The sequence below is a fragment of the Symphalangus syndactylus genome, chromosome 24, assembly GCF_028878055.3.
Source record: "Symphalangus syndactylus isolate Jambi chromosome 24, NHGRI_mSymSyn1-v2.1_pri, whole genome shotgun sequence".
In the NCBI taxonomy this organism is placed as follows: Eukaryota; Metazoa; Chordata; class Mammalia; order Primates; family Hylobatidae; genus Symphalangus; species Symphalangus syndactylus.
The window spans coordinates 38380973-38669330 of NC_072446.2; the positions used below are offsets into that span (position 1 = coordinate 38380973).

Here is a 288358-nt window from a genome sequence, read left to right on the forward strand (position 1 = left end):
AAGGACTCATATCTGGCATCAGCTTGGGGAGGACCCTTCCCAGGTAGTATGGGCTCTAATATTACTAGAAATTAAAACGCCTCAGTCTCTCTCCTTGTTTTCTTGCCTTCTCAATAATTTCATGTAATGCACCAGCCTGTCCACTAGGTGGTGGTGTAGGATTAAGTCTCATAGTGGGCGGCTGAGGCTATAGCGTCGTGCGTGCCCTGTGGTGCTGGAAACCTTCCTGGCTGTCCATACTTATTTTCTGGGGGCGGCCGATACTGAAGTTCGGCTGGCGGCCAGTATTGGTAGGGTACCGGCGGTTGGGTCTTACTTTCTACTGGCTGATATTGTGAATACTGTGTCTGGATTGGCATTGCTGTGATAGAGACTCTATCCTTTTCTATCTGATATTCTCTTGGGGTTTGTACTTGTCTAACCTGCATTTGAGGTTGTAATGTTATGGGCATCTGAACTGCGGAAGGAGGAGTTGGCCATCATGGTTTAGACTCTGATGGCCCCAATAGTTCTAGACCCTTTCCCCCCAATTTTGATGGTTCATAATATATTACCTCCTGTAATTGACTGTAGTCAACATTTTCCATTGACCGAGCCATTACAGACTCAGACTCTTCTATGCTTTTTTTTTTTTTTGAGACGGAGTCTCGCTCTGTCACCCAGGCTGGAGTGCAGTGGCGCCGTCTTGGCTCACTGCAAGCTCTGCCTTCCGGGTTCACGCCATTCTCCTGCCTCAGCCTCTCCGAGTAGCTGGGACTACAGGCGCCTGCCACCACGCCTGGCTAATTTTTTGTATTTTTTAGTACAGACGGGGTTTCACCGTGTTAGCCAGGATGGTCTCGATCTCCTGACCTTGTGATCCATCCGCCTCGGCCTCCCAAAGTGCTGGGATTACAAGCGTGAGCCCCCGCGCCCAGCCAGACTCTTCTACCTTTTTATACTGTGAACTTTCCGTTACTTTCTCGAATTCTGTCTCTGCCTCTTCTTCACAATCTATTACACAGCTTTCAGGGGCATCAGAAACTGAAACCCTATCTTCTTCTGTTTGAAACGATTCTAAAGCTATTTTAATAATGGCCCAATCATTCCATACTGTAAGTGGGATGATTTTATCCTCCCTATTTGCTTGTTTTAATTCTTTGCCAATTTTTTCCCAGTCTTTTAGATCTAAAGTTCCCTGTTCTGGAAACCATGGGCAGAATTGTTCTATTGTTTGAAATAGCGTGATTAGATCTTCTGTAGAGGCTCTAACTCCCCCTCTTCTTAAAATAACTTTAATAAAGCTGAGATAAGAGGCATATTTGCTTTCCGTTTGACCCATTCTTACCCTGGGTTTCTCCGAGTGCACAAGCTTACCGCAAGGCTGACGGTGGAAGTCTTCGGGAATCTCTCGTCGATTTGTCTTCAATGATCACGCTCTAGCGTATCTCACCTTAGAGAAAGGAACCCACATTGGGCACCAGATAAAGAGGGCCTGCCCCTCCACGCCTGTGGGTATTTCTCGCAAGGTGGAGACGAGAGACTGAGAAAAGGAAATAAGACATAGAGACAAAGTATAGCGGAAGAAAAGTGGGCCCAGGGGACCGGCGCTCAGCAAGTGAGGACCTGCACTGGCGCTGGTCTCTGAGTTTCCCCAGTATTTATTGATCACCATCTTTACTGTCTTGGTGAGGGGAATGTGGCGGGGCTATAGGCTAAAGGTGGGGAGAGGATCAGCAGAAGAACATGTGAGCGAAGACTCTGTCATAAATAAGTTTAAGAAAAGGTGCTGTGCCTGGATGTGCACAATCGCTAGATTTATGTTCAAGCTTACATAAACACCTCAGTGCAGTAAAGAGTAACAGAGCAGTATTGCTGCCATGATATCTCACCTCCAGCCATAAGGCAGTTTTCTCCTATCTCAGTAAATAGAACGTACGGTCGGGTTTTACACCGAGACATTCCATTCCCAGGGACGTGCAGGAGACAGATGCCTTCCTCTTATCTCAACCGCATAGAGTCCTTCCTCTTTCACTAATCCTCCTTAGCACAGACCCTTTATGGGTGTCGGGCTGGGGGGCTATAAGGTCTTTCCCTTCCCACGAGGCCATATCTCAGGCTGTCTCAGTGGGGGGAAACCTGGACAATACCCTGGCTTTCTTGGGCAGAGGTCCCTGCGGCCTTCCACAGTGCATTGTGTCCCTGGTTAATAGAGAATGGAGAATGGCGATGACTTTCAAAAAGCATACTGCCTGCAAACACATTTTTTTTTTTTTTTTTTTTTTTTTGAGAGGGAATCTTGCTCTGTCACCCAGGCTGGAGTGCAGTGGCTTGATCTCGGCTCACTGCAAGCTCCGCCTCCCGGGTTCATGGCATTCTCCTGCCTCAGCCTCCCAAGTAGCTGGGACTACAGGCGCCCACCACCACGCCTGGCTAATCTTTTGTATTTTTAGTACAGACGGGGTTTCACCATATTAGCCAAGATGGTCTCGATCTCCTGACCTCATGATCTGCCCGCCTCGGCCTCCCAAAGTGCTGGGATTACAGGCGTGAGCCACTGCACCTGGCTGCAAAAACATTTTTAACAAAGCACATCCTGCACAGCCCTAAATCCCTTAAACCTTGAGTCAATACAGCACACGTTTTTGTGAGCACAAGGTTGGGACAAGAGTTACAGATTAACAGCATCTCAAAGCAGAACAATTTTTCTTAGTACAGATCAAAATGGAGTTTCTTTTGTCTTCCTTTTTCTAGATAGACACAGTAACAATCTGATCTCTCTTTCTTTTCCCTACACATTTTGAGTTGATTTTTTGCATATAGTAAGAGACAGGAGTTTAGTTTCATTCTTCTGGATATGGATATCCAGTTTTCCCAACAACATTTTTCCCCAGTGTGTGTGCTTGGTACCTTTGTCAAAAATCAACTGGCTGTACGTGGATTTATTTCTGGGTTCTCTTTTTGTTCTCTTGGTCTGTGTTTTTATATCAATACCATGCTGTTTTGGTTATTAGAGCCTTACAATATATTTTAAAGTCAGGCAGTGTGATGCCTCTAGCTTTGTTCTTTTTGCTTATGATTGCTTTGACTATTTGGACTTTTTGTTCCATACAAATTTTAGGATTTTTTTTTCTGTCTTTCTTGTTTTACTAGAGCATATCCTCCAGTGGTTTCCTAAGAAAAGTTATGTGGGGATGAGGGGTAAATTTCTGATCCTTGTATGCCTAAAAATATACTTATTTATTCCTCATACATGACTGATAATATGGCTTAGTATAGGAGTTCTAGATTGAAAACGTAGTTTCTCTCAGAATTTTGAAAGCCTCCCTATATTGTCTTCTAGCCACTAATGTTACTACTGACAAATATGCTATTCCTATTACCTGCTCTTTCATAAGTAACCCGTTGCACTTTCCCTGCCCCCTCCTCACCTCCTATCACCAAGATTTTTGATTTTCTCTTTATCCTTTGTGTTAAAAAATTTCATGATGATGTGCCATGATATTTTTCCTTTGTTTTGTTTTCTTTCATTATGCTGGGCACTCAGCAGGCTCTGCCACTCTGGAAACTCATAGTTTCTTTGATAATTTTCTTCCATTTCTTCTGTATTTCCAGAACTCCTGTTAATCTAATGGTCGACTTTATGGATTCATCCTCTAATTATCTTTTCTCTTTTATTTTTCTATTTGTATTTCTGTTCTACTTTCTGAGAGATTTCCTCAACTTTATATATAAAGACATATAAATTATTTTTCTATTATTATTATTATTTGAGAACAGGTCTTGCTGTATTGCCCAGGCTGGAGTGCAGTGGCATGATCATAGCTCACTGCAGCCTCCATCTCCTGGGCTTGAGCAACCCTCCTGACTCAGCCTCCTAAGTAGCTGGGACCACATGCATGAGCCACCACAGCTGGCTAATTTTTTTCTTTTTTTAATTATTTATTTATTTATTTATTATTATTTTTTTTTGAGATGGAGTCTCGCTCTTTTGCCCAGGCTGGAGTGCAGTGGTGTGATCTCAGCTTCCTGCAATCTCTGCCTCCTGGGTTCATGTCATTCTCCCGCCTCAGCCTCCCAAGTAGCTGGGACCACACGTGTCCGCCATCATGCCCGGCTAATTTTTTGTATTTTTAGTACAGATGGGGTTTCACCGTGTTAGCCAGGATGGCCTCAATCTCCTGACCTCGTGATCTGCCCGCCTCGGCCTCCCAAAGTGCTGGGATTACAGGCGTGAGCCACTGCACCAAGCCTAATTTTTCTTTTTAAAAAAAAGTTTAGCAGAGAAGAGGTCTATCTATATTGCCCAGGTTGGTCTCGAAATCCTGGCTTTAAACAATCCTTCTACCTTGGCCTCTCAAAGTGCTGGGATTACAGGCATGAGCCATAATGCCCAGCCAATTTTTCTATTATATTTTTAATTCCCCAGAGCTGTTACTTATTCTGTTTTTTTTTTTCTTTTTGGAGCATTTTATCTTTGCTTTAATGGATGCAGTATTTTATACTATCTCTCATAGACTGCTTATTGTTTTTTAAAAATATTTTTCTGTTCTCTTCAGTGTCTGTTCCCTTTGAGTTTCTTTTTTTTCTATTTGAAGCTGTCTTTCCTGGTGAAGGTTTATCTTCAATATCTGGTGACCCTTTGTTGTCTCTTCATATTTAAGAGTGAGTCACTAAGTATTTGGAAGCTCTGTGTTAACAGGAAGTTTATCTGTAGGATGATAAAGTGGGTACCTAGGTGTTTTGTTGGGGGACCTCAAATATCAGTATGTATAGATCTTTCCTCTGGGGTTAATTAATTGAAATTAATTCCCTGATATCTTGCCTGGAGAATACAAGCCTTGCTGTCAGCATTCCTGGAGTAAATTTCAGCAGGAGGACTGAGTGCGCTTCACCATTCAGCATGTAGACAATTCATCTAATCTCTGTTTTCAGTCTGAAATCCTCCTACCTTAGCCTCCCTGCTATTATCTTTAGCTGTGCCTGGTATCTCAGTGTCTGGAACTTCTCTATCTCAATTTTGTCCCAGGGGCTGCTAGGGAGATGAAAGGATAGTTGTCTAAGTGAGTGGGATGGAGAAAAAGACCTGGCAGTTTCACTTCCTATAAAGGCTTTCAGCCAAACCCTTTCTTTTCTGCCTCTCACATCACCTCTGATCTGCTCTGTCCCAGTCCTGACATTCTAGTGTTCTGCAATATGAATCTGTTTGTCCCTTGTTAGTCTAACCCTCAGCAAACATTTAGAATTGTTTTCTCAGCTCAATTATGGTTTTCCATCTTCCAAAAATGTGTTGATATCCTTAATCTGCTATTGATTTCTCTCTTATTCTCTGTGTCTGTAGAATGGTAACCCTAAAAATGTTAACTCACTGTCACTTCAGTGATTTGGGGAGTGAACAGGGATAAACATGTGTTTAATCTGTCCAAGCATAAACAGAAGTGCAAGACTGTCCAGATGTCCACTCTTTGCTTCTATTAAAAAGAGTTAGAACCAGAAAATTCGTAGATATGGCTGGGCGAGGTGGCTCACGCCTGTAATCCAGCACTTTGGGAGGCCAAGGCGAGTGGATCATGAGATCAGGAGTTCAAGATCAGCCTGGCCAAGATGGTGTAACCCCATTTCTACTAAAAATACAAAAATTAGCCGGGCACGGTGGCAGGCACCTGTAATCCCTCCCAGCTACTTGGGAGGCTGAGGCAGGAGAATCGCTTGAAGCTGGGGGACAGAGGTTGCAGTGAGTCAAGATTGCACCACTGCACTCCAGCCTGGGCGACAGACTAAGACTCCATCTCAAAAAAAAAAAAAAGAAAAAAGAAAATTCATAGATAAAATATAGATAAAATTCTAGTCTCATAGGCCAATGTGGAAAAAGCAGGAGTCTGAGAGCTGCAGTACATGTGTCCAAGCTCTAATATTATCATTTACTGGTCTGAAGCTAGGTAAGTTAAATTTTCTGACCATCTGTTTCCTCATCTGTAAAGTGGTGATAATCATCTCTAGATAGTCTATCTCACTTGTAATGATGAAGTAAAATAATTGATATAAATATATAAACATCAAATATATATCATTTATCATAAACTCTACTACCAGTAGGCATAGTTTTTTTTTTTTTTTTTTTTTTTTTTTTTTTTTTTTTTTTTTTTTTTTTTTGAGACGGAGTCTCGCTCTGTCGCCCAGGCTGGAGTGCAGTGGCGCAGTCTCGGCTCACTGCAAGCTCCGCCACCCAGGTTCACGCCATTCTCCTGCCTCAGCCTCTCCGAGTAGCTGGGACTACAGGCGCCCGCCACCACACCTGGCTAATTTTTTGTATTTTTAGTAGAGACGGGGTTGCACTGTGGTCTCGATCTCCTGACCTCGTGATCCGCCCGCCTCGGCCCCCCAAAGTGCTGGGATTACAAGCGTGAGCCACCGCGCCCGGCCAGGCATAGTTAAATATATTTTCAGAGGCACTGTAACATAGTAGAAAGAATATGGGCTTCAGATTCACACAGACTTGGGCTCGAATTCCATCTCTGTTACTCACTGTGTTATGTTGCGTAAGTGACTTACACTCTCTGAGCCTTTGTTAACCTGTTTATAAAATGGGTATAATATTTTTAACCTGACAAGGCTGTTCTTGAGTATTAAATGAGATAATGCATGTAACATCTATAGGGCCTGACAGTAAGTACTCAACAGATAGTAATTCTTCCATGTTGGCCCCTACTTTGAGACCAGCTTTTTTTTTTTTTTTTTTTCAGGCTTAATTCATTTTTTTTTTCCTGTATAAAAACCCTATGTTGTAGCCACGGCTGGAGCCTGGGTCCTCTGCATGGAGACTCTGGTGTGGGTCTTAACGAGGTGGTCAGTGAATTCCTCACAGGGAGACTTGGTGAATATAGTCTCCTTCCAGAGGTCGAGGGTCAGGTAGCTGTAGGTCTTAGAGATGGTGTCGAAGGTGGCCTTGGCGAAGTTGCCAGGGTGGCAGTGCAGCCCCTGGCTGAGGCGTAGCAGTCATCAATACCAGCCATCATGTGGAGCTTCTTGGGCACAGATGCGGAGACGATGCCAGTGCCCCTGGGTTCAGGGATGAGGCGCACCAGCACAGAGCGCAACGGCCTGTGACCTTGCAAGGGACGGTGTGGGCTTGCCCATCTTGTTCCCCCAGTAGCCTCTGCGCACGGGGACAATGGAGTGCTTGGTCAGGATGACGGCCCCGCGGATGGCAGTAGCCACCTCCTTGGAGCACTTAACGCCCAGACCGATGTGGCCATTGTAGTCCCTGATGGCAACAAACGCCTTGAACCTGGTGCGCTGGCCGGCGCGGGTCTGTTTCTGCACCGGCATAATCTTCAAACCCTCTTCCTTGAGAGAGGACCCCAGGAAAAAGTCAATGGTCTCAGATTCCTTGATGGGCAGGGAGAAGAGACATCCTCTAGGTACTTGATCTTCAAGTCCTTGACCAGGTGGCCCAGCTTGGTGACGGGCATCTACTCCTTATCCTCGGCCTTGCCTCTGCGAGCTCCACGGCCTCGGCTCCGGACCAGTCCACGGCCGTGACCCCGGCTCCGGATGCCACTGCCGAAACCTCTGCAGAAGCCACTGCGGTTCCCCATCCCTCCCAGGGCTGCGGGGGCCTCCGCCCCACCCCCGCACCCCCCGCCCTGCCGCCCCCTGCACCGGCATCATCCGCCATTTGGGGATTTGTTAAGAAGAGCTTTTTTATACTAACATGAAAATCTTGAGCTTGTATTTCATTAGTTCATGCTAAACTACATTGATAATTAGCATCTTAGATCATCAATAGTCCTCATAAAAGTTTATTTATTTGCTGTTTTCCCAGGACCAAATTATAAGGTGAATAGCCCAAATTAAAAGGATTCCTCATACAAGACCTTTGAAGTCAACTGGCTATTGCTGAGGCATCTTTAGCATTTCATTATGAAATAAGATGTGAAACTTGTAACAAATATCAAGAGATCAGAGGCTCTGGAATACTGGGAATAACTACAACTCAAAAAATTATTTTAAACGTTTGTTTTTTTGGTTTTTATTTGATCCTCATACAAATCTAGACTCCAGTCTTTTTTATCCTGTTTAAAGATGAATTAACAGAAGCAATGAGTAAAGAAGCTTCCTTTACTCAACTTCCTTGAGTACTTCCTTGAGTTTCAAGGAAGTCTCAAATTCCTTGAGACTCATCTATCTGTGGAAAACAACCAAGAACTCCAACCTTGCTCTTTTGTCTCCCAGTTTAGTGCTCTCTCTGTTTTGTTTTTTTTTTAGACGGAGTCTCGCTCTGTCGCCCAGGCTGGAGTGCAGTGGCGCAATCTCGGCTCACTGCAAGCTCTGCCTCCCGGGTTCATGCCATTCTCCTGCCTCAGCCTCCCAAGTAGCTGGGACTACAGGCGCCCGCCACCACGCACGGCTAATTTTTTGTATTTTCAGTAGAGATGGGGTTTCACCATGTTAGCCAGGATGGGCTCGATCTTCTGACCTCGTGATCCACCTGCCTCGGCCTCCCAAAGTGCTGGGATTACAGGCGTGGGCCACTGCGCCTGACTAGTGCTCTCTTTTTAAAAAATATGGTAAAATACAAATACCATAAAATTTATCATTTCAACCATTTTTAAGTACATTCACATTGTTGTACAACCAATTTCCAGAACTCTTTCCATCTTGCAAAACTGGAACTCTGTACCCATTAGACAACAACTCTCTCTTCCCCCCTCTCTCCCTAGCCCCTAGCAACCGCCATTCTGCTTTCTGTTTCTATGAATTTGACTATTCTAGGTACCTCAAATAAATGGATAACACAGTATTTATCTTTTTGTGGCTTGCTTATTTCACTAAGCATAATGTTCTTAAGGTTCATCCATATTGTGGCATATATCAGAATTTCCTTCCTTTTTAAGGCTGAATGATATTCTGTTGTATGTACACACCATATTTTGATTACCCATTCATCCACTGATGGACACCCGGGGTGCTTCCCAGGTATGAATAATGCTGCTGTGAACATGGACATAAAAATATCTCTTTGAGACACTGCTTTCAGTTTTTTTTTTTTTTTTTTTCTTTTTTTTTTTTCTGAGACGGAGCTTCGCTCTTGTTGCCCAGGCTGGAGTGTGATGGCACGATCTCGGCTCACTGCAACCTCTGCCTCCTGGGCTCAAGCGTTTCTCCTGCCTCAGCCTCCTGAGTAGCTGGGATTACAGGCGCCCGCCACCATGTCCAGCTAATTTTTTGTATTTTTAGTAGAGATGGGGTTTTACCATGTTGACCACGGCTGGTCTCGAACTCCTGACCTCAGGTGATCCGCCTGCGTCAGCCTCCCAAAGTGCTGGGATTACAGGTGTGAGCTACCACACCCAGCCCTTTCAGGTTTTTTTTTTGTTTTTTTATTTTTTTTTTAAATATACGTAGTAATTGAATTGTTAGATTATATGGTAATTCTGTTTAAAAATGTATGAGGAACCACCATACTCTTTTCCACAGGGGCTGCATCATTTTACAGTCTTGCCAACATACACAAGGGTTCCAGTTTTTCCACATCTTGATAATATGTGTCATTTTCTGGAGGGTTTTTTTTTTAATTAATAGCAGTTCTACTGGGTGTAAGGTAGTATCTCACTATGGTTTTCTTAAGAGTTTTGAAGTCTTCTGTACAGATGGCAAGATACTAAATAACCTTGGATAACATCATTAAAAAACATTCATATTCTTTTTTTTAATTGATTTTTTTTAAGAGACAGGGTCTTGCTCTGTCACCCAGGGTGGAGTGCAGTGGTGTGATCATAACTCACTGCAGCCTCGAACTCCTGAGCTCAAGGGATCCTCTTGCCTCAGCCTCTTGATTAGCTGGGGCCACTGGCACATGCCACCATGCCTGGCTAATTTAAAAAAAATTTTTTTTTTTAGAGACAGGGTCTCACTATGCTGTCCAGGCTGGTCTCAAACTCCTGGCCTCAAGCAGTCCTCCTACTGTGGCCTCCCAAAGTGTTGGGATTACAGACATGAGCCACTGCACCCAGCCTCAACAAATGTTTACTGAGCTCCTAATAGGTGCTATGCACTGTGCTGGGTACTGGGGTTATAAGTCTCATAAGAGCAAGGGAGAAAGATGGGCAATGAATAGTGACCAAGGTGCTGAGTGTATACAAGGTACACTTAATTACTCCTTACTGAAAGCCTGCTAATCTTTCAAGAAGACTATCAGGTGCTTTTATGGCTCATGCCTGTAATCCCAGGACACTGGGAGGCCAAGGTGGGAGAATCACTTGAGGCCAGGACTTTGAGACCAGCTGGGGCAACACAGTGAGACCCCATATCTACAATTTTTTTTAATTAGCTGGGTGTGGAGGTACGTGCCTGTAGTCCTAGCTACTTGAGAGGCTGAGGCAGGAGGATTGCCTGAGCCCAGGAGTTTCAGGCTGCAGTGAGCCATGATCATGCCACTGCACTCCAGCCTAGGTGACAAAGTGAGACCCTGTCTCAAAAAAGCAAAAACAAAAACTGATCACCTCCTTTTATTGAATCATAAAAGGAGTATGTAAAACATATTTATTTCCTATGTTCACATCCAATTATTCCAAACAGAATACAGCTGGGAGGTTTCCCATCCTCTCTGGGAAGGAGGCGACATTCAAGAAGTGAAGACTGGTGCAAGTTAGTAATTAGCACTTATACCTATCACCCCATATGGGTGCCTGCATTCACAAACATGTGCTAGGTTTTGGGAAAGCAAAGAAATATAAGTAAGGTACAGATCCTACCCTCCAGGATCTCAAAGACAGCTACAACATAATATAAGAGCTGTAATAGAAAAAAGACAAGTAGAGAGAAAGGAATCATTTTTTTCCCTCGTAGAGAAATCAAAGGCTTCTTTAAAAAAGTAAAATCTAGATCTGGATCTTAAAGGATGACAGGAGTTCATCAGATTCCGGGAACAGGAGGGAAGGACATTCTAGAGAGAGAATAGCATGGAAAAAATGAAATGGCACAGCATGTTTATGAAATATTAAATGATTTAGTATGACTGAAACAGCATACACAATGGAGAATGGTAAGAAGGGTAGACAGTAGCATGGTGAGGGGGGCTTGGAGGCAGACTGTGGAAATCTATTCTTCTGAAGGTAACAGAGAATTAACTGATTTTTAGGCAAGGGAGCAGCTTGATTAGTTTTTTTTCCCCCACCCCAGGAAACTCGATGGGCTAGATGGAGGATGAACTGGAGTTATAAGAGAACCAAGAAAAAGATACGGGAGAAGGAGGTCAGGGACTAACCAAATAAGATCTCAAAGACCCTTGTTTTGTTCCACAGCAGTCATGAGGATGACTTGTTGTGAAAAATACCCAGAGCTTTTTATCTGTTACAGAGACAGGGTCTCACTATACTGCCCAGGCTGCTCTCAAACTCCTGAGTTCAAGTGATCCTCCTGCCTCAGCCTCCCAAAGTGCTGGGATTACAGGCGTAAGCCACCATGCCCAGCCATTCAAAGACTCTTGGAGTGGAGCACCAGAGCTCAGGAACTCACGTATTTGGCCTCCAAAACCAGAAATCTGATTTTCCTAAAGCATGTATCATGGAACAGATACTTGAGGATTGATTCACAATAACCAAATTCATAAGAGATTGCGGTATAAAGGATAATTCTAATTTACTAATGTACATTCATTCATTCATCAAATACTTGTAAAGAACCTACTTTGTGCAAAGCATTATTCTAAGGAACTAGGGACACAGCTGTCATTAACAATATCCTATCCTCACAGTTACAGTCTCTGTGGAATATAACATAGAATGTATGTTTCCAGTGAGTAAAATATTTGTTTGCTGTCCAGAGCATTTCCTTCCCAGTGCAAAGGAACCAAGGATTTTAAGTCAGTAATGAAAATGTTATTTGGCAAATGATCTTCTGATCATTTGAAAAAAGAGATAGTATTAAGACCCATTTCATTCAGGCCACAGGTAAGGCCTGAGCTTATCTTCACTCTAGAACAAGTATACCTCTCTAATGACTAGCTTTTAACCATGTTCTTTGGATTCATAATTTCTCTATCCTGAACATTGCTGAATAGAATAAGCCATCCTGGCTTATTCTTCTCCTTCTGGGTTCCAAGTAAACCATTTCAATTCTAACATATTCTTTCAGACATATTATAATACAATTGAGCTTAATTATGTTAACTTCGGTCATTTTTACTATATATGATGAAATAAAGGCTCCAACCTCAACTATTTCATTGTAAGCAATGTAATTTTGGGGACTAATGAGTTTTCTTTTTTTTTTTTTTTTTTTTTGAGACGGAGTCTCGCTCTGTCGCCCAGGCTGGAGTGCAGTGGCGCAATCTCGGCTCACTGCAAGCTCCGCCTCCCGGGTTCACGCCATTCTCCTGCCTCAGCCTCTCCGAGTAGCTGGGACTACAGGCGCCCGCCATCACGCCCAGCTAATTTTTTGTATTTTTAGTAGAGACGGGGTTTCACCGTGGTCTCGATCTCCTGACCTCGTGATCCGCCCGCCTCGGCCTCCCAAAGTGCTGGGATTACAAGCGTGAGCCACCGCGCCCGGCGACTAATGAGTTTTCAACCATTAATTCAACGAATATTTATCAATTTTTTTTTTTTGAGACGGAGTCTCGCTCTGTTGCCCAGGCTGGAATGCAGTGGCTCGATCTCTGCTTACTGCAACCTCCACCTCCTGGATTTAAGCAATTCTCCTGCCTCAGCCTCCCGAGTAGCTGGGATTACAGGTGCCCACCACCATGCCTGGCTAATTTTTGTATTTTTAGTAGAGACAGGGTTTCACCACGTTGGCCAGGCTGGTCACGAACTCCTGAACTCAGGTGATCCGCCCACTTCAGTCTCCCAAAGTGCTGGGATTACAGGCATAAGCCACCGCGCCCGGCCACCAAATATTTATTAAGTGCCTATGATGGGCCAGGCACTCTGCTAGGTGCTGGGAATATCAGAGTTAACAAGACAAATTTCTGTACTATGTTCAAGAAATTTGCATACATTCTAGTAGTGAAGTGAGATTAAGAAAATTACAAGTATACAACAGACAAATTAAACAAATTGTGGCAAGTGTTATGAAGGAACAAGAGAAAAGTTGCAGTATCCCAAAACTGATGACAATCACCTGGACCATGCTAGTGGCATTTTTAGTAGAGACCGGGTTTCACCGTGTTAGCCAGGATGATCTCGATCTCCTGACCTTGTGATCCATCCACCTCGGCCTCCCAAAGTGCTGGGATTACAAGCGTGAGCCCCCGCGCCCAGCCAGACTCTTCTACCTTTTTATACTGTGAACTTTCCGTTACTTTCTCGAATTCTGTCCCTGCCTCTTCTTCACAATCTATTACACAGCTTTCAGGAGCATCAGAAACTGAAACGCTATCTTCTTCTGTTTGAAACGATTCTAAAGCTATTTTAATAATGGCCTAATCATTCCATACTGTAAGTGGTCAGGAGTATTTGCCAAACACAGCAGCATTTCCCAAAGAGGGAGTGAAGGTACAATGAGGTCTCATTAAGACTTTCTTGGCTGGGTGTGGTGGCTCATGCTTATAATCCCAGCACTTTGGGAGGCTAAGGCGGGCAGATCACGAGGTCAGGAGATCGAGACCATTCTGGCTAACACAGTGAAACCCCATCTCTACTAAAAATACAAAAACAATTAGCCAGGCGTGGTGGTGGGTGCCTGTAGTTCCAGCTACTCAGGAGGCTGAGGCAGGAGAATGGCGTGAACCCAGGGTGTGGAGCTTGCAGTGAGCCGAGATCCAGCCACTGCACTCCAGCCTGGGCGACAGAGCAAGACTCTGTCTCAAAAAAAAAAAAAGACTTTCTTAGTTTTCTTAGTGTCTTCGTTAGTGTGAACTAACTAACTTCCTTGGTGTGATCTGAGTAACTTAAGTTAGTGTGAACTAACTTCCTTGGTGTGATCCGAGTAACTTATTTTTTAATTAAAAAAAAATTTTTTTTTTTTTTGTAGAGATGGATCTATTTTGCCCAGGCTGGTCTCAAACTCCTGAGCTTGAGCGATCCTCCCACCTCGGCCTCCCAAAGTGCTGGGATTACAGGTGTGAGCCACCATGTCTGGCCCACAGATCATTTCATAAGCTCCTTTTCTTCACCTCTATCACTTGTCTTCGTTTTTCCATTTCATTTATTTTTCCTTTATCTGTCATTTTCATAGTTGAACAGGCTTTTCCAAAACTTAGGCCACACTGTTTCCCTCTCTTCTCTTCAAGGCCTCCCACTTAAAATGATTTGGGGACTGTCATGTACCAGATGTTTCTCTCTCAAAGATCCAAAAATTGATGTACACCAGTGGTTCTCAAACAGGGGTGATTCTGTCTCTCCCAGGGGATATTTGGGAGTGTCTGGAGACATTTTTGGTTGTCACAACTAGAGGGAGGGTGTCACTGGCATTTATTATATAGAGGCTGGGATGCTGCTAAACATCTTACAATGCACAGAACAACATCCCACAACAAAGAATTATCTGGCCTGACAAAGAATTGTCTGCCAATATGTCAATAATGCTGCCATTGAGTAACTCTGGTATGCACAAATACCAGTAGCTGAAAATAACTGACGTTTGGTGGCACCAGTCCAGGCTCCTTAGGGATTCAGATTCTCAAGGTGGTAAAGTGGCAGCCACTGGTATCAGATTGTCTGGACTTGGATTCCCAGGTTACCTGTTTTGCTGGCTGTATATGGCTTCTGACTAATTATTCAGTGCCACAAAAGCAGTTTCCTCATTTGGAAAATGGGGCTAATAAACCATCCATCTCACTAAGATGTAAGCTCCTTGGAGGCAAGGAATTGCCATGCTTACATTAGGGACTAGTATCCAGTAGAGAGTACTAGGTGTCTGTGGATTATCTCACACAGTTGTGTTGAGACCTAAAGCAGCAAATATGATTAAGTAATGTGGAACACAGTGAAAAGAGATGCAGCCTATGATAGCAGGAAGCCGGCTGGCACTATTAACTAGGATGTGCTGCCTGGTTGAACACTAACAATTTCAGAACACCAACATCAGACAAGGCCATTCTGTGACCATGGAGGGTCCAAACAAAAACATGATGTCTGAATATAAACGAACAAAAATAAACATTGTGCTAACCACAAAAAAATGACCAGATATAAGGCTGGACATGGTGGCTCACGCCTGTAATCCCAGCACTTTGGGAGGCCAAGGTGGGCGGATCACCTGAGGTCGGTAGTTCGAGACCAGCCTGATCAACATGGAGAAACCCCGTCTCTTCTAAAAACACAAAATTAGCTGGGCGTGGTGGTACATGTCTGTAATCCTAGCTACTTGGGAGACTGAGGCAGGAGAATCGCTTGAACCCAGGAGGTGAGGTTGCGGTGAGTCGAGATCATGCCATTGTACTCCAGCCTGGGCAACAAGAGCGAAATTCCATCTCAAAAAACAAAACAAAACAAAACAAAAAAACCAGATATGCTCCTATCTCCTATCTCTATCCTTTTCTTTTTTTTTTTTTTTTTTTTTTTTTTGAGACAGGATCTCGCTCTGTTGCCCAGGCTGGAGTGCAGCAGTGTGATCTCCGCTCACTGCAATCTCTGCCTCCCGAGTTCAAGTGATTCTCCTGTCTCAGCCACCTGAGTAGCTGGGATTACAGGAGCATGCCACCATGCTCTGCTAATTTTTGTATTTTTAGTAGAGATGGGGTTTCACCATGTTAGTTAGGCTGGTCTTGAACTCCTGATCTCGTGATCTGCCCGCCTCGCCTCCCAAAGTGCTGGGATTACAGGTGTGAGCCACCGCGCCCAGCCTTTTTTATTATTACCATTATTTTGAGATGGAGTCTAGCTCTGTCGCCAGGCTAGAGTGCAGTGGCTTGATCTTGGCTCACTGCCACCTCCGCCTCCCGGGTTCAAGCGACTCTCCTGCCTCAGCCTCCTGAGTAGCTGGGACTACAGGCGCACACCACCATGCCTAGCTAATTTTTATATTTTTAGTAGAGACGAGTGTTCCCCATGTTGGCGAGGATGGTCTCGATCTCTTGATCTCCTGATTCACCCGCCTAGGCGTCTCAAAGTGCTGGGATTACAGGCGTGAGCCACCGCGCCAGGCCAGTTCTACTTTCCTATTATGTAAGAATTATAGGCTGGGCGTGGTGGCTCACGCCTGTAATTCCAGCTACTCGGGAGGCTGAGGCAGGAGAATCGCTTGAATTCGGGAGGCAGAGCTTTTTTTTTTTTTTTTTTTTTTTTTTTTTACCAATTGCAGCTTTAGCCTTGCTTAGTTCTACCTTCCCTCTTTCCCTCCTTCCTTCCCTCCCTCCCTCCCTCCTGCTTTCTTTCTTTCTCTTCTTTTTGAGACAGAGTTTCACTCTGTCGCCCAGGCTGGAGTGCAGTGGCGCAAACTCGGTTCACTGCAACCTCTGCCTCCCGAATTCAAGCGATTCTCCTGCCTCAGTCTCCAGAGTAGCTGAGATTATGGGCGCCTACCACTACACGCGGCAAATTTCTGTATTTTTAGGAGGGACAAGGTTTCGCCATGTTGGCCAGGTTGGTCTTGAACTCCTGACCTCAGGTGATCCGCCCGCCTTGGCCTCCCAAAGTGCTGGGATTATAGGCGTGAGCCACCACGCCCGGCCAGTTCTACTTTCTTATTATGTAAGAATTATAGGCCAGGCGTGGTGGCTCACGCCTGTAATTCCAGCTACTCGGGAGGCTGAGGCAGGAGAATCGCTTGAATTCGGGAGGCAGAGCTTGCAGTGAACCGAGATCGCGCCACTGCACTCCAGCCTGGGCAACAGAACGAGTCTCAAAAAAAAAAAAAAAAATTATTAAATTACCCAACCATAGAATTACCCCCACCTCCTGACTGCATCTAATCCAGAGAGAAGCTCTGCTTCCTTAAACCCTGCCCAAACCCTGTAAATTCTTTCCAACACCCTCTTCGCAAGACGTCCCGGTGTTTCCCACGGCGTACTGCCCTACTTGCAAGACCATAAACCCCACTTTGTCCAACTACAGGAGTGTTCTCGATGGTCTTTGGCTGGAGGACACTGCCGCAGTGAGAGCTCCCTAAAGGGTCGCTGCTGTTGTTAGGTCTCAAGCGAAATTGCGTGGCGCACCCAGAGCGTTCAATAAGATTTCATAAACAAGTATTTTGAGGCTTCCCGATAGCTGCCTCTTGCGTGGTTGTTTCTCCTCAGGAGATGTTATCTCTCCTGGGAGAAGAGCGGGAAGATACTTCGGTTTCTGACCTCCCAAGCAGAAAACCAGCCGTCAAATTTCTTACGAAGTAAAAACCCTTAGCGAGGTGAGCGCCTCTAGCTCCAACTCAGAATTTCTCAAACAGCATGACGCCCCGGGGTCATGTGGGAAACTAAAGGTCCAGCGGGTTCATATGACTCAGTGTCTAACCTACTACCCTAACCCAGGAGGAAGGGACCCCAATTCACTCTAAAAGCAGCGCAAAAGAACGCTCCAAAAGGCTGAGGCAATATCAACAACCGAATCTTCTTCCGGCTGCAGCTCGCTCAGACGCCGCGCACAGGTTGCTGGGCGGCTACAGAGCAAGCACAACCCTCTTATAAGTGGACTGCAAGTCCCGGCATGCCTGGCGACGCCGCGTCGCCTGGTAACTCGCGCCACACGAAGCGCGCTAGGTTGGCTCTTCTGTGCGCCTGCGCCTTGGCGAGCTCTGCGCAGGCGCATTTCCAACGCTTGGAGGAGAGGGCGGGGTGTAGTTCCCTTTCGCTGATGCAAGAGCCTAGTGCGGTGGTGGGAGAGGTATCGGCAGGGGCAGCGCTACCGCCGGGGCCTGGGGCTGACCCGTCTGACATCCCGTCCGTGGCGAGCCCACTCGAGCCGCAGCCATGTCTGGGGACGAGGTGAGGATCTGAGCCCCGCGTTAGGGCTAAGGATTGAGGCGAGAAGCCGAACCCACTCCAGTGTGGGAGAACGGGCCTGCGGCCTAGCAGCCGGCCGCCGCCATGTGGGGCAGCCGCGCCTAGGCGGCCCGGAGCGGTAGAGCCGGCAAGGACTCCGGATCCGCAGGCTTGGCCGCAGCCCGCTTTCCTCAGGGCGGCGGCGCCCCTGCCGTGTTTGGCGTTTCCGGAATGGAGAGCACACGTTGAGTCGCCCTCCCGGAAGGGGCTCGAATGCCCGCTTAATAACCCCGAACGAGACTGGGGCTAGCGATCCCTGCATTCCTTTCTGCTGGGCACTGCCGCCCCAGCTCGCCTCACTGGGTGCCAGGGGTGCCGCGACGAGCCTCTCTTGGCTTGGTATAACGCCCTCGTTAAAACTTTCTAGGCTGTCTTGTCGGGGCCGGTATCCCGCCCTTGTTTGCCTTCCTAGCATTGTTTTTTAAAAAGACGAGGGGGTGATGGGGTTAGAACGAGAGAAAAAGATTCTGCAGCCTCAGGAAGTGACTGACCTTCCCGGAAAGTTTCCGGGCGAGCCCCCGAGCTTCCCTTAACAGAGGGCTACCAGCAACGTGAGCGGGAAGTCCGGGCTGTGAAGTTGGCTGTATCTTTTTCTACCGTGGTACTTGGATCTCAGTGAATTTCCTCAAATCCCTTTCCCTCAGATTTATCCTAGTTGATATAACATCTAACGACTTAAAATGAAGTTGATGTTAAGTACTCCCAGTAGGTATTGCTTAACATTGGGGGAAGGCCCCGTAAGGTGTTGAGAATTTCCTCAGGCAATAGGAAGCCTTGATCACAAGGGCAAAGGAATAGTCGAGAAAGGCCAGTAAATGTGCTCACAGGAAGTAGAATAATCTCCAGTTTGGTTAGCGTTAAGGGGTGAACACTTGCCAAGCAGGTAATGACTAGTTCATGGAGGGCTGTGAAGACGAAGTTAAGGAATTTGGAATGTATTCTGGACGGGATTCCAGTCTCTTACTTGGTTCTCACAGTCCTGTAAAATAGGTCTATTGTTGTGCCCATTTTAGAGATGAAAAATTTGAGTGTTACAGAGTTGTATAATGCCCGTGATCAAATACTAAGTGGCTGAACCAGTGGAATTCCAGGTTGACTAGGATCTTAATGGCTTAGAGAAACTGAAAGTTTGTATATGGTCCTTGGCGGTTATAGACATTGCTCTAGGCTGCTGTATTTCAAAAGTTCTGAGAGTGGCAGTGTTTCACCCTTGTTTTGTTTCTACTCAATTTTCAAACTTCTCATAACCTTTGGCAAATAGAGTACTTAAGTGTGCAAGATTCCATGGGGTGTTATTCTGTGTATGGGTCAACTAGTTGACACAGAAGGTAGAAATAGGACCATCAACATAGTGACTTGGAGGGCTAGAGGGATCATTTTTAGCAGTGGGATTAGGTTTTGAAAGAAGTGGAATATGAATGCATTACTACTGGATGAACAGAATTTTGTGAAGCAAAGATGGTAGAACCAGCATTTCGGCATAGGACTTTGGAAGCCAATAAAGTATTAGTTTGGCCACTTAGGGGTGCCAGTCCAACTGCATTTTACAGGAAACCAGGGCCGAGGGAGATTAACTTGTCCAAGATCATGCAGAAAGTTAGTAGGACTAGAACCCTGTTCTTTGGCTTCCATTCTGCCAGGTAGAAGTTAGGAGTAGAGAGAGGTATGAAGAATAGGGTATAGGGCCTGGTTCCTGTAGTGCTGTTGACTAGGTAAGTATTTTTAGGCCATTCCTTTGGCTACTGGCTACTGTACAGACTTGTGAGGATCAGGTGAAACTCTACTTGAAAATGATTTATAAACTGCCAAGGACTTTCCCAGAGTGGAAGTAATCCTGCCTGGTGGTCAGGCTAGACAATTAAAGAGGCTACTATTAAAAAGTAATTTTCTGTTTTATTCATATTTCTGTTTTTTTCTTTTTTTTTTTTTTGAGATGGAATTTCACACTGTCGCTGGGCTGGAGTGCAGTGGCGTGATCTCGGCTCACCGCAACCTCCGCCTCCTGGGTTCAAGCAATTCTCCTGCCTCAGCCTCCCGAGTAGCTGGGATTACAGGCGCCCGCCACCATGCCCAGCTAATTTTTTTTTTTTTTTTTTGTATTTTTAGTAGAGACGGAGTTTCACTATATTGGTCTTGAACTCCTGACCTTCTGATTCGCCTGCCTCAGCTTCCTGAAGTGCTAGGATTACAAGCGTGAACCACCATGCCCAGCCTTCTGTTTTTGGTGTTTTTTTTTATGTATAATTGAAATAAACTGCACACATTTATTTTTAAACCTGGTAATTAAGCCAAAAACTCGCCAGAACATAACCATTTTCAACGGAGTAGAACTATGATTTTTGTTTGTTTGTTTGTTTGTTTTGCTTTTTTTAGAGACAGGGTCTCGCTCTTGTTTCCCAGGCTGGAGTGCGGTGGCACAATCATAGGTCACTGCGGCCTCTCACCTGGGCTCAGGGGATCCTCCTGCCTCAGCCTCGAAAGTAGCTGGGACTACACGCACGTGCTCTTGCACCCACTAATTTTTTAATTTTTGTAGAAATGAGGTCTTGCTTTGTTGCCCAAGCTAGTCTTGAACTCCTGGCCTCAAACAGTCTTCCTGCCTCAGTCTCCCAACATGGAACCATGATCTTTAAAAAGCAGAATCCTAGAAATATGGCTGCTACCTGGTAAGGGAAAAGAAAAATCCCCTAATCAATAGGCATTCGGTATTTTTCAGACCATTTGTTAAAAGCACCTTCAATATTTAATACTTGCCTGCTTACTACTAGGTCCCATTCACAAGGAGTCAGAACATTGGGTTTTCATAAAATTTGGTAAGGTGTTTTTGCAAAAAGAAGCTTTAAATTAAAAAAAAAAAGTTTTTGATTCAAAATGGGATGTGTGTTGTGTGAAGTTTATGAAACACAAAAGAATACAAAGAAAAACAGCAGAATCTAAGCCAGGCGTGGTGGCATTCACATGTAGTCTCAGCTACTCAGGAGGCTGAGGCCAGGAGTTCGAGGCTGCAGTGCACTATAATTACAATTGAGAGTAGTCACTACATTTCAGCCTGGGCAACAAAGTGAGACTCCCGTCCCTAAAAAAAAAAAAATCCCACAATCCTATCACACAGAGTGGCAGCACTTAGCATTTGTTCTGGTCACCTTTGGAAGGAACTTTTAGATCAATGTCTTGCTTCTCTGTGGGTTCTTTTGTGACTCACACCTGCTTCTGGGTATAGTATGACTATAAAGTTGATTTCTTGGGTAAGGTATGATCTATGAGAAGAGGCTTCTAATTTGATGAGCATTTCAGCGTAATTTTAGCTGGTATACCTTTTCTTTGCCCTCTCCAACCAAACGTGAGAAGTTGAAAATAGAAAATTTATGCTTTTGAAGGCTTTGTGGTGAACCTAAAATATAACTCACGTGATCTGTAGTTTTCCATAAGTGCACTGTCAACAGCTATTTGCTTTTCAAATCCAAACTAGTCTCATAAAAGAAAACCAATTTGGAGTGTAGTCAGCCTATAATTTGGAAGCTAGAGATGAAAGTCTTAAAAAGCCATGATTTTAGTCAAGACTAATAACATGGCCTCATTCTCTGGGGAGGTCTGCTTTGGGTGCTGCTTAGGGATCCCTGGTCCTTATTTGTAAACTGTACTTTGCAGGATGGTATGAATAAAATAAGGCAATGAGTATGTAAAGTATCCAGACAGTAATTGAGAGAGATGTTAATTATTTCAGTTTATGATTCCTGCATGTTTATTATCCTTTACAAGGCTACAACCAAACTGTTTAGCTGTAGACCATAAGGTTTTTCAGGGGATAAAAAGGCACTTGTGAGGCTGTCTTCTAGTGATATCAGGATCCTTTCCATCTTTAGTCTGTCTTGATGAATAATGATTAAAAGGCAATTAATATTCTAGGGAACTTGATGCTTGAAAAAATGCAATAAATGGATTGTAATCCCTTCTAGAACTAAATTTATAGTGTCTAGAGTTTTGTCTGTCTTTTTGCCAAGTCTCCCTATTTCTAGAATGAAGATGAAATGTAGCTACTTCCCTGTATTATTGCTGTACTCCTTGCAGGGTGACCCAGGGCTCAATAGTGGGTCAGCAGTGGGGGACTCTTTCCTCTTTGCTCTTCTATCTTGGTAGGGACACTTCTTTAAGTTGGCCAGATAATGTTCTTCAGACTGACTGCATTTCAGATTTAATTATTTATACAATTGGATCCTTGTTAAGGGAGAAAAGACTAACTTTGAAAATGCTTTGCAAATACCATACTTCTCTACTGGGCAAGGACAGTAACTATATTACCTTATTACAGTCTGTAGCTTGGTTTCAGTCTAGTTTCATTAATGATCTTGGGACATAAATAAGTTTATGTTAGAATCAATTTTGGGAAGCATTTGAGTGTTTTATATGTTTGGGAAATTAGAGCACCTGAGTTGATGAAATTTCAGTGATAGGAATCAAGAGAAAACAATGCTTTGTGAATGGTAAAGTATTGTATAAATTACAATTACTAATATTTATCGAGTACTTATGTGCCAGGCACTATGGCAAGTGTTTTACATTTACATCTTTAACCCTCCTAGTAACCTTGTGTGGTTTGTTGTCATTCTGCCACTTGTTTCCATTTTACAGATGAGCCGTGGAATAACACAGGTACAAGCCAGAGTCAGAATTTGAATCGAGTCAGATGGGCTCCAGACTTGTGCTTTTAAACACTTTACTATTGCGCTGTCCACAGCAGATCACTAGGCAAAATGCTGAATTTAAGCATGGTATTAATAGAATATGGAGAGAGATTGGTAAGGGGTTCAGGAAAAAAAATACTTGGGATTTGAATCAGGTTCTATTTGACTTTAAGACCCTGCACTTTCTTTTTTTCTTTTTCTTTTTTTTCCGAGACCGAGTCTTGCTCTGTCACCCAGGCTGGAGTGCAGTGGCACGATCTTGGCTCACTGCAAGCTCTATCGCCCGGGTTCACACCATTCTCCTGCCTCAGCCTCCCGAGTAGCTAGGACTACAGGCACCTGCCACCTTCTGCTAATTTTTAATATTTTTAGTAGAGACGGGGTTTTACCATGTTAGCCAGGATGGTCTTGATCTCCTGACCTCGTGATCCACCCGCCTCGGCCTCCCAAAGTACTGGGATTACAGGCGTGAGCCACCACGCCCGGCCTCCTGCACTTTCTACTCTATCAAGTGTCTGCCCTGTATGTTGTTTAAACTCTTATGTCTAGATAACCTTTCTTCAAGTGATCAGTGCAAGCAGATAGTCTACAAATTATAAATTAGTTTTTCACCTATTCTATAGTGGACATTTAGATAAAAATAAGAGAATTTTGGGGCAAGGCATGGTCCTCACACCTGTAATCCTAACACTGGGAGGCTGAAGCTGGTGGATCATTTGAGCCCAGGAGTTCGAGACCAGCTTGGGGAGCATGGTGAAATCCCATCAATACTAAAAATACAAAAAATAGCTGGGTGTGGTGGTGCACTCCTGTGATTCCAGCTACTCAGGAAATTGAGGTGGGAGGATGGTGTGAGTCTGGGAGGTCAAGGTTGGATTCAGCTGAGATCATGCCACTGCACTCCAACCTGGGCAGCAGAGCCAGACCCTGTTTCATTTAAAAAAAAAAAAAAAAAACCTTTAATGTTAAACAAAAAGCAGAGTGAAATGTTTTATAGAGGTTTCTCTTACTCAGAGATTTGCTATATGAAGAGTTGCTGATGGATTTCCTTGAAGATTTGTAGTTAAAAAAAAGTTTGTTTTTTTAATCAGGTCAAAAGTCTCTCAAGTCTCTGTGTAGCAGCCCCAAGTTACCAACCTTGAATAAAACATTGATACCCCTGGCCAGGTGCGGTGGCTTACACTTGTAATTCCATTGCTTTGTGTGGCCGAGGTGGGAGGATTGTTTGCGCCTGGCAGTTTGTGACCACCTGGGACAACAGAGGGAGACCCCGTCTCTACAAAATAATTAGCTGGGCATGGTAGCACATGCTTGTGGTCCCAGCTACTTAGGCAGCTAAGATGGTAGGATCACTTTAGTCCAGAAGGTTGAGGTTGCAGTAAGCTGTGATCATGCCACTGCACTCCATCCTGGGCGACAGTGAGACCCTGTCTCAAAGAAAAAACAATACAAAAAAATTTACACCCTGCTGAGGTATTGTTTTCCTATATCTATAAAGTGAGGGGCAATAGCATAGATTGTTGCCAGAGTCCCTTCCCTAAATTCCATGATTCATTCAAACGTCCAGATTTGCTCATGAAACTGAAAGTGAAGTATCTGTGATACCTTACAAATTGAAAGATGTGTACATGTTTCAATTCCCCTGATTTAAGAGTAACAAGAAGGTTGGGTGGACAATTTATTTGATTTTTTGGTAAACTCCCCTTTGGTGATTTAATGTATCACATACTCTTTTAAGAGTATGCCTTTTGAGGATAAGGCATATTTGGAATGTGAGCATCATTAAAAACAATCATTGGGTCCCTTTTTGTTTTTTGTCTTTTAAACAGATGATTTTTGATCCTACTATGAGCAAGAAGAAAAAGAAGAAGAAGAAGCCTTTTATGTTAGATGAGGAAGGGGATACCCAAACAGAGGAAACCCAGCCTTCAGAAACAAAAGAAGTGGAGCCAGAGCCAACTGAGGACAAAGATTTGGAAGTTGATGAAGAGGACACTAGGAAAAAAGGTGAGTGGTTGATGTGAGAGAGTTACTGTTGTCCTAGAAGCCCTGGTTCTATGAGCGTTTTGGCTTTTGTATATGCAGCGACCTCTCAGCCTGACAAGGCTGTTCCAGTGAAGTCAAGGCCATCAGTGGTCTGTATGCAGTGGACCTTTTTAGATTTCTGATAGGCTTGTCGCAGGGACATTCCCATTTAATTCACAAGTTGCAAAGATGATGAAACCTTGCCGTTCCAGAGCTGGTTTCCCAGTTTAACCCATCAGGTCTTTTCTCTGACTTTTTAATGGTAGTTGTATTTGAATGTGGGCAGAAAGAAATAGTACTAAGATAGGCAGTTTTGTGTCTTAGCAAGTCTGAAAATGTATATGAGAGATTAAAATTATAGCCTAAAGTATTTGGGGTTAGACAACAGCTTTAGTTACTTACCCCTGTGCTATAACATAGACATAATTTGACTATTAGAGAGAAATGATTCTATAAACATTATTTGTGTCTGTTGAATATAACACTGTGCCAGGATAGAGAAAACTGACATTCACTGAGCATCTGCCCTGTGCTAAGTGTCTTCTACATGTTTAAAACAAACTTGGAAAGTAACTCATTCCTGTCGTAATAAGATAAAATGGATTTGTAAATAGTTTCTTGAAAAACCTTGTAGCAGAGGGATCCTAAAATATTTCTAGTTTATAACATGGCAGGTCAAATGGAAAACTTGTTGAACAGAACCTATTATTACTCATTAATGGTAGGTAAAATTTCACTGATAACTAGTATTTACTGCACAGCCTTATTTTAATGAATGTGAATAATTTGTTAGGCCTTTTGATGATTCATTGATTCAATAAAATGTTGAGCTAGACAGTAGAATTTAGGTGAACAAGGCATAGACTCTTAGTATTGAGTAGGGAGATAGATAAGCAAGCTGGTAATAAGTACCTCAGTTGGGGTAAGCAGAAGATACTATCCAAGCACTCTGGGGATACCTAACCCAGTTGTGGGGAAAGATGGATAAGCTTAGAGAAGGCTTTGGTGGAAGTAATTTAACCAAGATCCTGCGAGATGGAGGTAAGAGGACCCATGGGAAGGTTTGGAGGTGAGAGACCTCACGTACATTGCACTAGGAACTGAAAGTAGGTTAGTAGGGTTAGAACCAGGGATTGAAGTGAGGAAGTGAGGACGGCAAGAAGCAGAAGTGGGAGATAAAGTTGGAGAGTTGGAAATTGTGTTAGAGCTCTGACTTTGTCTTGGGAACGATGAAGAGTGATATGGTCAGATTACTAAGTAAATATTCTCAACATGGTCCCCTAACCAGATTTTTCCTATAGATCTTTGAGATGACCTACCATTTCGTTTTTCAGAACCATAACTTTTGTGGCCGGGCGCGGTGGCTCATGCCTGTAATCCCAGCACTTTGGGAGGCTGAGGCAGGCAGGTCATGAAGTCAGGAGAGCAAGACCATCCTGGCTAACGTGGTGAAGCCCTGTCTCTACTTAAAAAAATACAAAAAATTAGCTGGGCATGGTGGCACATGCGTGTAGTCCTAGCTACTCGGGAGGCTGAGGCAGGAGAACCGCTTGAACCTGGGAGGCAGAGGTTGCAGTGAGCCGAGATTGCGCCACTGCACTCCAGCCTAGGCGACAGAGCAAGACTCCATCTCAAAAAAAAAAAAAGAACCATAACTTTTGTGATTGTGGAGGGACTAATTAATACTCAGTCAATGTTTTCTGGTGACTTGATTAATTGCTGAACTATGTTTGTGTAACTCATAATTTGATGCTTTGCCTTTTAGTTGTTAATAATTATGCCTTGGTCTTTCTAGATGCTTCTGATGATCTAGATGACTTGAACTTCTTTAATCAAAAGAAAAAGAAGAAAAAAACTAAAAAGATATTTGATATTGATGAAGCTGAAGAAGGTGTAAAGGTAGTATTGCTTTCTTGTTGAAGGTAAAATTTGACCTCTTGTAAGGTTGCTAATGGCTGATGTTTCCCTCTGACTCATCTCTTACTAGCTTTGTTTGCTTTTGTGATTAGCACTTAATTGCCAGTGGTAGCGTCATTTTCTTGGGAGTGTGTCTGACTAGGTATCTTAAAGGGATTGTGGTTCAAGGAATTTAAACTTAGGTCTTACATGTTGTATTGTGTGCCATTAAGATGATCACAAAATGTCCCTTGTCCTTAACTATACTGAGATTTTTTTTTGGCTGTGGAGAACTATTTCTACGAGTGAGAAATCCTTTTGAGCAAATATTCCTTTGGTTTCTTAAACTTTTGGTAAGATATTGAATATACACAAATTCATACATGTACCTCTAAGCAGCAAAGAATGAACCACAGTGGTGGTTGGTAGCTGATGACAATGTGGCCTGTAGGCAAACCAGAGCACTCAGGCTAGTTTTACGGAGTTCTCTGATCTTGTGGATACTTGAGACCCTGTGAGTCTTATTACTGAGTTGATTTCTAGTACAAATATCTCAAAATTCTTTTGGACAGGGAGTAACAGGTGGGCAGGAAGGTGAATAGGAGGGAGGGTGGGTGGATGGATGAAAGTGGAAGGAGCTGAAGATCTGTTTTCCTCCCTAGAGTTACCATTTTAAAGACCCTGCCTAGGAATCACTTTAGCAGAATCCACACATCTATTTCTAAAACCCAAGATAATAGCAGTACACACACTCACTCACATAGAGTACACGCACACACAACAGCAAACATACACCAAATATCTCGTGCCCTCTACTCAAAATTTTCTTTGATAAGTAGTTTGTTTGCTCAAACTCAAGTGAATAAAGTATATCCCACATGTAGCAGGAAATGTATACAGTAATTCATTGAGTTTTAGAAATAATGTCATAATTTTATGACAGTTAATTCAGTAAATAAGTATGAGTGATTACAGCAAGTCAAGCATTTGAAGCATTGTGTGGTAATTGCTAGAGTACTGAAATGAGTAAGATATTTTTCCTGTTTGCAGAGATATTTTGGTTCAAGGATAATTGAGAATCCTTGAGAACAAGCTGGTTTTATCTGGATTCATCTTGTTCTCTCCCTGTTTGGGGATTCTCTTTTCCTTCTACTATAGGGAAATTGAGAAAAATGCTTAGATTATAATGAGAAATGGGATTTAAATATCCTGGGTAACAGGGCGACACGTAGAGATGTGCTATAGAAAGTTTTGGTTAACAAGGCTTTGTTGGTTGATTCCTCCAGTAGCTTTTATTGGGAGATTAGCTCTAAATAAGTGCTGGAATACTGTTTTTGAAGTCATAACATAAGAGGATGTTAGAGGTATCCCGGTCATCAGGCAAGGCATGGACATTCACTTGAAGGGTTTTTGAGATCCTGGGCTACTCTCCCACCTGAATTTTCAGACCATCGAAGGGCTTTTGAAAAGCCTTGAAAAATCCTTTGCAGACTGGGCGTGCTGTCTCACGCCTGTAATCCCAGCACTTTGGGAGGCTGAGGTGGGCAGATCACCTGAGGTCAGGAGTTCAAGACCAATCTGGCCAACATGGTGAAACCCCATTTCTACTAAAAATACAAAAATTAGCTGGGTGTGGTGGTGCACACCTGTAGTCCCAGCTACTTAGGAGGCTGAGGCAGGAGAATCGCTTGAACCCAGCAGGTAGAGGTTGCGGTAAGCTGAGATAGTGCCACTGCACTCCAGCCTGGGCGACAGAGCGAGACTCTGTCTCAAAAAAAAAAAAAAAATTCTTTTTGCCATTCTCCACCTTCTGCTGTGTCTTGGTGTCATGGAAGTAGATCTTACTGGGATAAAATAATAATAGTATAGCACTAGAAGTTGGCTAGTATATGCTAACTTATATTCCGCATTTCTAAGTTCTTATTTATTGACTTAGAGACTAGGTGAGTGAGTATCTGGTGTCCTGTTTGTATGGTATGTAGCTAATACCATGGGCAGATTTATTTATTTATTTTTTTGAGACAAAGTCTCACTCTGTCGCCCAGGCTGGAGTGCAGTGGCGCGATCTCGGTTCACTGCACCCTCCATCTCCTGGGCTCAGGCGTCCCTCAGCCTCCCGAATAGCTGGGTTTACAGGCACCCGCCACCATGCCAGGCTAATTTTTGTATTTTTAGTAGAGGGGGGTTTCACCATGTTGGCCAGGCTGGTCTCAAACTCCCGATCTCAGGTGATCTGCCTGCCTTAGCCTCCCAAAGTGCTGGGATGACAGGTGTGAGCCACTGCGCCCGGCTGGCAGATTGGTCTTGATAGCCACATGTGGCACTAAGACTACACAGCTGGATTTGGGATCCCGAATCTGAGCTTTATTTACTCCCAGCTATTCCAACTTTTCTGCTGGTAAGATTTCTGAAATGACTGTAGCCATTGTCCCAGTTCAGGATGTAGGCACACACAAAATCGATATTAATTAATGAGTAAGGTTGACAGCACAGTTCAGGATAGGGAGCTGGATAAGCTGGTAGAAGGAAGGAGAAATCAGAAAGCTGGAAACTGAGACTGGCCTTTTCTGCCCTTCTGGGATGTTTATGACTCATTTCTAGGTTTTAATATGCCCTGTTTACATCCATGCCTCTGGCAACTAATCTTGGGGTCAAGCTTTACTTTGTTTCCATTCCATTCTATCACTTGATCCTAATTCCCCATGGCTTCTGCCTTTCCCTCTTTGATAATGTCATCTATTGGAGTGATGCCCAAAGACCACGCCACAGACTGGTGCCAGGCTGACTGGTATAATAAAAAATAAATATTTGTTCTTTATGTTCTTGGCTCACAACTGCTAAAATCCTTGGAATCTCCAAAGTGATAACAGGGTCTTTGGTATGGTAATGAGATTTCTGAAATGACTGTAGCCATTGTCCCAGTTCAAGATGTAGGCACACACAAAATAGATATTAATTAATGAGTAAGGGAGCAGGGATCCCTTATCTGGGGATCCCTAGATAGCTTTAGGATGGGGGCTGGTCACCAGAAGGACAAAGCTATGATTTTAGAGGGTCGGAACTTTCAGTGGTCCTCTTGCCACCTCCAGAGAGGGAAGGTCTGGAGATTGAGCTCAGTCACCAGTGGTTAATAATGTACTCAGTTGGCCGGGTGCAGCGGCTCACACCTATAATCCCAGCACTTTGGGAGGCCTGGGCAGGTGGATCACCTGAGGTCAGGAGTTTGAGACCAGCCTGGCCAGTATGGTAAAACCCCGTTTCTACTAAAAATACAAAAATTAGCTAGGTGTGGTGGCATGTGCCTCTAGTCCCAGCTACTCAGGAGGCTGAGGTAGAAGAACCACTTGAACCCGAGAGGCGGAGGTTGCAGTAAGCCAAGATCATGCCACTGCACTCCAGCCTGGGTTACAGAGTGAGACTCCGTCTCAAAATAATAATAATAATAAAAAATAAATAATGTAATCAGTTGGTCATGCCTTTGTAATGAAACCCCTAGACATGGGTTCGGAGAGCTAACATGCTGGTGAGCACAGCAAGGTGCTAGGAGGGTGGTGTCCCTGGCATGGCAGCTCCACGCCTGCCTTTCTTGCCACCCCTCAGCTCCCACCCCCATACCTTGTCCTATGCATTGCTTATGTTTGGCTGTTTGTGAGTTGTATCCTTTATAATAAATTGGCAGTAGTAAGTACTTTCCTAAGTTCTATGAGTCGTTTTGGCAAATTATTGACTCTTGGTGGCGAATGTGGGAACTTCCGAGTTTATAGCCATGTTGGACAGAGAAGCAGGCAGCATGGGGACCCAATACGTGGTGACTAGCATCTGAAGTGAAGGCAGTCTTGAGGAACTGAGCCCTTAAACCTGTGAAATCTGATGATAACTCTGGATAGTGTGTGTCTGAATTAAATTGGAGGACACCTAATTGGCATTGGAGGGTTGATGTGGAAAAAGACATACTTGGTGTCACCCGGAAAAATCTTTCCCAATGACTATATCAAAATCACTTAAAAACTTCTTTAAAATACTCCTGAACCCTGTTCCTGCTGAAGATCGTCAATCCGATTTAAACTTTTAAATTTTCTCAAGTGATTCTTTTTTTTTTTTTTTTTTTGAGACAGTTTCCCTCTTGTTGCCCAGGCTGGAGTGTAGTGGCACGATCTCAACTCACTGCAACCTCTGCTTCCTGGGTTCAAGCGATTCCTCTCAAGTAGCTGGGATTACAGGTGCCCGCCACCACACCCAGCTAATTTTTGTATCTTTAGTAGAGATGGGGTTTTACCATGTTGGCCAGGATGGTCTTGAACTCCTGACCTCAGGGATCCACCTGCCTCGATGTCCCAAAGTGCTGGGATTATAGGCGTGAGCCACGGCGCCTGGCCTCTGCTGTGATTCTGACAGTAGCCTGGTTTGGAAACAAGGCTGAAGAATAAAGAGATGGATGAGGGGGAAAGATCCCACAAGTGTCTTGAAGAATTCACAATTCAAATGGCAGAGTCTCTGTGAGCCAGTTTGGTCCCTCTCTGACAGGCGTTTCTTATCTGTAACTTCAATTTTGAATATGTGATCTTTTTCCCCTGCCAAAATAATGTCAGCCCACGTCATTTTTAAAAAAGAACAGGCTGGGTGTGGTGGCTCATGCCTGTAATCCCAGCATTTTGGGAGGCCAGGGCAGGAGGATCTCTTGAGGCCAGGAGTTTGAGACTAGCCTGAGCAACAAAGCCAGACCTCATCTCAACAGAAAATGTAATAAAATAAATAAAAAAGAATAGTCCCAGTATCAAATGTTCAGACTCATCTCACTTTCTTAGGATCTTAAGATTGAAAGTGATGTTCAAGAACCAACTGAACCAGAGGATGACCTTGACATTATGCTTGGCAATAAAAAGAAGAAAAAGAAGAATGTTAAGTTCCCAGATGAGGATGAAATACTAGAGAAAGATGAAGGTAATGCTGAGGACTCAGCAGCACATTTAGAGGTTACTCAAGCCTTTGGCCCTGGTCTCCTTGATGGGGGTGGGGGGTGCTTTTAAAATTTTTTTCTTGCCCTTTATTTCTACTGCCTAATAATGGAAGCTGAAAGGAAACAGTGTCTGGCTTGATAATGGCAGTTAAAGAATTTGTCAACTGGGATTACATTAAAAACATACTGATTCAGGCTTGGGAAAATTACTATAACCGATTTTTTTTTTTTTTTTTTTTGAGACGGACTCTCACTCTTGTCGCCCAAGCTGGAGTGCAATGGCACGATCTTGGCTCACCGCAACCTCCGCCTACTGGGTTCAAGCAATTCTCCCGCCTCAGCCTCCCGAGTAGCTGGGATTATAGGCATTCGCCACCACTCCTGGCTAATTTTGTATGTTTAGTAGAGATGGGGGTTTCTCCATGTTGGTCAGGCAGGTCTCGAACTCCCAACCTCAGGTGATCCGCCCGCCTCGGCCTCCCAAAGTGCTGGGGATTACAGGCGTGAGCCACAGCGCCCGGCCCCGATTTTTTAATAAAAATTTTTTTTTTAAAGTTCTGTTTACAGTTTTATTAGTTTCTCAGTGCTATAGGGTCTTTAGAGAACTTCTGTCAGTAGATGAGTTTTATGGATGTTGATGTTTCTTAAGTGCTGAAAACAGTTGGACTCTTCTTCCTCTAATTATTCCAATGCATTATTTTATCTTCGGTTTGTTAAATTAAGAAACATTTCAGTATGTTATCGACTCCTAATTAGAGAGGTCTCTATTAAGGGCCTTTTGAAAGTCATAACATCCCTGTTTCTAAGGAAAAGGGTTGTGAACTTTGGTTTCTTTATGCTTAAGGCTGTTGTGAATGCAGCTGTGGAAGGGAAGACAAATGTCTTTGAAACTTTTCATTTCTCTAGACCCACCCCCACTTTTGTATTGTAGTAGGGCCCACCCCTCATTCTTAAAATCTTTTTTATCTGTAGCTCTAGAAGATGAAGACAACAAAAAAGATGATGGTATCTCATTCAGTAATCAGACAGGCCCTGCTTGGGCAGGCTCAGAAAGAGACTACACATATGAGGAGGTAAGACAAAATCTGTTGTGAAAAGGGGCTAAGCTATTCACTAGTGCTCAAAGAAGAGCAAGATAAATCTTCTTGGAAGGGCCATTGAAGTAATGACTGATGGTGGAACAGATGCAGAAGTCACACAGCCAGTGCACAGCAACTCCTGGTGCGCACCCGTGGGGCAGCCTGCCCAGAGTGCAGCAGTCATTGTAGTACTACTCACTGTCCCCACCTGAATTTGTGGACTGCTGAGGGCATGCAGCCCTCTAGGAATTAGGAGGGCGGTGGTGAGAGTAGCTAATTTAGGGCCAGGGTAGTCTGGAGTTTTTTAGTTTGGGCTTTCCTGAATCTTACTTTTCCATGTATCATGTACTTTCCCATAGAAACAACAGAATGAGTAGTTGTTCATTCATTCATTTCACTTTGGACAAGGAGTTGCTGAGCATCTATAATGAACCAAATGCTGATTGGGGATGAACCTCTGCCCTCAAGGAGCTCCCAGACTTGTAGTTATGCATGTGTATATTTAATCAGAAGTGAAGTATTTGCTGTTAAGCAACGTGACTCAAAGGGGAACTTTATACCCCTGCAGTTACTAAGTGTATTCATGAATACCACTTTATTTTTATAGCTGCTGAATCGAGTGTTCAACATCATGAGGGAAAAGAATCCAGATATGGTTGCTGGGGAGAAAAGGAAATTTGTCATGAAACCTCCACAGGTCGTCCGAGTAGGAACCAAGAAAACTTCTTTTGTCAACTTTACAGATATCTGTAAACTGTAAGTTGGTTAATGGAGTACCTTCATCCCAAATACCAGATTCTCATTGCAGTTTTAAGAATGTTAAATGTCCTTATTGTCGACTTTATTATAGATGGAAAGAATACACAGGTGTAGGGGTTGAGGGAGTTCACAGTTCAAGCCTGTCATTTTCTTCAATTCATAAGTCTCAGGGCTATTTTATTTTATTAAAGATACGGTCTTGCTTTGTCGCCCAGGCTGGAATGCAGTGGAGTGGTCATGGCTCACTGCAGCCTCAATCTCCTGGGCTTCAGCAGTTCTCCTGCCTCAGCCTGCTAAGTAGCTGAGACTACAGGTGCACACCACCGTGCCTGACCAATTAAAGAAAAAAATTTTTTTTTTTTTTTGTAGAAACGTGGTCTTGCTGTGTTGCCCAGGAGGGCTTGTTTTTTTTTTTTTTGAGACGGAGTCTCGCTCTCTCGCCCAGGCTGGAGTGCAGCAGCGCAATCTCGGCTCACTGCAAGCTCTGCCTCCCCGGGTTCACACCATTCTCCTGCCTCAGCCTCTCGAGTAGCTGGGACTACAGGCGCCCGCCACCACACCCGGCTAATTTTTTGTATTTTTAGTAGAGACGGCATTTCACCGTTTTAGCCAGGATGGTCTCGATCTCCTGACCTCGTGATGTGCCCGCCTCAGCCTCCCAAGTGCTGGGATTACAGGTGTGAGCCACCGTGCCCGGCCAGGAGGGCTTGTTTTATTAGTGCATTCAGAGGTGAGAGAAATCAACTCATGCTGACCCACTGAGGATGGATCCTAACTAGATGTACTGAAGAGTGAGGAGGCTCAATGTAGTCCTCACACAGGAGACTTGGAGCCCAGGGAGTGGAAAGGCTCCCTTTCTTTAGCTAAAGAAAATGGAAAATCATCTGCAAAGTCCACCATTAAGAGGTAGATAACTGCTGGGCGCGGTAGCTCACGCCTGTAATCCCACCACTTTGGGAGGCCGAGGTGGGTGGATCACAAGGTCAGGAGTTCAAGACTAGGCTGGCCAACATAGTGAAACCCCTCTCTACTAAAAAATACAAAAAATAAGCCAGGCGTGGTGGCACGTGCCTGTAATCCCAGCTACGCAGGAGGCTGAGGCAGGAGAATCGGTTGAACCTGGGAGGCAGAGGTTGCAGTGAGCTGAGATTGTGCCATTGCACTACAGCCTAGGCAATAGTGTGAGACTGTCTCAAAAAAAAAAAAGAGGTAGATAACTTATCATAGTTTAATATTTTTATGTTTAGCCAGTTTTATGTACATATTTTAAAAATAAATTGCTATCATACTGGTTTTTAACCTTTTTCTCAATATATTGTGAAAGTTTTACTCATGTCATTAGTCTGAATAAGTGTTTTAAATAGCTACACAACATATTTTAAGAGTTCCATAAGTTGGACATGGCTGCTCCCAGGTTTTTATTATCAGAGGCAAAACTTCACCGAACATCTTTATACATGTATCTTTGCAGTAGCTCAGAATAGAATCTTAAGGCAAGATGAAATTGCTGAGTTAAAAGGAATGGATATTTTTATGGCAAACATTAGCACATTGCTTTCTAGCAAGGTCGTGCCAGTTCATACTCCCGCTAGCAATGTAGGAGCTTACCTATTTTATTATATCTTTACCAGTTCTCACCCATTGCATTTTGGGGAAAAATAGCTTAAAAATTGTTGTAGTTAGCACCTGCTTGTTGGAACAAGTTCAAACAGTGCCACAGTATAGATTTAAAAAATGAAAATATTGAATGGCATTGCTCTATATTTGTTTTTTATTTTATATGTGTGTGTACATTTTTTTTTTTTTATATTGAGATTTCTAAAAGTAGAATACACCCTTGAATGGATTTATTTAACCACTCCTCTAGTTGGTGAATATTTAAGATGTTTCCATTTTTCTGTTATGCTACCATGGAACCCTTCTAGACATACACTTTCTTTTAATGAAAATTTTAAACAGGAAATATATATGGATTAACATATATATATTTATTAGCCTGTTTGATAACATCCAAGTATCCATCACCTAGGTTTGGTATGTGTTGAACTTTTGACACATTTGCTTCAGATTTTTTTTACTTCTTTAAAAAGAAGATTTTATGCTATTTTATGACAGTCTCAAAAACAAAAGAAAAAAGGTGGTTTTATAGTTATAATTAAGGCCACCTTTGTATCTTTTCCTGGCCCCCTTTTCCTTCCCAGAGGAAGTTGTTATTCTCTAAAGTCAGTGTTTATGTTTTCCATCCTTGTTTCTAGATGCTTACTCATATGTATGTAGTCACAAAATGTAATATGGTCTTATGGGCATTGAAGTGTAAACAAGTGGTATCTGGCTCAGCTCATACCTGTAATCCTGGCACTTTGGGAAGCTGAGACAGGAGGATCATTTGAGGCCATGAGTTCCATACCAGTCTGGGCAACATAGTGAGACCCCATCTCTACACAGAAACTAAAGAATTAGACAGGCATGGTGGCACACACCTGTAGTCCTAGCTACTTGGGAGGCTGAGATGGGAGGATGGCTTGAGCTCAGGAGTTTGAGGTTACAGTGAGCTATGAACATCAGTGCACTCCAGCCTGGGCAATACAACAAGACCCTGTCTCTTAACAATAAAAAAAAGTGGTGTCATATACTGTATCTTTATTTCGAAGTTTAAATAAACGATGCAGTGAAATTTACCTAATAGCTAAATAATCACAGATCAAAACAATGAACAGATTTTTTAGAAGTTTGGTGAGATTTCCATGAGAGATAAGGTTTATATATTTTGATTTTCTTTTTAGATTACATCGTCAGCCCAAACATCTCCTTGCATTTTTGTTGGCTGAATTGGGTACAAGGTAAGAAACTATATACATTTACATACAGTACTGCTGGACATTTCATAAGAATCTTTCTTGAAAAGGTATATGTAACACACTTAGAGAAAACATTCACCTGATTATTAGAGAAACTTTTAGGCCAGTGGAGGAGTGAAATCACTTCATTTCTGTGGGAGAGCTTGGCTGCTTAGGAATAGGGCACAGAGTTGACATCTGAACAGGCCTGCTGGTGTACCAACGAGGGGACCACAGAACTGCCATGTTTAGACTTTCCTGTTACTAATTGAAACTCTTGAGTCTTTTTATGGAGCAAATATTAGATTTTTAGAGGAATCAGTTTTCTTAAAGTCAGACCTTTTTTTCCTAAATTGGTAACAGGCTGTTGAAGAAATACAGCTAGTAAATTGATGAGTGGCACTGGAGAAACCATTGACACAGGGATCTGTGATGAAATAGGTACTTACCTGTCTTCAGGGCTAACCTTTTGAAGGCACTGAGCAAGTCATTCCCATACAGGAAAGCCAAGATCTCACAGAGCCCATGCCAATAAGTTTGACTACTATCTGGAAGCCTAATGTTCCTTTAAAAATAAGTAATGTAGAGTAGGTCATGATGATGACTAATGCATATTGAGCACCTCTTGTGTGCCAAGTGCTTTTTTGGGTGCCATCTCAATTAATCTTCACAATAGTTCTATGAAGTAGAAAGTAATATTCCTATCTTCACATTTGGAAACAGGTTCAGTAAAGTGAAATTGTAGTTGGTCACATAGCTAGTTAGTGGCACAGTCAAGATAGATACAATCAGGTCTATCTGTCCCTGCAGCTTGATCACCTCACAGGCTTGACACCTGTGCCTCACTGGCAGTACAGAGATAATTAAGGTGTTCTCTTCCTACTGTCTTTAAACTGTTGGGATTTGCTACACTTGGTGTGGGGTTAAGGAGTAATTTACTTGACCGTGGTGGATACGTAGGCTCTGTTGTAGAAGAATTGTGGGTGGTTTTTTTTTTTTTTTACGACAGTCTCGCTCTGTCACCCAGGCTGGAATGCAGTGGCCCGATCTTGGCTTACTGCAAGCCTGCCTTCCGGGTTCACGCCATTCTCCTGCCTCAGCCTGTCGAGTAGCTGGGACTACAGGCGCCCGCCACCACGCCTGGCTAATTTTTTGTATTTTTAGTAGAGACAGGGTTTCACCGTGTTAGCCAGGATGGTCTCGATCTCCTGACCTTGTGATCCGCCCGCCTCAGCCTCCCAAAGTGCTGGGATTACAGGCGTGAGCCACTGCGCCTGGAGTGCTTTAAATATAAATTTGTTACCATCGTTGTTTATTTGTAACTTGCACAAACTAATGAAGGAGCAAAAGCTAACGTTGTTTTTTCTATTGTTAGAATAATCTAGAGATTTTTAGAGGTGGGATAAACTATTATAACAAGTTGTGGCCAGTAAACTTATGGTCAGTGGGTTAAATGGGTTTTTGAGAAAATTCCATTTATTTTGACAGTGAATGAAAAAGAATTTCTGCATCAAGCATTGGAATCACTGTAGCCTGGAGATTAAGGGTTACAATCTGTGGAGGAGGAAATTTAACCCTGCCTGACTGAATTTTGTTGTTTCACTTTATGACTTATAATTTTGAATGAATGATAATATCTAGCCTAGAGCTTTGCTTTCTCAAAAGTGCCTGCCAACAGTTCCTATCAAACAGTTTATCATTAAGTACCATTGACAGTTTGTGGCTTGTGAGTCAACTATCCTTTTTTTTCTTGAAACAGCTTTATTGAGATAACAGCTTACAAATTTAAAGTATATAATCCAGGGGAGTCCCACTCGGACGTCCGTCTCTCTTGCAAGAGAGAGAGAGCTATTCTTTCTCTTTCTTTTGCCTATTAAACCTCCACCCTTGGACACCGCCCCCAAAATATATATATAAAAATAAAATAGGCCGGGCACGGTGGCTCACGCTTGTAATCCCAGCACTTTGGGAGGCCGAGGCGGGCGGATCACGAGGTCAGGAGATCGAGACCACAGTGAAACCCCATCTCTACTAAAAATACAAAAAATTAGCCGGGCGTGGTGGCGGGCGCCTGTAGTCCCAGCTACTCGGAGAGGCTGAGGCAGGAGAATGGTGTGAACCCGGGAGGCGGAGCTTGCAGTGAGCCGAGACTGCGCCACTGCACTCCAGTCTGGGCGACAGAGTGAGACTCCGTCTGAAAAAAATAAATAAATAAAAAATAAAATAAAATAAAATATACAATCCAATGGGTTTTTTTTTTTGAGATTGAGTCGTGCTCTGTCGCCCAGGCTGGAGTGCAGTGGCGCAGATCTTGGCTCACTGCAACCTCTGCCTCCCAGGTTCAAGCAATTCTCCTGTCTCAGCCTCCCCAGTAGCTGGGACTATAGGCGCACACCACCATGCCTGGCTAATTTTTTTGTATTTGTAGTAGAGACGGGGTTTCACCATATTGGTCAGGCTGGTGATCAACTCACCTCGGCCTCCCAAAGTGCTGGGATTACAGGTGTGAGCCACCACACCTGGCCTCAATGGTTTTTCATATGATCACATTAAAATTAATATGTATAACTGCTACCACAATCAATTTTAGTATATTTTTATCAACTATACTTTTAACCATGCCTGAATCAAAATATTTGGTGCTTAGAATTTTAAAAAACAAATGTAGCCCCTTTCATGTTTTTATATTTCTAGCTCTCTCCTTTGCCTTGCTTTGTACATGGTATGATGCAGTAAAAGATTTTTTCCTTTGTTGGATGGACTGTCACACACAATGAAGGAATCAGTTTGTTTTAGACTTAAAATCAATTATAAATCTGATTGTTATCACTGGAGTTAATTGGATTTGATGTTGTATGGGTACATCATTAGACGCAAACTATTTAATTAAAAATAAATTTTGAGGCTGGGCGTGGTGGCCTACACCTGTAATCCCAGCAGTTTGGGAGGCCATAGTGGGAGGATCACTTGAGTCCAGTAGTTTGAGACCAGCCTGGGCAACATAGGGAGACTCCTCCATCTCTACCAAAAAAAAAAAAAAAAATTAGCAGGGCACAGTGGGGAGTGCCTGTAGTCCTAGTAGGCTTAGGTGGGAGGATTGCTTGAGCCTGGGAGATTGAAGGTGCAGTGAGCCATGATCACACCACTGCACTCCCGTCTGGGTGACAGAGTGAGACCTGTCTCATAAATAATTTTGGGAAACCAAGTAGTATAGCACCAGTCCTAGAGTTTATCCTATGCTACTGAATATATTTTAAATTTTAAAGGTGCTGGAATTTGATTCCTTTAGGAAAAAACAATAATAATGGAGATATTTTTGTTTTCTTTCATAGTGGTTCTATAGATGGTAATAACCAACTTGTAATCAAAGGAAGATTCCAACAGAAACAGATAGAAAATGTCTTGAGAAGATATATCAGTAAGTGTGTAATTAATTTCATTTGATCACCCTGAAATGTTCTCATCAGGCTGCAGTGTTGTAGGAAGAGCCATTTGATTGCAGTGAGCTGGGAAAAGCTGGCCTTAAAAAGATCAGAGACAAAATGATAGTGAAAGGGAGGTGGCTCTTGACTACTAACTAGGGGTATAGAGAAGGATTTGGATTTTTAAAGAAAGCCCAGCTGATTGAAGCTGCTGGTTGATTGTAGGGCTAAAGGCCAAGTCAGGGAAACTTGCCTGTGATTCAGGCCTGGCCTTGGCCCCTTTTATTCCTAGTTATTTAAAATTGGCATGTCTGTTAACATGTTTGAGTGGCTCTCCTCTAGACAGAAACGAGAATAAGCAAGCTGGCAGGCTTCCTTGAATCCTGGGGCATTGAGTATCAGCCCATGTTTAGTGCCGGAAGTGCCACAGTAGACAGCTTGTGTTTTCTTACCCCTCGAATAGCTGAGCTTCCCTGGTCTGGGTGCCCAGGTAAATTTATCAGCCTGGGCTTGTGGAGTTCTTTGTAGATGTATTTAAGAAGGCAGAAACTTCTCTACCTCACTGCGGCCACCAGCTAATTCTGTGTGTTGCTTTATTTGCAGAGGAATATGTCACTTGTCACACATGCCGATCACCGGACACAATCCTGCAGAAGGACACGCGACTCTATTTCCTACAGTGCGAAACTTGTCATTCTAGATGTTCTGTTGCCAGTATCAAAACCGGCTTCCAGGCTGTCACGGGCAAGCGAGCACAGCTCCGTGCCAAAGCTAACTAATTTGCTAATCACTGATTTTGCAAAGCTTGTTGTGGAGATGTGGCTGGACAGGTTTGCCATCAGAGTGGATATACCGTTGTATTAAAAACAAGAAAAAAGCTGCCAAGATTTGGCGAGTGGTTGGTTGGTCTGAAGTCCTTGCAAGACGCTGATGCTCAAGCTGTTGACATACTCATTGCCTACTTTAACACCTGTCAGAGAAACATGATATGGGGTAAGGAGGTGCTTTTTTAAAATCGTTCATAGACTTCTGTAAAATGCAAGATAAATTAAAGTTATTATAACAGTGATTCTTTCAATTTGGTTTGTCCTTCAGTTTTCTTTTCTATAAATGTGCTTGGTGAAATCAGCAAGAAACCAACCATATAAAACAGTGTGTGCCGGGCTCTGACTGAGAAAATGGACAATGGCATGTGTTTCATCTGGGCAGCCATTTCTCTTCTCTGCTTCTCTTGAGATACATAGTTAAAGTAGACACGGCCTCCCACGCGAGTGTAGTGGGACCTTGAGACTTTTAGGAGGATTGCCTGTTTTCAGTGTCCAGGGAATGACTCTATAGATTTGAGTTCTTTTCCATGTGAGGATGGTTGCTACTACCTCACCGCCAAGTCCTCCCCCAGCTGTTACCACATGAGGGAATACAAGGTGCTAGGTACCCTCCTTCCTCGTTGGCCACTAAGAGGTCTTAGAAACATAGCCTGTAAATGTGTCTTGTAACTGGCACACAAAGAAAGATCCTAGTTGAGCATCTCTGTTGGTGAGGAAGCGGTATGTGTGCAGTTCAGGAAACTCCTCCAAGAAGAGGAGTCCAAACGGATGCCAGAGGAAGCTTTCCGTTTTCCTAGCCAACTTGTGTTCTGGGTTTGAAAAAGACCCACCACAGATGCTTTTCTATTTTCTGATGTAAAAGTCGCTTTTGAATATGACCATGAGAAACCAAGAAATGCTGCTTGTGTGGTGCTCTGCTTCCTGAGGATTTGGCTGGAAGGGGATTCTCCACTGGCACATGGGAGAAGGCCATCTTCTGTGTCTGTGCTGTAATCTGCCTTGTTCTCACTTGCTGAGGATAAGGGCATACACGCTGCTCCTCGCTTTCTTGTTGCCAGACTTCGTACTAAGCAGCCCAGGAGCAGTCGCTCAGACCCAAATGTCTTGACTGTGTTGTTTTTAATCACTGTGACCCTTAAAGTACAGGCCAAGTGTTGTCAAACACCTTGGCTAAAACAGTGGAGGATGGTGGGTAAAGCAATAGAGGGTGCTTTCCCTCAACCCACACACTGGCTGAACTGCCACGATGAACCCAACTGCTGTTTATGCCCCCATTTTCCTTTTTTTGTATCTACACCCACACGATTCCCAATGTTGGATATTTCTACATGAATAAAGCAAGGATCAGTGCCTCTTGTGTAATTAACGCTCCATTGCTTTTGTGTATGTATGTGTGTTTGGTTTATTTCTTTACTTAGTGGGACCCTTTAGGAGAAGGAATGATACTCTTCAGTTTGGTGACAGGTTGATAAATAGTTAGACTGGTGATTTCAACTCGTTTTTAACTTCATTCTTGAAGCAGATTCTCGGGACTGATGCAGCCTCTGTAAGAGTCCAGTTGAGATAATTGACTAAATTGGATTGAAAACCCATGAAAAATAATGGGTTGCCCTATGTTACTCAGACACAGTAGCATCAATCTCTTCTGTCTCTACTGTCTCTCACCAAACATAGCTCAGCTGAAGGAACCTTGCAATGTGGTGACAAAGCAAAGGCAGTCAAGAGCTTCTGATCAAGAGCCACTTTCTAGTTTTGGAAGGGAATCAGACATCATTTCCAAAGCGTCTTAGGAAACAACGTTGAGGACTGTTCCTAATTATGAAAAGGAAAAGGAGGGGGTTCCATGGTAAAGAAAAGTCAGAGTAGGCTGGGCGTGGTGGTGAGGCCGAGGTGGGCGGATCACAAGGTCAGCAGTTCACGACCAGCCTGGCCAACATGGTGAAACCCTGTCTCTACTGAAAAAAAAAAAAAAAAATTAGCTGGGCATGGTGGCTGGCGCCTATAATCCCAGCTACTTGGGAGGCTGAGGCGGGAGAATTGCTTGAACCCAGGAGGCGGAGGTTGCAGTGAGGCGAGACCCTGCCACTGCACTCCAGCCTGGGCAACAGAGCAAGTCTGTCTCAAAGAAAAAAAGTCAAGAGTAAGTAAGTGGGTTTCATAACTGCCTGACAAGTCTTGAATATGGTGATGTGCATTTTCTTTTGTTTTTTGAGATGGAGTCTCACTCTGTCACCCAGGCTGGAGTGCAGTGGCAAGATCTCGGGTCACTGCAACCTCCGCCTCCTGGGTTCAAGTGATTCTCCTGCCCCAGCCTCCCGAGTAGCCAGGATTACAGGCACCCGCCACCTCACCAGCTAATTTTTGTGTTTTTAATGGAGACGGGGTTTCACCATGTTGGCTGGGCTGGTCTCAAACTCCTGACCTCAAGCAATCTGCCCACCTTGGCTTCCCAAAGTGCTGGGATTACAGGCGTGAGCCACCGTGCCTGGCCAGTGCTGTGCATTTTCATCAGCATATAGAAAACATGCAGTTGTAGCTCTACTTTTTAGAAAACCTTGATTCCATGCCCCTCGCTCCCACCTACAGGAAAGTTTGAGAAGCTTTTCCCAAGGTGTCTACCTGGCTCACTCCCACACTTCCTTGGGTCCCTGCCTACTATAAAGATGGTTTCTCCAGCACATCATAATGTTAAGAAGTGTTGAGAGCAGACACTTTTCTTTTGTTCATTCATGTATCCCCAATACTGAGAGCAGGCAATGCCTAGAAAGTTGTGGGTGATACGTATTTGAATGCGTTTTTTTTTTTTTTTTTTTTTTTTTTTGAGACAGAGTCTTGCTCTTTCGCCCAGGCTGGAGTGCAGTGGCGCAATCTCGGCTCACTGCAAGCTCCGCGTCCCGGGTTCACGCCATTCTCCTGCCTCAGCCTCTCCGAGTAGCTGGGACTACAGGCGCCCGCCACCACGCCCGGCTAATTTTTTGTATTTTTTAGTAGAGACGGGGTTTCACCGTGGTCTCGATCTCCTGACCTTGTGATCCGCCCGCCTCGGCCTCCCAAAGTGCTGGGATTACAAGCGTGAGCCACCGCGCCCGGCGCGTTTCTTTAAAGGGAGTATAAAATATGCAGAATTTTGTACACCTCTCCCCTCACCTGACAGGATAGGTTTTGCAGAAAAAGTGCTGGGCTGGACAGTCTGGAAGAAGTGCTGCTGTGGTATGTGAGGTTCCAGCTCTGCACCTGGCTCCCCCTTCCAGATCTTTGCCCTGACAATACTGAGGCTTCGCAATTGAACAGAACATTAAATTTTGCAATGTGTTCTTAGAAGCTGGGCTTTGTAGCAGGTGAGGTGGTCTTTTTTAATTGGGAAGATGAGATTATAATTTAAAATGTTAAATTCCCATAATCCTACCATCATATAACTTTTTAGTATCCAGACCATTTTTCCAAGTTATTATAGGCTTCATAATTTTAAAAGACTACGTAAGAATCCATCCATATTATGCCATAGTTTGTTAAGTCAGTACCCTAATGGCAAGTGCTTGCTAATTCTTGATAATGCTGAGCATGGGCTTTGTACAGTCCACAGTGGCAGTCCCCCAGTGCCACTGATTATTATCCTGTATTCTCAGCTATAAAGTGGGAAAATGTCCACTTTAAAGAGGTAATGGTAAGATAGTATGTTTAACCCAGGCCTGCCTGGCACATAGAACTATTTTCCTTTTATTGGGCTGAATTTCCAGGATGGAATTTCAGGATCAGGATTTCCTGAGCTCAGGAATTCAAGACCAGCCTGGGCAACATGGTGAAACCCCATCTGTACCAAAAATACAAAAAAATTAGGCAGGTGTGGTGGCACATGCCTACTCAGGAGGCTGGGGTGGGAGGATTGCTTGAGCCTGGGAGACAGATGTGTCAGTGAGCCGAGATTGTGCCACTGCACTCCAACCTGGGTGAGACCCTGATCTCAAAATATATATATGCATGTGTGTGTGTGTATGTATGTAATAATATAATAGATGGTAAGATCTGTGATGGAAGTAGCACGTGGGAGGGCAGTTCTAATTCAGGCCAGGAAGGTGTCTTTGAGCAGGCAACTTCTGAGCTGTTATAAAGGATAACAAGGGTTAGCCAGTGGGGGAAGACAGACAGCATTCGAGGTAGAGATAACAGCATGTGTAAAGGCACAAGCCGACAGCACAGGTCTTTCCACAATTTATTCCACGTGACTTGAGACGTGGAGGAGGCAGATTGCGGGAGGGGAGGTGTTGAGAAGGGGTCAGTCATATCTCGGATGTCTTTGTCATGCTAAGGGGTGTGGATCTCAATGGGATGGTGATAAAGTGGATAGCCCAGTAGGAAGAGCAGCAGGGAGACTAATTAGAGGTTACTGCAAAAGTCCAAGTAAGACACAGAAAGGACCTAAGATCGCCAGGGAAAAATTAACACAGAGGGAAAAATTAATGGAGCAGTGGAGGAGGTTGACACAGGCAAGTGGGGGCTGGACAGGTCCTTGTGGACATCCAAGTACAGTTATTAATGGGCATCTGTACCTACTCCCCTGGTGTTCTTGGGAGGAAAATGAGTTAGAGGTGAAGATTATGGAGCCAGGAGTGGAGTCTGAAACCACAGATGAAGTCATCTAGGGAGTGAGTACAGAGAAAAGAGGGTAGAGAGATGCAGGCATATGGGGAAGAGTCAGCAAGAGACGGAGTCTTGCTCTGTCGCCCAGGCTGGAGTGCAGTGGCGCGATCTCGGCCCACTGCAAGCTCCATCTCCCAGATTCACGCCATCCTCCTGCCTCAGCCTCCCAAGTAGCTGGGACTACAGGTGCCTGCCATCACGCCCGGTTAATTTTTTTGTATTTTTAGTAGAGGAGTTTTGCTGTGTTAGCCAGGATGGTCTCGATCTCCTGACCTTGTGATCCGCCCGCCTCGGCCTCCCAAAGTGTTGGGATTATAGGCGTGAGCCACCGCGCCCGGCAACAAAACCTATACTCTCAACCTAGCCCCCTGAGAAGCACCGCAAGCTACTGAACCTCTGTGGGCCTGTGTCCTGTTTATCTACTGATACAACAAATCACTCCAAAAGTTAGCATCTTCAAACAACGTTTTATTATCTCTCATGGTGCCGGGCTTTGAATGCGATCAGTGAGGCAGTTCTTACTTTGTTCTCAGACGGTGGCTGGGCTGGAGTCATCTTGAAGCCTTCCTCATTCATGTCTGACATTTGATACTGCTGTCAGCTGAACATGTACACATGGCCTCTCTGTGTGGCTTGGGCTGCTTCACAGCATGGTGGTTGGGTCCCAACAGCTAGAGTCCCAAGAGATAATAAGTGGAAGCTGCTAGTGCTTCAGTCCAGGACTGGGAGACTGGCAGAGCACCACCACCATCATATGCTATTGATCGGTCACAGAGTTTAGATAAAGGCGAGGATAGGATAGAGATGCCACCTTTACTTGGGACCATGCTTTTAAACCTCATCTACAAAATCTATAGAATAGGCATAACCACACAGTGGACACCTGCTGTTTTGTTAGCCAAGCTTTGTCCTCCTTTTGGGGATTCTCTCCTCTGTCCCTCTACCCTCACGGGCCCTATGGCCATGCTCTACCACTTCTTGGAACCTGCCCGAAAACCAGATTTTCTCCCCTTGAGTTGGGGTCTCGCTTTGTCACTCAAGCTGGAGTGCAGCGGCAGGATCATGGCTCACTGCAGCACTAACCTCCTAGGTGCAAATGATCCTCGCACTGTAGTCCCCCAAGTAGCGGGGACTACAGGCACGTGTCACCATGCCTGGCTAACTGGATTCTCGATGGCAGCTTTTGAACCCAAGTCCCCATGTCTGAAGATCCCTGGACTTTACAATTTGTGAGCCAATAAACTTCCTCCCACTAAGCAGGACTGAATTCGGTTTCTGTAACTGGTAATCAAAAGTCCTTCCTATACCTACTGAGGGTGGTTGTGGAGATTAAGTAAATGTAAAATGTGCTTTTTTACAGCAGGTGTTCAGGAAATGGTTTACTGTTACGGAGGAAGTTTATTATGAAGAATTTGGCTACTGGTGGAGGGATTTTGATTTGCCTAAAACCTCAAGGAATCAATGATCTGGCTGGGATGAAAACCAAGGATGCCTGGCTCAGAATCTTTTGCCCTGCTTTGCCTTCTCTATTTCTGTGGTCTTGTCAGACAGGCCTACTGCATATAACATCCTATGGGGCAGGTTATGACCTTACGGGTCAACCTGGCCAGGGATGGCAAATACCTGACACTCACGTGCCCACGCTTGAATTCCATGCCCATAAGAGAAACTGCCAAACTATCATGTCACTATTTCCAAACAGTCTAAAAATTGCTGCAGATCCTCAAAGGGCACTCCAGGCAGCCGCTACTAAAAGTTCTGAGTTGGCAAGTGAAATGAGACCTGAGGTAGATTTTTAAAATACGGCCATATTTTGAAGCTCCCCCTGTTAAGAATTTGGGCTTAGCCATGTGACTGACTTTGGCCAAAAGATACGACATAGCAATATCCTCAAAAGCACTTGCATACTGGGCTTGTCTTCTCTTGCGGTTTTTGGAACTCAGCCATGACGTCTAGAATCCTGGGTCAGCCTGCTAGATGCTGCAACATGTGGCCCAGTTGCCCAGCCAACCACCTGACAGGCAGGTGAGGCCATCTGAGACCAGCTAGTCCCCAGCTGATCTGCCAGCTCACTTCAGCCACACGAGGGCCCAGATGAGATAAGAACCACCACACTGAACACAGCCCAAACTGCCAAGCCACTCACTCAGGAGCTAATGTTTATTAAAGCTACTAAATTTGGGGGTGGTTTGTTATACAACAGTCAGTAACTGAACAAAGGCCCATTTACTATCCCTGATCTAGATCAACCTCTCATTTTACAGCTGAGGAAATTGAGACCTAGAAAGGAAAAAGACTTGCCCAGGGTCATCAACTTGGCTGGCAATAACAGGTGGAAAGTCCCAGGCCTCTTAGCTCACAATCCAGTGTACCCACTGGCTGCTCTATTCTTTCAAGATGGCTGTGAGGATCACAAATGAGGCTTCTAATCTGAAAACATCTAAAGACTGGTCCTTTAGGCAGAATCCGGTACCACATTTATCACCATCTCCTTCTGGAGTTTTCAGATGTTAGAAAAATGACAACTGTTGCACAGCGGAATGGATGTTTTTGCTGCCCCGACTCAGAGGAAGGGCACGTGTATGCACTGTGTTAGAAGCCAACCTCCCACCTGAGGGCCTGGCTGTGTGCTTTCCCAGGGGCTGGAGCATCCAGGGGCTTTTCTGGAGTTCCAGGATGGGACTCTCATTCTCCCTGTCCAGCATATGACCTGGTGCCAGCATGACTAGGCAAGGCCTGATGGGCCGAGGTGAGTAGAGCTGATGCCTGCTATCCTTGAAGGTTATCTTCCCTGCTTTTCTCACGGTCCTCCAAGACTGGCATACTAAGGAAGCCTATGGTCACAAACTCATGATCAACCTGACCTTCAAGCTCTGAAACGTTGAGTAAAGCACGCTTGGGTAGGACCTGCAGCAGGCATATAGCACTAGGCTCTGGGGCAGTGCCTAGTGCTATTATGCCCTCAGTGTGAGGTTCATTCAGCTCTAAATCCCATTCTTTGGACTTTGCCCAAGTTCCAGTCCAGGCTAGCAGCTGTCCCCCATGTTTCACAGATGGGGACACCAAGAACTAAGGGCAGTAATGACTTGCCAGGTTATTGAAATGGGTCTGTTATAGCTGGCTTTCGCCTTCTGGGCAAAGAAAGATGTGGGTACATGGATGGGTGAAGTATGTTTCACTGAGCGCTCTTCAGGGGGATGAGGCACTCCTTGCAGACCTAGCCCCTTCCTCTGTACACCCTCTTCAGCTCTCCAAATAGAAGCCTTTTGATTTGACTAAGCTGGGCCAAGGCCCAGCCCAATTCCAAGGGGCCTGTTTCTCACCCCAAGCCTGGATCTCATGGCCTTAGGGCCTCAGCCTCCACCATGGGCTCTTAACAAACCTCTACTCTCTCCCTGCTGCCCAGGGTCCATGGCAGGCAAATGTATGGGGACCGTGATCCCCCTGGTGCAGCTAATGCTCAGGCAACGGCCAAGCAAGGATTGGCGCCTTTGGCTCAGGTATGAGGCCAGAACTATGGCCACCTTGGGGCTGGCATAGTCAGGCCCCAGCAGAGCTTGGGAATATCAAAGCACAGAGCTACACTGGGGCCTCAGAGTGCTCGCCTGCCCAGGATGACAGGCAGGAGGGCTGCTCAGTGAGAGAGACATGGGACAACAAAGACTTCCCAGTGGAGTTTGAACACTGCCCAAAGCCTCCACCCTCTACCAAAACCTGAAGCCAAAGCCCAGGGGGAAGCTTCCTTGGAGGCTGTAGACCCGGTTGGTTTGAAAAGGGGAGTTTTCAATAAGGATTCCAGCAGATCTGCAAACTTTGAGCAATATGTAAAGATGGAGGGAAAACCTAAAGCCCTTTTTGATGATGGGATTGAATTTTTCTGTGTTGGGGGGAGGCTTCCAGAGGAGAGAACAAGCAATTAAAGAGCAGTCGGAGGGTCTGGGAGACTTCTCAGAGGTGGCGACACCACAGCAGCAGCTTCGTCCTGAGCGGCTACTTCCCAGGTAGAGAAAGTAGGAGCAGGAGGAGTACATGCCAGGCCTGGAACAAAGCCTATTTCTGGGTGCTGCCCTCCCACAGCTCCATACCAACGAGACTAGCCTAAGTGGCCACATATGAATCCCGCAGCTCACTGGACCAGGGTGGGTACTTGTAACCTATGACTGATTAGGAAAAAAAAATTGCAGTGGCAGTCAATTCTCTCTTGGGAATTTGAACATGGGGAAAATTGATCCATTCATTGTGGGGAATGAAGGGGGAAGGAGGTGACATTAGCAGTACACAATGAGTGTGTATAAGCAGCACACGTTTGAAGGAACCCGGCTGATTGTTAGAGAACAAATGTCTAGACGGGTGGCCCAAGACAGGGGCAGACAGGCTGCGTGTCTGCTGATGCAAACTTCCTACTGATTGCTATCACTGGAGTACAGCTCTATTCCTTGCTACCAAACCTGCCCGGAGTGTGAAGAACTTGTGTGTTTTGTGAGGCTGAGATGTAGGGTTTGTGTCAGGGGTAGGAAAGGGGTGGTGACAAGAAACAGGAGAGGCTGGAGTAAGCAGGATCTTTCACCCCACATTCAGGAGGTAGGGTTTTGTCCTGATGATGAAGAGTCAGTAAAGGGACTTTAGGCAGGGAAGGGACACGTTTCAGAAAGACTGCGTGGCTGCTGGGAGATGGCACCGGGCAGAAGAAGGAAATTGGGAGGCTGGTGGGAGGACAACGTCCAAGTGAAAAACTATAGTGTCCTAAGCCAGAAGAGAGAAGGTAGAGACTGGCAGACTCTAGAATCCTTTTAAGAGCTGAGAAAGACCAGACTTAGAAGCTGGGGAAAGAGATAAGGTCTTGACCTACTATCGGGTAAACCAAGTGGGTCACAACTGCTTGACACTTCAGCCAGCAAGATGCTCATGGGCCAGCATATCCAACCCTCCCCAGTGGCCCAGCCCCACTGGCCATTTTAATCACCACCGAGGACACTAAGGTCCAGATGGATCAGTATTAGGCACCCTAGACCAGCTTTTTCTTGGCAGAGGGGCCGGGATATCTTCATGAGAAAACACAAACCATCCCATCTCAGAACAGGTTGGGATCCAATCTCTTTATTGTCAGGGTCCCCTCCCTGTGGCCCCCCGCCAAACCTATAGAAAAAACCCAAGCCTGGGAGTGTCCTGGGGAGGGGAGGCAGTGTGGGGAAACCCCTGTGCTCTACCCTCTGGCCTGGGCAGTGCAGACAGGGAGGGCTCATGGGGAAGGAGTAGGCCAGTAACTCCACCTGCAGAGGACATGGCACTGGCTGGGATGCGTTGGGGGAGGAGGCGCCTGCTGCCAGCTTTCCTCTGGTACCCGCTGGGGGGTGGCATCCAGGGTTGGGTGCCCAGCTTGAGGCCTGGGGCAACGATGCCCTTCACCTGCTGGTGGCCATTGCTCCTGTCAGGCTGAGAAAGAGAGAGAGACAAAGAAGAGACTAAGGCTGAGAGGAAGAGACCCTGGTGCTGATAAAACGGGTAGGGAAGAAAGGGTGGAATGATGTCTGGAGACAGAGATATTCTTGCACTCTGGCTGTGGCCTCATAATTTCCTGGCCATGTAACCTTGGGCAAGTCTCACCCGCTCTCTGAACCTCCATTTCCTCACCTGAGCCCATGTAACTCACCTGTGAACTATTTTAACAAGCTTTGGAAAGCACCAGGCACAAAGTGTAGCAGGATGGCTGGATATGGAGGTTTGTTTGCATCCCAGGCAAAACAAACCAAGAAGTTCCAAAAGAAGACTGCATATGTAGAATTTTCTAAAGCTCTTCTGGAAGCCTTTGCTGGTGGGATATCTTACTACAGCATAAATGTGTCATCTATGCAGACACCTCCCTGGGAACACTAATGTTTGAGACCTTCCTCCACCCAAGCCACCCCAAGGGAATGGGTCAGAGAGTAGTAGGCAGAGCTAGGTGTGGCCTGGCTTTCCTTTAAGGTAGGGCAGAGTAGATGGTAAACAGCAGCCAGAGAGTGGGCTTTGAAGCCACACACCACTGGGCTGAAATCCAGGCTCCACCAATTACTACCTTATCTCCCTGCATGCTTTAGTGTCTGTTTCCACATCTATTATATTGGTACAATCATCAGCTTGTGGGACTGAAGATGAACTCGGAGAAAGCAGGTGCAGCTCCTGTCACACAGGGCATTTCCTCCCCATGAAAGAATCAAATCCCAGCCCCTAAGCCTGACACATACAGCCCTTCACAATCATCACCCTCTGATGATAAGCAGAGTCCTCTACCAACTAGGGGGGCACTGCAGCCACGGAGGCTCTTGGCCTCACCACATACCAAGGACTGTCACAGCTCTGTATGGCTAAGGCCATTCCCCTGGTGTGGAACACTGCTTCCTCAATCACTAGCAGGTTCAGCTACACATCACCTCTTCCATGATCTGGCCTTGCTCTATTGTTATCCTGCTCACACTAGGTGTTATGTAATGGCTTATGTCTTCCTCTACCAGACTAGGAGCTCCTCAAGGGCAGAGACAGGCAACATGGCTGAGTGTGCTGAGGGAAGGAACCCTTGCTAGGTGGGCCCGGCTGGCCCATCTACAGCACCTGCTTCCTCAGCATGGCAAGCCCCAGGCATAAAGGGGTGTGATGGGATGGCTAGATATGGAGGGGACTTCATTCTTGGGCATAGTCAGTGCTACCTGGCCAGGTATGCTTCATGACACTTCCCGCCCAATCCAAGGAAAAGGCACAACCTCCACTTCACTGCTTCCCCACCCTCTGCCCATCAGGACAAGACCCCTGTACCTGCTTACTGCAAGGCCCCATCATCCGCATCTGTGTCCTGGCTGTGTTCCTGATAGGGAGGAGGTAAGAGAGACCACACATCACTCATTGCCAGCTCTGAGTCCTGCCCTGAGCCATTTGTCCAGAAAAACTTCAGGGTCCAGAGAGCATCTAGAGGACACAGTCAGAAGAGGCAGGAACAGCCAAGGGGAATGACTATGGGACCAGCCAACAACGCTGGCTTGGGAACTTGGGAGGGTGGTCTGAGGACCCCACACGGGCCAGTGAAGGGTGTTCTGGGAGTGGCAGGAGCCCCATTTCTGTGCAGAGAGCCTGCACTGGAGAAGGCTGAAAGCTTTATAGACTGGTGAGCTCCCCATTTCTGGGGGCATCCAAGTCTTTGTTAGGGCCTTTATGGACACTGCTATGCCTGAGAAAATAAGACAAAGGATAGGGCTACACTCAAAGGAGAGATGAGCTAGCCTAAGGCAGACCTCCTAACTGTCATGGCCATGAGCCCATCTATTCTCACGATAGAACCCAGCAGTGCTGAAAAGGAGAAAGCTGCAGATCCAGCAAGTCAGTCTGGACTCCAACCCTGGTTCAGTCCCTACGAGCTGATGCCCTGAGCACACCACTCAGCCTTTCTGAGCCTCGGTTTCCTCACAGGGTAAAATGTGGTAACAGAATACTCTGCATAGTACAGGGCTCTTGTTAAGGTTATGTGAAGTTAGAGAGTATGGTCTAGGTCTTGGTGCTCAATGAGAGCTCATTAAGTAAATGAGCAGCAAGTGCACAACCCATATCCCACAGACTCAGAGTTTGGTCTACCCTCCCACTCAGCATAAGCTCCTTGTCAAATGGCCTGCCAGCCTCAGCCTGAATAGTTCTAGTAATAGGCGGGGAGCTCACCCCCTTATGAGACAGCTTTTGCTTCATGCTTGAGCAGCAATGGCTTTTAGAAAATCCTCATGTGAAGGTGACACCCACCTCCTGGCTGTGGCCTCCACAAGCCACCCCAGCCCTGCTCTGAAGCTCTGCAGGCCGTGTGCGCTCCCTTATGTCCTAATCTCCCCTTCTCCAACTCAAGTGGAAACCGGAGGCCAGAATGTGCCTGCACTTGGGGGAGGTCTGCCCTAGGCCTCAGTGGGACTTCTGATGGTGTCTGAGATAGGCAAGTGCCCCCTGCTCATTCTTCCCTCTTTCCCCCAGGACCAGAACCCCTGGGAAGGACAGAACAGGGAGTTCACAGTGGGGGCAACCAGCTCAGGCTGCCCATTCCCCTGTTGGCCTCCTGAGAGTAGGAGCGCAGTCAAGTCCCAGTCGTGCCCCTGGCCAGGCCCTCACCAGCTCTTCCTCGCTGTGTGTCAGCAGCCCCTCCTCATCGCCATCGTCTCGGGTCCGTGCTTCTCCCTGCGGCAGGGCTGCCTCAGAAGTTGTGTTCTCTTGGGGGGCTGGTGGCCGGCTGCCGCCAGCGCCACCACCACTGCCGCCGCCGCCGCCACCACCACCGCCACCACCACCGCCGCTGGTGCCACCTCCATCACCCTTCTTCTTGCCATCTTGAGGGGAAGGGGTGGAGGAGGGGAGAATAAAACTCAGCCTGGGGCAGCTGTCTAGGGCAGCACCTTAGCGGAAGCTGGCCTCAGCATGGTGAGTGCAGGTGGTCTGGGATCTGCAGGGCCACCCTAGCTCCTCTCTCCCATGTACTATTTCCCCATGCTCTGCCCTGTGCCCTGGTCATGGAGGTGGGTGAGAATCCTCAGAGGCTGACCTGGATTGGCCTTTTGCTCCGCAGCGATCTGCTCCAAGCGGGTCAGCAGGGCATCGATATTGGACTTGATCTGTGTCAGCTCCGTCTTGATGGCCTGCAGCTCACTGCTCTTTACTGGGAGTGGAGGGGGGACAGGGCTGTCACCTAAGGGGCTGGAGGCTTGACACTAGCACAAAACCTCAGCCCTGTTCTTTCAACCAGGAAAGCAGTTATGTTTTTTATTTTTTATTTTTTTTCCCTGCTCAGGAAAAAGGTCTCCTCCTCAGACTACCTGGTGTCCATCCCTACAGTGACAGCACACAATTCTGAACCTGGCTATCTTTTCTCCTGTTCTCTCAACTCTGAAAGGGACCAAAGACAGACAGGAGCACAGGTGTGTATGTGTGGTGTGCTCTTCTGTGTGCACCTGAGCAAGAACATGTGTCTTTTGCAATCTGAATTCCTGGGTGCTTAGTTAAGCAGTATGTGTGTACCAGAGTGAATGTGGAGTAATGGGCCTGTGTAGACCTGTCCTTATCCTTACTAGAGGAAAGATGGCACCATTTCTTCATTGGGCCCCATATCCAGCACTGGACTCTCTGTGCCCAACCCAACCCCTCCTCCTAAAACATCAGCTGTTTCGTCTTAGAAACGCATGAAAATACTTGGCTGTGTTAGAGCAGCAGAACTGTCGAAGATTTGTTCATCTATTTTCCAATGTAAAAAAATGTGATTCTATTATTTTGCTAATGATAAAAATGCAAATTACTTAGGAATATGATATAGTCACTCACACTTGATCTTGGCTGAGCTGGTGGTGATGGCTGTGGAGCGGGCAAAGAGCTTGACAGGTACGTTAGTTTTGACACGCCGGACCAAAGGGACTGTGACCCGGGGTCGCTTCACAGGGACCGCCCTGGGCACTGGCACGGGCGACAGACGGCCCCGGTAGTCGAAGAGCCTGTGAGGGCAGATAGGCCAGAGGCTGCAGCATGGTTTGTGGCCACCAGGGGGGTATTGCAGCTCCAGCTACAAACGTGTGTGGCTGGTGAGGGGCTGGGAGGCCTGCACTACACACCTCTGCTGGCTCCTAGCAAGCCCTGGAGTGAAGAGGAAGGGCTTTCTGGACCCTGATGGCTGTTGGGATCCTCACTACCTCACTACAACCTCTCCAACCATCCAGGCCCAGTAAGGGCAGGCAAGGGAGCAGGTGTTAGTAGTTATACCCCATTCAAAAGAGGAGACATCCCTAGGTCCCCTGGCACCCAGGCCTGCTCTATTACATGACCTGGCTTTTGCTTGGTCAACTGCCATCCCAACCTCTGCTCAGAGTTTGCAAATCTCAAAGCAGCACAAATCCCCAGCTAGAAATAGAGAGGTACAAGAGTGGGGGTCAACTGAGCCTACCTGAGCCTCAGTTTCCCCATATGCCAAATGAGGATGGCTAGCCACATTCAGTGTCCACCCAAGGGCAAAGCATGAAAGAATTCGGTTAAAAACACACTTTTAGAACGTGTAATAGATGAAAGGTCAGGGTACTGAGACCCTCAACTCACGAGCCCATAACCTCAGAGGCGTAAGACTGAACTCTAAGCCCTTTCCTTACTTGACCTCCTTAATCACCACACCCTTCATACTCCATTCCAGAGCAAAGGCCAGGGGCTTGGTAGAGTATCAAAGTTGGGCAGCTCAATCAGAACCCCCCCAGGGCTCCCAGGCTGTGCACTGCCCCCAACCAAAGTCATCTCCAAGCCCTCTCCAGGAGGGCTTCCTTTCCAGCTGACCAGGCAGAAACTCAGTAGGCTGAGAAGCGGTCTCTCTGACATCTGTTGCTACTACCTTTTTCAGGGAATCGCAGCCCAGGGGGTAAACTTTGGGTCAATTTTCCTGACAACGGCCAGGAAACCTGCCATCGCTGGGCAAAAGCCCCATTCCTTGGGGATCCTTTGTTCAGGGAGCCCCTCCCTGGAGGTGGTGATGGCTGCAGATGGAAAGTCTCTGGGAATGGATCCGATCCCAGACCCTGCATTTCTGCCCCCAAGGGGAGGGGACGGCTCTGGCCTTGGTCAGAATCACTGAACCACAGAATCCCAGAGCTGGAGGAGCCTGGAGAGATCACTTGGTGCAAGCCCATTTCACAAACTGGGAAGGGAATTTGCCCAAGATCACATAATCCATTCAGTGGCAGAGCTGAGATTAGCATCTGAATCTTCTGACCCCCAGGCTAAGACACTTTCCACTACACCACACTCTCCTGAAACCACTCACAGGGGCGGGGTGGGGATGGGGGTGGACGACTGATGCTCAGAGAGGCACTGTTCTTCTTGGGCTGCTGAGGTGGGCTAAGCTGGACAGAGGGAGAGAAGCAGGGAGGAGGAGACATTTGAGTTAGTGTCTACCATGATTTCTACTCAAGAATGTGGCTAGTGCTGTTGTAGTGGGAGCCCACAGCCTCCGGGCTGGAGTCTGGGTAGGGCTTGGGAGTGCAGGGTAGGCCACAGGCCGCCAGGGACTAATTAGACTTCTAAATGGCTGCTGGCCTCTTGTCTCTAAATATAAACCCAAGAGGCTTAGACTGAGCTCTGGGGTTCCTACCAGCTGCTTGGGCACCTCACAGAGGGAAGGGCTCAAACTCCCTGCAACCAGCGCTGTAACCTGTTGTGTATTCCAACTGGCCACATTTATATAGCTCTTGTCTATACGGTCTCCTTGAGCCTCACCCAAGGACAAGAAGGAAAAAGGGCAGTTAGCATGGTAGACAGTGTTGTATGGTGGTAGGAGCTCTGGCTTGGGCACCTGCAGAACAAGACCCCAGTCTCAGCTCTGCCACTGACTGGTGGAGCAACCCCTGGCAAACCTCTGGGCTTTGGTTCTCATTTGGAGAACTCAGTGGGCTGCACCAACAATCTCTCAGGACCCTTCCAGCTTGGCTGTTTCACGCCTGGGCACGCCCCTCCCCTGCTCACCTGTCGTAGAAGTCGTCCCGGTAGTAATCATAGTCAAAGATGTAGCCACTGGGGAAACAAAGGGGAGAGGGCTGGAGCTTAGGGACGGCCACTCAGCCCACTTTCCACAGGCCCTCATCTCCAAACACCTCCCCAAGTTCTAGACTCAGCACACTGTCACACCAGCATTTACTCCCTCTGTGGAAAGAGAGAGTAATCCCACCCAGACAGACAGACAGTCAGACAGCCCCACCTGTATATGGCAGATGCTGCTCTCTTTAGCCCCTTGGGTCTGTCAGGCTTAGGCTCTCCAGCCATGTTGATGTCTGTGTGGAGGGAGAAGGCAGAGTTGGAATGCTAGCATGACAGTAGTGTGCCCACACACATCACCCTCATGCACACACACAGCAATTCATGTGCTTACACGGCATACACATGGATTCTGCTCACTGATGGTGCCAACAAAGGTCTTCATATATCTAACCTTCAAACATTAGATTCATATCCAGGTATCACATGGATATGCCTGTTTACATGTCCATACACTTTCAGATCCATCCATGCATGCTCATAAACATGTCCTCCCCCACCGCCCCACCACACACACACGTCGAGTATTCCTATATGCATTCTCAAATACACTCACGTAAATGCGTAACACATCAGGTACATGGGAACACATACATAGAGCCACCCTCACACACACATTCACATATCCAGGTAAGAAACTCACACACAAGTAACGTGTACTCTCAAGTACACTCAGTATAGACAACTACCCACATGCAAATGAGCCAATGCACATTCACATGGATGTTCTACCAAACACCTTCATGCCTAGAATAGTCCTTACTACATGAAAAGGTCTCAATAAATACCTGGTAAATGAATATATGCATATCTGCTGACACATTCAAATATATTCTCTCTCACACACACACACTACACCTATACATACAAAGGTATGAGTCCACATATCTCCACATGTTCAGTCAATCCACATACTTCTTGTTCAGGAAAAAACACATATAGATACCCCTTTTCAAACATACACATATACACAGGAGTAAATGCACATGCATGAACACTGTACATACTTCAAGAGAGACCACTAGCACAGTCATATCACATGGACATGACACCAAAGCCAAGCGTATTCACACTGTCTTTGTGCTCTCAGGCCCTCCCGCTCGCTCTCAGAAAGGGTTCTAACCTAAGTCATCTGTACCCGGTGTAACAGGCTGTTCTAGGCCACTCTGTTCTCTTTCTCTGGAGAATCTGCATTTTAACTGGAACTGTAAAGCCTGTCACTAAGAAGCTCTGAGAAAGCAGAGACAGGTCAGAAGTGTTTTCCAGAGGCTTCTAAAATTCTTCCCTATAGGGATTAATTTTATAACTACTTAATTTAAACATAGCTTATAAATTTATAAAATCTCAGAGCAGTGGTAGCGGTGAGAGAAAGAGAGAAGGGGGTTGAGAACTGGATAGTGATAGCAGCTACTGTAAAGAATACTAGGAGAATATAGTGGAGAGAGGCTTACCCAGGGTCTGCCCGGCCAGCACCCGCCCATTCTCTCCCAGCACAGCTGCCCGGGCATGGCGCTCATTGGAGTACTGAACAAAGGCATAGCCCTTGTGCACAGAACAGCCGGCCACACGGCCATACTTAGAGAAGATGGTCTCCACATCTGATTTCTTCACCAGAGCTGTGTTGAGGTTTCCAATGAAGACTCGAGAGTTGATGGACTTGGGGTCATTCTTGTTGGTTACATTGCTTGCCTGCATCTTCAAGGACATGGTGCCCACCTGAAGAAAAAGAGCCTCTGTGAAGCTGGGTCCCTGGGCTGGGCTCAGGGACTGCCCATGGCCCATATCCTGGATAAATGAATTGCCTCTTACCTTCCTTAACCCTTATAGCATCCAGCCTACCTGTTCCTGCATCTTGTTTTCTTATCATTATTACCAAGAGTTGCCACATATTGGCTGCTGACCTCATGCCAGGTGCTTTACATACATTCCCTCATTTGGTACTCACATGATATGCAGAACCACAACATTTTACAAGGGAGAAATCTCACATTCAGAGAGGCCACAATGTTAGTGAATGGCAGGGCTGGGATCTGACTCCCTGATCTGCTTGACTCTAATTCTTTTGAGTCTACTCCTTTAATGCTTATCTAAAATGTTATCCCATTCAGGATCTAAATTTGAAGATCTTCAATGTAGAACCATGGTCACATGGTATTTGCATGTGATGTTTACTCTAGACTACCACCATATGATGAAAATTGCAGGGGCCAGGCATGGTGGCTCACAACTGTAATCCCAGCACTTTGCAGGCCGAGACGGGTGCATCGCCTGAGGTCAGGAGTTCGAAACCAGCCTGGCCAACACGGTGAAACCCCGTCTCTACTAAAAATACAAAAAATTAGCCAGGTGTGGTGGCGGGTACCTGTAATCCCAGCTACTCGGGAGGCTGAGGCAGGAAAATTGCTTGAACCCAGGAGGCGGAGGTTGCAGTGAGCCACTGCACTCCAGCTTGGGCGACAGAGCGAGACTCTGTCTAGAAAAAAAAAAAGAAAAGAAAACTGCTTAGTCTGATCCAGACACAGACCTGTCTGAATTGCTACCAGCCATTTTGAAAAGGGTATGCTAGCTAAGCCTGATATGGTTTGAATTTGTGTCTGTGCCCAAATCTCATGTCTAATTGTAATCCCCAGTGTTGGAGGTGGGGCCTGGTGGGAGGTGACTGGATCATGGTGACTGAAATCATGGATTTCCCCCTTGGTGCTGCTCTCATGATAGTGAGTGCTCATGAGATCTGGTTGTTTAGACGTGTGTAGCACCTCCCACTGTCTCTTTTCCTCCTGCCCTGGCCATATGAAGACGTGTCTTACTTCCCCTTCACCTTGCACTATGATTGTAAATTTCCTGAGGCCTCCTGAGAAGCAGAAGCCTGTACGGCCTGCAGAACTGTGAACCAATTAAACTTTTCATTATAAATTACCCAGTCTCAGGTATTTCTTTATAACAGTGCAAGAATGGACTAATACAAAGCCTCACCAGGTACTCGCTGTGGGCTAAGGGTGGCATACAATACTGAATAATCCCAAGATCCCACAGGTGAATGTCATGATTACTCATATTTTACCAGAAACTGAATGACAAGTTCATTAACTTACTAGTAATGAGCATTCGAACTCAGGTCAGTCTGTCCCTAAAGTCTATTTCTTTCAACTTTATCATTTTGCTTCCCAGAGCTAAAACCAATTTAGATACCACAGAAAGTCAGCACATTCACCTGAGAATTATTTTTAATAAATTTATTTTTTAGTTACCCATATTAATACTAACTCGTTCAAATTTTGTTCTGTTTGGCTTAGAGATGAGACTGCACCTACCCTTTGCTCTCTATATTTTGGCCAGGTCTTTTACCCCAAAGGGCTGTACAAATTTTTCCCATACAGTTTACGGCTGGGCATAGGCTCCAAGAGGGAAGGGGAAAGGAGAGAAGCTCAATTTCAGTAGGAAAAGCCTCAAGTTAAGCCTTGGCATTCACAGTTCCCGGCCCAGTCTTCTCTGCTCATTGGTATGGGCTGATGTCACTCCCTTTTGGAATCCTCCTATCTCAATAACCTAACCTTAAGGCCATTTCAGGTGATAAAAGACTCCAAATAGCATATATAAAAACTTTCATCAGTCTGCCAGCCTATTTATCTAATATTTTGGGGGGATTTCTTTTCAGTGAACTGGAAAAGATACATCTGTATCTCTTATCCCACTAGGGGTAAGAGACTCTTTTTCTCTTAAATCCTCCCAGCCTGGAAGCTGGCATGTTCTGACCAGCAGGTGGTACTGTTTACAAGGAAATCATAGGCTGGACCTGAGCCCAACGTGGGAAGAAACTGCTCCCAGGGTTAGGCTTAAAGTGAACCCAACGGATATGCTGGAGTCAGGAGTGCATTATCTCAGATAAAGGAAAGGGGCTGAGAGGGTCCCATCACTGCTACTGATGAAGGGGCTGGTGCCAGCTTTGGAACTGACTTGGAAAGAGACAGACTCTTGTTACTCAGTTTACCTACGGTTCCACTCATCTACACTTACCAGGCAGTAAAGGACACAAAGGTAATAACACACTGTGCATATGAGGCAGGAAACGCTCAAGGCATGTTGTTCCCATGGGCTTGCCATTCCTCACAGTTTTCGCTGACAGTCCCTCTCCCACATGGATGACAAGCCATTCAAGGGTTAATTCCTTGTCTATCCATGGGTATACAAGAAGTTAATAGGGCCCCTGTGTGGGCATCAGATGATTCTCTCCTAGGTGGTTCAGCCGAAAGCGCTATAGTTTTGGCCCAGGGAGAAGCCACTTGCTTTGGCTAGAGGGAGTCAACCAAGCCTGCGGTGTGGATGGAGATACAAAGAGTGACCTCTACTGGGAGTCACAAGCACCACTGAGCAGGAAGCATTTGCTGAACAGCTGTTCGTGGTATTGTGACGAGACCAGTACTCACCTTGACTGGTGAGCCAAGTGTTTAAGGTTTGGCCCTGCCAGTCTTTTCTCTCATTCCTTGGGGTTGGAATGATGTACATAAAAGGACTTTGCAAACCCTAAAGCCCTCCACAAGATCTTGTAATTACACTGGCTTGCACCTCTTTATTCCAATACTGCCATCTGCGAACCCCATTCTAGATGAGGGTAAAGGTAAGAGTGGAACACATTCTGTATAATGCCAAGGAGGGGCAGCCAGAAGCCATGGCATATGAAGATCAGTTTTCTGATCTATAGAGGAGAGACTCGGGAAGTGTATATGTATGTGGTTGCAAGTGCTGCTCTGGGTGAGAAATCTGCAGTTAAAACAAGAAATGCTCACCTATGGCATGCTCTAGGTACCCAACCTCTGAGCTCCTCGTCTAAACAGTCCCATATTCACTTTCATGCCCTGCACACTCCTTTGGAAGGCAGGATGTGCTACTGTTGTGTGGACTCCCTCAGCCCAAGGAGACAGGTATCTGTGGGGGTGTACAAAGGCTTGAGTGACCACACACGTTGATGAGGCTCCTCTAAGTGAGGGATAGAGGTGGGAAAGAGAATGAAAAGGAGGTAGAGCCAGGCTAGGTCTCCCTGAACTGCCAGGTTCAGGTACAGAATCCTAATGAGTCCAAGAATTCTAAATTCAGACATGGTATTCCAGGTTGTTAGGAACATCACAATTTATTAGCTTCACTCAGAACCTTCAAATGTTTAAACATATGGTACATGGGTCTCTATTTGTACTCTTATTACTCTGCCCTGCAAATGTGATAAGGCAGGCCTGACAAAACTCGGGGCACAGTAAGTGTTCAATCATTGTTAGGGAGGGAGTGGTTAAACGTATGTCCCAGGAGGTGGTGAGAAGGTCTAGCTGTGGGCTGCCTTACGTGGTTAGGACCACTGGGGCAGAGGTCCCAGATACCATTTTCTAATCTTTCATCCAAACATCCACTTCCACAGACCAACTCAATCCCTCCCACCCAATTCTTGCTATGCTTTTCAAGGTTCCCCCCTAGCTTAGAGTGGCAGCCCTAGAAAATATTGACATCCATTCAGCAGAAGCTACTTGACTTGGTAAGCTATTTCCTGCCCTGGGCCAAGCTCTGCCTCACGGATTAGCTGTGTAATTGAGAGCAAGGTGTCTGCAGCCCCCAGGGGTCCTAGGTTTAGCAATGAACTGAGGAGAGGTGGGTAGAAGGATTGCTCTTGGTGGTTGGGGGAGGGAGAGAAGCAAATTTGTTCCTAGAGACTTCTGCAATGTCAGATGAGCAGGGACCTGTGTGCACATGGAGCTTATAAATGCTCTTACTCAAAAGAACAGAAGTTTTACCCACAGTAAAAACTTGGCCAGGATGCTACAGTTAGTGAGTAGCAGAGACAAGACTACCCCATGGGTCCTCTGACGCTAAGTCTAGGGTCCTTATATTCCATTTTTCACTTGGGGCTGGTAAGAGACAGGCCCCCAGGACACTGAGGAGCTGGGAGATAGCACAGGGTCTCAAAAAAAAAAAAATGCTATGTTTGAGAAAACTGGGGACTGGCTCCCCAATCAGTGCCTTCACCTTTACCTGCAGGAGAAACAATTGCTGCATAAAAGCTGGGTCTTTTAAGCTAATTAAAATCCACTAGGGAAACAGGCTTTGAAATGCAATTTACAGCTCAAAGGGATGGGCCTGCTTCTCCAGGCTAGTAAGAGCAGAAGAAATGTGGCAATAACAAATTCATTTTTTTCCAGTTGAAACATTTCAGCTGGAAATTGTTTTTGAACACAGGAGAGCCAAGCCTGAACGTGGAGAACAGTGACAGGGGTCTGCAAAGGTAGAAAAGCCCTAAAAGTTACCTCTGAACTTTGGGTAAATGAGACACCCAGAGAGCTGTCACAGTAAAAACAGCCACTGGCTGGGCACAGTGGCTCACGCCCATAATCCCAGCACTTTGGGAGGCCAAGGCGGGTGGATCACTTGAGGTCAGGAGTTCAGGACCAGCCTAGCTAACATGGCGAAACCCCGTCTCTACTTAAAAAAAAAAAAATAGCCGGGCATGGTGGCGCATGTCTGTAATTCCAGCTACTTGGGAGGCTGAAGCAGGAGAACTGTTTGATCACGCCACTGCACTCCAGCCTAGGCGACAGAGCGAGACTTTCCGTCAAAAAAAAAAAAAAAAAAAGGACAGCCACTAATTACTGAATGCTGCACAGTATTACAGTATTTAATTCTCACAACGGCCCCATGAGGAGGTGTTTGACATAGGGAAACTGAGAGGGCAGGTTCAGAGAAGCAAGGTAATTGGTTAATAGAGCAAAGCCAGAACTGGAATCAGGACCTCAAAAACAGGCACCTGCAGGGGCAAGATTGCACATGGCACAGGGATGCCTTGGGTTCTGACTTCCCCGGCAAGATGAAGTTACCTTGAGTCAGCCACACACGCTCTCCTTGGTCCTCGCCCTTTCCCTTTTCTACTACAATTCCTCATAGTTGCACAGAATTTTAGTGAACAAAGCCAGTTTATATCTCTTATAGTATGAATGTGCCTCCTCCACCAAATCTGTGTGTTGAAACCTAATCCCTACTGTGATGGTATTAGGAAGTGGGGCTTTGGGAGTGATTAGGTCCCAAAGGGAAGGGAAAGACCTCAAGAATGAGTTTAATGCCTTAAAAAAAAAAAAAAAAAAAAAGAGCCCCAGGCCAGGAAGTGGCTCACACAAGTAATCCCAGCACTTTGGGAAGCCAAGGTGGGAGGATCCTTTGAGGCCTGGAGTTGGAGACCAGCCTAGGCTACATCACAAAACCCCATCTCTACAAAATAAACAAATAAGAGGCCCAGAGAGCTACTTTGTGTCTTCTATCATGTGTGAACACAGTGAAAAGATGGTTGTCCATGAAACTGTTAAGAGGGCTCTCACCAGACATCTGTTGCCCAGGCTGGAGTACAATGGCACGATCTTGGCTCACTGCAACCTCTGCCTCCCGGGTTCAAGCAATTCTTCTGCCTCAGCCTCCTGAGTAGCTGGTACTACAGGTGTCCGCCATCACAGCCAGCTATTTTTTGTATTTTTAGTAGAGATGGGGTTTCACCATGCTAGTCAGGCTGGTCTCGAACTCCTGATCCACCCTCCTTGGCGTCCCAAACTGCTGGGATTACAGGCATGAGCCACTGCACCCATCCCGCCCCATTTTATAAGTGAAAAAAAAAAAAAAAAAAAAAAAAAACAGAGGATCAGCAAAGGTAAGTGACTTACTTAAGGTCAACCCAACCAGCTGGTGAGGGGAGTGTAACTAGGGGTCCTGAATCAAGGCTTCTTACTCGACACTCTTCACTCCACTGTCTCAATGGTTGTCTTAACACTCTAACTCTGCCTTGTCACCCCTCATGTGCTCCAAATCCTGCCTATCAGATCAAGTCTAGTCTCAGACACTCAAAGAACTCTGTAAATCCTCGCCAGCACTGAATCTCTTCAGTGAAGAATGCTCATTTCCAGGGAGGAGCTGTTGCTTTAGGTCTTGATGCCCCCAATGCTATTTATAGTCTCTGTCTTGGTTCAGACAAGAGACTTGTCTTATTCTCCTGCACAGGGATGAGGGTCACAGCAGCCTGTGGCCAGCTCTCTGCCCTTAGATAACCCTGGGGACATCCGGGTGGTTCGGAAGGAAAATAGCTACTAGTGATGGGAAGACTATTTCTGGAGAAAGTCAAGCAATTAGATTCATCAGTGTCCAGGGCCTCCTTGGTCCAGAGGCTCCTGCTTTTACCAGGCGGCCAGGGATGACAGAACATCTATTAATCTCATTAAACTGGCCAAGCCCTGGTTCATTAGCAGTGCCCAAATGATTATTACTGGCCAGACGGAACTAATTTCCCAAGGAATACTCTTTAGTTCCTGACCATTCCCACTCTCATGAGTCAGCTCCCTGCATGTCAAAGAGCAAAAGCTCCTGGATGGGTGAAGTGTAAGCAGTGCAGGCTACAGGTCCAGAAGGCTTGGCCTTGGCTCTGCTATTCTTAGTCATGTGACCTGCAACAAGTCATGTAACTTCCCTAGGCCTTCTCGTCTTTAATCTGAAAACAGAAATCTCTTCCCTGATTACCTTTCAGGTCTGATACAAGAATCAAATAGGCTAATTGATGTGAAAGTGCTCTGTTGCATCTGTCATGTACTATCAAAGGATATGGATTATGCCAATTTCTATTATTACCCACTTCCTATCTCCTTCACTCACTTAACAAACATTTCTTGAGTGTCCTCCTCTGTGCTGGCACTGTGGAGATGCTGGGAAACACAGTGCTCACCAGTCTTCTGCTCTACTTGCTTTTCAAAAAGCCCTCTCTCTCTGGGAACCTGTTTTTTAAAAACGATTTTTTAGTAACAAAGGACAAATGCGCATGAAATAGCAAAAATAGCTCAGGCTCTAGAGTCAGACAGGACTGAGTTCTAATCCGAGACCTCTCACTTGAAACTGTAACTGTGGCCATATCCTTTCACTTGCTGGACCTCAGAGTCCTCAACTGCAAAATGGAAATTATACCAACCTCCCAGAATTAGGATAAGAACTGGAGATAATATGAGTAAAGTGCCGGTATAATGGGTGGGACTAGCAGGTATTAAGAAACTGGATAACCCAAATGCTCTATGAAAACAGATGAACCTAGCCTGGCACTCTAGCTCCTCCGCATCCCAGCCCTGAGATGATATGTTCTTTACTATGTCATCTCCCTGTGTACCACACTTTGCCTGAGAGTAAGGGAGTTGGGGGTGGGGAGTAGGGCGGCTATGCATGCTCTCCCTTGTCCTAGTACCTGCAACCAAACCTAGAAACTTCATAAAGGTGTCCCCGCCCCATTCCTGTCAAACCACTACTGTATGGGGCTGGGAGAGGACGGAACACCGGCCAGGAGGGGGTTCCAGCTTTGCTGAGTCATTCTCACCCCTCAACTGTACTGTGCAGTCCTAGTCCTATACTACTGACGTTGGTATCCGTATCTAATAGGCCCTGAGAGGATACCCCAAAGCAGAAACAGAAGGCAGGCCTCAGTTATCTCCCCATAGCATGCTCTGGGTATATAATCCCAACCTCCCTGCATCTTGAACACTACCTCTACTCTTGTCTGTGGCCTTAGGCTGAGGCTTACCATCTGTGACATGCTCCCCTTCATAGTTCCAGGAAGGGGAACTATGTTAAGGAGGGATGGGTAGGTAACTTACGCCTATAATCCTCGATACTGAGTTAAAATTAAGGACCTACAAATGATTGTCAACCTCTATATTTTTTGCCAAATAAGTCATCCAAACACAGACTTATCCATCTGATTGTAATTATAAATATCCAAACACGGAGCTAATTATGGGCTGGGTATTATCAACTAACTAACCAATCATTTATTTATTTATTTATCCAGCAGTTGGTCTGGGACCTCAAGCAAATCCCAATCCAGCAGGGGACATCTACCATGGCCACAAGGCACACGTGCCCTGAGACGGTCTACTGCCCAAGCAAAGTAGTCTGAGAGATCAGAGAAGGGGTAGGAGCAGCATGGAAGGCTCTACCAAAAGGGAGAGTGTTTAAGAGGAATTCCCATTGGGTAGTGACACCAGAAGAGGCCTGGCAGGAGGGAGGAACAATATACAAAATGTATCCCTTTCTCCTCTTTGATCCCCTTATTCTCCTCTTCCTCCTGTACACAGAGCTGGAAATAGAAGTTCAAAATACAAGAATGTCTTCACTGCTGTCTCCTGCTTCCCTGGATAGATGCATACTTATTCTTGCCTTGAGGGAGAACAAAAAGGGAACACACAATTTAATATGTAGAACTTTATACCAGGCACTGAGTTGAAAGCTTTACAGGCATAATCTCTTGTAATCCTGATCACAATCTAATGAGATATATAGTATCATCTGCACTCTACAGATACAAGTGAGACTCAGAAACAGCTTAATTTGTCTACAGTCACATTAAGTTGCATGCTTTGGACGGAAAGACCGAAGGGCTTGTCTGATTCTAAAGCCTGTGTTATTCCCATTCCACTAGATTGCTCCCACTGAGCCCCCATCCACAGGAAGAATGGTCCTGGCTTTGCTGACATGCCATATGACCTAGGTTTTAAACCATGTGACCACAAAAGGTACTCCAGGCCCAAACACGTGATCATGATAATCATCATCAATACCTGTGGAGTACTTACATCCCAGGAACTGCACTAAGCCTTCTGCCATGAGATAGTGATGATATATGTTGTGACCATTTCACATATGAGGAAACCAAAGCTTGGTGTCTGGTCTCGCTCAAGCCTGGAAATGGCAGAGGTAGGATGAATATGTGCAAGACCAGAGCTGGTCTCATAATCTTGGTCCAGAACAGCTTCAAAATTGGGCATGCCCTGTATCTGCCTGGAGGTCAGTTTCTTCCTCTACCTCCTAACACTGATCCTTTGAGCATAAACTCACAGGGCCTAGCTGAAGGCATACTCTGAAGTCCAAGAGCCAATCAGCACTTGCTGTGAGCTTTGGGGATGGCCCCCGCCCCCTTCCTACACCTTAAGAGTTGGCTCCTCACAGTGATAATGTGGCAAGATTAGTCACTGCTTGCTGTTGGTTGATTATAGCTATTCTTTTCTGTAAATGAAGTTTAAAAGTCATCAAAGGGTTTGTCAGCTGTGACTTCCGAGCCTCTTTCCCACAGGGAAGTCAGGCAGTGACAAATGCCCGTCTTGTTTTGCCATCCATTACAAGTTGGAAGGCACCATGTTCCAATTACTGGAAACCCCGATGGAGCTCAAGGAAAACCCTGCTCCAGGCTATGGCCATTACTCAGGCCTGGCAGGGCTGCCATAGGCCCAGGCCCAACTGGGTAGGAATGGAATAAGAGTGTTCTTCTGATTTTGTGAGCAGGCCCCTTCTACCCTTTAACTTGCGTTATCCCTGGTGGTTTATCCTAGACACATTTCACAGACAAAAACATGGGTACCATGTGGGCTGTCTGAAAGTATGCAGGATCAAGACTGCTTACAACAGGCAGACATAAGGAAATAAGGTCATGCTGTCCCTATGAACTAGGCAGGAAATATGATGTTGAGGAAGGGTGGAGAAGGCAGAGAATAAAGTATGTAGGATGCTCAGAGAAAGTAGAGAGTAAAAGGAGCCTTACAGATCCTCTAGAGTAACCAATGGCCTCAGTACTGAATACTCACTATATGTCAGGCCTATCTAGCTAGATGCTGTGGAACCAAAGATGAATAAAGTCCCTGGTTCCTAGGATATGCCACATGATCTAGGGAATAAAAACCTATGTCATGTGGCATATCCTTGAGGGTAAATAAGAAAAATTAAGTCTCAGAGAAAGGGACTTGCCCAAGGTAACAAAGTAAGTTAGGGACAGTGATAGAAAAAGAAAGCAGATCTCTACCATTTGTGATACAGAGAAAGTACAGTGACAAGTGAGCCCTCATGTGGAACAGGCTCCTTACACAGAACATGCCACATAACTCCCATTCAAATCCTACCTACTTGCTTACTTACCACACCTTTGACCTCTGGCAAGTCCTATAACCTAGTCAAAGTTTCAGAAAACTTACTACAGAATTGTGGAGAAGATTAAATAATACACATACAGTGCACAGCAGTAGGCAAATCTTAAGTACTCAAAATATTATTTACCATCAAATAATCCCCAAAACAGTACTCTGAGGCAGGTATTATTAATCTCATAATCAAAAGACTGAGGTTATTTTTCACACTGTCACACTAACTTAATAAGTCAGTACTTCTCAAAACTATTTGTGGTGAAGAACCAGTTTTTTTCTTTTGTTTTGCTTTTTAAACTTCACTTTGAATAACACAGCTCTAAGCCACTCTTGCCCAACCATGAACTTCTATGAAACCAAAGCAAAGAAAACATGAAGTTTACTTCATTTCTTTCCAAGTCCTTGAGCCTGATTGTTTTTAGACATTGGTGTCAGACTAATTTACAAAAACTATCCAATTTTTTTCCTTTTCTTGTCTCTCTCTTAAGAGAGAAGGGGATAGGCAGACTAAGGACTTGCCACCAAACACTTCTAGTGGTGATTTATCTTGGTCTCTGCTCTATGTCATGCTACATCCTGCAAGAGAAGACAATCTAGGCTTAATGGGGGACTGGAACCACTTTCCTGGAGCCTGGGGGTATATTCCTGAAGAGTCTGGTATTCCAGACCCTCTCTCCATACTTTGACGAACACCAGGAAACCAGCCAGGAAGGTGAAAGGGAGAAGAAAACGTTTTCTCATTTTCTGTCTTGCATCATGGCTGTTTACAAACCAGTCTTCTCTCTCCATCTAGGGAGTTGAGAGGAATGGACAACAGATTCATTCCTGAATGCTACTGTACTTACCTAAGACTATGACTGGGCAAATTGAGTAGAGCTCTTAACCAGTGTTCAAAGGCACAATACTGCACCCTCAATCTTCCATGTGTGCGGTCAAATTTTCATCAGTGTACAAAACTGCTTTTTGCTTTGAGCTTATGTAGTGTTATCTTTCATGCAGAATCAGTATTTTCCTCATTACAACAATCCTTCTCCTTGAACACACTGAATGGCACCCCTCAAAGCCCCAAAGGCTTGACCCTATAAGACAGCATATGCATCAACATGTATTTTAAATTTCCCACATTCAGACAGGGGAAGGAAGGAAGAGGTGACTTCTCTCCAGGGTGCTGATCCAAACATAACTTAGGGCTCTAAGCATCATTTCCCACAGTGCCACGTTTGGTCTAAAGGGGACCACTGAGAATGATGCCACAGTCGCAGCCACTCTGCCTTTGTCTCCCTGGTAACAACGTTAACTCCACAAACATTAATAAGCATCTGCCTCCTGTGTAATCAATCAAGTGTGCCCCTGCCACCTCCTGTTTAAAATCCTTCAAGGGCTTCCCACCATAAAGAATCAAGTTCAAATCCTTTAATGTGGCTTACAAGCCTCTTCACGAGTTAAGGCTACCAAATCTATACACAACAATCCTCTGAGTGGTAATATGTCATTCACTTTATAAATGAGTAAACCCTAGTGGGTTTAAATCCAGGATCAGCACTTACTAGCTGTGTGACCTTGGACATCTCATTAAACTCCTTGAGCCAATGTTCTCTATTAGGCAAACCCTAGTGCAGAGAGTAAACCCTAGCGCAGAAAACATGCCCAAGGTCAGAGAGTGAACATGTCAATGTGAAATGGGTTCTTCCAAAGGGATGAGTATCATACTCCAAAGGATAGACTCAAGTTCAAAATCACCTTTTCTTAGATTAGTCATTGAGAGGTAAGTATGGGGATAGGGCATTGTATGGTTCAGGTGAACCCCTCCTTTCAGAGCAGCTTAGACACTGTCCCTTGTTTGAGGCTGCCACCCTGACCCCTCTCTCACTCCCACAGCAGCAGCATCATTAATAAACTTGGTGTAATGAACAAAATGTTCATTAGCATGTAATACGGTATACATATGCATGCTTATGTCCAAGAGGCCCTGCTACCATAAGCTAAGCATCAAACAAAAGCTAACCAATGAACCACTGCAACTTCACAAAAAACAGCCCTCAAAACGACAGGTATAACACACCCAATGCCCAGTGAACTTCTAAACTAATCAATTCAACTGATCATGATAGAAGCAGCTTTGGTATCTATGGTCTTTCCCCCTTCTCATTGTCTTAGAAAGAAGTAACCCTTCCTGGCCCCCTTCCCCTCAAAAAGGAGGTGCTACACTAAACAAACTTCTACACTGCAACTGGCTAAAAGAAAAAAAGTTTCTTCAAAACTGTAATAGGCGTCTCAGCTGCAGGAGAAAGGGCATGGCTTTGGACAGAGACAGAACAAGGTTTAAATCCAGGATCAGCCACTTACTAGCTGTGTGACCTTGGATATCTCATTAAACTCCTTGAGCCAATGTTCTTCTCTATTAGGCATATACGTTTCCCCCACATACTGTTATTCACCACACCCTCCTCATTTGGCCTCAATATTTTTAGAATGTAGCCCCCCTCTCTCCATTCCTATTACCATTCTTTAAATAGTCCTCTACTGTCACCAGAGTAATATTACCATATCATTTCTTTGTTTAAAACAGGTAAGATCAGAGTTTTTTTTGTTTTTGTTTTTGGTTTTTTTTTTTTTTGAGATGGAGTCTCACTCTGTCGCCCAGGCTGGAGTGCAGTGGTGCCATCTCGGCTCACTGTAAGCTCCGCCTCCCAGGTTCACGCCATTCTCCTCCCTCAGCCTCCAGAGTAGCTGGGACTACAGGCGCCCGCCACCATGCCCAGCTAATTTTTTGTATTTTCAGTAGAGACAGGGTTTCACCGTGTTAGCCAGGATGGTCTCCATCTCCTGATCTCGTGATCCGCCTGCCTTGGCCTCCCAAAGTGCTGGGATTATAGGCGTGAGCCACCACACCTGGCTGGTTTATTTTAAAATTCTTAACCAATAATTTGGGTAAGAATTTGTGCTATTATATTGAGTATGTTTATTATTTGAAATTACCATATGAAATCATCTAACCCCCACCCCTTCATGGGACATAACTGTTAGCATGTTCGTGTATTTCCTTCCAGTGTTTTCTTGCGCATTATGTTTGGATTACATGGTTAGATAACTCATTCAACTCTGTAGCCTAATTTTTTCAATTAGCATTATAACACATTTATTACATATATTATAGCATATTTGTCCTTACTGCCGCATGGTTTTCGGTAAGCATCATTTTTTACACTGCTGCTTTAAAAGCTCATGGTTTTCCCTGAGTAGATTTATCATAGTTTAGATTGGTGGTCTTTTAGGCTTTTTCCAATTTCTCACTATTATAAACAATAGCATCTGAGGGAAAGCTTATTGTATAAACTATATTATTTCCTTAGGACAGACTCCCGGAAGTGGAATGACTGGTCAAATATATGGACATTTTATTGGCTCTGGCAACACATTGCTTAACTGCTTTCCAAAAGTGTAATACCAATTTACACTGTTATCTCCAATGAATGCCACTTTCATGGCAACCTCGCAGCATCATGTATTACCACATTGGGCAGGTGGTGGGTAGGGAGAGCAGAGTTGAATTAGTAGGGAAAATCAAATCCTCATTATTGTTTTCATGTATATGTGAAGATGTATAGTCTACTGTGTTTACTAGTTTTTGAGTCTACAAAGTTTTGAGTGCCATGAAGTTACTGTAGGTTCCTACGTAGAGGAATAACATGCTAAAAAGATCTACTCATTTATCAAAAAATCATTTATTGTCCACCTATTACTGCCAGACACTGTATAAAAGTACAGAGGTTAATAAAGTACAATCTCCCCCCTGGAAGAATTTATAGTCCAGTCAGTGGTGGAGACCTCAAGAAAACCAGAACCTATGTTTCATCTTGATGAGGTCTATGACAGGAGCAACTAGGAACTTGGAGGCATGTCAATTACCTAAGGGACAGAAAGAAAGGGAGAAGACTCAGACAAGAAGAGTCATTAATAAGTTCCAATCTTGTCCTGAAGGATGAGTTGAAGTTAACCCACACACAGGTAAGAGAGGAAACAGCATAAGGAAAGTTACAGAAGTTTGACAGAGATCCCACATTTAATGAATAATAAGATGTATTGTGGTTTGCCCAGAATCCAGGATGTAAGAAGAAATGATGCCGATGATACTAGAGCGCCTAGCCGAGATCAGATCAGAAAGGGCTTTGTGGACACTGAAGAGTGAGCCATCACCCATTCTGATGTCGTACACAGCCCAGCGCTCAGTAAGGAGGCACTCATAAGTCCCTATAGCTTCTGAGCATCTGAACCACCAACCCAACCCCTGAGCAGAGCATCTCATCTTGTGCCAAACCCTTTTTGTCTCATGTATTAGTCTTCTCTCCTCAAGCAGCATACAGATTTTTGGGCACATTGCTAGGCATGTGGTAGAAGCACCAATAGTGCCCATGGATCCATTAATTGGAGGTAATAGATGCAATAAGACATACACTCCACGAAGCCCTAGCTGTCCTGGCAATAGCCCCTGCCAATCTCAGCAGACACTCAGTCACTGCCTCTCCTGGCAGGGACTTCCTGCCTCAGAAACCTACCTCCCCCATTCTTGCTCATTCTGCCAAATAAAAAAATGTGCCTGGGTACAAGAAGCTATGAAGTATGTGATAACTACGGAGCACATTGGGTGGCCAGGAGGGAGGCTGGGTAGACATAAATCCTTACCCACAGTATAATCCTCAAGCCAAGGACTCCCTTAGCCCTACCTGCACGTTTGGAACACCTCCCACCCATAAAAATAAAATAGGTTTTTCCAATTGAGTATGTTAAAAGTCTCTTTTGAGTAGCTGCTGACCTTCTCTAAGATATTACTACTTTCTACATTAGTAACAGCGACTTTAATGATGTCAAAGATATTAACAGGATTATTATTTTAACAATCAATATAATAGCAAGGCATTCTTGCCCTGCTAGTTGTGGTATGAGCCGTGGGCAGTGGGGTCTGATGTGCTGGCTAAGATCCATCTGAGGAGACTGTATCAAAATAATCTGTTTCAGTGTCATCTCTCCTCCCAGACCGACTGTGAATTCCTGGACAGCAGGGACCACAGCCTATTTCATCTTGGCATCCCCACTGCCATCAGGACAGGCTCTAGCCCAGAGTGGGTGCTTAGGGAGTATCTGCTGAATTGAACTCCAGCAGAGCCACATACCACAGACCCCATGCCCTACCCCTGCTTCCTTCCTTATCTATGCTGCTTAAGATACAAAGCGGCAGGCTGCATAGATGCTAAAGCCAGGAAAAGTTGGACAGACAGGAAGGCAATATCTTTGCAACAGCCCAATCCACCCCAGCATTTAGGAAAGGATGTTTTGTAATATAAATGATCATTATATTAAATGCTTATTACATGGAAGATACATTGCTAAGTATTTAAATTCTCATCCTTACAACTCTTTGAGGTAAGAATTATATCAAGGTCACAATGGCTCTTTTTGGGGCTGTTTTAGGAAAATGACTCTGGAATCAGACTATCTGGGGTTCAAATCCCAGCTCTGCTATATGTTGGCTGTATGATCCTGGGTAGATGATTTAACCTCTCTGTGCCTGGTTTTCTCATTTGTAAAATGGGAATAATATTACAGTACTTTCTCCATAAGGCTGTTGTGAGAATTCAATGAGATAATGTTAAGATAATGCAAGTTAAGTGCTCAGGAATTTTCTAAATGAAAATGGTATTACTATTGCCCCCATTTAACAGGTAGCTCAAAATATCATACTCAACATTGGGTAAGGTTAAGAGAGAGACAGCTTCATCAATAAAGTACGACTGTAACCAATTTCTTTTTTTTTTACTTTGAGACAGTCTCACTCTGTCGCCCAGGTTGGAGTGCGACCTCGGCTCACTGCAACCACCTCCCAGGTTCAAGCGATTCTTGTGCCTCAGTAGCTGGGACTACAGGCATGCACCACCATGCCCAGCTAATTTTTTATTTTTAGTAGAGACAAGGTTTCACCACATTGGTCAGGCTGGTCTCGAACTCCTGACCTCAAGTGATCCACCTGCCTCGGCCTCCGGAAGTGCTGGGATTACAGGCTTGAGTCACCATGCCTGGCCTGGAACCAATTTCTGATATGGTGGTGGTAGCTGGGGCCAGGAGTTTTCTGAGTAGAAACCCACTGATGGGACATCCCTGTAGAAAACTCTTTGGGAAAGCTTTTGTTTCCCACCCCGTAGGCAGATCCAGCCACTCCCTCCTCTGGACCCAGATACTCTCTGCTGACCTCTACTGCAACATCTGCTGCACTTTTGTATTTACACATCTGTCTACCTCCGCAAAATTCTGAACTCCTTGAAGGCAGAGACTGTTTTATTAATCTTTGCAATCCCAGCCTCCAGCACTACACTAGCAACCAGTGAAATTTCTGCTAGCGAACAGGTGAAAGAATCCTAGGTGGGCGTTTTTCAGTAAATGGTTTCCCAAAGTATGTGACACAACAACTCCTTAACAGTGAACCGTGTAGCAGATGTTTGTGAGATGAGCTCAAATTCCTCATCCATCAGCAGAACAGAAGGAGACGCAAGACACTGATGAGAAAGAAAATAAAGAAGAAGGCAGAGTGAGAAGCTGGGGGTCACTGGTGTCATTGTTCAGTATACTACAGGGAGCAAAGGCAACAAAAGCTTGAGTCTGCAGCCCAGAGACTACTGAATCTGGGCTTTCTATAGTGGGGAGTATGTATAAGGACAGCAGCAAAGGCCAGAAAATGCCATCCTTGTCAGCAATATCAATAGTGACAGAGATCCAGCCCTCTCTCTATTATCTGGTCAGCCTGAGATGAAGCCCAACCACTGGCCCCACCAAGCTATCTTAATGGAAAGAATACTGGGCAAAGAGTTAGGAGACCATAAGTTGATCCCTGATAATGTATTAAAATTTTCAATTAATAAGTATTTCTTGGCTAGGCATGGTGGCTCACACCTGTAATCCTAAGTATCAAAATTTTCAATTAATAAATATTTCTTGGCCAGGCATGGTGGCTCACGCCTGTAATCCTAATACTTTGGGAGGCCAAAGCAGGAGGACCTCTTGAGCTCAGGAGTTCAAGACCAGTCTGGGCAACGTAGTGAGAACTTGTCTCTAAAGCAATTAAAAAATTAGCCGGGCATGGTGGTACATGTTTGTAGTCCCAGTTACTTGGGAGGCTGAGGTGGGAGGATTGCTTGAGCCCAGAAGGTTGGACCTGCAGTGAGCCATGACTGTGCCATTGCATTATAGCCTGGGTGACACAGTGAGGCCTTGTCTCAAAAAAAAAAAAAAAAATATATATATATATATATATATTGAACATCTACTAAATGTCGGCCTTGCACTAGGTACCTGTGAAAAGGGTCTATCACTAATTTGCCGTCAAACCCTGGACAAGTCACCATCTCTTTTCTGAACCTTAACGTGCTCATATGATACATGGAAAAGAACCTCTATGTCACAGGATTGTGTTGCGATCAGATGTGCTTTGAACAATCCACCGTATAAACTTGCAAATTTAAAGGTGGTATTTTGGGGCTCGATGCAGCGGCTCACACCTGTAATCCCAGCACTTTGGGAGGCCGAGGCGGGCAGATCACCTGAGGTCAGGAGTTCGAGATCAGCCTGGCCAACATGGCAAAACCCCATCTCTACTAAAAATACAAAAAAATTAGCCAGGTGTGGTGGTGCATGCCTGTAGCCCCAGCTACTCAGGAGGCTAAGGCACAAGAATCGCTTGAACCAGGGAGGGGGAGGTTGCAGTGGGTCGCGAACGCGCCACTGCCCTCCAGCCTGGGCAACAGAGGGAGACTCTGTCTCAAAAAAAAAAAAAAAGTTTCTTTTTAAACTTGATTTGATCTTAACTAGAGGGCTTAGTAAAATGCAAGGATAGCCCCACCAAATGCCAAAGCTAACTTCCTCTGCCACTGTCTGGATAGAAATCCAGCAGAACATTCCTACCCACTCAATTTTGTGATGGAGATGGTGACAGAGGTGCAGAAACTTGACACATTCTCTTCAAACCCCTCTCAGGATCTTTTTTATATTACTGGTGTCAGAGCTTAGTTCTTAGTAGGAGCGGGACTGTGGGTCTACTGGATGAATCCCCCAGATGTAACTCAAACTTCTTATAGCAGGAAGAACACAGTTCAACTTTGCAGCGTAAGGGCACCTTTCCAGTTACTGAGATAATTACTTGACCCCTGGTCCTTCAACTGTTTGGAAACATCTGATGGCCATTAAGCCTGTTGTTTCCTCATTTTCCTGCCTACTGGGATAAACACATCAAAACAGAAAGCTTTATGCTCTAACAATGCTCTCTGATTAGTGGTTTGCAGGATCCTCTGTAATTTTAGGATTTGCTGGCTAGAAAAGGAACAATAGTGGAGTACAAATTACGGTGTGGCCTAGGAAAGAGTTAGGCACTCTGAGATTTAGACTTGGTTCTGCCATGGACTGTAGACCTTGGTTACAGACCTTAAGCTTCCCTTATCTTAAAAATTAAAGAACTGGACTGAGTCAGTTACATGAAATCTTCCATGGAAAACCAGGGTTCCTCAAGACGTTAATGAGAGTTCCTCAAAAAAGGGGCTCCGGCCGGGCGCGGTGGCTCAAGCCTGTAATCCCAGCACTTTGGGAGGCTGAGGCGGGCGGATCACGAGGTCAGGAGATCGAGACCATCCTGGCTAACACAGTGAAACCCCATCTCTACTAAAAATACAAAAAATTAGCCGGACGTGTTGGCGGGCGCCTGTAGTCCCAGCTACTTGGGAGGCTGAGGCAGGAGAATGGCATGAACCCGGGAGGCGGAGCTTGCAGTGAGCCGAGATCGCGCCATTGCACTCCTGCCTGGGAGACAGAGCAAGACTCCGTCTCAAAAAAAAAAAAAAAAAAAAAAAAAAGGGGCTCCAAGGTTAAATACGGAGAGGAAATTTGGCATATTCCACTCTCGTTCCCAAGAGACACACACAATAAGGGTCTGCAAAGTCAGCAGTAAAGAAATTTACTTATTAGAATTATTCAATCTGATGTTTCCCAAATTATTAACATCTCCTCTGAGGAAGACACAATTTGAGGAAGACACACTGGGACAGATCTCTAGGGTCCCTGTCAGCTCTAACCTACTGTGATTTGCATCAGGAGTACTTAGCCAGTGCCTGGAGCACCCTGCTTCCCTTCTTATCCAGTTCTCTTAACCTAGTGAGGCACTTAAATGATACTCTGGTTAATGAGAATTTATTATATATAGTCCATTTTACTGTAGTGAAAGTATCAGGCTGGGCGCAGTGGCTCACGCCTGTAATCCCAGCACTTTGGGAGGCCGAGGTGGGTGGATCACGAAGTCAGGAGATCGAGACCATCCTGGCAAACACACCAAAACTCCGTCTCTACTTAAAAAAAAAAAAAAAAAAAATTAGCCGGGCATGGTGGCGGGCACCTGTAGTCCCAGCTACTCAGGAGGCTGAGGCAGGAGAACGGCATGAACCCAGGGGGCAGAGCTTGCAGTGAGCGGAGATCACGCCACTGCACTCCAGCCTGGGCAACAGAGCAAGACTCTTGTCTCAAAAAAAAAAAAAAAAAAAAAAAAAAAAGAAAGAAAGTATCAATTTTCAAAGACTCAGAATACAATATACTGAAAACACTATCCTATGAGATAGGATGCCTGCAGTTACTGAGCTCCTAACACGTGTTCTGTACTGTGCTAGCATTTTCCATTAATTATATCATTGAATCCATACACAACCATAAGTAGACATTGTTATCCTCGTATTACAGAGAAGGAAACTGAGCTCAGAGAGGCCAAGTAACTTGCCCAAGGTCACACAACTAGAAAGTGGCGAGCACCAGATTTCAAACCCAGGAGTACTCATTTTCCAAATCTTGGTTCTGTTGTGGGCTCTGCCACCATGACTATCAGATGGTCCCTAACTCTCTTTAAAGCTTCCTGGGCCTTAGTTTCCCCAACTGTCAAGTGGGAATAGTAATCCTTACACTGCTTCCCCTCACAGAGTTGCTCTAAGGTTCAAAAGCAGTAACACGTATGAAAGGGGTCTGTAATATATAAAGATGTGAATATTAGGGGCATTTGAAACATCATGAATAAACGTTGCTATTTCTGTTCATGAATTTTAAGCTGTTTGTTCTTGCAAGGTTCCCAGTCATCCCTTCCCAAATAGTGATTCTTAAAATTTTCATTAGGATTTTGAATAAACAGGAAATAAGTCCATTTCTCTCAGTATCGATTACTCTCTAGGCTGTCTGACAGACTCACACTAAATTGCCAATCTGCTTCTTAGGAGTCAGGAGTGAAAACATCAGAGTGGGTGAGAGCCTGGTGGGAGGCCTGTGAGCTGGGAGTTATCTAGATAGAGATAGCACACTGGCTATGAGGCTAGACTCCTTACCATCATCTTGGAACATGGCTGGGAAATAGGTCCAAAGGGTCATTTGGACAGCATATCCCAGCAGCCTCTGTATGAGATCTGTCCAGGAGACTAACCCCATTATATGGGATGGCAAGAGGGGGAGGTGACCGGAAATGAGAAATGGGACCAGGCTGACCAGCTACACTCTCCTTTGAGATAGAGACTACCCTGACAAGGGCCTAGGCACAGACACAGAAGTAGTTGGGTGCAGGGCTCTCAATTCATCCTTTAACCCTGCCTGAGATCACATCCTCATAACCCACATTGCTGTGGCCATCTGCTCCCTCTAGTTTCTGGCAGATTAAGGCCAAAAACAACAGCAAAGCATTTTTGGATCAAGGTCCTGCCTGGGGACAGAGAAGTAAACAACACAAGTCCCTGTTCTTAAGTAAGGCACTGGACCAAGATGTTTGAGCCTAACTAGAGGCTCTCTTGCATAGCAAAGTCTCTGGCACATGGGTTATATTCAAGAATTGTTTGAACTGAACTGAATCAAAGGAGCCTACATTCTGCAAGTTAAGAGCACCTGTTTGGTGTCAGGAGCCCAAGACTTCTAGATTCAATCCTGGTTCTGGCATGTACAATTCAGGGACTCTGGATCTCAGTTTGCCCATCTGTAAAGCACACTTTGTCTACCCCACAAGTTGCTATGAGTAGCCAATGAAGTAGTGGCTCAGATGCCTCTCTGTAAATGGCATGAGATGGAACAGCAGGAGCTGATGGGAGCACGGGAGCACATGATCTTAAAAGTTCAGAGTCCAGCCTGAAGACCTGAAATAAGCTCCTTTCTTTCTCCCCAGTCAGCTGAGATCTGCTTTTCAAACACAGTAGACATTCTCTGCATTTCTGGTGACTGTGAAAAGGAGAAGAAGGGGATAATTTGCCACTAAGTAGGGGACAGAAAGAAAGGTTGCCATCTTTATACTTTTCAAAATAAGAGCATGGGATTTGGATTTATAATCCTAACTTTTGTTAATCAAAAGCTGTGAAACTATGAACAAGCCTCAACCTCTCAGTTTCCTCACCTGTACATTGTGGGGAAATTTCCTAAGTCGTAAGATTCAATGCATTAATGATGTCAAAAGTGTTTTGAAATCCACAAAACGCCAAACAAACGCCAATCATTACAAAGCTGTCTGTCTTCTCATCAGTTTACGAGCTACATAGGACAGTGGTTATTTACCATTTGACAGGTGAGATCATCAAAGCCCAGAGAAAGTGCTGAAAGTAACACACAGCTCAATTCTGACTTCCTACAGCAGAGGTAACTGTTCCTTTATTACAGGGGTTCTTAATTAGCCTGCCTGCCTCATTAAACTGACAGATCTCTGAGGGAGGGGACTACATACATCTTACACATTTTTGTGCCCCAGTGCCCATGATGGCACACCTAAAAGATGTGAAGTGTTACTAGAATGATGACTAATATATTGGTAGCAGAAACATATCTAGATCCCAGGTCCAGGGTTCTTTACAACCATACAGTGGCCCAAACCTCACAGACTCGACTTGCCTTAACATCTCATCTCTTCCTCAATTCTCCACTCTAGCAAGATTCAACTTTCCCTTCAGAGCCTGGCTTTCACAGATGCCAGTTCCTCAGCCTTAAACTTCCTCATCTCTCCTTGCTGAGCTAATTCCTATCCATCTCTCAGACTTGGAGGCCTTTCTAATCTCTAATACTGGGTCAGGTATTTACTTTCCTCCACGGCTGTTTTGTTTATCACAGAATCCTGGCACACAGAATGTGTTAAAAGTATCTGTTGAAGGCTGAATGAATGAAACACTGGATGTAGAAATCCAAAGGAGATGCAGAGAAAATATTCTTTTTTTTTTTTTGAGACGGAGTCTCGCTGTCTCCCAGGCTGGAGTGCGGTGGCGCAATTTTGGCTCACTGCAAGCTCCGTCTCCCAGGTTCACGCCATTCTCCTGCCTCAGCCTCTCGAGTAGCTGGGACTACAGGCGCCCGCCGCCATGCCCAGCTAATTTTTTGTATTTTTAGTGGAGATGGGGTTTCACCGTGTTAGCCAGGATGGTCTCGATCTCCTGACCTCGTGATCCACCCACCTCGGCCTCCCAAAGTGCTGGGATTACAGGCGTGAGCCACCACGCACAGCCACAGAGAAAATATTCTTGACCTGGAAGTCATGCAGCCTGACTGATTCTAATTCTAACTCCACTACTAATACGTTTCGTGAGCAAGTCCTAGTTCTTCTCTGGACCATCTATAAATGAGTTACACTGTATGATCTCAGAAGGTCCCTCCATTGTTAAAAGCATATGAGACTTAGACTCATGTGAAGTCCTAGGGATGAGGAGATTCCAAAGCCAACTATATGCTCCATAGCATAGGAGACCCAACACTCTCATCCCCTCAGGAGCACAAGAGACACACGACTCTGCTGTCAGGAGCCTCCCAGTCCGTTGGTTTACTTAATTCCTCTTGATGAAGTGCCAAGAATAAATTGTAGGTGAGCAGCAGAGCATTTTAATGAGTCCAGAGCCTAAGGAATCTTTTCCTTCCTGTGTCAATTAGAATTTCAAAGCTAGGATCCCCAAGGACCAATTTATTGGGAACAGAGAGAAGAAGCCTTTTGTTCATCAGCAGCTGCCTGAGCTACCTGCTCTGCTCCTGTATCTCTGCTGTGTAACAATCCTGCTTACTCAGATACAACATCTGGCACAATAGAGCCTGGCCTGGGAGGCTCCTTCTTGCCCAACATTTCTGGGGTCTGAACTTGAGGAAGGAAACAAAGGGTCCAGGGTATTTCTAAGGGCAAAGGTGAGGTCGGGGGTTGGTCAGGGAATCAGAGCAGTGCTGATGTTACTGCCATCTCCTAGGGATACTGGCCTTCAAAGAGCTAACAGCCACAGATCACAAGGCTACTTACCCAACTATGTATCTGGTATTGTGTGGCACCTATTTACCTAAGTTATTTTAAATCCTCACAATCTCAAAAGCAGATATCAACCACACTGTTTTACAGAAAAGGAAAAAGAGGATCTGAGAGCTAGAGGATCAGCCTAAGGAACACAATTATTATAGTAAATGGCAGACAAGGATTTGAACTCAGGTCTGTGCGACTCCGAAGACTAAAGCTCTATCAAACCAATACAACCCTGCCAGCAGCTGATGTCTTGAATGGCAGAGATGGCCCATGGTCAGCTACAGACACATTAGGCATTTGCCACCAACACACTGTCTTTTGCCCAGGCACATGCAAGAGTGGCTGCGCATCACCAGTCCTTCCACTCAATGGAGCTGGCAATCCTCTATCCCTAGAAGATAATCCAAGCAGAGTCACCATCAACACTGTCCCCTGCTCCTACCCCAGAAACCTTTTGATTTATTTGTGAGGAATTTCCAATCCTTGATCTAATGGCTCCCATGCACCCAGTTCTCCACCTCCCATACTGTCCGCTCTAAGTCACACAGGGCCAGCCCAGGTGCTACTGCTCTGTACTCAACAAAGACACATTTTCCAAGGTGAGCAGATTAGCAAGTCAGGTTTCCAAATGTAACTAGTATTGAATTTTAGGGCTCTAGTGGGAAAAATATGTTAAGAGTAGAGGTCAAGGCCGGGCGTGGTGGCTCACGCCTGTAATCCCCCCACTTTGGGAAGCCGAGGCGGGAGGATCACCTGAGGTCAGTAGTTCGAGACCAGCCTGACCAACATGGAGAAACTCCATCTCTACTAAAAATACAAAATTAGTCAGGCATGGTGGCACATGCCTATAATCCCAGCTACTCAGGAGGCTGAGGCAGGAGAATCGCTTCAACCCGAGAGGCAGAGGCTGCAGTGAGCCGAGATCGTACCACTGCACTCCAGCCTGGGCAACAAGAGCAAAACTCCATCTCAAAAAAAAAAAAAAAAAAAGAGTGGAGGTCAAGTGGCTTGTCCAAGTTTACATAGCTAGAAAATCACAGAGCAACAACTGGAACACAGGTATATACTGAATCCTAACCTGGTCTCTATCTACATACAACAAGAATAACAAATATATAAAAAATGAGATCAGTGCTTTTTAAAAATTAACTTTTTATTTGGAGACAACTATGGAATCACTTGCAGTGTTGAAGTCCTTTTAAAAGCACTGGACACTTAACAAAGTGCTGGTCACACAGAAACCCTCCCAAGAAATGTTACCTATTAAGTATTAGGAAAAAGGCAAAGGGCATTCAGAAGGCACCTTTGAGGAGGAGTGAATAAGAGTTTCTCTTTACCCAATGCTTAAAGTATGTACACATACCTTAAATAATCCTTCCAATGACCCCATGAAGCAGGTGTTAATAGCCTCATTTACAAACAGGAAAACCACTCTCAGAAGTCAAGTTACTTGTCTAAGATTTCTTTGGTCCCAGGACGTGCCAAAGCTGGGATTCAAATCCAACTATATCCAACTCCAAACTTTATCCTCTTTCCACATTGCTTCTTTGGAGATAAGACTGGGGCTGGGCTTCAAAGACAAGCCTCCTGGATACAGACCGGTGGTTAAGAGCAGGCTGCCAGTTCAGGTGTGGAAATAATAGCATGAGCAAGAATGCAGAGTTAGCAACATGTCTTTGCAGAGGGTAGTAGTTCAAAGACACTGGCCTGAATCAAACAGTAAATTCACATGACAAAGACCAAATAAAAAGCTAAAGTGAGGGCAGGTGGCACAGGGTCCTGGAATGCTGCTAGCTGCTTGTGTCAATTACATGGGTCACAACTTGATTCCCTTCCGCTGGAAACTGTAAGAAAACGGGAACAGCACACAGAAAATGAAGAGCCAGACACCAGACGGCAAGAGAACTGGGGAAAGGAAATCAAGTTCTACTCCTAACTAGGTAAGTAGCCTTGAGCAGGCCAATTTCCCTCTCTGGATTTCTAATACCACGGATTTAACTAAAAGATGTCCAAGGACCACTCTAGCCATGACCTTCCAGCAATCACTCTATTACCAAATCATGTGAGCAAATGTAGGTCTGAGAAATGGGAGAGAGCTACATGAGGGAGATGAAAATGAAGGTATTAAATAGGATTCAAGTTAATATTGGCCAAAAGACAGAAGATGGCAGGGAGCAAAGGAAGGGAGGCTCAACCAGAACGGTCCCAATCCTGGCCTGGCTCTTAACTTGCTGTGTGATCCTGGCTACATGCCATTTCCTCATCAGCCCAATGGACCTCGGGGCCCTATGTTCTGGCCTCAGCTGCCCACTCTCCAACCTTATCTCCTGCCTCTTTCCTCTTTACTGCTGCTACTCCAGCCACACTGGCTGCCTTCTAATTATTCTACAAACATGCTCTTGCATCAGGGCCTTTTCATCTGCCCTTCTCTCGGCTGGTAATGATCTTCCTCCTTAGAGAGGTCTACTCTGGCCACTTTTTAACACTTTACTCCTGCTTATCTTTCTTCATAATGCATATAGAATTACATAATTGATTTACTAATTTTATTGTCTCACCCATTAAAACAAGTTCTACGCTGGGCACAGTGGCTCACACCCGTAATCCCAACACTTTGGGAGGCCTCTGAGGTGGGAGGATCGCTTAAGACCAAGATGTTGAGACCATCCTAAGCAACGTAGGGAGACCCTGGCTCTACAAAAAATTTTTAAAATTAGCTAGGTGTGGTGGTGCATGCCTGTAGTCCCAGCTACTCAGGAGACTGAGGTGGGAGGACTGCTTAAGCTCAGAAGGTCAAGGCTGCAGTGAGCCATGATCACGCCACTGCACTCCAGCCTGAGTGACAGAGTGAAACCCTGTCTCAATAAATAAATAAATAACAAGTTCCATGAAGGCAGTCCTTGTTTTGTTCACTACTGTATCCCAGCTCTATGGGCAGTATCAGACATCTGTTGAATGGATAACTGAATGTATGTAAGTATAAACACTGTCCCTAAGGTCCCTTCCAATGCTGGCTTTCTGTGACTAACTTATGGGCTTGTGGGACTGGGGAACATCTCAGGAGCTCCAAGCCTAGATAAGCTGAGGTCCAATCTGTTCTTCTGATATTTGCTTGGCCTCAATGTTCTTCAAATGTTAACACACATGTCAGGTGCGGTGGCTCATGCCTGTAATCCCAGCACTTCGGGAGGCCGAGGCAGGCAGATCACCTGAGGTCGGCAGATCACCTGAGGTCGGGAGTTCAAGACCAGCCTGACCAACGTGGAGAAACCCCGGCTCTACCAAATATACGAAATTAGCCGGGTGTGGTGGCGCATGCCTGTAATCCCAGCTACTCGGGAGGCTGAGGCAGAAGAATCACTTGAACCCAGGAGGTTGGAGTGAGCTGAAATCACACCATTGCCACTCCAGTCTGGGTAACAAGAGAAAAACCCCATCTAGAAAAAAAAAAAAAAGTAACGCACATACTAACACACAGCTACATACTCGTACAAATAGACACATATATATCACCTAATTAATGAATTATTGTTGCATGCTATGTGTGAAACACAGTACATACACAATAGCCTCCAATATTAGGTCCTTCAGAGTTTGACCCTAACTTACTTTGGTAACTTTAACCCCAACCACAGTCCTATTCCTGAACTCTTATACTCTGGCTACAATGGACTGTTTTCCCTTCTCTGAAACACCCACATAAGCTTCTGTGCCTCTGTCCTCACTGGTCTTTCTGCTTGGAAGTTACAGTCTCCCCTTCATAATTACCAAATGCCTCATCTTTGAAGTCCAACTCAAATATTACCTCTTCTGGGAGGTATTCCTTCATCTCTCAGGTAGTGGTCCCCTCCAAGCTCCTAAAGCACTCTCTCCATGTTTCCATTCAGAGTGATTATCGCTCTAGCCTACTTACTTTACCTTCCTGTCCTTCATCAACTACAGGCTCCAAAAGCCTTAACCATGTGTTTGGCTACTCCTTATTCCTAAGACTTACTTCTGTGCCAAGCACAAAGTTTTATCAAATTAAATCTTAACATGGCCCCACAACAAAGAATGCTTCCTAACCTTCATACTGTCCCAAAGATGGTTTCTCTAATATTCCTACCCACTAGTATGAACCCCCATGGAACAGGGTATGAGGAGAGGATTGGAGAAAGGACTGCAAAGAAAAGGGAGAAAGTCTTTGCAGAACCTCAAATATCATGCTAAGACGATGAGATTTTAGAAGTTTCATCAGCAAGGAAGTCACAGGAATAAGATCTGTGTCTTAAAAGCTATGGAGAGAGAAAAGGTTGTATTTCAGGGTAAAGACTGGACATGGAGCGGCAAGTGAATTGATAATTAAAACGCTGCCAGAGACAGATTATTAAGATCTGGCCTTGGGTGGTAACAGTGGGGATAGAAAGATGGACAAAACACGTTCAGAGACAAAACCACATAATGAAAGCAGCTGCCTATTCTGAGTAGAACTGGCTCTGCACATAAAATAAACTTCTTCCAAATGGAACTCTGTAACCTCTCTGCATCCAAGATGGTCCTGAGGGTGAGACCACAAGCAAGAAAGCCTCCTTGAGCAGGGGAAGAAAAAGAAGCAAGTCTAGGATTAGCAAAGGCCAAATCCCAGGCCACTGAGCAGGGCTGCAAGGAGAGCAAGCTCAAGATCTTGTTGATGGCTGCTGACTGCAGAAATCTTAGTAAACAGGTCAGGTCTGTTCCCTGAGCAGAAAGCTGCCTTCCTGGGTTGGGATGGCTCTAGCTGGCTTTAACACAAGCAGTTCTGATCATTTTCAGTGATTGTATGTTAAGAAAAATTATCCAAAATTTGGAAGGCAAAAAGATGATTGTGTGACCACTTAAAGTCATGTTAGACCCATTGTTTATTATAAACTAAGTCATCTGACACTCTTGGGAAATGGAATTTTGTTATTCTCCACAAACGATTAGGGCCCAAATGTTTTAAAACTCTGCAGTTAGAGGTTAATGTGTAAAAAACTAAGAAGGTATACCTTTTATATGCAGACAAAATAATTCCAAAGGTTATATTTTCATTAGGGTACTAACCAAAACCATCTTATTTCAGCAATCCTTCTTTCATTAACAACCTAAATCCAATTTCTCAGCTATTCTACTTCTGCTGGTTTCCACATTAATCAGTTAAACAAAACTTGACACATGCTCACTCTATGTATGAAAATTATGCCCTGACCGAGGTACACACATTCACAAGCCTGCCTACCTCACAGGAACCAGATGTCATGAGGCAAGAGAAGCCTGACATCCAGGCACAGGATGCCAGTCAAGTGTTAGAAGTGGTCACTTAACGAAATGACATACTGACATAAAGCTCAGGGTGGTAAAAAGGACACCAGGCAGAGAGTCTGGGCACCTGCCACTAATTCACTCTGTGACCTTGGCACGTTACTCTCCTTTGCTGGGCTTCAATTTAACAATGATAAAATGGGAAAGTTGGTTCAGGTCAGTGTCGTTTTACAAACTGTGATCCTCGGAACCCTGGAAGTTTAAGGCAGCTGCCTCGGCGGGAGGGGGGATCGTCTTTGGTAAGGGTAGTAGGAAGGCTGAGCTACTAGGCCTCTTGCTGCTGCTTCAGCCAAAGCAGCTGTGTTTGGTTGTTTTTGTTTGTTTGTTTTTTGAGATGGCACCTCGCTCTGTTGCCCAGGCTGGACTGCAGTGGCTTGATCTCCCCTCACTGCAACCTCCACCCGCCGGGATGGCAACCCTGCGCTCAAGCAATCCTCCCATCTCAGCCTCCTGAATAGCTGGGATTACAGACGCATGCCACCATGCCTAGCTAATTTTTGTATTTTAGTAGAGACAGGGTTTTGCCATGTTGGCCAGGCTGGTCTCGAACTCCTCATCTCAAATGATCCACCCGCCTCAGCCTCCCAAAGGGCTGGCATTACAGGCATGAGCCACTGCACCCAGCCAGAAGCTCTGTTTTGGATGTTACATGTTTAAAAAAAGGGTTACTATGTAAACGTGATGATTGTCAATTAAGGTCCCTTCCCACTCTGATATCCTAAAATTCCATGATTTTATGGCAATTGATCCTGGGGAAAATACAGAAACAAAAAATATCTCCTATCACCCTGTGCCTAAAAATAACATCCTATAAGGGGTCGAAATAAGTCCCTAGGAGTTGAGTTATGAATGAGTGAGGAGAGGGACAAGAAGGAATAGGAAAGCTGAGAAAAAGACAGAGACTAAGGGCCTGCTCCTTTTGCAAGTGGAGACTGGGTACGCCCAATGCCAGGGAGAAAACCCTCTCAGGGAAGACTTAGCATCACTGGCATCATCAAGACTAAAGATTTGGACTCTAGCCCCTGGCTCTGTCACATAAAGGCAGATTCCTTTAGTTTCTTCAAAGTACAGTTTCTTGAAGGTAAACTGCTCTGCAAACTGTTGAGTACAGATTTGAGAACCTATCAGAACAATCTTAGTCCTAAAATCTTTTGTGTGTGCATGTCTCCGCTCCTGCCAAGTCCCTGGAGGAGACTTATCACGGTTGAGGAGTACAGACCCTTTCCCTTTCCTTCCCTGTACTTCGGAGTTGGGCATACAAGTAGGGGTTATTGCTTGAAATACTCTCTCCATTCAACTTTGAAAAGGACAAATAAACTTTTCACTAGGGACTCTGTTCCATGATCACAATGGAAACATGGCCTCTCACTCAGTGCTTGGATCTCTGGGCTCTATACCTGGGTTCTAGAGAAGTTGGTTTGAGGCACAGAGTGTAGAAACTCTCGGGAAAATACACTGAAGGCATGGAAGGCATTCCTATTACACTCAGGGCACCAAATGCCTCTTCTTGGGTACTCCCAAACACTCTACCCTCCCAGAAGGGCCGTGGCCAGAGGCCAGGGAGGCAGTATGATACTCAGGAAACAGCTTACCTTACAGCTTAGTCAATGGGGTCAGGACTCAGTTCAAACTCTAGCTCTTTCAGAGATTAGATATGTGGCTTCACTAAATTCATTCACTTCACTGAGCCTCAGCTTTCCCCTTTGGAGCTATTAATAGCTTAATGAGTTATAAAGATTAAGGGAGATAATCTATTTAAAGCACCTGTCACAATACCTGGCACACAGTATGCACACAACAAATGTTACTTCTACTCAAGAGGGAAAGGGTAAACTAGCAAAAGTCTGAATGTGATTCACATGATAGGTAGGGAAGACTCGGGGATGAACCCCAGCCAGCAGCAGATCAGAGCTGTGAGTGGCTCAGAATGGGAATGGGCTGATTTGGAGAGTCTGTTGTGCTATTCTAAGAGCATCTGGATCCTGTACCAGTCAAAGCAAATCAAACAGGAGTGCTTATGGAGCGCTTGTTTCTAAAACAAGTACGGGCTGTGTTATTGACACACGCCACAGGGGAATTGAGAGGGCTGTTGGCAGAGATGTTAAAAAAGTTGACATGCTTTCAGTTCCAATCTTTGCTACCATATCCATATGGGCACAACTGACCTTGGCTCTAGAAGGGAAAAAAACTCTGGAATGAGACACAAGAGATCTGGATTCGGGTGTGAACCTGAACCTGAACCTGAACAGGTGACTTCACCTCTTGGGCCTCAGTTTTTTCTTTCCTCTTCTAAATAATTCTCTGTGTGCTGAATCTATTATCATCATTGCACTTTTTTTTTTTTTTTTTGAGATGGGGTCTCACTCTGTCGCCCAGGCTGGAGTGCAGTGGCGGGATCTCTGCTCACTGCAACCTCCACCTCCTGGGTTCAAGCGATTCTCCTGCCTCATCCTCCCAAGTAGCTGGGATTACTGGCACATGCCACCACACCCAGCTAATTTTTGTATATTTAGTAGAGACAGGGTTTCACCATGTTGGCCAGGATGGTCTCAATCTCTTGACCTCGTGATCCTTCCTCCTTGGCCTCCCGAAGTGCTGGGATTACAGGCATAAGCCACTGCGCCCAGCCCATTATTGCACTTTTAAATGATGGTGATATGGTTCAGAAAGATTAAGCTAGTACTGGCAGGAATTTGAATTGGGGGTCAGCTGTCAAGCCTGTAGTCTTTCTTCTCTGTTGCATTATCTCTCAATGTTAAATGAGGGAGTAGGATCAGGTGAACCAAGGCATTTCTAGATGAAAATCGAATGGCCTGAAATTTATAGTTTCAAGGGCATTCTAAATACTCTAGGGCTAGACAAAGCCTGGCTGGTTAAAAAGCCTTCTCAAAATGAAATCCTCAGTACCAAAGGCAAAAGCTAGAGTACAAACACAAGAGCCAGAAAAAAGAGGCCAATGAAATTTCAGGAAGCCCTGAAGAGGCACTTGGAGAATACAATGCCTAACTCATTTTTACAGATGGGGATACGGGGGATGCAAAGAGAAACAGCTTGACTGGGAACACCCAGTGAGTGGGTGATAGAGCACAATCTGGGTCCTATGCCTCACGGTCCCTCTCTCACACTTGCTAGCTACTCAGTTTCCAACCTTCTAGGCCATTATGATCTTCTCTTTGACATTTATTTTCCAAATGCTGGGTGACAGGCAGGTCACTGCCCCTGCAGCAGACTCCCAGCCACTTCTAACACCTTACTATAGATAGTGGCCCTTTGTTTTTAACTGTTCCTGCTGCAGGCTTAAGCAGGACCGAAGTTGAGACTTCTCTTAGGTCCCTGTTGACTCTTTAATCTCCTTGGACCACAGACCAGTGTGCCTTTGGAGACACAGAACAGGAAGAAACATCAGCAATTATGGACCAACTTTCTACCTTATTCCCTGTTTGTAGAACTGAGGAAAAAGAGGCCCAGGTATAAAATGCTTTCCCAGGTTTGTGTCAGTAGAACAAGGTTAAGAGCCTGGGTCGCCACACTGTCCTACTTCAATCTGACACTCAACACATGGTATCAGAATTTATTCTAATCGCTAGTGATTGAACACCAAGCCAGGCCAGGTATTTTCTTCACCATCTCCTACTAGCAACACAATCACTATATAAAGTAGGCATTATTATTCCCATTTTGTAGATGAGCAAACTACAGCTCAGAGAAGTTAGTCACACAGAAAATCAATGTCAGAGCAAGGACCCAAATCTTGGTATTAAGAATACACACAATGGTGGGAAAGATGCAGTTAATCTTCCTAAAGACCAGTTATACCACAGATATCTTTTATCTTTTACCTCTTGCCCTATGTACTCAGAATTGTTGACTCTTGACAGATTATGTTAATTGGGGATAAGGGAGGTGGCAATGAGGGGAAGGATGGATAGTGGAGACTCAAATAATACAATGACAGATAATTCCAAAGATGCAATTTCTGCTTTGTATTAATGGGGTAAAGTAGGTTTTGAGTACCCCCCAATCTGTCCCATTCAGTAAGTCCCCTTTATTTATCTCCTACATCTCAAGGTTCTAGAACCACCATTGCTCACAGACCTTGGTTTCTTGAGCTGTTGTTATCCAGCTTAGATTCTGCTCTCTTGGCCATGTTCTCAGGCTCAGGACCCTGTCTCACTGCCACAGCCAAAATCCCTAGAACTGCCCTCCAGTTAATCTAACCTACAGGTCCCTCTCCTGTTTGGCTGTTCTTCTGCTCTGGCCTGCTGCTCCAAAGGGACAAAAGGATCTTCTTTAGTTTTAATGAAAACTGGGGAAGGAAGCAGGGGAACCTGGGACCTCATAGAGCCCAGAGCCCTCTGCATGTGATTCCTTTCCCCCAAGCAAGCTGGAGGTTATTGCTTTGCTATGACAGCAATACTCAAGCAAGCCAGCTGTTTCTGGAACCAAAGTAATAAAATATGGCCAAAATCCTTGGGTGGAGAGTGAATAGGAACAGCTGTTTCTTACATGAGCTGCTCTGGCAGCCTCCCCCACAGATACCCACTCCTGCATAGAATTCTCTAGGAGCCATCTGATGATAACACTGGCAGACAATGAGTCTCCTGCCCTTTCTAAGCTATCAGGTCCTCTTTGGTCAAACATTCATCCCCATTCCTTGAAGGACAATGATGCACTGCTACTGCTCCTAGACCTTCTCAGACTCTATCCCAGGTCCCTATCACTGTAATTACTAACATTAACAGTCTTGTACATTTGTACACTATCCAATGGTTTTATATAGCACTTATCTGAAATGTGCTTTACACAGTAGGCTGGGTAGAAACTATTATTCCTTGTTTATAGATGAGGAAACGAAAGGCCACAAGTAAGTCCCCAGCAAGCCAGGCATTGCTCAGAGCCCCTCCCATCTCAGTGTTACCTATGGCATCTGCACTGTAAGCCTTATTTAATGGAATCAAATCTCTGCTTAGAATTTCAGTTGTAACAGGCAAAAGAGGTGTTCAGAAAGGTCCCCCAAAAGCCACTGTGAAGCCTCTGAAGTCCATGAGGTGGGCGCAGTCTCTTCTAGCTCTGTATCAGGCAACCTTCCTCAGAAGCCTGGGAGGCCCCGGCTTGCCATGTGTCACCTGACTTCCTGCTACACCACCCCATATGTCTTACTCCAAGCTCAGCCTGCCTCACTGCCTGCCCAGTGCTGGTTTGGGGCAGGCAGGATCCAGGCTGCTGAGCGCTATGGGTCTAGCCCTAGCACCCTCTCTACTGATAACACATATACATTGTAGGCCACTTGTCTTCCCTATTGTTTCTGAATCAGGCCCCCTCTGAAGTTTGATACTTCTCCAGAGGCTACTGTATCAGAAGGAGGAAACTGATAGTCCACTGGTATAGTCAAGTCTGAAGAATTGTTTGGTTTGGGGTGTATCCTGCCCCAAAAATCAATAAACGAATCCTTAAGCAACTAGAAAAGAGCAAACTAGACCCAAAGCAGCAGAAATTAGAAAATAACAAAAACAATAAATAAATAAAACAGAAAATAATAAAAAAATCAATGGAAAAGAAAAACAATGAAACCAAAAGTTGGTTCTTTGAAAACACAAGCAAAATGAACAAACCTATATCTAGACTGACCAAGAAAAAAAAAAGACACAAATTACCAACAAATTAGACAACTTGGGTGAAATGGAAACATTCCTAAAAATACACAAATTATCAAAAGTGACTCAAAAAGAAAGAGAAAATCTAAGTAGATTTAACAAGTAAGACATTTGAATTAGTAATTTTAAACTCTTCCAACAAAGACAAGCCCAGGCCCATGTGGCTTCACTGATGAATTCTATCAAACAATTAAAGAAGAAATAATACCAATCCTTTACAAACTCTTTCAGAAATCAGAGAAGGGAACACATCAATTCATTCCATGAAGCCACCCTAATGCCAAAAGCAGATAAAGACCTAAGAAAACTACAGAACAATATTCCCCAGCAAATCAAATCTAACTTCATATAAAAAGGATTATACACTACAACCATGTGGGATTTATTCTAGGAATGTGAAGTTGATTTAATATCTGAAAATCAATTAATGTAATGTCAATGTAGAATAAAGAACAAAGACCATAAAATCAACAAAATCCAACAGCCATCCATAATGAAACCTCAATAAACTAGGAATAAAAGGGAACTTCCTCAGCCTGAAAGATGGAATACTTTCCTCCTAAAATTGGGAACAAGGTAAGGAAGGCTGTCTACTCTTACCAATTCTATTCAACGCTGTACTAGAGATCCCAGCTGGTGCAATTAGGCAAGGGAATTTTTTTTTTTCAATGGATGTCAGATTATGTCATTCCTCTATTCAAAACTCTCCAATGCCTTCCTATTTCACTCAGAATAAAGCTCTCCATGATCTGGTCCCTGTCTACCCTTGTGACTTCTCCATATTCCACTCTCCCCCTTCGTTTACTTCATCTGTAGCCACACTGGCCTCCTTTCGTTCCTCAGACACAATAAGCACGCTCTATGCCTAAAAAGTTATTCCCCTAAAGAAACACATAGCTCACAACTCCAGTTCTTGCATATTTCTGCACAAATTTTATTTTCTGAGAGGCCTTCTTTAATAATCCAGTGTCTCCCTATTCCTTTACCCTGCTTTATTTTTCTTCAGATTTATTTGTTTATCTGCTTTCCTCTACTACAATGTAAACTACAGAGAGAAAACTATTTTATTCACTGCTACACCTCAAACACTTGAAACTGTGCCTGGTATATGACAGACACTCCAGTACTCACTGAATGAATGAATAAACGTGTATCTTCAAAAAGAAAAACGTATATAGGAGAATGAACAAAAAGGAGTGGGGGACTACTAGCTCAAGAGGCTGAGAAGGACTAGGGTTTTAAAGAGCCGATGTAGGACATAATAGAAAAAACTTGGTTTTCTGAAGCCAGATTTTTCTGGGTTCTAAGCTTAGCTCTTCTGATCACTGCCTACACGTCCCTCTCTAACTCTCAAATAACTTATAAAATAAGAATATCACCACCTACCTGCCAACTTGCTATGAAAATGAAATATATTTATGTAGAGCATTCAGTATAGTGCCTGATAATATATGGTAGATACTATAAATAATTAACATTTTCTGATAACTCTGGCCTTCAAGAGGAACCCAAAACCACCACAGAAATTACCCAGCCCCACCCTCATCTTACTGAGGGACATAGATGTTTGTGGAGGTGTTGCTCCTAAATTAAGTGGCCTCCAGACTGTTTTTTTTTTCTTTTTCTTTTTTGAGATGGAGTCTCGCTCTGTCGCCCAGGCTGGAGTAGAGTGGCGCGATCTCGGCTCACTGCAAGCTCCGCCTCCCAGGTTCACGCCATTCTCCTGCCTCAGCCTCCCGAGTAGCTGGGACTACAGACACCCGCCACCACGCCTGGCTATTTTTTTCTATTTTTTGGTAGAGACGGGGTTTCACCGTGTTAGCCAGGATGGTCTCAATCTCCTGACCTTGTGATCAGCCCGACTCGGCCTCCCAAAGTGCTGGGATTACAGGCATGAGCCACCGTGCCCGGCCCAGACTGTTGTTTTAACTTATTCTTCTTTCACCCCTCCCCTTTCAGTCAGCTTTCAGCTCTCACCCCTAGATGGTATTAATATAGCAGCTCTTCTCCCTTTTTTGATATTCTTCTTTTAATCTTATGGGGTTTTAGAAACCAAATGCTAAACTTGTTACAACAACACGTAAAAATAAGAATAAATTAGCACTGTGCAAATACTTAAGGATGACAATGCTTTATTTCCCTCTTGTTTTTCAGTTGGACTCTGGAAAAATGAGGCTGTTAGACAAATAAGCTATTATATGGGTAGCTTATCATATATAAATGTATATATTATACACTTATTTACATGGAATCATTCATATTTTAAAAGTTAATAGTGGAGCTTTTTCACAGGGCAGTTGTTACAGGAAGCATATAAGATCTGAGCTTGGCACCCAGGCCAGGGAAAGGCCAGATGCTGTAGAACTTTAGATGAACAAGGCAAAAAGAAGTGGCAGCAAGAGCCTGGATATTCAGAGTAGGAGGGAAGGTAGGGGTCAAAACCCTCTGTGCACTCTCAGGCAGACAGAAGAACAGAATGTCCATTGTTAAAACACAGTACGAAGAGAATGGTCCCCATCGTTGGTGAAGAGGGAGAACAAGATGGTAGAAAAACTGGAATGACCATGGCCTCCATGAAATATGAGGCTACAGCACAAGAGCCTTTTTCACTAACAGTAAGCAGGCGCAAGCAGGGAACCTAGGGCCAAAAGAGGAATAGCCTTCTTCAAGAGATGACAGCAGGGAACAAGGCAACATCTCAGTGGAGTGCTGACTCCTGTTGGGATGGGCTCTTGGGAACTGCTGTAGTATCCTATGCCAGGGTTCATGAGTGCACTTAAACCCGCACTCTGCAGCCCACACACTGCAAATCGTGGCTGCCTGTGCTACCTGGTTTTCTCATCTGTGCCCTGGAATCCTTTTCCTTATGGAAAGACTAAGCTATGGGTAGGGCCCACAAAAGAAAGGAGAGGAGAAGAAGGGCATAGGAGAAGATTTACAGTGAAAATTTCCAAAGGAAAACCCTCCCGTTTACTTTTGGGGAATGGGGCGGCAAACAGGTCAGGGACTGAGATGCTACAGATACTGTTATATTTTGGATGCTGGACTCCTCCAAACCTCTTGCTAAAATCTGATCCCCAATGTTTAAGGCGGGACCTAATGGGAGGTTTAGATCGTTGGGGGCAGATCCCTCACAAGTAGATTAATCCCCTCCCTGGAAGGGGGGTAGGGGAAGTGAGTGAATTCTCACTCTCTTTGTTCCTGTAAGAGATGGTTGTTAAGAAGAGCCTGGCATCTCCCCTCTCCCTTTCTTACCATCTGATTTCTACCCACAGCAGTTCCCTTTCCACCACAGTAGAAGCAGCCTAAGGCCCTCACTGGGTGCAGACACCCAATCTTGAACTTTTCCAGACATCCGAATTGTGAGACAAATAAACCTTTTTTCTTCATAAATTACTCAGCCTCAGGTACTCCTTTATAACAACATAAAACGAGCTAAGACAGACACTTAAAATGCTTTCTTCTCACTTTCTTGTTTCGTTCATGCTGCTTTACAATTCACAAAGCTTTCCAACTTGCATTTCTCATTTGATTCTCTGTAACATACCTGCATTGGTAGGTGTACACACGAGACGTGAGGGGACAGGGAGGCACTCCAACTTTACAAATAGGGAAATGAAGACTGTCCAAGGGCACATGTTGAGAGAGAAGATAAAAACCTAGGTTTCTCGGCCGGGAGCGGTGGCTCACGCCTGTAATCCCAGCACTTTGGGAGGCCGAGGCGGGCGAATCACGAGGTCAGGAGATCGAGACCATCCTGGCTAACACGGTGAAACCCCGTCTCTACTAAAAATACAAAAAATTAGCCGGGCGAGGTGTCAGGTGCCTGTAGTCCCAGCTACTCAGGAGGCTGAGGCAGGAGAATGGCGTGAACCCTGGGAGGCGGAGCCTGCAATGAGCCGAGATCGCGCCACTGCACTCCAGCCTGGGTGAAAGACCGAGACTCCGTCTCAAAAATAAATAAATAAATTAATTAATTAATTAAAAACAAAAAAAAACAAAAAAAAACACAAAAAAAAAAACACCTAGGTTTCTCAACTTCAAGCCAGCACTCAGGTCCTTAGCCTGTACCAGCCCAGGTGTTTATGAAATCCCACGTGTTACAGATGTATTCTTCTTCTTGTGGTCACTTTTAGCCTGGGCCTCTGCCTGCTTGAAGATTCTTCCTATCTTTCAGTCTAGTAGCCCCCCTCACTAGAAATACCACTGCTCAGAGGGACCCCTAACTCCTACCTGCCCTGTTCAACCCCTCAACTGAATCTCCTTTCTGAATCCCCAAGTAAGTATGCCTTCTTGAACTTTGTAAGAAAAATCAGTTAGAGAGGGAGATTAACAGCCCAAGGAAAGTCAGGTCTGGAAGAACAATGGTATTTATGGTCAGACTGACCTGAGTTCTAACATCAGCTTTATGGATTCCCAGGTGTGAACCCTGGGCAAATTATTTCAGTTCCTGAGCCTCAATTTCCTCATCTATAAAATGAGGTTTCAGAGCAGGCTGTGGTGGTACACCCCTGTAATCCCAGCTACTCGGGAGGCTGAGGCAGAAGGATCACTTGAATCACATGAGCCTAGGAGTTTGAGACCAGCCTGGGCAACACAGTGAGACCTGTCTCCCAAAAACAAAAATAAAACCCCCCACACACAAAAAAAGGGATTTTGTCTAGATTGAGATCAGTAACTTAGTAAGTTCTTAATGCGTTGATTTTCCTTCCTTCTCACCATCTGTCAGCTTCCCCTGACATCCACTTCATAAAACCCTAATCACTCCACTCTCACCATTATTCATACAACATTTTGCAGAATTGAAAAACTACAGGATTTTCTGGAGCTGACCTATGAGCTTGGCAGATCACAGTGAAAACTAAAGCTAAGAAAGTCTCTAAGAGGCCGGGCGCGGTGGCTCACGCTTGCAATCCCAACACTTTGGAAGGCCGAGGCAGGCAGAGCACCTGAGGTCGGGAGTTCGAGACCAGTCTGACCAACATGGAGAAACCCCGTCTCTACTAAAAAATACAAAATTAGCCAGGCATGGTGGTGCATGCCTGTAATCCTAGCTACTCAGGAGGCTGAGGCAGGAGAATTGCTTGAACCCGGGAGGCGGAAGTTGCGTTGAGCCGAGATCGCGCCATTGCACTGTAGCCTGGGCAACAAGAGCAAAACTCCATCTCAAAAAAAAAAAAAGTCTCTAAGGGCTGTGAGGTCATGTTAAAGAGCTTGTGAGAGGACAGGTATAGCTGCCAGGTCCCAGGATAGCCCCCCACCCGCCACATCCCAGCAGAAAGCAGCTAGCAGAAGCAAGAAGGAAGCAGACCTGCTCTGCCTTATTCATAGCAAATGATCCCAAACATTCTTGTGGCAATTCTAGGAGAGCAGTCTCAACCCTCCCAGTTCAGAAGGTTACCTATGCAACATCCAATCTCTTAGACAAGGAGTGGAAAGATAATCACTTGTAAGTTATCTGTACTAAAGGTAAAAACAATCCCCAAACTAGTTACCCTCCATGTTGGCCCAAGCTTGCCCAGAGCTTTCCCAGGCACCCTCACTCACCAGTAACAATGCTGAGCTTAGCCAGCTGTTTCCTCCTTTGGGTTACAGGGTCAGCACCACCTGCCTCTGGGAATAGGGCTCACCTATAATAGAGAGAGAAGTCCATTAGGGGTGCTGCTCAGAACAGGCAGCAGGCATTCAAAATTCCTGCCCTCACACATTTTGCATCCTAGCAAAAGACAGGTCAATTATTTACAGTATATAATTTCAAGTAGTGCTAAGTGCCATAAAGAAAAATAAAGCAGGCCTGGCGCGGTGGCTCATGCCTGTAATTGGGAGGCTGAGGGGGGCAGATCACCTGAAGTCAGGAGTTCAAGATCAGCCTGGCCAACATAGTGAAACCCTGTCTCTACTAAAAATACAGAAAAAAAAAAAAAAAATTAGCCAGGGGTGGTGGTGGGCGCCTGTAATCCCAGCTACTTGGGAGGCTGAAGCAGGAGAATTGCTTGAACCTGGGAGGCGGAGGTTCCAGTGAGCCGAGATCGTGCCACTGCACTACAGCCTGGGTGACAAGAGTGAGACTCCATCTCAAAAAAAAGGGAGAGGAAGGGGAGGGAAGGGGAGGGGGAGGGAAGGGAAGCAAAGCAAGGTAAGGGAATAACGAATGACAAAAGGTAAGGGTGAAGTCTATTTTAGATAAAATGGTCAGGGAGGGGCCTCTACAAAGGGTGACATCCAGAGAGATTTGAATGAAGTCAGGGGGTAAGACATGCAAAGATCTGAGGGAAGAGTGTTCCAGGGAGAGAACAGCAAGTACACAGGCCCTGAGGCCTTGGTATGTTTAAGGAACAAGAAGACTAATAATACAGCTAGAGTGGAGTCATAAGGAGAATGAGGTACATACTAGAGACACAAGAAGGAATTTGTTCTGTATTTTACATATGAGAAAACTAAGGCTCAGAGACTAGGTTACTTGCCCAAGATCAAAATAAGTCAAGTGGTAAAACCGGGAGTCAAACTCAGGTCTTCCAGACAACTCTAACTCTGTCTCAATTGTGGCCCAGGCTCCTCCAGGCTTAGATCACCCGGATTCTAGCTGAGACAAACTTTCAAGGACTCTGAGATTTATTTCAGGTTTCTGTGCTCAGCTCCCTCCTCTGCTGGGTGAGGATGCTGAAGAAGAGAAATCCCTATATATTCATTCCCAGGAATGTGGAATGGAATAGAGCAGACTCTAGAATAAGAATAGCAGCACATAACAGGCACTGATGTAAACCTTTTATTTGTATTAACTCGTTTAATCTTTACAACAATCTTGTAAGGTTGGTATGTTATTTTACTAATGGGGAAATTGAGGCACAGAGAAATTAAGTACATTTGCCCATTGCACAGCTAACAAGATGGCGGAGCTGGGATATGAACCCAGAAGTCCAACTCCAGGGCTTGCCCTCTTAACCTCACATTATATATAACAATTCTCGAAAACAGAAGGCAGGAAACATGTTCTCTTGTTCTAGTTTACGTGGCTCAGAGTCCCCCACCCATCTACACCCAAGCCTGACATCCTCCCCATATACTTGCAGTCCAGGCTTTTTACTGAATACAAGTTGAATGACTCCTGAGTCCTTCAGCCAGGTGGTTCCAGAGGCTTCTCTCATCTCTAGCTACTGTAATCTCAAAGCTATAACAACAATGGCCATTTAATAGGCATTTACTGAACAGCTGGAAACAGACTAGGTACTGGCCTAAGCACTATTTTATTTCAGAGGGAGTGAAAATTGCTCCAGGTCATGAGTGGAGGGATTGAGGGTGCGGTGGGCCTCCAGGTCTGGAACAAAGCAGCAAGCACAAGGAACCGAAGGATCTCTGTAGCTCTGGATCAAGACAAAGGCAGAGGCACCAGGGAGTCGAGACTGGACACCTCCAATCAACAAGTCAACAAACTCAATTCATCTTCTATTTCTCAGCCTCCATGATTCAGAGAATGGTATAACCATTCTCCGAGGTACCTAGACTCCAAATATTCATGCTCTCAACCCCTCTTTCTCTCTCTTCCCCATTCCCACAACTGCCAAATCCTTGTGGGTTTTTTTTTCTCCCCCTCTAAGAGCTCTACATCCAAATCATCTCCCTCCCTCCCTCCTTTCTTCCTTTCTTTCTTTCTGTTTTGCAAGAGTCTCGCTCTGTCGCCCAGGCTGGAGCATCCTGGCGGGATCTTGGCTCACTCCAACTTCTGGCCCCCTGGGTTCAAGCGATTCTCCTGCCTCAGTCTCCTGAGTAGCTGGGATTACAGGCGCCGGCCACCACGCTCAGCTAATTTTGTATTTTTAGTAAAGACGGGGTTTCTTCATGTTAGTCAGGCTGGTCTCAAGCTCCTCACCTCAGGTGATCCACCTGCCTTGGCCTCTCAAAGTATTCTTTATTCCCTACTATGTCAACTTCCTCTTGGTTCAGGATCACATTATCTCTTGCTTGCACTGCTGGCGTATTTCTTGAAACTTACTGACATTACAAAGGCAGAGACTTACAGAGTCTCTTCCCTGGTCTCTGTTTCACTAGTCTCCCCTACCCCTCTACTCCAATCCATTAGACCCACACAGCCAGACTAATGGTCCTAATGCCACTTCCCTGCTCAAAAAAAGTCACGGCTCCCAGTCATCTCAGCCTTGCTCTTAGGTATGCCAGTATCTGGTCATCATCCGCCTTACTTCTACCGTGGGCTTTCCAGCTCCCATATTTTTTGTCTACACTGTTGTCTCACTGGAATTGCCCTGCTTCATTTAGACACACTCAAACCCTTCTTAATTTTCAAGGCCTAGTGAATCTATGACATAATCCTGAACCCTTTTCTCGCCACTCTCTCTGCTATGTTTTTTTTTTTTTTTTTTTTTTTTTTTGAGACGGAGTCTCGCTCTGTCGCCCAGGCTGGAGTGCAGTGACACGATCTAGGCTCATTGCAAGCTCCGCCTCCACGGTTCACACCATTCTCCTGACTCAGCCTCCTGAGTAGCTGGGACTACAGGTGCCCACCACCACGTCCAGCTAAGTTTATGTATTTTTAGTAGAGACGGGCTTTCACCGTGTTAGCCAGGATGGTCTCAATCTCCTGACCTCGTGATCCACCCGCCTCGGCCTCCCAAATCTGCCATGTTATTGAAACATCTCTGGCTTGTGGGTATATTCATTTCTGCGCTCACCATCAGCTAAGGCCTCAGGAATACAATACCCCGTTCCCCTTCTTCCTTGTAGAAATTCCTACTTCTTCTGAAGAATGGAGATCTAGTCAGTTATAAGATTTCTTTTTTTTTTTTTTTAAGATAGGGTCTTGCTCTGTTGCCCAGGCTGGAGTGCAGTAGTGCAATCTCAGCTCACTGCAACCTCCGCCTCCTGGTTTCAAGCGATTCTCCTGCCTCAGCCACTCAAGTAGCTAGGATTACAGGCACGTGCCACCACGTCTGGATAATTTTTGTGTTTTTAGTGGAGACGGAGTTTCACCATGTTGGCCAGGCTAGTCTCAAACTCCTGACCTCAAGTTATCCGCTCACCTCGGCCTCCCAAAGTGCTGGGATTACAGGCGTGAGCCACCACACCCAGCCAGTTATAAGCATTCTGTTTCTATTCCTCCTACTTAGTCTGGATCCACCTCTCAATAAGAGACCTGAGTTCTAATCTGCATCTCAGATTCCCCATCTGCAAAATGGGAATTCCTATACTGCCAACACAAGGATTTTATGATCACATGTTTTTATCAATGTGATTAACAGGTGAGGAAAAGGGCAGAGTTAGGATGGGAGAGTCCCAGCCAGGTCTCTCTTTTTTTTTTTTTTTTTTTTTTTGAGACGGAGTCTGGCTCTGTCGCCCAGGCTGGAGTGCAGTGGTGCAATCTCAGCTCACTGCAAGCTCCACCTCCTGGGTTCACGCCATTCTCCTACCTCAGCCTCCCGAGTAGCTGGGACTATAGGCGCCCGCCACTTCACCTGGCTAATTTTTTTTTTTTGTATTTTTAGTAGAGATGGGGTTTCACCGTGTTAGCCAGGATGGTCTCGATCTCCAGACCTCGTGATCCGCCCGCCTCGGCCTCCCAAAGTGCTGGGATTACAGGCGTGAGCCACAGCGCCCGGCCCAGCCAGGTCTTTTATAGTTCTTCTTGTAAGCTGAAAAACAGAGTACATACATGAACCTTCTATCTACTTAGTCAAAAAATATTTCCTGATACTAGCTGTACTTGTTGGCTTTGCTGTGTACACAGCTCTGAATAAGGGGTTATGGAAGATGCACAGATGATTGAGAACAGTCCTTATCCTTAGGCACTTGGCATTCAGGATGGGACTATGATGTCCCGCAAAAAATTACTAAGAATATTAGGCAGGATCTAACAGTTCAAAGAATGTTATGTATTGTGGAAGTGAAGAAACAAATTAGTCTGACCTGGGGTTGTGTCTCAGAAGCTTCACAGAAGAAGTAAAGATTTAAGCCAGGCCTTGATGTAAGGTGACAGAAAGACATGGGCTGCTACTATGCCTCAGGCACAAAGCTGGGTGTTAAACTGTTAATCCTTATGATACCCTGTGAAGTAGGTGATGACATACCCATTTTACAACCAAGGTAACTGGACAGGTGAGGCTAAGTGTGCCATTCAAGGTCAAACAGCTAGTAAGCAACAAGGCTAGCATTTGAACCCAGGTCTGCTTTACTTTCTCCAGAGCCTATGTACTCTCATGATCTGCCTTACTTATTACACAGCAACATGAAAGAAGATCAGAAAAACTAAAGTTCTTTCTAACCTCAAAATTCAATGATTCAACGGGGAATGTGGAGGGAGTGGGGGTTGTGTGCTCACTGCTGCTATGTCTTCTCCATAAGATTGTGACCTTATGGCAGGATTAGGGTCTTATGAACTGTCATACGGGTCTTGGGTCATGTAAGATTAGGGTCTTAAGAACTACCTGCCAGGCTCTGTGTCAGCCTAAGTATCTGTGAGTAAATCAAGGAATAAACAAAACTTGCCCAGCAACTCTTATTCTGAGGACTAGAAGTAAAGTCCAAAATCTCAAGCTCCATATTCAGAGTCTCAGCCCCAGTATCTGTATCAACCGAGTATCTACTGATCTGTAGGCTTAAGGTGTCCTTTTCCCATTCTTGTTTTCACAAGTCAAGGGAGATGTGAGGAGTGCAAAGGCAGGGAGCAGAGAAAAGAGGATGGGAAAGGGGTGAAGGGAGAACAGGTAAGGAAGGAGACACCTGAGCAGGTTTAAAATGTCTGAGGTTTAGAGGCCAAGGCAGGCGGATCATGAGATCAGGAGACAGAGACCATCCTGGCTAACATGGTGAAACCCCGTCTCTACTAAAAATACAAAAAAAAAAAAAAAATTAGCCGGGCATGGCTGGTGGGCGCCTGTAGTCCCAGCTACTCAGGAGGCTGAGGCAGGAGAATGGTGTGAACCCGGGAGGCGGAGCTCGCAGTGAGCCAAGAACACACCACTGCACCCCAGCACGGGCGACAGAGCGAGACTCTGCCTCAATAAATAAATAAATAAATAAATAAATAAATAAATAGATAGTCTGAGGTCTAGACTTTGGAAAAGATCTTTTTCCTCCGGTACCAGAACCAAGGACTTTTATTTAAAAGTGAAGCAGCAGGAATTCCTCTTTGTAAATGTTAAATGAAGGGAGTTTGCTTGTCCAAACTCCAAACTAAATCTGCCAATAGCAGGTAAAGTGAAACACTTATCGATAAGTTGCTCAGGGTTCCAACCCTCAGTCCTCACCATTGCCCTGCCCCAGCCCAACCTCTGCCTGGTTTAAGCTGAAGCCTGCAGAGGTCAGAAGACAAGCAGGTTCTTCCTCTTGTCACAGCTTCCTCCTCTACCAGCATTACTCCAGGCTAACAAGTCTTGGGAGTATACCGTTCCTTGTGGCTAAGGGGTTACTGACATCCTCTGGACCTTTCCCCAGTAGCTCCCCATCATGAAAGCTTTGTTGAAAAACCTTCCTTATCCCACCACCGCCCCAAAAACAAAACAAAACAAAACCAAAAAAACCAGGAATCTACTGCTGGAGGCTAGGGAAAGGAGCCAGGAAGTGAATGAAGAGTGAAAATTACGGGATGCCTGGGTCTGGACATCAAAGGGTGGGGAATCAAGCAAAAGGTCTGGGACAAGAGAAAGGGAGCATTCCCTGGGGACAGAAGACAATTTTTGACAGAGGAAATAATCTCCTACATTTGTAAAACAATTTTTTTTTTTTTAATAGCATGTCCCTACAGAACTTTTGCTGTTTAGAATAAGCAAGCTCCAGGGCCTGCAGGAAGACTGGCTGAAAGGTGTTGGGCCAGGTGAGGTGGCTCACACCTGTTATCCCAGCACTTTGGGAAGCTGAGGTGGGCGGATCACCTGAGGTCAGGAGTTTGACACCAGCCTAGCTAACACGGCGAAACTCCGTCTCTACTAAAAATACAAAAATTAGCTGGGTGTGGTGTGGTGGCGCATGCCTGTAGTCCCAGCTACTCCAGAGGCTGACGCAGAAAAGCTTGAACCCGGGCGGCGGAGGATGCGGTGAGCTGTGTTCGCACTACTGCACTCCAGCCTGGGCAACAGAGTGAGACTGTCTTAAAAAAAAAAGAGAGAGAGAGAGAGAGAGAGACGTGTTGCCGAAGGGTTATCTTCCTCAGGAGAGAGGAAGAGAAAGGGAAGCTGGGTTCTCTAGGCCTCTGGGGTGGCAACCAAGGCACGAGTGAGCAGCCATGGGAGATAATCTCAGCCTAATGGCTCCAGGCTCCCTCAGGCAGGGCTCCCCTGAAGGCAGCCTCCAACGCATTTCTGCTACAGTCAGCACTCCAGGTCTCACAACTGACCACACACAGGGAGTAAAAGACTGGCACAGGGCAAATAGCCCTTGTCCCACAAGCCAATTTGCCAATCTATTTGACAGTTGGGTTCCAGCTCCCCCTAACCTCTCAGCCTCAAAACTGCCTCAACCCTTCTGTAAGGCTTGCTTATCCCAGCCTTTACTAAACCCCGTGGTCTTACAGTTCTCCCAGACTCCTCCCCTCACAAGGATACCTGACCTTGACTCTTGTGACTGGCTCTACTGTATGGCTGCCTATGCCCAAGCATAATAAAACTACTGGCTGTGTTGCTGTGGGGGTAAAAAAAAAATGACCTCACAACATAATAAAAAATGCAGCCAGGACACAAAATGGCTCAGTAAAACCCTCCCATACTCCCAAACAAAGACAGGTGTCAGGATGCCCAGTGTATCAAAAAGTATGCCCTAGAGGACAGCTGGTTTCTTAATGACAGGTGACATTAGGGGTCTTGAGCCGAACCCATGTTCATGTATGAGAACATAATGCATGCCATAAATAGATGAAATTCAATCTAGGCAGTCTCCAACCTGCCTGGAGGAATGTCCACAGAATACAACAGATGTGCAAGACAATCATTCTTGCCTCTGCATTTTCTGGGCAGCTAACAGCATTTCTCCTTTCTCAGCTGAAGCTATCTCTAGTTTTCCCCTCCTCCTTCCCTAAAAGATCCAACCCTGCAGGAATTATCAAGGGAGGCACAAGTAATTACTGTTTTCTTTTCTCCATGCTAATGAGACAGTTGGATGGTTCCCCTTCCCCCTCTTGAGCTGGAAGTGAGAATCTAAAGCTTTACAATCAGTAACCAACACACCAAAGCTCCGACCAGACACTGCTCTGTGCAACTGAGACCGTGTAGAAAATGGCTTTCATGCCCCTGATGAGACCAGAGCTGGAAGCGCTCAACCATTTTACGAAAAGGGAGGTAAGACCAGAGCAGGGAGGGGAATCTGTCCAAAGTCACAGAGGGAAGTCAGTGGCAGGGCCAGAACCAGTCTCCTTATTCCCAATCAGGCCACCTCTCATCTCACTCAGACTTAATACAGTATAGAATAACTTCGGAGGGGACCTCAATGTGGAGGCTGGAACTGCAGATTTCAAGCTTACAGATCAGTTTTTGAATAGGTATTCAAAAACCAATGACAGACTGGGTGTGGTGGCTCACGCCTGTAATCCCAGCACTTTGGGAGGCCAAGGCAGGCGGATCACCTGAGATTATCAGGAGTTCCAGACCAGCCTGGCCAACATGGTCAAACGCCATCTCTACTAAAAATACAAAAAAAAAAAAAATTAGCCAGGCATTGTGGCGTGCACCTGTAGTCCCAGCTACTCAGGAGGCTGAGGCAGGAGTGAGACTTCATCTCAACAACAGCAACAAAAAGCAATGACGCTGCTCTACCTGCAGACATAGATTCAGTCCAAGAACTCCAGTTCCAGAGTGGAGGGCTAGGATCTGAGAGATGATGCCAATCTCACCCAAAAATTAAAATCGTAAGTGGATGGTCAGGCCAAACAGAATCTGTGAAAAATTCAGTAAGGATTCAGCTCAGTTATGTAAAGACTGTAGGTACACGGATGGGGTCTAGAGTTTTCTGTAAAAATGAACTTCGGATCTGGTGGATTAAGGGGCTCTTGAGTATAGAACATTGGACATTGGGACCTCAGTCTATAGTTCAATCCCCTTAGTTCACAGATGAAGAAACTGAACCTAGCATTATCAGGGGCTTTTACTGAAGAGTGTCCAAGCTAAAGCAGGAGGACTGAAGGATGCTCTAGCTCAGAGCTAGCTAGCCATGGTCAGAGAAAAAGGAAGACATGGCCTCTGGGGAAAGGAACCAGCATTTGCAAATGCTGTGCTGAGAGGAAAATGGTTCATATTTTTAAGCTGAAATAATTTGTAGACTCTAACAAGGCTTATTTGTAACCCGAAGACTGCCTCCCTATCAGCTTCTAAAGTCCCTCGCTTCTCTCACTTCAGGTGGGATTCGGCAATTCAAATCCAGTTCTCAGACTAATTCTGACTCCAGGCAGGAAATAAAACAGTCATACAACTCCCATCCCATCCCCTAACCATAAGGCCTGGATACCAACTCTTCCTCCCTGTTATTATTATAGCCACAATGCCTGGCTAATTTTTTTTTTTTTTTTTTTTTTTGTATTTTTAGTAGAGACAGCGTTTGACCATGTTGGCCAGGCTGGTCTCGAACTCCTGATAATCTCAGGTGATCCGCCTGCCTTGGCCTCCCAAAGTGCTGGGATTACAGGCGTGAGCCACCACACCCAGTCTGTCATTGGTTTTTGAATACCTATTCAAAAACTGATCTGTAAGCTTGAAATCTGCAGTTCCAGCCTCCACATTGAGGTCCCCTCCGAAGTTATTCTATACTGTATTAAGTCTGAGTGAGGTGAGAGGTGGCCTGATTGGGAATAAGGAGACTAGTTCTGGCCCTATTATACCATAGACTGACTGTGGGGCTCTTGTGATACTCTAGCATATGATCAGTGCTGACCATAAGGCTTCACTTTCTAGAGTGCACAAAACTAGGTGCTTTATTCTATAAATGGGGTTAGTTCCACATGAGAGCCCCTGCCTTAGTCACCCGTCTAAGACTTCAGACCCCCACCCCCTCAAACTGAAGCCCAACTCAAAGTCCAAGGACAGGCCTCCCCACCAATGGCCATTGTCCAGAGACTGCTTGCCAACCTGGATGTCCACTAGGGTTTGCTGCTGTCTCCACCCCACTGTAAGGAAGGCAGCATATAGTAGAAACAACTAGCAGATACACCTAGGTTTAAGCCATGGCTCTGCCACCAAAACTGGGTATCCTTAGTGCTTTGACCACTGCTCACTTGCCTGTCTCTTCTACCACTCTTCCCTATTTGGGAGCAAGAAATATTTAGTTGTTTTCCTGTATCCGCAATGAGTCAGTCATTGTCTACCAAATGATACTCTCTAAAACTTAATTCCTCACATTTGTAAAATGGTGATTAAATCACCTACCTCAGAATAGTGAAGATAAATGAGGGCAAAAAAGTATGTAAACAGTCTAGGCTAGTGCCTGACCCTTCTTCCTCTACTGTATCTTGGATTCCCGGGGCCAAAAGTTTGTCTGTACTGAACTACACCGCCCATCCTGGAGACATCATGCCTTGCTGACAGGGTCTGTTCCACTCTAGCAGTCAGACTGACTGCCAGTTCCTGGAACCCTACCAATAAAAACAGATAGGACTACTCTCCTCACAGGTGAAGGTAGTGAATTTCAAGCAAATGATCTTTGAGCATATACTAATATTCTAGATTGAAAAGAGACAGGAACTTTGGGGGAAAAAATGCTATGCTATGAAGCTGGAGCCTTAGAGAAGAAATCCCAAGTCCAAAAAGTGGCTGAAAATAATCTGTACTGGAGCCTACAGAAGGGCCAGAGACATGAAATGAATTGCCTTAGGTCACATAGGAAGCTGAAGGCAGCAATGAGCTTAAAACTTACCACTGTGGTCTCCCTAGATGGTACTTTTTCCGTCCTTCAGGGCAGATGCACAGTGCTGAAGGAAAAAGGAAGTGAGGCATAGAAGGCTCAGTAGAGTGGCAGGGAGAGGCATATAGGGACGTCAAGCGGCACTTACACAGTTTCTGTTTGGTAAAGGTGACTGAGGGACAAAGCCAGCCTTTAGTTTCATAGGGGCCTTCTGGCAGTTGAGGGGCAGAAACAAGTTCAAACTGGCCAGAACAAGTGTCAACAGTCATGGAGGGGAAAGGTATAGGGTGTCTCAAAGTATCATAAGCCCCTCCACCCACAACATCAGCTGTTTTGAGTGATCAAAACCTTCTGCCTACCCATCCCCAACTTCTCAACTCACACTATATTCCAGATTTTCTATGGTATCTGTCTTTTCCACTAGAGGGCCCTCAAACTTAAAAACTAGGGGTGAGGTATAAGGTATAGAGAAGAGAATAAGAGCTTTGTCCGGGCTGTGCGTGGTGACTCCCATCTATAATCCCAGCAGTTTGGGAGGCCGAGACAGGAGATCACTTGAGCCCAGGAGTTCGAGACCAGCATGGGCAGCCAAGTGAGACATTGTCTTTATTTAAAAATAAATAAATAAATAAATAAATAAAAAGAAAGAAAGAAAGAAAAAAGAAAAGAAAGAGAAGGCTGAGTGTCGTGGTTCATGCCTGTAATCCCAGCACTTTGGGAGGCCAAGGTGGAAGGATCACTCTGGGAGGCCAGGAGTTGAGGACCAGCCTCAACGTGAGAGCAAGACCCATCTCTATTTAAAAAAAAATTTTTTAATAATAAAAAAATTTTAAAAAGCAAATTTTTTAAAAAGAGTTCGGTCTCCTGAGGAAGATTTGACTGATGAGTCTTATCTTTATTCTACTCACCATATTCTACTCATTATATTCACCCGAACTTCTGAGTTAAGTGACTGGCCCAAGGTCACACAGCTAATAAAGGCAAATCAGGACTTGCCTGTGTATCAAGTATCCTTTTATGGCCATGACTGCTATGGTTTGAATGTGTCTCCTAAAGCTCATGTGTTGGAAACTTAATCCCCAAAGCAACAATGTTGAGACAGGGGACTCTGAGAGGCAAAATTAGTGTATGAGGGCTCTGCCTTCATGAATGGATTAATGTCATTACTGCAGGAAAAGTGTCTGCTATCTTGAGAGTGGGTTTATTATAAAAGTGAGTTGAGCCCTCCTGCTCTCTCTCACCATGTGATGCCTTCTGCCATGTTTTTATGCAGCAACGTGGCCCTCACCAGATGTGGCCCCTTGATCTTGGACTTCCCAGCCTCCAGACGCATGAGCCAAACCAACTTCTATTGTTTGTAAATTACTCAGTCTATGGTATTCTGTTACAGCAGCACAAAATGGACTAAGACGGTGACTTCTGGCCTGGCACAGTGGCTCATGCCTGTAATCCCAGCACTTTGGGAGGTCCAGGCAGGTAGATCACTTGAGGTCAGGAGTTCAAGACCAGCCTGGCCAAGATGGCAAAACTCCATCTCTACTAACAACACAAAAATTAGCCAGGCGTGGTGGTACATGCCTGTAATCCCAGCTACTTGGGAAGCTGAGGCACGAGAATCGCTTGAACCCAGGAGGCAGAGGTTGCAGTGAGCCAAGATTGCACCACTGCACTCCAGCCTGGGTGACAGAGTGAGACTGTCTCAAAAAAAAAAAAAAAAAAAAAAAAAAACTAATAAAAAAAAGACAGTGACTTTCAGCAAATTTGATTTTTATAGTTTTGAGCAGTAGGTAGGACAGGTGTTCTCTGCTAAATCATGTCCCTTCTTCAAACACCTGCAATCCATTTCAGGCCTAGTTCTGACATTTATCTTCTCTTACAGAACTTGCATAACTACCTTCTTTCTTACAGGTCAGCAAACTTTTTCTGTATAGGATCACACAGCAATTAGGCTTTGTGGGCTACCATAGTCTGTGCGGTATTCAACTCTGCCATTGCAGTGCAAAAGCAATCATGGATGAACAAATGAGTGTGGCTGTGTTCCAGTAAAACTTTACAAAAGAGGCAGTGGGCTAGATTTGGCCCACTAGTTTGCTGACATGTTCTAACTAATCTGTCTCCAATCACCTGTCACCTAATCCATTATTCCTATCACAGTCCTGCAACCTCAGTGGATCCCCTTTGCCTACAGGATGGTTTAAACTCTACCCTTATTCATCCTCTACCACATCCTTTTCCTGCACACTGCACTCCAATCACACTGAGTTGTAATCTGGCAGCTTCTACCATTCCTCATGCTGTTCCCTAACATCCTCAATGACTTTCTCCATCCCTTTGCCAATATTATCTACTCAGAGACAAGTCCAAATGCCAACACCTGGGAGAGGTCTTTGCCGATGATTCCTCCCCTCACCCCCATGGGAGTTAATCCTTCCTCACGTTCCCTGACTAGCCTCCTTCCCAGGTAATCTGTGCAGCACATCCTCCACTTACATGTGTTACAGTGAACCTTCACATGCCTATCTAATTTACTGGGAGTTCTTGGAAAACAGGAACTGTGTCTCATATGTCTATACACTATTTTCAGAACCTGGTACACAGTGGGCACTCAAGCTTCCTATCTACCGAATAAAGCTTGCTCTGTGTTACATAATTTTTATGTAGATGGTTGTCCCTCACCCACCACTACCTTCCCACTCCCCCAGAATTCTAAGTTTCTCAAGGGCAGGGACTGTGTCTTACTCAACTCTGTGTCTCTTGCAGTACCTAACAGAGCACCCAGTGTCTGCCTACTGAACAGGCTTCTAGGCTGAGTAGATTACTAGAACATGGGGATCTTTGGATCTAGCAGAAACATGAGACGACCCACAGCATCAAAGAATCCTTCACTCTGCTTTATGGGCTTGCCCCTACCTCCCATCCCATCATGTTTTTGGGTCTGGCCAGATAACCACTTAAAGCAGGGGCCAAGACCAGGCATCGCACTAGGTTGCTCTCACCTGTGCTGCGTTAAAGGAACTGGAGCTATGTGAAGAGCAGAAGGATCCTTTTTTTTTTTTTTGAGACAGTCTCGCTGTGTCACCCAGGCTGGAGTGCAAGAGGCATGATCTCGACTCACTGCAACCTCCACCTCTTGGGTTCAAGCGATTCTCCTGCCTTAGGCCCCCGAGTAGCCGGGATTACAGGTGCCCACCACCATGCTGGGCTAATTTTTAAAATATTTTTAGTAGAGACAGGGTTTCACCAACTCGGCCAGGCTGCTCTTGAACTCCTGACCTCAAGTGATGCACCCGCCTCAGCCTCCCGAAGTGGTGGGATTACAGGCATGAGCCACTGCACCCGGCCGAGGGATCCCATTTTCAGACCTCCTTGTCCCTGGGCTCAAACTGTATCCTAAGTACTAGCCCTAAACTGACCCCCAATCCGTATTTAGCCCTAGACCAGAAGACAGCCTACTAACAAGTACAGATCCTTGGTTCCCCAAGGCAGGTGATTTCACTGAGGGAAAGGCTGCAATTCAACCTCAACTGAAGAAAAAACTCAAAGGTATGTAGTAAGAATCATTAGGAGCTCCACCTCCTGATGCAAAGGAACTTCTATTGAGATTAGGGGTCCTGGTAAAGCCTGTAGTCCACAGATACAGCTATCCTACCTTGGGGAATTTGTGGAGTCGAAGACTAAATTGCTAATGGAAAAAACAAAACAAACACCAAAAGAAATTTTCTTCTAAACCCAGAACAGAACAACATTCCATCTGGGTAAGTGAGCTTGTCACAGGCAAGGGGTACTTAGCATATCTTCCATTCCAGGATTACGGCTGTCAAGTTTTAATTAGGGTAATTAGAGTTAAAAATGTAATTTCATTTCAGGGGTATTTTGAACAGATCCCATTAATTTCTTTCTTTAAAAGAACACAGAAAGGAGGGGCAGGCTGTGTGAAGCAGAGGATTTTGCCATGAGAGAACCAAAGTTATTTGCCTGGGCCAGACAAACTTTCAAACCACTGCCAAGAACCACAACACCTCTGCAGGTCTGGCACAGAGGACAGAGGACTGCTGCTCTTCAGGCTTCCTCCCTTCTCCCCCACAGAAGTCTAGAAATAAGTTTCAGTCAGCACTTGCTAATAAATCGATCTCCTTCTCCCCACCTGCTGCACCTGCATTACTGCCACCCAATGGCCACTACTACAGCCTTAGATCTGGCAAAGGATAAGGGCTCAGAGCAGTCCATCTGTTTTACTACACGTTAGGTACTGCTCTAATGCCCACCCCTTTATCAGTAATTCCTGGACACATCTTTATGCTTTTGTTTGTGCTGGTTCCCTGGTCTGGAGTGCCCTTCCTGGCTTAACTCTTACTCCTCATTCTTCCTTCAAAACACAGATCATAATTACATCCCCTAGGAGAGCCCTCATTCATGCCTTTGGAATCTCAGAATCCCTTATACATTCTTCTATTAAGGAACATACATTATACTGTGGTTTGTATCTTTGTCTGACTCTGATGCTAGATTGTGAGGTCATCTAAGAATCCCTAGCACTAGCACAAGCCCTGACACACAGGAGACACTCAACAAGTATCTGTTGAATGACCAACTATAGGAGGAATTTGGTCTGACCACACTGGCTGAGCATGTTAAGCCTGCAGGTTCTCCAATGCATCCAGTTACGAATCCCTTCCCCCTCCTTGCACAAGGCCAGTTCAGAAACCTGACTCTGCACTCTGTAGAGGAGAAAACCTTCCCATTGATCCCAAATGATGACTGATCTCTCCCATTAGAGCCTGCTCACTCCTTAGGGACCTTGGAAAGGAGATGAGAAAGCAAGAGAAAGCAAAAGCAAGCAGAGCATCCCTCCCCACCCCCTGTACCTGCCTTACCACAGGTTTTAAAGAATTTCCTCCAGTCTTTGAACAGCTCCAGGGAGACAGCCTAAGCTCCAGTTCAGTCTGTAGAAGGGTAAGTAAGGGAGGGCCCTGGTAGAAAACAGTTCATCAGATTGGAATCGGTGTCGCAAATGCTCAGAAATGTATTAATAGCATAGCACAATAGAGATTATGCTATATGACAATGGGCAGCCAAGTCACTTCACTTTGACTTTTCTGAGCTTCAGCTTCCTTTCCTTCCTATGCCAGTAGGTTGCGAGGAGAAATAAACACAATGAGGCTCAGTATTTAACACTTAGTAGGTATTCAATAAGTGATTTTTTCCATCTGAAGAGGGGGCCTATACTATGTACCTAGCATCACATTAGGTAAGAGTTTATAAAGGTGAGGAAAACACATCAAATAGGGATACAAGTTGACCATTTCCCCGTCTGTTCAGGGTAGCCCTGCCTGCTGGTCCCCAGGGGAGGTGGGCTACAACAGTAGAACTGTTGTATTGACAAGTGTAACCAGATCCACTTCACGGTAATCATTCTCCCTACCTAGGAGCACTGCTCCAGCCTCCTCCCAGGCTCCCCAGGCCTGGCTGCAGGCCCATATTGATCCATTTCTAATTAGGAGCTGTGTCAGTGCTTCTGGCAGAAGGTCAGGGCCTGGGCTGCCTCGCTGGCCTCTGGCCAAATGCCCTAAAATGCCCCAGCTCAGGCAGACCCAGAGAACGGACACTATGAGGTAGAAAAAGATCCCAGACTAAACTCATCATAAAGCAGCATGAAATTTTAGAACTGAAAGGGTCCTTTATGAGTACAGGTTTTTAATATTTCAGTGGAGAAAGCTGACGTCCAGAAAAGAAACTTGTCCAAGGTGGTATCAGAAGATAATGCATATCTTTTTACTTCTAGTTCTTTCTCTAGATAAGTGTTTCCCAACCTGGCTACACAACAGAAGGACTCAGGGAATTCATTAAAAACATCAGTTTCTATGCCTGACCCCAGAGATTCTGATTTGGAACACATGCAGCAGCTTTGGCTCTCTCGTGCTAAGTATGGGGATCACCTTCCAATAGTAGTGAACTCAGGTTCAAACTCACCTTGGGTCATAAATAGTGACATTCAGAGGTAGCCCACTATTGTCTGATCCAGTCCTCCCCTACCCCCATCATTATACTAGGGGCCTGAATCCAAAGGATCTATGATAAATGGTTCCAACTTCCTAACAGTCTGCTAGCTTGGCTGTCAGCAAAGAACATTTCCTTTCAAAACTAGTCTGAAACTAAAATGTCTGTTATGAAGATACAGGAACCTAAGGGGTGGTGGTGATAGCACCTGGGTATAAAGAAATGTGGAGGATGCTGTGGTACTTGGTGTGTGGCATCTGGCATGCGCAGAGATGTCTGAGTATATGTGGGCATGTGTGGAGGGGAGGATTTGTGCGTGTATGTAAGGGAGTGAACAGTTTTAGTTCACACATAATTCTGGGTATCTGGGTAGAAGACAGTGGGACAGGAGTGTAAGAGAGTAAATGTGTGCACATACGGAAGGAGGAGGAATAGATGGCTTGAAAGTGTAAGGGAGATACTTTGAATGTGTGTAGAAGAGAGGACATATACACGCCATCATGACTCAATTGTGTGTGTGTGTGCACATGTTGCAAAGCATTGAGCCTGTAGGGATGGGGAAAAGTGTGTGTCTGTCTCTGTGTGGCCTATACACCTGTATGCATGAGAAAACAGATCCATGAACATTCCTGACTCATCTAGCCCTGGCTTTGCCTGAAGGCTCCTACCACTCAAGGGCAAACCTATCTGCAGAAATTTCTCATTAAAATTGACATTTTGACAACTAAGAAAAATAAAATGATAATGACACCCCCAGCATTGTGGGAGGTTAAAAAAAAAAAAGTCTATGCCAATAAAACACAAGAGACAGATGAGAAGCAATTATGCCTCAATTACTTCTCAGCTTCACAAAGGGAGGTGTTATTTGGAGTTAAACATTGTATGGCTGATTCACATCTCCACCCAAAGACTTGGATTTCTTGGGTTACCTAGGAAGAGTGCAAAAAAGTAGGTAGAGAAAGGTAAATAAAGTTTTTTTGCTTTTTTGTTTTTTTTTTTTTAAAGGACTGGAGAAATGGGGAGATTAAAAAAAGGGGGGATATATTGAGAAGAAACAAAAAATAAAAGGCAAAAAGGACAAAAGAGGTAGGAAGAAGGGAAGGAAAGAATAGAAAGAAAAGTAAATATCCTTTAGGCTGGCCCACAGAGATTTAGCACACATTTGGCAGAAATTCTGAATAAGGGGGACAGGTGGATTAGTAGGTAGGGCCTGACTTCTGTACTTCCTCATTACTTTTACTCCTACCATTCCTTCCATCTAGAATGTTCTTCCCACCATCTCTGCCAACTGAACTTCTGAATCTTTAAGGACAAGCTCAAATGCTACCAGCTTCTAGAAGCTTCCAAGATTTCTTCCAGTTAGTTCTCTCTCAAGAATTCCAGTAAATTTCCAGAGCACTTTGTCACATTTCCTTTTCTGACTTTGAAAAAAATCTGATTTTATTTTCTGAATCATAAAGAAGTATTTCATGTTAAATTTAGACTGTTTAGCTTTCCACTGATATCTCAAGATACTTTCCAGATATTAACAGTACTCAGAACTGTGTAAAAGTTAACAACCAATACCATGTTTTAAAGAAAAAAGTTTAAATGTAAGACTAATGTCTTGGGGACATTACTAAATGTATTTCTAAGAAACCCTTCTCAAAGGTCAAAGTACTGGCAATTCTAATTTAAAAATTTTTAATTTTTAATTACTGGCAACTTAAGTAACAATAGTTTCAAGAGCTAAGAATCAGATTGCTTTTTAAAACAGAATTTTTTTTCCCTGAGGGATTCATACTTGACAACAACTCCAGTTAAACATAATACTCCACCCAAATCCCAAATTTAAATGCATTATTTCACCTTGGAATAGTAAAATTATAAAATGGAATTTCTAAATTATAATACATACACATAATACACCATTTTAACTGTCACGTTTACCAGCAGAATTATGAAATCAAAAACAAACTCTACATTCAAGAGACAAATGATAAATGCTCTTTCATTGTTTTAAGAGTCCATTCCATTCTTTGTTTTCTACTCCCATATTTTAAAATTATGACCAAAGGACCAAAGGCCAAGTCAATCCCATTTCCCTGAACCCAACTGCCAGTAGGTACTGGCCCTACATACGCATCCTTTAACAAGCCCCGTTCTCAAAAGCCTGGGGGTATTTATGTAAGAACTTATTCCAAAGTGACTCTAAGATCTACATTCCCAAGATCTAGTACGGGCTATTCATGTGTTCTGAGGCATGTCCAGCATGCACGCAAACTTATCTGTTCAAATTGAGGTAAAACAGACAAAAAACACTTAATATTAACAGAAGCTATATAATTAAAACTAACCTTTTGCTGCTTATTTAAGCTAATTATGTATTCTTGCAAAACGGAGACCCTCAAGTCAATATTTTTTTATTTTAGTCACCCCCAAATTAAGCCTCTTCTTTAAGGCGCATTGTCATATTTCATCTGTAGCACTTAACACCAAACTATACTATAAGTATCAATGCAAACACATTTCCATCATTCATTTTGCAAGTACTATTTGTGCCAAGCCTATTTCAGAGACACAAGGGAAATAGAGATAAGTAGCACACTATCCCCTGGCCCATACTGTCTTGATCTAATGAATGAGAGAGGATTTGGGTGTGACACAGCACTAGAGTACAACTACAGCAGTCCTAGAAGTCAAAGGGCCTGCTATAAATCCTGTATTTTATTTGATCAAAATTAATTCTGCTTCTGTAGTGATCAGGGAAAGCTTCCCTGAGGAAGTGGCATTGGAATTGATATGAAAGATAAATAGGAGCCTGTCAGGTAAAGGGGATAAGATAAGGGGATTTCTACTTAAGGGAAATACAGATGTTGCTCAATTTACAACAGGGTTACGTCCCAATAAGCCCATTGTAAGCTGAAAATATTGTAAGTCAAAATGCCCTTTTTTTTTTTTTTTTTTTTTTTTTAGACAAGGTCTCGTTCTGATGCCTAGGCTGGAGTATAGTGACACAATCAAGGCTTACTACAGCCTCAACCTCCCAGGCTCAAGTGATCTTCCCACCCCAGCCTCCTAAGTAGCTGCTGAGACTACAGGAATGCCCCATTATGCGAGCTAGTTTTGTTTTTTTTTTTTTTTTTTTTTTTTTTTTTTTTAAAAGAGATGAAGTCTATGTTGCCCAGGCTGGGAAAATGCATTTAATACACCTAACTTACCAAACACCCTAGTTTAGTTTAGCCTACCCTGAATATGCGCAGAACATTAACACTGGCCTTCAGGTGAGCAAAATCAACTAACACAAAGCCTATTTTATAATACAGTGTTGAATATCTCACATAATTTATTGAATACTTTACTCAAAGTGAAAACAGACTAGTTGTTTGAGTAGTCCAAGTACGGTTTCTACTGAATGCATATCACTTTCGTAACCAACATAAAGTCAAAAAATCAGTAAGTCAAACTGTAAACCAGGGACTATCTGTAGTCAAAACAAGGTCATGATACAGCCTGGCACATCCAGGGAACCTTCTACTGGGCAGAAACACAGGAAAACAGTGGGTATTAAGCACTATGCTGCTGACAAAAGGCAGCAAAGTGATATGGCACCAGACTGCACCAGCCTTGTGGCCAAGGCCACAGTTTAGATTTTATCCTTTATAGCTTGAGGTGGGAATGGAGAAGAGGGGACAGTTTCAAGATGTCTAGTCTCCCTATTTTAGATGCCCTACTTTTTACTGCAAGTCCCCTTTAAAAACACAGAAAACAGGTTCAATCCCAAGCTCTGCACACTGCAGTAGCATTACAAGAATTTCTCAAGAAGGGCAACAGTGAGGAAAAAAACAAAGGATGGCAGGTGGGGGAGGATGCAGAAGAGAGGGTAAGTAGGGCTCAAAAAGGAAGGAGGTGGAGGAAAGGAAAAAGAAGAGGAAGAGAAGAGGCAAGGAAGGCACAAGAAGGGATAGATCTATCTCGGCCCTGAGGCTTCTTTTTGCTGAGCTGTCTTCTACATCTTTCTAGGCAAAAAAATAAAATAAGGTCAATCTGATGCTAGTGACAGAAATACACCCTTTGCACCAAGAGGCTCAGCGCATTACCACCTGCCACCTCAACCTTCCACCACCTCATGATGATAGGGCTGCACCAAGAAGCCTTAGCCCAGCTCTCCCAACCACCTCAGGCTATGGCAGAAGACACTGCCCCATGGCCCAAGAGTGTGTGAGGCAGGAAAATCAGACAAAGGTCAGGAGTTTGAAGTGGGGCCTGCCCAGGACCCATGGCTGCTTCTTTTCTTTTCTTTTTTTTTTTTTTTTTTTTTTTTTGAGACCGGGTCTCACTCTGTCGCCCAGGCTGAAGTGCAGTGGCGCAATCTCGGCTCACTGCAGCCTCTGCCTCCTGGGTTCAAACGATTCTCGTGCCTAAGCCTCCCAAGTAGCTGGGACTACAGGCATGCACCACTACACCCGGCTAATTTTTGTATTTTTGGTAGAGATGGGGTTTCATCATGTTGGCCAGGCTAGTCTTGAACTCCTGACCTCAAGCGATCTGCCTGCCTCGGCCTCCCAAAGTGCTGGAATTACAGGCGTGAACCACCGTGTCTGGCCCCATGGCTGCTTCTTAAGGGTCCTACAAGAAAGCTCTGGTTCCTTCTCTGGACCTTAGTTTCATCTGCAAAACAAGGGGAGTAAACGAGAAGGGATATGGTAACCTGTGAGTTACAGAAGCTGTTTCCTACAGAGGACGTTTAATGTGGGAATTTGTTCTAATCAAGTCTCTAGCTTTATTCTTTCCACTCCTGCTTATGGTTAGTTTGAAATCTGAAGGAGCCAGACTCAGAATAGGAGCTATCCCTGACACCACCACCTATCTTGGCCCCATCCAAAGTCTAGTTACTGCCCAGACCTGTATTTTATCTCATAGGTCACAAGCAGATGTTTAGGCCCAAGGATATGTTTTTGTCTGATATGTAAAAATTTACTTAAAAACCTCTGAGTTAATTGCCAACATTCAAAATCAGATCTCACTTTTAAAAAAATTAGATTTCTAGCTGCTCTTAAAAATGTCTCAAGAATTCATGCTAATTTCTCATTCATTCCATAAAAATGTTTAAAGTTAAAAGCAAACTTTAAATTACCAGTTATAATATTTAATCCAACTCCAAAAAAATCTAAGTATACTGACACTTCAGGAAGATGTATGTTTTATCCTGTGATTTCATGTATCATCTACTATGCAGCCATGTGTTCCAGTTTGAGAACCGCCCCCCCCTCCGAGTTTATTCATTCACTCAAAAAATACTTAGATCCTATGCCAGGCTCTGGGAAAACACTCATCAACAAGACAGACATGGTTTCTACCTTCATAGAGCTCGCAGTTCAGCCGAGATATAATGAAAAAAGTCATGCAGAATAGGAGGCACAGAGAGATAATAAGCTGAGGATCCAGAGTTTATTCCACAAACATAGCAATCCCTTAGGCAAGTTGCTTAACCTCTCCAGACCTATAAGAGGAAAAGGTTTAATCAGGCAGTTGCTGCTGAATGGTTCTTTCAGCTAAAAATTCTACTTAGCATCACAAGAACTTAGCCTACTACCCTTTGGGTTCCTAACACTTACTAGCTTCCTCTGTTTATCTGGAAAATCAGGATCAGTTGTCATGGAAATTACCACAGTACTCCACATACTGGATGATGTTTCAGTAATCACAAGAAGTCAAAGGGAACCCGCAGGTGACTTTCTGGGTGATTCTTTCGTCTACTTTCAGGCCTGGTGCAGTGGCTCAGGCCTGTAATCCCAGCACTTTGGGAGGCCAAGGCGGGAGGATGGCTTGAGCCCAGGAGTTCAAGACCAGCGTGGTTTGTAAAAGAGCAAGACCCTATCTCTACAAAATAAAAAAATAAAAACAACAGGACATGGTGGTGCGTGCCTGTGGTGCTACTCAGGAGACTGAGGTGGGAGAACCACCTGAGCCCGGGAGGTAGAGGGTGCAGTGAGCTGAGACTGCGCCACTGCATTCCAGTTTGGGCAACAGAGTGCCACTGGAAGAAAAAAAGACCAGGTACCAACTCATAAGTAAAACAGTTTTGATTCTGAATTAATGTCCATGGTTTCCTTCATGACGCATCAGACTCACTTCCACTCTACCTTACAAATATATAATAGGGATTGCAAAAAATGCCAACTTGACAAGGACATGATCCACTGAGCCTTGACTAGTTTGCTGTCCATATGAAGTCCTAAGATAGGCCAGGAGACAGATTTACCAGCCAATAAGGGCACCAAAAGTTCCCAGTAAAATGAAGATAATTCACTTAGTCGCAGGGGATTCACCAGCACCTTAACTGGGTAAAGTCACTTCAATATTAGAGTTCCTTCTAGAGCTGGGTTGGACCTTGGTGGCAAGCAGGTAGCAAAAATGAGTTGACCAAGTGTTTCCCAAAAAAAGTGCTACTCTGGTGATAAAGGGCTTGAGTATCAAAGAAACAACAGGAAATGGCGTGGCTTTGACAAACTTGAGAACAAATATGCTGTCTAAAGAAGCCAGTCAATAAGGAGGCAGAATATGGAAAAAAGTAGAGAAATGAAAAACATGAAGTTGTAAACTCAAAGCTTCTGCCAAATTTGGCCGATGCTCCAAAGGGTTGCCCAAAGATCCAAGCCATGTCTCTTTGCTTCAGGTTACAAGCTTCTAAAGCAAGGACTAGCCAGTGTACAAGGAGTCACAATATAACAACCCTGGTAAAGGCCAGGGCGTGGTGGCTCACACCTGTAATCCTGGCACTTTGGGAGGCTGAGGCGGGCAGATCACAAGGTCAGGAGTTTGAGATCAGCCTGGCCAAATTGGTGAAACCCTGTCTCTACTAAAAATACAAAATTAGCCAGGCGTGGTGGCGCGCACCTGTAGTCCCAGCTAGTTGGGAGGCTGAGGCAGGAGAATTGCTTGAACCCGGGAGGCAGAGGTTGCAGTGAGCCGAGATCACGCCACTGACTCCAGCCTGGGTGACAGAGCAAGACTCCGTCTCAAAAAAAAAAAACCAAAACAAAACCAAAAAACAAAACAAAACACACACACCAAAACAAAACAAAACAAATCCTTGGTAGAGGACTCAAGGAGTGAAGACAGGCCTACACCCACTCTTATAAATGGAAAAATTGCTCATGTTCAGCGTCAGGCTCTAGCCTCTGCTACTTTCTCAAAAATCTTCCTCCTTTTTCATGAGAAATCAGTCACCTTCATAGCCCCATGCCAGGACCGCTCATCTCACACATACATACTATCTCCACTGAAAGGCAGTCCCAATCTCCCCAGGCTTTTATTCCACTCAAAATAAAAACAGAGGCTAGGTGCAATGGCTCACACATAATCCCAGCACTTTGGGAGGCCAAGGTAGCAGAACTGCTTGAGCCAGGAGTGTGAGATCAGCCTGGGTAACAAAGTAATACCTCATCTCTACAGAAAAATTTAAAAAACACTTGGGTGTAGTGGCATGTCTCTGTCATTCCAGCTACTCAGGAGACTGAGGCGTGAGGATAGCTTAAGCCTAAGAGTTCGAGGCTGCAGTGAGCTATGATTGTGCCACTGCACTCCAGCCTGGGCCACAGAGCGAGACTCCGTCTCAAAAAACAAAAACAAAAACAAAAACAAAAACAAAAAAAAAAAAAAACAAAAAAAACAAAACGACGACACCACCACTGCAGGCCAAACAAAATATGTACACAGGCCAGACACAGCCCAAGGGGCTACCAGTATGTGACCTCTGATCTAGAGGATAAGACTGAACAGATCTGGAACAGAAAGGATTTAAGAGTGCCCCAAGGACTCCCCAATGACGATGAAAGTTCAGCAGCTTGGTTCCCCTAAATGGAATACCTTTAAAATTCTGCTCCCTGAACATCACAACTAAAAGTTCCTTGTCTTTGCAAAAGAGCAAAGTGACCCCATTATAGTCAGATGCCCTTGGGAGTGAACATTACAATGCTAAATATATGTTCTTCCCTGATGCAGGATGGCATTCCCCATGCTTCATTCATTCCATCATTATTCTATCTTCCCCAGATTCCTTCAGCATCTCCATAAAAGCAATAACACCTTTGCCAAACACAAGAGAAAAAAAAGAGTAGCTGCCCTTGAGATAGTAACTCAATCCAAAGAAAAGTTTATTGCTGGAAAAACTTTTGTTTATTTACCAAAACTTCCATACTAGACTTACAGCAGGGAGAATACAACAAAAATGGTTTGTAGGAAAAGGTACCAGGCAGCAGTGAATAGCATGGCACAGAAAACAGCAAGACAGGATGACAGGGAGGCAGGAAACTCTCAAGGGAGATTAAGGATCCCATAGCCCCACAATGACCTTGTCTGAAATAGCGTATGGTCTTGCAGTCCCTAATTGACTATATGCTCCTTGAAGACAGTCTTACTCATATGGGTATTATCCACACCATCTAGTACCACACCATAACATGGCAGGCACTCAAATGGTCACAAAGAAGCTAAGGCCCAGGGAACTTTTTTTTTTTTTGAGACGGAGTTTCGCTCTTATTGCCCAGGCTAGAGTGCAATGGTGCGATCTTGGCTCACTGCAACCTCCGCCTCCTGGGTTCGAGCGATTCTCCTGCCTCAGCCTCCCAAGTAGCTGAGATTACAGGCGCCCACCACCACACCCAGCTAACTTTTTGTATTTTAGTAGAGATGAGGTTTCACCATATTGGTCAAGCTGGTCTCGAACTCCTGACCTCAGGTGATCCACCCTCCTTGGCCTCCCAAAGTGCTGGGATTACAGGCGTGAGCCACTGCACCTGGCTTTTGTTTTGTTTTGTTTTTTTGAGATAGAGTCTCGCTCTGTCACCAAGGCTGGAGAGCAGTGGCATGATCTCGGCTCACTGCAACCTCTGCCTCCTGGGTTCAAGCGATTCACCTGCCTCAGCCTCCTGAGTAGCTGGGACTACAGGCACCCGACACCACGCCCAGCTAATTTTTTGTATTTTTAGTAGAGACAGACTTTCACCATGTTGGCCAGGATGGTCTTGATCTCCTGACCTCGTGATCCGCCCGCCTTGGCCTCCCAAAGTGCTGGGATTACAGGTGTGTCCGGCTGACCCAGAGAACTTAAAATGATTTGCCTAAGCTCACAGAGTGGTTTAGTGATGAAGGAACAAAAGCTTTGCAGACAAGTAGGCCTGTGTTCAAATCCAGGTGTGGCCTTGGACAAGCCAGCCAACCTCTGTCTGTTTTCTTACCTACAAAATAAGAACAATACCTATTTTTGTAGGGTTGTCATGAGGGTTAAGAGAAATTGTCCTTTACCAACAATTTACAGAAAATACAGAGGACAAAGAAACACAGAAAACACACCATAGGAATGCAATGAGTGAAATCCAGAACATGGAAAAATCTATAGAAAAAAACATACAGCTTCTTCAACAAATAAAGGGGGGATAACTACAGTCATGCATCACTTAGCAACAGGGATACATTCTGAGAAATGCATCATTAGGCGATTTCGTCCTTGTGCAAACACCAGTGTGCACTTACACAGTCCTGGGTTGTATGTCCTACTACACACCTAGACTATATAGCATAGGCTGTATAGTTGCTCCTAGGCTACAAACCTATACAGCATGTTACTGTGAATACTGTAGGCAACTGTAACACAATGGTAAGGATCTGTGCACCTAAACATACAATGGGTACAGTAAAAAAATGGTATTACAATCATATTAGACCACTGTCATATCTGTGGCCCATCACTGGCTGAAACATCTCTATGCAGCATGTGACTGTAGGAGGGACCATATAAATTAAATGAGACTTAAAAGACTTAAGAACTATGTGTGGACTTTATATGAATACTGAATCAAACTATCAAAATAAGGTTGTGACATTTACAAAACAATCGAACATTTGAACACAATCATCTGGATTTTGATTTTATTAAGGAACTGTTACACTTTATAAAGATGGTAATGGCATTATAATTGTTTTTAGAAGTCATCTTTTAGAGACACACTGTGAAATATTTAAGGACAAAATATGATAGCTGAGATTTTCTTCAAAGCACAAAATGAAGAAAAGTAGGTAGGGGTATAAATGAAACAAGACTGACGAATTGCTAACTGTTGAAGCCAAGTGATGGGTAAATCATATTTCATTAACCTATTCAACTTTGTGTATGTTTGAAATTTTCCATATTAAAAATAAAGAGGAATTGGTTAGGTTTCGATCCTAGCAACTCCATCTATCATATCAGCAGTGTAACCACGGCATATCTTTTTTTGTTTGTTTGTTTATAGCATCTTTATTCATAATTGACAAAATTTGGAAGCAACCAATGACTCCTTCAATAGGTGAATAGATAAACCGTGGCATATCCAGACAATGAAATATTATTCAGCATTAAACAGAAATGAGCTATCAAAACATAAAAAGACATGGAAGAAACTTAAATGGATATTACTAAGTGAAAGAAGCAAATCTGAAAAGGCTACATACTATATGATTCCAACTATATGACGTTCTGGAAAGACATATCTGTGAAGACTATAAAAAGACCAGTGGTTGCCCACAGCATATCTCTTAACCTCCCTTTGTCTCAGTTTCCAATCTATATGATCACGATCAACACAACCTACTTCTCAGGGTTGAGGTGAGAATGAAATAGTATTTTGTACGTATAAAAGACTTCGCACATAGTAACCAATATTAGCTCTATTAGTATAAACACAAGGTACCAAGAATATCTCAACACAGTGGACACCCAATTAATATCACTAATATGCAAGGTTAACATTTAAAACCCAGGTCAGATTTTTTTTTTTTTTTTGAGAAAGAGTCTCACTCTGTCGCCAGGCTGGAGCGCTGTGGCGCAGCGCGATCTTGGCTCACTACAACCTCCAACTCCCTGGTTCAAGTGATTCTCCTGCCTCAGCCTCCCCAGTAGCTGGGATTCCAGGCACGTGCCACCACGCCCAGCTAATTTTGGTATTTTTAGTAGAGACGGGGTTTCACTACTCCGTCAGGATGGTCTCGGTCTCCTGATCTCCTGCCTCATAATCTGCCTCATGATCTGCCTGCCTCGGCCTCCCAAAGTGTTAGGATTACAGGCCGTGGGCCACTGCACCCGGCCCATCAGATTTTTAAATCAACTACTTGACTAGTCTCCTCAAGAGGGGGCCTAGAAATTCTCTAGTGCAAGTCCCTAGTGGCATCTCTAGCACCCTGTCTATCTTGACAAACACCCCACGACCTGACACAGGATCAGAAGCTGACTAATGTTTAACATGAAAGTGCTGCTCTCTGGAAGCAGGCAGGGCCACCCTATTTTTCACAACCAGGTAATTTAAGGTACATTTTCTAATATTTGCTGACAGAACAAAGAGGAAAGGCTCTAAGACATGATCAATGTTCATGCCAACCTTCAAAGTGATTTGGTAAAACTACACAAAATAAACACCCAGCTAGGGTCCACCGGCAGGATAAAAGCTGACAAAGAAATGGCAATTTTCCCCTGAGCAAATATACAACTAATAGATGAGCTCTGAGAGACTAAGTTCTTTAGGTTTTAGTATTTCCTCCCCAACCATTTTAAGAAAAACTCTCTTTTGATATACTTCAAGTATGATTGTTTACTGGATTAATTTCTTTCCTGAAATGATGTAATTATAAGCAAAGAGATCATTCTCATCCTTTTATCCAGTTTAAATACAAATTGGCTTCATAACAACATGACCTTGCTCTGCTCTGAGAGGCGATGAGAAGGTTATCACCCATCTCCAAAGTGTTGGACACTTCCACCACCTGCTCATTAGCAGGAATATGGATGGTACTCAGTCTAGTCATTCATCTGTGCCTCTACTCAAGTTGTTCCCATTGCACAGAATGTTCTCTATCTCTGCAGCCTAATCACCTGTGACCATTCTTTCTGGAAAAGGGGGGAAGGGAAGCACATTGGTTGAGAAAAGATACCTGGGTGTTGCTTCTGAATAGTATGGGAGATACAGTACAGACATGGCAATATTGGTATTTCATAATCTTTAAGTACAACCAGACAGAATATTAGAAATTAAAATGGTCCTGGACAACAGATGGTCATTATCCTTATCCTACAAGATCCAGCACAAATACTCACTGGTCCACAAATGTTCCTTGGGAACTCCCCCTCTGCCCCTCCTCCAGGTACAAAGGAAGCAATCTTTTCCCCTTCTGAACTTCCCAATCATTGTACCCCTTTATGGCACTTGCTATGTGAGAATTCATAGTATGGTTCTTAAAATTCATATCTATAACTACTAACCAGAATGGCTTCAAGTGAAAAAGATAGACAATGCCAAGTATTTACAACAACACAGAACAACAGCAATTTTCTCATCGCTAACCATGTAACCTGGTAGACCTTTTAAAACTGTTTGGAGTATTTACCAAAGGTAAACATATGCCTAACCTAGGACTTACAGTATGAGATTAGAGAACGCTTACTCACTGTTTCCGCCAAACAGTTCACCTCCAGTCTTTTGCTCCATCATTACCCCTGTCCAGATGCTTTCATCACACTTTTTCCCAATCCCAGAGACCAGCTGAGATCACTCTCCCTGCTCCCTACAAAGAGATCGATCTCTCCTCCTATGGAACATTCTGCCACTTACCTATTACCTCTGACAAATGACTGATGGATTCTTCACATATAAATTGTCTCATGTGATTTTACAACGTTCTAATTTGCTCCTCACAATACCATTGTGAGAAAGGCAAGATATGGAGTATTAACCCCACTTCACAGATAAGAAAATGGAACTTCAAAGAGAGAGAAGATGACATCTCCAGTTTACATGGCCTTATTATTCTAGACCCCACAGGCAATGCTAAATTGTTGGAAGAAATCTGGAGCACAACACAGCATCCCAAGTAATATTTCTCTCTGAAGGGTAGGAAAGAGGGAAGAGCCCTTCAAAATCAGGAGAGCCTCAATGTGCCCACCATTTCCATTTGCTAGGGCTTCTTGCTGCAAAGTGTTCAAAGGCTGCTGGCAGTGGCAATGGGCTTCACGAACTACAGTATAATCACAATTATCAAATCACAGACTGATCAAATGCCAGAAACCACACCTCAGATAATTCCACTTGCATACAAAATAGAGCTATTTTATTTCAAAATAGAGCATAATAAAACTTAAAATAATTCAATAGCGAGACAATACCAAATCTTCCTGAAGCCAGCCAGAGAACTGTGTGAGTGTCCAGATGCAGATATCTGGACACCCAAACCTGAAGGGCAATGTTGTCCCCTACTCTAATATTCTTGACTTTACACACTGGGTGTTGGACACCTTAGCAACAGAGGATAAATATCTGTAAAAAACAGAAGGGAGAGAAGGGAATGACAAAAAAATAAAGTCTACACAATGGAAGTCAGATTATCAAACTGGTCTCCTTGTCTACTGATATAGCCATCAATTGTGTTATTTTCCATTTGAACTCTCAATCCAAATATATGCGCCAGGGCAGCAGGCTGGATTTGCTTTACTTATCTGTCTTCCTCTCAAGACTGAAAGTAATTTGTGGACAGGAATTATGTCTTGTTGGTTTTTATGTTCTCCATAAGGAGAACACATAGGAGGTACTCCAAATTCCTTGAACGAATGGTTGAGATTAGGGATGGAAGGCTGTTGGGACTCCCAAACATAAATAATCATGCCACGGCAACTAAGTAACTTCCTCTGAACCCTAATTTTAGTAAGGGTTGATTTTAATTGGTGTAAGAATCAATTAGGGTGAATCTTTAAAGTCTGAAGAGAAGTTATTCTTGTGTTCAACTGATTCACGCACAGCCCTCATTATCACATTGGCAGCAGCACCATTCCTCAGCACCACCTTACAGGTATCCGCAAAAACAAAATTCCAAAGCCTTAAATTAATGCTCCAGGTAAAAAGGAATGACATGGCCAGGCACGGCGGCTCACGCCTGTAATCCCAGCACTTTGAGAGGCTGAGGCGGGCAGATCACAAGGTCAGCAGATCGAGACCATCCTGGCGAACACTGTGAAACCCTGTCTCTACTAAAAATACAAAAAAATTAGCCGGGCGTGGTGGCTGGCACCTGTAGTCCCAGCTACTCGGGAGGCTGAGGCAGGAGAATGGCATGAACCCGGGAGGCAGGGCTTGCAGTGAGCGGAGATCGCACCACTGCACTCCAGCCTGGGCAACAGAGCGAGACTCCGTTTTAAATAAAAAAAAAAAAAAAAAAAGGAAACATTTGACTTCTCAGTATATAGTGTGGTCATATCTCTTACAAAGAAAACCCAGATCTAGCTGGGCGCGGTGGCTCAAGCCTGTAATCCCAGCACTTTGGGAGGCCAAGGTGGGCGGATTACGAGGTCAGGAGATCGAGACCATCCTGGCTAACACGGTGAAACCCCATCTCTACTAAAAATACAAAAAATTAGCCGGGCGTGTTGGCGGGCGCCTGTAGTCCCTGCTACTCGGGAAGCTGAGGCAGGAGAATGGCCTGAACCCGGGAGGCGGAGCTTGCAGTGAGCCGAGATCGCGCCACTGCACTCCAGCCTGGGGGACAGAGAAAGACTCCGTCTCAAAAAAAAAAAAAAAAAAAAAAGAAAACCCAGATCTAGATAAATGAAGTTATGGAAATGACCCTTTTAAATCTACTGCTGGGCTTGCTTTCACTAACACAAAGAATTTCAAAGGAAACTAGACAAACAGATCAAGAGACACCGTGTAAACAGTACCATTAACTAAGCTTATTAAAATCCTTAATAAAATAAATAGGAGACAGCTAAATACCAGATAAATGCCTCTGGAATGAAGAAAATCTAGCCAATAACATTAAGCTTCTAAACCTGGCATTCTAAAAGAGAATATTTACTTGGAATAAAGCAATGAGTCTTACCTTGACAAATAAACAGAGTTATTCAGTCTCTACAGATGGCACTTCAAGGGCCAGGTAACCTCAGTAGAGGTATCTACTCCATAAGCTAAAGCTCTTAGGAAATGCAAGTTTCTGGTCTAGTGTTTTTCCACTACTACCATTGTGTGAAAATCTTAAAGTGTTTTTTATTTTTCCTTTATTATGTGATTTTAAACAGTTTGCTACATATTTTAATGTAATTTTTTTATAGTCTTAGACTCCAAGTTTGTCCCATGAGGCTACAGCTCCAAGTTTATAATGGAACTCAGCATACAATTTGATAAATTCATCTCACAAGCAATTTTTCAGCAATCTGTCCACTCTAAAAAGCAATATCCATCTGTTTACATACTGAAAGGTATCTTTTGTGAACCCAGAATTTAACCCTCTGAGATAACTCTCAATACTTTAACAAAGCCCTTTCTCCTTCCAGAGATAAATTCTCAAGCCACTTCCACAAAACTGTAAAAAGGTAGAAATATTACTCAAGATTATCTAGTCCATTTCCCTTGTTTTACAGACAGGAAGACAGAGATCCCACAGAGTATTAGATAATTACAATTAACATGGGTTTGGCAAGCATCAAAAGCCCACTGACCGCTATTTTCCCCAGTCAAACTCATTGGTGTGTTGGGAAGATAGCCAGATTTGCACTTTAGTTAGTAGAGCACTCCCTAGGAAACTCAAGTATGTACCCTCTAAGAAACCCAAGTATTCAGCCACAAACCCCTACCCTAACCCCAGAATAGAGAACGCGGGGCAGTGGATGTCTTAAATGGCTCTTCTGGAGATGGAGACTAGAGCCCAGGGACAATATCCCATCTTTCCTTCCTTCCTCCCAGGAGGTACAGGACATTGATTACCATGAAAGCCATTATGAAATGACAGAAGACACCAACACTGAGGAAATAAGGCAAGGCTGTGGAAACAAAAGATGACCAACATTAATACTTGGCCAGATACCTGCTTCTACTTATTCATTCGAAGAGAGGGGAGAAGTGAGAGAGAGAGGTACCTCCACCCCTTTTTCTGTCCCTACCTCCCCACCCCCACTCTTTGGGCCTTTATAGAATTTCAGGGACCCCCCCAGATAATTTTATGAGGAAACAAGGCTATAAAAAGAAAGGGCCTTAGTCCAGCCCACACACTGACCAAACGATGCTCAGGCTAGTGACTAGACTTCCTATTTATTCTACTGCACTCTGTCTCTATTCCTAAGGGTCTGTGAGCTGCACCCTGAGCACAGGTCTGAAACTTTCCTTACAGTACCCAGGGGAAAGTTGTAGGACAAGCAGGTTAACATTATGGCTGTCATTTTCTCCCTTACAGCTATATATACATGAAGCCAAAACTGAATAAGACCAAGACACTCAAGTGAAAACCTTGCTATCTCCATTCCTACTATCCCCTCACCAATGCCAAACTAAGAAGGGGGAGAAGAAGAAAGAAAATACCTCTCCTAGAGATATATTATCTAAACCACCACCTAGAATCATAAAATGTAATTGCTAGAAGGGACCTTATGGGTCATCTAGTCATTATTCAGATGAATAAACTTAGACACTTGCCACCTGAGAAAAAGACTGGAGCACACAGTGGGGTCTCCTGACTCCTATCCCTAATACAAACCCTTCTGGGTCCCTCTCCATCTTGTCCTACCCTGCCCTGCCCCATTCACCCTCTCCCCAGGCCACCACTGTATCCAAGCTACTGAGATTTCTGCCCTTCTGGATCATGAGCTCCTTAGGATACGTTTTACTCATCTTTGTTTTCCCAGTGCCTAGCAGAGAGTAATCAGAGAAGTGGCTTCGGCTTAGAGAGGGACTTAGGAATACACTAGTACATGAAAAGACCAGTGCCAAAGGACATAGCCTGGATAAAATGTAAACTTTTCTTGGCTTAACATAAGCAGTTTCCAGGCTGTGCCACACCCGGATGTCTAGGATTGAATATCTCCTCTCTTCCTAAACTAATGTTCGCATCATCCAGTTTAGCCAGGAACATGACCAGTTGTGCCATACTCTCACTCTTTCCCTTTCAGACCTGACACAAAGAACTAGATTCTAGTTCTTTCCCTTTCAGACCTGACACAAAGAACTAGAATCCATAACCAGAGGTAAGTGAAAGCATATGTAAGGAGAACCTGCATAAGAAACCCTACCCCCTCCCTTACGTGCTCCTCCTTCTCCTGTGTCCTCACCTCAATAAACAGCACCCATTTACAAAACTGCACCAGGTAGAAAGCAGATGTCATCCCGATTCCTTCCTTACCCTTCCACACCAATAATCTTTGTCTCATCACTCAATTCCACCTTTTTTCTTTCCTTTTTTTTTTTTTTTTTTTTTGAGATGGAGTCTCACACCCAGGCTGGAGTGCAGTGGTTCAATCTCAGCTCACTGCAACCTCCACCTCCCAGGTTCAAGTGATTCTCCTGCCTTAGCCTCCCACGTAGCTGGGATTACAAGTGCCTGCCACCACACCCGGCTAATTTTTTTTGTATTTTTAGTAGAGATGGGGTTTCACCACGTTGGCCAGGCTAGTCTCAAACTCCTGACCTCAGGTGATCCACCCACCTCAGCCTCCCAAAGTGCTGGGACTACAAACGTGAGCCACCACGCCCAGCAATTCCATCTTTCTTCTACACACACTCTTGCACACTCTCCCCCACAACCTTCATTTGAAACACCATCACCTCTTGCCAACCTCCTAACTGGTCTCTCTGCCCATAGTGTTCTAGCTCTCCAATCCACTCCTGAACAGGCAGTCAGAGATATTCTTCCAAAATGCACATCGAATCATGGCCCCCTCACCTCGGGATGAAGTCCAAACTCCTCAACACAGGCAAGAAGGCCCTTTCCTGACTTGGCCTCTGTTCTGCCTACCTTGAAAGTCTCCTGTCTGGCCACATCCACCCACCTCAAGCATTATGCTCCACCCAAGAATCCTGAGAAATTTGTTTAGCCCTCTTGGCCCGTTTCAACTACAGAATGGGAATAATAACAGTACGTACTTTCAGGATGGTCTTAACCTATTATGACCATTTCTGAACTTGCTGTTCCTTCTACCTAGAACAGTCTTATCTCTGCCTCCTCCCTGACTCCCCAGATCTCTTCTTTTCCTGGCTTACGTCTGTTCTTCTTTTGAGGGCTAGGCTTAACCAACTTCTCCTCCTAAAAAGCCTTCCCTGACCTTCCAATGCTGGGTTAGGCATCATTTCTCTGTGCTCTCCTGGTGTCTGCCCCTGTAACAACACTTCTCACACTGCCTGTTTCCTTGCCTATCTTTCCCACTAGGCTATACAAACTCAAATCCCTAAGCGTAGTACCAGGTCTGACAGATGCTTACTAATTGCTCAGTGAATGAAAAACTTTCCAAAAATGAGGTATCCAATGAAAGACAATCTCAACAAGTAACCAACTCAAATGTCAGCCAGGTAGCTGGTCTAAATGACTGTAAGGTCCCTCAACTACAAGATTCTATCCAATAAATTCAACACACTGACCTCATGGGTCATATTTATTTGAACTTTAATATGTAAGCAATGTTGGGGCCATCAGATTTTTAAGGAGAGTGTGACATGACCAGACACATGATCATGTGTTTGTTACCCTATTATCCATCTCTGAGACACCGCCTCTCCCAACCCCCAGTTGTTATCAGGACAATATTCCAACCATCTTCATAAACATAAAGAGCCCACTCCCCTAAATAGACCAACACAGAAAACGGTCAAAGGGCATTTTGAAAGGCTATATGCAGCATCTAACTCCATCTTAACCAACTGCAAGCAGTGAGGATCCATAAACATCCTCCAAGAACCCAAAAGCTAATCCCTCCTGTGTGCCTTTATGGTAAGAGGGGGAAGAAAGAGGGAACATTTCATAAAGGTGATCTACTTAATCATCCTGAGTAGTTTTGATCCAAGCTGCTGTCGCTGCACTGTTAATCCTGATAACTGCAGCCCGATATCCCCAAACCCTGGACTGTCAGAAAGGCAGGTGCGAACAAGGTGAGGGTGGGGAGTTATCTCAGTTCTATTTTAAGGGTGTAATAGCCTGGCATGGTGGCTCACGCCTGTAATCCCAGCACTTTGGAAGGCCAAGACAGGGGGATCACCTGAGGTTCAGGAGTTCGAAGTCAGCCTGGGCAACATGGTGAACCCCATCTCTACTAAAAATACAAAAATTACCCAGGGGTGATGGTGCATGCCTGTAGTCCCAGCTACTCGGGAGGCTGAGGCAAGAGATCCCTTGGACCCAGGAGGTTGAGGTTGCAGGGAGCCAAGATCGTGCCACTGCAATCCAGCCTGGGCAACGGAGTAAGACTCCGTCTCCAAAAAAACAGGGTATAAGGTGTCTTCTGCAGATACTAGGGGGCCAGCAGAGATTCAAAACAGGCTTCAGTGATAAGGAACATCAACCTAAGGGGGAGAGAAGTAGGTCTTACTCAGAGAGGCCTGGGTTCCTGTTCTGGAGCTGCATGCCACATCTCTGCTGCAGGTGAGGACTAATATTTTGCATTTACAATGCACTCTGAGACTAAAGAAGACACTAAGTGTGCCAGCTTTGCAGTCACAAAGGACAAATATTGCATGATTCCACTTATATGAGGTTCCTAGAGTAGTCAAATTCACAGAAAGTAGAATGATAGTTTTCAGGGGCTGGAGGGAGGAGGGAATGGGGAGTTAGTTTAATGGGTACAGAATTTCAGTTGGACAGTGGACAATGGACAGTGATGATGGTTGCAAAACCATGCGAATGTACTTAATGTCACATAAACGTACACTTTGAAATGGTTAAATGGTGAATTTTATGTTATATATATTTTACCACAATTTTTTTTTAAAAAAGCATGCCAGCTTTAAGGTTATACTGTCTGCAGTCTGAATACTGCCATGGCCACTTACCAGTTACATGACCCTGAGGCAGGTAATGTAACCTCTCTAAGTCTGTTTCTTCTATAAAACAGGGATAATAATAGTACTTAATTCATAGGTTGCTCTACGAATTAAGTAATATAGTCCATAAAGTCCTCAGTCCATTGACTGGTGGTACACGTTAAGTACTTAATAAATTTAGCTATTATTACTACCACTATAAAGCATTTTCATAGCCATTTTCTTAACAGTCTCCACAACAACCCTAAGAGAGTTTACAGATAAGGAAACTGAGGCTCAGAGAGCCACAATGAGTGGCTCAGTTTATGATGCCAAATCAAATCCTCTGCTCCAGAGAGGTGTCTTGTCCTCACTACTTACTCATTCTGTCATCTAAGGCAAGTGCTATGCTGTGTCTCCATTCCCTCACAGTAAAAAACAAGACATAAACCAAGCTCTGCAAACTCCCTCACAGAAATGGATTAGAAATTAAATCGGATAACGGTTATGGAAGAGTATATAAGCCATAAACACATAAAACCGAACCGGTGACTTATGAGAACGAGTACACCTGTGCTTAAACCTGGCCTCCTCTTAATACTAACCATAAGACACAGAAAGTGGTGGGGACTGTAAAACTTCCTTGGGATTTCCAATTACTCAGGATTCCTGACCTTAAGACCTGAATAAGTGGTTTTGTGCCCTTTTAAGAAGTGGCAAGGTATGGGAGAAATAAATACATTACTGGATTAGGAGGAAGAAGACTGGGAATTTTAGTTCTTACTCTGACACTAAGTCTGAATTCAGACAACTTACTTCCCCTTTCCAAGGTTCAGTTAACAGGGAAGCGGGGAAAGGCAGATATGAAATAGTTGGACCAGATGGTCTGTAAGACCCCTTTCAGCTCCTACACAGGACTCCTAAATCCAGAATCCTGGCCAGGCACCACAGACCTACCAGACTCCAAAGAACTAATGTGAACATCAAGAGACTCCTCAAGACCTGGCCCAGAAACTCCCTTGCCTGATTTTTAGACGCTCCCTCAAACCGGATCACATTGAAAAACTGGAACATTTGCCAAAGTTAATTTTAGTTCACTTTAACCACTCTGGGCCTTATCTGAAAATAGGAGAAATATTTGTTTGAAGGCAGATGACCTGAGCTATTCCCCCACCCCCATCAAACTAGGATCGATAAATCTAAACATAGAGAACCTGCAAGGTCTGGGAGGAGGAACACGCCACACACAAACTAAAGGATGGATCCCACCGTTTACAGTCTCAAAGCTTCCTTGAGCCAAAACCCCAGGGAATTTGAGTTGTGTTTGAGACCTGGAGTCTGCATCCATCAACTTCTAACTGCCGCAACACTAGCAAGGAATTCATCCAAACCTTTCCCTTTAGAGCTATCGTAACCCCAGAATGGGATTTCATCCATAGTACAGTGGACTACGGCCCAGAAGTCAGGGAAAACCCAGAGTTATGTCCCTAATTAAATGGTGTGACCCAAGGCTAGGTAAAAATGCCCTCTGCACTAAGAGATGACATGCTCACACCAGGAAATATTAATAAATAATAGGTACTGGCACCACTCCTTTACACTTCTGTGGCTACTGTGACTTGGAGAAAATTACTTGACCCCTCTGCGCCTTAATTTCTGCTTTTGTAAATGAGGATAAACCAGAAGGCCGTTGTGAACATTAAATGAAATAAGGCTTGGGAAGTTCCTGGGTGAAGTCTCATTAAATGTTCCCTGTTGGTGTTAAACACTTCTTTCACATGAGTTCCCTCCCTGAATCCACGAACATCCCGCGAGGCGAGTTTCCTTCTTTCCCCCCATGTTACCGAGAGGCAAACTAAGGCTCGGCCGCCAAGGAGGCTGAGTGAAACGCGGATACAGCCCCAATTCGAGGGCCCGTTGTTGTTTCTCTCCGAGCCCAAGGCGTGCAAAGAGCCCAGAAGAGGCGGGAGCCGAGGCAGGACAAGTTCTGCGCGCCTCCGGGAGCCCGTAGACCCAACCCGGGTAGGAGAGCCGGAAGCAGCCGCGGCCGGGCCCGCCCGAGGCCTCCCCGGAGCAGCCTCCGTTCCCCTCCCTCCGCCCCACGCCGGGCGGGGCGGGGCGGGGCACGAGCACAAAGACTCCAACTTCCGAGCGGGCGCGGGCCCACCCAGCCAACTACTGGCCCCGACTTAGCCCGCGGAGAGGGAGCAGGCAGGGAATGCCGGGAGCGGGAGCGGGAGCGGGACCAGGCGCGGAGGGCTGGGGCCGGGGACCCGGCGCGGCGGGTCCGAGTGGGAGAAAGGAGCGGCGGAGGGGGCCTAGAGTTACTCGGGCTCCCGACACTCCCCGAAGGGCAGAAATAAGTTTCTAAAAATAGGCAGCGGCCTGCCTGAAGAAGTGGGTGAACGGAAAGGCACAAAGCACACACCCTCCCCGCACCCCTAAGGAGACGCCCGCAGCCCCCACTCACCCGCGCCGAGAGGTCTGGAGGAAGCCGCGCGGCTGGGAAGGAGGCGGTACTGCCGCACTCGGGGACGTAAGGGAGGGAGGAAAAGGGCGGCTGCGGCGGGAGGAGGCTGGGCACAGGCGCGGGAGTCGTCGTCGCCGTCGCCGTCGCCGCCACCGCCACTACCGCCCCCTCAGCTTTCCTAGCTTCCGCTGCCCCGCGCTGGCGCCGCTCGCGCGCCCCGCCGCACTGACAGCGGCGCGAGCCCCGCAGCCGCGAGCCCTGCCCTCGGCCGGCACCACTGAGGTGCGCGGGGGTGGGGGCACCCGGAGCGGCTCCCCGCAGCTCGGCTCCGCCTGCCGCTCCGGCCCTGGTCCCGGGCTCTCCTCCTTCTCTGTCTCCCGGGAAGGACACGGTGACACGAGCACGAGGACTCTGCAGCCCCGCCCAGAAACAGCCCGGCTTCCCAGGCTCTCCCCACCCTCTCAGCCTGGCTTTGGAAAGGTCCAGAGCTTCGGCGGGGACAGGAGGAAGGCGGGGCCGGGGCGGGGCCTGAAAGGGAGGAGGGACTGAGACGCGGCTTGGGGAAGCGGGGCTGGGGCGGGAAGAGAGCCGCTTGCACAGGTTTGGAGCTGAAGTAGGGGCGGAGCTAAGATGGTGATGAGGGCCTGGGAATAGGGTCGCCGGACAAGTATGGAAGGCCGTGCAGGAGATGGAGAGCCGGAAGCCAGGACAGTGCTTGAAAGGAGATGCCGTGGGCGAGGCTAAATGGAGAATAGCCCAGAGGGCGGAGCCACGGGTGGAGGGAGGCGGGGCTGAAGAGAAGCTTAGAGTGGGAGGAAGATGGAAGCGGGCCTGAAGGAGGCGGGCCCGGAAGCAGGGAGAGGAGGAGGGGCCCCGGGGTGGCTGCTCTGGGCGGGTGCCGGAAGGAGGCGTGCCCCAAGGAAGGATTGAGGGGTGGTGCTTGAGGTGGGCGGGGCCTGGAGATGGCGCTCAAACCTGTAGGCTGCGGGCGGTGCAGGAGGGATCCGGAAGAGACGAGGCAGGAAGAAACTCCTGGTCCTTTCGCTTTTAAGGAACGTGGCACCTAGACAGGGTGAGGGTTGCTCTTAGCTGCCTAATCTGGGACTGGGCGGAGAGGCCGCGCTAAGGGTGATCTCCGAAAAAGATGCAGGAGATGTTTTATAACTTGATCCAGGTGCTGCTAGTCCTCTCTCCTACACATTTCTCCTGTCGGGATCTCTCACTTTCAGTGTTCCAGCCTCCAGTGAACCAGTCTTCCTAGTGAGAGCACGGGATGCCCGTTGTCCTTCATTCCTCAGCTATGGACTTCCCTGAAAGTTGAGAACTGACCGTATTCTCGATGCCTCCTCCGACCTGTGATTTCATGACTCACATCGCTTCCCCAGAACCTGCTTAACAGACGGGATTCCTGAGAATGGAGCAGTTTGAATTCAGAGTCCTGGCTTTGCCATACCAGCAGTTATAATTGTCCTGTTGTTTGATGACCTCCCTGCCCTGCTTCAAAAGGAAGAGAAATCAAATTAAAGAGTTGACGACCCTGAGCGCAAGGCCTGGGACGTTCTTCCCCAAACTCTGCTTTAATATCACCTCCTCAAAATAACTCTTCCCTGAACGCCTTGTCTCAAGATGTTCTCTAGTTTGTCTTCTTGTTCTGTCATTTATTTGTCTGTTCATTGTTTGTGTGTTTTTTGAGGCGGAGTCTCGCTCTGTCGCCTAGGCTGGAGTGCAGTGGCACGATCTCGGCTCTCTGCAACCTCTGCCTCCCGGGTTCAAAGCGATTCTTGTACCTCAGCCTCCCAGGTAGCTGGGATTACAGGCGTGTACCACCACGCCCAGCTAATTTTTGTATTTTTAGTGGATACGGGGTTTCACCATGTTGGCCAAGCTAGGCTCTAACTCCTGACCTCAGGGGATCTGCATTTGAGGATAAACCCTGTCTTGGCTCCTCCCTGATGGGGGTGAGAAGTAGCCCTCCTGGAATTGCCTCAAAGCCCCCGGTTATCACCAGTGTTCTCGGTTGCAAATTACAAAACATAAATAAACTCAGACTAACAGACGCAGCCAAGGAATTTATCAGGAAGGAATGGGGAGCTCCCAGAACTGATGGGAAGGCTGGAGAACCAGGCTCAGAAAATGCACTGAAGTGGTGAGCGCAGAGGCTTGAATGTTGCCAGGATTCTCCTCCCAGTCCTTTATCTCTTCTCTCTGTATGCGAGCTTTTCTCCTCAAGGCTAGGCACCTGGCTGCAGCAGCGCTCACCACTCACAACTCTCACCCATTCCACCGGAGAGAGACTGAGGATTTCTGCTTCTGGTCTGAAGGACGAAATTTTAGGGAAAAACTTTGATTGGTCCAACGTAGGTAAGTCCCCGTCCCTGGACCAATCATCTATGGCTGGAAAGCCAGGTGCTGTGACTGGCCCAACTTAAGCCAGGTGCCATTCTCTAACCAATACTGTGAATAGGGAAGTGGGACGTACAGGGAGATGGCAGCCCCATCGGAACCATATGGTCAGAGAAAGATGCATTTCCCAAAAGATGGAGTTCATGGTCTGGGGCAGATTGAATAATGGATTTTTACTACACCTGCCCCAGAGTCACCCCCAACCAATACATTACTTACTGCCCAACTCTCATCATTCCTTCTCTGCTAAAAACCCTTCAATGGGCTGGGCGCAGTGGCTCATGCCTGTAATCCCAGCACTTTGGGAGGCCGAGGTGGGGGGATTACTTGAGGTCAGGAATTCAAGACCGGCCTGGGCAACATGGTGAAACCCCATCTCTACTAAAAAATATAAAAATTAACCTGGCGTGGTGGCAGGCACCTGTAATCCCAGCTACTCAGGAGGCTGAGGCGGGATAATCGCTTGAACCTGGGAGGTGGAGGTTGCAGTGAGCTGAGATCATGCCACTGCACTCCAGCCTGAGACACAGAGAGAGACTCCGCCTCAAAAACAGAGAAACAAAACAAAAAAACCTTCAGTAGCCTCCCATTGCCATGTCATCAGCATGGATCAAAAACTCAAATGTCATGCCGGGCACAGTGGCTCATGCCTGTAATCCCAGAATTCTGGGAGGCTGAGGCAGGAAGATTGCTTGAACCCAGGAGTTTGAGAGCAGCTTGGGCAACATAGTGAGACCCTGTCTCTACAAAAAAAATTTTTTAAATTAGCCGGCATGGTAGCATGTGCCTGTACTTCCAGCTACTTGGGAGGCTGAGGCCAGAGGATCACTTGAGCCCAGGAGGCCAAGGCTACAGTGAGACATGTTCACACCACTGCATCCAGCCTAGGCAACAGAATGAGACCCTTCTCAAAACAAATAACAATAGCAAACCCTCAAGTGTCTACAGGGACTAGAAAGAAGGTTAGGCATGAGACAGTAGGGAGTGGAGAGCACCGTCATGAACTGGAGGATGTGTGTTGCCTACTGTTCCTAGAATGCAGGTGCTGAGATGTAGGATTCTTCAAGACAGCCCCCAAATCTGGATTTTCATATAAAATCTCCCAATTTCTAAATGTTGGCTCAACTATTCTTAAAAACCCTGTGCAAGCCAAGTGAATTATGTCTGCAGGCCAATTACTGTAGGCTGTGGTCTAAAAATGAGCAATCTCTGACCTTTATAGGATAAAGCCTATAATCACACACACACCTTTGGGGTTTGTTATCTATTACTACATAAGAAATCATCCCGAAAATGTAGTGACTTAAAACAACAATGATTTGTTACTTCTCACAATTTTATGGAATGACCAGGTGGTTCTTCTGCTCTATGTGGTGTTGGCTGGGAAAAGCTTCCTGCTGTCTCCACCTCCACATGTTCTATTTCCTTTTCAAGCCCAAGTGCCAATGGCGCCTCCACCCTGAAGCCTGCCTCATCTCCTGTGTCACACACATTGCCACTGGCCAAGTCTAAATGAGATGCCGTGCTCTCCAAGCTTTGTTGCTCTTTATGTATAACTATTAGAGCACGCATTTAGCTCACCTAGAGAACGCAGGTCTGCCTTGTCCATCTTTATTTCCTTCTGGCACAGTCACACAGGAAAGCCCCATGGGTGCTGTCAGATTGGATTGAACTGAACTGACTCTTGGAGATATTTAGTCCAACTTGCCCATTTTACAGATGGAGAAATGACATCTGGAGAGGGGAGTTCACACATCATATACACTGAAAGCTGCCCATCAAAAGAGTTGCAGAACCAGGACTACAGCCCTTACATCTTGACTGCCAGTACGATGCAGGTTAAACTCTGTGTTTAATGCTTGTTGATGTGGACGTCTGGGACTTGAATAGAAGACATTTCTTATTTCAGATGCATCCATTCGCAGGTCTTAGCCAGGAGCCAGGCCCTTGCAAGTATATATTGCAAGTAATTGATGACATTGGAGCCAGAAATCAAATGAACCCGGCCCAGTTCAATCCACTTACTGGACAAGCTCCTCAAGCACTCTAAGCCCCAATTTCCTCCTCTGTAAAGTGGGCATAAATTACATTTACCTTGAGGGTTGCTGTGAAGGCTATAAATAATATATGTAGTGTCCCCTGATACACAGAAGGTGCTCAAGAAATAGTAAGCTCTTGTAATGATTGTTATTGATGACAAAGAGGATGAAAAAACAAATGCTCTGACTTCTCAAAGGAGAGAGAATCATCCCTGAGGATTGTGTCTTGGAGAACATAAATCCATATTTTCTCTTTCCTGAACAAATTCCCTCTGGAAGGGCACAAAGGGGACAAATTCCCTTGTTAGGAAGGAAGGAAGGGAAAGAAGGATGGAAAACGAGAGAGGAAGGGTTGGCAGGTTGTGACTGTCTACCTCTCCCTGAGGCTTGCTCTGTTTCACCCACCCCAAACTCTGGTCCATCCCATTTCCATGCTGAGATCAGGCCACACACAGAAGTGTTGGTGTCAGACCACCAGCTTTGAGCCATCCCTGGGAATCCCCAGGATACCGGATAGCAGATTTGGAGCATACAGTTCCCACCTGCTGTGACTGATGGCTAGGGAGCTCAAGGTTATGGAGGAAGCTCTCATAAGTCAATGCAAGGTTGTGTGTCTCCCATTCCTCACTGGCTCAGCCCTCAGAGCCCTTGTCCCTGCTCTCTGCCTTGCGACTAGGTCTTCACATTAGTGTTTTATCAAACAAAAGACAGGCTGACATCTTTAAAGTACGGTCTTTATTAAGTAGGGAGCAAATCATTCCACACCTTCCCTCCCAATACCTCCCTGACCAGTGCCTTCAAGCGTTCGAACAAGAAGGGACACCTCTCCCCACTTCCCAGTGACCTTTCTCTGCCCCTCATTGCATCCATGAGTGACACCACTGAGATCAGATGCAGTGATGTTAATTGAAATTGACATTAAGGGCTCACTTGTTCAAGCAGAAGCACATTAGAATAAATACAAACAAGGAAGACATTGGGTCAGTAACATTTGTTCTAATGAGAATAACCATCTCTAGAGCATCTTGTTCAAAAAGGATTGAGTGCCCAGGAAATGACAGATACATGAGGCCTTCCACCCCCACCCCACCCCCAATACTCAGAAGTGCCACACATACTTGCAGAGACTTTTCAATCATCCTTGCTTCAATCATGATTCCCCAGCTGCATTTCTGTGGGTGTCACCCAGCACATTCCCCCTCATGTTCTTCATCTGTTTCTCCAAATCTACTTCTCCATATTATTTTAAGAGTTTGTGGCCAGATATTGGTAACATGTGGTCCCAGATGTTCTTATTTGCTATACCTCAGGAATTCTTGACTAGGTGGCCCAAGAACTTCTCAGCTTTGGATCCAATAAGGGGAACCTAAGACTAAAAGAATCCCATCTGGAGTAGAGAGGAAGATACCCAATTACCCAATTTTTTTGTTTGTTTTTGTTTGTTTTCTGAGACAGAGTCTCTCTGTCACCCAAGCTGGAGTGCTGTGGCGTGATCATAGCTCACTGCAGCATTGAACTCTTGAGCTAAGCAGTCCTCCTGCCTCAGCCTTCCGAGTAGCTGGGACTATAGGCATGTACCACCATGCCCAGCTAATTTTTAAAAAAAGTTTTTGTAAAGACAGGGTCTCACTATGTTGCAAAGGCTGGTCTTGAACTCCTGGGCTCAAGAGGTCTTCCCACCTCAGCTTCCCAAAGTGCTGGGATTACAGGCATGAGCCACCACATCTAGCCCAAGTTTCTGCATAAAGAACATGAAGGTTTTCCTTAGATCATGCTTTACATGGCACATCATGTCTTTATGGTTATTAGTGGGCAGTTGCAAGGTATAGATACTATTTTTGTCTATGCTGTATCATTTCCCAATATTCTTAATAGCATCTGACTTAAAAAAAAAACTTTTTTGAGACAGGGTATTCCTCTGTCACCCAGGATGGAGTGCAGTGCTGCAATCATGGCTCACTGCAGCCTCAAATTCCCAGGCTCAGGTGATCCTCCCACCTCAGCCTCCAGAGTAGCTGGGACCACAGGTCGTGCCACCATGCCCAGCTAATTTTTGTATTTTTGTGTAGAGACAGGGTTTCACCATGTTCCTCAGTCTGGTCCCTAACTCCTAAGCTCAAGCAATCTGCCCGTCCCAGACTCCCTATAAGTGCTTGGATTACAGGCATGAGCCACTGTGCCTGGCCAGCATCTGATTTTTCTGTGAGCCTCTACTCCTCTACTCTTGGTCCAGGCCATAAAAAGTATGGAAACTAAAGTCTGACTGCCTAGGTTTGAATATTGGCTCTGCCATTGACCAGCTATGTGAACCTGGAAAAATTCCTTAACCTCTCTGTGCCTCATATAAGAAATGTGGAGAATAGTATCTACCTCATGGAGTTTTTGGATTATATGAGTTAATTCAGATAAAATGTTCAAAAGAGTGACTGGCACATAGTAAACACCCCCCAAATGTCATCTAGTATTAATATTATTACTATTACTAGTTCAGAAGGGGCTGACTTCATTCCCCCTGGCCCTGGTGATGGCACCTGACCCAGACCTGACCAATCAGAACATTCTGTCCCCCTGCTCACCATGGAATCCTTCTCCATGGTCAGTCATACCAGTCATTTGGATTGGCACTGTGGGCTGTGACCTAATGTGAACTCTGAAAACCTGGTCATGCTGGGCCAAAGCTGCAAAGTTAAGGTAAACATCAAATCTGGGCTGGTTCATCAAGAGAGAACATTCTGAGTAGGGAGACTTGGGGACTATCAAGTTTCACCTTGCAGGTGAAGGCCCACTCTCCCTACTCTAGCCGTTAGTTAGATCCCATGAAAATAATTGTAGTAGACTGTTAATTTGGTGGCTTCCAGTGAACCATGCTTCTGGCATTCATACTCTTATGTGGTTCCCTCCCACATTGACTCTGGACTTTGCCATATTGATGCAGGGCAGGTAATTGGGGCTTAGCCCGAGAAGATTCTTCACTTCATCCAGGAAAGAATTGAAGGGCAAACAGGTGGTGTTAGATGCCAACTTTTTTTTTTTTTTTTTTGAGACGGAGTCTTACTCTGTCACCAGCCTGGAGTGCAGTGGCACAATCTCTGCTCACTGCAACCTCCAACTCCCTGGTTAAAATGCTTCTGCCTCAGCCTCCCGAGTAGCTGGGATTACAGGCAGGCACCACCATGCCCAGCTAATTTTTGAATTTTAGTAGAGATGGGGTTTCCCCATGTTGGTCAGGATGGTCTTGATCTCCTGACTTCATGATTCATCCACCTCAGACTCCCAAAGTGCTGGGATTACAGGCGTGAGCCACTGCACCCAGCCTAGATGGCAACTTTTATTGGAGCAGCAGTGTCCAACAGCAGCAGAGGTACTTCTCCTTGCGGAACAGGACTACCCCCTAGGCAGCATACCCAGAGTAGCAGCTCAGGGGTAGTTCTGTTGTCATATTTATACCCACTTTCAATTACATGCAAATTAAGGGGCAGGTTATTCAGAATTTTCTGGACAAAGGATGGTACTTCCAGGCCATTGCCATGGAAAGGGGTGGTAACTTTTAAGTGTTGCCATCACCGTGGTAAACTGACATGGCGTTGCTGGGTATGTCTCATGGAGAGGTGCTTTCACTGCTTTCCTGTTCACCTAGTCTTCAATCTGGTCCAGAGTTTGAGCCCCACCTCTGGAGTTGAGTCCTGCCTTCTACCTCAATGTGACAAATGTTGGCCAATGGTATGTCAGCAGCTGTGATGCAAGCAGAGTCTTGGTAAATGCCTGCACACTGGGGTTTGTCCTCTTGGAATGTTCATTCTTGGGAGCCCTGAACAACAATGTAAGAAGTCTGGCTATCCTGCTGGAGAGAACACATGGAGAGAACACATGGTGGGAAGAGACTAAAATTATGTGAAGAGAGTCAGGCCAGCCATCCCAGCTTCTCTGTTGAGCCCAGCCATCAGCCAACCTGCCAGCTGAATGCAACCATAAGAGTGATCACCAGCAAGATCACTAGAAAAACCACCTAACTGAGCCCAGCCTGGATTGAACAATCATAAACAAATAAAATGGTTATTGTTTTAAATCACAAAGTTTTGGGGTTACATAGCAATCGAAACAACAATCATGTTCAATAACATTTCCTAGTTCCACAGAGTTCTCAGAGCTCTCCCACACCTAAGAGATTAGAATTGTTATTAGCCTCATTTTACAGATGGGGAAGCTGAGGCCCAAAGATGGGAAGCAACAGTCCAGTCAAGCAGAGACAGAGCTGTCACATTCATACACTTCTGAGTGAGCTCCTTTCACCGCACCTCCCACTGCAGTAGCTCCTGTCTAGTTGAAGAAACTTATAAAGAGCAGCAGAAAGTGGTGAGGTATAGGAGCACCAGATTGGGATTCACAATAGCCTGGCTCGAAGTTGGCCATTATTTGTCTGTATGGGCTTAGACAACTCAAACCACTTCCCTCCCTGAGTCCGTCTTTCCAGCTGTTCAGTGGGGGGGGGGAAGCAAACTGAAATGCTCTCAGAGGCCAGGCAGATAACACAGACAAGGGAAGCAGGTCAGGTGAGGGCTACAGTGGCTGAGCCCATGCTCTTCTAAGCGGGGGTGGTCGCTACCCAGCTTCAACAAACTGTTACCATATGGAATCGGGGCCCAGTGTAGCTAGATCACTTGATTCTTTTCCTTGGAGAGGCAGGAAATGTAAGTTATGATGTTAAATTCCCCAACATTAAAATGTTATATACAGCTCAGGAAAAGCAGGGAAAAGAAAAAGAAATGTTATGAATTCATTTGAATTTTTAAAAAATATACAGCCATTCAAACCTACAGGCTGCTGGTTTGAAACCCTGGATCAGATTATTTCAAAATGTCCTGCTAGAGTTTATGCCGACATCAAAGAAGGATGCCTACCGGTCCCAGCCCTGCCCTGCACACACAGAGCAGTTCCATCTATCTCCCCATTCCAACTCACAGAGCCTGAACACCTGGGAGGCCTTGGATGTGGCTACATCTTTCTCTCTGAGGACTCTCATCTCCAGCTCTCCCACCCCTCTGGCTACAAGGAATGGGGTGCAGAGGCCCAGCTTTGAATGCCTAAAGTTGCTGGGGCTTCAAAGGAGGGCCAAAAGTGAAAAAGAAGTAACATCTATTAAGCAAGTACTGTGGGCCAGGTGTGATGGTGGATTGCAACATTATGTAATAGCAAAGGGTCTCATGACTATGAAGACATAAGGGATTGGAGGAGTGCTGTTCATCCCTGGTCATAATGAGCCTTGGAGACAGACATGCAGTGCAGCAAGGGATGGCTCAGCTATTATTAATACTAATTAAAAGGCCATTAAATTGAAGGGCCACATACAGCCCTTCCGTCACCAGCCAGTGCTCTGACAGTCACCATTTTCTGTGAGGCCAGCGCAGCTTGTGTAGGGCACAGAGCACAACCCCTCACCCCCTGACTCTACATTAAAGCACTTAATTGTCTGAGAAAAAATACCAACACTCCCCCAGCTCTGGGAGAAGCTGCAATACACTAATTGAAATTCAACGGCTTGGATCTCGGGAGAGAAATGGCCACTAGTAGGGAAATATAGAAGCATACATTCATTCAATAAATCATTAGTCTGCATCTTTTATGTGCCTAGTGCCACGCTACATGCAATGAATATGGCAATGATCAAAGCAGATAAAGGGCTCCCCAAATATAATCATGGAGATTATGGAAGGATTGAATTCTACCCTCTACAATTCACAGGTGCAAAAAATGCATAGTTCTTATTTTCTTTCTCCTTTTTTCTTTCTTTTTTTCTTTCTTTTTTTCTTTGGCAGAGTCTTTCTCTGTCTTCCAGGCTGCAATGCAGTGGCGCAATCATAGCTCACTGCAGCCTCAACCCTCTGGGCCTAAGTGATCCTCCCACCTCAGTCTCCTGAGTAGCCTTTACTTTCTATAAGTGATCAATTTTTTCTTGTGCTTCCTTTATTTTCTGAGAGGGAAAAATATAAATCTGATTACTAACTGTAACCAAGTCTCTTCCAGTTTAAAAGTCTCATGAAGGAGTATTTCATACCATCTGAGTAAAAGGTTCATCCTCCTTTCCTCCCACTTCCTCCTCCCTCAAAAAGGCCTGGGTGTCAGCCAGGCCACACATGGATTCTTGAGCCATCCTCTGGGAATATGACCTGAGAGGCCCTTCCCATTGACTCAGCAGCGGGATGGAGAAACCACAGCATATCATGGTTTCGTGGACTGAAAATCCATCCGGGGTCATCTGCTGGGGCCCTGCCTGTGCCTCCTCAGCACTCAGAGTCCCTAACGTGATGACTGCAGCTATGACCCTGCCGAGAGCTTTCTCCTGACGCCAGGGCACACTTGGCCCACTCACTGGACAAGACAGAAGTACTGGAGATGTAGTACTCACAGAAATATCGCTCAGCCAATGACAGGGAATTGATGATGATGTTAGTATCCTCTCCCCTTGTACTGGATAAACCTGAGTGTTCTTGTGTCCTGGAGGTCCCCAGTGGGATTGAGCTCCAGTTGTCCACAGTGGGGAATTTCTTCATCACACCTGATTTCTTGGCAGCCTTTTCCTCCCTGTCTCACTCCCCAGTCTGTTAACAGTGTTCCCTGGGATCACCCCCCAAATAAACTACCTGGCCTTGGATTCTTGTCCCAAGGTGTGCAACTGAGAGAACCCTAAAACATCACTCATTTAGTTTTTTTTTTTTTTTTCTGAGACAGACTCTCACTGTTGCCCAGGCTAGAGTGCAGTGGTGCGATCTCAGCTCACTGCAACCTCCGCCTCCTGGGTTCAAGCGATTCTTGTGCCTCAGCCTCCTGAGTAGCTGGGATTACAGGTACCCACCACCATGCCCAGCTAATTTTTGTATTTTTAGTAGAGACAGGTTCCCGCCATGTTGGCCAGGCTGGTCTAGAACTCCTGACCTCAGGTGATCCACCCGCCTCGGCCTCCCAAAGTGCTGAGATTACAGGCGTGAGCCACCACACCTGGCTTTTAATTTTATAAGCCCCACTCACTGACCCACAGGGACCAAACCCTGCTGTATGGGAGGAACTTCAGATCCCCTCCCTCCCATTGATGGGCCTCCTAAGACAAAGAGAAAGGGCTTGCTACCAACTTGATAGTTCTCATAAGAATCTCCATAGTTCATACAAATTAAAGTGGTTTCATAGATCCCAATGATGTCCCTGGTGGCCATGTCAGTGCGTCCCACCTTTGTTGTGGAAATGGAGCCATAGTGATTGGTCCGTGCCATGAGCGTGTCATTCAAGCTAGGCCAATTAGAGATATCTCCTGGAACTTTTTACACCAAAACTAATGGAGAGATGTTCTCTGAACTCTGAGAGTTGCTAAAGCTGGAAGGCTGTGATTCTGGAGTGGCCAGAGTCCATCTTCCCCTCCCTATGGAGAAGTCTGCCTGCGACTGGTAAGAATGGCTCCAACAGGCAAAGAGCAGCAGAGAAAAGACAGAATAGCCTGGTGGCCTTTGGGTGTCTGAATCCAGTCATCTGGGGTATTGGCTCCACCGGGCGCTGTCCATGGTTTGGGTATGTGAACCAATGAACTACCTTTTCTTGCTCAAAGTAGTTGCAGTTCGGTTTCTATCACTTCCAACAAAAAATCTTTGATGAATACAGATATCCCCAGCAATGGAAAAGATGAGGAGCTTTCAGGTGGCCTCCCAGGCAGCAGATGTTCACAGCTAGGACATGATTGGGGGCTATAAAAATGGCTGCCAATAGCTGGTCTTTAAGCATGTAACAAATACCTTCCAGGGACTCCTAGGGATACACACGTCCCCTGATATTCTCTCTCTCTCTCACACACACACACATACACACACACACACACGCACACACAAACACCACACCAGGGATAAAGAAAAAATACCTTTAAGGAAAAGATATTACCATAACAACATTCTTAGTCAGGTACTGTATTGTTTAACCCCTTTGTAAAGCTAATTCCTTAAGTATGTTCTTTTCAACTCTATAAGGCAGCAAAGAAAATAGATGTTTTAGCTATTGTTCTCTTATTCTTGCTCTTCTTTCGGAATCGTTCCTAAATTAATTTATTACCTTTTATAACCTTATATAACCATAAAAACTATAGTCATTCTTTATGAGGAATTGCACAATACATATCTCTCAAACAGAAGTTCTCGTGTGCATGTGAAAGCTTGAACATAAAGTGCTGGGGTCATTGTTAAGTCCTCCAGGAGCAGATCCCAGTGTAGTGGGCAGATGTAGGAGCTAAGAAGCATAAACTCCGAGTCAATGTTTTGTTTCTTCTTTATTATTTGGGAAGAAATGTTGCTTAATTGAAATAAAACGAGTGTAAATTTTTCTGTAGCCCCATTCTGAGAGGTGAGGGAGGAACTATCATATGAATATTCATTATTTGAGAATTAATTGTACTTTGGTACTTTGGAGTTGAAGGCGAATCCGAAGAAGACTTTGCAAAAAGGGTGTGAGGCTCCATGCAAGTGAAAAATAGTAGGAAGAGAAACCATGGGCTTTTGATAGAAAATAGATTCCATCGTGGTCAGAAACGTTTCCTTCTTCCCCTCCACTTCCATGGATGGAGTATACTTCCTCACCCCTTGACTTTGGGCTTGGCCGTGAGAATTGCTTTGGCCAATGGAATAGCACCAGACATAAAACAAATGAGCTTGGAATATGCCTGCACAGCTAGGCATACTGTCCTGTAATTCCATCATCTCCAAGAGCTAAATATGTTCTGGTTAGCCCACTGGTTCCAGGAAGAGGATGGGAGTTGCGTGCAGCAGAGCCACCCAGCCTACTTGTGGAGTGAAGCAGAGCCACCAGCTGATCAGGAAACTTGTAATCCCAGTGCTTACTGTCATATGCCACTGAGAGTTTGAGGTTGATTGTTATGTGGTATTGCTCTAGCAATAACTAATTGACAGAAGCTGTTAGTGTGATTTTCCTTGAATGTGCAAATTGAAGAAGCTCAGCATCATTTGGATTATTGTACTAATAAAAGTAAAGCTGAAGTGAGCAAATCATTCACCTTTTATTATTACTGATTAAAGTGGAGTCAAGGTGAACCCCTTAACATCCCTCTTTCTGCTTTGCTGACATTATGCTATGCTTTCAGGAGTTGGGAAGGGAGTGGTGGAGTTTCAGCTCTGGGACCTCACAGCACTCCCTAGCCTATCTGACCTGGACCATGCAGCTTGTGATCAGGATATCCATGAGCTCTGAGCATCCCTGCACGTTCTTGCTGGTGCACCAGGAAGGCAAGACCCTGATTGCCCTTTACTCTGGCCATTTCTCAGGGTTGTGTTTGCAGAAAACAACCTTGAGGGATGAAGTCATGTCTTCAAAGGGAAGGTTTGTGACTGCTCACTGTAAAAGCAGTAGTTTCTCTTAGCTCAGTATTCCTCTCCTGTGACAGAACTCTGTGTGAGCAGGCCCACCTGCATCACATCCTCAGGACTTCGGAGGTTTGGGGAATCAGGGTAAGCCTGAAGTCAGCCTCCACTTTCTCTGTAAGTAATACAGTTTCTTATCTCTGACCCAGGAGTCTGTGTCTTCTGCCAGCATTCAGGAAATAATCTAGCTGATAAGTTTGTAAGTAGGGTAAAATCTCAGACCCTTCACAGTTCCTGATGTGGGTCACCTCCCATGAGTGTTAACTGTCTCATGCACTGCACGGGAACTCTGTCTGTGAACTCCTTCAGAAAGAGGGTGTCCTGGGGCAACATCCAATGACAAGCTGGGGAAGGGAACCTCATACATTCTCAAAAGTAAAAGTTAGAAGAGACCTTTGTGATCAGAAGAAAAGCTTAATGCAGTAATTCCTAGAAGGTGGGATACATCCCTGGTGAGCCACAAGATGATTTAAAATGATATATGGAAATGCATGATTTAAAATTTTCATAGCAATTGTTTCTACTATGCATTACACAAATACTCTTTTTTCTCCTTAAAGACATATTTAAACCAAAAGAATAGATTAACTTAAAAACATAAGTAAACAAGACTACAGTGTAAGACTGTGATTAACTGTGAGTAAAGACAAAAATGCTCTTTACAGTGATTTCAACCATAAGAACCAAATGTAATTATCTCATACAACTGAAAGTCCGCATGTTCCAGTTATCTATTGTGTATAACAAACCATCTCACTTAGGATGTAAAACAAAAACAACTTTATTCTGGTCATAGATTATGAGGATCAGGAATTCACACAGGGCACCGTAGGGATAATTTATTTCTGCTCCATGATGTTTAGGGCCTTACTGAGGAAGACTCCCAGGGTTGAGGACTAGAATCATCTGAAGACTTCTGTGCTCACCTATCTGGCGCCTGGGCTAGGATGACTCAAAGGTTGGGCGCAGTGGGGACTGTAGATCACAATACCTACACATAGCTTCTCCGTGTGGCTTGGGCTTCCTCCTAGCATGGCTGCCACGGGGTAGTTAAACTCCTTACATAGTGGCTCAGGAACCTGTGAGTAAGTATTCCAGTGAACAAGGCAGCAGCTGCATGGTATTTTATGACTCAGCCTCTGAAATCACACTGCATCATTTCTGCTATACTCTTCCTTCTTGTTGTTGTTGTTGTTGTTGTTGTTAATGAAGAAAAGATTTATTAATTACTACCTGCCCAGAAATTGTTCTGTGAATTTCACATACAACTCATCTAATCTTCACAATGATCCTATGAGGTATTTATGATTATCCTCATTATACAGAGGTGGAAAAGGAGGTATAGAGCCGTAAAAGTCATATTGTGCCACAGGTCACAATTAGCAAGTGGTAGAGCCAGGGTGTGAACATTAGGCAGGTGGGACTTCTGTTGTACTCTGTTGGTCAAAACAGAAGCCCATCCAGGTTCAAAAGGAGGGTACATGACACCACTCTTTTATGGGAAGTATGTCAAAAAATTTACTGGGCTAGTGAAAACTTAAATTTCCAAAAGACCTGCAGGTAGTGGCTTTAAATATATATTTTTTTGCCTCCACCTCCTGAGTAGCTGAGATTACAATTTTTGTATTTTTAGTAGAGACAGGGTTTCACCATGTTGGCCAGGCTGGTCTTGAACTCCTGACCTCAGGTGATCTGCCCTCCTTGGCCTCCCAAAGTGCTGGGATTACAGGTGCACATCACTGTGCTCAGCCTTAAATATATCATTTTGAAAAAAAAGAAAGTAGAGATTTCTATACTTAAGATGCTGCCTGATACTCTCACAAGTGTTCAGTAAACTTGCTTGTTATTATTACTTGACCTAAGTCTTTTTTTTTACATGTATACCAATATAGAGAGAGACACAAGTATCATTGCACACAAATGCAATATCATATATGCAATGCTGTTTCTTTTAAAAACTACAATGTGGCTCTGTCTTCAAATCTGTGTCTATAAAATTACTTCCTTTCAAAATATTTTTATTATGAGAAATTTCAAGTATATACAAAAGCAGAGGAAATAATATATCAAATTCCCATTTGCCCATCATCCAACTTCAGTGTTTATCAATTTATGGCTAGTCTCTACCTACACTCATTTATTTATTCCCACATTATTTTGAAGCAAATCTCAGAAATCACATTTTTTCATTCATAAACATTTTAGTATGTGTCAGACCTATCTTTCTTTTTTTAATGACAAAAGCAATACCTGGTTGTTACTTTAAAACGCTAATGTTACAGACACAGATAACATGGAAAATAAATATTCCTTGCTATGGTTTGAGTGTCCCTTCCAAAACTCATGTTGAAATTTATTTACCGGCCGGGCGCGGTGGCTCATGCTTGTAATCCCAGCACTTTGGGAGGCCGAGGCGGGCGGATCACGAGGTCAGGAGATCGAGACCGAGACCATGGTGAAACCCCGTCTCTACTAAAAATACAAAAAATTAGCCGGGCGTAGTGGCGGGTGCCTGTAGTCCCAGCTACTCGGAGAGGCTGAGGCAGGAGAATGGCGTGAACCCGGGAGGCGGAGCTTGCAGTGAGCCAAGATCGCGCCACTGCACTCCAGCCTGGGTGACAGAGCGAGACTCCATCTCAAAAAAAAAAAAAAAAAAAAAAAAAAGAAATTTATTTACCAATGTGATGGTATTGGGTAGTGGGGCCTTTAAGAGGTGACTAGGTCATGAGGGCTTGAGAGAGTGGGTTAATTATCATGGGAGTGGGCTCCTGATAAAAGAAAGAGTTTAGCCCGATATCCTCTCTCTGTCTTGTGCACTAGCTTCCACCTTCTGGTCCCTTCCACCATGGGAAGACCCTCACCAGATGCTAATACAATGTTCTTGGACTTCCCAGCCTCCAGAACCATGAGCCAAATAAACTTCTGTTCTTTATGTATTACCTAGCCTGTGGTATTGTGTTACAGTAGCAGAAAACAGACTTTCACAGCCACAATCTCTAGACATAACTGCTTTCTTTCTTTTTTTCTCTTTTGAGACAGGATCTTGCTCTGTCACCTAGGCTAGAGTGCAGTGGTGTAATCAGGGCTTACTGCAGCCTCACCTGACTGGACTCAAGCAATTCTCCCTCATCAGCCTCCCAAGTAGCTGAGATTACAGGCACATACCACCATGCCCAGTTATTTTTTAATTTTTTGTAGAGATAGAGTCTTTCTACATTGCCCAGGCTAGTCTCAAACTACTGGACTCAAGCAGTCCTCCCACTTTGGCTTCCCAAAATGCTGGGATTACAAGTGTGAGCCACTGCACCTGGCTCATAACTGCTTTTGACATCATCTTAACTAATATTCCTCTAGATCTCTTTTTCTATGCATGTACCAGCATATATCAATACTTTTCAAAAAAAACTATTTTATTTTGAAATAAAAATAAAGTATTTAAATATTTTAAAACAATATTATTTAAAATAAAGTATTCTTATTCAAAATAAAAATACTTTTTTTGAAAAGTATTATTATAAACCTATTTGGTACATTGTTTTGTAACAAGAATGTGTTATTTAGTGATATATCTTGGACATAGATCTGTTGCACAAAGGTTCTGGGTCTTTCTGGTAGATTTTCCCATTCCTGAGACCATGGAAAGGTTAGGCAAGCGCTAGTGTGAAGATTTTAGCCAGAAGCCATAGTGCAAACCCAAGAAAGCCAGCACGATTTCCACCCTTCCTCTTCTCCCCTCCTCTTTCAGTTAGATATTTTGTTTCATTGGTTCAGTCCAGTCTGGAAAAATTATGGTTGGGTTTTGAGAAGCAGCTCTAAGCTGGCTATTTGAGAAGCAGCAGTAATGGAGGGTGAGGCAGGCAGGCCGTCACCTCATAGGCTTCATAGAACACTGCAAATGAACTTAACCTGGGATTCCAGACACCTTTGCTTCTTGTCTTGACTCTGCCCTTTGTATATTTATTATGGTTAATTTGTTGAAACATCTTTTTTCCAGATAGACTACTAGGGTAGGGAACTGAGGTCTCTTCTTATTAGGTCATCTTATAGGTATTGATGTGGAAAAGAGGAAATAAATCTATCAGTATTTGGGGAAAAGACTATGTAACTGAAAACACCAAGAGAATCAATTGCGAGACTGCTGACAACAATAAATGAATTCCACGGAATAACATGGTAAAGAATTAATAAACATCAACTGCTTTCATGTATGCAAACAATAGTCACCCAGAAGACACAAAGGAAGAAGATATCCCATTTGCAATAGCAACAAAAAAGATGCAGAGATTCAATTTGTGAAGAAATTTAAACACTTCTTTACAAAATACCTGGGAATAAAGGTGCGAGATTTATATGAAGAAAAGTTTAAAATATCACCAAAGGACGTGAAAGATTTGAACAATAGGAAAATGTGTCATGTTCTTGGATAAGATGACTCAATAGTAAAATATATATATATATATTTCTTTTTTAATATATATGACATAGTGAAAAAATATATATAATTATACACAGTCCCTATGTGCTCTCTCTCTCTCCCTCCCTCTCTCTCTCTCTCTCTCTCTCTCTCTCTATATATATATATATATATATATATACATATAAATAGTCATACATCACTTAACCATGGGGATAAATACTGAGAAATGCTTCACTAGGTTATTTCATCTTTGTGCAAAGAACATCACAGAGTGCACTTACGCAAACCTAGATGGTATACCCTACTACACACCCTATTGCTATACCATAGACATATATATGGTATAGCCTATTGCTTCTAGGCTACAAGCCTATACAGCATGGTACCATACTGAATACTATGGGCAATTATAACACAATGGGAAGTGTGTGTGTAATTAAACATATCTAAGTTGGCTGGGCGCCATGGCTCACACCTGTACTCCCAGCACTTTAGGAGGCCAAGGCAGGTGGATCGCCTGAGTCAGGAGTTCAAGACCAGCCTGGCCAACATGGTGAAACACCGTCTCTACTAAAAATACAAAAATTAGTCAGGTGTGGTGTCACACACTGTAATCCCAGCTATTCAAGAGAATCACTTGAATCCAGTAAGAGGAGGTTGCAGTGAGCCAAGATTGCGCCACTGCACTCCAGCCTGGGCGACAGAGCAAGACTCTGTCTCCCGAATAAATAAATAATAAATAAACATATCTAAGCATAGAAAAGGTACAGTAAAAATATGGTATAAAAGATACAATTGTACACCTGTATAGGGCACCTACCATGAATGGAGCTTGCAAGACTGAAGTTGCTCTGAGTGCATCAGTGGGTGAGTGGTGAGTGAATGTGAAGGCCTAGGACGTTACTGTACACTACCGTCGACTTTATAGACACTGGACACTAAGGCTGCACTAAATTTATGAAAAGTATCTTTTTTCTTAAAAAATAAATTTAGTTCACTGTAACTTTTTTACTTTATAAACTTAAAAAATTTTAAAAACCTATTGACTGTTTTGTAACACAGCTTAAAACACAAACACATTGTACAGCTCTACAAAACTATTTTCCTTCTTTATATGCTTATTCTATAAGCTTTTGATTCTGAAGATTTTTGTTTTTATTTTTTAAACTTTTAAATTAAAAACTGGGACACAAACACACACATTGGCCTAGGCCCACACAGGATCAGGATCATCAATATCATCATATTCCAGGTCCACCCACATCTCATGCCACTGGAAGGTCTTCGGCGGCAATATATACATGGAGCTGTCAATTCCTATGATAATAATGCCTTCTTTAGGAATACCTCCTGAAGGACCTGCTTGAGGATGTTTTACAGTTAACTTTAAAAATGTAAATAAGAAGGCTGGGTGTGGTGGCTTACATCTGTAATCTTAGCACATTGGGAGGTTGAAGCAGGAGGATCCCTTGAGGCCAGTTCAAGAGCAGCCTGGGCAAGAAAGCAAGACTCCCATCTCTACAAAAAAATTAAAAAAGAAGGCCAGGCGCAGTGGCTCACGCCTGTAATCCCAGTACTTTGGGAGGTGAAGGTGGGCGGATCACCTGAGGTCGGGAGTTCGAGACCAGCCTGACCAACATAGAGGAACCCCATCTCTACTAAAAATACAAAATTAGCTGGGCATGGTGGCGCATGCCTGTAATCCCAGCTACTCGGGAGGCTGAGGCAGGAGAATTGCTTGAACCCGGGATTCGGAGTTGCGGTGAGCCAAGATCATGCCATTGCACTCCAGCCTGGGCAACAAGAGTGAAACTCTGTCTCAAAAAAAAAAAAAAAAAAAAAAAGAAAGAAATAATAAAACAAATAAATAAATAAGAAAAGAAAAAGAATGAGAGAGGACTACTGCTATCAAAGATACAATCTTTATAAATAATAATTAAAGCAGTATAGTGTTGTTGTATGAATAGATAGACAACTAGCCAGATAGACTAGAAAGCCTAGAATACATCCAAAATACACACAGGAATTAAGTATATGATAATAGTGGCATCTTACACCAGAGGAGATAAGATAGACTTTTTCAAGAGAGTTGACGGGAAAACCGGGTACCCATATGATAGAAAACAACAACAGCAACAAGTTAGATCTATTCCTCTCTCTCTTCACCAGGTAATTTTTTTCTTTTTTTGTCTCTAGTTCCTGGTGATAAGATAGGGGAATTTTTAAAAGATAGACAGGCCTCTGTTGATGCTGCCTGGCTAGATTCCAACTCCTGGGTTTAAGCAATCCTCTCGACTCAGCCTCCTTAGTAGCTGAAACTACAGGTACATGCCACCACATACAGCTCAGGATAATTTCTACATGGATCAAAGATTCAAATATAAAAGTAAAGATGTTGGCTAGGCACAGTGGCTCACATCTGTAATCCCCGCACCTTGGGAGGCCGAGGTGGACGGATCACCTGAGTTCAGGAGTTCGAGACCAGCCTGGCCAACATGGTGAAACCCCTATCTCTACTAAAAATACAAAAATTAGCCAGGCATGGTGACACGCGCCTGTAGCCCCAGCTACTCGGGAGGCTGAGGCAGGAGAATCGCTTGAACTCGGGAGCTGGAGGTTGCAGTGAGCCGAGATCACGCCACTGCATTCCAGCCTTGGCAACAGAGCAAGACTCTGTCCCCAAAAAAAAAAAAAAAAAGTAAAGACACTAAAAGAAAACATAGGAAAATTCCTTTATTTTGAGGACATGGAAAAGGCCTACCTAATTATGACTCGAAACTCAGATAAATTTGACTTTTTTTAAACTATCAGATTAGCAAGACCCTAACATGGTATCTATTGGCAGAGGGTCAGTGGAGGGGGCATGGCAGTCTCAGGAGAATGAGGAATATAAGTTGGTGCAATACCTATAGAAGATAATTTGGAAACATCAAAATTAAAAATACATGTGCTCTTTGTCCCAACAATTCCATTTCTGAGAATTTACAATAGCACCTTTACCTTTAAGTATGAAATGACAAATGCATGAACTTATTCATTGTGGCATTGTTCACAATGACAAATAATTAGAAAGAATCTAAGTGTTAACCAGGAAATTGGTTTAATCCATTGCAGCACATCTATATAATAGTACGTATGTGTAAAAAAAGAATGTGTGGGATTTCCAGTTCCACCAACATGGAATAGCTCCATTTCTCCCAGGTCCTCTCCCTAAAAACTAAAAATCCCTGGACACAACACAGCAAGCCTAGGAAGATTCTCAAGGGTGGAAAGAAGAAGGCACACGACAAACCAACAGCTCTCATGAATTTGGATGTAAAAGTCCTCAACAAAATACTAGCTAATCAAATCCAGCGATAGATAAAAAGAATTATACACCATGACCAAGTGAGATTTTGTTAAGGTATGCAAGGCTGGTTCAATATTCAAAATTATTTCTTCTTCTTCTTCTTTTTTTTTTTTTTTTTGAGACAGGGTCTCACTCCATCACCCAGGCTGGAATGCAGTGGCACCATCTCAGCTCACTGCAACCTCTGCCTCCCAGGCTCAAGTGATTTTCGTGCCTCAGCCTCTCAAGTAGCTGGGATTACAGGCGTGTGCCAACATGCCAAGCTAATTTTTGTATTTTCAGTAGAGACAGGGTTTTACCATATTGCTCAGGCTGCTCTCGAACTCCTGGCCTCAAGTGATCCACCTGCCTTGGCATCCCAACGTGCTGGGATTACAGGCGTGAGCCTCTGTGCCCAGCCTGGCTATTTAAATTTAAGTTAATTAACATTAAATTAAATTAAAAATTCACATCCTAAGTCAAGCTAGCCATATTTCAAATGTTAAATAGTCATCTGTGGCTAGTGGCTCGTGTATTGGACAGCACAGAATTACAAAACATTTTCATCACAGAAAGGTCCATTGGACATCACTGACCTAGAGAATTACCCTTTACTGTGTGCTTACTATAAAATATAGCAGTCTGTTGAAACATCTCAGTGGGTGTTCTCTGGGGCTAGATTGTCTAGGTATGAACCCCAGCTCTGCCAGTCACTAGCTGTGTGACCCTGAGCAAGTTACTTCACCTCTCTGTGCCTCATTTCTTCAACCGTAAATTAAGCATCATAATAGTATCTACGTGAGATTACTGTGAGGATTCAATGAGATAATGCATGTCAAACACTTGCAACACTACGCTGACCCACAGTAAATTCTCAGCACCTGTTATTTTTATTTAAACCTCATAGCGGTCCTGTTGGGTAGGCGCTATTATGGTTCTCATTTATGGAAGCAGAAATTGAGGCTCAGAGAGCTAGAATAACTTACTCAAAGTTACATGGCAATGAAGTGGCAGAGCTAGCTTTGAACTCCGCAGCCCACAGTTTTCTAGACTTTAAGCTACTTCTGCCTCTGAGGGGTAGGATGCCTCTGCTTCTAGCCGCAGCTGGCACTTGGTCTAGCTCCACGATCTTCTTTGCCAGATGAGCTCCTGCCAACCCTACCAGGGGCTCCAAGTACTCATCCACATCCCTATCGCCATCAGCAGGGGCCTCCACCATCTGCTGGCACCCATGAGAAAGCCTTCCCCTTCTGCTGCCCTAGGTGAGATGCTGGGCCTAGAGCACTGCACAAATAGAACATGAATTCTGCTGACAGAGTAATAATAAGGCCCCTAAATCAGCACTTGGACTTTTTGCTTTACATATATTACTCAAACTACATGTCAGGAATTAATACACATTATAAACCAGATGTGCCAGTTACATATTTCTCTCTGGAACATCTCTTGGATGCCTCCTGAAACTGCTACTGGTGTTAATCACACATTCTTTCCACCCTACTCTGCCCTTTGTGGGACTGCACTGACAGCAGGAGGGTCAGGGAAGGGTCAGGAAGGATGGGAGGCCTAGAGGATCTGTAAGGAGCCAAAGCGCTGATTTTCTCACTTTGGAACCCAGCCCAGCTGTGTTGGGTTCCACCAACAACTTCTGTATCTCTCTTTTTTTTTTTTTTTTTTTTTGAGACGGAGTTCTGCTCATGTTCCCCAGGCTGGAGTGCAATGGTGCGATCTCGGCTCACTATAGCCTCCGCCTCCTGGTTTCAAGTGATTCTCCTGCCTCAGCCTCCCGAGTAGCTGGGACTACAGGTGCGTACCGCCATGCCTGGCTAATTTTTTGTATTTTTAGTAAAGACAGGGTTTCGCCATGTTGGACAGGCTGGTCTCAAACTCTTGGCCTCAGGTGATCTGCCTGCTTTGGCCTCCCAAAGTGCTGGGATTACAGGCGTGAGCCACTGCACCAGGCCCACTTCTGTATCTTTCTGCTGGGCAGACTGTGTCTGTTAGCCTGGTATCCCAGTACTTAGCTGGGGTCTGGCACATGGTGCATATTTAGAGGAGGTGGCAGAGGCTGCTGATTTCCTACTCCAGGTCTATTCTCTCCTTGTTTCCAAAACAGGGTTTTTAAAAACCCTGATGTTCTTTGGGGCTGCAATGTACCAAGCTAAAAATACTCACCTTCATAATTTCCTTTGTCACTAGGTATGGGTATGGGAACTAGCTCTGGCCAATAAGATGAAAAAATATATATGCTGGGGATTTCTGAAAAGTCCTGACATAAGGGCTATTAGTTACTCCTTCTCATTTCCTCTCCCTCTGCCTGGAACATAGTTGCGATGGTCACAGTTGCAGCCATCTTGCAACCGTGAGGTGACAAGTATGAGGACAAAGGCCTACATGCTAGGATGGAGGTGTGAAAAGGTGGAAATAATCTGGAATCACATGGATATATCTGAGCCTTTGTGCTAGCCCTGTTATGCCCTACCACCAGACACACTGTTATTTAAATAAATAACAAGATAAACAAGCCTCAATCTTAACCTGGCAGTTATTGGGACTTATTGCATTCCTGATACATTTGTTTTCAGTGTGCTGGCATCCATAGGAAAGCAACTCCTGAGGCACCCCTTTGGTCCTTGCCTCCTCTAAAGTATGCCTATCACTACGTTCCTGCCCACACCCCATTGTCAGAGAGTGTCCACCACATTCCCCACTGGATGAGTGGTGGGCCATGGCCATACCTGATTGAGCCAATGAAATTAACCTGGCCTAACCACTTTGCCTCCCTGACAATTTCAACTCAATCCAGAAATTTGCATTAGAACATAGAAATTAGCATTTGCAGCCTGCTGTGGCCCCAGGAAGGTTTCCTTTGGCCAGGATAGTGCTTTTTTAGATTTTTGAAAAACATCAAGCTTACCCCAAATGAAATAGTGGAAAATCTGGCATCACTGGGCTCACATTCCACATGGCAATAAATGGCTGTGGCTGGGAAGTAGCTGCCCCCTCTAGACAGGCACACACTCGCGCACTTTCCACAGTCCCTTGGGAGAGCTTCCCTTGGGACTACGGAAAATGTGTGTGCCTGTGTTCTATACATGGCTCCTTTTCATCATCCCTGTTGGCTCCTGTAGGCATTTGAAGTTTAAGATGCCTGCTCTAAGTAGTCTCTATAAATCCCCAAACCATGCTGATAATAATGCTGATAATGAAGATAACAATAGCAACAATTACTGATGGTTCCTGTGGCCTAATAGCTTGGTGAGGGCTTTACACACGTTGTGTGATTTCATCCTCAAAACAGGAAAACTGTTGTTCTCATTGTACATATGAGGAAACAGAGCCCAAAGACGATCAGTAACTTGACCAAAACCTTGCGGTTGGTAAACTGTACATCTGAGATTTGAATCTGGGCATTCTGACCTCAAAGTGGGTGCTTCCTAAACAATAAGCTATAATATCTTTCCATGAATTAAGACAAAACCACAGCTGGAAAGAAGTATGTGGGAGTTGTATTGAGAGAGACAGAGAAAGAGATAGAGAGAGAGAAAGAGAAATTGAGGCACCAAAGTGGGAGGCAGAGGGAGTAGCTGCCTTGGCCCCTGTTTTCTATTTCCCTGTGAAGCCAAGCTGTAGCCCAAATTTGGGTTGCAAGCAAACCACAAGTTGGGATTCATAATGCAAGCAACAGAAACTGATTGTGGTAGATTTAAGCAGGAGAGGAATCAGTAGAAAAGACACCAGAGAGCTTTTGGCATTGCTGGGAAGGCTGAAGAACCAGACCTGGACACCGCAATGGCAGAAACACAGGGCCTGTGAGGACCCTGCTGCCCCCAGTGCAGAGTACCAGACCCTTCCACTTGCCTCTCTGACTCTGCTAAAGCTCCACATCTGCATGCTAGGAACAGTCACTGGCCCTACTGCCTGGGCTGCCCCAGAGACAGGATATTGCTGCTTCTATGGCCACCACCACCAGACTGTGCCTCTCCACTGTCCCTTTTTTTTTTCTTTTTTTTTTTTTTTTTAAGATTTAGGTGGAAGTTTTTGTTTTTTTGGTTTGGTTTGGGTTGGGTTGTTGTTGTTGTTGTTGTGTAGTGTTGTGTTTTATTTTGTTTAGAGACAGAGTCTCGGCTGGGCACAGTGGCCCACGCCTGTAATCCCAACGCTTTGGGAGGCTGAGGCGGCTGGATCACTTAAAGTCAGGAATTCAAGAACAGCCTGGCCAACATGCAGAAACCTTGCCTCTACTAAAAATACAAAAAGTACCCAGCCATGGTGGCATGCGCCTGTAATCCCAGCTACTCAGGAGGCTGAGGCAGGAGAATCGCTTGAACCCAGAAGGCAGAGGTTGCAGTGAGCCAAGATCGTGCCACTACACTCCAGCCTGGGTGACAGAGCAACACTCTATCTCAAAAATAAATAAATAAATAAAATTTAAAAAATAAAAGATAAAAAAATAGAGTCTCGCTCTGTTGCCCAGGCTGCAGTGCAGTAGCGTGATCTTGGCTCACTGCAACCTCCACCTCCCAGGTTCAGGTGATTCTCCTGCCTCAGCCTCCCAAGTAGCTGGGACTATAGGTGCGCACCACCATATCTGGCTAGTTTTTTGAATTTTTTAGTAGAGATGGGGTTTCGCTATGTTGGCCAGGCTGGTCTCAAACTCCTGGCCTCAAGAAATCCACCCGCCTCAGCCTCCCAAAGTGCTAGGATTACAGGCGTGAGCTACCATGCCCAGCACTGTCCTTATGTCTTTATATCACTGACTCCTCATTCAAAGTTTAGTTTATGCCTCGACTGGCTGAGCCTAGGTAACTTGCCCAAACCTTAGCCGCAAGGGAGGCTGAAAAGCAAATAGCTAGCACTCCCACATTCTATGTGGGGAAGTGAGCTCTACTTCCCACCAAGACTCATATGATAGGAAATTCTCCAGACATGAGTATGTGTTTCTGAGGCTGGACAGCCAAAAGGGACAACTATCCATAAAAATTCACAGTGTCCCCTTTTCAATAAGCTAGCTCAAGTGATTAGCATTTAGAATTGCATCAAAAAAGAGATAGCACTCAAGTGCAGCGATCAAGGAAAATATTTATTTATTTATTTATTTATTTATTTGAGACAAGGTCTCACTCTGTTTCCCAGGCTGGAGTGCAGTGGTGTGATTACAGCTCACTGTAGCCTTGACCTCCCAGACTCAAGCAATCCTCCTGCTTCAGCCTCCCAAAGTTCTGAGATTACAGGTGTGAGCCACCCCACCTGGCCAGGAAAGTATTTATAAAGTTGTAACAATGGTTAAGGGAAGCCAACAGGAATGGGGGAAGCACCCCAAAGACTGCAACAGTTGAGGGGGGTACATTATGGGTCCAAGCCTAAAGAGGCAGGGGGAAGGAGTGTTTCTGTGAATGTGGAAAGAGCTGGAGTTGCGAAAACAGTCTTCCATGATGGTTCCAGTCCTCAGCCCCAGTGGTGGGGGAGCTGGGTAAATAAATACCCTCATTTCTCTCTTCTTCTATCCTCTAGTATCCTGCATGTGTCTCCCATTGGGCAAACCCAATAGAAAGCCAGGGAGTAAAAAATCCTTTTGACATATTCCATTAAAGTGAATCTCTGGGGCACAGCACCACTGGTGGAGAGGGCGAAGGGTAGATCTGGAGGGCTAAACAGAATAGCTAACAACCCATGGCATGATCCTGGTCTTACCATTGAATCACTCTAAGCTGGTTTTTCCACTTTAATTGAGAGACTCTGGCATTTTATGGTTCTCCAAGAACTTTCCAACTGGCCACTGCTGTCATCTCCTCCTTTTTGGCCTGACCTGTTAATTTGTTCCTATCTATAAGCCTGCATTTGAAGGTCACAGCCTTTGGTTTCCAAAAAGCAGAGTCTTTTCTATGTGGTCACAAGGAGTCGCCTTTGTTGCAGGTGAAATCAGTTCTCCATCCAGGTCCCCAAATTCTGATTTGACAGCTCTCCTGGAATTTTGCCAAACAATCAACTTGCCTCTGTAAGGCATGAAACGTCTTCCCAGATTTCAAGAGCTGCCCTCGTGGGGTGGGTTGTTTCTTTCTCTCTCTCTCTCTCTCTCTCTCTTTCTTTCTTTTGAGACGGAGTCTCACTCATTGCCCAGGCTGGAGTGTAATGGTGCGATCTCGGCTCATTGCAACCTCTGCCTCCCAGGCTCAAGTGATTCTCCTGCCTCAGCCTCTTCAGTAGCTGGGATTACAAGCACCTGCCACCACACCTGGCTAATTTTTTTTGTATTTTTAGTAGAGACGGGGTTTCACCACGTTGGCCAGCCTGGTCTCGAACTCCTGACCTCAGGCAATCTGCCCACCTCGGGCTCCCAAAATGCTGGGATTACAGGCGTGAGCCACCGCGCCTGGCCTGTTTCTTATCTTTCAATGCCTCATTTGGTCTCTTTTTCCTCTCACGACTTGACCTGCCAGCCAAATTTTACTCTAGCTTCCCGCATTCCCTGTTGAGTGATCATCTCTCCATGACCCAGATCTTAGTCTTTCTCTCTCCAAAGAGCTACAAGGAACACCGTGTCTCTACCTTAACTGCAGTCTGGTGACTCTGTTGCCAGCATGGCTTGAAATGGTTCTTGCCTAGACTTTTCTTTTTTTCTAATGGTAACGCAGTATTTTATTTATTCTGTTCATTAACAATACATGAGAACACTTACAATATTCATTGAACATAATCTCAGAGAAGATCAACTTACATTTTTTACATCTCCTCTATTAATAAGAGAGACGATTGAATTAATTTGTCGTCAAAATTATGATGGCAAAAACTTATAAAAAATAAATGCTTGGTGTTAGTGTGTCCGGAATTTATTCCTTCCAGTGGGTTCTTGGTCTCGCTGCCTTCAAGAATGAAGCCACGGACCTTCGCGGTGAGTGTTACAGTTCTTAAAGATGGTATGTCCGGAGTTTGTTCCTTCAGATGTTCAGATGTGTCCAGAGTTTCTTCCTTCCAGTGGGTTCGTGGTCTTGCTGACTTTAGGAGTGAAGCCGCAGACCTTCACGGTGAGTGTTACAGCTCTTAAAGGTGGTACATCCGGAGTTGTTTCTTCCTTCCGGTGGGTTGGTGGTCTCGCTGACTTCAGGAATGAAGCCGCAGATACTCGCGGTGTGTTACAGCTCATAAAGGCAGTGCAAACCCAAAGAGTGAGCAGCAGCAAGCTTTATTGTGAAGAGCTGAAGAACTAAGCTTCCACAGTGTGGAAGGGGACCCCAGCAAGTTGCTGCTCCTGGCTTGGGTGGCCAGCTTTTATTCCCTTATTTGACCCCGTCCACATCCTGCTGATTGGTCCATTTTACAGAGCGCTGATTGGTCCGTTTTTACAGAGTGCTGATTGGTGCATTTACAAACCTTTAGCTAGACACAGAGCGCTGATTGGTGTGTTTACAATGCTTTAGCTAGACAGAAAAGTTCTCCAAGTCCCCACTCGACCCAGAAGCCCAGCCAGCTTCACCTCTCATTGGTATGGCCACATACATTTCAGTTTTTGGTGTAAAGGTCTTTGGCCGCAAGAAAGAACATTTGGTTTACTTCACTAATAGAAATAGCTCTTAATGCTCGAATGGCCTCCTCTTGGTATTTCTTCTGCTGTTGATTTTTAGCATAGTTATCTGTGATTGTACGAATGGAGTCGAGTGAAGGGGTACTCATCATGTTAATCCCAAACAAGAGCACATAGCCAATTACTATAGTAATAAGGAAGTAGACAGGTAATGCAACTGTCCGATATTTTTGAGGCCAGTAGGTTAAACCCAAGGAGTTTAGCCAAGATTCAGGAATAAAAGCCCACACGAGGTAAGTATGAAGCCAAATTGGGAGCTTAAGAGAAGCACAAGGACATAAATCGGTCTCTCTGGCAACGGTGACAGTGAATTTTCCATTTTTCCTGGGGCTTTAGATAATCTCAGCGCTGAGTTCCCTGCGCAAGCGCCGACCAGGAAGCCCCAGTGCGGGGCGGGGGAGAAAGAGGAAAAATTGAGGGAAAGGCCTAGGCGCAAAGGCTCCCCCAACCCAGGCGCAGGCGCACGACGACCCTCCCCCTGGGTGGGAGCCAGTGAGCGCCTCTTGCCTAGATTTCTGATGGGAGAAGCTGTTTCTCCTCATCCTTAAAGTTTTGAGTGGATGACCTAGATAAATGAGCAATGAAACTATGAAGACTAAGTTCAAAGGAGTGACATTTAGCATTGTGATCATCTAAAATCTGTGCAAGTTAGGCGATGCATTTAATAAGTGATTATAAATATTTAATGTATACATATATAGCAAGTGACAAGCGTTTTATCATAAGCATTAGCATTCTTAGGGAGAGGTGGCAGTGGAGTGGACTGCGATTTCCGGCACAGGCAACCCTCCTCCCCCACTGAGGAATGAAGGATTTATTCCACCTGCTACTGGGAAAAGCGTTGGCAGATGATCCTTGGCTCTAAGCCCTCTTTGGGAATTTCCATGGCAGCTGCCTTTTCAGGGCAGTCTGCATAAATGATTGATCAGCTTGGGAGCTTAGAGGCCTGGTCCCCTTGCCTCTACTCAGGACAACTTGGAAGACCTATTCCAGTTTCAGAGGTCTCCATGAGCTCAGTGGAAGCCTTTGTTCTGACGTTGCGCTTCAGTTTCTCCCTCTGCTCCATCCTGCTTCCTTCTCTGCTCTTCCGCTGGTGTTGATCCCAAGAGCACTCCCTGAGTAACTTCCTGCATGTTAATCTCCATCTCAGAGTCGGCTTCCCAGAGAATCCAACCCACAGTCCTCCCCTCCTCCTTGTTTCCAGGCCCCTTAGAATGTGACTTTGCAGCTTCTCCAATCAAGAGATGGAGTTTATTTTTTGACGTCTTGAATCTAGGCTGGCCTGTGACTTGCTTTGGTCAATAGAATGAGGCAGAGGTGACGTTGTGCCAGTTCTGAACCGGAACCTCCAGAAGCCTTGCGTGCTTCTGCAACTCTTGGAGTCCTGCTGCTACTGTGAGAACAGGCCCTGGCTATCCTGTAGGAGCAGGAGAGACGAGTGGTCAAGTTACTGCTGTTGCCCCAGCTGACAGTCAACCAATCCCTGAAGCAGAGCCACCTGGCTAACGACAGTGCCTGAATGAACCTAGCCAAGACCAGAAATAATACCTAGCTGAGCCCAGGCAAAACTGCTGACCCAGAGATTCAAGAGCTAATAAGTAGTACTGTTTTAAGACAGTTAAGTTTTGGAGTGGGCTTGCTACGTTGCAATCCTTAACTGATACAAGAAGAAACGGTGTTTGAGGAACCACAAACTGGAGGCAGGAGCACCAGGCCCCTAGTAACAGAAGAGATGATTAAGAGCTTTCCATGAGAAAATGGGAGGAATTTATTTTTTGCCCCTGTGAAGAAGGCAGAGAGAACAGAATGGGGGTAGGAGCATTAAAAGTAGGTAAGGAGGAGAAGGTTGCCAGCCAGAAGGTAAATGCCTGGGAATAATATGAGTTGAAGCAGCAGGTGGAATTGCCTGGTGGGTCTATGTCCATGTAGTGAGGGCGGCAGACAGACTTGTTTGTATTTCTTAGATATAATCACTTCTCTGTTTATTTGCATCTCATTCCAATCTCCTTACAAAAACAAGAACCAGGCCGGGCGTGGTGGCTCACACCTGTAATCCCAGCACTTTGGGAGGCTGAGGCGGGCAGATTGCCTGAGCTCAGGAGCTCAAGACCAGCCTGGGCAACATGGTGAAACCTTGTTTCTACTAAAAATACAAAAAATTAGCGGGGCATGGTGGCACACACCTGTAATCCCAGCTACTTGGGAGGCTGAGGCAATAGATCGAGACTCTGTCTCAAAAACAAACAAACAAACAAAACACACACATTATTGCATAAAAAAGAAACTTGCAGAAAATGAAATATGATAGCATTATAAAAGCACATAAGACAAACATTTATGGATACATTATATGAGTAAAAGTATAAAAACAAGATTTGGAAGGACACCAAATTCCCTATGGTGGATTCCTCTGGGAAGGAAGGCGTATGTAAGACATGTCGCTTTTAACCCTGTTAGATTAAAAAAGGCAAAGCCAATCCTGTAAAATAATAACATTAAATTCAAAGAGTTGGAGGGCATGGTTATTTGTTAGACAGCTCTCTGTTTTTTCTGTATTTAAGATTTTTACCAACTGAGAAAAAATCTAATTATACCCGTGAATGCTTTTGGTTATTTGTCTGAGAGTGTGGCTGAGTTTCACATCTGGGTCATAGAGATTCATGCCAGAACCAGGACCCCAGAGGCAATGTTACCGAGCATATGAGTCGCCTAGGGTCTCCAGACTCTTGGGAAGGGCTCTGTGGACGTATAGGCCATGGAAATGGAATCTGAGTCCATCTTACTGAGCTTGCCTATGGTGAGAGACCCTGGGGAACATCTGGGTTACATCTATAATTGTTACAGGCACTGACACCATGGGTAAGCAGACCTCATATGTTAAACAAATGGTAAACAAAACAAAACAAAACAAAACCTCTTCTCTCTTTGCTAATTTCCCAGTGTCTATCATCAAGCTTGCTATGGATAGTTTTCCCTGATACTGTGTATGATCCCACACACAATTAAAGGAAAGTGTCTGGAAATGAGAGAGTTGTGAGTATTAGTTGATGAAAGAGGCAGATCTGAGCCGAGGAGCTGCCGATAAGTTAAGAATGAAGAAAAGACCCACACTAAGAGGGCCCACTGATTCTCCCGGGTCTCAACTCGGGACCTGAGCTCGCTTTGGGTTCCTCATTCACACTCACCCACTGTCCCTCTGGCTACATGTTCTCTCCAAAAACTCTAAATGGAACCACGCTTCCCTTAGATTCCTGTGCTAGGCACCATCTAGCCATAGACGAAGCTGGCTTTGAGTCTCAAACTAGCTGTGTGATCTCTGTTTTTGAGATGCAGTCTCACTCTGTGGCACAGGCTGGAGTGCAGTGGCACGATCTTGGCTCACTGCAACCTCTGCCTCCTGGGTTCAAGTGATTCTCATGCCTCAGCCTCTCAAGTAGCTGGGATTACAGGCCTGCGCCACTATACCCAGATAATTTTTTATATTTTTAGTAGAGACAGGGTTTCACCATGTTGCTCAGGCTGGTCTTGAATGGTCTTGAACTCCTGACCTCAAGTGTTCCACCAGCCTCGGCCTCCCAAAGTGCTGAGGTTACAGGCGTGAGCCACCACACCTGGCCTAGCTGTGTCATCTTGAACAAGTCACTGAACTCTGTTGAACCTCAGTTTTCTCACCCATAAAATACTGATTCTAATCCTTGCCTTCCGCCATAGGACTGTTTAAAAAGGATTCAATAAAATAATGGACATTACAGGGGACTTGCAACCTGTAAGTTTGTATATGGAACAGTTGTAAACTATTCCTCAACTGTAGATAGCAACTGCTATAGATTATTTTATTTATTTATTTGTTTATTTATTTATTTATTTTTGAGGTGGAGTCTCACTCTGTTACCCAGGTTGGAGCACAGTGGCATGATTTCAGCTCACTGCAACCTCTGCCTTTCGGGTTCAAGCAATTCTCCTGCCTTAGCCTTCCAAGTAGCTGGCATTACAGGCTCATGCCACCAAGGCCAGCCATTTTTTTTTTTTTTTTTTTTTTTTTAGTGGAGACGGTTTTACCCTGTTGGCCAAGCTGGTCTCAGACTCTTGACCTCAGGTGATCCACCCACCTTGGCCTCCCAAAGTGCTAGGATTACAGGCGTGAGCCACCGAGCCCAGCCGTATTTAATTTATTTATTATTATTATTATTTTTATTTTTTGGAGACTAGAGGCTCACTCTGTCTCCAGCCCAGGCCGGAGTGCAGTGGTGCAATCTCGGCTCACTGCAACCTCTGCCTCCTGGGGTTCAAGCGATTCTCGTGCCTCAGCCTCCCAGGGTAGCCGGTACTACAGGTGTGCACCACCACGCCCAGCTAATTTTTTGTATTTTTAGTAAAGACAGGATTTCACCATGTTGCCCAGGATGGTCTCGAACTCCCAAGCTCAGGCCATCTGCCCACCTCAGCCTCCCAAAGTGCCAGGATCGCAGGCATGAGCCACTGCACCCGGCCCTCTTTTATTTCTTTAAATTAAATCCAAAAGCCATGGGAGCAACGTTGGAGAGTCCAGGAGTGCTGTTGTTGCTGTGTCACTTCCCATCCAGTAGAAGCTACTGTCACATGGTGACCCTCCTACTTCCTTGAGTACTGCTGGTCCAGGCTGCAGCAATGTTTCACTATTTCCAGGTCCCAGCATGGACCACTGTGGTCCTTTGAGAGAGTTCCGTCACTGCTCTGGGGCCATGTTTAACACTAGGTGCAAGGCACAGCTCTTGTACCCTATCAACCATTCTCTTCTGGAGTACAGATGCCCAGGAAGTTTTGTGCCAAAGCTATTTAGACATCTTTCCCTTATGAAAACCACAATTATTTTTTCCCTGTTTCCAGCCTAAAGGTTGGGTCAGTTTCCTCTGGGGAGGCTGGGCATAGCAATTTTAAAAACACAGAATAATGTGAAGAAAAAAAAAATCTATATTTCACCATGGCCTGTCTTGGCGTGTTTTCTTCCAGTCATTTAGAACTTGAACTCTATTGTTTCAGGGAGCTGATACAACATTATTATGAAGAATTCAAATAATAAAGGAAAGGGTGAAGGTGATAGTAGAAAAAAAATCACATTTGTGGTCTAGAAATTACAAGAGATGTGCATTATTTGAAACGTCTCTTTGTGCCAATATAAAATTAGGAGGATGAGATAGAAATATTTTATTAAAAGGAGATTATATTATAGGTTCAAATTTTAATTAAGAAGCATTACATTTTATTATAATTTACTAGACAAAAAAAGAACTGGAGAGAAACTAAAGGAATTGTTGAAAGTCAAACAAATGTTTCTGTACTTCAAGAGATAACTTTTTGAAATATCTCTCTAAATTTATAAAGGAGAGATTACAAATACGTTAAAGTCGTGGTCGCTGTGTTTTTATTTTAAACTACGTGTTTCAGTTTTGTCTATCTCCCCATTTTGAAAATGATGGCACTAGTACTCTCACCTCCTCTCTTTTTACGTCCCAATTTTTGTTATTTATATTATTATTTTTACATTGTTAAATTTTATCAATTTTTCTGTTTTCTAATGAAGTCTCATGGATTTTTTGCAGGCATCCATTTTTATTGAGATATAATCTATATACCATAAAATTCACCACTTTAGATTGTACAATTAATTGGCTTTAGTATATTCATAAGATTGTATAACCATCACTTTTATTTATTTATTTTTGATATGGATTATCACTCCATCACCCAGGCTGGAGTGCAGTGGCACGATCTCAGCTCACTGCAATCTCCGCTTCCCAGATTCAAGTGATTCTAGTGTATCAGCCTCCCTGGTAGCTGGGATTACAGGCGTGCACCACCATGCCCAGCTAATTTTTAGTAGAGACAGGGTTTCACCATGTTGGCCAGGATGGTCTGGAACTTCTGACCTCAAGTGACCCACCCGCCTCGGCCTCCCAGAGTGCTGGGATTACAGGCCACCACACCTGGCCTCTCAGAACTTTTTTTTTTTTTTTTTTTTGAGACAGAGTCTTGCTCTGTCGCCCAGGCTGAAGTGCAGTGGCGCGATCTCGGCTCCCTGCAAGCTCTGCCTCCCGAGTTCACGCCATTCTCCTGCCTCAGCCTCCCGAGTAGCTGGGACTACAGGCACCTGCCACCACGCCCGGCTAATTTTTTTGTATTTTTAGTAGAGATAGGGTTTCACCGTGTTAGCCAGGATGGTCTCGATCTCCTGACCTTGTGATCCGCCCACCTCAGCCTTCCAAAGTGCTGAGATTACAGGCATGAGCCGCCGCACCCGGCAGAACTATTTTTTTTTAAGACAAGATCTCACTCTGCCACCCAGGCTGGAGTGCGGTGGGGCAATCTTGGCTCACTGCAACCTCTGCCTACTGGGCTCAAGTGTTCCTTCCACCTCAGCTTCCCGGGTAGCTGGGACTATAGGCACAGGCCAACATGTCCAGGTAATTTTTGTATTTTTTGTAGAGACAGGGGAAGGGGAGGATGTCCTCCTATGTTGCCCAGGCTGGTCTCCAACTCCTGGACTCAAGTCATCCATCTGTCTCAGCCTCCCAAAGTGCTGGGATTACAGGCGTGAGCCACCATGCCTGGCATATACAACGTTTTCTTTTTCTTTTTCTTTTTTTTTTCTGAGACGGAGTCTCGCTCTGTCGCCCAGGCTGGAGTGCACTGGCACAATCTCGGCTCACTGCAAGCTCCGCCTCCTGGGTTCACGCCATTCTCCTGTCTCAGCCTCTCCGAGTAGCTGGGACTACAGGCGCCCGCCACCACGCCCGGCTAATTTTTTTTTTGTATTTTTAGTAGAGACGGGGTTTCACCGTGGTCTCGATCTCCTGACCTCGTGATCCGCCCGCCTCGGCCTCCCAAAGTGCTGGGATTACAAGCGTGAGCCACCGCGCCCGGCCACAACGTTTTGTTTATGCATTCGTCAGTTGGTGGACATTTGGGTTAGTTTTCACTTTTGGCTATTATGAATCATGTTGCCATAAACATTGGTGTATGAGTTTTACTATGAACATGTTTAACCTTTCAAGGAATTACCACACTGTTTTCTAAAGTGGCTATACCATTTTACCTTCCCATCAGCAATGTATGTGGGTTCCAGTTTCTCCACATCCTCCTCAATATTGTTGTTAGTTGATTTTTTTGTTTTGTTTTAATTTGCATTTCCCTAATGACTAATGATATTGAGAATCTTTTCATGTACTTCTTGGCTATTTTTTTCCTTTTTTTTCTTTTTTTTTTTTTTTGAGATGGAGTCTTGCTCTGTCGCCCAGACTGGAGTGCAGTGGTGCCATCTCACTCACCTCACTCACTGCAACCTTTACCTCCCAGGTTCAAGTGATTCTCTCGCCTCAGCCTGCCGAGTAGCTGGGACTAAAGGCATGTGCCACCAAGTCCAGATAATTTTTGTATTTTTAGTAGAGAAGGGGTTTCGCCATGTTGGTCAGGCTGGTCTTGAACTCCCGATGTCAGGTGATCTGCCTGCCTTGGCCTCCCAAAGAGCTGGGATTAGTAGGTGTGAACCACCACACCAGGCCTTCTTGGCAATTTTTACATCTTCTTTAGAGAAATGTCTATTCAAATCCTTTGCCTATTTAAAAACTGGGTTATTTGTCTTTTTACTGTTGAGTTGTAAGAGATCTTTATATATTCTAGGTACTAGACTCTTACCAGATACATAATTTGGAGGCCAGGCACGGGGGTGGCTCATGCCCACAATCCCAGCACTCTGGGAGACTGAGGCAGGAGGATCACTTGAGGCCAGGAGTTCGAGACCAGCCTGGGCAACATAGTGAGACCCCCCCAACCTCTACCAAAAAATATATTAAAAAATTAGCCAGGCATGGTGGTGGAAGCCTGTAGTCCCAGCTACTTGGGAGGCTGAGGCGGGAGGATCTCTTGAGCTTGGAAGTTCAAGGCTGCAGTGAGCTATGATCATTCCACTGTACTGCAACCTGGGTTACAGAGTGAGACACTGTCTCTTAAAAAAAAAAAAAGGTATATGATTTGGAAGTATTTTCTCCCATCCTGTGGGTCGTCTTTTCCCTATTGTAGCACAAAGGTTGTAAATTTTGGTAAAGTCCAATTTATCTGTTTTTTGGTTTGTTTGTGCTTTTGATGTCATATCTAAGAAACCATTGCTTAATCCAAAGTCACAAAGATTTTCACATCTTTTTTTTTTTTTTTTGAGACCGAGTCTCACTCTGTTGCCTAGGCTGGAGTGCAACGGTGTGATCGTGGCTCACTGCAACCTCTGCCTCCCAAGTTCAAGTGATTCTCCTGCCTCAGCCTCCCTAGTAGCTGGGATTACAGGTGCACACCACCACACCAGGCTAATTTTTGTATTTTTACTAGAGATGGGGTTTCACCATGTTGGCCAGGCTGGTCTCGAACTCCTGAACTTGTGATCCACCCTCCTCGGCCTCCCAAAGTACTGGGATTACAGGCGTGAGCCACCACGCCTGGCTGATTTTCACATCTTTTCCTTCGAAGAGTTTTATAGTTTTAGCTCTTACATTTAAGTATTTGATTCTTTTTGAGTTAATTTTTAGGGGGGTGCAAATAGGAATCCAACTTCATGTTGCATGTGGATATTCAGTTGTCCCAGTGCCATTTGTTTAAACTAAAATTCCTTCCTTTATTGGGTTATCTTGGCACTATTGTGGTAGATTATGTCTCTTTTATGAGATAGGGTCTCACTCTGTCATCCAGGCTGGAGTGCAGTGGCTCCATCTCCACTCACTGCAACCTCCACCTCCTGGGTTCAAGTGATTCTAGTGCCTCAGCCTCCTGAGTAGTTGGGACTACAGGCGTGCACCACCACACCCGGCTAATTTTTGTATCTTTAGTACAGACAGGTTTCGCCATGTTGGCCAGGCTGGTCTTGAACTCCTGACCTCAGGTGATCCACCCGCCTCAGCCTCCCAAAGTGCTGGGATTACAGACATGAGCCACCGCACCCCACCTCAGTTGGCTTTCTTAACCTAGAACTCACTTCAGTTTCCTTTATGGCCCTTGAATCACAAAGGGTTTATTCTATTTCTTTGGCTTCACTGTCTGTAGGAAGGACTCCACCTGCATGCTCCAATTTGTAGCACTAGCCACACGTGGCTATTGAGCATTTGAAATGTGGCTCATGTGAATGGAGATGTGTTGTAAGTTAAAGTACGTGCTGGGCTGCTCAGAAGGCTGAGGCGCGAGGATCACTCGAGCCAAGGAGTTCGAGGTTGCAGTGAGCTATGATTGCTCCACTGCATTCCAGCCTGGGCAACAGAGTGAGATCTGATCTCTTAAAAAAATGCACACTGGATTTCAAAGACTTAGTATAAGAAATAATGTATTTAGTAGAAGAATTAGAATTAGTGTATTCCAGAGGCCTGAAACAGATCCTTCTCTTACAGCCCTCAAATAATAAATCATGTGAATAATATAAACAAAAAAATTTCAAATAATGTAAATTCTTTTACATTACATGCATCACATTTTACATTTGTTTATGTCTCATTAATAATGTTTATACTGATAACATGTTGAGATATTTTTGATATATTGGGTTAAATAAAACATTATTAAGTTTTTGTTTTTATTTTGAGATGGGGCCTCACTCTGTCACTCAGGCCAGAGTGCGGTGGCTCTGTCACGTCTCACTGCAGCCTCAACCCCTTGGGCTCAGGTATCTTCCCACCTCAGTCTCCAGAGTAGCTGGGACTATAGGCGTGCACCATCATACCCAGCTAATTTGTGTGTGTGTGTGTGTGTGTGTGTTGTAGAGATGGGGCCTCACTGTGTTGCCCAAGCTGGTCTTGAACTCCTGGGCTCAAGAGATCCACCACCTTGGCCTCCCAAAGTGCTAGGATTACAGGCATGAGCCACTGTGCTCAGCCTATTGTGAAGCTGATATCATCTTGTTGGTACTTTTTAAATATGGCTACTGGAAAATTTAAAATTACATATGTGACTTGCATTTGTGTCTCATATTGTATTTCTATTTGATATATTTCTAGAAATATACTTTATATTTCCAGCGCTGACTTGGATTTTAAAAACCTAAAAGGTCTGATGCCTATCCTGGTAGTGGCAGTGGTTGGGGGTTACCTTGCACGTCCAGCCCAAGGACAGTGATTTACTAGTAACTATTTTATTGAGACAGAAAACACACAAGTTAAGTCTTTAACCATTAGAGACTTAAGTAACAATTTGGGTCATGGTGCTAGTTAAATCTTCAGGGGGTCATCTCAGTATATAGCTACCTGTTCAAGGTATTAATTATCATCACGACTTGGTGTGTTTCTTGCCTCTCCGGATCTCACCTATCATAACTCATTTTGGAGTCAAGCTCCCAAGCACTAGTACCTACCAGCTGGGTCTGCACCTTCATTCTGGGGTAGCCGGCCTTCGAGTAATAATTTATTCTCTGTATTAGCCCTTCCCCAACCTTTGCAAAGGATCTACCAAATTGCATCTCAAGATGAGGACAGGCCCCTGCCCCCTTCTTCTTTCCCTTCTATCATTTTAGAATTTGTAAGATGGCATAAATTCTTCTTCATCTTGTCCAAGATAGAAGTGTGAATGAGTAATGCCTACCAAAAAATATAAACCTTGAGGAGCCCAAGCCATTTACATGAGGAAAATTTCAAATATCCATCCCAGATCACATGTGGGCCACTCAGAGGGAGGCATCCATTGTGAAATTCAATTACCAGACCTCATTCAGCTGCTCCCTGGAAGACCAATTAATTTCCCCTCTTTTCCGCATGTGGGACCTCTTTATAAAGCTGCAATTAAGGAGCTTCCAGAAGCAGAGCCTGTTTTACCTTTTAGGTGAATATAATGAGCAGGAAACAGACCCATATTCTTCTTAGCTATATGTGGGGTGCCCAGGGGTTGGAGGGCAGCCCATGTCCCATGGACAGACCCCTGTTCCAAGTCTACACCCTCTAGACTCCCAGGTTGGCCTGAGGCGCGTGGAAATCCAATGTAATTTCCTCTTCCATGGTTGTGGGGGATCTCTTCTGGGCCAGATGCTGGGGAAATCCGGGAGAACAAAGTCCCTGCTCAGCCTGTGTCCAGTGGCCGCCGAACAAGGGAAGAGCTGACAATGTAGCATCATGAGGTGCTGGAAGGGACAGGGACAGGCTGTGGCACAGCAATAGACACCACGGCTGATTGTCACTTTTTTGGAGGCTTATTTTATTTTATTTTGCTTTATTGTATTTTATTTATAATGATGATTATTATTAGCTACAAAACCCTCTTAGTGAAGCAGATCTCATGAGAGAGAAGCACAGTATACACAACAGATAGAGGTCGGGCTCGGTGGCTCACACCTGTAATTCCAGCATTTTGGGAAGCCGAGGTGGGCAGATCACTTGAGGTCAGGAGTTCGAGACCAGCCTGGCCAACATGATGAGACCCCCCCGCCACCCGCCGCCATCTCTACTAAAAATGTAAAAATTAGCCGGGCATGGTGGTGTGTGCCTGTAATCCCAGCTACTCGGGAGGCTGAGGCAGGAGAATCGCTTGAACCCAGGAGGTGGAAGTTGCAGTGAGCTGAGATCACGCTAGCCTGTGTGACAGTGAGATTCCATCTCAAAAAAAAAAAAAAAGAATAAATAAATAAATAATAAAATAGATATAAATGAAATTGCTTCAGTTGAAGAGGGGGTGGAACAATGCCTCAAATAGAGGACCTTCCCTTTGCTACCTAAGGCAGCCCCTGACCTTCCACAAGGCATAATTTAAAACCCATCAGAGCCGGGCGTGGTGGCTCACGCTTGTAATCCCAGCACTTTGGGAGGCCGAGGTGGGCGGATCGTGAGGTCAGGAGATCGAGACCACGGTGAAACCCCGTCTCTACTAAAAAAAAATACAAAATTTAGCCGAGCGTGGTGGCGGGTGCCTGTAGTCCCAGCTACTCCGAGAGGCTGAGGCAGGAGAATGGCGTGAACCTGGGAGGCGGAGCTTGCAGTGAGCTGAGATCGCGCCACTGCACTCCAGCCTGGGTGATAGAGTGAGACTCCGTCTCAAAAAAAAAAAAAAAAAAAAAACCATCAGAGTGAAAAAGTATCCCCTTAGTTGTTCCACTAAAGCTCCCCACAAGGCTCGAGGAGTAGACAACCACTTTCCCATCCTGACATTGTCCAAATCTACAAGATCAGCTTCACAGTGACAATGTCAGTAGTAGCATCTACTTCATCAGGAGAATTCAGTGTGACATACTTAGCGTGTGACACACAGTAAGTGCACAATAAATGGCCATCATTATTCTCATTCTTATTATTCAATCTTGTGCTTTGAGATTCAGCATCAAATGTGCCCCAGTCTTGTGCCCACACTGTGATAAATGGTCTTGTGCTCTGCCCGTGTGTCTGGATTCCTGTCCTTGTCACCTGCTCTGTCCTCAGCCTGTTAGGCCCGGGCCTGGGCTAGAGAACTTCTAGTCCCCATTTCACGGGAAAGAGTCCTTCCAGGCTCCAGCTTTGATTTGACTGGGTCTTCGTTCCTGATCACTGTTTCATGGGGCCCCAGGGCCACATCTCCTGACCTGCGTGGGTTTTAAAACCCTTGTCCTTTGTCCCTGAAGTCCAAGGATGTGCCCTGGGGGCTGCCATAACAGCAGCTGAGAGTTTACTGTTCTTCATTGAAGATCACTCCTATTTTCAGGGCCTTGCAGATTTCCCTTTCCTCCTTCTCAACTCAGCTCTGCATTAAAAATATATGTTTTAGGCCCAGCATGGCATCTCGTGCCTGTAATCCCAGCACTTTGGGAGGCCAAGGCGGGAGGATCACTTGAGCCCAGGAGTTTGAGACCAGCCTGGGCAACATGGCAAGACTCCATCTCTACAAAAAAATTAAAAAAAAATTAGGCAGGTTTGGTGGCATGCGCCTGTAGTCCCAGGTACTTGGGAAGCTGAGGCAGGAGGATCCCTTTAGCCCAGGAGTTGGAGGCTGCAGTGAGCTATGATCGTGCCACTGCACTCTAGCCTGGGCAACAGAGTGAGACCCCAAGCTCTGTTTCAAGACTTTTATTGAACATTGCCCTATGTTTGTTGCTGAAACAAGTATCCACATAAGCATGGTAGATCTCATTGCCAAAATCAGAATTTTCTCTTTCAAATAACTGTGCAAAGATTTCATGTTCACTTTTACTCTCTTGCTCTATTAGAAGCGTAATTTTCTTTTTTCTAAGAAGACCATCAACACTTTTTGAACTGTAGATGCCCATCTCATGTGGGAGTTATGTCCTAACTTCAACACTTTAAAGCGAAAATTACTGATTGTCAAAATTATCCTAAGATTCTGTGTGAACTGCCTTTCAATCACCAGGACCTGGATATTTGGGAATTAACTTCCTTGGTTTCTCTCCCCATCCTGCTGTGGCTCCCTTTCCCTGGAGCAGTGAGAGCTGAGGTCTAGTGAGGAAGAGGGTGAGAAGGTAAAGGGGTAAATGTAATATAATACATGTATATTTTAGCTAATAGTTGAACCTGTGTAATTTATACTCTATTACAGTCTTTACACACCTATAACAAGAGGTATATATACATGTATTTTTTGAGACAGGGTCTTGCTCTGTCACCCAGGCTGGAGTGCAGTGGTGTGATCTTAGCTCACTGCAGCCTTGACCTCCTTGGCTCAAGCAATCTTCCTGCCTCAGCCTCCCATGTAGCTGGGGCTACAGGTATGCTACACTGTACGCAGCTAATTTTTTAATTTTTTGTAGAAGCAGGGTCTCACTGTGTTGCCCAGGCTAGTCTTGAACTTCTAGACTCAAGCAATCCCACCTCAGCCTCCCAAAGTGCTGGGATTGTAGGCATGAGCCACAGTGCCCAGCCTCATTTCTTTTTATAACTCAAACTGCCTTCCAAGGAGGGTAGGGCCAGTTTAAATGGAAGGTCTTTCTTTGTATTAGTCCATTCTCACACTGCTATAAAGACATACCTGAGACTGGGTCATTTATGAGGAAAAGTGGTTTAATTGACACAGTTCTGCAGGCTGTACCGGAAACATGGCTGGGGAGACCTCAGGAACTTACAATCATGGCAGAAGGGCGAAGGGGAATCAAGCACCTTCTTCACATGGTGGCAGGAGAGAGAGAAAGCAAAGGGGGAAATGCCACACCTTTTTTTTTTTTTGAGACGGAATCTCGCTCTGTCACCAGGCTGGAGTGCAGTGGTGTAATCTCAGCTCACTGCAAGCTCCGCCTCCCAGGTTCAAGCATTTCTCCTGCCTCAGCCTCCTAAGTAGCTGGGACTACAGGCGTGTGCCATCACACCCAACTAATTTTTGTATTTTTAGTAGAGACAGGGTTTCACCATGTTGGCCAGGCTGGTCTCAATCTCTTGACCTTGTGATCCACCTGCCTCGGCCTCCCAAAGTGCTGGGATTACAGATGTGAGCCACCACGCCCGGCAGTGCCACACACATTCAAACAACTAGATCTCATGAGAACTCACTATCCCAAGAACAGCAGTCATCCCCCATGATCCAATCACCTCCCACAAGGCCCCACCTCCAACACTGAAGATCATAAATCAACATGAGATTTGGGTGGGAAAACAAAGTCAAACCATATCAGTCTTCATGTTCTGCTGAGCACATGGGAGGTGGGGGTGGGTGTTGCATGTGCTTGTGCAGAAAGTAAGGGCTGGGGAGAGCAGAATTGCTTGGCATACTCAAGAGAGAAGAATTTGGATGGGATGATAAGGATGATCCAGGGTGGAGGGTTGAGGAGAAGAGATGGAGGCGTAAGGAAGGAGAAGCAAGGAACCATTGAGAAGGTGAGAGGATGGGGACCACATGGGGTGACATGGTGAGGGGCTGCCACAGATGGAGTCATGGCTGGAGTTTATGAATGATCATGTCTACATTTCTACTTGAAGCAGTGTGTGCAACAAGCAGTAAATCCCTCCTTTACCCATTGCACGAACCCAAAGGTTTCTGTAAGCTCTAATATACTCACAAAAAAAACTGTTTTTGAATTAGAGTTTGTGGCAATTAAGGAAGGGATGGAATTTCACATCTGGATCAACATTATGCAGGATAACAATAGCTTACTTTTATATAGTGCTATGTCTGTGCTGGGTACTTCACATACAGTGACTTATTTAATCTATATCACAGCCTTAAGAAGTGTTACTACCCAGGCATGGTAGCTCACGTCTGTAATCTCAGCACTTTGGGAGGCTGAAGAGGGAGGATTGCTTGAGCCCAGGAGTTCAAGACCAGCCAGAGCAACATAGCAAGATCCTGTATGTCCAAAAAAAAAAAAAAAAGAAGAAGAAAGAAAATTATCCAGGAGTGGTGATGCACACCTGTAGTCCGAGCTACTTGGGAGGCTGAGGTGGGAGGATCACTTGAGCATGGGAAGTGAGCCACGGTCGTTGTGTTGCTGCATTACAGCCTGGGTGACAGAACTGGACCCTGTCTCAAAAAAAAAAAGTAGGTATACTATCATTTCCACTTTACAGATGAGGAAACTGCAGCCCAGAGAGGTTCACTCGCCCAAGATCACATAAATAGTAAGTATTAGAGCTGAGGTTTAAACCTGGAAAGTCTGGGTCTAGAATCCACACTTTTTACCACTGACCCTCACCACCTCTCAAGACAGACATTCCAGGCCAAATGTGGTGGCTCACACCTGTCATACCAGCACTTTGGGAGGCTGAGGCAGGAGAATCACTTGAGTCCAGGAGTTCAAGACCAGACTGGGCAACATAGTGAGACCCCATCTCTAAAAAAGAAAAATAATTATTATCAAAGGTAGACATTCCGGAAGCCTGGAGTTGGAGACACACAAAAGTGATCCATAAAATTCATCCTCACCAAATTTCAGCCTCAACTCTCCTACCATGGCTCAGTCCTTTCTCTAGTGCTTTCTTGTCATTTTTTTCTTTTTTTTTTTTAAAGCAGGGTCTTGCTCTGTCTCCCAGGCTGGAGTGCAGTGGCACAATCATAGCTCACTGCAGCTTCGACCTCCTAGGCTCAAGTGATCCTCCTGCCTAAACCTCCCAAGTGCTGGTATGACAGGCGTGAATCACCATGCCTGGCTTCTCTAGTGCCTCCTAACAGGCACTATTCTGAGCCCTAACAAGCACTAACTTGCTTAGAATGGCAAGTGGGAGATTTGAACTCATGTTGTGCTGATCTCAAGGGGCTAACAGGACCCACTAAGCTATGAGTTGTGCACCTTGTCTCACTGACTCCTCATAGCAGCTTTCTGAGGCTGCCATTATCCCCATTGAACAAATGTGGAACCCCAGGACCAAGGAGATGATATCCCCCGCCCAAGATCACAAGAACTTGAGAGATTCACATCATAAATCTGGAAGTTGAATTCACCTCTGTCTACCTCCAAAGGCAGGCTCCACTGGCCTCCTATAATTCAAAGTGTCCCAGAGGTGAGGAAGCTGCTGGTGCCTAATGTCAGAAAGAGAGAAGGAAGCAAGTTGTTTCCAACGTTTGTCAGATTAATGAGGCAGTAACTGGCTCATCCAAGCGGCTAAATGGCATCTAAACATGTTTGAGAACCACTTAGCAGAGGCTCTGAAGATGGTGCCCCTGAGCCTAGGGCATCTGCATCCACGAGGAGTAACAGGGAGCGACAGGGGGCAGTGAATCGGACATGGCACACAGCTTCCCAAACAGCGCACAAGGGTGAGTCCTCTGCTAAGCATTGACAAATCCAGGCATGAGAATGAAAGGGATGGGAACTAGCTTGAAATGACACCCACAGTTCCTTCCTAAGCTCAAAAGCTGCAGCCTATCATGAAATATTCAGGCTCTCAGCATGGGCTGCTGGAGAGACCAAGTGGGTGGTGGCCGCAGGCTACGCAATCCCCCTACATGACTGGCAATATAGGGAGCAGAATAAGCTCCTATCCCATTCCATGGATGGAATAAGATGTAAGCTTCCTCTCAAAGCCGCAGGCCCAGAAGGGGACCTGGCATGTGGAGCCAGGGAAACTGAGACAGAACTTGATTGTAGGGACTGAGCCATGGTAGGAGAGTTGATGCTGAAGTTTGATGAGTGTCCGAGTTACTACTGCTGCCTAACAAAACACTCTAAACTTAGCGGCATAAGACAGAGACCATTTATTTTGTCATGAGCCTGCAGTCTGGGCAGGGTTCAGTGGGGACAGGTCATCTTTGTTCATGTAATGTCACCAGGGATGTCTCTACTGAGGCTGGAGGGTCCGTTGCCAAGGTGACTCGCTCACATGGCCAGCAAGCTGGCACTGGCTGCTGTTTTCTCTCAGGTGGGCCTCTTCCCAAAGCAGCTTGGGCTTCCTCACAGCATGGCAGCTGGGTTTCAAGATGAATGTTTAAAGAGACAGAAAGAGGAAGTTGCCAGGTTCTTAAGGCCTGTTCCTGGAAACTTATAGAACATCATTTCTGCCGTTGTCTATTGGTCAAGCATTCACACAGCCCAGATTCAAGGGCTTCAAGGGTCAGGGATCCCACCATTAAATAAGAGGAATGTCAAAGAATTTGGGGGCTAGATGTTAAAACTGCCACAGTGAGAACATTCCCTTGCATCCTGTTACCACAAAACGTTCCATTGTTGTCTGCCTCCTCCAATTCATTACAAGAGATGGCTGGACTTCTGTACTGAGGATTTAGAAATTGTCTCCAACCTCAGCAAGCGAGAATGATGTGATTGATTAGATGGACAAAGGAGTGGGGAGTAGAAGCATTTATGTAACAAGTATTGCCATCTCCCTCTCAAGAGGTAGGCTGAGATTCTGTCTCTGGAAACCACTTTCTCTGTCTTGTCTCCCCATTGCTTCAGACACTTTATTTCATTTATTCATGCAGGCATGCATGCATTTTCTTCATTCATTCATTGATTTCAGCAATATTTATTAAGTACCTATTCTGGTACAAATTCAGTAGTGCTGAATAAAGCACACATAGGAACTGCACCCATGGAACTTACATCCTATAGGAGAGTCAGACAATAAGCAGGAAAACAAATATGTGATTAAATTTGTGATAAATGCTAAGACCAAGAGGGGGCACTACTGTGACTTGTGCAGGAACCCAGCAAGGACATCTAGCAGCAAAGGACAAGCAGCTATGAGACTATGCAGAATCGGTCTTCAACAGCGACACCATGTGGCAGAGAGGGGCAATGACTATTGCTGGTGGACTGATAGACTAGTTCTCTCTGTAGGTGGCATTGGAACCACACTGATGCCCTAAGCCCAAGTTATCCCCTAGACTTTGAAAATCCAGGGATCAGTGGATGCCTAAAGAGGGTGTCTTGGGACCTTACATTAATGAAAGTATGTGAGAACTTGAATGAGTGGAAAATTGAAATAAAGGTGGCTATATTTGTACCCTCAAACTGGCAAGGCGGGTCATTCTGATGATTCTATTTTTAAGCTCTCAGACACCATGACTTGGACTCAGACCTTAGAGTGAGTGGGGAATACAGTTATAAACTGGAAAGGCTGGACAGGCTATGAAATGAGAGAGAAGGTCTCAATTGAGTCTGTAGTGGGGCCGGAGTTATTGACTCCTCCAACTTAGGGCAGGATTTTTCCATGGTAATTGGAGAGGGGCTGAGCCTGCAGCAGATGTCAAGAGGCCTCAGTTGTGGGGCAGGGAGGAGGCAGAAATAGGAACCAGGGCTGGGTGCAGTGGCTCAGGTCTGTAATCCTAACCCTTTGAGAGGCCAACGTGGATGAATCACCTGAGGTCAGGAGTTCGAAACCAATCCAGCCAACATGGTGGTGAAACCCCATCTCAACTAAAAATACAAAAAAATTAGCCAGGTATGGTGACGGGCATCTGTAATCCCAGCTACTTGGGAGGCTGAGGCAGGAGAATTGCTTGAACCTGGGAGGCGGAGGTTGTAGTCATGCCACTGTACTCTAGCCTGGGTGACAGAGCGAGACTCCATAAAAAAAAGAAGAAGAAGAAGAAAGAAAGAAAAGAAAAGAAAAGAAAAGAAAAGAAAGAGGAATCAGGAAGAGGTTAATGCATACTTCAGGACATTATTCTGCTAGACAGCCAAAAAAATCAGAATTGAGAAGGCATTACTATATGGACAACAAAAGCATTTACACTCAGACATGATAATCCATTTGATTTAATCTGGTTGCAAATAAGAAGAAGTCCAACCAAAACTGCTTCCGCAAAAGGGGATATTATTGGTTTATGGTCCAAGGGTGTGTCCTGGCTTCAGGTGCAGCTTGATCAGGAACACAGATGAGCTCACCAGATCCTAGCTCCCTTACCATGTCCCCACTTGCTTCTTCAGCTGCTGCTTGAGTTCTAGGCCTCATGTGACAACAAGATGGCAGGAACAGATCCAGCTATTATGTGCTCTTAGGTTTCAGGTACAGCAGGAAAGAGAGTGTCCCTTTCCCAGAATCCCAAATAAAAGTTTCATTGCATCTCATTGACTTTGACTGGGTCATATACCTATTCCTGAACCAAGTGCTGGGACCACAGAATGAGATATGCTGACTGGCTTAGGGCTAAGTCAGGACTTTCATCCCCAGAGTTGGTCAATTCTGCTTCATCAGATTCCATGCGGGCTGATTATGGGCAGGGAGTGTTTTTTTCAGAGGAAAATGGGGCCATGGATACTGGAAGGAGGCTAAATGGATGTGGGGCCCACGTGTGAGCTTCCGGAAGACATTGCATCTGAAAGTGAGAACAGGGCTGTCCCTAAGGTGCATGGGACCCTGGAAAATATGTTTGTGGAAGCCCTGCCTATATAAACAATTTGATTTTAAAATGTATTACAAAATTATTGGGCCCATGTGAGGAATGATGAGGTATTGACGAAGATTGAGAGTTGTGAATACAGAAGAAGTACTTAGGTATTTGAATATTTTTCAATTAGTGCATGTGAAGATTCTTTGCAGTATCCAGGCACCATCTCTTCCTGTTCTTTACTGTCAAATGTGTGGCTCTGGGCTCATATGTCCCACCACAAGGAAAAAACACAAGCAACATTGTTATTGCTCACAATGCCAGGCTCCTCAGGCTCTGTTTATATCGAAACAATAAAGATTTTCTTGCCTCTGCATTTCCCTGACAACATTTATTGAATGCTGGTTACTCATTAGGTTGCATCATCCCTTGTGCTACTGGGGAGTACTGGGCTTCCAATGACTCAAAGACAGTGCTTCATTGATGATGACCACAAGGGAAGTCTTCCCCAGAGTCTAGAGAATATATGAACGATCATTTGTCTTCTGGTCATATTAAATTTACCATTTGGAATTTTACAGTGTGATATGGTTTGGATGTTTGTCCCCTCTAAAGTTCACGTTGAAGCATAATTCCCAGTGTTGGAGGTGGGGCCTGGTGGGAGGTGATTGTATCACGGGGACAGGTCCCTCAGGAATGGCTTGGTGCCAACCCCATGGTAATGAGTGAGTTCTGGCTCTGATGGTTCATGCAAGAGCTGGTTTAGAGAGCCTGGTTTAGAGAGCTGGTTTAGAGAGCCTGGCACGTCTGCCCAGCTGTCTCTCACTCCGCTCTCACCACATGATGCACCTGCCCCTTTTGCCTTCCGCCATGACTGTAAGCTTCCTGAGGCCCACCCCAGGAGTAGACCCCAGCACCACACTTCCTGTACAGCCTGCAGAACCAGGAGCCAATTAAACCTCTCTTCTTTATACATTACCCAGTCTCAGGTATACCGTAACATAAAAGGACGAACACACCATGGAAATGTAGGACAGTGCTTTTCCCAACCATCTCTTCTCTTCAACTCTTTGTGCCACAATCACTGCATTCCTAAAATGTGATCTATTTCAACGCTGACCTCACCCCCTGCCTTCCACACACCACTACCAGTGGGGAGCATAGGTGAGGGGCTCATGAATAGAGCAAGAACTGTACCACTCATGTGAGGAATGTTTGTTCCAGTCCATCACAGCTTAAGGCCAACCCAGAACAGCAGGACTTGTCATATCAATCAGAGGCAAGAAAGGGCATTGGTAGAAAGAGCTCACGGGTGCTGCAGAACAATGAATGGTCCCAGCTGCACCAGAGGACTGTCTGACACATGGCTTGAAGCCTACAGAGGGGTGGGGGCCCAGCAGCAGAGTGCACGGAGTAAGGATGCCTGTTGCCACCCTGCAGCCGTGGGTGCTGCAGACCAGAGGTGGCATCATAGTCTGAATGCAAATGGGTGAGACCCAGTGCATGGGCCCTACACAGGAGTGAAACTCAAGGGTCAGTGGTAGGCCAGGCCATTGATAGCCCAGAGCTCTGAACTATTCCTGGGTCTGATCCACGAGTCACCCAAAATGTGTGTGTTGGGAGCATTCTAGAGACTCATTCATTCTGGCATGATCATATATACATGGACGACAGAGCAAGTGAGACTCCGTCTCTCAAAACAAACAAACAAAAAAACAACAAATAATGAACCTAATAGGATAGAAAAATATTTGCATGCAATGCCGAGGTTTCTTTTCTTTCTTTTTTTTTTTTTTTTTTGAGACAGAGTCTCACTCTGTCACCCAGGCTGGAGTGCAGTGGCGCGATCTCTGCTCGTTGCAACCTCCGCCTCCCAGGTTCAAGCGATTCTCCCACCTCAGCCTCCCGAGTAGCTAGGATTACAGACGTGCACCACCACACCCAGCTAATTTTTGTATTTTTGGTAGAGACGGGGTTTTGTCATGTTGCCCAGGCTGGTCTCAAACTCCTGGACTGAAGCGATCCTCCTACCTAGGCCTCCAAAGTGCTGAGATTATGGGTATGAGCCACCATGCCCAGCCTTGGAGACCATTTCAAAGAGGATAAATAGGAAAAGGAGCCCCTCTGGAGCCTAGTTCAGGCTCGGGGGACTCCGCCCACGTGGCACTGCCAGTCCCAGCCCCCAGAGCGGTTTTTAGAAATTTTCGAGGTAGGTGTTTCTGGTGACCTTGACTGAACACCTCACAGGGTACCAGGGTGGAATAGAATTGCCCACTCCACCCAGTCCCAGACACCAGAAAGAGACTTCCTTTGAGGAAGGCACTCCAAAGCATGGGGCCCCTGAGGCCTGGGGCAGGGGTCCCCACTTGCCTGGGTCTAAGGGCAGTACTGATCATGAGTGGCATGCCAGATTCACAGTTCAGCCTGAGACGTTTACTGAGCACCTGCTAAGTGCCAGGTGCTGGGTCGAGACAAATGAGAAATCTGTGAGGCCACAGTACATTGCATATTGAGGTGTGGACAGGGCAGTTACCCGCTGGTCACATCCCATCATAACTCCACTCCTCCAGTCCTCTCCAACAAATTCGAAATCCATTTTATGAAATGGAGAGCTACTCCATGCATCCAGGGATCTGTTTACAAACCCTGCATCCACTATTTCATTCCATTCCAATAAATATTAAATAACAAGAAGCACCGAGGTGTATTCTATGTACTGCAGGCATTTGTTAAGACCTCAGTTTCTGGACAGGGCTAGTAGGTGGAGGCTGGGGAGTGTGGAGAAAGTGAGAAGCCCAAAGACCTACCTCCTAAGGAGCCCAACCCAGAGCTGGGGTTGTCAGTCTCGGTCAGGCGTGGTGGCTCCTGCCTATAATCCCAGCACTTTGCAAGGCTGAAGCAGGAGGATCACTTGGGCCCAGGAGTTCGAGACCAGCCTGGGCAACACAGCAAGCCCTCATCTCTACAAAAATAAAAAATTAGCTGGTGTGGTGGTGCACAACTGTGGTCCTAGCTACTTGAGGGGCTGAGGCAGGAAGATTGCTTGACCGTAGGAGTGTGAGGTTGCAGCAAGCCGTGATCATGCCACTGCACTCCAGCCCGGGTGATAGAGCCAGACCTTGTCTCAAAAAATTAAAATAAGAAAAAGGAAACAATTCGCGTTCTATCCTCCTTCCACTTGGACTCCTTTCACCTCTCATGCCTTAGTAAAGAGTCTGCTGGTTAGAAGAAAAACAAACATTCAAAAAATGAGGGTAGGCCAGGCACGGTGGCTCACTCCTGTAATACCAGCACTTTGGGAAGCCAAGGCAGGTGAATCACCTGAGGTCAGGAGTTTGAGACCAGCCTGGGCAACACGGTGAAACCCCATCTCTACTAAAAATGCAAAAATTAGCTGGGCATGGTGGCGGATGCCTGTAATCTCAGCTACTTGGGAGGCTGAAGCAGGAGAATCGCTTGAATCTAGGAGGGAGAGGTTGTAGTGAGCTGAGATCACACCATTGCATTCCAGCCTGGGCAACAGAGTGAGACTCCATCTCAAAAAAAAAAAAAAAAAAAGAAAAAAAGAAAAGAAAAGAAACAGGGTCTCACCATGTTGCCCAGGCTGGTCTAGAACGCCTGGGCTCAAGTTATCCACCTGCCTCAGCTTCCCAAAGTGCTGGGATTACAGCCATGAGCCACCACACCCGGCCTCTTCTGTTGCTTATAAGGATGCTTGTCATTAGATTTAGGGCTCACCTAGATAATCCAGAATGATCTCATCTCAAGATCCTTAATTATACCTGTGAAAGCATTTTTTTTTTTTTTCCGGAAAAAAGTCATAGTCACAGCTTCTGTGGATTTCGATGTGAACATATCTTTTTGGGGGGCCACAATTCAACCCACTACTAGAGTTTCAACTGATACTGAAGATTTGAGAACAAAGACGAGGAGGTGCCATTACAGAATAAATAGTCTCTTGAACCGAGTGTTAGACATTGCTGTAGCCAACATCCCCCACCTGGGAATGTCACTCCTTTCACCCTGGCCTGTTGCCAATCTCCCCTCTGCATGCCATTTACAAAAATCAGTTAAAACAAAGTGCTAAATAAAGGTTAACAATAAAAAAAGAGCAAAGATACATGAGGCAAATGCCATAGACAGTATTTAAGTATTTAGGGAGAGCTGAAAATCCCGGTTCTTTAACCAAGTGCAGTGACACTGGCCCCCCTGGCAGATGTCTCACCTACTCCCCAGGCATTTCTTTGCATAATCAATAGGTCTCTTGAAATATTTTCCCAAACAAAAGAGGAGTTCTTTCTCAAGGAAGAATTCTAATATCTGCCTATAGACAGTATTATGTGCACACTGCTTATAAAATAACATGTTTTGGCTGGGTGCAGTGGCTCATGCCTGTAATCCCAGCACTTTGGGAGGCCAATGTGGGAAGACTGCTTGAACCCAGGAGTTTGAGAACAGCCTGGGCAACACGACGAAACTCCATCTCTGCTAAAAATACAAAACTTAGCCAGGTGTGGTGGCGAGCCTGCAGTTGCAGTGACTTGGGAGGCTGAGGTGGGAGCATCGCTTGAGCACAGGAAGTCAGGGCTGCAGTGAGCTGTGATTGTGCCACTGCACTCCAGCCTGGGTAACAGTGAGAGATCTTGTCTCAAAAAATAATAATAATAATAATAGGCCAGGCGTGGTGGCTCACACCTGTAATCCCAGCACTTTGGGAGGCCGAGGTGGGTGGATCAATGGAGTTCAAGACCAGCCTGGCCAACATGGTGAAACCCCATCTCTACTAAAAATACAAAAATTAGCCGGGCATGGTGGCATGCTCCTGTAATGCCACCTACCCGGGAGCTGAGGCATGAGAATAGCTTAAACCCGGGAGGTAGAGGCTGCAGTGAGCTGAGATTGTGCCTCTGTACTCCAGGCTGGGCAACAGAGCAGAACTCCGTCTCAATAAATAAATAAATAAATAAATAAATAAATAAATAAATAAATAAATAAACAAAATACAAAATACAAAAATTAGCCAGGCACAGTGGCACACACCTGTAGTCCCAGCTACTCGGGAGGCTGAGGCATGAGAATCGCTTGAATCTGGGAGGCAGAGATCACAGTGAGCCAAGATCACACCACTGCACTTCAGCCTGGGCAACAGAGCAAGACTCCATCTCAAAAAAATAATAATTAATTTAAAAATTAAAATAAAATAACAAGTTTTCTTCTAGCATCAATACACTGATCCCTCTGGTTTCCCATGAATCTAATTCAGCGTAGAGAACTTGGGCTTTCCTGTTCAGGAAAGGATTTTGCAGATACTGGGAGAATTCTCAGCCCAGGGAACATTAATTTAGGCTGTGCTCATTCTTGTTTTCTTTTTAGGCCTTCAGGTAAGCCTTTCAAGCAGAAAAAGAAACTCCTGCTTATTTATATCTGTGATTTTTGAGTGTAGAGTTATATGGGAAAGGGACATCCCCTCTCTGGGCAGTTTTTCTGTCACCAGCGTAGGAGAGGGTACGCCCAGGACACCTGCAGAGAGGCCGCAGCTGTTGTTGTCTTTTATCTGTTTCAACATGGGGCTTCCATGTCAGATTTCATTGGAAATAAACCTAAAGACCGGCAAACTCAATGACTTCCAAGGGCTCCATCCAGTTCTGCCCTTTGTTCAAGTTATTCAGTAAATATTTACCAAGCACCTGCTAGGTGCCACGTACTGTTCAAGGCACTGGGGACCCATCAGTGAACAAACAGGCCAAAAAAATCTCCTCCCCCAATGGGACCACATTCCTTTTAAAGTAAATTGCACATTCATCAGAAGTGATGACTGGTCTGGAGAAGACTCAAGCAGGCGAGGGAGCTGCAATGTTTAAAAGGGTGATTGTGGGGCCGGGCATGGTGGCTCACACCTGTAATCCCAGCACTTTGGGAGGCCGAGGTGGGAGGAACACTTGAGCTCAAGAGTTTGAGATCAGCCTGGGCAACATAGCAAGACCTCCTGTCTACTAAAAATCAAAAATTTAGTTAGGCATGGTACTGCGTGCCTGTAGTCCCAGCTACTTGAGAGGTTTGAGATAGGAGGATGGTTTGAGATGGAGACTGCAGTGAGCTGTGATTACACCACTGCACTCCAGCCTGGATGATAGAGCGAGACCCCAACTCAAAACGAAAAATTTAATTAAACAAGAAAATTTAAAAATGATCAGGGAAGGGTTCTGTGAGGGCAGCGTTTGAGCCCTAAAGAGGAAAGTGAGGATCGAGCCAAGAGGAGCTTGGTAGCAAGTACTGCTCATGGGCACTCCCGGTCCTCCCGGCCTCCCCTGGCTCCACAGATTTGGCCACTGGTTCCAGCTTATCTGCCGCTGCTCTGTGGCCAGCTCTGTGTGGGCTCTCACTGATCTCATGCTTGGGCCACCTGCCCTTGCCTCCTGCTCCGGAGATTCCCTATTGTCACTGAGGTGGGAGATGACCTGGGACCTGCTGGGAGCCCATGCCTGAGCTACTGGGAAAGTGAGGGGGTTAATGCCGGTGTTAGTCCATTTTCACACTGCTATAAAGAACTACCCAAGAATTTCTTCGTAATTTACTAAGAAAAGAGGTTTAATTGACTCAATTCCACAGGCTTAACAGAAAGCATGACTGGAAGGCCTCAGGAAGCTTACAATCATGGCGGAAGGGCGAAGGAGAAGCAAGTACCTTCCTCACATGGTGGCAGGAGACGGACAGTGAAGGGGGAAGTGTCACACACTTTTAAACCATCAGATCTCACAGCGTCACACACTTTTAAACCATCAGATCTCACAATAACTCACTCTCATCATAACCATGATGAGAACAGCAAGGGAGAAATCTGCCCCCACAATCCAATTACCTCCCACCAGGTCCCTCCTCCAATTCAACATGAGGTTTGGGTGGGGACACAAATCCAAACCATATCAATGCCCCACTAGTGAACATTTACCTAGTGGGAGCAGAAGCAGGTGGATTAATTCCTTTCCCTTTGTTCCCTTGGGTGGACTGTCCTGAGCTGGCTTTATTCATGTGGTCTCATAGAAGACATTTCCAGGAGATCGAGCAATCAGTCATGCTCGGTACCAAGTGGTGACCTGGCTGGTGGTGCACCCTTGTATTGCCTCTTCCTCCTTCCTTGAGATTATACCCCGAGTAAACACAGACATAATAAACATAAGCTGGCCAGGCGCAGTGGTTCATGCCTGTAATCCCAGCACTTCAGGAGGCCGAGGCAGGTGGATCACTTGAGGTCAGGAGTTCCAGACCAGCCTGGCCAACATGGTGAAACCCCATCTCTACTCAAAATACAAAAATTAGCGAGGCATGGTGGCACACACCTGTAATCCCAGCTACTCAGGAGGCTGAGGTGGGAGAATCACTTGAACTTGGGAGGCAGAGGTTGCAGTGAGCCAAGATCACGCCACTGCACTCCAGCCTGGGCAACACAGTGAGACTCCATCTCAGAAAAAAGAAAAAAGAAAAAACAAACCATGAGCTCTCTTCTGGCTCTGCTTTCTGGGGAACCCAGGCTCTGGCAAGTGTTCTAGGCAAGGAAACAGGAAGTGCAAAAGCCCTGAGGTAGGAGCAAGATTGGTGTGGCAGAGGAATAGCAAGGAGGCCTGGTGGCTGAGGCAGAGGGAGAAGGACTGTGGTAGGTGAGGGGCCGCTAAGGTGCCTCTGAAACTTTAATGTGCATTATGAATCACCTGGGGATCTTGTTAAAATGCAGGCTCTGATTCAGGTCTGGGGTGGGATCTGAGATTCTGCTTTTTATTTTATTATTTTTTTAATTTTAGAGATGGATCTCACCCTGTCACCCAGGCTGGGGTGCAGTGGTGCAATCATAGCTCACTGTAGCCTTGAACTGCTGGGCTTAGGCAATCCTCCTGCCTTAGCCTCCCAAGTAGCTGGGACTACAGGTACATGCCACCATGCCCGGATACTGCATTCCTAACCAGTTCTCAGATTATATTGATACTGCTGGCCCATGGACCACACTTTGAGTAGAAAAGGTATCAGCTATAGTAGGTTCTATGGCTTTTAATCTGAATGAGATGACAGCCAATGGAGAGTTTGGATGGAGAGAAGACGTGATCTCATGTACATTTTTAAAGGATACCAGGCCCAACGCGTTGGCTCACGCCTGTAATCCCAGCACTTTGGGAGGCCGAGGCAGGTGGATCACCTGAGGTCAGGAGTTCGAGACCAGCCTGACTAACATGGTGAAACCCCATCTCCACTAAATACAAAAAATTAGCTAGGCATGGTGGCGCATGCCTGTAATCCCAGCTACTTGGGAGACTGAGGCAGGAGAATTGCTTGAACCCAGGAGGTGGGGAGGTTGCAGTGAGCCAAGATTGCATCATTGTACTCCAGCCTGGGCAACAAGAGCAAAACTCTGTCTCAAAAAAAAAAAAAAAAAAAAAAAAGGATACCACTGTCTGCTGGGAGGAAAATAGGTGGGGAATGGGGGTGGTGAGCTTAGAAACAGGAAGGTCCGTTAGGAGGATCTGGCAATAAACCAGGTGAGAGATGCCCTAGGAGTCACTAAGATTTTATTTAAAAGTTTCAGTCTTTTCAATTTAGTATTTATAACTATTTCCCAAAATACAGGACACACATCAATGATGGTATATGAGCTCATTTTAGGTAGGACAAAGTAACCATGTTTTATTTTTATGGTTATGTGTTTATTACAAGTATTTTTGCTTTTCATTTTTAGTGATGGTACACAGTTATCTTTTAAAATAAAAGTTTTTAAGTTTATGAAATATGTGTTGATTTAAAGTGCAATACTAAGTAAATTAACAGTGGTGATACAAACATGGCAAATGTGAAGGTGTCTTCCAAATGCCTGAGGTCTAGGAAACACTGACTTTAAAATAAATAAAATTAGGCTGGGTGCGGTGGCTCACGCCTGTAATCCCAGCATTTTGGGAGGCTGAGGCAGGCAGATCACTTGAGGTCAGGAGTTCGAGACCAGCCTGGCCAACACGGTGAAAGCCCATCTCTACTAAAATATGAAAATTAGCCAGGCGTGGTGGTGTGCACCTGTAATCCCAGCTGCTTGGGAGGCTGAGGCAGGAGAATTGATTGAATTTGGGAGGCGGGGGTTGCAGTAAGCCAAGATCTACAGTGGGGGTTGCAGTGCGCCACTGCACTCCAGCCTAGGCAACAGAGCAAGACCACGTCTCAAATAAATAAAGTAAAATAAAATACGTAAAATTATTACTAGTTTTTTTTTATTTCTTTTTTTTAAATTCATGATCCTGCTCCTTCTATAAGGTGGTTATTTATTTCTTAGGGTAATTTTTTTTCTTGAAGAACCCGTCTCGAATTCTCTAATAAAAAAACAGTGAGAAAATGGAAACTCAAATCTGAGACAGGGTTTGTGAGCCACCTTTTAAAAATGCACCCAAATGTAATAAACACTTACTTCTCACAAAGTCATTGTCCAAAAGCACAGCCCTTGAGTAATGGGAGGCACGGTTGAAAGAGTCACCCCGTGGTGGCTGATCTGAGAGGAATGAGCTGGACTCCAGTTAAAGCAGTTGTCCTCAAGCCTGGCAGGGCATACTCACCGCTTTAAAAAAAGAAAAAAAAAGCCGGGCGCGGTGGCTCAAGCCTGTAATCCCAGCACTTTGGGAGGCCGAGGCGGGCGGATCACGAGGTCAGGAGATCGAGACCATCCTGGCTAACACGGTGAAACCCCGTCTCTACTAAAAATACAAAAAATTAGCCGGGCGTGTTGGCGGGCGCCTGTAGTCCCAGCTACTCGGGAGGCTGAGGCAGGAGAATGGCGTGAACCCGGGAGCCGGAGCTTGCAGTGAGCCGAGATCGCGCCACTGCACTCCAGCCTGGGCAACAGAGCGAGACTCCGTCTCAAAAAAAAAAAAAAAAAAAAAAAAAAAAAAAGAAAAAAAAAAAAGCCCAGGCCCACCCCAGGTCAATCACATTGGCATCTCTGAGGGCAGGATCTGGCACCTGTATGCTTTGAAAGCTCCCAGGTGATTCCATGCCTGTCTGTCCTCTTGTTCCTCCTTGGTACAGAGGAGAGGGTATGGCTTTTGGGACAATACAGACCTGGGTTCAAATCTTTCCACTTGCATGCTGTGTGATCTTGAACTATTTATTTGACTGAATTTCTGAAATGCACGCAGCTCATCTGTACAATAAGAATCGTCATACCTGCCCCACCCCCCCAACTTAGGGTAGCTGTGACAATTCAATGACACAAGATTTGTCATGTGCCCACAAACAATATGCCAAACAACAGGGGTTTGGTACACTCTCGTCCCCTCCTTTCCTCAGTGACACTCCCGCCACCCAGACACTGGCACAGAATGAGTGTCTGGTAGTAGGACTTCAGCTCACACGAAGGATCAGAGGGTGAAGGTCTGAGCTGATTATTTTGGGGGATTAACAATACCTATGAATCAAATCCTTAATTCATTGTTTTCTATTTTTAATTAATATTTAATTATGTCAGTAAAATGGAACCATTCTTTAAAAAAAAGTTATAAACGGAGCACAAGTTTTCTTTGCCTACCTCCTGCAATCCTGGTCCATGGCCCTTTTCCGAATATTGAACTTGGCAAGTGCCTTCCAGATCTTTCAAAAATATATTCACGCAATTTTTTTTTTTTTTTGAGACGGAGTCTCGCTCTGTCACCCAGGCTGGAGTGCAGTGGCACAATCTCGGCTCACTGCAAGCTCCGCCTCCTGGGTTCACACCATTCTTCTGCCTCAGCCGCCCGAGTAGCTGGGACTACAGGTGCCCGCCACCACGCCCGGCTAATTTTTTGTATTTTTTAGTAGAGACGGGGTTTCACCATGTTAGCCAGGATGGTCTCGATCTCCTGACCTCGTGATCCGCCCACCTCGGCCTCCCAAAGTGCTGGGATTACAAGCGTGAGCCACCAAGCCCAGCTATTCGCGCATTTTATAGGAACCCATAGAAAATATATAATATCGTTTTGTATATTTTAGTAAATAAGTGGATTTTTCACCGTATATATCATTATGCAGCTTTTCTTTATGCAACAGTGTATTTGCAAGACTTACTCATGCTGTTACATATGCCTGAGTTCATTCCTTTTAGCTCCTTGATAATGTTCTATCGTAAGAATTACCATAATTTATGTAATTATTTTCCTCTTGATAGATTCTTTCCAACTTCTTAACATCACAATCACAGCTCCTGAGGACATCCTTGTATTTACCTCCACATACTCATCTGTATTTTTAACCTTTAAAATTACTCTTTATTCGCTCTACAGTGGAATGAGCACTGGATTGGGGGTCCATGCACTTTGACCTGGTTGCCTGGCTCCCCTGAATCCTAGGCTCTCCATCCTTGGCACAGATCTTTGCCCCTTTTCCACCATGATTCTCTTACCTTAACCACTGCACCTGCCTCGTCACTGAGCTCCCCATCTCTGGCCAGGTCTCTGGTTCCTCCCAATCCTCACCTAACATCAACCACCATGTCATTCTGCTGAAAATCCTCCATTGGCTGTAGAGCCTGGCTCCAGCGAGGGCAAAACCTGCCTGGGTGAAGCACAGAGGCCCAGGGCTGGGGAACACGGGGTCAGAGGGCAGGCAACAGCATTGAGAAGGGCCACAGGGGACAGCACAAAATCAACCTGCCTGGAGAACTTGCTGCTGACCACTCAAATACCCCACCCCATGAAGCCTACTGGGACATAGCTGCCACTCCCACCTCCTGAACTCGCCTGGGACTGTGTCCTGCTACTATTTCATATTCTGCATACTGACTTTTAGCATGTTATCTTCCTGCCTGACTCCCCTCGGGCCTGTGAACTCCTCAGAGGCCAGCAGTGTGTCTCTGAATCCTCAGCAGCCAATACAGGGCTTGGCTTAACTAGCAGGTGCGACTCCATGTTTGTTGAACAATGGCATGAGCTTCCGCTTGAAGCTTGGTGGGCAGAGCAGCCCTGACAGGTGGTCAGAAGCAGGAGACCCCACGTGGGTGTCAACTGGGGATCCTGAAGTTGGCCAAGTATAGTTTGCAGCATCCAAAATGGCAGGGGGAAGCCAGACTCTGGTCCTAGCAAGGCTGGAGTCTCAGTTACTTATTGCTATTTAATACGCTACTCCACTCCAAACCTCAGTGGCTTAAAATGATGACGTGCTATCGTATTACTCAGGGTTCTCTAGAGGGTCAGAACAAATAGGATATATATATATAAAGGAGAGTTTGTTAAGTATTAACTCACATGATCACAAGGTCCCACAATAGGCCATCTGTAAGCTGAGGAGCAAGGAGAGCCAGTCCGAGTCCCAAAACTGAAGAACTTGGATGCTCAAGGGCAGGAAACATCCAGCAGAGGAGAAAGATGTAGGCTGGGAGGCTAGGCCCATCTCACCTTTTCACATTTGTCTGCCGGCTTTATATTCTAGCCACGCTGGCAGCTGATTAGATGTTATCCACCCAAATTGAGGGTGGGTCTGCCTTTCCCAGCCCACTGACTCAACTGTTAATCTCCTTTGGTAACATCCTCACAGGCACACCCAGGATAAATACTTTGTATCCTTCAATCCAATCAAGTTGACACTCAATATTAACCATTATAGTTAGTTCTTTGTTTTTCTTTTCTTTTTTTCTTTTTTTTTTTTTTTTTTGAGAGATAGTTTTGCTCTTGTTGCCCAGGCTGGAGGGCAATGGCACGATCTCGGCTCACTCCAACCTCAGCCTCCCAGGTTCAAGCGATTGTCCTGCCTCGGGCTCCCAAGCAGCTGGGAGGCATGCACCACCACACCTGGCTAATTTTGTATTTTTAGTAGAGACTGGGTTTCTCCGTGTTGGTCAGGCTGGTCTCAACCTCTCGACCTCAGGTGATCCACCTGCCTCGGCCTCCCAAAGTGCTGGGATTACAGGTGTGAGCCACCGGGCCTGGCCTTCATTACAGTTACTTCTTATGGTTCTAAGGGATGTCCAGACACAGATGGGAAGTTCTGCTCCACAGGATATTTTTGGGGATCACTCCCCCATTCAGCTGGAGCTGGAACATTCAAGACACACATAGAAAGGTTCTGGCCCCTTCCCTATCCAGGGGCTCATCCCTGAACCTCAGCCTTAAATGGCTCCTCCCATTGCCCTGCCTCTGTGTTCCTTCCTCTACCCTGTCTTCGTGGCGGCCTTGGTTGTCAAGGAGTAGTTGGACCGGCTGGGCCCTGGCTGGGCCTCTCTCCAGAAGGTTAGTTGGATTTCTTTTTCAGTGGCTCAGGGCCCCAAGAGAACAGAAGCTGCTAGGCCTCTTACAGGCCAGGCACGGAACCGGCACAAGTGAAAGCAGGTCACAAGGCCAGCCCAGATTCTAGGGAGGAGAAATAGTGCCACCTCTTGACGGGAGCCTGCGTGTCCAGGGACGGGAGGCATTGTTGGCGGCCATCTTTGGAGGCATCTCCCTCAGCTGGGAAAGGAAGCCTGAACGCTTGTTTTCCAGGTGCCAGCCTTTATCGTCACCTTTATCTAGGTCTTAGGTGGGGTATTAGGAGGAGGAGGACAGGTGGTTGGTAATCCTGTGGGAGTGGCCCAGCATTTGTAGGGAAAAATCCAGAGTTGTTAAGAATTGCCTAGGCCAATTGCCGTGGCTAACACCTGTAATCCTAGCACTTTGGGAGGCTGAGGTGGGCGGATCACTTGAGGTCAGGAGTTTGAGACAAGCCTGGCCAACATGGTGAAACCCCATCTCTATTAAAAATACAAAAACAAAAACAAAAGTTAGCTGGGCGTGGTGGTGGGTGCCTGTAATCCCAGCTACTCAATTCTCTAGCTGATGCAGGAGAATCACTTGAACCCGGGAGGTAGATGTTGCAGTGAGCTGAGGTTGCACCACTGCACTCCAGCCTGGGCTACAGAATGAGACTCCAATCTCAAAAAAAAAAAAAAAAAAAAAAGAATTGCCAAAGCCATCAAAAAGGAGGTAGATGAAGGGAACATAGAGGCAGGACAACGGTAGGAGGGGTCAAGGCTGGGGTTCAGGGCTAAGCCTCTGGCTGGAGCAGGGGCCAGAATCCTCCTGCCTGTGTCGAAGATGACCATCATGTCAGGCTGAACAACCATAATCTGATCTCAGCAAGAAGAGGGGAGAAGAAGCATCCAGAAGTTGCCCACCACTCTAATATGTCAAAGAGACCACAGGTCTCACCCCTCCTCACCCACCTGGGCTGGCACTGAACCCCTCACCCACTGGAATCATTCCTAAGCCCGCCCCATCCCTATGCCCAGTTATGGACAAGACAGTTTCCTTATATATATATATATATATATATTTTTTTTTTTTTTTTTTGAGACAGAGTTTCGCTGTTGTTGCCCAGGCTGGAGTGCAATGGCAGGCTCACCACAACCTCTGCCTCCCGGGTTCAGGCGATTCTCCTGCCTCAGCCTCCCGAAGTAGCTGGGATTACAGGCATGCACCACCACGCCCAGCTAATTTTGAATTTTTAGTAGAGACGGGGTTTCTCCATGTTGGTCAGGCTGGTCTTGAACTCCCGACCTCAGGTAATCCACCCGCCTCAGCCTCCCAAAGTGCCAGGACTACAGGCGTGAGCCACTGCGCCCAGCCCAGTTTCCTTGTATTTCAATTGCCCCCAGTAATAGACTATCTGTCCAGTCTCTCCTGCTAATAAATATTTGAACAGTGGTTTGTTAATTTTTCTTACCCTTCATGATGGAGATTAATTGCTATTTTACATTACACTCAACTTCTGTTAGTTTGGGATTTACTTCCTCAGTGATACCACAAGCACTGGGCTTGAATAAAACATTTTAACCTAGACAAGCTCATTAAACTCTTGAAGGTGAGTGGACAGAAAGGGGGGAGAACGGGCCCTAGTTTTGCAGTTTTGAGGGCATCAATTTAAATCCATCAGGCGAGTGCCAAACAGGTTTGGGGTTGGGACATGCTCGATGAGGAAGGATGGAGGTTACTGGAAGGACAGTCCTGTTCAGTCCTGCTGCGTCTCAGGCCACCAGAACCAGCCCTTCCCCAGAGCCAGCCCCACCCCACCTGACTTCACCCTCAAAGTGTCCAGAGCCTTGGTGCCAAAGAGTTCACCCTGACCCAAATAGGACTGTTGAATCCTATTTCTTAGGGTCCAATTTTACTCCTTGGACCTGATAGTCCTGCTGAGAGGGGTAAAGTTTTCTCACCTGTAAACAGGAGTGGTCATGCCCATTATCATGTTCACCATCATTATTGTCATAAATATCATGCTACCCCTAGACCCAAGGGGTTGGACCCTGCTAACACCTGGGGTGCACCCCCACTTGTGACTATAGCACCCTATATTATTAAGAACCCCTCTAGTCTTGAAGCCAGCCAACCCAACCACTCCTCTCTGACTCCAGACCCTGCTGGCTCCATTTCTTCCTCTCTCCTGTCTACACGGATTATGATCGTACTCCAATTTTTTTTTTTTTTTTTTTGAGGCAGAGTCTTGCTCTGTCACCCAGGCTGGAGTGCAGCGGCACAATCTCAGCTCATTGTAACCTCCGCCTCCCGGGTTCAAGTGATTCTCCTGCCTCAGCCTCCTGAGTAACTGGGATTACAGGCACCTGCCACCACGCCTGGCTAATTTTTGTATTTTTACTAGAGACAGGGTTTCGCCATGTTGGTCAGGCTGCTCTCAAACTCCTCACCTCAGGTGATCCACCCGCTTCACCCTCCCAAAGTGCTGGGATTACAGGCATGAGCCACCGCGCTTGAGCCAATACTATTTTAAGACCAAAGAATCTAAGAAGTTTCATAGAGTTATAGAATCAGGTGTCCGTAAGTTATTTTTAGCTTCCTGAAAGACTCCTAACTTCTAGATCAGGGGTGTCCAATCTTTTGGCTTCCTGGGCCACATTGGAAGAAGAAGAATTGTTTTGGGCCACATATAAAATACACTAACGGTAGCTGAAGAGCTTATATAATTTATATATCACAAAAAAAGTCTCATAACATCTTAAGAAAGTTGGGCCACATTCAAAGCTGCCCTGGGGTGCTTGCAGCCCACAGGTTGGACAAAATTGTTCTAGATCTTAACCTCTGGTGTTAATAATTTGACGACTTTCAATTATGCTGAGAATGAGAAAAAATACTTGAAGTCATAACCAGAAGAAGCTATGGAAGAGGTTGGTATTTAACACTGGTCATTAGTGCAGACTCCCACAGGTATGGTTCTTTTCTCTGTGGTCTTTACATCATTTTTTCCTCCAGGGGCCTCAGTCAGGCTCATCACAATTAACCAGAAAGGTTGTGATCATGCTTTACCTCAAAAGAAAATGGCATGTGGCCTCGATTCCTGACCTTCCGGGTAGCTCCTGGCCTGTATGCAGATTTGCTCAATTTTCACTCTACAAACCGTGGATTTATTTTGGGGGGCATATTTACATAGCCACAGAATGTCTTTGGGGGTACCTGTCCCCCAGAGCAAGAGGCATCAACTTGCCTGATAATTCCATATTTGAGGGAAGAATCTGGAAGAGTCTGAGAGAATTTGCTGCATCTAGATAGGGAAGAGGCTAAACTAGCTTAGGTTCCAGAACACCCAACATCCCACTTATGTAACTACTTGGAGAGTCACGGGGGAGAGGCACAGGGCAGTGCTCACAGGGACCAGAACTAGAGACTCAGGAACCCAGAAACCCTTTCCCTCTCTTGGAATCCACGTTTCCCTCTCTCCCCACCCCCCTCCGCCCCGCCAGCTTCCTCTGCCCCTATCTCCACATCATGTCCACATGCCACCTAACTGTTTGGGTTCCCCCAGAAGCTGACCTTGAGACAGAGGTTCAAGGGCAAGTCATTTACTTGGGAGGTGATCCCAGGAAGTACCAGTAGGGGAGTGGCAAAGTGAGACAGAGAAAAGAAAGGCACATGATCAAGCCAGTTACCCCGTGGGCAATGGGAGCCCAATCCCGCCAGGAGATGCTGGAGACAGTGTAGATCATTGAAGCAGAGTTGCCCTACCCCAGGCAAGGGAGCTGGGTCTGTGTCCCATCGGTCACTGGTGGAGGGCTGCTCCTGGCCATTAACCCTCTAGCAGGCTTTCCCTGCATTCAGGTGGATGTGCCCTCAGCAGAAAATGGCCAGATAAAAGCCCTCAGGTGGGAGGTGGCAGGTGTTTTCGATTATACCTTCAGGGGGTAGAGCTGAGGGTCTTGCAGACATAGGCAGGGCACCAGCCATGGTGGCTCCCTTGCCCCAGCCCAGATGCCGTGTGAATTTTCATCTCATGCCCTTCGTTATGGGCTGAATTGTGTCCCCTAAAATTCATATATTGAAGCCTTAATCCCCAGTACCTCTGTATCTGAAGACAATATTTGGAGATAGAGCCTTTAAAGAGGGGATTGTATTAGCCAGGCATGGTGGCGCACACCTGCAATCCCAGCCACTCAGGAAGCTGAGGCAGGAGAATTGCTTGAACCTGGGAGGCGGAAGTTGCAGTCAGTGAGCCAAGATCGCACCACTGCACTCCAGCCTGGGGGACAAGAGTGAAACTCTGTCTCGAATAAAAAATAAATAAAAAAAAAAAGAGGGGATTGAGTAAAATGAGGCCATTAGAGTCCGCCATAATCAGAGCTTACTCTCCTTGGGAGAAGAGAAAATGTGGACACACAAGAGAGACACCAGGGATGTGCACCCAGAGGAAAGACCCCATGAGGACGCAGTGAGAACATGGTCATTTGCAAGCGAAGGAGGGAGGCCTCAAGAGAGGCCAGCCCTGGGCACAGTGGCTCACGCCTGCTATCCCAGCACTTTGGGAGGCCGAGGCGAGAGGATCGCTTGAGCCCAGCAGTTTGAGACCAGCCCGGGCAACACAGGGAGACCTCCGTCTCTACAAAAATAAAAAAATTAGCTGGGGCTGGGCGCGGTGGCTCATGCCTGTAATCCCAGCACTTTGGGAGGCCAAGGCAGGCGGATCACTTGAGGTCAGGAGTTCCAGACCAGCCTGGTCAATATGGTGAAACCCCTGTCTCTACTAAAAATACACACACAAAAAAAAAATTAGCCGGGCATGGTGGTGGGCGCTTGTAATCCCAGCTACTCAGGAGGCTGAGGAAGGAGAATCGCTTGAACCCGGGAGGTAGAGGTTGTAGTGAGCTGAGATCGTGCCACTGCACTCTAGCCTGGACGACAGAGCGAGACTCAGTCTCAAAAAAAAAAAAAAAAAGAAAAAAAATTAGCTGGGCATGGTGGCAATGCCTGTAGCCCCAGCTACTTAGGAAGCTGAAGTGGGAGGATGGCTTGAGTCCGACAAGGTTGAGGGGTGACAGAGCAAGACCCTACCTAAAAAAAAAAGAGAGAGAAGCCAACCTTGCTGGCACTGTGATCTCAGACTTCTAGTGTCCAGAACCACGAGAAATCCATTTCTATTGTTTAAGCCACCCAGTCTGTGGTATGTTGTAACGGCAGCCCTCATAAATGAAGACACTCTTTCCCAGTTCTAGTTCTGTATCTCCAGACCTGCCTCTGGTTGGCCCAGCCCCTCTTTCAAGCCAGGCTACAGGTCAGAGGTGACTCAGCCTTCTTTGGGTCAGGTGTCCATCTCAGTCCAATCAGCTGCTGTGGGAGAGCAGGGTGCCAGGGTCAGGGTTATAAATGAGGACAGAGCTCTGGAAAGGGAGCCTCACTGGGGAAGGTCACCCAAAAGTGTCTGCACCATGGCCTGGGAGGGTCCTGAGCTGAGGCATCTACGTACTTGCTGTAATCTGGGCTATTTCCAAGCCATCATGTCTTTGTTCTAGAGATAGATCATCCTGGGATATAAATCGGCATGATGCTGAGCATCTAGACACTGCTTCAGCAACCCACACCTTGCGCCTGTGTGAGCTGCTTTCCTGGCTCAGAGATTGTGACGATGACAGCCCCAAGCCTTGTCCACTGGGGCTGAATCGGAAGCTGAAAGGCACAGCTCGCTTCATCTGGAAACCAGCAGGATGTGAGGCTGACAGTTAATTAGATTAATAAGGAAACCATGCCTTAAAATGTAATGCTGTTTTCATGAGCCTTTAAAGCCTATCAAAATGTTTGCCGAGCTTTATGGCTGGTAATTAACAACCTTGTAAAAATATACAAGGAAACAAGGAGATATCAGGGAGCTAATGAATGTGGCAGCTGCCATACCCACAGACAAAGCCTGGCTCTGGCTTTCACATCACTGGGGTTTGGGTCCCAGCTCTGCTTCAACTCGCTCAGACAAGTCCCTCACCCTCTGTTTCCTCATCTGTCCAGTGGAAAGTCTGGATGACTGCTGAGCCCTGGACCAGCCGCATTTCCCAGCCTTCCACTTTCTTGTGCTTCAGAGCTCAATTCACCTGCAGGTTCCTCTGCTCTGAGGGCCATTCAGTCATTAAGACTGAAGTTTCCCCACAATAGGTAGGAATCCAGTATCTCAGTGAGATCTTCAGCATCCCACTCCATGGAAGACGTAAATGGCATTTGTGGCCAAAGGGCCATTCACCTTTCTTCTGTTTACTTTTTTTTTTTTTTTTTTGAGACGAAGTCTCGCTCTATCGCCCAGGCTGGAGTGCAGTGGCACGATCTCAGCTTACTGCAACCTCCGCCTCCCAGGTTCAAGTGATCCTTCTGCCTCAGCCTCCTGAGTAACTGGGATTACAGGCACCTGCTACCATGCCCGGCTAATTTTTGTATTTTTAGTAGAGATGGGGTTTCACCATGTTGGCCAGGCTGGTCTTGAACTCCTGACCTCAGGTGATCCACCCACCTCGGCCTCCTAAAGTGCTGGAATTACAGGTGTGTGCCACCATGCCTGGCCTTTTTAAAACTTTTTTGAGATAGGATCTTGCTCTGTTGCCAGGCTGGAGTGTAGTGGCACAATCAGCTCACTGCAGTCTCAACCTCCTGGGCTCAAGCAATCCTCCCACCTCAGCCTCCCTAGTAGCTGGACTACAGGCACACACCACTATGCCCAGCTAATTTTTAATCTTTTTGTAGAGACAGGGTCTCCCTTTGTTGCCCAGCCTGGTCTTGAACTCCTGGCCTCAAGTGATCCTTCTGCTCAGCCTCCCAAAGTGCTGAGATTACAAGCATGAGCCATGCACTTGGCCTCACCCTTCTTCAGTAACAAATTTTTCCTTCAGCAGATCACTCTCTCCCAGTTCTCAATCCCTAGCTTTAGACAGAGTTGACTCTACCCCTGCTAGTAGGGGTTGGCACGTGTCTCAGCTGTAGCCCGTGAGAGCATCGCAAGGATGATCACTTGACCTAATCAGAGCCAATGGGGCACAATGGAGAGAGAGGCTCTCCATTCATTTCCATTGAGATGAAGACAACTTAGACCCAACGTAGCTGGCAGCCATCCTGGCACCATGTGGAGTATGAACGCTCATCCGGCACACAGCAAGGCCGAGCCAGATGGTGGAGAAAGACCAGGTCGTGGTACTATTGTCTGGGCCCCTGAGTTTAGCCACATCTTAAATTTACCCTTGAACTTTGCAATTGCATGGGCCAATAAATTCCCTTTGTTGATTTAAGATATTTTTGAGGTGAGTTTTCTGTCACTTGCAAACAAGAGTTCTAACAGTTACATGGTGCGTCCATTAATGGGTGAGAGAGAGAGAGAGAGAGAGAGGAAGAGAAACAAAGTCATAAAAACAGAAAAAAAGAAAAATTTTGTTTTACTGAAAGTACATGCTAGAGTTTGTACATACTATTAATATTTCTCATTCATAAAAATGCCATTTGCTCTCTTTTTTCTCTCTGGGGATTCCTGGTCATCCTCTCAAAGCCCATCTCAGTGTCTCCTCTTTCCCAGTTCTCCAGGCAAAGTGAGTCACTTCTTCTCCCTAGAAAGTCAGTCCTTCAAGACTTTTGACTTATGGCAAAAGTCACGTACGTATTACTAAAAATAAATTACAGAGCATTATAAGTGATACATCTATGTGTAAACTAAACATGTTAACAATTATAATTGTTGTTATTCATTGTTATGGTCATTATTGTGGGTTGACATGTGAGCTTGACTGATAGACTTTTTTCCATATACCTTTTAACCCCAGGACCCTCCACATTATGACTGGAAGGGATACACAGGGCTGACACGTGTACCTAGGTCAAATGGTCAGAAAGGGACCCATGGAAAGAATCTTCAAATTTTCAGTATCTTTCTTTCCTTTTTCCTTTCCTTTCCTTTCCTTTCCTTTCCTTTCCTTTCCTTTCCTTTCCCCTTTCCTTTCCTTTCCTTTCCTTTCCTTTCCTTTCCTTTCCTTTCCTTTCCTTTCCTTTCCTTTCCCCCTTCCTTCCTTCCTTCCTTCCTTCCTTCCTTCCTTCCTTCCTTCCTTCCTTCCTTCCTTTCCTTGCTTTCTCGATCTCTCTTTCTTTCCTTTCTTTTCTTCTTAGAGACAGGTTCCCACTCTGTCATCCAGGCTGGAGTACAGTGGTGCAATGATAGCTCACTACGACCCCAAACTCCTGTGCTCAAGTGATTCTCTCGCCTCAGCCTTCTGAGTAATTGAGACCACAGGTATGTGTCACAAAGCCTGGCTAATTTTTTAAGGTTTTTTTGGAGATATGGGGTCTCACTTTGTTGCCCAGTCTGGTCTCAAACTCCTGGCCTCAAGCGATCCTCCTGCCTCGGCCTTCCAAAGTGCTGGGATTACAGGCATGAATCACTGCACCTGGACCAAATTTTCCATTTCTAAATTTGAGAGATAAAAATGCTTAGAAAAGACATGAGAGCAAAAAGAACCAGTTTTTGCCAGTTACTTACTTTAACCCATTCTAAATTTTTTCCACAGTAATAGAGTTTAAACTGAACAAATGGTGATTCCCCAGCTAGCAACAACACATCCCAGGCTTCTTTGTGGCCAGTGTGGCCAGGTGGTTAAGTTGTCACCAATGGCATATGAACAGAAGGGATGGGGAACCTTTTTCCTAACATTCGTTCTCCTTTCCTGAACATAGATGTGCTGTGACCAAGTTCTGACAATGGGGATGAAGATAACATCATGAAGGATACAGAGAAACAAGATGAAAGGATCTTTGATACCTGAGTGATCATGTGGAACAGAGCCATCTCCCCACCCTGCACTAGTTACCTTGAGGCTGTTACATGAGAGTGGATAATCACTTCTATTTTCTTCAAGCCACTGTATTTTGTGATCTCTTTATTACAGCGGCTTAGGCTTGCTCTAATTAATATATTCCCAAACACCACTCCTCCAATGACTAGAAAAATCCTCCCAGTTAGGAATTTTGGAGAGAAAGAAGAGAGAGAGAAGGGTAGAGGCTATATAACCCCACACCCCAACACACGCGTGTGCGCACACACACACACACACAAGTACCTTGCCCTTCCCCTAAAACAAGTCACAGATTTGATGGCAGGAAGAAAACAATAAAATTCCTTTTGAAGTTTGGGGGATTAAAGAATAAAGAGAGCGTATGCCTTATTTCCATCTGGAATTTGTCCTTCGTGTTAGGATGTGAGCATCTTTTGTTTTGCCTTCCATCACTTACTTTCCCTTCTTCGGACAACAGTGTCCCAATATCCCTCTGGGAGTTCTGGGGATAACCTTAGCTGCCTCTTGTCACATCAGGCCTGTTTCGTACAGCAGTGCAGTTTGTGCACTGCACAACACCAGGGAGCTCATTTCACATAGACCATGATGTAGATGTGTCGCCTGGAGTTGTGTAACAGGGCAGCCTTGTGGCCCTCCACATAAGCCACTAACTCTTGGTCTCCACGAGAGTGGCACCTGGCTGCTATCGCTTCTCCAGGAGGCAGAGCCCAGTCTCAAACTGGATGGAACACTCCATGCATCAGTGGAGTGATAAATACTCAACATGACAATCTCTCCCACTCCATGCTTCCCATAGCACCACTTATATCCTGGGAGTATAATGTTGACCTACGGCTCTGCTATAAAACTCTTGATGACAATATTCATTATGCAGTCGTCCCTCAGTATACGTGGGAAATTGGTTCCAGGATACCTTCCCTCCCTTGCACACACCAAAATCCACACAAACTCATGTCCTCAAGTCAACCCTGAGGAACCCACATAGGAAAAGTCAGGCCTGCATATATGCATATTTGGCATCTGTGAATATTGTATTTTCAATTTGCATTTGGTAGAAAAAAAATCCACATGTAAGAGGGCCTATGCAGTTCAAACCTGTGTTGTTCAAGGGTCAGCTGTATTATTCAATGCCTCCTTTGAAGAACTCACATGACAAGCTCCCAGGACAAGTTGGGGTGTCTTGAACAACTGGTAGATTTCCTTCTGGACAATAATGAGAGTTACGGAATCCACTGGCTTTCCTTTTTACTTTCACCATCAAGTGGCCCAAAGTGAGGTTGAATGCCCTCGTCAAGATCACCAGTGACCTCCATGTTGCTAGATCCAATGGTCAGTCCTCAGTCCTCACCTTATTTAACCCATTTTCCTTACTGACATACATAATGACATTCCCCCTCTTGAAACTCTTTCTTTCTTTGACTTCTAGGATCCTTTACTTTCTTGGTTTTACTCCTAGCTCACTGGCCTCTTCACATTCTTCTTTGTTGATTCTTCCTCATCTCTCTGACCTTTAAACATAGGAAAAAGTCATGAGTCCAGTCCTTTTTCACACTCTTCTCTGCCATACACCTCCACTGGCAATCTCATCTAGCTTCATGACTTTAAATACCATATCTTTGATGATGATGCCTAAATTTATACCTCTAACCTGGACCTTTCTCTTGAGCTCTAGACCCGTATATCCAATTGTCAATTTGTTGTCTCTTCTTAGATATCCAACAGGTATCTCAGACAACACACATCCAAGACTCAACCCCTTATCATCAAAGCTTCTCTACCCACAGGCCTCCTCATCTCAGAAAATGAAAACACTCATCTTTTAGTTGCTCAGACCAAAAACCCTGGAGACATCCATAACTCCTTTCCCTTTTTTTTTTTCACACCCCACTCCAATCCATCAGCAAATCCTATCACCTCTACCTTTAAAATATATCCTGGAGCTGGGGATGGTGGCACACACCTGTAGTCCCAACTACTGAGGAGGCTGAGGTGGGAGGATCACTTGAGCCCAGGAGTTCAAGGCTGCAGTGAGCCATGATCGTGCCACTGCACTCCAGCCTGAGTGACAGAGTGAGATTCTGTCTCTATTAAAATTTTAAAAAATAAAATATATCCTGTATCCAACCTCAGCTCCTCACTGCTTCCACTCTATTCCAAACTACCATCATCTCTTGCCTGGATTACGGCAATATTCTCCTAACTGGTTTTCCTAATTCTGCCCTTGTCGCCCTTTAGTCTATTTTAATCACAGCCTCCAAAGAGATTTGTTTCATGCCATCCTCCACGCCTCCAGTGGCACCAGGATTCTTGGAGTAAAAGCCAAAGTTAGTCCTGGCCTATAAGGCCCCAAATGATCTGTCCCCCTGTTTACCGCTCTGATCATCTCTCCTACTGAGTGACTTCCCTCATGCAAAAGATGATGACTGGTGGTCACGGGAGTGGATGAGGTCACTCAAGGTAAGGGAGTTAAGTGGAAAGGGAAGGGGAGGGGAGGGAACCCAGGATACAGTTTGACCAAAAAATGAGGAGCCTGAGAAAGACAACCAGAGGTCAAGGAGAAGGACCAGCAGAAGGTGGGCCCACCAAAACCAAAGAGACAGAATGTCCCAAGAAGAAACAATCTGTCCTCACTGAGGGCCCACAAGGCTGAACAACCCATCTTCAATTTCCCTTTCGTGCAGTTAGACTTTTTAAACCTTTTAAAATGATGAGCCATTTGTCAGGGATGCAGCATCTTGGCAGCCAAACCGGGTAAGGAGAAAAAATATTAGCATCTTTTGACTGGTCATTTTTTCTCCCTTTCAGCCTAAGCAGGCCAGAACCAGTATTCATTATTAATAGACGCATGTTTTATTAAAGGTATAAAGACCAAAGATTTGTAACTTTAATAATCCAGATTCTTATTTAAAATTCTCCAACATTATTATTTATTGATCGGCTGGGGGATGTTTCTTTTGTGATCGCCAACCTGCCAATTCCTGGAGGGGAAATAGAAGTGGTGAAATTAGAGGAGCTAGCACTGACACTGATTTACTCCAAGGTGTACAAAACAACTCCCACAAAATGAGCACCTGCTTTGTGCCAGGCCCTGGGCCAGGCATGGGGCATCAGAGCCAGAAGGGTTAAGGCACAGCCCTCCCCTAATTGGGCAGGCAGAAAAACAAATAATTATACAGACAAGGCAATTATTCAGGTGTGTGGGGGAGCAGAACTGAGTTGTCCGAAGATTTTCTCTGGAATTAGGAAGATTTAAGTCTCAGTGCCACAACTTACTAGCTATGTGATCTTGGGCATGATACATTCCCTATCTGAGCCTCAGTTTTCTCATCTGTAAAATGGGGATGGTGTGGGTTTTCATGAAGATTAACTGAGCCACTGATGCATACAGCTTGTTTGGCATGGTACTCAGCGTGTAGAAAGCCCCCATTCAATGGTAGCTGAGGCAGTGGTGGTGGTGGTGGTGGTGATGTGAAAAGTTATAGGGACTGGGTGCGGTGGCTCACACCTGTAATCCCAGCACTTTGGAAGGCCGTGGTGGCTAGATCATGAGGTCAAGAGATCGAGACCATCGTTGCCGACATGGTGAAACCCGGTCTCTACTAAAAATACAAAAATTAGCTGGGTGTGGTGGTGCACGCCTGTAGTCCCAGCTACTTGGGGGGCTGAGGCAGGAGAATTGCTTGAACTCGGGAGTCGGAGGGTGCAGTGAGCCAAGATCACCACTGCACTGCAGCCTGGCGACAGAGCAGGACTCCGTCTCAAAAAAAAAAAAAAAAAGTTACGGGGGGCCAGGCACAATGGCTCATACATATAATCCCAGCACTTTGGGAGGCCGAGGTGGACAGATCTCTTGAGCCCAGGAGTTCAAGACCAGCCTGGACACCATGGCAAAGCCCCATCATACCAAAAAATTTACAAAAATGTGCCGGGCATGATGGTACGCTCCTGTAGTCCCAGCTTCTAGGGAGGCTGAGGTGGGAGAATCACTTGAGCCCTAGAGATTGAGGCTGCAGTGAGCCGTGATCACACCACTGCACTCCAGCCTGGGCAACAGAGAAAAAAAAAGCAGGGGCACACACTCTGGGCATTAATTCTTCCTGAAGGAGAGGATTAAAAGAAGGTTTCACAGAGGAGGATATATTTGAGCTGGTTCTTGAAGGATGATGAGAATTTCAAAAGGTTGACAAGCTGAGGGAAGAACATTCCAGATGGAAAGCTGTCAGGGAGAAACTAACTAGTGAGCAAATGTGAGCCGTGTCGGGGAAAAGCTGAAGAGCTCAGTGGGCTGAGGACATGGTAGCTTGAGGGGCCTGGTGGGAGGGTGGCAACAGTGCAGAGGGTCTCCAAAGCCAGGCGAGGGATCTGGGTTTGCCCTAAAGGTGATGGGGAGACTTGGAGGCATTTTTGTTGTTGTTGTTGTTGTTGTTAATTGTGGTAAAAAAACATATAACAGGCTGGGCACAGTGGCTCACGCTTGTAATCCCAGCACTTTGAGAGGACGAGGCAGGCGGATCACCTGAGGTCAGGAGTTTGAGACCAGTCTAGCCAACATGGGGAAACCCCATCTCTACCAAAAATATAAAAAATTAGCCGGGAGTGGTGGCACATGCCTGTAATACCAGCTACTGGGTAGGCTGAGGCATGAGAATCGCTTGCACCTGGGAGGTGGAGGTTGCAGTGAGCCAAGATCCTGTGACTGCATTCCAGCCCGGGTGACAGAGCCAGACGCAGTCTCAAAAAACAAACAAACAAACAAACAACAACAACAACAACAACAAAAACAGGCTGGGCATGGTGGCTTACATCTGTAATCCCAACACTTTGGGAGGCCAAGGCAGGTGGATCACCTGAGGTCAGGAGTTCAAGACAGCCTGACCAACATAGTGAAACCTCATCTCTGCTAAAAATGCAAAAAAAGAAAAGAAAAAAACATATAAAATTTACCATCTTAACCATTTTTTAGTGTATGGTTCAGTAGCATTAAGTGTATTTACCTTTTTGCGCAACAGATCTCTACAACTTTTTCATCTTGCAAAACTGAAACTCTCTCCCCCTTGAACAACTTCCCATTCACCCCGTCCTGGGCAGCCACCATTCTGTTTTCTGTTTCTAGGAGTTCGACTACTTTAGGTCCCTCATGTAGGTGGCTGGCTTATTCACTTAGCATGATGTCCTCAAGGTTCATCCATCTTGTGGCATAAGACAGGATTTCTTTCTTTTTACAGGCTGAATAGTCAGGCATGAGCTCACACCTATAATCCTAGCACTTTGAGAAGCTGAGGCAGGAGGATCATTTGAGGTCTGGAGCTTGAGACAAGCCTGGGCAACATTGTGAGACCCCCATCTCTACAAAAAAGTAAAAAATTAGCTGGGTGTGGTGGTGCACACCTGTGGTGCCAGCTACTTGGAAGGCTGAGGTGGGGGGATCATTTGAACCCAGGAGGTCGAGGCTACAGTGAGCTATGATTGCACCACTACACACCAGCCTGGGTGCCAGAGTGAGACTCTGCCTAAAAAAAAAAAAAAAAAAAAGAAAAAAAGAGGCCAGGTGTGAGGGCTCATGCCTATAATCCCAGCACTTTAGGAGGTCAAGGCAGGAGGATTGCTTGAGCCCAGGAGTTCGAGACCAGCCTGAGCAATACGGTAAAACCCTGTCTCTACAAAAAAATACAAAAAAAAAAAAAAATTAGTGGGCTTGGTGGTGCATGCCTGTAGTCCCAGCTACTCGGGAGGCTGAGGTGGGAGGACCACCTCAGCCCAGGAGGTTGAGGCTACAATGAGCTGGGATCATGCCACTGCACTCCAGCCTGGGTGTCAGAGTAAGACCCTATCTCAAAATAAAATAAAATAATATAAAATAAAATAAAACAAAGGCTGAATAATGTTCCATTGTATGTAGATATCACATTTTTATCCACTCATACATAGCAGGGGGGTGCGGGTTTAAACAACTCCTCCAAGGGGTGGTGAGGAGGATGGTATGTAGAGTGAAGTGAAGCAGCCAGATTGGCAGCAGGGAGGCCAGGGAGGGGCTGGTGCAGCTGCCCAGGGTGCACGCGATGATGGTGGCCTGGCCTCAGGTATGGCAGAAGGCTTGCATACAAAAGACATTGTGGAGGTAGAATTGGTGGGATTTGATCATTGGCGATATGATATTTGTCCTAACTTTAGAAATCTAGAGATGACTCAGGTCATTCCCATCCTCTTACTCCAAAAGTGGGAAAGAAGGCCTGGCTGGTCCCTCCAAGGGTGAGGAGGAGGATAGAGAATTGCTATGGTGGGCGAAAGGCAAATGCCAACACTTCCAGTTCTACTGGGTTGGTGCAAAAGTAATCACGGTTTTTGTCATTAAAAGTAATGGCAAAAACAAAAACTGCGATTACTTTTGCACCAACCTAATATAATCCTTCAGAAAGTCCCCACTCTCTAGACTATCTTCCCCACCCTGTCCCCCAGCATGTGACTGGGACATTGGGCAGGATGGCTAGCCAGCCACATGGATGAGAGAACACAGTCCCAAGGGTAGAGGGAGCTGGGCTTCTGGTCCCTGTACCACCTGTGTCTTGCTGTGTGACTGGATATGTCCACGCGCCTTTGTGGTTCTCAGTTTCTGTGTGTAAAGTGAAAGCGCTGGTAAAGCATTGGTGCTGCTGTGGATGATGATGATGATGGCAGTGGTGGCCAACTCTTTTTGAGTGCTTACTCTGCCAGGGACTCTTCTAAGTGCTTTTCAAGCATAAATGCATTGATTCATTTTATTCTTCCAACATGATTATAATCCCCATCGTACAAATGAGGAAATGAAGGCAAGAGAAGCAAAGTTACTTGGCTGAGGTCACAGTGATAACAAGCAGAGCTGGAATTCAAATGCAAGCAGTCTGGCTCCAGACCACTCCCTGGAATCACTTGGGGAGCTTTAAAATATCAGATTCCTGGATCCACCCCAGACCTGTTGGATCAGAGCCTCTTGCTAACAAGCTTTCAGGGCTGAAGGCAGGGATTGGAGCTGAGGGTTCCATGGGGACAGACATTGCCTGGGTCTAGTCCAAGAGACAGTGGACCCTCATTCTTCCCCCACCTGCCCCAGCACTGATGTTCCCTGGGTTTGGGGGTGACTGACCCTTTTGGAGACAACCTGCAGGGTGTACCCAGATTATTCCCACCCTCTCACACATGACCTGGAGGGAGCAGCCTCCAACTTCCTCACGCCCTCCCCAGAGTCCTCAGAAAGAGTTCCAGCAGGACCTACCTGTTACACAGGTAATAAATGACCCTAAGAAAAGATACTAAACCTCTCTAGTACCCCAGTGTCTTAGTTCGTTTTCTCTTGCTTATCACAGAGTACTTGAAACAGAGTAATTTGCAAAGAAAAGGGATTGACTTCTTACAGGTATGGAAGCTGAGTAGCCCAAGGTTAAGGGGCTGCATCTATTGAGAACCTTCTTGCTGGTGGAGACTCTCTGCAGTGTCCCAAGGCAGTGCAGGGCATCACACATGGCGAGGGGGCTGAGCGTGCTAGCTTAAGTCTCTCTTCCTCTTCTTCTTCTTCTTTTTTTAAAAAATTAGAGATGAAGTCTCACTATGTTGCCCAGGCTGGTCTCAAACTCCTGGGCTCGAGCAATCCTCTATCCTCGGCCTCTCAAAGTGCTGGGATTACAGATACAAGCCACCACGCTCATCCCTCTCTTCCTCTTCTTATAAAGCCACCAGTCTTACTCCCATGATAGCCCAGTAATCCACTAACCCATGAATCCATGAATAGATTAATCCATTCATAAGGGCAGAGCCCTCATGACCCAATCACCTCTTAGAGGCCCTACTTCTCAATATTGCCACATTGGCGATTAAATTTCAACATGAGTTTTGCAGGGGACAAATATTCAAACCACAGCACTCAGCAAATGGGAGTTAAAGCAATAAGAAAATGCCCTGGAAGGTTCTCAAGAGGGGAGGACTGTAGTCAGACACCTTCCTATTCAAATTCATCCCTGCTCCATTTGGAATTTGAATGCACTTGAGTGCTCACAGGAGCTAAATTATTCTTTTTGTATATATGGCAATGACAGTATTAGGTCCACAAATATCTTGGCATGTGGTTATTTTTTAAAAGGACAACATACTGTCAAGCTAGATACCAACAACCAGTAATCGCTCGAGTAATCACTTTTTAAAACTTCAGTCTAAAAAAGATTTCAAGAATTACTGCTATCTGCAATAAGAATGAATCTCATAGACTCAGTGAATGAGCAAAACAAGCCAGACACAGAAAGCTAGATACCAGATGATTCCATTTATACGAAATGCAAGAACAGACAAAACCAATCTATGGCGATAGAAGTCAGGATAATGGTTATTTTTGAGGAGGGTTGACTGGAAGGGAACCTTTTAGGGAGGTGGAATGACCTGTGTCTTGACCTGGGTTGGAATTACACAAGTGTACACAAAGTAAAGATTCACTGAGTTGTACATGTATAACTTATGCACTTTACTATGTGCAATTCATGCCTTAAAAATGTTTTGAAGAGTTGGATTGTTTCTTTCTGGTTATCCATGTCTTTCATTAAGATTCAGATAGTGACTGAGAACTGACTGAGCGCTTACAATGTACACACCCACTCAAGTGGGGCAAGTGGCAGAAACAAGGGAAGGTTAGGCCTTGGCTTAGCTGGCACTGGACTCTGGACTTACAAGGCTTACAGCTGGAGGGGGCTACCAAGGCCAACTGTGCTTGATGCCATTGAGACTCCCACTCCCACACATAGCCCAAAAGGGCCAAGGCCAGTCCTGGGCAGCCTGCTCCACCGGGGGAGTGGACCAATCAGAAGGCAGCTGGACGGACTGGGAATAGGAGAAGCTATTAGCAGCTACACTGGCCACGGGGCCCTGCAGGATCGAAGATGAGAATGGATCAGGCCCACAGGGCAAGGGGGAGGCCAGAGCCAGCAGGAAGGATAATTAGGAAAGACATCAGGCCAGGCTGGACAATGAAGGCTCAGAGATGTCAGGATTCTCACTCCCTATTGGGACCACCTGCCAGGAGGCGAGGGCTCCCCCTGGGGGCCAGGCAGGTAATGGACAATGGTCCCCAGATAAGAGACCAGAGACGTCCAGTTCATGCCCAACATTTCACAGCAAGTCAGGGACTCAGCCAGGCCAAGACCCCACACATCCTGCATTCTATAGGCTTCTCCCCACCACCCCAGCAACACCCCAAGGTGATGTCTATTTCCTAATCTGAATGTTCCACATTCTACGTTCCCTGCATTTTCAGCTCTTTTTTTTTTAAGACTTAATTCTTGATTCTTTTGACAGCTTACATCATCCTGAAAGTAAAGTGAAAAAGCCATACCACACTACCCACTTTTAATACAGATCTTTGTAGATTGGGAAGCATAAGCCAACCAAAAGAGTGATAATTAGTTCTGAATTCAAGCGAGGTTTATGGAATGTGAACCATTTGGGTAATCGGCTGGGGTGGTGCCATGAAGTGGTAATTAATTTGTTTTTTTCCCTAAAATGTTTTACTTAATTAAGGGAGGTGTTGATTTATATACACCCGTCCCCTGGGGATGGTTTGTAAGGCAGGAGAAAATTCCAACTGTCTCCCTGCCACGTTTCTCATCAAATTATTTCATTACACTCAGATACACTTTTGCAACACTGATTGTGACAGATTCTGGAGTTATGAGCTCATAAATACTGGGGGGTGGCGGGGAAGCTGGAGATGCACACTTAATGGGAAATGTTCTCATAATCAAAAGAATATTTCAAGCTGTGACAATGCAGGCCAAGAGAGGGAGGGGGAGCCACTTCAAAGAATAACAGGATGCTGAATAACCCAGCACCTGCAGCTCTGCCTCCTTCTGAGTCAGCTGGGCTCTCAAATATCAGCTTGCGAAGGGCGAATGTCAGGAGGATTTGTAGCCAGTCCTGGGTTCTTTGTCATAACTTACTTGGAGCTGACAGTAGCTTAAGTTTGTTCATTTACTTAACAAATATTTATTAAGCAGCTACTATGTGCTGGGCACTGTGCTACGCACTGGGAATACAATAGTGAACAAGACAAGCTTGGTTCCTACCTTCATGGAACTTATAGTCCAGGAAGAGAAAAATAATATAAACAAGTAAAAGAATAAACAGCTGATAAACATATGCCTACTCGATGATCTAGCAATTCTACTCTCAGGCATATATCCAAAATAAATGAGTGCATCTCTCCATGGAAAGACGTGTAAAAATGTTCACAGCAGTGGTATTCAACAGCAACCAGTCAGAAGCAACCCACGGTCGGCCAGCAGAAGAATGAATAAATGAATTGTGTTATACTGACACAATGGAACACTGCTGTGCAATGGGGTGTTGCTATGCAGTACTCCACGCAACAGCGATACAAAAAGAACAAACTGCTGTTGCATTTATCCACATGCAAAAATGTGGCTGTATCTCACAGACAATGATGAATGAAAGAATTTGGGCAAAAAGTGTCCAGATTATACTATTCCACTTACATAAAGCTCAAAGGCAAGCAAAACTCATCTATGATAGAAAACAAATAGAAATTAGATACTGGCTACCTTTGGGAAGAAGAGGCATGAGGGAGCTTTCTGGGGTGTCTGGGAACCTTCTATGTCCAGATATGGGGAATGGTTACAAGCACACATATGTAAAAAGTCATAGAGGCCAGGTGAGATGGCTCACGCCTATAATCCCAGCACTTTGGGAGGCCGAGGCAGGTGGATCACCTGAAGTCAGGAGTTCGAAACCAGCCTGACAACATGGTGAAACCCCATCTCTACTAAATACAAAAAATTAGCCGGGCGTGGTGGCACATGCTTGTAATTCCAGCTACTTGGGAGGCTGAGGCAGGATGATCACTTGAGCCTGGGAGGCAGAGGTTGCAGTGAGCCGAGATTGCACCATTGCACCCCAGCCTGGGCAACAGAATCAAAACTCTCAAAAAAAAAAAAAGTCATTGAGCTATACACTTAATATTATACTTCAATTAAACACGCGTTTTAGTGAGATCCAATACATTTTAAAAATAATAAATAGTAAGATAATCTCACATGTTGATGAAAGATATGAAGAAAATAAAACCAGGCCACAGGATGGGGAGCAAAGACCCTTCTGCAGAGATAGCTTTGAGATGCCACCTTTTCCAAAGGTGGCCCATGGGAAAACCTGAGGAATAAGCATTCCAGATAAGGAAGCTGCAAAGCCACCAGCTGCAAGGTGGGGCATCTGGGCATGTCTGAGCAACAGCACGGAGACCAGGATAGCTGGACTGGGAAAGTAGAAGAGGCCAGGGGGACTGTCAGGAGCTGGCCAACCCTATGGGCCACATAAGGATTCGGGTTTTATTCTAAGCATGATATGAGCCATTGGAAAGTGGAAGCAAAGAAATGGCATGACCCAACTGACCTGATTTTTTAAAACTGAGGCTACCTATTGGAATGTGGGGTGGGGGGCACTGACAGTAGGAGAAATGGCTGCAGTGCTGAGTGGAGAGGCAGGACCTGGAGCACAAGCAGGGGCTGGGTGGGCACCATGGCTGGGATCGCCATCATCAAGGCAGTGAAGCACAAGAGCCAGGTTCAGCAGCAGCAGGCAGATGATGCAGAGGAGAGAGCTAAGCGCCTCCAGTGGGGAGTAGAGGGAGCAAGGTGGGCCGAGAACAGGCTGAGGCCAAGGTGGCCTCCTTGAACCATAGGATCCAGCTGGTTGAAAAGGAGCTGGACCGTGTTCAGGCGTGCCTGGCCACTGCTCTGCAAAAGCCGGAAGAAGTGGTAAAAGCTGCTGATTGAGAGTGGGAGAGGTAGGAGGGTTATTGAAAATCGAGCCTTAAAAGATGAAGAAAAGGCTGGGTGCGGTGGCTCACGCCTGTAATCCTAGCACTTTGGGAGGCCGAAGTAGGTGGATCATCTGAGGTCAGGAGTTCAAGACCAGCCTGGCCAACACGGTAAAACTCTACTAAAAATAAAAAATTAGCCGGGTATGGTGGTGTGCACCTGTAAGGCAGGAGAATAACTTGAACCCAGGAGGCAGAGGTTGCAGTGAGCTGAGATCATGCCACTGCACTCCAGCCTGGGTGACAGAGGGAGACTCTGTCTCAAAAAAAAAAAAAAAAAAAAAGATGAAGAAAAGATGAAACTCCAGGAAATCCAACCCAAAGAAGCTAAGCACATTACAGAAGATAGGTAGGAAGCATGAAGATGGGGCTCGGCTCATAAGTTGGTGGTTGTTGAAGGAAACTTGGGACGCAGAGAGGAACAAGCTGAGCTGGGAGAGTCCTGTGGCTGAGAGACGGATGAGCAGATCAGATCGACAGACCAGAACCTGAAGTGGCTGAGTGCTGCCGAAGAAAAGGACTCTCAAAAAGAAGACAGATATGAGGAAGGAACCGAGATTCTTACTGATAAACGCAAGGAGGCAGAGACCCGGGCTGAGTTTGCTGAGAGATCAGTAGCCAGGCTGGAAGAGACAACTGAAGACTTGGAAGATAAACTGAAATGCACCAAGGAGGAGCACCTCTGTACACAAAGGATGCTGGACCAGACCTGCTTGACTGAATGAGATGCAGAGCACCCCAGTCCCACCTTGCCACTGCTCCTCCCTCTGACCCCAACTCCACCTAGGCCAGCCTGCCCAAAGCTGCCCTTTAACTGAGGGCTGATCTTTAACTGGAAGGCTGCTTTCTCCATTCACCGCCCCCACCTCCCCCATGTGTCTTTTTTGCCAAACTGTCTCTGCCTCTTCCCAGAGATTCCAGCTGCGCTAGAGGCTGAGCACCTTTGGGAACAACATTTAAGCGAATGTGAGTGCAACACATAATGTCTTCAAAAGCATGTTGTGTTGTATACATTTCTTAATTACCTTTTGTTGTTTTGTAGCAACCATTTGTAAAACATTCCAAATAGTTCCACAGCTCTGAAGCAGCAACCTAATCCCCTTCTCCGTTTTGGAAGGTGACTGTTTAGCTTACTGTATATTGCTTTCTCTAGAGAAGAGGGAAAAAGGTATGAGCCTGTCTTACTGAGAACCAAACAGAGCCCAGGGAAAGACTCCACTCTGGGAAATCATAGCTTTGAACAAAGTACCAGCCAAACCAGAAAGGTGATTCCAGGAGTTAGCCCAAAAACAACAGCAACAAAAAATGTGCTGTTCAGGTTTTCAGCTTTAAGATATCTTCGGACAAAGTTATTTTTACTTTTTTTTTCTTTTTTTCATTAGAAGTGACCAAATTAAGCCAGGCACAGTGGCTCACGCCTATAATCCCAGCACTTTGGGAGGCTGAGGCAGGCGGATCACTTGAGGTCAGGAGTTCAAGACCAGCCTGGCCAACATGGTGAAACCCTGTCTCTACCAAAAATACAAAAATTAGCCAGGCATGGTGGTGTGTGTCCATAGTCCCAGCTATTCGGGAGGCTGAGGCAGGAGAATCGCTTGAACCTGGGAGGCGGAGGTTGCAGTGAGCCAAGATCGTGCCACTGCACTTCAGCCTGGGCGACAGAGCAAGACTCCATCTGGGACAAAAAAAAAAAAAAAAAGAAGTGACCAAATTAAGATGGTGAGACGTCTGAGACCAATTTTTGTCCCATCTCCACCCCATTCCCAGCCGCTTACAGAGTGGATCATGTGCCCCTTACATTGAGGTGACCACTTGATTGCTCTCCTGTCTCCTTGAAAGAAAGAAGATAATGTTTTTGCCACTGATTTAGCCACATGAAACTCATCTCATTACCCTTTTCTGGGTTTGAAGCTGCTGTCTCTAAAAGTGCCATCTCATTGTGCTTTGTATCAGTCAGTGAGAAATCTTGAATAGCTTGGGTACAAAACTTTTTAAATGTATTATTTTGAAACTTTGCTTCTTTGGGTTTCTGGTGCCCTGGCTACCCCCTCTGGCTGTGAGAGCTCTCTACAGTCTGTGGACTGGCAGGTTGCTGATCTTTTAAAGTTTCTTTCCCTACCTAATCCCCACTTTTTGGTAAAGTTTCTAGGAGGTCTATCAGGCGTACAAACTGCAGCTTATTGACTTACAATGTACTCTCCTTTGATGCCTCTTTGATGACAACTGGGAGAAAAAGAAATCAATAGTGCAACTGTTTTGAGACTGAAGACTGATGAGTGTCTTTTTGAAATGAAGAATCAGGCCACGCATGGTCGCTCATGCCTGTAATCTCTGCACTTTAGGAGGCCAAAGCAGGTGGATCACTTGAGGCCAGGAGTTTGAGACCAGCCTGGCCAACATGGTGAAACCCCATCTCTACTAAACAAAATACAAAGAAATTGGCCAGGCATGGTGGCACATACCTGTAATCCCAGCTACTCAGGAGGCTGAGGCAGGAGAATTGCTTAAACCCGGGAGGCGGAGGTTACAGTGAGCCAAGATTGCACCACTGCACTCCAGCCTGGGCGATAGAGCAAGACCCTGTCTCAAAAAAAAAAAAAAAGCAAGAAAGAAATTAAGAACCAGTCCCTCCAAAACAAGACCCAAACAAACAAACCCTGACTGTACAGCACTGGTGAGGATGCCAAGCAATAAGAACCTCACACATTGCTGGTGGGAAGGCCAAATGGTTCAATTTCTCTGGAAAACACTTTGGCAGTTTCTTACAAAGATAAACATACGCTTAAACTACCCAGAAATATCTTTGGCATTTACTCAAGCAAAACAAAAGCCTATGTTGAACCAAAAAACATATGAAAATGTTCATATCAGCTTTAATTATAATCACAAAAAACTGGAAACTCCAAATGTTTCCCGATTGAGGAATGGATAAACTGTAGTCGAGCTATACAATGGAACCTTATTCAGCAATAAAAAAAAAGGATGTCTACTTAAAGTAAACAGGAGAGAGACCTGCTCTCCAGAACAACTGCTCTCCAGGACAAGCAATTGATACATGCAAGAACTTGGATAAACTTCAACTATATGATGCCACCTAAAACAAAGAGTTTATTTGGGAATAGCAGGAGGGATATGCATGCTATGGTGAACCACAGGCATATCCAAAGGGGTTTCCTTTTAAAGACAAAAGAGATGAGGCCGGGCGCGGTGGCTCAAGCCTGTAATCCCAGCACTTTGGGAGGCCGAGGCGGGCGGATCACGAGGTCAGGAGATCGAGACCATCCTGGCTAACACGGTGAAACTCCGTCTCTACTAAAAATACAAAAAATTAGCCGGGCGTGTTGGCGGGCGCCTGTAGTCCCAGCTACTCGGGAGGCTGAGGCAGGAGAATGGCGTGAACCCGGGAGCCGGAGCTTGCAGTGAGCCGAGATCGCGCCACTGCACTCCAGCCTGGGCGACAGAGCGAGATTCCGTCTCAAAAAAAAAAAAAAAAAAGACAAAAGAGAAAGTTCACAAAAGCTGCTTTGAAAGAAGGACCATTGGTTACAGGGGCCTCCTGCAATAGTTGGCATCCACTCACTGGGGAAGGCAGCCATTGTTAGTCAAGTGTTCTTGTGCAAGACACTCATCTGAAATTTTTGAAATTGTTGTGGTTTTCAGAGAGTCCTTACAATCATTCCAATCATAGGCATATGTGCATGAGAGCCCTTCCTTCATGGCCCGTGGGCTCCATCGTGTTAGGGGTTAACATAAGTGACTCCATTTTGATTACTGAAAACGTCCACAAGGACAAGCAATGGATACATGCAAAAATGTGGATGAATCGGCCGGGCGCGGTGGCTCATGCTTGTAATCCCAGCACTTTGGGAGGCCGAGGCGGGCGGATCACGAGGTCAGGAGATCGAGACCACGGTGAAACCCCGTCTCTACTAAAAATACAAAAAATTAGCCGGGCGTGGTGGCGGGCGCCTGTAGTCCCAGCTACTCGGAGAGGCTGAGGCAGGAGAATGGCGTGAACCCGGGAGGCGGAGCTTGCAGTGAGCCGAGATCGCGCCACTGCACTCCAGCCTGGGCGACAGAGCGAGACTCCGTCTCAAAAAAAAAAAAAAAAAAAAAAAGTGTGGATGAATCTCAAAGGTATTGTGTTACCTAAAAGAAGCCAAAGATACTGTGTGATTTTATTTATATGGCATTCTGGGAAAGGCAAAACTATGGTGATGAAGAACAGATCAGTGGTTGCCAAGGGATCAGGGTGAAGGGAAGGTTTGGTTACAGAGGGCCCTGGCCACATGAGAGAATCTGGCTCTGTATCTTGATTGTGATTGTGGTTTCTGATTCTATGCATTTTTCAAGACTCATAGAACTATACACCAAAAAGAGTGCCTCTCGGCTGCATGAGGTGGCTCATGCCTGTAATCCCAACATTTTGGGAGGCTGAGGTGGGAGGATTGGGATCTCTAGAGCCCAGGAGTTCGAGACCAGCCTGGGCAAAATAATGAGAATGCTTCGCTACAAAAAAATAAATTAGTCAGGCATGGTGGTGTGCATCGGTACTCCAGCTACTCAGGAGGCTAAGGTGGAAGCATTGCTTAAGGCTGCAGTGAGCTGTGATCATGCCATTGCACTCCAGTCTGGGCAACAGAGCAAGACCCTGTCTCAAAAAAAAAAGTGACTCTTACTATCTCCAAGTAAGTTTAAAAATAATTTTTAAATGTAAAAAATAAAAAATAGGTTGTACTTTCCTATTGAAAATCAGACCACCTGCAAGGCTGGAGCATTGCTGATTTAAGGCATGCAAGGAGGCTGGTCCAGGCCCTCCCAAGCCTGAGCTACAGAAAGTGCTGCACACTCACAGCCTGCTTTTCCTCTGGGCATTACTTTTGCCATAGCCTACTGATCCCTATCACAGGGTGACTGGCTTAGCAGCAAACCCAAAGACAACGATTCCTGGGCAAGTGATTTATTAAGTGCTCCTAGGAGAAACTGGCAGGAGTGGGGGAAGAAGACAGGAAAGAGAAAAAGCCAAGCAAGGGTGCACTAGCAGATAGCGTCCCAGCCTCAGTCTGATCCCACTGGGAGCCGAGGAATGTAAATTACAGCTCAGTTTGCGCCAGGAGGCAAAGGAGCTGGACTCATACTCTTGTATATCTGCCCATCTATGGCCAAGGGCCACCCTGCGGGGAAATAAACTGCACGCACTTCCAGGTCCTTGTGCTGTGCAGCGAGTGGCTCCAGGAGCCCAAGGGCAATCCTCTGAAGAAAAATCTCACATGGAAGCTGTCAGATGAAAACGCCTGAAACCTGGGCACACAGAAATGCTAAGAGGATCCGAGGGCAGCTGAATAGAGCTCCAACAGTGTCCACTCCACCAACTGTGCCTCGTCCGCAGGACATATACTCCCAAAGCTTCTCCATGGGTCAAACCCAAGGGGCTGGGAAAGGTGGGCCCCGCCCCCAGCTCCTGCAGGAAACAGGAGATCAGGGGCACGAAGTCTTATCAGTAGTTGGATCCAAAGGGATGAAGTGAGAATGAGGTTAGAAGGTCTAAAGTATTTTCTGGAGACAGGCTTGGGGATCCCGGGAGCTTATCCTAACCTAATGCTGACCTCCCGGCCACATGAGGTTGCAGGGAATGGAACAGAGTTAAAGGTGGTAGCATGTGGCTCTTTGCTCCAAACATGAAGGCAGTTAACTTGAGACCATAGCCGCCTGTTTATCTTCTAAAAGCTGCACTCATGGAAAGAGTGTACCGACGGGAGCAGGCAAGAGAAGATAGCTTGAATCCCACGTACTGGTTCGTGGACTGGTGCCTGTGCCCATGGTCCCCAGCAAGAATGTCCTGAGGTGGCCAATCATCCGTCACAAGGAAGGCTGTCTTTTACTTTGGGATTATCTCTAACCTTTAGTTTTGAGGTGCAAGTTCCCTATGGTTTCTGAAATGGTGGTGATATTAAATGGGGATCATGTTGTTTGTTTGCTTAATACTATCTTTTTTTGGCAAAATAAAACAATAGCAGCTCTGCCTTGGAACATTAAATATGGGATGAAGGAAATTCAACCACCCGTGGAATACAGAATTGGGTACCTCTGGTGAGACGGGGATGTCAGTTTCTCTGCCTCACCTCAAGCTCTGGAGACGGGCATCCTGGGAACCACACGACCTCCCACAGCCACCATTACAGTTGATGGAGCTAGAGATGATCACCTGACTAGACCCAGTGAATTCATTGGTTGATCAACAACCAATTAGAGCCAGGCATGGTGGCTCATACCTGTAATCCCAGAACTTTGGGCGGCCGAAGTGGGTGGATCACTTGAGGTCAGGAGTTCAAGACCAGCCTGGCCAACCAGTTGAAACCCTGTCTCTACTAAAAATACAAAAATTATCCAGGTATGTTGGCACGTGCCTATAATCCCAGCTACTCAGGAGGCTGAGGCCAGAGAATCACTTGAACCTGGGAGGCAGAGGTTGCAGTGAGCTGAGATTGAGCCACTGCACTCCAGCCTTGGTGACAGAGTAAGACTCCGTCTCAAAAAACAAACAAACAAAAACAACAACAACAAAAAAAAATTGGGTACTCTCAAAAAAAATTTTTTTAAGGTGAGGATTATTCGAGTTGCAAAATCATAGAGACTGGCAGTTCCCCCAAATCCGGTAAGCACACTACTACCAAATCTGTGTTTTGTACGTTTGTATGCAAACTCAGGGGCTGACACCCTGTGGGACCCTGTGAAGCAGCCTAGCCTGTAGTCTGCAGAGAGAGGCAGGACAGTGACTTCCAGGGGCACTGAAGTGCAGGGCTGGCATTTGTCCCAAAGCCCCCATGAACTGTGTTTTTCTATCTGGGTTTCTTCCTCCTTTCTTTTCTTTTCTGTTTCTTTTTTTTTTTTTTTTTTTTTTCTGAGACAGGATCTTGCTCTGTCACCCAGGCTGGAGTGCAATGGTGTGATCATAGTTCACTGCAGCCTCGAACTCTTGGGCTCAAGTGATCTTCTCGCCTCAGCCTCTCAAGTAGCAGAGAGTACAGTCACACACCACCACACCCAGCTAATTTTTTTTAAACAATTTTTTTATAGAGACAGGGTCTTGCTATGTTGCCCAGGCTGGTCTTGAACTCCTGGCTGCAAGTAATCCTCCTGCCTCAGCCTTCCAAGGTGCTGAGATTATAGGCGTGATTCACCACGTCTGGCTCCATCCTGGTTTCTGTGACCTTGGTAAGCCCCTTCATTTTAACCACTGAGTGGGAACCTGTCCCTTGCAACAAGAAAACAAAACAAACCAGCTTAACCAAATTCATCCTAAAGGAAACCAGAGGTGTGAAGATTGTTGAAACACCCAAAATATTTTCAGTGAAAATGTAGGATTTTGCTAACTTAAGAAAAACAAATTTGGCTGGGCGTGGTGGCTCACACCTGTAATCCCAGTACTTTGGGAGGCCAAGGCGGGCAGCACACCTGAGATTGGGAGTTCAAGACCAGCCTGGCCAACATGGTGAAACCCCGTCACTACTAAAAATACAAAAATTAGCCAGGCATGGTGGTGGGCACCTGTAATCCCAGCTACTTGGGAGGTTGAGGCAGGAGAATTGCTTGAACCCGGGAGGTGAAGTTGCAGCAAGCCGAGATCACACCACCGCACTCCAGCCTAGGTGACAGAGCCCGACTCTGTCTCAAAAAAATAAATAAATAAAAACAAATTCACCGACTGGTTTGGCATGTGTTTCCTCTGGGCTCAGGTTCCCAAGCCCATTCTCTGAAGGTCTGGGCTCTGGATGCTCATCTCCCAGCAGCAAAGTCAGGTGGTTCCTATATAAAGAGAGCCCAGAGCTAATTCAACTTGAAACCAATTACAAATGCTGAGGCCTTGGGATATAGTAGTCAAACAATGTAGGTTCTAATTCCAGATCAGACTAGCTGTGTTACCTTGGGAAAGTTGCTTTATGTCTCTAAGCCTCAGCTTTCTCATCCATAAATGGGACTGACAATCAATCTCCTTCTCAGGGTTGTTTTTTTTTTTTTTTTTTTATTAATTTTTTTTGCATACAAAAAACAATAAACATTTTCTAAAAATACATACAAACAAAAAGATGCGTATCAAACATATTAGGAAGGTTGCACATGGGAAGTCGGGGAATAGAAATGGGGGTGGGAGTTAAAATAAATGAGAGAGGGACTTTATATGGATCAGTGATAATAACTCAATCCTCTATTTGACAAAGAAGAGGGAGAAGGAAGAGGAAGAAAAAGAAAGTGGGATAAAGGATCAGAAAGGGAGGAAAATAGAAAAAAATTAGAGTATGACTCCAGGGTAGACCCGTTTTGTTGTCATTGAGTTGGTTGGTTGGTTTGTCTGTTGTATTCTTCATGTTTCGCCAAGTTGGCCAGACTGGTCTTGAACTCCTAGCCCGAAGTGATCAACCCGTCTCGCCCCCCAGAGTGCCGGGACCACAGGCGTGAGCCACCACGTCCAGCCCCCACATTGCTTCTGGCCTCCGTGGTAGACCTCCCAGACGGAGCGGCCAGGCAGAGGAGCTCCTGACTTCTACCCAGACACGGGGGGGCCGGGCAGAGGGGCTCCTCACTTCCTAGACGGGGCGGCCAGGCAGAGACGCTCCTCACTTCTACCTAGACGATAGGTGGCCGGGCAGAGGCGCTCCTCACTTCCCAGACGATGGGTAGTGGGGCAGAGGCGCTCCCCACTTCCCAGACGATGGGTGGCCGGGCAGAGGCGCTCCTCATTTCCCAGACGATGGGCAGCCGGGCAGAGGCGCTCCTCACCTCCCAGACGATGGGTGGCCGGGCAGAGGCACTCCTCACTTCCCAGATGGGGCAGCCGGGCAGAGGCGCTCCTCACTTTCCAGACGATGGGTGGCCGGGCAGAGGCGCTCCTCACCTCCCAGACGATGGGTGGCCGGGCAGAGGCGCTCCTCACCTCCCAGACGATGGGTGGCCGGGCAGAGGCGCTCCTCACTTCTTCCCAGACGGGGCGCCCGGGCAGAGGAGCTCCTCATTTCTTCCCGGACGGACGGGGCGGCCGGGCAGAGGCGCTCCTCACTTCTTCCCGGACGGGGCGGCCGGGCAGAGGCGCTCCTCACTTCTTCCCGGATGGGGCGGCCGGGCAGAGGCGCTCCTCATTTCTTCCCGGACGGGGCGGCCGGGCAGAGGCGCTCCTCACTTCTTCCCGGACGGGGCGGCCGGGCAGAGGCGCTCCTCACCTCCCAGACGATGGGAGGCCGGGCAGAGGAGCTCCTCACTTCCCAGATGATGGGTGGCCGGGCAGAGGAGCTCCTCACTTCCCAGACGGGGCGGCCAGGCAGAGGCGCTCCTCACTTCCCAGACGGGGTGGCCGGGCAGAGGCGCTCCTCACTTCCCAGACGGTGGGTGGCCGGGCAGAGGCGCTCCTCACTTCCCAGACGGTGGGTGGCCGGGCAGAGGCGCTCCTCACTTCCCAGACGGTGGGTGGCCGGGCAGAGGCGCTCCTCACTTCCCAGACGGTGGGTGGCCGGGCAGAGGCGCTCCTCACTTCCCAGACGGTGGGTGGCCGGGCAGAGGCGCTCCTCACTTCCCAGACGGTGGGTGGCCAGGCAGAGGCGCTCCTCACTTCCCAGACGGTGGGTGGCCGGGCAGAGGCGCTCCTCACTTCCCAGACGGGGCGGCAGGGCAGAGGCCCTCCCCACCTTCCAGATGGGGCGGCGGCCGGGCAGGGGCTGCAATCCCAGCACTCTGGCAGGCCAAGGCAGGCGGCCAGGGGGTAGAGGCTGCCGCGAGGCCAGACCACGCCACCGCACTCCAGCCCGGGCAACACCGAGCACTGGGTGAGAGAGACTCCGTCTGTAGTCCCAGTACCTCGGGAGGCTGAGGCGGGCAGAGCACTCGGCGTCAGGGGCTGGCGACCAGCGTGGCCAAGATGGCGAACGCGTGCCTGCAGCGAAAGGAGAAAAGGCTGGCAGCGGTGGCGCGCGCCGGCAGTCCCAGGCAGTCGGCGGCGCGGGCAGCAGCAAGCCGAGTAGATTGTAGCTGCGCCAGAGAGGGAAGGAAAGAAAGAAAAGAAAGGAAGGAAGGAAGGGAGCGAGCGAGCGAGCGAGCGAGCGAGCGAGCGAGCAAGCAAGCAAGCAAGCAAGCTCAGGGTTGTTATAAGAAGGCTGAAATGAATCTAGCTTAGGCTTTCATTTAATTGTTTAAAAATTATTTGTTCCTGTTCTGGTCCCCACACTTTAGGAAGGACATGAAAGAATGAAAGCTTTTTCCATGGGTGATGAGGCTGGTGGGGGCACCCAAAACTATTTCGTGCATAATTGATTTACTATTTGGGTAAAGAAAAAAGAAGATCTTCCCTTCCTTCCTTCCTTCCTTCCTTCCTTCCTTCCTTCCTTCCTTTCTTCCTTCCTTCCTTCCTTCCTTTCTTTCTCTTTCCCTCTCTGGCCCAGGCTACAATCTACTCCGCTTGCTGCTGCCCGCGCCGCGGACTGCCTGGGACTGCCGGCGCGCGCGACCACTCCCTGCCTTTTCTCCTTTCACTGCAGGCACGCGTTCGCCATCTTGGCCACGCTGGTCGCCAGCTCCTGACGCCGAGTGCTCTGCCCGCCTCAGCCTCCCGAGGTACTGGGACTACAGACAGAGTCTCGCTCACCCAGTGCTCGGTGTTGCCCGGGCTGGAGTGCGGTGGCGTGGTCTGGCCTCGCGGCAGCCTCTACCCCCCGGCCGCCTGCCTTGGCCTGCCAGGGTGCTGGGATTGCAGCCCCTGCCCGGCCACCGCCCCATCTGGAAGGTGGGGAGGGCCTCTGCCCTGCCGCCCCGTCTGGGAAGTGAGGAGCGCCTCTGCCCGGCCACCCACCGTCTGGGAAGTGAGGAGCGCCTCTGCCCGGCCACCCACCGTCTGGGAAGTGAGGAGCGCCTCTGCCTGACTGCCCCGTCTGGGAAGTGAGGAGCGCCTCTGCCCGGCCACCCATCGTCTGGGAGGTGAGGAGCGCCTCTGCCCGGCCTCCCATCATCTGGGAGGTGAGGAGCGCCTCTGCCCGGCCGCCCCGTCCGGGAGGAAGTGAGGAGCGCCTCTGCCCGGCCGCCCCGTCCGGGAAGAAGTGAGGAGCGCCTCTGCCCGGCCGCCCCGTCCGGGAAGAAGTGAGGAGCGCCTCTGCCCGGCCACCCCGTCTGGGAAGTGAGGAGCGCCTCTGCCCGGCCGTCCCGTCCGGGAAGAAGTGAGGAGCGCCTCTGCCCGGCCGCCCCGTCCGGGAAGAAGTGAGGAGCGCTTCTGCCCGGCCGCCCCGTCTGGGAAGTGAGGAGCGCCTCTGCCCGGCCGTCCCGTCCGGGAAGAAATGAGGAGCGCCTCTGCCCGGGCACCCCATCCGGGAAGAAGTGAGGAGCGCCTCTACCCGGCCGCCCCATCCGGGAAGAAGTGAGGAGCGCCTCTGCCCGGCCACCCATCGTCTGGGAAGTGAGGAGCGCCTCTGCCCAGCCACCCACCGTCTGGGAAGTGAGGAGCGCCTCTGCCCGGCCGCCCCGTCTGGGAAGTAAGGATGGCCTCTGCCCGGCTGCCCCGTCTGGGAAGTGAGGAGTGCCTCTGCCCGGCCGCCCCGTCTGGGAAGTGAGGAGCGCCTCTGCCCGGCCGCCCCATCCGGGAAGAAGTGAGGAGCGCCTCTGCCCAGCCGCCCCGTCCGGGAAGAAGTGAGGAGCGCCTCTGCCCAGCCGCCCCGTCCGGGAAGAAGTGAGGAGCGCCTCTGCCCGGCCGCCCCGTCCGGGAAGAAGTGAGGAGCGCCTCTGCCCGGCCGCCCCGTCTGGGAAGTGAGGAGCGCCTCTGCCCGGCCACCCCGTCTGGGAAGAAATGAGGAGCGCCTCTGCCCGGGCGCCCCATCCGGGAAGAAGTGAGGAGCGCCTCTGCCCGGCCGCCCCATCTGGGAGGTGAGGAGCGCCTCTGCCCGGCCACCCATCGTCTGGGAAGTGAGGAGCGCCTCTGCCCGGCCGCCCCATCTGGGAAGTGAGGAGCGCCTCTGCCCGGCTGCCCCGTCCGGGAAGAAATGAGGAGCGCCTCTGCCCGGGCGCCCCGTCCGGGAAGAAGTGAGGAGCGCCTCTGCCCGGCCGCCCCATCCGGGAAGAAGTGAGGAGCGCCTCTGCCTGGCCGCCCCATCTGGGAGGTGAGGAGCGCCTCTGCCCGGCCACCCATCGTCTGGGAAGTGAGGAACGCCTCTGCCCGGCCACCCACCGTCTGGGAAGTGAGGAGCGCCTCTGCCCGGCCGCCCCGTCTGGGAAGTGAGGAGCGCCTCTGCCCGGCCGCCCCGTCCGGGAAGTGAGGAGTGCCTCTGCCCGGCCACCCATCGTCTGGGAAGTGAGCAGCGCCTCTGCCCGGCCGCCCCGTCCGGAAAGAAGTGAGGAATGCCTCTGCCCGGGCGCCCCATCCGGGAAGAAGTGAGGAGCGCCTCTGCCCGGCCGCCCCGTCCGGGAAGAAGTGAGGAGCGCCTTTGCCCGGCCGCCCCGTCTGGGAAGTGAGGAGCGCCTCTGCCCAGCCGCCCCGTCCAGGAAGAAATGAGGAGCGCCTCTGCCCGGGCGCCCCGTCCGGGAAGAAGTGAGGAGCGCCTCTGCCCGGCCGCCCCATCCGGGAAGAAGTGAGGAGCGCCTCTGCCTGGCCGCCCCATCTGGGAGGTGAGGAGCGCCTCTGCCCGGCCACCCATCGTCTGGGAAGTGAGGAGCGCCTCTGCCCGGCCACCCATCGTCTGGAAAGTGAGGAGAGCCTCTGCCCGGCTGCCCCATCTGGGAAGTGAGGAGCGCCTCTGCCCGGCCACCCATCGTCTGGGAAGTGAGGAGCGCCTCTGCCCGGCCGCCCCGTCTGGGAAGTGAGGAGCGCCTCTGCCCGGCCGCCCCATCCGGGAAGAAGTGAGGAGCGCCTCTGCCCGGCCACCCATCGTCTGGGAAGTGAGGAGCGCCTCTGCCCGGCCACCTATCGTCTGGGAAGAAGTGAGGAGCGTCTCTGCCTGGCCGCCCCATCTGGGAAGTGAGGAGCTCCTCTGCCCGGCCGCCCCGTGTCTGGGTAGAAGTGAGGAGCTCCTCTGCCTGGCCGCTCCGTCTGGGAGGTCTACCACGGAGGCCAGAAGCAATGTGGGGGCTGGACGTGGTGGCTCACGCCTGTGGTCCCGGCACTCTGGGGGGCGAGGCGGGTTGATCACTTCGGGCTAGGAGTTCAAGACCAGTCTGGCCAACTTGGCGAAACATGAAGAATACAACAGACAAACCAACCAACCAACTCAGTGACAACAAAACAGGTCTACCCTGGAGTCATACTCTAATTTTTTCTATTTTCCTCCCTTTCTGATCCTTTATCCCACTTTCTTTTTCTTCCTCTTCCTTCTCCCTCTTCTTTGTCAAATAGAGGATTGAGTTATTATCACTGATCCATATAAAGTCCCTCTCTCATTTATTTTAACTCCCACCCCCCATTTCTATTCCCCGACTTCCCATGTGCAACCTTCCTAATATGTTTGATACGCATCTTTTTGTTTGTATGTATTTTTAGAAAATGTTTATTGTTTTTGTATGCAAAAAAAATTAATAAAAAAAAAAAAAGAAAAAAGAAGATCCACAGAGATCCTTCCCTCAAAATGTATACAAAAATAAACTCCAGATGGAATCCAGTTAAATGTAAGCAAACATTTAAAACCTAGAAGAAAATAGAAACAGATATTCATCAAGTTGGGGAAGACTTCCTAAATTCCAAAGCAATGGAGAAAGCAGGGTGCAGTGACTCACACCTGTAATCCCAGCACTTTGGGAGGCCAAGGCAGGCAGATCACTTGAGTCCAGGAGTTCGAGACCAGCCTGGGCAACATGGCAAAACCCTGTCTCTACGGAAAATACAAAAAATCAGCCAGGCATGGTGCTATGTACCTGTAGTCCTAGCTACTCAGGAGGCCGAGGTGGGAGAATCACCTGAGCTCAGGAAGTTGAGGCTGCAGTGATCTGTGAATGCACCACTGTACTCCAGCCTCCACAACGGGAGTGAGATCCTGCCTAAAAAAAAAAAAAAAAAAGCAAAGAATAAAGAAGAATCACAAGATAAAAGACTGATAGACTTGGCTCATGAAATTTAAATGATCTCTACAGAAACTCACAAATGAAACATACAGGCAAACAACAAGTTGAGATAATAGTTGGCTTCCAAAACATCCTTAATATATAGACAGTTCTTACAAATCAACAAGTAACACACCTAGTAAGACCCCTAGCAGATGAAGAGACAAGCAACATTGACAGTTTGCACAAGAAGAAATACAAATGACCAATAAATATTAAAGCATTCCATATTAATAAAATTTTAAAAATTTGAAGAAAATGAAAAATGTGTTCATTTTTACCTATCAAATTTGCAAATATTGAAAAACAGTATTTAATGTTGGAAAAAGTACATATAATGGACACTCATACGGGTTTTTTTTTTTTTTTTGAGATGGAGTCTCACTCTGTTGCCCAGGCTGAAGTGCAGTGGCACAATCTTGGCTCACTGCAAGCTCTGCCTCTTGGGTTCATACCATTCTCCCGCCTCAGCCTCCCGAGTAGCTGGGACTACAGGTGCCCGCCACTGTGCCTGGCTAATTTTTCGTATTTTTTTAGTAGAGATGGGGTTTCACCATGTTAGCCAGGATGGTCTCGATCTCCTGACCTCGTGATCCGCCAGCCTTGGCCTCCCAAAGTGCTGGGATTACAGGCATGAGCCACCATGCCTGGCCCACTCATATGATTTTAGCATGAGTAAAAATTGGTTTTAAGGTAATGAATTGGGCTGGGCGTAGTAACTCACATCTGTAACCCCAGCACTTTGGGAGGCCAGGAGTTTGAGAACAGCCTGGTCGACATAGTGAAACTCTACCTCTACAAAAACTAAAACAAATTAGCCAGGCATAGGGGCACACGCCTGTTGTCCTAGCTGTTCAGGAGGCTGAAGTAGGAGGATTGCTTGAGCCCTCGAAGTGGAGGCTATAGTAAGCTGTAATGGAGCCACTGCACTCTAGCCTGGGCAACAGTGTGAGACCCCATCATAAAAATTTTTAAATAATAATTTAAAAACAAATTTAATAATAACATAAAATTATGAATTGCTCTTATAAGTCTTTTCTCAGCAAAATGCCATGCCTTTGCCTCTGTCCTCCTTGGAGCACCTCAGTCCTAGGCACTGTCCTGGGATCTGTACTGCTGGTATGTGAATGATAAGATATAAATAACCAGTAGAGTAAGACATCTTTATAAAATTGAAAACAAATGATAAAACTTTATAAAAGGATGTTGTGTACAGTTTTACAGTCTGGCTATTGGTGTGACATCTTGTCACACAATATGTTTCTCAAGCTGTATTTATCATCCCATTAAAGCTGTTAAAGACAAAAAAGTTGGGAGAATGTCGTCTTTAAAATACCTACAACCCTTGGACCTAGTGGTAACACTTCTAGGATGTGAGTCTAAGGAAATAATTTGAAAGCAGTAAAATGCTTTATACACAACGTTTTTTTTTAACCACAGCATTGTGACGTAATAGTTAAAAATTAAATATAACCCAAATGTCTAACAATTCGGAACAATCAGTAAATTGTCTAGACAATGGTGTACTACATAATCATTAAAAATAAAAATCATGTTAGCAAAGAAATTTTAATGGTACAGCGAAATATTCCTGTAATAATGTTATGTGGAAAAAAGCAGAGCACCAAATTGTCTATGCACTACGCGCTCAATTATGGGAAAAACGAATAGGAAGACAGAAGTAACAGTTAATAGTGGTTGTTTCTGGGAGTTGGAATTGTGGATAATTTTAATCTTTCTACTTTGACATAAATTTCCCATGTTTTCAACAACACACATGGATTATTTTTCCACTTAAAAAAAGAAAGGCATATATTTAAAGAGAGAGGTGTTTTATTTTCTTAAAGAAATGATGGGTCGGGCATGGTGGCTCACACCTGCAATCCCAGCACTTTGGGAGGCCAAGGCGGGCGGATCACCTGAGGTCAGGAGTTTGAGACCAGCCTGGCCAACATGGTGAAACCCTGTCTCTACTAAAAATACAAAAATTAGCACGTGCCTGTAGCCCCAGCTACTCCAGAGGCTGAGGCAGGAGAATTGCTTGAACCTGGGAGGTGGAGCTTGCAGTGAGCCGAGATTGCACCACTGCACTCCAGCCTGGGTGACAAAGAAAGACTCTGTCTCAGAAAAAAAAAAAAGAAAGAAAGAGAGGAGGAAGGAAGGAAGGAAGGAAGGGAGGGAAGGAAAAAAAAAGAAAAAGAAATGGTGGATACACCTTGTCCTATAAGGAACATTTCATCCTTGTGGGGATGGGGATGTAGGCGGAGCAGACCACTTCTGGGTGGCCCCAGGGACAGACCTAGGACTGAGCATGGGGGCCTGGGAGGGTCAGGCAGGAGCTGAATATAAGGAAGAACTGCACAGGAGACAGCTGGACTCTGCTGAAGGAGGCTGTCTCAGGAGGGAGGGAGAGCCTCGTGGCTAGGAGCATTCAAGTAGAGAGTGGACAACCCCTAGTTAGTGGTATCATAGGAGAGAAACAGTGTCTGAAGGAAGATTAGAATAGATGAGGAATGTGCCAGCCTGAGATGCCAGGAAAGCGTGACAATGGTGGAATCTTGGTCCATACAGCAAGGTGGCAGAGAGGTTTTTGGTCAGAGATGAAAGTTGGTTGGAGGTTTGGGGTCTATAAGAGATAAGTGGGCTGGGCGCGGTGGCTCACGTCTGTAATCCCAGCACTTTGGGAGGCCGTGGTGGGCAGATCACAAGGTCAGGAGTTTGAGACCAGCCTGGCCAACATGGTGAAACCTCATCTCTACTAAAAATACAAAAATTAGCCGGGTGTGGTGGCACTTGCCTGTAATCCCAGCTACTCAGGAGAATGAGACAGGATAATCGCTTGAATCTGGGAGGTGGAGGTTGCAGTGAGCCGAGATCACACCACACCATTGCACTCCAGCCTGGGCAACAGAGCGAGACTCCGTCTCAAAAAAAAAAAAAGAAAAAGATGAGTGGAGGCCCGGTGCAGTGGCTCATGCCTGTAATCCCAACACTTTGGGAGGCTGAGGTGGGTAATCGCTTGACCTCAGGAGTTCATAACAAAACCCTGTCTTTACCAAAAAAAAAAAAAAATTAGCCAGGCATGGTGGCATGTGCCTGTAGTCCCAGCTACTCAGGAAGCTGAGGTGGGAGGATGGCTGGAGCCTGGGAGATAGAGGCTTCAGTAAGCCGAGATCGAGCCACTGCACTCCAGTCTGGGCGACAGAGCCAGACCCTGTCTCCAAAAAAAAAAGAGAGAGGTAAGTGGAAAAAATGTTTTTCTACTTTCACACACCACACAACACAACACTTCTGACAGCAGATGTGTGAGTGAGAGGTTTTCCCACACACCAAGCAGTTCTCCAGCAGACACCAACAGGGTATCCTCTAATTCAGTTCAGTTCAGATGCGTTCTGATGCTCTCTACCTGAAGATAGCATCAGATCACACACAGTCGCACAACTCTGCCCCCACTTCAGAGCCTACTTGCAAGTAATAGGTCGTCACCACTGACTGACAGGCTGCAAACTAAGAATCCCACGACTCCCTCGAGTTAGGTTAACTTGCTAGGACAGCTCACAGAACTCAGGGAAGCACTTATGTTTACAGGTTTGTTACAAAGCATATTACACAGGACAGATGAACAGCCAGGCGAAGAAGTCAACAGGGCAAGGGACGTGGGAGTGAGGGAGCACAGAGCTTCCCCGCCCTCTGGGAGCACCACCCTCCAGGCACCTTCACGTGTTCAGTAACCTAGAAGCTCCCTGGACCCAATCCTTTTGGGTTTTGATGGAGGCTTTATTTCACAGGCGTAACTGATTACATCAGTGGCCACTGGTAACCCACTCAACCTTCAGCCCCTCTGCCCTTCCTAGAGATAGGGGGTGGGGCTGAAAGTTCCAACTCTCTAATCATATGGTTGATTCCCTTGGCAAACAACGCCCATTCTGAGGCTGTCCAGGAGCCCCCCAAGAGTCACCTCGTAAGAACAAAAGAAGCTCCTGTCACCCGGGGAATCCTGAGGGATTTAGGAGTTGTGCTATGTGCTCCCATTACTCAGGCAATTAAAAAGGTTTTTGGAGCTTCGTGTCAGGAACTGGGGTCAAAGACCAAATATCAAAACAAAAGATTCTCCTCACTCCCCTATTGCTCAGGAAATTACAAGGTCTTAGGATCTCTATCTCAGGAACCATAGTCAGAGACCAAATAAGTATATATTCACTGTCGCCCAGGCTGGAGTGCAGTGGCGTGACCTCAGCTCACTGCAGCCTCTACCTCCCGGGCTCAAGCAATCCTCCTGCCTCAGCCTCCCAAGCAGCTGGGACTACAGGTGTGTGCCATCAGGCCCGGCTAATTTTTGTATTTTTTTTTTGTAGAAACAGGATTTTGCCATGTTGCCCAGGCTGGTCTCGAACTCTTGAGCTCAAGCAATCCGCTTGCCTCGGCCTCCCAAAGTGCCAGGATTACACACGTATATTTCTTACAATATCACAACATCACAGAGTCCTTCCAGCCTGGAGGCAGGAATGATCTGAGATGCCTGTGGTACTTCAGGTGTTTGTTTGTTTGTCTGTTTGTTAGTTTTTCTGAGACGGAGTTTCACTCTGTCACCCAGGCTGGAGTGCAAAGTCACGATCTCGGCTCGATGCAACCTCCGCCTCCCAGGTTCAAGTGATTCTCCTACCTCAGCCCCACAAGTAGCTGGGGTTACAGGTGCCTGCCACCTCGACTGGCTAATTTTTGTATTTTTAGTAGAGATGGGGTTTCACCATGTTGGCCAGGCTGGTCTCAAACTCCTGACCTCAGGTGACCCACCCGCCTCAGCCTCCCAAAGTGCTATGATTACAGGCGTGAGCCACCATACCCGGCTGTACTTCAGGTTTTTAATCCTGGAGTCTCAGCAGGTAGGGACAGGCTCTGAGTGTGGGCTCTTACACTTACACTACCTTCACCGTCTTCAGGAGTGGGCCACTGGGCAATATGCCTCCATGTCAGCCCCCAGCCAGTCTTTTCTTTTGGCCAGACAGAAGTTCTGCTTTAAAATTAGCATCTACCATGCGCCAAGCACTTTACCTTCACGATCTTTTAGTACTACAATAAGCCCAAGAGATCACTAATACAGATAAGAAGCTGGGCCTCAGAGAGGTAGTGAGACTCACCTAAGCTGGCAGAGCGAGGACTGCCACCCAGGTCCTCCTGCCCACCTGGGATGAGGAGCTACCTCCTACCTCACCTCTAGTCTCCCAACGGCCAGAGATGAACCAAAGCCAGGCAGACAGACACACAGAGACTGCATTGCCATTGCCAATGGCCTCAGCCTAGGCTGTGAGAGCTGCACCTGGCGGCATGCAGGCTGACACAGGGCACACCCACTTCGCCATCCCAAGTTCATTTTGTCCTCATGAAACTGTATGAGAGTTGGGCACAGTGGCTCACGCCTGTAATCCCAGCACTTTGGGCGGCCAAGGTGGGAGGTTCGCTTGAGCCCAGGAGTTTGAGACCATCCTAAGCATTTAGACACACGTTGTCTCTAAAAAAAAATTTTTTTTTAATTAGCTGTAGACCCAGCTACTCAGGAGGCTGAGGTGAGAGGATTGCTTGATCCCAGGAGTTCAAGGCTACAGTGAGCTATGATTGTGCCACTGCACTCCAGCCTGAGTGACAGAGCAAGACTCTCTTTAAAAAGAAAAAAAGGTCGGGTGCAGTGACTCACGCCTGTAATCCCAGCACTTTGGGAGGCCGAGGTGGGTGGATCACGAGGTCAAGAGATTGAGACCATCCTAGCCAACATGGTGAAACCCCGTCTCTACTAAAAATACAAAAATTAGCTGGGTGTGGTGGCGGGCGCCTATAATCCCAGCTACTCGAGAGGCTGAGGCAAGAGAATCGCTTGAACCCAGGAGGCGGAGTTTGCAGTGAGCTGAGATCGTGCCATTGCACTCCAGCCTGGTGACAGAGCAAGACTCCGTCTCAGGAAAAAAAAAAAAAAAGAAAGAAAAGAAAAACTTCTATGAGGTGGTGCTCTTATGTACCCTCTATACAGACAAGGAAACTGAGAAAGGGGAGTAGGAAATGACTTGCCCCATTTACATGGTGTACAAGAACCTTCAAAGAAGCTTCAGGTGACCCTCAGGGTAGACTGAGGGGATACAGGCTGGGTGAGACCCTGGGCATCCCCTGCTGGTCTTATCCATCCTCCTGTGAGATAGATACTTTTCCATCTTTCAACAAGTCTACCATGGCATTAATTATAATATGCACCATGATTTTATCAACATCAAGAAAGAAAAACTGCTACTGATTAGAAATATAGCATACCAGCAATTGTAAGATATAGCCTAATTTCAGAGATGTGAAAGTGAAAAACTGTGCATCTTAGAATCAATACAATATGGGCCAGACATGGTGGCTCTCGCCTATAATCCCAGCACTTTTGGAGGCCGAGGCAGGTGGATCACCTGAGGTCAGGAGTTCGAGACCAGCCTGGCCAACATGGTGAAACTCCATCTCTACTAAAAATACAAAAATTAGCCAGGCGTGGTGGCGTGTGCCTGTAATCCCAGCTACCCAGGAGGCTGAGGCAGGAGAATTGCTGGAACCCGGAAGGCAAAGGCTGCAAAGTGAGCCAAGATTGCGCCACTGCACTCCAGGCTGGGTGACAGAGCGAGACTCCGTCTCAAAAAAATAAAAAATAAAAATAATCAATACGATACGGCATACCCTCATTTTGCAGATGAAAACACCAGGGAAACAAGAATTAATGTTTCCTCTAAAGCTACATAGCTAATAAGCAGCAGAACCAGGATTCATATCTAGGTCATTTTGACCCAAAGCCTGGCTCTCAACCTCCTGTAGCATAATTTGCAAAGTGATGCTGGAAAGGTTGATCGCTGAACTGGGAATGGTGCCCCCTGGGAGTTGTGCAGTGAACATCCTGAGCAACTGTAATTGTCAGTCCTATATATTTGTTCCTCTGAGTCCAGCTAAGGTGGTAGGGTTAGGATAGTGAAGAACATTCCAGGAGGACTGGGGGTATACCATAAGCTAAGGCACTACAGTAGGAACAGTCATGAGGTATATGGCTAGAAACCAGCCTGACTGTGGCAGAGCTGTGTTCACACCACTCTCACTCAGAGAATGAGCAGGAACATTTTGATAAAGAGAGGCTGCGCCGGGCGCGGTGACTCATGCCTGTAATCTCAACACTTTGGGAGGCCGAGGCGGGCAGATCACGAGGTCAGGAGATCAAGATCTTCCTGGTTCATATGGTGAAACCCCGTCTCTACTAAAAATACAAAAAATTAACTGGGCATGGTGGCACTGTAGTCCCAGCAGCTGTTGTCCCAGCTACTAGGGAGGCTGAGGCAGGAGAATTGCTTGAACCCGGGAGGCAGAGGTTGCAGCGAACCAAGATCACGCCACTGCACTCCATCTGGGTGACGGAGTGAGACTCCGTCTCAAAAAAAAAAAAAAGAGAGAGGCTGGGGGAACCACATTTCAGTTAGAGGAAACAGCAGAAACAAATTCTTGGTAAGAAATCTGGGAGCTGTCACAAGCTGGGTTCCCCAGGAAGCAGACTTAGATGGAGATGAGTATGCAGGATGTTTATGGGGCGTGCTGTTGGGCTCACACCTGTGGATGGGAGGGGATGGAGGCAGGATTGGGCAGAGAGAGTGGTGGGGCTGCAGAGTCTCACTGAAGGTTCAGCTGACTCTGGGAGGGGCTCTTCAGTTGGGATAGCCCTTTGGAGTTGACCTGAACTAAGGCAACTGGACCAGGTCTCTGTACCCCAGCTTTGGTCAGTTGCTGGATGAAGGCTGCCTCTGGAAGGAGGCATGACCTTGGTATGAGACCATTTTCTTCTCTTGAGACAATCTCCAAAGAAGGCTAATAGCTGAGGGCTGTCTTCTGGCAGCGTTCCCAGAAGCCATGGGAATAAATCCTTCGTTTCTGTCTCAGTCCATTTGTGCTGCTGGAACAAAAAACCTGAACCTCAGTAATTTATTAAAAAACAAAAATATACTCCTTATAGTTCTGGAGGCTGAGAAGTCCAAGATCAAAGTGCCAGCAGATTCAGTGTGTGGTGAGGGCTGCTCTCTACTTCTGAGATGGCGCCTTGAATGTTGCATCCCCCAGAGGGGACAAACACCTTGTCCTCACATGGCAGAAGGAATGAATGGGGTGAACACACACCCTCAAGCCTTTTTATAAAGCACTAATCCCATCCACACAGGCAGAGCCCTCATGGCCTAACCACCTCTTAAAGGCTTCACCTCTTAGTACTGTTGCATTGGAGATTAAGTTTCAACATGAATTTTGGAGCGGACGTGAACGTTCAAACCATAGCAATTCCTAAAGGGGTCCTGGGGAGCACATTATAATGTCTGTTACAAAAGCAGTGGATGGACTTGCAGCTAAAGTAGCAGACTTTGAAATTGAGGACAATGATCTGGGTTCAATTTCGGATTCTACTTCTGACTAGCTGTATGACCTTGGGCAAGTTATCTAACCCATCCAAGTGTTGGTTCTTCCGCTACACAATGAGGAGAGTCATGCTTCTCAGGTGTGCTTGTACTTGGCAGGTGCCTGCACAAAGTAATTGCCCAACACATAGCCCTTCCATTCATGCCTATCCTGTAGTCCTGAATGACATCATAGTTTCTGCCAGGGTCCCTTCTCCTCCCTTGAACACCCCCATATCCTTGCCATCCCTCACCTATAAACCCATGCCTCCAGCTGGCTGTGACGTATCCCACAGAGTGTCCATCTGCTTGTCCATAGTCCACCAGAATGGTGGCCTTCATCCCAAACGCACTGGGGAGCCACTGAGGAGTTTTAAGAGAGTGACAAGATCAGATCTGCATTTCAATGATAACTCTGCCTGCAGTGTGGAGTTAGATTTGTAGAGAGAAAACAGGCTGCAACCAGCACTTTGGGAGGCCAAGGTGGGCAGATCACAAGGTCAGGTGATTGAGACCATCCTGGCCAACCTGGTGAAACCCCGTCTCTACTAAAAATACAAAAAATTAGCCAGGCATGGTGGTGCATGCCTGTAGTCCCAGCTACTCAGGAGGCTGAGGCAAGAGAATTGCTTGAACCCGGGAGGCGGAGGTTGCAGTGAGCTGAGATCGTGCCACTGCGCTCCAGCCTAGTGACAGAGTGAGACTCCATCTAAAAAAAAAAGAAAAGAAAAGAAAGAAAAAGAAAAAGAGGATGCAAAAGGACCCAACAAGAGGCTCTTGGGAGAGACAGCATGGGAGTCCCCACCCTGTGTCTTCATTTAAGGTTTGAATTCCCAGGAGATGAAGTCTGATTGATATATCTTGGGTAATAGTGCCTGCCTTGTTGGCCTGGGGATGTGTGTCTGTGATTGACAGCCCTCCAGGATTATGTGGGTATGGAAGGTGCATTTCTCTGATGCAAACTATGCTAGGAAAACAAAAATAAGAAATGTTTCCAGGAGACCTGATGTCCTGTCCTCAAGCCCTTCCCATATTTCTTGGCTCACAGAACTCAGTTTGGATACAGGCAGCCATATACTCATTGAATGGTATTCCTTTGAGGGGAACTGTTTCAGTTAGGAAGCATTCCACCGCAATAGCAGAATGCCTGACTAAAGTGCTTAAATTATGAGGCTTGTTAATTTCACATGCCAAGGAAGCTGGTGGTGAGAGGTATCAGGATTGGTGCAATGGTTCAGTGAGGTCACCCAGACTCAGGGTCTTGACTCTGACATCCATGGTGTGTGGGAAATGTCTCCTTCCTGCTCTCAAAATAGCCGCTGAAACTCCAAGCTTCACATCCCAACGAAGAAAGGAGAGGAGAAAGCGTTCCTTCTAATGTCTCCTTTATCAAGAAGGAGAATCTTTATTGGAGCCCCTAGCACACTTGCCCTTAAATGTCATTGACTGGATGAGGTCACCCCTAGACTGGTCACTAGCAAGGAGGAATGGAGTAATCATAATAATTTGGATCACCCATCATTCATGGGTGATGGGCACATGGTTGCCTGGACAAAAAAGGACGCAGCTGGGCACATGGTTGCCTGGACAAAAAAGGACCTCATTCCCCCAACTTTCAGGAGTGTTGGCTGCATCCGTGGCTGGTTCACGCCTGGCCTCAATGGAAGACAACTCCAGAGACGCCCATAGGATTGACTGAGGAGGCCTCTGTTACCCAACCTGGCTTTCTCACTCTCTCAAATGTTCCTGAATGCATTCCCCAATAAACTTCCTGCATGCAAATCCCCACCTCAGAGTCTGCTTCTCTGGAACCGACCTAAGACAGCTTACAAATATGGAGCAAATATGCCTCTTCCACTCCCTGCCTCCATGGGATACCTCACGAATTGATCACAGAGCTCTTTCCTGCTGAACCTGGACAGAACCTCAGAATCCTTCTCAACACAGCACTCCAGACTGCCATTCATCACATGAGATGAAACCACCCATTTACACCTTGGACCCAAAAGCAATATCAGAGGAAGGGATCTTCTAGCTCACTCCAATCTCCTTTGAATCCACCAAAAGAACAGAAACTTTACGATGGACCTCGTAGATAGATGACCAAGTGATTTGTGACAAGGATTCCAGGATTTCCTCAAGTCCCTGAGGTTTTCCTCCCAGCCCTCAAACAAAGCTTGTACCCATCAGATGTTCTCTGTCACAGGCTAGTGAATGATCACATCATGCACTAGTTGGCTGCTGCCCCAGTGATGACAGCTGGGCCCCACTGAGCAATCTTAGGATATTCTGCGTTCCCCTGTTGCTAAGACTTGTGTGGGGGAATTGGATTGGCTATTTGATGTGCCAGGACAGTTAAACAAAACCATCATCACCTCCATTTGCTCACAACTGTCTTTGTCTGGGCCATGGCTGAGTGGGATGAAACTCCCTTCATTTTTCCAGAGAGGCACTGTGCTTCTCTCAATGTCTCTGTTATTATTATTGATCTCCCTGCATTTCTTAATGGCTAGGAATACAGAATCCAATTTGATTAGGGGCTGATTTGAACTTCAAGGTAAGGCGTGTCAGTATGATAGCTGAGAATCAGCTTCCTCACAGCATGGCTATCTTGGAGTAATTGAACCTCTGACATAGTAGTTCAGAACTCCAGTGAGCAAAGTGGAAGCTGCCTCACCCTCTATGACACAGCCTCAGAAGCTGTGCAGAGTCACTTCCACTGCATTCAAAGAATGTGTGTGCATGTTCCACAACTGTCCCAGTTTCCCCTCCAGCCTCCACTTAGGATGGAGAAAGCTGGAAAGAGTATCACATCTACCCTCACAATGAGAAAAGGCCAGATAATCCACAGTTTTATACCTTTTCTTTTATTTTTTATTTATTTATTTATTTTTCTGAGACAGGGTCTTCCTCTGTCGCCCAGGCTGGAGCACAGTGGCGCAATCACAGCTCACTACAGCTTCGACCTCCCTGGGCTCAGGTAATTCTCCCACCTCAGCCTCCCAAGTAGCTAGGACCACAGGTGCACATCACCATGCCTGGCTAATTTTTGTATTTTTTTTTTTTTGTAGAGACGGGGCTTTGCCATGTTTCCCAGGCTCGTCTTGAACTCCTGGGCTAAGGCAAACCACCTGCCTCTGCCTCCCAAATTGCTAGGATTACAGGCATGAGCCACCACACCCAGCCTTGGTTGTTGATTTCTTTGTCTCTTGACAATATGTTATTTTATCTTGCTTCTTTGTATTCTTCTAATTTTCTGTTTACAGACAGACATCTTGCATAGGATGGCAGAGATGAGGTAAATGGTATTTACGACTGGAAATGGGCATGCCTTTTCTTTGGCTAGGCCTTAAGTGTAGGGGAGAAGAATGGAGCTGGGTTTGGCCTTTGTTGTTGCTAGCTTACCATCAGTGCACCGTGGGCTTCAAATTCTTCCAGCATTCCTTTGTGTTTAAGGTGGAACAAGGAGGGCTTTTTTCCTCAATGATCTTATTCCACCCTCAGCTCCAGACTTTGTCTATGATCCTGCACCTCAGAGATCCTGCATCTCTATGTTGCCTAGGCTGGTCTTGAACTCCTGGGCTCAAGTGATCTTCATGCCTCAACCTTCTGAGTAGCTGGGACTGCAGGCACGTGCCGCCATGCCTGGCTTCTGTACGTGCTCTTGATCCTTCTCCAGCAGCAGACCGCTACTTGTTACTTGATATTTGCTAGCCTGGGGCTGGAAGGTGTGCGTGTATACTGCATGGAGGTTGTTTGTTCTCTGCTGTCCTGGTACTGCTTCAGTCTTAGGCAGGCACTGTGCCCCTGGGTCTTGGGGGTGGGGCCTTCTCACCCTTGCCCCTTGCCCATCAGGATAGGAATTTTTCTTTTCCCTTCTCCCAGCTGCAATGGGCACTGAGGGTGACAGGATTTGACAACCTTTCCCAGTGTCTTATGGCTTTTCTCAGCAGAGGCTGCTACTCCCCTCCCCTAGGCTTGCACCACAAGGCAGGCTTTCTCTCATCTCTCACTCTATCCCCAGTCTTTCTAATAGCACCCAACGGCCATCCATGAAGATGAGCCTGTGAGCAGGTGCAAATTCCCCGTGTGTCTGCTGCTCCCAGTGGATCCATATTTCTATCCCAGCCATACTCAGCCTTAGCAACTTATTAAAACTTTAGCTGAATTTTTACCAGTTGTTTTGCACCTGGTCTCCACCCCAGGAGTATCGCTTGAACTTGGGAGGCAGAGGTTGCAGTGAGCCAAGACCACCCCATTGCACTCCAGCCTGGGCAACAAGAGTGAAACTGTCTCAAAAAAAGAAAGAAAGAGAGAGAGAGGAGAGAGAAAGAAAGAAAGAAAGAAAGAAAGAAAGAAAGAAAGAGAGAGAGAGAGAGAGAGAGAGAAAGAAAGAAAGAAAGAAAGAAAGAAAGAAAGAAAGAAAGAGAGACAGAGAAAGAAAGAAAGAGAGAGAGAGGGAGGGAGGTAAAGAGAGAAAGAAAGGAAAAAGAAAGAGAAAGAGAGAGAGGGAGGGAGGGAAAGAGAGAAGAAAGAAAGAAAGAAAGAAAGAAAGAAAGAAAGAAAGGAAAAAGAAAGAAAGAAAGAAGAAAGAAAGAAAGAAAGAAAGAAAGAAAGAAAGAAAGAAAGAAAGAAAGAAAGAAGGAAAGAAGAGAGGGAGGGAGGGAAGGAAGGAAGGAAGGAAAGAAGGAAGGAAGGAAGGGAGAGAAAGAAAAAAGAAATCAACAACTAGACTCAGATATGGCCCAGATGTTGGGACTATCATATATGGACTTTTAAATAACTATGATTACTATGTTAAAGGCTCTAATGGAAAAAGTAGAAAACATGTATGAACAAATGGGAAATTTCAGCAAAAAGGTGGAAACTAGAAGAAAATATCAAATGTAAATGCCAAAAATAGAAAGCACAGTATCAACAATAAAGAATGTCTTAGATGGGCTGGGCTTGGCAGCTGTAATTCCAGCACTTTGGGAGACACCTGTAATCCTAGCTACTTGGGAGGCTGAGGCAAGAGAATCACTTGAGCCCAAGAGTTCAAGGCCAACATAGGCAACAAAACAAGACCCTGTCTCTGTAAAAATAAAAAATAAAAACTTCACTAGACACGGTGGTATGCACCTCAGTCTAGAGACTGAGGTGGGAGGATCACTTGAGTCCAGGAGTTCGAAACTTCAGTAAGCTATGATCGCACTGCTGCACTCCAGCCTTAGGTGACAGAGAAAGACCTTGTCTCTTTTAAAAAAAAAAAAAAAATCTTAAATGAGCACATCAGTAGACTTAACACAGCCAAGGAAAGAATCAGAATCAGTGGACTTGAACATCAGTCAGTTAAAAACTATCCAAACAGTGAGAGGTGGGGGGGACTAACAAACAGATCAGAGCATCTAAGAGTTATGAAAGTATGTCAAATATCAAATGAGCTAACATACATAACGTAATTAGAATCCAAGAAGTAAAACAGAAAGAGAATAAGGCAGAAGAAATATTTGAAGAGATAATGACTGGGAATTTTTTCAGAATTAATAATGGACACCAAACCACAGATTCAGAAAGTTCAGAAAACACTAAGCAAGACCGAAAAAGACAAAGAAAACAAACAAAAGAAACCCTACAACCCTAGACACAATCATATTCAAACTACTGAAAACCAAAGATAAAGAGAAAATCTTTTTTTTTTTTTTTTTTTGAGACGGAGTCTCGCTCTGTCACCCAGGCTGGAGTGCAGTGGTGTGATCTCGGCTCACTGCAAGCTCTGCCTCCCGGGTTCACGCCATTCTCCTGCCTCAGCCTCTCCGAGTAGCTGGGACTACAGGCGCCCACCACCACGCCCGGCTAATTTTTTGTATTTTTTTAGTAGAGATGGGGTTTCACCGTGGTCTCAATCTCCTGACCTCGTGATCCGCCCACCTCGGCCTCCCAAAGTGCTGGGATTACAAGCGTGAGCCACCGCGCCCGGCCTTAAAGAGAAAATCTTGAAGGCAGCCAAAGAAAAAAGGCATATTACATTCAGAGGGGAAAAGATAAGAATTACAGCTGACTTCCCATCAGAAACTATGCAGAGCAAAAGAGAGTGGGGTGACCGCTTTACAGTGCTGAAAGCAAACAACTGTCAACCTAAAATTCTATACCCAGTGGAAATATCTCTCAAAAGTGAGGAAGAAGTGTGAGATTTCTTCAGTCAAACAAAATCAGGGCATTAATTACCAGTAGACCTGCACTATAAGACGTGTTAAAGAATGCTCTCCAGGCAGAAGGAATATGATGCCAGAAAGACACTTGTATCTATGCAAAGAAATAAGAAATGCTAGAAATGGCACAAAAGAAGATAAATATAAATTTTGCTTTTTTCATATTTTTAGTTATTCTAAAATATATTTGACCATCTAAAGAAAAACAGTAGCAAAGTACTGTGTGTTTGTGGCAAATGTAAAAATAAAATGCATGATAAGAGTAGCATAGTGGATGAGAGAGAGGAATGGAGAGTAAATTGTTGTAAGGTTCTTATACTACATATAAAGTAGTACGATATTATTTGAAGGTAGACTCTGACAAATTAAAAATGTATATTGTAAACCCTAGGACAACCACTAAAGCCACCACAGTCACTCTCTCAACAGATGTTTCTTGAGTATATATAATGTACCAGGATCCAGGCCTGGTCCTGGGAAAACGGGACCTTCATGGAGCTCACAGAGCATCCAGTGGGTCCATGGAGACAAACACCTGTTACAAAGTTGGTACAGAGGAGGCACCAATAATTTGGGGGTAGCTTATCCCATATTCTTAGCCCTTCCTCCTTTCTGGAGTCTTTGGGTTACGGAGGATGCGCTGAAGTGCAGATGCCAAGGGTTGTTAAGTGCAATGTGACCCAGGGCAGAGGACAAAAGGACATTGAACTCCTTTCCAAGATAACCACCAAGATGGTGGTGGGGGGCACCTCAGGACTTATTAAGGGGCAGCCAGACCAGCTCTTCTACCTTCCCTGGGCCCCCTTTAAATAAGCAGGTGGGGAGTAGGGGGAGGTCTTTGGAGTTAAGTGTCCCAGCCGGAGGAGAAGGCAGGTGGTACTAAGACTTTTCCCTCCCCTGGGAAGGGAGAAGGACTCTCACTTCCCCAATTCAAGTCAAATGCAGGTGTTTCCAAGCGAAATCTCAGAAAGCAGGGCTGCATTTAGGAGGGTCCAACACCTCGTTCTCCAGTGGGGGGTCTGCCTAGGCTCCCCTGCTCACATGCCTCTCTTTTTGGGGAGAAGAACTATGAATGAACTATGAAAAAATATGGGCAGGCAGAGAGGACACATGGAACAGCCCACACCCCAGCAACTGGGTAGCAAGGGAGTGGGAGGTTTCCAGGAGCCAAGGGGGCATCATGGGAGGGAGACGTCTTGCTGCTCCACCAGCAAAGAGGGCTGCTGACCAGGCGAGGGGGCCCAGAGGAAAACAGGCAGGGAAGGGGTGCTATGGGAGAAAAAGAGAGCACACAGAGTCAGCTGTGGGAATGCAGGGAAAAGAGGTCTCCAAGGATCCCCCAAAGGACCTGTACCCCATGCCATAGCTACCATCTTGCCCTAATGACACAGAAATCCCTGGTGGCCAGTCAGGGATGGCTTGAGAAATGGCATTGGCCACAAGAGGCGAGGGAGTCCCCAACAGGAAGCTATTAGGGGAGAGACCTATTCCCTGTGCCCTCTCTCCTCCATGTTAACCCAGAGGAGGGTTAACCCAGTGGCTTTCAACTGGGCCAGACTGGCTGGGATTCCCTCATGCTCCAGTGTGATCGGCAGTCCGTGCAACCCATGAAGGGACAGGGAAGACAGAATATAGGTGACAGCAGCGATCGGAGAATAAAACTACCCAGGGAGCTCAGTCCAGCCAATAAACCAGAGACACGGAGAACCAGAGCATCCACTTCAAAACCATTTTTCTTGTTGGCTTTGAAATCTCTTTATTCTCCATCTAGCTTTTTTTAAAGACACAGCTTCCCCAGGGACAAGAAAGACTTGCTATCATGGGTTGAATTGTTCTCTCCAATCCCCTCCAAAAAAAAAAAAGATATGGACCTCAGAATGTGATCTGATTTGAGAATGGTGTCCTTGCAGGTTAGTTAGTAATTAAAGTTGAGGCTATCCTTGAGTAGAATGGGCCCCTAATCTGATGGAACTGTGTTCTTCTAAGAAGACAGCTATGTGAAGTCAGGGAGAATGCCCTGTGATGAAGAAGGCAGAGACTGGAGTTACGCACCCACACACCGAGGAACGCTGAGGATTGCCGGGAAAACACCAGGAGCTAGGAAGAGGCAAGGAAGGATTCCCCTAGGAAGAGGCAAGGAAGGATTCCCCTAGGAAGAGGCAAGGAAGGATTCCCCTAGGAAGAGGCAAGGAAGATTTCAGAGGGAGCAGACCCGGCCCTCACCTTGATTTCAGACTTTTGGCCTCCAGCACTGACAGAATACACTCCTATAGCTGTAAGCCTTCCAGTTTGTGATACTTTGTTACAGCAAAGATTGTTCAAGGTCTGCCTGAAAGAGAGGCAGCTGGCACAGCCCTGGAGGAGGAGCAGGATTCGGTGGGAACATCCTGATACAATTAGAAATAAGGAATAAGGACTAACATTTATTGCTCAAGAAATGTGCCTACTATATGCCAGGCCCCATTCGAAGCCCTGTACATGTATTAACCCAAGCAAGTAGGTACCATTATAACTCTATTTTAGAGATAAAGAAAGGAAGGCACAGACAGGTGACATGATTTGCCCAAAGTCACACAGCTAGTAATTATCAGGGTGAGAATTCGAACCCAGGCTGTCTGGCTCCCAAGCTGAGGCTCTTAATCACCATATCATCTGCTTCAACAAAATAAGTGAGCAATCAGTGTTATACCTAGGGCCTCCATAAAATACTGGGGGACACTTTGGGAGGCTAAGGCAGGCAGATCACTTGAGGTCAGGAGTTTGAGACCAGACTTGCCAACATGGTGAAACTCCGCCTCTACTGAAAATGCAAAAATTAGCCGGGCATGGTGGCGGGGGCCTGTAATCCCAGCTGCTCAGGAGGCTGAGGCAGGAGAATCACTTGAACCTGGTAGGCAGAAGTTGTAGTGAGCCAAGATCAAGCCACTTCACTCCAGCCTGGGCAACAGAGCAAGACTCCATCTCAAAAAAAAAAAAATACTGAGGGAGTATTTTATACTCTATAAAATTATATATATATATATATACACACACACATATATATGTATATATACACATACAAACATACATATGACAGTTTTGCTATTATGGGTTGAATTGGTCTCTCCAATCCTGTGTGTGTGTACATATATATATATATATATATATAGAGAGAGAGAGAGAGAGAGAGAGAGAGAGGGTCTTACTCTGTCACTCAGGCTGGAGTGCTGTAGTACAATCACAGATCACTGCAAACCAGACCTCCTGGGCTCAAGCAATCATCCCACCTCGGCCTCCCAAAATGCTGGGATACACCAGCCTGTGTTCTCATCTGTAAAATGGGAGTGAATAACCCACCACTTCACAGGGCATAATGTACTTGTCATGTGGCTGGCACAGAAGGAACTCGCTGATTGTTCTGACCCCCAATGGGGGGCTGGGAAAACTCATATTCTGCCCACTGCCTTCCCTGTTCTCTGTGCCTGGCAGAGCTTATTCTGGTTTCCATTTGCAAACAGATTCTTCTTCCCCGTCTTCCGACCCCTCTGTGAGGCCCAGCATCCAAGCACACTCCTGACAGGAGCACCAGGCGTGGGTTTCTGAGGGCAGCTCAGAGGCACAGCCAGCTTAGAACAGGCACAGTCATGCCATCCGCTGAGCCTGCAGGCTGTGTACATGGCCCTTGCCATGAAGTGGACATGGTCAGAGGCAAAGATGCAGGGCGGGATGCATGTGTGTGAGCGCCCAGCTGTCCACGTACATGTCTGAGCACACATGTGGGTGCGTTCACACATGTGCTTGTGAGCATTGGGGGGGATCTTCATATGACACTCTCTGCTTCATGGAATTGGCATTTGCTCATTCATCCTGTGAATATTTATTGAGTGCCTACTATGTACCAGGCTCTGTTGTAGGAGCTGGGGCTACACCATGAGCAAGACAATTAAATGACTTGCCCTTGTAGGGGGAGGCAGACAGTAAACAAAGTCATGTCAGACAGTGCATTGGAAGAAATGAAGTTGATGTAGAGTCAGCTCAGGCTGCATAACAAAGTACTACAGACTGGGTGGCTTAAATCAGTGGTCCCAACCCTTTTGGCACCAGGGACGGGTTTCGTGGAAGACAGTTTTTCCATGGATAGTCGGGGGATGGTTTCGGGATGATTCATATTATATTTATTGTACACTTTATTTCTATTATTATTACACTGTAATATACAATGAAATAATTATATGACTCGCCATAATGTAGAATCAGTGGGAGCCCTGAGCTTGTTTTCCTTTTTTTTTTTTTTTTTGAGACAAAGTCTCTCTCTGTCGCCCAGGCTGGAGTGCAATGGCGTGATCTCGGCTCACTGCAACCTCCGCCTCCTGGGTTCGAGAAATTCTCCTGCCTCAGCCTCCTGAGTAGCTGGAATTACAAGCGCTCACCTCCATGCCCTGCTCATTTTTGTATTTTTAGTAGAGACAGGGTTTCACCATGTTGGTCAGGCTGGCCTCAAACTCCTCACCTCATGATCCACCTGCCTCAGCCTCCCAAAGTGCTGGGATTACAGGCATGAGCCACCACATCCAGCCTGAGTTTGTTTTCCTGCAACTAGATGGTCCCATCTGAGAGTCATGGGAGACAGTGACAGATCATCAGGCATTAGATTCTCATAAGGAGCACACAACCTAGATCCCCCACATGTACAGTTCACAACAGGGTTCACACTCCTATGAGCATCTAATGCTGCCACTGATTTGACAGGAGGCAGAGCTCAGGCAGCCATTCCCGCGATGGGGAGCAGCTGTATATACAGACGAAGCTTCTCTCACTCATCGGCCACTCACCTCCTGCTGTGTGCCAGGTTCCTAACAGGCCATGGACCGGTACTGGTCCATGGCAAGGGGATTGAGGACCCCTGGCTCAAATAACAGAAATTTATTTTCCCACAGTTCCAGAGGCTGCAAGTCCAAGATCAAGACGCTGGCAGGGTTTCCTTGGAGGCCTCCCTCCTCGGCTTTCCTCCCCGTGTCCTCACATGGCCTTCCCTCTGTGCACCCTCATCCCTTGTGTTGCTTCCCCCTTTTAAAAAGGATACTAGGGCTTCCTTCCTTCCTTCCTTCCTTCCTTCCTTCCTTCCTTCCTTCCTTCCTTCCTTCCTTCCTTTCTTTCTTTCTTTCTTTCTTTCTTTCTTTCTTTCTTTCTTTCTTTCTTTCTTTTTCTTTCCCTCTCTGGCCCACACTACAATCTACTCGGCTTGCTGCTGCCCGCGACGAACTGCCTCGGACTGCCGGCGCGCGCCACCGCTGCCTGCCTTTTCTCCTTTGGATGCAGGCACGCGTTCGCCATCTTGGCCACGCTGGTTGCCAGCTCCTGACGCCAAGTGCTCTGCCCGCCTCAGCCTCCCGAGGTACTGGGACTACAGACGGAGTCTCGCTCACCCAGTGCTCGGTGTTGCCCGGGCTGGAGTGCGGTGGCGTGGTCTGGCCTCGCGGCGGCCTCTACCCCCCGGCCGCCTGCCTTGGCCTGCCAGGGTGCTGGGATTGCAGCCCCCGCCCGGCCGCCGCCCCATCTGGAAGGTGGGGAGCGCCTCTGCCCGGCCGCCCCGTCTGGGAGGTGAGGAGCACCTCTGCCCGGCCGCCCCGTCTGGGAAGTGAGGAGCGCCTCTGCCCGGCCGCCCCGTCTGGGAAGTGAGGAGCGCCTCTGCCCGGCCACCCACCGTCTGGGAAGTGAGGAGCGCCTCTGCCCGGCCACCCACCGTCTGGGAAGTGAGGAGCGCCTCTGCCCGGCCACCCTGGCTGGGAAGTGAGGAGCGCCTCTGCCCGGCCGCCCCGTCTGGGAAGTGAGGAGCGCCTCTGCCCGGCCACCCATCGTCTGGGAAGTGAGGAGCGCCTCTGCCCGGCCTCCCATTGTCTGGGAGGTGAGGAGCGCCTCTGCCTGGCCGCCCCGTCCGGGAGGAAGTGAGGAGCGCCTCTGCCCGGCCGCCCCGTCCGGGAAGAAGTGAGGAGCGCCTCTGCCCGGCCGCCCCGTCCGGGAAGAAGTGAGGAGCGCCTCTGCCCGGCCGCCCCGTCCGGGAAGAAGTGAGGAGTGCCTCTGCCCGGCCGCCCCGTCTGGGAAGTGAGGAGCGTCTCTGCCCGGCCGCCCCGTCCGGGAAGAAATGAGGAGCGCCTCTGCCCGGGCGCCCCATCCGGGAAGAAGTGAGGAGCGCCTCTGCCCGGCCACCCATCGTCTGGGAAGTGAGGAGCGCCTCTGCCCGGCCACCCACCGTCTGGGAAGTGAGGAGCACCTCTGCCCGGCAGCCCCGTCTGGGAAATGAGGAGCGCCTCTGCCCGGCCGCCCCGTCTGGGAAGTGAGGAGTGCCTCTGCCCGGCCGCCCCATCTGGGAAGTGAGCAGCGCCTCTGCCCGGCCACCCCGTCCGGGAAGAAGTGAGGAGCGCCTCTGCCCGGCCGCCCCGTCCGGGAAGAAGTGAGGAGCGCCTCTGCCCGGGCGCCCCGTCCGGGAAGAAGTGAGGAGCGCCTCTGCCCGGCCGCCCCGTCCGGGAAGAAGTGAGGAGCGCCTCTGCCCGGCCGCCCCGTCCGGGAAGAAGTGAGGAGCGCCTCTGCCCGGCCGCCCTGTCCGGGAAGAAGTGAGGAGCGCCTCTGCCCGGCCACCCACCGTCTGGGAAGTGAGGAGCGCCTCTGCCCGGCCACCCACCGTCTGGGAAGTGAGGAGCGCCTCTGCCCGGCCACCCACCGTCTGGGAAATGAGGAGCGCCTCTGCCCGGCCACCCACCGTCTGGGAAGTGAGGAGCGCCTCTGCCCGGCCACCCACCGTCTGGGAAGTGAGGAGCGCCTCTGCCCGGCCACCCATCGTCTGGGAAGTGAGGAGCGCCTCTGCCCGGCCACCCATCGTCTGGGAAGTGAGGAGCGCCTCTGCCCGGCTGCCCCGTCTGGGAAGTGAGGAGCGCCTCTGCCCGGCCGCCCCGTCTGGGAAGTGAGGAGCGCCTCTGCCCGGCCACCCATCGTCTGGGAAGTGAGGAGCGCCTCTGCCCGGCCTCCCATCGTCTAGGAGGTGAGGAGCGCCTCTGCCCGGCTTCCCCGTCCAGGAGGAAGTGAGGAGCGCCTCTGCCCGGCCGCCCCGTCCGGGAAGAAGTGAGGAGCGCCTCTGCCCGGCCGCCCCGTCTGGGAAGTGAGGAGCGCCTCTGCCCGGCCGCCCCGTCCGGGAAGAAGTGAGGAGCGCCTCTACCCGGCCGCCCCGTCTGGGAAGTGAGGAGCGCCTCTGCCCGGCCGCCCCGTCCGGGAAGAAGTGAGGAGCGCCTCTACCCGGCCGCCCCGTCTGGGAAGTGAGGAGCGCCTCTGCCCGGCCGCCCCGTCCGGGAAGAAGTGAGGAGCGCCTCTGCCCGGCCGCCCCGTCTGGGAAGTGAGGAGCGCCTCTGCCCAGCCACCCATCGTCTGGGAAGTGAGGAGCGCCTCTGCCCGGCCACCCCGTCTGGGAAGTGAGGAGCGCCTCTGCCCGGCCACCCACCGTCTGGGAAATGAGGAGCGCCTCTGCCCGGCCACCCACCGTCTGGGAAGTGAGGAGCGCCTCTGCCCGGCCACCCACCGTCTGGGAAGTGAGGAGCGCCTCTGCCCGGCCACCCATCGTCTGGGAAGTGAGGAGCGCCTCTGCCCGGCCACCCACCGTCTGGGAAGTGAGGAGCGCCTCTGCCCGGCCACCCACCGTCTGGGAAGTGAGGAGCGCCTCTGCCCGGCCACCCATCGTCTGGGAAGTGAGGAGCGCCTCTGCCCGGCCACCCATTGTCTGGGAAGTGAGGAGCGCCTCTGCCCGGCTGCCCCGTCTGGGAAGTGAGGAGCGCCTCTGCCCGGCCGCCCCGTCTGGGAAGTGAGGAGCGCCTCTGCCCGGCCACCCATCGTCTGGGAAGTGAGGAGCGCCTCTGCCCGGCCTCCCATCGTCTAGGAGGTGAGGAGCGCCTCTGCCCGGCTTCCCCGTCCAGGAGGAAGTGAGGAGCGCCTCTGCCCGGCCGCCCCGTCCGGGAAGAAGTGAGGAGCGCCTCTGCCCGGCCGCCCCGTCTGGGAAGTGAGGAGCGCCTCTGCCCGGCCGCCCCGTCCGGGAAGAAGTGAGGAGCGCCTCTACCCGGCCGCCCCGTCTGGGAAGTGAGGAGCGCCTCTGCCCGGCCGCCCCGTCCGGGAAGAAGTGAGGAGCGCCTCTACCCGGCCGCCCCGTCTGGGAAGTGAGGAGCGCCTCTGCCCGGCCGCCCCGTCCGGGAAGAAGTGAGGAGCGCCTCTGCCCGGCCGCCCCGTCTGGGAAGTGAGGAGCGCCTCTGCCCAGCCACCCATCGTCTGGGAAGTGAGGAGCGCCTCTGCCCGGCCACCCCGTCTGGGAAGTGAGGAGCGCCTCTGCCCGGCCGCCCCGTCTGGGAAGTGAGGAGCGCCTCTGCCCGGCCACCCACCGTCTGGGAAGTGAGGAGCGCCTGTGCCCGGCCGCCCCGTCCGGGAGGAAGTGAGGAGCGCCTCTGCCCGGCCGCCCCGTCCGGGAAGAAGTGAGGAGCGCCTCTGCCCGGGCGCCCCGTCCGGGAAGAAGTGAGGAGCGCCTCTGCCCGGGTGCCCCGTCCGGGAAGAAGTGAGGAGCGCCTCTGCCCGGCCGCCCCGTCTGGGAAGTGAGGAGCGCCTCTGCCCGGCCGCCCCGTCCGGGAAGAAATGAGGAGGGCCTCTGCCCGGCCGCCCCATCCGGGAAGAAGTGAGGAACGCCTCTGCCCAGCCACCCATCGTCTGGGAAGTGAGGAGCGCCTCTGCCCGGCCACCCACCGTCTGGGAAGTGAGGAGCGCCTCTGCCTGGCCGCCCCGTCTGGGAAGAAGTGAGGACCGCCTCTGCCCGGCCGCCCCGTCCGGGAAGAAGTGAGGAGCGCCTCTGCCCGGCCGCCCCGTCGGGAAGAAGTGAGGAGCGCCTCTGCCCGGCCGCCCCGTCCGGGAAGAAGTGAGGAGCGCCTCTGCCCGGCTGCCCCGTCTGGGAGGGGAGGAGCGCCTCTGCCCGGCCACCCATCGTCTGGGAGGTGAGGAGCGCCTCTGCCCGGCCACCCATCGTCTGGAAAGTGAGGAGCGCCTCTGCCCGGCTGCCCCATCTGGGAAGTGAGGAGTGCCTCTGCCCGGCCACCCATCGTCTGGGAGGTGAGGAGCGCCTCTGCCCGGCCGCCCATCGTCTGGGAAGTGAGGAGCGCCTCTGCCCGGCCACCCATCGTCTGGGAAGCGGGGATCGCCTCTGCCCGACCACCCATCGTCTGGGAAGTGAGGAGCGCCTCTGCCCGGCCACCTATCGTCTGGGAAGAAGTGAGGAGCGTCTCTGCCTGGCCGCCCCGTCTGGGAAGTGAGGAGCCCCTCTGCCCGGCCGCCCCGTGTCTGGGTAGAAGTGAGGAGCTCCTCTGCCTGGCCGCTCCGTCTGGGAGGTCTACCACGGAGGCCAGAAGCAATGTGGGGGCTGGACGTGGTGGCTCACGCCTGTGGTCCCGGCACTCTGGGGGGCGAGGCGGGTTGATCACTTTGGGCTAGGAGTTCGAGACCAGTCTGGCCAACTTGGCGAAACATGAAGAATACAACAGACAAACCAACCAACCAACTCAATGACAACAAAACAGGTCTACCCCGGAGTCATACTCTAATTTTCTCTATTTTCCTCCCTTTCTGATCCTTTATCCCACTTTCTTTTTCTTCCTCTTCCTTCTCCCTCTTCTTTGTCAAATAGAGGATTGAGTTATTATCACTGATCCATATAAAGTCCCTCTCTCATTTATTTTAACTCCCACCCCCATTTCTATTCCCCGACTTCCCATGTGCAACCTTCCTAATATGTTTGATACGCATCTTTTTGTTTGTATGTATTTTTAGAAAATGTTTATTGTTTTTGTATGCAAAAAAATTAAAAAAAAAAAAAAATAAATAAATAAATAAAAAGGATACTAGGCCAGGCACAGTGGCTCACACCTGTTATCCCAGCACTTTGGGAGGCCGAGACGGGTGGATCACGAGGTCAGGAGTTCAAGACCAGCCTGGCCAACATGGTGAAACCCTGTCTCTACCAAAAATACAAAAAAAAAATTAGCCGGGAGTGGTGGCACGTGCCTGTTAGTCCCAGCTACTAGGGAGACTGAGGCAGGAAAATTGCTTGAACCCTGGAGGCAGAGGTTGCAGTGAACCAAGATTGCTTCACTGCACTCCAGCCTGGGAGAGAGAGCAAGACTCTGTCTCAAAAACAAAACAAAACAAAACAAAACAAACAAACAAACAAAAAGGACACCACTCAGATTGGATTAAGACCCAGCCCTACTGGCCTCATTTTAACTTATTCACCTCTTTAAAGACCTTATCTCCAAACACAGTAACATTCTGAGGTACTGGGGGTTAGGGCTTCAACCCATAAACTTTGGGAAGGACACAATTCAGCCCATAACTGCTAGGAAAGTGGGGGTGTTTTTTTTTTTTTAAAGATGGGATCTCACTATGTTGCCCAGGCTGGTCTTGAACTCCTGCCCTCAACTGATCTTCCTGCCTTGGCTTCCCAAAGTTGGCAGGGGTGAGCAGGATATTTTAGTCAAGGTGGTCAGGGAAGGCCTCTTGGAGGAAGTGTCATTTGAGCTGAGGTCTAATCAGTAGATCTGGGGAAAAGAGAGCCCAAGCAGAGGAAAGTATAAGAACAAAAGCCCTGAGGGGGGATCGAGTTTGAGGTCTTTGAGGAACAAGAAGGCCACACTAGCTGGACCTGAGGTTGAGGGCGATGGCAGGGACGGGGTCAGCAGGGCTTTGTGGGCCACAGGAAGGAGTTCGGATTTTATACAATTCTCCTGCTTCACTAGAGGCCATGGGATGTGTTAAGAGGTGCTGGGACACAGTGATGAATCTGATTCATCTTCCCCATTGCCCCCCTACAGCTCTGACCCCTGCCCAGGTGCTCCCAGCCAGGCAGGCAGGTAAGGAGAGGATTTAATCCACTGTGATCATTCCTGAGGCAGAGGAGGTAAGGGAGACCCTGAGGCCCAAAGTGCTAGCCCTGCCTGAACTAGTTAGGTCAGTGTCTCTGGCGGGGCTGCCAGACTCTTGATTTGAGATGAAGAAGCAGAAGCATACCCCAGGCAGAGAGACCTGTGTGGGCTAAAGCCTGGATAAATGAAAGGGCTGCTGGTGAGCTCTGGTAGGTGGGGGATATGGGACAGGGCAGCAGCAGCACCTGCCACACAAACATCCACTACCTGGGAGCTGGCTAAGGAAATTACGGTCAAGCTGTACCAGAGAATGAAGCAGCCTTCTCTCTGCAGACATGAAAAGATCTCCAAGATGTATTAAGCGCAAAAATGAAAGTATAGAACCACGTTCCTGATAAGCTACGATTTGTATATAAAGCATGTGTGGGGGGGGTGAATATGACTGTGTATTTGTCCTATTTACATTTGCATAAAGAAACTGGAAGGATACACAAGGAACTAAGGCATGTGACAGGTGATCGGGACTAGGCAGGTGAGGACAACGCAGGAGTTAGCCTTGTTTCACTGTGTGCCTTTTGAATTTTTTTTGTTTTTGTTTTTGTTTTGAGATGGAGTCTCGCTCTGTCACCCAGGCTGGAGTGCAGTGGCGTGTTCTCGGCTCACTGCAACCTCCGCCTCCCAGGTTCAAGTGATTCTCCTGCCTCAGCCTCCTGAGTAGCTGGAATTACAGGGGTGCACCACCATGCCCTGCTAAGTTTTGTATTTTTAGTAGAGACAGGGTTTCACCGTGTTGGCCAGACTGCTCTCAAACTCCTGACCTCAAGTGATCCACCCACCTCGGCCTCCCAAAGTGCTGGAATTACAGGCATGAGCCACCACACGCAGTCCTGAATGTAATTTTTGAAACCCATAATCATGAAATTCATTCTTAAAAATTGAAGAGCAAGAGTACAGAGGATGTGGCATGGGAGCTGAGGTCACCAGGGCTGAGGTTGCTGTCATAGTATAAAAAGAGACATACTGCAACTATGAGATTAACAAGAGCCATAAGACCCACTTAAGCATCTCACAGGCCGGACACCAGGTGTCACTTAGCAGTTGATGCAGCCTGGCCCCAGGATTTCCAACCCTGGCCAGGGGATTTCCAGAAAACAAGCCCACCTCAGCACAGATGCAACTTTCACAAACCTTGAAACAAAGCTTCCCCTTACACGAATAGCTTAAACTTCTTTTTTGAAAGAAACACCTGGCAACTAACCTAGACTGAACCCAGGTCTAGGAAAGGGAGAAGGATCCCCCAAACTCTGAGGATGGTCTCTACACAGAGACCCTCCTGGTCCGCTGGTTCTCTGACCCCCTAAGTGTATCTGGCCCATGTCATTGATGTCTGTCTTGTAATAGCACAGCCAGAATAAATCACTTGAGGGCGGGCACGATGGTTCATGCCTGTAACTCAGAACTTTGGGAGGCCAAGGGAGGAAGATGGATTGAGGCCAGGAGTTCAAGACCAGCCTGGGCAACACAGCAAGATCCCATCTTTAAAAAAAAAAAAAAAAAAAAAGGATAAACCGTTTGAGCATCAGGCAGTGTCTAAGACTCATCTTTGACACGAATCAAACCAAAGGAGAGAAATCGCTCCTGGGGAAGCTGATCACCTAGGACCACCCGAACACAACAGCTGCTTATGATTTGGGCAATAGGGAGCCATGGAAGGATTTAAAGGTGGGGAGGAGGTGTGTGATGTGATCAGACTTGTGAGCAGCCAGTGCGGAGAGTGGTTCACAGGGGGCAGCATGGAGGAGGCAGTTGTGGCCATCCAGCTAGTGCCTGGTCTCTGATGGAGGGCAGAGACAAGGAGGTGGGGCGGGGAGCAGAGTGTTGGAGGGGGAGGGGACAGTGCAAGGCAGAGCTAACGAGGCTCCACTGCCAGGCAGGGATGCCAACCAGCTCCTTCCCCTAGGAAAAGAGGTGGATGTCAAACCTTGAGCCCCGCCCAGCCATGCTGGCCCCTGATAAATCCCCGCTGGCCAGTCATTACTCTTCCTGCGTGCAGCCCCCTAATTGCCCAGAGATGAAGTGTCTGAGGCTGCCCTCTTGCCATGGCAGACAAATGCCTGTCTGAGCAAAAGCCGGAGGGAACAGGACAGATGGGGCCCTGTTCAGCTTCCCTGCTCCCAGATCCCGGGCCTCGCTGCTCCTGTGGGCTTTGGGAAACCAACAAGGGTTTGTGTTTAATGAGGCTGCCTGCTCATCCATCACGCAAGGCCAGTGCCTTGACGACAGCAACCGCCAAAGATGAGAGCCAGGACAGGGTCCCTGAATCAGAGCAGGGTGAGGGTGGGGCAGGCTCAGTGCAATCGAATCCAGGCTGTGTAAATCACCACACCTCTCCAGGCTGTGATTTCCTCACCAAAATGGGGATCATGTTTTATGTGGCAGACATTGCATGTTAACAACTCTACACCCAGTTGCTCTACTTCTTTAGGAGGAGAATCATGTTTGTTTTCAGGATGGGGAGGAAAGGTACCACCGAAAAAACTCACTCTTCCCGCTTCCCTTGGAGCAGAGGCCACTATGTAGCAAGAGAGAACACATAAGGCCGGGCGCGGTGGCTCATGGCTGTAATTTCAACACTTTGGTAGGCGGACGCAGGAGGATCGCTTGAGCTCAGGAGTTTGAGACCAGCCTGGGCAACATAGCGTGACTCGTCTCTACAAAAAAAGAAAAAAAAAAAATTCCGGGTGCGGTGGCTCATGCCTGTAATCTCAGCACTTTGGGAGGCCGAGGTCAGTAGATCACCTGAGGTCAGGAGTTCAAGACCAGCCTGACCAACATGGTGAAACCCTGTCTTTACTAAAAATACAAAATTAGCCAGGCGTGCTGTCGCATACCTGTAATCCCAGCTACTCAGGAGGCTGAGGCAGGAGAATCGCTTGAACCCAAGAGGCAGAGGTTGCAGCAAGCTGAGATTTCACCATTGCACTCCAGCCTGGACAAGAAGAGCGAAACTCTGTCTCAAAAAAAAAAAAAAAGTTAAGTTAGCCACACGTGGTGGCACACACCTGTAGTCCCAGCTACTCAGGAGGCCAAGGTAGGAGGTTCAGTTGAGCCTGGGAGGTTGAGGCTGCAGTGAGCTGTAATCACACCACTGCACTCCAGCCTGGGTGATGGAGTGAGACCCTGTCTCAAAACAAAGAAGCAAACAAAAGACAGAAGACATGGGCATTTGGAGATGAGATGCCTGGGAGTGCAACAGGAGGGTTAAAGCCGCACCCCAAGGGTGCTGAAATGTGAAGATCAAAGGTGTCCAAGTCCCTGGCAGCTTCATGGAGCCACTAAGTCGCCTGGGGCTGCCATATCCAGACTTCTGTATGGCGCTGAGGTTTGAATGCCTCTGTGAGGGTGAAAGACAAGGCTCCTGGCACTGTGAGAGCCCTCCAGCTGAAACTAGGTTCCCTACATCAGGAAAAAGCTGGAAATCAGCTGTTTCTTCTTGGGACTGGAAAAACTGCCCAATAAGCCCAATAACCTTGGGCTGCAGCCTAGAAGCGGGTGTCTTGCCCTGGGCCATAGAAAGAAAAAAGTCACCCAAGATAAACTGAAAAAAAAACAAAACAAAACAAAACAAAAAGAAAGAGAGAAACTCAATAGGTGGGTTTGACAGTAGTCTGTCATATTCATTTACTGGCCCTGTCATAATAAAACAGTAGAGTGGCTTAAGCAACAGCAATCTATTAACTTTCAGTTCTGGAGGCTAGAAGTCCCAGATCAGCATGCTCGTGTTTGGTTTTATCAGAGGTCTCGCTCTTTGGCTTGCAGACAGCCACCTTCTCTCTGTGTCCTCACATGGTCTCCCCTGCACATGCTCATCCTTCCTGCCCCTTGGTGCATCCACATTTCCTCTTATAGGGACACCAGTCAGATTGCATTAGGGGCCACCCTGACAGCCTCATTTTAACTTAATCACCTCTTCAAAGCCCCTATCTCCAATATAATCACACTCAGAAGTATTGGGAACTGTAGAACACCTATCAGAGGTGTTCACCCAGAATACAGCACACAGAGAGATAAAGAAATGTGAAACATAAAGGGGAAGTTAAGATGGAGGATGAAAGGAAATGATCCATTATATATCTAATAGGATGTACAACAGGAATAGGAATTCCAATAAGAGATAGTAAAGAGGATGTGGGAAAAGCAATAGAGGAAACTATAATAGTGGCCCAGAACTTTGGGAGGCCAAGGCAGGCAGATCACTTGAGGTTAGGAATTTGAGACCAGCCTGGCCAACATGGTGGAACCCTGTCTCTACTAAAAAATACAAAAATTAGCCGGGTATGGTGGCAGGCACCTGTAATCCCAGCTACTCGGGAGGCTGAGACAGGAGGCAGAGGTTGCAGAGAGCCGAGATCACACCATTGCACTCCAACCTGGGTGACAGAGTGAGGCTCTGTCTCAAAAAAAATAAAATAAAACAAAATATAGTAAAATATAATATATAATAATTTTTCAAATTGAAGAAAGCTCTGTCTTCACAGAGAAAAGCCATAGTTCAGAGTGGGATAAAAATAAATCTAGGCTGAGTGCAGTGGCTCAAACATGTAATCTCAGCACTTTGGGAGGCCAAGGCAAGAGGATCACTTGAGTCCAGGAGTTCAAGACCAGCCTGGACAATATAGGGAGACTCTGTCTCTACAAATAATTTTAAAATTATCTGGGTGTGGTGGCATGTGCCTGTGGTCCCAGCTACTTGGGTGGCTGAGGCAGGAGGATTACCTGAGTTCAGGAGGTTAAGCCTGCAGTGAACTATGATTATGCCACTGCAATCCAGTCTGGGTGACAGAGCCAGATCTTGTCTCAAAAATAAACAAACAAATAAAATCTATGCTTAGGCATGTCTAATTGCACTTGGACAACTTTAAGGGTAAAGAGAAAACTTTTGAAGCTGCCAAAAGGGTGGGAAAGACAGATTCCTTTCAAAGAAACAATTAGACTAAAAAATAGACTTCTAATTAGCAACAATAGGAGCCAGAAGAGAGTAGACTAATATCTCCAAACACAGTGAAAAAATACTTGTCAGCCTAGAATTCTATACCTAGCTAAACTGTCATTGAAGAGTGAGATCAAAACATATTTCCAGGCCGGGCGTGGTGGCTCATTCCTGTAATTCCAGCACTTTGGGACGCTGAAGTTGGTGGATCACTTGAGGCCAGGAGTTCAAGACCCACCTGGCCAACAGGTCAAGACCCTGTCTCTGCTAAAAATACAAAAATTAGCTGGGTGTGGTGGCACACACCTATAGTCCCAGCTACTCAGGAGGCTGAGGCAGGAAAATAGCTTGAACCCAGGGGGTGGAGGTTGCGCCACTGCACTCCAGCCTGGACAATAGAGCAAGACTCTGTCTCAAAAAAAAATATATATATATATATATTTCCAGACATACATGATTTAGAGTTTACTACCCATAGGCCCTCACAAAAGATTAAAGGATGTGCTTCAACAAGAAGGAAAATGATTAAAGAGATAGAGAAGTGAATCCCATCTTGGTCATGTTATTTGAGCCTTTGATCAAGTTCAACCTGAAGATACTCCTGAACTTTTCAGTTTCAGGTGCCCACAAAGTCCCACTTCATTGAGGGAGGGGGAATGAGTTAGAATGTTCTCTCATTTTCAACAAAAAGAGCCCTGACTGACACCACAGCTTTCCCATGGATGCTAACTAAATCAGTAAGATCGGTTCCCCCAGCTTGTTTGACAGAGGTAAATAAATATGTGTTAAATAAATGAAACATGGTCCCTGTCTTTGTGAATCATGGAATCTCATAACTATTGACCAGGAGAGTTCTGAAGACATTGAATCTTGGACTCTGTCCCCACCCGTAACATCCTAGTTTATCTGGTCTTTGGACCAAGACCCAGTCCATCTAATGAGATTACCTTCCTGTTTGTAATCCCCACACCACCACCACCACCACATGCACACACACACATGCACACACACACTCCTATTAAGCTCACTCTCCCTCCGGGGCCTGTGCCCACAACACCCTCACAACCCCTTCTCTGTTCCCTAGTGCCACCTTGAACACTTGCCAGGATACGGCTCGCAGCACTGCAGTGTGGTTGGTGAGCAGCAGCAGATCACCCACGTGGCTTTTATTCCTCAAGCATCCCACTGATATGTGCCACGTAGTGTCAGATTTGGGGGTGACTTTAGGCAGGTGGAAGCAGACTGGGAAAATGAGATGGCTGAACTTGATCTCTCCAAGGGTTTTACAGCCACAGTGAAGGGAGCCGTCAAAGAGTTGGGTCTCCCAGTTCCCCGCCTCAAATAGAGTCGGTCCCTCATGTTTTCTCTTATATATCTGGCTTCGATATAAGATATTCCTTGGAGAAAGGGCTCTGTAACAAGTTTCGTTTTTGTTTTTGTTTTTTTGAGACACAGTCTCACTCTGTCACCCAGGCTGGAGTGCAGTGGTGCAATCACGGCTCACTGCAGCCTTGACCTCCCAGCCTCAAGTGATCATCAGACCTTAGCCTCCTGAGTAGCTGGGACTACAGGCATGCACCACCATACCCAGCTAATGTTATTTATTTATCTTTTTGAAGAGACAGGGTTTTGCCATGTTGCCCAGACTGGTCTCAAATTCCTTAGCTCAAACAATCCACCTACCTCGGCCTCCCAAAGCTCTGGGATTACAGGCATAAGTCATGGTGCCTGGCCTATAACAAGTTTTAAAGATAAATTGAGCCGGGTATGGTGGCGCACACCTGTAGTCCCAGCTACTTGGGAGGCTGAGGCAGGAGGATTATTTGAGACCAGGAGTTCCAGGTTGCAGTGAAATGTGATCAAACCACTGCACTCCAGCCTTGTCAATGAGTGAGACCCCATCTCTTTTTTATTTTTTTATTTTTTTACTTTTTAGACGGAGTCTTGCTTTGTCGCCCAGGCTGGAGTGCAGTGATGCAAACTCGGCTCACTGCAAGCTCCACCTCCCAAGTTCGTGCCATTCTCCTGCGTCAGCCTCCCAAGTAGCTGGGACTACAGGCGCCCACCACCATGCCCGGCTAATTTTTGTATTTTTAGTAGAGACGGGGTTTCACCGTGTTAGCCAGGATGGTCTCGACCTCCTGACCTTGTGATCCACCCGCCTCGGCCTCCCGAAGTGCTGGGATTACAGGTGTGAGCCACCGCGCCATGCTGCGAGACCCTATCTCTTAAAAAAAAAAAAAGTTTTGAAAACTCCCAGAGTAGATGAAATCTTAAGATCCCATGCAATTCAGTGCTCTACAATCCCTCTGAAAGTGTAGAGACCAGAGAGTGATGGCAGAGACCTTGGGCATCCCAGAGGTCCACCGCTCCCCGTGGAAGATATCTTAGGAAGATGTCTTCTGCCCGCCCTGCTCCAAACAGATTCACCCCGCACCTTTGCAAGGGAAGAAGTCAGTGTAGCATTCGGCTGCCTTCCTCACTGGGCTCCATGGGAGCATTCGGGCCCAGTCTTGCTGAGATGGCCTGGAATAGCTCATCGTGCCTGGGAGCCCCCATTTCCCCTAATAGGCTCGTCAGCACAGGCTCCAGCACCATGTATCCTGTTGGCTGAATCAGGCAGTCAGTTTCCAGAGCCCTGAGCTCAGCAGTGGGTGGGGGCTGCGAATTAGGACTCTAACCCAGAGGAGGTTGATGGAGTTGTCGCCGTTTGTAAGCCGGAGCACAGGGTGTTTGGTCCTTCCAGCGCCCCCACAACTGCCACTCCTGCGCTCAGACAGACGTCCTCTGGGAGGCAAGTCCAGTTGGTCCCTCGGTGAGAGCGCAGGAGAAGCAGGCAGGCCCGTCCCTGGGAGACCGCCAGAGAAAGCCTGCAGGCATTGAAAGTCTCCACCTCGGCCGGGCGCGGTGGCTCGTGCCTGTAATCCCAGCGCTTTGGGAGGCCGAGGCAGGCGGATCATGAGGTCAGGAGATCAAGACCATCCTGGCTAACACGGTGAAACTCCGTCTCTAAGTAAAAAAAATATACAAAAAATTAGCCGGGCGTGGTGGCGGGTGCCTGTAGTCCCAGCTACTAGGGAGGCTGAGGCAGGAGAATGGCGTGAACCCGGGAGGCGGAGCTTGCAGTGAGCCAAGATCGCGCCACTGCACTCCAGCCTGGGTGACAGAGTGAGACTCTGTCTCAAAAAAAAGAACAAAGAAAGTCCCCACCTCAAAGGCATAGCCCAAGGGCAAGTGGGCAGGGCCCTGGCAGTGTCCACCCAATGGTAGACAAATAAGGTGGTGGCCTCCAGGACAAGAGGAAACAGGGCCTCCCACTGTCAGGATCCCCTCTCCTCCCTCTTCCTTCTTTCCTCTGTGTATTAGTGAGGGTTCTCCAGAGAAACAAAATCAGTAGAAGACACAGAAAGGAGACAGCTAGATTTCTTTTAAGGAATTGGCTCACACAGTCGTGGGGGTTTGCAAGTCTGAAATTGGAAGGGCAGGCCCCAGGCTGGAAACTCAGGCAGGATTTTATGCTGCAATCTTGAGGCAGAATTTCTTCTCTGGGGAAGCTGATATGCTCTTGAGGCTTTCAACTGATTGGATGAGGCCCACCTACATGACCAGGGATGATCACCTTTACTTTAAGTCAATTGATTGTAGATGTTAAGCACAGCTACAGAACACCTGCACAGCAACACCGAGATTTGCGTTTAATTGAGTTACAGCCTCGCCAGGCTGATGAGATTTGAGCCTCACACTCTGTTTCTCTTCATGTCCCTAGCCCTCCTCTCTTTGCACAGAAAGGCTTCTCCATGGGGTGAGCGTGGGGGGCATGGTGACCAGTAGCTCTGGGCTCCTGTCTTTCTGACTACATGACCAGAGAGGAAGGGATTCCTCTTCCCTGTCTCCAGTTTTAAAATTCTCAGCAAGGAAGGGCCCAGGAGTCTGGGTATGAAACGAGATGATGGCATCGTCTGGATCCTAAAGCAGGTGAGGGGGTAGTGGGGAGCAGCCAGGGACGGTTCCCCCAGAAGAGAGGAGGAACACACACTCCTGAAAGGAGGAAGTGCCAGTGGCGAAGCAGGACCTGCCCCCACAGGTCTCCTCCTGCAGGCAGGTGAGGCTGCGCCCAGCCTTCCCCTAACTCTCTCTGCCTGCACCTGCCAGCCTAGACCCAGCTCGTCCCGGCCCCACCACAACCCCATCAAGGAACATGAAGAAGCCTGAAGTCTTCTCACTTCCTTTTTTTTTTTTTTTTTTTTTTTTTTTATAGACAGGGTCTCACTCTGTCACCGAGGCTGTAGTGCAGTGGCACAATTATAACTCACTGCAGCCTTGACTCCTGGGCTCAAGCGATCCTCCCACCTCAGCCTCCCAAGTTGTTAGGACTACAGGGGTGCACTACCACGCCCAGTTAATTTTTTTTTTTATTTTGTAGGCCAGGCACAGTGGCTCACACCTGTAATCCCAGCACTTTGGGAGGGTTAGGTGGGTGGATCAACCTGAGCTCAGGAGTTCAAGATCAGCCTGGGCAACATGGCAAAACCCCGTCTCTATAAAAAATAGAAAAAATTAGCCAGATGTGGTGGTGCACGCCTGTAGTCCCCGCTACTTGAGAGCCTGAGCCTGGGAGGTGGAGCTTGCAGTGAGCTGAGATCATGTCACTGCACTCCAGCCTGGATGACAGAGTGAGGCCCTGTCTCAAAAAAAAACAAAAAAAAAATTAGAGTAGGATCTCACTATGTTGCCCAGGCTTGTCTACGAACTCCTAGCCTCGAGTGATCCTCCTGTCTCAGCCTCCCAGAGCACTGGAATTATAGGCATAAGTCACCATGCCCGGCCCTTTCCTGCCTCTTAAACACATTCCCCCATCATCATTGTTTCCAGGGTATCTACTATGGCCTAGATGCTTGACACCCATTTCTCCTTTAATCAATATCTCCTTAGTCAACAACCCTGGGAACTTTTACAGAGGAGAAACCCAGAGAGGGGAAGGGACTTGCTCAAAGTCCCTCAGCTATTAAGTTGAGGATCCAAGACTTTGACCCAGAAACACAGAGGAGGAATTTCACACGTCTGTATGAAGCCAAAGCCCAGGACAGAAACTTCTCGCAGAAGCATGCTACTTCTCACAAACAGCCTTTCTGGAAAAGCAATGAAGATTTGGGGTATTTTATGATTTGGGCCAGACCTTGGCCCCCCTGGTTGGCTCAGAGGCAAGACCTGGCTGTGGGGAAGGTATTTGAGAGTGAAGTTGTTCGTGTCCTTCCTCTGCCACGTCCTGGGCTCCCAGCTGCCAGCCACAGCTCTGACAGCAGAGTTGCCTAAACCCTCTCATCTAATTAAAAAATAAAATCAATGAAAGAAAACTTTTTATTACACTCTCCTAATGGTAGAAAATAGTTTCAGGCATAAAAAGGCATTCAGCTGGCTACTTCCCAGGCGTCAAAAATTAACAGCCACTACATTTTATTCCGAGGAATTAATGGAAAATTTTACATGGTGGTGTAAAATGCAGGGGACAAGATGAAGGACATGATTCTTCATTGAACAGCTCAGCCCCTCGCGTGCAGCAAAGACACTGCTTTGGACGCCTGCTCTGAGCAGGAACCATGGGTTCACAGGGGGCCAAGTGTGTTATGTGGGGGATGCAGGGGAGAGGTGGGGGGAATTGGCTGCAGCCTCCAGGGAAGTTTCTGAACCTCCCATTTGCACACATCTCTGAATTCTGGCCCCGTCAAGCTGTCATCTTTCCTGCAAGATCCCTTCACCCTGAATGACTGCTGACAGTCAAAACTTCAGACTCTGGGGCAATAGGCCTGGGTTCTAGTCCTGGTTCTGCCTCAGTCTCTCCATCTGTCAAATGGTCACTAGAGCTCCAGGATCCTGAATCTCTGAATCCTGATGTACAATAAACTTGGTCTGTGTCTTCTCCTAAAAATATGAGTAAGAGCCTGGGCTTTGAACCTGGGCAGACCTGGGTTTGAATCCAAGCTCGGCCACTCATCAGTTCCATGGCTTTAGGAGAATCACCTCTCTGAGCCTCAGTCGCCAACTCTATAAAATGGGGACAATAGGACACCCCTCTGAGGAGGGCTTTGTGATGTAGATATCAGTTTGTCCCACCTTCTCTAGCTCCAGGGGCCCCCAAGTGAACTCCCAGGAACACAGGCCCAAGCTCCTTTTCTCTTTTTCTTGTTTCCACAAAAGAGTTTATCCTGAAACATGCTAGTGCGCAGTGAACACTTGTAGATGCCTCCTGGGGCTAGTGGAGGGGAGGGTTTACATCACTCACTTGACAGCAAACCCCTGACAAGCCCTTTGGACCACGCTGGAAAGAGAAATCAGTTACTCCCTGGGGGTGGGATGGAGTGGGCAGGGAGCAGAGGGAACTTTTTAGAACATAATGTGAGCATATTTGGGAAAGGCAATGTGCAATTCACTGTTATGTCTGTGCTTTTTCTTTTTTTTTTTCTTTTTCTTTTTTTTTTTTTTTTTTGAGAGAGTCTTTCTCTGTCACCCAGGCTGGAGTGCAGTGGCCCAATCTCGGCTCACTGCAAGCTCCGATTCCCAGGTTCACACCATTCTCCTGCCTCAGCCTCCCGATTAGCTGGGACTACAGGCGCCCGCCACCGTGCCCAGCTAATTTTTTGTATTTTTAGTAGAGATGGGGTTTCAGCGTGTTAGCCAAGATGGTCTCGATCTCCTCACCTCGTGATCCGCCTGACTCGACCTCCCAAAGTGCTGGGATTACAGGTATGAGCCACCCCACCTGGCCGTCTGTGCTTTTTCTTTAAAATGTTCCTGAATCCAAATTTTAAGTTTTTAAATATATTTATTTTTAAATAAATATTTACATGTTTAATCATATTGGCAATTAAGTTATGCAAGGAGCTGTAAGCTCGGGGTGAAGTCCCCCTCCTCCTCAGATTCTGTCCACTCCACGGCCCCGGGCGCCCCCTTGCCAGCCGTGTCCTTGCTCCTTCTCCAGCCTGGACCTTTCTCCATATCACAGGGCCTTCTAGGCATCTCCCCCGATGCCCCATGTCCCACTCGGAGGGCCCAACATTGAGCACAGCTGCTCCCCACCCCCACCCCCAACTCCTCCTCTGTGTCTCCACCGGCCACCCAGTTGTGAGCCAGGGTACTGGGCGCCATCCCAGCCACCCCGCTACTCCAATAACCACCCCCATGGATTCCACCTCTAGGACCTCAGTTGAGTCTGTCTCCAGATCTGCCGAGCTAACCCTAGTTACCATCTCTTGGCTTACTGCCCCATGCCTGGAGCTTGGGCTCAGCCGGCAGCCTCACTGTTTGAGAGCCCTGCACGCCAGGCTGTGTCCTGCTGCGGTGCCTCTGCTCGCACCATGCCCTCTCCCTGGCCTGCCCTTCCCTCTCTTTATTTCTCCACCTCGTGTGCCCTACCTCATCTCAACCTCACACCTAACTCATTTCTAGACACTCTGTACATCACCTTCTAGCCTGGTTCAAGCAATCAACTGCCTTCGAAAACACGTGATAAGCACGTGATGTGTGCTGGGGACACAGCGCTGAGTCCCTGCCCTCAGGGAGTGCCCGGTCTAATGAAAAAGACAGACACAGACAACTAAAATCCTGTTTTGATGATGCCGGGATGAAGGGTGCTTACAGGACTGGATAGAAGAACCCCCTGACACAGCTGGAAGATCAAGAACAGCTTCCTGGAGGAGGTAGGGTTTGGGTCAGGCCTCATAGGCAGAGGATGTATTCAGCCCACACAGCTGGCAGAGAGCACAGCATTGGTAAAGGCCTGGGGTCACCTAACCAGCCTCAAGAAATCTCCTCCCGGTGGCTCCTTTGCCATAAACCTAGGCTGGGAGCATTTCCAATTCCTCAGAGCACTGCCCAGAGGAAAACTCTCTATGAGGATGAAGATTTATTTATTTGGTTGTAAAGTGAAAGCCAGACCAAGGCAAGGCATAAAGAGGAGGGATAATAAAGAGCTGGCAGAGGACGGTGCCTTGCAGCCCAGGGACCCTGAGCCCGCTGTCCCCACTGCAGAGGACAGTATCCTGCAGCCGGGGGACCCTGAGCCGACCCTCCCCTCGGCTCAGTGGTCCTCCAGCAAAGGTCCCGTCACAAACACATAGCAAGCACCTGCTGTTTACCAGCCCTGTGCCAGGCGCGGGGGATACAGCAGCGAACGAGACAAAGCCCCTGCTATCAACCAGAGATGGATGTGGACCTGGCAGTGACAGGCCAGGGCTGTGCTGAGGCAGTAGGAACCCTGGGGCCTCAAGAACCCAGAGGCAGCCCCTGGCCTGGCCTGGCAGGTGTAGAGGAGCAAGAGAGGGTAGACAGAGACGGCATCCAGAAGCCGAGGCCAAGTGAGGGAAAAGGGTGTGCAGGATGCCCCCCAGCTGTGCCCTGGGGCCTCTGTGTCCTCAGGGGCCCTGACATGAGACCACCACCATGGCCCTGCTTCTCCCACCCCTCACTCGCACCCCACTCAGCCACCCCAGACCTCCTGCTGCACCCCCGTCTTTTTTTTTTTTTTTTTTTTTTGAGACAGAGTCTCCCTTTGTCGCCCAGGCTGGAGTGTAGTGGCGCCATCTCGGCTCACTGCAACCTCCGCCTCCCGGGTTCAAGCGATTCTCCTGCCTTAGCCTCCCAAGTAGCTGGGATTACAGGCTCCCGCCACCATGCCAAGCTAGTTTTCATATTTTTAGTAGAGACAGGGTTTCACCATGTTGGCCAGTCTGGCCTCGAACGCCTGACCTCAGGTGATCAGCCCGCCTCAGCCTCCCAAAGTGCTGGGATTACAGGCGTGAGGCACCACACCCAGCCTCCTGCTGCCCCTTGAGTCCTTGCCCTGGCAAACAGTCCCAGCCAGCCTTGTTCTCTGGGGTCGACTTGGCCACAGCCTTCTCCATGCATCCCTTCCCTGCCCACCAATACCTAGTCCAAATCTCACAGAGGCCCCAGGGCAGAGGCTGGGCCACTGTCTAAGCAGACACAGACCTTCTAGTGTGGCCCGAGATGCCTGTCTGCCCATCTAGTGGACACCCCCCCATCTCTGCAAGGGGTCCCTTTAGAGATCCCCTCTCCTCTCCCACAGGGAGGGGACAATAACTGACCCCCTCCCAGGGATGACAACTTAACGATCCAATAATTCCCCTCTCTCCATCTCTTGTCAGTTTCCTGCTTATGGAGCAGAATGAGGTGAGGAGCCAGGGGAGCCAGGGGACACTGGGGATAACCGAACTGGCTGGACTGTATAAGCCCTGAAGGGTGTGTCTGGCCTCAGTTTTAACTGTGCTCTTTAGAATGTGGGGGACTTGGCCAGGTGCGGTGGCTCACCCCTATAATCCCAGCACTTTAGGAGGCAGGTAAATCACTTGAGGTCAGGAGTTCGAGACCAGCCTGGCCAACGTGGTGAACCCCTGTGGCTACTAAAAAAAAAAAAAAAAAAAAAAAAAAATTAGCCAGGCATGGTGGCACATACCTGTAATCCCAGCTACTCGGGAGGCTGAGGCAGGAGAATCACTTGAATCTGGGAGGCGGAGGTTGCAGTGAGCCGAGATGGCGCCACTGCACTCCAGCCTGAATGACAGCGAGACTCTGTCTCAAAAATAAAATAAAATTAAATTAAAAAGTAATGTGGGGTACTTGATGCCTTTGTCTGTAGCTTGGCCTCAGGCACCATTTCTGGGGCAACAGAAAACTTCATTCCATGCCTCATCCTGGTATGCGTGCAAAAATGTTCATTGCCCATTATCTGCAACCATGAAAAACTGGAAACGACCCTCAGGCCTAATAGCAGGGGAGGGTTATAAACTCTGCAAGAGCAGGAACAATATCTGCCTTGTTTGTTGTTAGATCTGCAGTGCCCAGCATGGTGCCCGGTACACAATAGGTGCTCAGGAAACATCTGTGGAAGGAAGAGAATAAAGGAGGGAGAAAGGAAGGGAGGGGGAAAAAAGGAAGAAGAAACTTTGAAGGTTCTTCCGGAATCCCAGAAAGCAAACCCTTCCCTGCTTCCACTGCGCTGGAGAAGATGCACCTTTTGGGGGGGTTGTCATTGTTCATTTTTAAAACTTCCATCCAAAGCCCCCAAAACTTAATTCTGCCTTGAGTGTTTTTCTTTTTTCATTTTCATCCTCCACCGTTTTTTTAACGCTCGCTCACTGTTGAATTTCTCGTTTGGAGAGGCTGACTGAATTGTGGCTCAGGGGACTCAAGACAGTCACTTTAGACATTTAGAGTTCCAATCACGCTGTCACCACCCCAGTGCCTCACCCTTGGCACCAGGGAAACCATCTCTTATGAGAGCTGATTAACTTTACAGCCTAGAACATCACACTCTAAAACACAGGCTGTGCAAATCAGAATTCTCCATGACTAATGTACCTCCAGTGAAAATATCAAAATGCCTATTTAACAGGAGAGGGCTGATTGGAAAAGCCCATCTGACCTGCTGGTGAAGTTCCGTGGCTGATGTCATTTGAGAGTCACCGGGTCCAAGCCTGGGGAAGGCTGTGAGATCACCTATCTGGGGGCCACTCTGTCTCATCCCTCAGGGCCCAGTCAGTGCCCACAGTCCTCCCTCCAGAGAGAATGGCAGGCAGGGGAGGCCAGCGGACGGGGAGGCATGCACGTCAAGTGAGTACCTACTGTGTGCCAGGCACTGTGCCAGGAAGGCCCTCATGCAGTCGGAGAAGAACCTTGCCAGGTGAGATTTATTTATCACCCTTTTGCAGAGGGAGCTTCCTATGGGATCGCAAAGGATTAAGAGGAGTTAGTTCCCCCTTTAAGGGGGAGGTGGAAAGGCCTGGAAAGGCATTCCATGAAGAGGGGATGTCATTGCAAAGGCAAGAGGCAATAAATAGAACAAAAGCAGTCTGGTGTTGCTGAAGCTTAAAGTGCCAGCAGGGAGAGGGAAGGACAAGGCTGGAGAGGTGACAGGGAAGGAGCAGGGAGGCACAACTAGAAGCCTGGAGAAGCTGGAGTGCGCTGTCACTGTCACTCAGGGGAGAGATGACGGAGGCTGTAGAGATGTGTGCTGGAGGCAAAGCCAGCAAGACTGGGTGACTGATTCAATGCCCACGGAGGCTGAGGGGTGGTGAGGACCCAAGGATGACACCCAGATTCTGTCTCCAGAGCTGATGGCCGCGTTGCCTCTGATTTGGGGACTCAAGGGAGGCACTGATGGAGGAAAGATGGTGCATTGCCTCGTGGACATGCTGGGTTCATGGTGCTCACAAGACATGAGCACAGGATGACAGCTCTGACTCATAGTGGGTCTAGACCCAAAATCTAGGCACCGATGTTTGTTGTGAGCTTGACAATGATCCCTATAGCCACAGATCAGAGGGGTGCACATGGAGCGTGGGGGAGACTGCAGATGAGCACCCTGTTCATTCATCCTGCACACAAGTTCCATTTGGCCTGGAGCGCTTCAAAAATCTTTGAGCCAATGTTTAAAAATCACACACACTCACTTAAAAATACAAATCTCTGGTTTTTCTTAGAAACTCAGAAGACCTGGTGACAGAGGCTGGAAATCTCTCAAAGCAACCATCACCGAGGAGCGCTTGTCCCTTAGACAGGGGTACGCACTCTCCTGTTCACCACAGCCCACACCCTTGTCTATTGCCTCCTAGAACCTGAGGCTAAGTAGTTCTTGTTGGTGATCACGACACTTGTAATGATTCTTTGTCCCATATCTCTATCAAATGCTGGGAAACAGAGTAGTCTCAGAGAGTCAGGGCCACATGTTTAGGTAAAATAGGAGAGCACACATGTTTGCAGAGGCCAAGACAATTTCTTTGCCTTTGCCACACACAATGAGTCTGCGTCAAAGGCCTAGCCCAGGCCAGACCTTCTTCTCTCATTCACGTGACCTACTGGTGTCCCCTGGTCTAGAGAGAGAAGAGAGGACACACAGGGAAGAGAAAGAGATCAAAGAAAGAGGATGATGTGGGAAATTGCCAGGGAAGAGACTCTGAGAGATGTCCAAGACTGCCTGGAAGTCAAATCGGGTAAGGTAGGACCTGTCCCAGGCAAGTGCACACAAGGCCACACCTGCATCCACACACAAAGAAGAATTGCACACACATGCACACAAACACGCATGTGCACACGCATACACCAGGACATCTCTAGGCCCGCTTACACTCATGTGTGCATGTCCCCTACACACAGAGGCACATGTGTGCACACACAGAAAGCAGGCCCAATAAAGGGTATGCACACGCATAGGCAGGCAAACTCCCACATGTAGGCGCATAGTCACATATGCTCAGGCACAAAGACATACGTGTCTGCACAGACACGGGCATACCCCTGTGCACGGAGCCACCCGAGCCTGTGCCCTCCCAGGGATCTGCGCTCCCACCTCACAAAGCTCTGCCAGTTCTAAACCAGCAACTTGTAACTAAATAAATATGATAAACAACTCCCCTCCAGATGGCTCCGCACACACCCCCACTCCTCTTGCTTAGAGGGATGGCACATTCTATGCCAATAAATCCTCCTGTTTGAAAACATTTGCCTTCTTAATTGGCCCGTTTGTGGGTAAAATATGTTTCTGGGTAGTGCTCTGCCAGAATGGGATGCAGAGATGCAGGGCTGGCGGTGTGTGCTGCTGCCCTGGCCTGGAGGGATCCAGCTTGGCCCACCCCCAGAGACAAGGCCCAAAGCTGGGGGTAAGGAGTCTCAGCACTGCCAGGGCAAGCTCTTCCATGATCTTTTCCTCCCTGTGCCTCCATGTCTCTTTCTTGGGGTTCACATTTGTTGAGCTTACTGTATGCGGCACTGTCCAAGGTCCTTAGAGGAAGCCACTGGTCCTCACTTGCCCTTCTCTGGTAGCGAGCCTGTGAGGTGAGGCTGACTGTCATAGCTCCCAAAGATATGTCCACAACCACATCCCTGGAAGCTGTGAATCTGACCTTATTTAGGAAAAGAGTCTTTGCAGATATAATTAAGTTAGGGATCTTAAGATGATATCATCCTGGATTACCCTAGTGGGCCCTAAATCCAATGACAAGTGTCCTTTTAAGAGACAGGAGAAGACACACAGAGGAAACGGAAGACAGAGCAGAGATCGGAGGCCACAAGCCCAGTAAGGCCAGGGATCGCTGCATCTTTTCCAGAGAAGGCAGGGCAGGGCTCTTCCCCGGAGCGTCTGCAGGAGCGTGGCCCTTCTGACACCTTGATACGAGACTGCTGGCCTGAACTGTGAGCAAATGCGTGTCTTGTTTTCAGCCACTCAGTTCATGGTCATTTGTCACAGCAACCCCAGGAGACTGATCCACCTCCTTGTGTATGGGAGGTGCCCCGACCACACACAGCCGGGCTCAAATCCATCCTCTGCTGCCTCACGGGCTCTGCAGGAGACCCATGCTGGAGGTGGGGAAACTGAGGTCCAGAGAGGGTCTAGGCACCAGCCAGTGGCCAGGCAAGGACTAGAATGCAGCACCTTGGCCCTCCTCATGCAGCACCCACCCTGGCAGTTTTCACATCAGGAGCAGGGAGAGGAGGATGCCCAGCCCAGGACAGCCCCAAGCATAGGGTCCCCTCAGGGTCCCACTGTGAGATGCACTGAGGAAGGACAGAAAAGAGACCTCCTTGGGAGTTCCATTTTCTTTCATTCTAAGATGGGCCCAGGGTGGGTAAAGCGTGAGGACCCCTCATAGCCACTCCAGCAAGTGTTCAGATGTGCCGTGTGCCAAGACAACCTCTCCTTCACCTGCCCCCACCCCCACCCCCACCAGCAAGCAGGTGGGTACTGACATCTCTGCTTCCTTTGCTCAGGCAGGAGAGCGAGGCTGGTGAGACCCCCACATAGCCGGGTCACCAAACTGGTCAGCGACAGAGCTGGGATTCTAGCTCAGGCCCCTCTGCTTCCAATGCCACCTGCTATGCTGCCTCCCAGGTAAGAGCCAGGAGCGTGTCCCAGGGTCGAGGGATGCAGCCAGGCCACCAGAAGCAGCATGAGGTCCTGGTTCCTCTTTCCCCTCTCAGCCATAAAGTACTGGTCTCTGGCTCAGCTGCCCATTGTGGGCCAGGGTGGGTCAGAAGTTTGAATCATCCACTGTGTGGCCTTGGTCAAGTCCTCTCCCTCTGTGAGCCTCCATTTTCTCATCTGTACAATGGGGAACGTGATAACAGCCACTCCTAAGAGTTGTCGTGAGGACCCACGGAAATAAAACCCAGGGAGCCCTTGGCAACATGCTGGCACCCAGCAGGCGCTCAATAAATGCTGGCGGGTGTTCAAGCGAGGTTAGAGCTCAGTGAGAGGGAGCACCTCGCCCCTGGCCACAGAAGGTCATTTGACCAAAGTGGAGGGGAGTGGGGGAGGCTGGCTGTGCTGGCGGCGGTGGGGGGACTGCAGCCCTGCCCCTGTGCTCACCATTAGCACCCCTCCCCAAAGGACACCAAATCCTCTGTCCATGGCTCAGCCCAGCCTCTGTTCTCAGAGCCAAGCGATGGCCGAGTGAGCCGCAGGTACAGGGAGAAAGGGAGACAGGAGCATCATCCACATGTACAACCAACGTGACAGCTAAAGTTCCCAGTGCGGCTAATACGAACAGAAACCAGATCGTCAATGTCAGTCAGGAGGGGTCGGCTAAGGTTAAATGCAGGAAGAACAAAGGAAAGTGGCAATGTTGGTGCCGCCAAACCAGGTTCTGCAGAGGCAGTGACTGCGTGGCCTCCGGAGTCAGGCGTCTGGTCCCTCCCCCCATTGCAGGCAAAGCAGCGGCCCTTTTCTGTTTCATGTCGTGGGCTTCCCTGTAAGATCTCATTTGATGAAATGAGTCTGTTGCCAGAAAACATTTGGAACAGTCCTATCCTGATCCAATTGTCCTTTTCATCAATTAATTCATTTTGTTCAATTTAGCACGTACTGAGTATCTACTAAGTGCAGGCCTGCAGTGGTGCTGAGCACAGGACTACACTGCTGATGGTATAAAGGGAGAGAGCATACAAGGAAATGTAGTTTCTACAGGGAAGAGAGCCAGGCAGGAACACATGTGTGCGGAGCTATAAGGATATATAACTGGGGAGCACAGGGTCTCGGAACCAGGCCAGGCAGAGGACCCTTGCCCTTGCTCTCAAGGACAAGCGGCAGGTGTGGGAGTGACAAGATCCAGCCCAGAGCAACCCCTGGTTGCTGAGTGGAGAATGGTTTGTAGCAGGTCAGGGAGACAGCAGGAAGGCCAGTGAGGAGGTCCTGGCAGGCAAGCCATCCTGGTGGCCTGGAACAGAGCCAGGGCAGGTTTCATGGGTGTGCAACCTGAGCAACCACACAGGGCCCTCACTCAGAAGGGCCACACACTTGGTTTAATAGTCTATTGTTGCTGTCTTGAAGTTCTGAATAATTTTTGAACCAGTGGCCCTGTATTTTCACTTTGCACTGGGCCCCTCAGTGATGTAGCCCATCCTGACCAAATCAAAGCCGGGATCTTTCTGAAACAAGCAGGGTCCTAAACAGAACTTCCCACTGTTGTGCTGGAGCCGGCTTGTACCAGGTCCGGGACCCTGTGGTTCAATTTCTTTTCCCCACACATTCCAGGGACCACAGGAATGGCTGAATGTTAAGAAATTTTTTGTCATGTTGGTAGCTTGAAGCTGGCCACAGTAAGAGAATTTACATGGAAATCAGCAAAGATTACAAATCAGGGTCTTTTTTTCTGAAGGCATTTCTTCATCAGCGCTTCCCCAAGTGCATCCAAGGTCCTCCTTGGCAGTATGACAAAAACATGGCTTCTGGGCACCCCTCCCCAGGCCTTGCTGGGCACTGGGCAAGGTGAGGCTCAACTCCATGAGATCCCCTCAACCCCCTGAGGCCACACTGGGCCCACAAACCTCACAGAAGGAGGAGGCAGAGGAAATTGGTGGAGTGGGGTTGGAAAACGAAATTTGCCTAAGGTATGGGGGTGGGGAGCTCCCCAGGGAAGTAGAGGGCAGTGGTTTGGGGTCTGTGCTCTTGGAGAGCCAGCTCCAGGGCAACAACTGAAGTCCCCAGCCTGGAACCCACTTCCACCCTCCCACGAGCTGGTTGCCTTCTGGCTAAGCCAGATGCAGGGCCGGTGGGGGGACACACAGGTATCCATGTCCACAGAGCTGTCCTGCTTTGCTGGCCTCCTGGGGGCAGCACAGGGACCTGGAACAGGGAGACCGCCTAGAAGATGAGCTAGCAGAGCACAACCGCAGCCCCCCAGCCCCGCACAGCAGAGTGGGCCTCCGTACATAGTGACGATTGCTATGATTGTTGTTACAATGGCCCCACATCCTGGCTGGCTTGGCCCCCTTCTCCTACATCCTAGACTCTCGGCCTCCAGACCCTGGCAGGAGCTAGGACACAGCCCTCTCCCTACGCATAGGGGTGTCCCTGCGGGCAGGCAGGGGACGAAGGAGTGAGGGGTTCAGTGGGGGGAGTGGGAAGCATGGAGAGGGAAAAGCGAGGGAGGGCAAGGGAGCAGCTCCCGATGCTAAGCAGACACCCCTCCCGGCCCCACTCCACCGCCTCCTCTAGGCCCCTCCCTGCGCCAGGCGCAGACCACCTGGGAGGAGCCCACGGTCTCCCCGCGGTTCGACGGGAGCCGGGACTCACAGACTGGGACATGGCGCCACCTGCAGGCCCCTGGGGGCGCTGCTGCGTCAGCCCCTCAAACCCCGGAGGAGGGATGGGGAAGACCCACACGCTCTAGGGACCCACGCACAGCGTTTTCCAAAAGATATTCGGCGGAGGCCGGGCGCGGTGGCTCACGCCTGTAATCCCAGCACTTTGGGAGGCCGAGGCGGGCGGATCACGAGGTCAGGAGATCGAGACCATCCTGGATAACACGGTGAAACCCCGTCTCTACTAAAAAAATACAAAAAATTAGCCGGGGGTGGTGGCGGGCGCCTGTAGTCCCAGCTACTTGGGAGGCTGAGGCAGGAGAATGGCGTGAACCCGGGTGGCGGAGCTTGCAGTAAGCCGAGATCGCGCCACTGCACTCCAGCCTGGGTGACAGAGCGAGACTCTATCTCAAAAAAAAAAAAAAAAAAAAAAAAAAAAAAAGATATTCAGCGGAACCCACACCCTGGTCAGGTAGTTTGGGAGATGTCCCTTGGAGATTCCCAAAGCACATTTGCCCCTGAAGTCTGGCTTGAGTGAACGCTTCCATTCCTTAAATAAACACAAGCCAGCCGGGCGCGGTGGCTCACGCCTGTAATCCCAGCACTTTGGGAGGCTGAGGTGGGCGGATCACGACGTCAGGAGATCGAGATCGAGACCATCCTGGCTAACACGGTGAAACCCCGTCTCTACTAAAAAAATACAAAAAATTAGCCGGGCGTGGTGGCGGGCGCCTGTGGTCCCAGCTACTCGGAGAGGCTGAGGCGGGAGAATGGAGTGAACCCGGGAGGCGGAGCTTGCAGTGAGCCGAGATCGTGTCACTGCACTCCAGCCTGGGCGACAGAGCGAGACTCCATCAAAATTAACAAAATAAAAAAATTATTTCACTCTTTAGGAATACAGAAAGAAAACATTGAAATTTTTTATTATAATTATTTCTATCCTAGCCTTTTAAAACTTCAAGGAGTTGTGTATTATTACACAATATATTAGTACAGTGGTACATTTATATAATTTATTAATAAATAAATATGGTATATACTCACAAATATTTTTTTGATAGGGGTTCAGAGACCAGATGAGTTCATTCAATACCTGGCATATACTAAATGCTCTGTGTTAGCTATCATAGCAGACTGTAGCTCCCAAAGACAGCCCAGTAATATCTCCTGTCCCCCAAGCTCTTTTAGAACTAGCCATGTCCCCATCAAGAGGTGGAGCCTAATTCCCCTCCCCTAGAATCCCGGGTGGGTTTGCAACTCACTAATAACCAGTAAAATGCAGTGAAGTGATTCTGCATGACTTCTAAATCTGGGTCACAAAAGATGACGCACCTTCCACCTTGTTAGCTGGGACAATCACTTTTAGAGCCCTGAGCTCTGGCTACACTGAAGTCTCCATGCCGTAAGAAGCCCAAGTCACATGGAGAGGTCTCAGGTTCCTGCTGACAGCCCCAGGGGACGTCTCAGTCAACAACCAGCATCAACTACCGCACGTAGCACACCACTGACTGGAGAGGTCCCCACATAGTTCCAGCCTCCAGCCATGGAGGTCATTTCAGTCTTCAGGTCTTCCCAGGTGCTTCCCCGGTTGTCACGCAGCAGAGGCAAATCATCCCACTGGCCCTTTCCAAATTTCTGACCACAGAATCTGTGAGCATAATAACATAGTTGTGCTGAGTGTGGGGGCTCACGCCTGTAATCCCAACACTTTGGGAGGCCGAGGCGAGCAGATCACCTGAGATCAGGAGTTTAAGACCAGCCTGGTCAACATGACAAAACTCCATCTCTACTTAAAATACAAAAATTAGCCAGGCGTGGTGGCACGCACCTGTAATCCCAGCTACTCTGAAGGCTGAGGCACGAGAATCACTTGAACCCAGGAGGCGGAGGTTGCAGTGAGCCTTGATTGTGCCATTGCACTCCAGCCTGGGAGATAGAGTGAAACTCTATCTCAAAAAATAAAATAAAATAAAATAGTTGCTTTTCACAACTAAGTTTCAGAGGTGGGTTTCTTGCAGCAATGGAGAAGCGAAACAGCAATAAGTATGTACCGTGGTGTCTGTCCACGCTTTGTATGAGGGAACCAAGTGTCCCTACATAGCCGCCCAAGCTGAGGAGGGAGAGAAGGAATTTTCCTACCAAACGAGGAGCTTTGTGAGAGCGGGCATAGAAGTACTCAAAAATTTTTTTTGTTTATTTATTTTGTTCAATTGTTTTGTTTTTCTGAGACAAGGTCTTGCTCTGTCACCTAGGCTGGAGTGCAGTGCCGTGATCATGCTGCACTGCAGCCTCAACCTCCTGGGCTCAAGCAACCCTCCTGCCTCAGCCTCCTGAATAGCCGGGACCACAAGCACGTATCACCACACTTGGCTAATTTTTTATTTCTTGTAGAGACAGGATTTTGCTATGTTGCCTAAGATGGTCTCAAACTCTTGGGCCCAAGCAATCCTCCTAGCTCAGCCTCCCAAAGTGCTGGGATTACAGGCGTGAGCCACCAGGCCCAACCAAAATACATTTGTTTGGCTGAGCACAGTGGCTCACGCCTGTAATCCCAGCACTTCGGAAGGCCAAGGTGGGTGGATCAGCTGAGGTCAGGAGTTTGAGACCAGCCTGGCCAACATGGTGAAACCCCTGTCTCTACTAAAACTACAAAAAAGATTAGCTGGGCATGGTGGTGCACACCTGTAATCCCAGCTACTCGGGAGGCTGAGGCAGGAGAATCGCTTGAACCTGGGAGGTGGGGGTCGTAGTGAGCCAAGATTGCACCACTGCACTCTAGCCTGGGCAACAGAGCGAGACTCCATCTCAAAAAAAAAAAAAAATGTTGAATGAATGTCTTTCATAGAATAAGTAATTCATTTGCTTCTTTACTTTGTCAGACAATCAGTGAGATTGTCTGGGTGAAAACAGACAGGTCCTTAGGGTGGGAAGGGAGACCCAGCCCCAGAGGGGATCCCCTCATCAGCCCCTTGTGGAAAAGACAGGAGCCCCAACTCTTCTGCGTGGCTGACCCTGCCGCTCCATTCCAGGTCACCCTGGGTGATCCCAGGTCCTGTTGCCTGTGGCCTTTTCACTGTCAGTAGGAAGTGGCCATGGGAGAGAGCTGGCCTCTAAAATCCCAGGGTTTGGTTACATTCAGGGTCAACACCTTCTAAGGGAGTCAGGGATTCATCTCTGTGATCCAGCTCCTCCCCCACCACAGCAAAAGGGAAGGCCTGGGGAGGAGGTATGTGTGTGACTGGATTCTTGTGACTCCGCAACTGTGGCCTTGGACAAACCACTTTATCTCTCCGAGCCTGGGCTTTCTCTGCTGCAAAATGGGGTAACAAATGGTTCTGCCCTGAAATAGTTCTTGTGTGGGTTCAGTGAGAAGGTATAGATTGTCTGTTCTTCGTTTATGTTCCCTAAATGTTTCTACTCTGAAGGGGGATCCTTCTCCTCTGCTTCTCCCTCAGAGCTACTCTGCGGGAATTTGGACCAGTTTAGCCAGTGCCTCATGGAAATCTAGCCTGGGATTGGTGCAGAGTCTCAGCTGCAAGACCCAAAGTCTTGTGTGTCTAACCCAGCTCCACCTGGCTCCTCTGCGGTCTGGGCAAGGCCAGCATACAGCTGAGCAGGAAGGAAGGAAGCAGTTTCTGAGGGGGGGTGCCCAGACTAGACAGCAGGAGACATGGATGGGGAGACAGGGGAGCTGGGTTCATGAATTTGCTCTGCTGGTACTTGGCTGTGACACTTGGAAGCACCTTGTCGCCTCAGCCTGCTCATCTGTAATTCATTTTGTAAATGTTTACTGCAGGTCTGGTGACTGTGTGTCATGGTCCATCTTGAGTTCACAAGCAGGCCAAGGGTGGCTCCAGGCCTTTCTTGCACAGGCATTGAACGTGACCCTCCGACCTCTCTATTGTTACATCTTTTCCCCTGCTGAGACCTCATCAGCCTCCGATCTTGGCTGAGATAGCACCTCCTCCCACAAACCCTCCCGAGCCAGGAGCCCTTTTCCCAGTGGGACTGACTACACAGAGGACCCAGGCTGTGGTGGTGGTGATGATGAAGAAGTGGATGGCTACGGCCTTTCTGATTTTCCCACCAAACTGTGAGCTTCCAGACAGCTGGCATAGAAGTACCCAAAACATGTTTGTAGAATGAATGAATGGCCTTCACAGGTTAAGGAACCCATGGTTTCTTCACTGTCACTGATTAGCAGTGGGCCCTGGAGCTTCTCTGAGCCTTGGGTTTCACATCCGGCACATGGGGCTCGCGAGACCTGTGCTTCCTGTGTCTGCCTCACTGAGCTCTCTCCACCCCGCTGCGAGCTTATAGGCCCCCAGCTCACAGCTAGAGTGGGTTGAATAATGTCCCCCAAAATTCACATCCACCCGAACCCTCAGAATGGGACCTTATTTGGAAACGGGGTCTTTGCAGATGTAACTAAGGTGAGGATCACAATGAGATCATAGTAGATTAGAGTCAGCTCCAAATGCAATGACAGGCATCCTTATAAGAGACAGAAAAGGACACAGAGAAGGCCATGTGGAGGTGGAGGCAGAGCTTGGGACGATGGAGCAGCTGGCCAAGGAGCACCCAAGAATGCTAGGAGCTACCAGAAGCCACAAGGGCCAAGGAGGACCCTCCTCCACCAGACGCTCTGCTGATACCCAGATTTTGGACTTCTGATCCCTTGAACTGTGAGAAAATACATTTGTTGTTTTAACTGAAGTTGGTGTGTCCACGTTACAGGCTGCTGAGGTGGCCTGGCCACACACCTGCCTGGTGTCATCTCTACTTGGAGCAGTGGGGTTTGACTCCACAGGATCACAGCTGCTGCAAAGCTGTCTCCACATCACTGAGGGAAATGGAAGGCAACCTTAGAAGCTTCATCTCTATCCTCTCCTGGCCCCAAATTATTGCCTGAGAACGTAATTTCCTTTCTCCCTTTCTTTCTGTTTTCTGTTCCTTCTTTCCTTCCTCCTTCCCTTTCCTCTCGTCCTTTCCTGCCTGCCTGCACTTGCCTTAGTCTCATGCCCTCCATCCCATCTAGCTCCAGCCTCCCTCTCCAGTCCAGCCTCCCTCTCCAGTTCAACCTCCCACCCACTCCAAGCAAGCTCCTTCCCCCAGCCAACTCCTCCCGAGGCAGCCCCTGGCCTCCCTGCCGTGTCTCCCTCAGCAGGTTCCCTTGGTCTACGGTGCTCCGCCCCTCACAGGCATACGTGGAAAATCTGCTCCTTCACGTACAAGCTCAGATCCCACCTCCTCCTGGCACACCCTGGCGACAGTACTTCCCTCTGACTTTCCACCACACCGGTGTTCACATAAATGTCTTCGTACCTGATCTGTGCCAAGTGGACCTAGGGGCCAGGAAGTACAGTGACCTCGCCATCTGGTAAGGGAGTGGGAAATGATGAAGAGACAGTGTTGAGAGGTGGGCAGCAGAGGAGGAAGCAGCAGCTCTTGCAGGACAGGGAGGGCTGTGTCCAGGAGGGAAGGGCCACAGGGACAGAGCACATGCTCCAGGAGACAGGGAAGTCTGGGTAACAGGATTTGGGGTTCAAAGGGAGATGAAAATGGGGGCCAGGTCATGAGGCCAAGTTAGCCATTCTGAGGACTTGATCCGGTCTACGTTGAGTGTTCGAGTGTGGGCTCCAGCCCACCTACATCAGAATTACCTCAGGAGTTTGTGAAAATGCAATTTTTTTTTTGAGACAGAGTCTCACTCTCTTGCCCAGGCTGGAGTGCAGTGGTGCAATCTCAGCTCACTGCAACCTCTGCTTCCCAGGTTCAAGCAATCCTCCTGCCTCAGCCTCCGAGTAGCTTGGATTACAGGCATGTGCCACCATGCCCGGCTAATTTTTGTATTTTCAGTAGAGACGAGGTTTCACCATGTTGGCCAGGCTGGTCTCGAACTCCTGGCCTCAAGTGATCCACCTGCCTCAGCCTCCCAAAGTGCTAGGATTACAGGAGTGAGCCACCACACACCCAGCAGTAAAAATGCAATTCTTGAGTCCATCCAGCTCAGGATTTTTCACAAGCTCCTTGGATAATGGTGACGCACCTTTAGTCTGCCCAGAACACGAGAGGATGGAGGCAGACTGAGGGATTCGAAAGCACCAAGTGTCACGATCAGATCCACTTTTTGGAAGAAACTGGTAGCACCAACTACATACCTGTTTTATGTTCTTGGTTCTGCCTCCATGGTGGACACTGTCGGTGCCACCTACTCAGCAACTATCCCTCCTTCTTCCTTACTAACAGCAGCCCAATTCCATCCAGTATCAAGTAAGTGGGCAGTAATATATTCAGGGAAGGGAGGCTCCACCCCTAGCCCTACAGGAGAGCCCTATTTGTCCCTTTCGTCCTGTACAAACATTCCAGACTCCCTTGCAGCAAGAAGTGACGATGTGACAGTTATGGTCCATGAGGCATAAGGGACAAGTTGTGAGATGACTCTGGGGAAACCTGGCCTGTTAACATGGGCTGAGGTGAAGGAAAAGCTGGCGAGCGCTGGGCCTGCTGCTTCTTGACACCGGGCGTGTGAGGAAGGGCCATCTTACAACCAAGAGGCGGCAAGCCTTCTGGCCAGGTGCGGTGGCTCACTCCTGTAAACCCAGCACCTTGGGAGGCCAAGGTGGGAGCATCGCTTGAGCCCAGGAGTCCAAGATCAGCCTGGGCAACATCCTGAGACTCCCTCTCTACAGAAAATTTAAAAATTAGCTGGGAGTAGTGGCATGTGCCAGCTACTCAGGAGGCTGAGGTGGAGGATTGCTTGAGCCCAGAAGTTTGAGGCTGCAGTAAGCCATGATTACAGCACTGTACCCAAGCCTGGGTGACAAAGTGAGACCCTGTCTCAAAAAAAAAAAGGAAAAAGCTCCTATGTGTGCAGGGTGCCAGAGCAGAAGGATGCAAAGAATCTGGTTCCTGAGGACATAGTTCAGCCACAACCGCAAACCCAGAACTGCCCCCTCGCCCCACCACCAAGACTTCTTGTCCTGAGATTTTTAGACTGTAACCACCTTGAGGGCAGGGACTCTGATGCCTGTACTCCTGGCGCCTTGAACAGTACTTAGCACACAGTAGGTGCTCAATAAATATTTGTTGACTAAGTTTTCATAAATAATTAAATGTCTCCATTGCTTATACCAGTGGGTTGAGGCTTCTGTTGCTTGTAGCCAAGGAATCCTCACTCAGTAACTTCTCTCTCTGGCCCCAAGAACCTCCTGAGAACAGGAGAGGGGCTGGGTATTACTGAACACTGTACCCCACAGGCCCTGGCACAAGACCCACACTCAGTAGAAATAAGCAGCTATTGCTCAGAGGAGTCACAGGCCCTGCCCTGGACCTGGCTTCTGGGTTCACCAGAGCTGGAGGGTTGAAGTCTGCGAGTTCCCCTCACACAGACCTAGGGCAAGACGCCCTGTAACAGCTGATGAGAAGAGCTTAAGAAAGTCCACTGGGGTCCGGGCGCAGTGGCTCACGCCTGTAATCCCAGCACTTTGGGAGGCCGAGGTGGGCGGATCATGAGGTCAGGAGATCGAGACCATCCTAACATAGTGAA

General features: G+C 46.8%; 3 protein-coding genes, 1 long non-coding RNA gene and 2 pseudogenes across 11 annotated transcripts; 3 read left to right on the forward strand and 3 right to left on the reverse strand.

The window, feature by feature from the left end:
- Nucleotides 1–6422: 6422 nt before the first annotated feature.
- Nucleotides 6423–7657, reverse strand: LOC129474542 (small ribosomal subunit protein uS5-like; annotated as a pseudogene).
- Nucleotides 7658–17608: 9951 nt separating this feature from the next.
- On the forward strand, nt 17609–40634 carry EIF2S2 (eukaryotic translation initiation factor 2 subunit beta). Of its 5 annotated transcripts, none has more exons than XM_055265930.2 (9): nt 17609–17842; nt 24411–24588; nt 26402–26505; nt 31308–31443; nt 32432–32532; nt 33146–33294; nt 36081–36137; nt 39467–39552; nt 40160–40634. In XM_055265930.2, the coding sequence occupies exons 1-9, from the start codon at nt 17828–17830 to the stop codon at nt 40333–40335; spliced, it is 1002 nt and encodes a 333-aa protein (XP_055121905.1). In that variant the 5' UTR covers nt 17609–17827; the 3' UTR covers nt 40336–40634. The 5 variants fall into 5 exon arrangements, with proteins under 5 accessions (XP_055121905.1, XP_055121907.1, XP_055121906.1 ...); XM_055265931.2 differs by having other exon boundaries at nt 17671–17842; nt 31317–31443; XM_063633801.1 differs by having other exon boundaries at nt 17679–17902; nt 24335–24588.
- A 4834-nt stretch (nt 40635–45468) lies between these two features.
- Nucleotides 45469–137012, reverse strand: RALY (RALY heterogeneous nuclear ribonucleoprotein). Of its 4 annotated transcripts, XM_063633772.1 has the most exons (9): nt 136884–137012; nt 58029–58293; nt 56741–56813; nt 56509–56556; nt 54337–54503; nt 53564–53677; nt 53137–53351; nt 51811–51859; nt 45469–45692 (listed from the first exon to the last, which is right to left on the reverse strand). In XM_063633772.1, exons 2-8 carry the CDS (start codon nt 58282–58284, stop codon nt 51815–51817), a joined length of 918 nt encoding a protein of 305 aa, XP_063489842.1. In that variant the 5' UTR covers nt 58285–58293; nt 136884–137012; the 3' UTR covers nt 45469–45692; nt 51811–51814. The 4 variants fall into 4 exon arrangements, with proteins under 4 accessions (XP_063489842.1, XP_063489843.1, XP_055121896.2 ...); XM_063633773.1 differs by lacking the exon at nt 56509–56556; XM_055265921.2 differs by lacking the exons at nt 45469–45692; nt 51811–51859 and adding an exon at nt 50103–50454.
- On the forward strand, nt 61792–69569 carry LOC134735866 (uncharacterized). Its single transcript, XR_010119429.1, has 3 exons — nt 61792–61822; nt 62026–62095; nt 66416–69569. It is a non-coding gene; the product is annotated as an uncharacterized lncRNA (long non-coding RNA).
- Nucleotides 137013–165960: 28948 nt separating the features above from the next.
- Nucleotides 165961–167122, reverse strand: LOC129474416 (phosphatidylinositol N-acetylglucosaminyltransferase subunit P-like). The gene is made up of 2 exons (XM_055265709.2): nt 167093–167122; nt 165961–166313 (listed from the first exon to the last, which is right to left on the reverse strand). Exons 1-2 carry the CDS (start codon nt 167120–167122, stop codon nt 165975–165977), a joined length of 369 nt encoding a protein of 122 aa, XP_055121684.2. The 3' UTR covers nt 165961–165974.
- Nucleotides 167123–219325: 52203 nt separating this feature from the next.
- Nucleotides 219326–220351, forward strand: LOC129474417 (tropomyosin alpha-3 chain-like; annotated as a pseudogene).
- The last annotated feature ends 68007 nt before the right edge of the window (nt 220352–288358 follow it).

Excerpts from the sequence above, each read along its gene's own strand:
- EIF2S2 (XM_055265930.2), top strand. Across the intron at positions 26,506-31,307 it reads AAGCTGAAGAAGGTGTAAAG|GATCTTAAGATTGAAAGTGA; the intron begins GTAGTATTGCTT and ends TCACTTTCTTAG. Across the intron at positions 39,553-40,159 it reads TGTCTTGAGAAGATATATCA|AGGAATATGTCACTTGTCAC; the intron begins GTAAGTGTGTAA and ends CTTTATTTGCAG.
- RALY (XM_055265921.2), bottom strand. The coding sequence starts at position 58,284 with ATGTCCTTGAAGATGCAGGCAAGCAATGTAACCAACAAGAATGACCCC. Across the intron at positions 56,557-56,740 it reads GCAGCATCTGCCATATACAG|TGGCTACATCTTTGACTATG; the intron begins GTGGGGCTGTCT and ends TTGTTTCCCCAG. Across the intron at positions 53,352-53,563 it reads GGAGCAAAAGGCCAATCCAG|ATGGCAAGAAGAAGGGTGAT; the intron begins GTCAGCCTCTGA and ends CTTCCCCTCAAG.
- LOC129474416 (XM_055265709.2), bottom strand. The coding sequence starts at position 167,122 with ATGGAGCAGAGGGAGAAACTGAAGCGCAAC. Across the intron at positions 166,314-167,092 it reads GGGAGAAACTGAAGCGCAAC|CTCCCAATTTGGCTTCATAC; the intron begins GTCAGAACAAAG and ends GCTTCTCTTAAG.